Source organism: Lipophrys pholis (assembly GCF_963383615.2).
Source record: "Lipophrys pholis genome assembly, chromosome: 14".
NCBI lineage: Eukaryota > Metazoa > Chordata > Actinopteri > Blenniiformes > Blenniidae > Lipophrys > Lipophrys pholis.
The window spans coordinates 5,830,908-6,119,265 of record NC_137633.1 but is presented as its reverse complement, the minus strand read 5'-3'; the positions used below and the strand labels follow the sequence as shown (position 1 = coordinate 6,119,265).

The 288,358-nt window shown below is 42.0% G+C and overlaps 7 protein-coding genes across 13 annotated transcripts; 4 read left to right on the top strand and 3 right to left on the bottom strand.

Moving 5' to 3' along the window:
* Window positions 1–64,688: 64,688 nt before the first annotated feature.
* Window positions 64,689–70,518, bottom strand: supt7l (SPT7 like, STAGA complex subunit gamma). Its single transcript, XM_080479967.1, has 5 exons — window positions 69,551–70,518; window positions 67,615–68,097; window positions 66,439–66,763; window positions 66,091–66,328; window positions 64,689–65,381 (listed from the first exon to the last, which is right to left on the bottom strand). The coding sequence occupies exons 2-5, from the start codon at window positions 68,043–68,045 to the stop codon at window positions 65,056–65,058; spliced, it is 1,320 nt and encodes a 439-aa protein (XP_080336093.1). The 5' UTR covers window positions 68,046–68,097; window positions 69,551–70,518; the 3' UTR covers window positions 64,689–65,055.
* On the top strand, window positions 69,828–77,135 carry slc4a1ap (solute carrier family 4 member 1 adaptor protein). The gene is made up of 14 exons (XM_080479966.1): window positions 69,828–70,595; window positions 71,580–71,811; window positions 71,913–72,041; window positions 72,121–72,181; window positions 72,260–72,399; window positions 72,495–72,655; window positions 72,770–72,839; window positions 72,920–73,109; window positions 73,380–73,470; window positions 73,550–73,760; window positions 73,978–74,082; window positions 74,904–74,989; window positions 75,071–75,140; window positions 75,996–77,135. Exons 1-14 carry the CDS (start codon window positions 69,858–69,860, stop codon window positions 76,043–76,045), a joined length of 2,334 nt encoding a protein of 777 aa, XP_080336092.1. The 5' UTR covers window positions 69,828–69,857; the 3' UTR covers window positions 76,046–77,135.
* An 811-nt stretch (window positions 77,136–77,946) lies between these two features.
* LOC308119609 (uncharacterized protein) lies at window positions 77,947–101,736 on the bottom strand. Of its 3 annotated transcripts, none has more exons than XM_080479739.1 (5): window positions 101,176–101,736; window positions 93,409–93,490; window positions 90,603–91,120; window positions 85,825–85,878; window positions 77,947–79,785 (listed from the first exon to the last, which is right to left on the bottom strand). In XM_080479739.1, the coding sequence occupies exons 1-5, from the start codon at window positions 101,242–101,244 to the stop codon at window positions 79,660–79,662; spliced, it is 849 nt and encodes a 282-aa protein (XP_080335865.1). In that variant the 5' UTR covers window positions 101,245–101,736; the 3' UTR covers window positions 77,947–79,659. The 3 variants fall into 3 exon arrangements, with proteins under 3 accessions (XP_080335865.1, XP_080335866.1, XP_080335867.1); XM_080479740.1 differs by lacking the exon at window positions 101,176–101,736 and adding an exon at window positions 96,232–96,499; XM_080479741.1 differs by lacking the exon at window positions 77,947–79,785 and adding an exon at window positions 83,769–84,535 and having other exon boundaries at window positions 101,176–101,717.
* Window positions 101,737–127,247: 25,511 nt separating this feature from the next.
* On the top strand, window positions 127,248–130,730 carry mrpl33 (mitochondrial ribosomal protein L33). Its single transcript, XM_080480075.1, has 4 exons — window positions 127,248–127,401; window positions 128,344–128,362; window positions 128,457–128,563; window positions 128,920–130,730. The coding sequence occupies exons 1-4, from the start codon at window positions 127,380–127,382 to the stop codon at window positions 128,967–128,969; spliced, it is 198 nt and encodes a 65-aa protein (XP_080336201.1). The 5' UTR covers window positions 127,248–127,379; the 3' UTR covers window positions 128,970–130,730.
* rbks (ribokinase) lies at window positions 129,377–175,245 on the bottom strand. Of its 2 annotated transcripts, XM_080480073.1 has the most exons (9): window positions 175,164–175,245; window positions 170,529–170,590; window positions 159,467–159,599; window positions 158,358–158,421; window positions 157,882–157,944; window positions 156,454–156,618; window positions 147,773–147,864; window positions 140,142–140,330; window positions 129,377–129,617 (listed from the first exon to the last, which is right to left on the bottom strand). In XM_080480073.1, exons 2-9 carry the CDS (start codon window positions 170,585–170,587, stop codon window positions 129,435–129,437), a joined length of 948 nt encoding a protein of 315 aa, XP_080336199.1. In that variant the 5' UTR covers window positions 170,588–170,590; window positions 175,164–175,245; the 3' UTR covers window positions 129,377–129,434. The 2 variants fall into 2 exon arrangements, with proteins under 2 accessions (XP_080336199.1, XP_080336200.1); XM_080480074.1 differs by lacking the exon at window positions 140,142–140,330.
* babam2 (BRISC and BRCA1 A complex member 2) lies at window positions 175,201–256,892 on the top strand. Of its 2 annotated transcripts, XM_080480072.1 has the most exons (13): window positions 175,431–175,540; window positions 176,352–176,448; window positions 176,805–176,951; window positions 178,606–178,682; window positions 184,646–184,740; window positions 201,465–201,659; window positions 203,332–203,406; window positions 232,122–232,231; window positions 248,323–248,422; window positions 254,502–254,572; window positions 254,696–254,778; window positions 254,868–255,021; window positions 255,988–256,892. In XM_080480072.1, exons 3-13 carry the CDS (start codon window positions 176,815–176,817, stop codon window positions 256,049–256,051), a joined length of 1,161 nt encoding a protein of 386 aa, XP_080336198.1. In that variant the 5' UTR covers window positions 175,431–175,540; window positions 176,352–176,448; window positions 176,805–176,814; the 3' UTR covers window positions 256,052–256,892. The 2 variants fall into 2 exon arrangements, with proteins under 2 accessions (XP_080336197.1, XP_080336198.1); XM_080480071.1 differs by lacking the exon at window positions 176,352–176,448 and having other exon boundaries at window positions 175,201–175,540.
* Window positions 256,893–275,206: 18,314 nt separating this feature from the next.
* fosl2 (FOS like 2, AP-1 transcription factor subunit) lies at window positions 275,207–283,395 on the top strand. 3 transcript variants are annotated; one of them, XM_080479573.1, is made up of 5 exons: window positions 275,207–275,295; window positions 275,794–275,913; window positions 278,328–278,582; window positions 278,816–278,923; window positions 282,543–283,395. In XM_080479573.1, the coding sequence occupies exons 3-5, from the start codon at window positions 278,343–278,345 to the stop codon at window positions 283,128–283,130; spliced, it is 936 nt and encodes a 311-aa protein (XP_080335699.1). In that variant the 5' UTR covers window positions 275,207–275,295; window positions 275,794–275,913; window positions 278,328–278,342; the 3' UTR covers window positions 283,131–283,395. The 3 variants fall into 3 exon arrangements, with proteins under 3 accessions (XP_080335699.1, XP_080335697.1, XP_080335698.1); XM_080479571.1 differs by lacking the exon at window positions 275,207–275,295 and having other exon boundaries at window positions 275,653–275,913; XM_080479572.1 differs by lacking the exons at window positions 275,207–275,295; window positions 275,794–275,913 and adding an exon at window positions 276,477–276,950.
* The last annotated feature ends 4,963 nt before the right edge of the window (window positions 283,396–288,358 follow it).

Here is a 288,358-nt window from a genome sequence, read left to right as displayed (position 1 = left end):
CTTAATCAATAGTGACTTGTTGATCTTTCGCAAAATAGTTATTTGTCTCTATATTTGTGCTTTTAGCGCTACAAAGAAGTTGCAGCCCGCTCTAACATTATTAAACAAAATACCAGACATGCGTCTGTAGTGGTGGTTTGACTAGATAAAGGGACTTCAATTTTTTATACGTCCTGAACAAAAGGTCAAATTCACTGCTGAAAATCTGCTGCCCTTTTGATAACACAAAGCAAGTACTGCCGGCATGTTTGCACATAATTGTATCTGCAGTGGAAGACTTTAGTTTGACCCCCAGTGACACAGAGACATTTTTGACCAGGCCCCGTCCTTCGAAGTACTAATTAAGTAAGTTCGGAAGACTACCTTATTTTCCGTGTGTCATGTTGCAAAAACAGCAGCGGCAAAATCCTTTATAATCACTGCTCCTCACAGTAGCTCTTTGGAAGGTGGTCAGTTGATCCAAAAAGCTGCAACCAGAATACTAAGAGCAAGAAAGAGTATCTAGTGGTTCCACGGGATTTAGGCATCACTGGACTCATCCCAAATCCAGAATAGAAATTTAAGTTCTCCTTATAATGTAAAAAGCCCATACCTATCATACAGTATATTAAAGAAATGTGTATACAATATCATCCCTGCAGACCAATGCCGCTGATTCGAGGATGTCAGTTTTCTAGCAGCTCTTTAGCTGTTTTCGTGTAGAAAAGGTATTGAATAATGGATTTGGTTTTCCTTTACATAGCGCCGCTTTTCCACTGCGTGATCAGTCCCCAGAGTTCTTTACATTGATAATCACATTCACCCATTCACACGCACACACACACCAATGATGGTTGCTCACTCCATCCACTCGGAGCGGTTTTGGGGTTCAGTGTCTTGCTCAAGGACACAAACATGTGGGCAGGTAGGGAATCGGACCTGCAACATTCTGATTGCAAACGACCCGGTCTACATACCAAGCCACAGTCGCTCTAGGTAATAAGCACACTGACACTTCAATAATCTTACTTTTGTGACTAATTTCCTAATAGTGACCGATTACCTTTCAGAATGTTTCAGTGTGCCAGACAACGCCTCATTTTTGGACCAACGCTCCCAAACAGAGAGAATTTACCGTTACGGCATAGTTGCCAGACACAAAACTGAAAATGATGTCTATTTAAAGCTGACGAAGAAACCTTTCAGACAGCTGGAAGTCATCTTGTCATACTCTTGTGAAACTTGTTTTTTCTTTCATTTGCTGGTGAATACTTAAGTGGAGAAACTGAATGAATGCCATTGTGAGGTGCACTTCAACTGTGCCTTCTCACCATGTATTTTCAAATGAATGTATAATACGCAGTAAAAAAACAAACACCTTCTATATCTAAGCTAACAAGAGGTGCTTTCAGGTTATTTTTTGTTGCCGACGGCTGTTGTCACTTTGAGGCAACGTCCACTTTGTATATCCTGAAAGCTTCGGTCCCTCCTTTCTTCTGGCTTCGTGGACATGATTCATAAAGTTGATTGCACGTTCTCGTCATCGTCAGAACTCCCACACACTCACCGCCTCTCCTACACAAACACGCGTAGAAAAAAAAAAAAAAAATAGCTTCAAAGCTTTCAAATCTGTCATTCTGAAAATCTTCTGAATGTGCCTGACGGAATCAAACCAGAATGTCATTAGAACAAGATGCTCGGGACCAGAGTGTTTGTGCGGCGTCGCCATCTCCTGAAGGGGTGGGCGTGAGTAAGATGAAGGCACAGAGGCAGAAATAGACAAAGGAGTCATGGTGAGCCTCCCTGCAGAGTTTGAAGACAAGTGAGAGGCTACTTGAGCACTGTAGAAAATCAATGGAATATCCTCAGTAAAGTCACCGTTAGCCTGAGGTTCGGTCTGCATGTCGAGGCTTTGTGTGACAAAACTCCTGCTTGAACCTCTGGCAGGAGGTCTCTTCTTTAACTCTACCTTCTTGTTCGAATGTGTAGGGAATGTGTTTATTTTTCTGATAAATTATATTTTTTTCTTTTAAATGCACTTGGATTAGTTCACTTGCATTCCGTCCAGAATTGACCATATTGGGATTGTGAGAGGAAACTGGGCACACGGGGAGAACATGCAAACTCCTGGCTGGATTTCAACCCACAACCTTTTCACTATAGCCCCGTTTCCACAGTGCCCCTTGGTGCCGGTACGGGTCAGGTCGGAACCGGTTGTTGTGCGTTTCCACTGACTCAGAACCGTTACCGACCGGTACCTTTGGTAACCATTTCTCGCTACCCCTCCACTTGGGGTACCAGGCACAATGTGCCGGATATGAGGGGGAGGAGCTGCCGTCTGCTCATTGGTCCGTGACAACCGCTGTTCTCCCAGCAAGCAACCATTTCCAATCAGTTCTTCTGCAGCAATCACAAAACTTTTTTGAAAATGTCCTCCTGTTATGGCGTCACATCCTGCATGATTACGCAATCGTTCATAACCCCGCCTACATTTCAAACCGTTCCCCGTGTAATGGAAACGCGGCACTGATACGGGATATCAGCCATCTGGTTACGGATAGTCAGCCCCCACCTGACCGGCACCGGTGCCAAGGGGCACTGTGGAAACGGGGCTTATGAGGCGAGAGCGCTAACCACTGCTCCACACACTTAAATGAGTTCCTTTTAATTTACCAAAAGGTGAAATGCCTGATTTTCTATTGGTTGATGGGGAAAAAGTGTGAAATGCATCGCCTCCGATGAGAAATCACTGCCAACAGTGAGTCGGGCGTCTCTAATTAAGTCCTGTTGAATAAATAACACGTGTTTATGACCGACTCTGGAGATGGCTGAGGGAACAGCTGTGTCAATCTGACCTTTTCCTTTTTAGAGCTGTGAATGCCGTCTCATGGGTCGCCCTATTTTCAATATAATACAAATCCTTTGTATTAGCAGCTTTGTTATCGTTCCCACTCGTACGCTGCACTCATCTTTCCATTAGTGAAAGAAGAACAAGGCGTCGAGACAGCAACTCTCCTCTCTCTCTCGCTCTCTTTTTAAAAGAGACTGGTCAATTGTTTTTATGAGTTTGATTTAATGTTCCCGTCGCTGTTGTTTTGCTTCTCTGTTTGTGAGTTGGACTTGAAAGCGGCTAAAGCCTTTTTTTTTTTTTTTTACTGCCTGCTCTTTTTCTCTCCAACAAAAGGTAGATAGCTGGCTTGTCCCGTCCAAGCAGGCAGGCACTGAGGACATCCAATGATGAAGGCTGCTGATAGTTTGCAGCCATGGGAAGAAAAAAATAGAAATAGCCATGATTCACTCATCCCTGGCTTCACACAGACGGAGGCCAAAGCTTCAACCTTGGGCTGTGGCCAGGAATATATTTATATTCCAAACTTGTGGTAGAAAGCACCCTGCCTGTGTCCCGCTTGACTGTTTGTTACAAACAGGAAAGTCACAAAAAAAATTTAAATAAATAATCCATAGAATTTTTGACTCAAATACTAAATAAGAAATGTTAGAATTATGAGCACGCAGGAAAAACAGAAAACCTGGAAGTCCGTTCAGTTCTCAAAACAGCCCGTTTCATTGTGTGCACTTGTAGGACACAACACTTTATAACTTCTAAAGTTGAGCTTTTAATTTTTTTCTAAAAGTACTTCATTACAGTTATTACAGCTATTTCTTTAAAAAGTGATCTTGATTTAATATAATAATTAATCCAGGATGTTCAAAAGCAAAATAATGAGGAAAAAACATTTAATCACGACAGTAATAGTTGCAAATCACACATAACTGAGATTGATCCCATTTCAACATTCTAACAATTACTTATGACATTTTTTAATGCGCAAAACAAATTGATCTCTGGTGTTTTCCACTGCTAACACAAACATGGAGTCAGAGCATTCTTTCTTTTCTTGAAATTTGTAACCAAATGTGGCACAAGGACTGCGTTTGTGTTGGACAATGTGAGACACCAATGCTTTGAGATTCATTATCAAGTCTAAAGTAACATTAAAAAAACAAAAGCGAAATTGAAAGTGACAAAAGTAAAAAATTAATCCAGCAAACTTCTCAAGACACTTTCTCAGACTCGCCTTGCACTGGGTTCATGCAGGGAAAGACTGTTTCCCACTCTTTGCTGTAGCTGCATTTCCTTTTCTTAGTGACATAATAAAACACGCATTTCAGAAATGAAGCCCGACTTCTCAATAACCATCTGGGACACCATCTCAAAATGACAAGTGGTCACCCTACTTGGGAGCAGTTTTCAGAATGTTGTGTTTTCACTGGCTCCGAGCACCGCTGTTGTGTAAACGGACAGCCAAAAACCCAATAAAAGTTTTCCGTTTTCACTTGAAATCATGAAATTGGGGACAGAGTGTGAGTGTTGTGTTGCTATCAACCACGTGGAGGTTTATGTCCACTGTCTTATAAATTTCGGAAGCATCATGAGCCTAACATTCAGTTTTTGCATGTGAAATTTGCACACACGCGCACGCACACACAAAACAGTTGGACTCCTGAAATCTAATCATGCAACACTGAATAAGCACTCATTGTGCACTTTATGTGGCTTTTATTGTGTTTGTTTTTCCCCATAAACCCCGAGTAAGCAACTCTATTGCACTGCTGTGTAACATATAGTAATCCTCTACAGTTAAAGTGAACCTAGTGATACAGTACACCATCAAGTATCAGCATCATATGCTCTCTCAGACACTCATCTGTTAAAGGAGTCCGCAGGGAAAACCTATTGAGCTGAGCAGTTTGCATTGATAAGACAATAGTGTCCCATCAGCATCTGTTTCCTGCTTCTACTTTACACCTTTATTTCCTCTAATTTTACCTTAACCAGTTCTCTAAATCATGATCTGAACACAGTAGATGCATGTGCACAACCACAGATGCTTTCAGGTTGTATAAAGACAACCACAGATGGGAAATAAATGTGGCTCAAATCAGTTACTTAAGTAACTTGATGTTAAAGGTCTCGGCGCACTTGAACTGACACCACCTGGACGACACCTCTTATGACCTGATAATCTTTATTGGCCCCTTCACCTTTTTTCATCCTGTCGTCCACTGAGACGACCAGAGTCAGGACAAAACGACACAACAGATTCTTGTTTTTTTACAAGCCCGTCCACACTGCCAGCAGGCACCCCTCTGTAGCTGCTCACCATCAATCACAACAAAACAATGCCAGCATGTAATATACAGTAAGCCCGTATTTCATTGAAAAAAAAAAAAAAAAAAAGGCATCTCCCACTTTGTCATCAGTCATCCAGCTATTATCAAGTCCAATGGTATAAAACTAATCTGTGGGCATGTTCAACAGAGTCAGGCGGATCATTACAATTTATTAGGAGAACATTTGTTCTTAATTAACTCTTTTAGAAAATAACTGAATCATGTTAAGTCAGAGTTGTAATAAACACCCACTATACTCATCGACTTGATGGCCCAGTGTTGAATGAGGTACTGAAAGTGATTACTTAATACTTGTAAAGGCATATCATACTTTACTTGTCTCCTTCAGACTGTGCATATACTGTAACGGTATTGCTGTAGTGTTGGTGTGACTCATTATCTGAGCTGTCAGCTGTGTATAATAGGAATGTTAGCTCTGATTAAAAGTATAGCTCTGCAACTCTCAACTCAGGCTCACAATGTCAATATGGCAAGAAGGAGGTCCTCTTGCAAACTTCTGCAAAGTAATTAGCTGTGGATAGATTTGTTTTTAATGTGTTATTTGTAAAAGTGATTCTTCCTTTAATGTTACAATGTAGTAAACTACACATTGTATAATATATAGTATGTATATTATTTTCGACTGTAATCGACATTAACTAAAAGAAAGGTAGAAAGATAAGAGTCGCGTGTTTTGATTACCTGTTTTGTTACTGTGTTTGTGTCTATCATCATCTTTTACAAATTTTACAAAAGGTGTGCCACATGGCTGCATTTTAGGACCACCTTTGTTTCCAATTAATGCCATTATTAAAGGTCAGAACATCAAGGATGCTTGTCTACAATTGTATGCCGATGACGCTGTGATCTATTGTTGCAAAAACTGATTCAGAACCTCGTTGAATGCTAATGAAAATAAGGCTACACTTTTCGCAAATGGTAAAAAGTTGCCACACATTGTGATGCTCTCTGCACATGTTGGATTTTGTCAGTCAGTGCACAGACACAGGTGCTATTGTCGCCTTGTACGTGTTTATATTGTATTCAGTTGAGAATACTTTATTTAACCCACAAGGGGCCATTCACTTGTAGCTTTCTAGTGTACATTAATGCATACATTCTGTCAAAACATGAATAAATAATCATCTGTCAATCAAGCAATCCCAATTCTAAGTCATGGTTGTCTTGGTTCTCCATAGGGGGATAAATAAGTAAGTAAGTGTACTCTACTCCAGTGGTTCCAAACTTGGAGGTCCTCGGCCTATCTCAGAGGCAGTCAGATCCATCCATCCATCTATCCCTCCTCTTTATGCTTATTCCATGTGGGGTCGCAGTGGCAGTATCAAGTCAAAGAAGCCCAGACAGCTATGTCCCCTGCCATTTCCTCCAGCTCTCCTGCGGGGACCTCCAAGCCATCCCCAGACAAAACCAGAGATATAATCTCTCCAGTAAGTCCTGGGCCCAACCTCGGGGCTCCTCTCAATCGGATGTGCCTGGTCAAACCAGGCAAATCCTAGTCAGATTCTCGAGCCACCTCAATATGAGGGAGCGCTTGGCAAAAAAAAAATCTAGGCTTTTCATAAGTAAATCGTCTTTTATCTTCATAGTTGAACAAAAGCAGCAAAGTCTGGTCTGTAAAAACAAGACTCAAAGCAGCAAGGTGATAAAACCGGCTGAAGAATCTGTAGAGTAGTGGGTTACCTCTCTGTGAGTTTGAAAACTGTCAGTCATTTCTATCCAGTGTCAATTCCAAAATCATCCACACTGAAGCTTTATTGTCAGTAAAGGCATGTTAGCACCGCTCTCAAAGTGCCCTGTGCCCCCCTGCAAGAATAGATTCTGTATCTAAAATGCTTGCTTTTATATTTCCAATGCTTGGCTGCTCATAATATGATGCACACATAAAATATAATTCATGCCATAAATGCACTTATGACTTGCCCACACAGTCTCGCAGCTTTATCCCTGTCCTGAATCACCAAGAGGTGAAAGATGGTAAAAATGACACCAACCACACTGGCTCATGTCACACCTCAGTATGAGTGCAAGACAACGGGGCAGCTACACTCTTGTTGATATCTTCAGCTACCCCACAGGGCCTTTAAATCCCACAAGGGCCAGGGTTGTCGTATTATGAGGTATAAACATAACAAGGGAATACTGGCTTAAGGCTCTGTAGCAACCAGGAGAGAGTCCTGGAAAGGGCATTGGGAATGTGTCAAATAAATAGTGTGACATTGTGTATAAGCTCTGCAGTGTCAGTCCATCAAGCATCCTGGCCATCACTTGACCATAGACTATCCTTCATATTGGAAGTGCACAGTTCTTTTCTTGGATTATCCATGAGATAAATCAAAACACTGGTGCAACTCTCTTTTTAGGTATCTTAACCTAGGTTTAGATCTGTTATCATGATAAAAAACCGAGAAGTGGTTTTAACTGTGGGTTTCTGTTTTGCGTAGACTTACTAGAGGACAATTTCAGTTCTGAAAAGAATTTAGAATGAGGTCTGAGGATTACTGGCGCACACTGTAAAGCTAGTTGATTGTATCTTTCCTTCTTATCAAACTAAATTAAGATTTTTCAGTAGATCCTCACTTATTAAAGAAATGACAAAAATAAAAACCTTCATAGAAGTTACATTCATGTTCATGTTCGGCTGTGTCTACCCCGAAAACCAGTACATGACATCGATGGAGGGTAATAATTCTCTCTGCAGACGTAATTGTCAGTTGTAGCCTGGATCTGTGTGCTGGCCAATCCAAATCAGACAGTGATGGAAATGCAGAGCGCAGATTGGATGATTGCGACGTAAAAGACAATCAGCGGCTCCTGTGTCACGTTAAACTTTAAAGCTGGCATCGAGAGTATAACCTCTGCTGAATCTTTTTCCAGACTGCATGGTTGTGAAGAATCCATTTCTGGTGCTTGGAAATTGTGGATCCCATAAACATGAAGGAGACATGAGGTTGTGTGCGAGAAACGATTTCACCTAAATTCCACCATCATCTCTATAATTTTAGCAAATTCAGCCCCGGGTGGTTCTGAATGCACACGCATGGTTACGATAAACAAATATTTTGACCACTTTTCCTGATAATTGGATTTTTTTTTTTTTCTTTTCTATTTATACTGCTTGAACCTATTTTTATCTAGCAGTGCACATAACTTTTTTTTAATGAGGTACCCAGATGAATACCAAGAGATGATATTTGGATATATTAAAAAACAGTTTCTGAATTTCAGCCCGCTCCGACTTGGTGCTGTTTATAGTGTGCAAAGTGGTCTATTATCATATTTTCCCTTCAGGTGAATGATATGCACCCCTATCATCACAGGAATATATTCAGTGTAGGAAGAGCATGTGTGTTTAGCTTCATGAAAGATGAGGAGAAAAATATTACAAAGCATTTGCTGCTCATTGAGCTTTTTTCCACTAAGGACTGGATATTTCTTACTGGTTTATTTCTTTTTTTTAAATGGCTTGTGCCACACTCATCTGCTCCTGGCTTCTCGTGTGAAGGATTAGTGAAATCATTGGCGCCTGTATAAACTTGTCTTGTTTGACAGATGTAGAAACAGTACATCTTCAACAATTAACTTAAACTGGACCAATCTTTGGCCATTAGGCTTCTTGCAAGGATTTCAAATAACTAGTGACATCTTAGATTCAGCAGACAAACACTGAGGCAATATCCAGACAAAAAATTATTTTATTTATTTATTTATTATCGTAATCTTAGATGTTAGTGGGTGCTAAGTATACAGCTCTTCCTACTTTGCGTAGTGATGATCTCTGCCATTTATATTCATAAAGTTGCAAATAATAAAGAAAATCTTGAACCCAAAAAGCTTATTTCACACCAGCGTCTTTGTAAAACTGAATAGATATTTATTACTCGACCCACACACTTGCATCAGTGCATCTGGGGAGCAAAAACCTCATGAAACAGATGGGTTTGTTGTGTGCTTAAGTCCAATTAAGAAACCATGAGGCTGTTTTCTGTGTCGGAGCAGTGGTTCCCTATTCCTCACAGAGCCCACAGTTCCATGGCCTCTCTCCAAACCAGTCGTCAAATGAGCATACAAACCAATTTGTGATCCATTTTAATTTGAAGCTAATAGACTGGAGGGACCTCATCTGTTCAGGTCTGGGGAAGCGCGAGGTGAATATTAAGACTCGACTGGGGCCTCTACGAATCGCTGACTAAACTCTGACGTGACCGAGGACGGTGCGGCTCTGGCACGAGAAGCTCTTACACAGCACGGGGGAGGCGAGTGAGTCTGTATTGGACAGACTCACTCGCTGCCATAATGTTCGATCTGGCCTGGTTTCCAGCCGGCTGATGGTCTATGGGAGGAAAGCATAAGCAGAGAGGGAGAGACAGAAGGCGAGAGAGCAGCAATGAGGTGATTATGAAACCAGTATAAGAGTTGGAAGGATGCAAAAGGATGAGCAGAAGGGAGTGACGCATCCTAAAAGCATTTCTGCACAAATAATTGTTTCTTCTTTTTTTTTTTTTTTTTGCTTGCAAATAAATTACACTTGGGACAATTTTCCACTCCAATCTGGACAGCTCTCACAGTGGTTTATTGTGATCAGCCATCCCCCAAATTGACTGTGTCTGAAACACATCAGTGGCTTGGACTGTGAAAATTGGGGCTTAAGCAGATGAAATAGCCATGTTATTACAACAGGGACCGTTTTCCCTGTTGCCCCCAAAGTGCACAGCATCCTTCTTCCCTGGTTCAAACGCCTCTTTCCGCTTGTCACTCCCTGCAGGCCAGGAATCCAATTTAATGGATGTATTCACACGAACCTGTTGCCGGTGACGGAGGGGGAGGCGGCGGCAGCAGCGACCAGACGCGGTGATGTACGAAACAGGAGCCCTCGCCTCATTTTAATGAAGAGCTCGATTTCCTTCAGGTGCATGTGGGCGTCTCCACTGGTGGTTGCCAGCCGAAAGGAAAGCCGAGCAACAGGTTCAGCGCTGTGTGCAGGCAATTAGTGTCGCAGTCACCAGAGTGGAGCCTGTAGATCTCATTAACAAGTCTGAAGCCACGATTCTAAAAGGAGTTCTACAGAAATCCGGAGATGTAAGAGGAAATATATTGGCATCTTTTTGGATGAAAGATTTACAGAGGATGTCGAGTCAGGGACAGGTTTTTTTTTTTTTTTTTTTTGGAGTGTCATTAAGAATAATCACATCTTCAAAACTTACTGTGCTGTGTACATATACTAGGGGCTGGAGCCTAATGTGTCTTAACGTGAATACTCTGACTCACATATAAAAGTAATTTAATGTCACCAAATTGCCAGAAAACCATGTCTTCAGAAGGAATATGCACATATTGAGTTCAACCCACACTCCCAATGTTTGGAGAAGTTTCTAAGTTAGAGGTGAACAACGTTACAGAGAAGGCCCTGGGATAGAGTCAGGAACAGATTTTCACCGACAGTACAAAAACATGCTTGAGTGGATTTAACTGATGAGTTTCAATTGACTGCAAGTGTGAATGTGAGTGTGTGTGTAGTTGTTAGTCTCTGGGGCTTTGCCCTTGACTGACCTCTTCAGGGTGTATCTGCCTTTGTTGGCTGCAGCGGCCGCGACCCTGAACTGGATAAAACAACCGAGAAGGTGGATGGAACTGTTTATGATGGTGTACCGCCAATAGCAAATTACCCCACTGATGATTCAAAATAGAGCTCTCGAGTGGGAAAGCAGGCATGGCAATGATCGAGAAGGAAGCGCAAGAGGTTGTTAGGAAGCAGTTTCTCATACTCCAAAAGGGCTGCTTAGAAGTTTCATCTCACAGCATGAATGTTCCAGGTGTGACCCTGAGTCTGACTGTGTTGCACAATTCAAAAATCTAATCGACAGGAACTTAAATGGAGATCAAAAATTGGATTAGTGATTCCTTCTATGTCCAGTCAATGTATACTCTCTCTGACTTATTATGTATATGTGTCTTTCAGAACAGCACATAAGTGCTTTAACTTTTAATTTTGCTCTGATAGTTCTTCATTTATTTATTTATTTGTCTTTCAAAGTCGACAAAACATTATCCATTAGTCTGATGTGACATCCTCAAGGGACTGCACTCAACTTGTCATCAACTAATATATGTTCAGCTCACAACACCTAAAATATTTTTTCAATTATGACAAATCATGAATTGCTCTTATAATTATCTGAAATACCATTTAATTATTCTTTCAGTTGCTACAACTCTCCTCTTCTAGGACCAAGGTTTGCCTCTTCAACATTAGCAACGGTGCAGCAAAATGTCAAACAGTGCATTTTGAAAATACAGAAGATGCTCCTATAGTCCTCACTAAAATAATTAAGAACTCATGCCTGGTCTCCATTTGAATGACATTTAATGAGCGATGTGTCAGGGGATACTTGCCACCAGCAGTATTAAACGAGGCATGCGGCAGCATAGTAATTTTCAAATGAATCCCAGGAACACCCAGTGAAACTGCGTTCTAATGGCAGTGAGTCTGGAGAAAAGTGCATTTCTGCAATGTACGCGCTATGGCCTGTTGTTAATCAACCACAGTACACCAATGTGGGGTTGTTTTTTTATCTTTTCTCCAGTGTATTTGCTTATATTTATATTGTCTGCAGCACTTCTGTAACTGACATTTAGTCAAATGAGAGCACATGTATGCATCAAGTGAAACCATCAGGGACAAGTGTGTCGAGAGAGAGCGAGAGAGCGAGAGCGAGAGAGAGAGAGAGAGAGAGAGAGAGAGAATCATTGCCACCACGGCCGGTTCCTTCTCATACTTTCGATTTCATCAGGCCAGGGGGAACGAGGCCATGTCGCCACCGTGCTCAAAGAGACAATAATGATGCTGTCATTTCAGCGCCGCAGACAGCCACAATGGGGAGGATGATCATGGGAACTGACTATGCATAAAATCTCACAAATTTTCCTCCCTGCCTGGCCAGCACAATACGTCAGTGATTAGAAGTGACAGGGGCTTTTTAAGGAACCTCGCAGGCTACTGCGTACCGAGAGCTCTGAATAAAGTGTTGTGCCCCTGAGGTTGATTCATGTTTTCTGTGTTCATAAAATGTTGCTCCAAGATAATGCTCGGCCTGACCTCTTTTTTTCGCAGGGACAAAGCTCTGCAACACCTCAAAATGAACCATTCAGAGGCTGTAAAGGGGAAGAAAAAAAAATAATGATAATGCCATAGCTGTGGTTCAATCAAAGTCTGAACCACACTGCTAAGCTTAATGGGGATTTGGTGGGTTGGTCGTCTGGATGAACCCTACCTTGTGCAATTACAATAGGATATACTCAACCATGAACCGGTTCGTCCTTGTTGAGAATCTGAGTCTCTCGTTTGTCTGCAGACAAATTCATAAAACATGTGAATCCTTTGGAGTTTTCACATGATATTTTCTTAAAGAGAGTTTCAGAAAGAAAAAAAAAGTGATACACAGTACAGTAGCTATAACTTTTCACCACATAGATTCATTGGGTAAATGTCATCTGCAGTTTTGTCAAGCTCTGCAGAAACCCAATGACCCAATTACTCTCATTACTTTTATAGTAGGAAGATGTCAAAAGCTTGCATTCATGCGGAATTTATATTACTGATAGGACATTCAAACGTATTGCACTAAATGGCATGTTTGTTGGTGCATGCACTGACATTTGAGTTCGTATTTTAATTTTTTATTAAATTTTTTTTGCACTGAACATGGTAACCATGGATGCATTTCACAAGATGCATTTCAGTCTTTTAAGTTAAGTAGGTTGTTAATGTGACACAGCACCCACAGGGACGGCTTTCATAAGACAAATAATGTGTGGTAACTAATCATCCTCCGCCGGCTCACCACATATTTTTCTTGTCTTGGACCGGCTCCTACTAACGCCAACATCAGCGATTTTCAATAAGCGCCTCATCTTTTCTTGGATGTTTCCAGCTTCCTATTTTTCACTCCATTTGTGGAAGCCATGGCAGCATTTTACACTTTCCCCATAAATCTGCAGGTACATTCGGGGACACTTTCGATTTCCAGCCCCCAGAAGCTGCCGCAGCAGACTCGTGATGGACTGGCCGGCAGACAGTTCAGAATGGGGGATATCTGAGCCAAAATGGAAGCGATGGACACATTTACAGCTACAGGAAGGTTCAAAAGACTTAAAGGATTGTTTGGATCAAGTGAGTGAAGATCCGGGCAATCACAAAAAAAATAATCCAGCAAGCACTTTGAAGATGGTTCAATCTGCCGCCTTGAACTCCTTTTATGTCTGAGCCAGTTGTGCTATTTTAAGCCGTTCCTCCAAAAATATTTAGGGTACTAATAGCCAATGTACCACCTCTTATTTAGTTACTTCTATTCATCCCTGTTGTGCCATTACCTGCAGATTGTCACTTTACCCTTCCAGCACTATTACTGTGCTTGGATCCGTTTCAGGTCTGCGTATGACTGTGCCGTTTTCAACTTATCTTTTTGTTTGTTTGTTTTATTTGTTCTGTGTTCACCTGCTTAGATTTTATTATTTTTTTCAAAGTGAAGATTGTTTACTTTGTAAACACTTTGTAATTATGACATTAACTTGAAATCAACACAATGGTGCTGGAATATTTGTTTCACTAAAAAGACCCTACTGTAAGACACATTTAGCTAAATGCGACATTAGGCAACTGTTTCCTGCAGAATTAAGGCTTCACAACCAACGAGAATCAGGAATTTTAATTAGAGATCAACAAAGTTAACAGTTTTATTTAAAACTCGTGAACTAATATGTAGCATGAAAGTAAGGTGGATGTAATTCTTCTCGTGGAAACAAACCCAGTTGGCCAAAACATTTCAACAACCATCAAGCACAAGACTCGGTGAGAAGCAGAACTGAGAACGCCTTTGCCGGAGTTTTCTGTGTTCATTAGTTGAGGCGAAAAGAAAAACAGTCCACAGCATGACTTTTGACATCAATTCCTTCTCATGGCTTCAAGAGCAAGAAGACATTTCACAACTGCTGTTATATAGCTGCTGACTTTTTTCTTTTTTTTTTTCTTTTACTGGATTCACCACAGCAAGTCACTACAACGAGCATCATAGATTTTGAAAGGACTTACAATTCCCCTTCCTGTCAAACAAAATCTGAACCCGGGTCCGGGTTCAAGGGTCAAGACAACGCAGATTCACCCGCCAGCGAAGGAAACTCCTCCAGTCCTAGAAATTTAAATGACTAGCCAACTAAGAAACTGTTCGTCAACACCGAACCCTTCAAAGTGTTTTTATTTTCGAATTGCAACCATAAAACATTTCTACGGACTCACTCTGCTCCAGTGTTTGGGAGGCAGAGCTTGGATCAGAGAGACCTTGCAATAAACGCAATAAAGTCATCCTCCTCCCGCGCTCAGCCTCAGTCAGTTCAGAGCACTTCACAGGATCCATTTGAGCACAGCGAGATTATCAAAGATTTATCCAGACCTCTTTGATACTTGTGACAGATGCTCTCGGGCAAGCAGCAGACTTGACTCATATGTCCTGGTCATGCCTGGTAGAATATAGTAGTTTTTATTTAAGACCATACTGAAGATATTGGAACTGACTCTTAAACCCTTCCTCTCAGATTGTCTTAATATTCTGCTGAACCTTATGTGATCACAATCTCCTTTAATTGAGTGTCATCAAATTCTCCTGCGATGGAAGAATCACCAAACCCCCTCAAACATGTTTTAGCTGCCAGATTTAATGGAATTTGGGAAATTGGAAATTTCAGAGAACACATTTGCTGTCCTTGGGTCGATGGAGAAATTTGACACTCGCAGCCTCTCATCTGTCACTTTGAAACAATGTAATCCATCCCAGTGGACCAAAGTGTTGGAAATATGATTGGATGTTGACATCTGGGGAGTGGTCAGCTGGGTGTATTATACATATTAGTAGTGCGTATGCAGGTATATTCAGAATACTTCTCAAAATGTAAACTTGTATAGGTAGGCATATCATGGAGTGACTCTTAAGCTCTTTGTGAGTACACCTAAGGTGTTTTTTGTTTTTTTTTCCCCATTCTCCTTGGGTTGAGTAATTATTGAGTTATCCAGGGTGTGATGGTACAAGAAGTCATTGTTTTGTGAAACTGTACTGCCCGAGGTGAAGAAAAGTACAAAACATATTTCACAGAAGTTTAAGAAACTGTAAAATAAACCCCATCAAACACTGCGGTGAACTGAGCTGTCATGAGGACTGCTGCCCCAGGGAGGGAAGGCCACGAGTTCGCTCTGCTGCGGAGAAGTTCATTAGTGTCGGCGGCCTAAGAAATAATCAGATCAGAGTCCACATCAATGCCTCTCGGAGTTCAAGCAGCAGGTACATCCTAACATCTGCTGTTCAGAGAAGACTGAGTGAACCACACTTTCACGAAGGAGCCGCAGCAAAAGAAATCACCACTGAGGGAGAGCAAGAACAAGACCAGGAAACAAGGAGTGGCCATCAGACAACTTAAAAATCAGGCTTTCATGTTCAACATACCACGGTTCATTACCAACTTCTGCTGTTTGTCTTGCTTCCATCCTATATGCAACAATCTATAGGTCTGATTATGTTGGTCTCCTTCGTGTTGTTTCTTAAAGCTATTAAATTAATCGGCTGTCCAAATACAAATCCCAGTACTGTTTTCAAGTGTAAACATAGAAGTTTCCAGAGAAGCTTCTCACACTAAAGGACGATTCCAAAAGCCATGAAGACAGTGGCGTAAACCAAATCTGCCAAAGAAACAATTCCACAGTTCAAAAAGTAAACAACAGGCCTGACCGATTTCCAGCTGTGGTGTGGGCAATCACATGCCCACCTGCCAAAGTATCTGTGTGCTAAGAGAGCTTACACACAATAGCCCCTGACGGTCTGGTATCGAACCTTGTTGTATTGTGTCAAACATGCTAAATAAGTGCTTACAATTACCATTTTTCAAGTACTTGTCATCTACACAACAGCTTTTCTTAGGCCCTGCGAACACGACAATGATTTGTTTCCGAAAAGTTTTGTGTTTATATGTCAATATTTTGAAAACGTGTCCATTTACACGAAACGGCAGAAATGCTGAAAATTATGGAGTTAGCCGCGTTGGGCCACAAGTGGGTGCTCTCGTTTGTTTTTATAATGACACCACACACACTATGACATTAATAATGGCGAGGACATGGACATTCGGGGAGACAGACGCCCAAGTCGATTACTGTTACAGGTGACTTACCATAAAACTACAGAGTGCCAGGAGAATATGGACTGGGAGTCTTTAGTACTGACTAACAAATTACTTCTTAACTTCAATATTATTACCTTTAACTCAAGCAATGGGGTCATTACCTTTGCCAAACTACTCACCCGAATTGCATGAAATTTCCAGGGACAATTTATCATCATCGAAGGACCAATTGATTCGATTCTGGGATGTTGACAACAAACCGTTTCCAAATAAATCCCCAAAAACTGCAAAAAAATAAAATCCCACACAAAGCAGATGAGAGCGGTACCTCATGGAGTAGATCAAAGAAGATCTGTGTACTTTAGTGCGTATTATAGTAGATATATAGTAGATTTCACACAGTGATGTTGCTACCTGACCTACCTAGATAGCATCGATATGAGCTAACGGCTATCACGATGGCGATGCTAACTCGTTTCCGCAAACAAATGTGGTGTTGGCGAAGGTCTGCGCTCTACCGAGTGTAGCTCTAGTATTTATCCATTTATGGGGAGAATACGAGCCAAAACCACCTGCTGGGTTACTCCTGAGTTAAGATACACCAGGAAAATGATTTCATTATGTTTTCCCAACAGCTTTGACCTTCTCTTTGAGGTCACCAAAGATCATGCACTGCCATTTAATGAAAGATTGAGACTTGAATAAGAAGCCCGGGTTAACCCGGTGCGGCCTGCTCTCTGCCAAACGTGCTTTCACGTTATTATTCTGCACCATTTAGACATGAACGTGACATTAACTTTTTAATAATTGGATTTGCCCTGGCAATAAACAACATTGCTGTCAGTTTGTGAGACACGGCCCATTTTTAACACGTTTTTTTTCTCAGACTGCAGCAGCAGTGGCTCACAACCAGGAAAATGTGCACCATTAAGTTGGTTGTCTTTCTTTGTTTGTGATCTATTATGGGTTAATATGTTTTCCAGCCTTGGGGCATGTTTTTTCTGGCCGTGTGTGATGCATGGACGTTTGCGTTACTCTTTGCGGCTGGGTTCCGATTTAAAGTGCCATGAATTTTCTATTGACCTTCTGTGATGATTGTTTCACAGCTGTATGGAAGAATAAGAGAAATACATCCTTTACAGATCCACTCTCCTGGCTTGGGGCACAAAGCGTTTTCGTCACTATAATCATATTGATTTCTGGAAAACATTCACATCTTTACCGGGTTGTATAAGGAAGTAATCACATAACGCCATCATCCTCATGATAGTCAAGTCTGTATCGTGTTGACAAATGAAAGTTAAAAAGAAAACAGGCAATGCCCTGCTCTGCTGATCTATCCACACACACACTTAAAATGCGGTCTTTATTCTATTTGTCTTTAGTATTTGTGCAAATTTGACGGGGTATGTTTTTCTAAATTGTGCTCACTTCAAGGTTTTGAGGCCGTGTGTGTGTGTGTGTGTGTGTGTGTGTGTGTGTGTGTGTGTGTGTGTGTGTGTGTGTGTGTGTGTGTGTGTGTGTGTGTGTGTGTGTGTGTCAGGGTGCCTCCAGCTGTCCGGCTCATAGCAGGATTGAATCAAAGATGACGCGTCTTATATTTTCCTGGCACGCCATCATTACGACAGCAGCCATTCAAAGCACAAATTCTTTACTTAAGTCTCTGTTTTCACAGATTTTAGACGGATTTACGGATAGCGGTGGGACTTAAGTTGTGAAAGTTCTGCAAAACTACAAATTCTTTTTTCTTTTTTTTTTTTTAACCATTTTCTCCCGCACCTATTTTCTTAAGTGCTCCGTTAGAAAAGAAAAAAAAAAAAAAAGGCTAACAAGAGAAAAACAGGGACATCAATTCAAACAGGTGGAAATCGGAAAATGAATGTTAATGTGAGTCAGTATGCACCACACGTGTGGGAAAAGATAGCAGCATGTGACCTGAATCACCGCCTCATCTGTCAAGCTGCTTGACGACATGGCTCAGCCGAAGCCAGCACATTTGCATTTGGTGATGGTAACACTACGGAAGCACATGAGGCGGACCCAGAGACATACAAATAGGGTTTAACACCCTTGCATTGCGTCACGGATGTACCGGAGTGCATGAGACTAATGTGTCAAGAAAACGACAGCAGGTTGTTTTAGAATGCTCACACGATACATTGATAAAAGAAAAACGTGTTCTCCGGGAAGGTGCTGGAGTCCGTCGGAGAAAATGGAGTCTGTTCAATCGGGTGAGGGAACAAGAATTGAAAGAGGTACTGCTCAGCTGATCGTTATCTTAAGTGGTGATTGTCAGTGTGGCCCGATGACATAACACAGCATGTGGAGTCAAACAGACGATTAAATCCCACTTTGACCCAGCACTATGTGGAGATCCTAGACTACTGTGATTGTTTGAAGTTTGCTGAATCACATTGTCATGTATCTGTTGATGCCTGTGTACCTGACAAGAACGGAGAACCAAAGTACATTTAATTAACTGATGTGAATGTTGCTGCTAATGATAGTGAAAGAGACACTACTGTTTACTCCCATTCAGTGACACAAGTGAAAGTGCACAGTGTCTGTGAACTCGGCAGGATGACTGAGGAAAATGTTCCTTTTTTCTTTTCTTTTTTTTTTAAACAAATAAATCACCTTCCTGTTTGGAGATTATCAAAATCTGAAGTGTGTCTCCTAATCTCACACTCAATAGATAAGAAAAAGAGGAAACAAAAGAAATACATCTCTGGCAAGTATCTCTAGAAAAAAAAAATATATATATATATATATATATTTTGCAGTTTAGAAACTATTCGAAATCCTCAATTACAATATTACAACCTCCTTCTGTGTGAATAACTTTGTTATAGTTGATGTAATCAGGTTTCCTGCACACACAGCATGTAATGGCTGAGACAATAAACTTGGTAGAAAGGGAGGAAGAAATGATGATGCAGCCAACTTTTCCCATTCGCTCCCGGCTTGCCCAACCTAAGCAAACGTAATTGAGAATAAAAGTGACTTCCCTCTGGTCCCCATTTTAGAGTTTTCTAATTCTTTTTTTTTCTCTCTCTCAGTGTGCTTTAATAACAGACCTGCCCATGCTCCATTGGTTTTTGTCAGTGGAGGGTATCAACCCCCAGGACCAGGAGTCTCCAGTTTGTCATGTGGCCTCTCTGCAGCCAGTCAGGTACAATGACATTTAATCACTATTCTCTTAAACACAAATATCACATCAGCCAGCAAATAAATGCATATATATATATATATATATATATATATATACACAGTGGGGCAAATAAGTATTTAGTCAGCAACCGATTGTGCAAGTTCTCCCACTTAAAATGATGACAGAGGTCTGTAATTTTCATCATAGGTACACTTCAACTGTGAGAGACAGAATGTGAAAAAAAAATCCAGGAATTCACATTGTAGGATTTTTAAGGAATTTATTTGTAAAATATGGTGGAAAATAAGTATTTGGTCAATCACAAAAATTCAACTCAATACTTTGTAATATAACCTTTGTTGGCAATAACAGAGGTCAAACGATTCCTATAGGTCTTTACCAGGTTTGCACACACAGTAGCTGGTATTTTGGCCCATTCCTCCATGCAGATCTTCTCGAGAGCAGTGATGTTTTGGGGCTGTCGCCGAGCAACACGGACTTTCAACTCCCTCCACAGATTTTCTATGGGGTTGAGGTCTGGAGACTGGCTAGGCCACTCCAGGACTTTCAAATGCTTCTTACGGAGCCACTCCTTCGTTGCCCGGGCGGTGTGTTTGGGATCATTGTCATGCTGGAAGACCCAGCCACGTTTCATCTTCAAAGCTCTCACTGATGGAAGGAGGTTTTGGCTCAAAATCTCACGATACATGGCCCCATTCATTCTTTCCTTAACACGGATCAGTCGTCCTGTCCCCTTAGCAGAAAAACAGCCCCAAAGCATGATGTTTCCACCCCCATGCTTCACAGTAGGTATGGTGTTCTTGGGATGCAACTCAGTATTCTTCTTCCTCCAAACACGACAAGTTGTGTTTATACCAAAAAGTTCTATTTTGGTTTCATCTGACCACATGACATTCTCCCAATCCTCTGCTGTATCACCCATGTGCTCTCTGGCAAACTTCAGACGGGCCTGGACAAGCACTGGCTTAAGCAGGGGGACACGTCTGGCACTGCAGGATTTGATTCCCTGTCGGCGTAGTGTGTTACTGATGGTAACTTTTGTTACTTTGGTCCCAGCTCTCTGCAGGTCATTCACCAGGTCCCCCCGTGTGGTTCTGGGATTTTTGCTCACCGTTCTCATGATCATTTTGACCCCACGGGATGAGATCTTGCGTGGAGCCCCAGATCGAGGGAGATTATCAGTGGTCTTGTATGTCTTTCATTTTCTGATAATTGCTCCCACAGTTGATTTTTTCACACCAAGCTGCTTGCCTATTGTAGATTCACTCTTCCCAGTCTGGTGCAGGTCTACAATCCTTTTCCTGGTGTCCTTCGACAGCTCTTTGGTCTTGGCCATAGTGGAGTTTGGAGTCTGACTGTTTGAGGTTGTGGACAGGTGTCTTTTATACAGATAACGAGTTCAAAGAGGTGCCATTAATACAAGTAACGAGTGGAGGACAGAAGAGCTTCTTAAAGAAGAAGTTACAGGTCTGTGAGAGCCAGAGATCTTTCTTGTTTGAAGTGACCAAATACTTATTTTCCACCATAATTTACAAATAAATTCTTTAAAATTCCTACAATGTGAATTCCTGGATTTTTTTTTCACATTCTGTCTCTCACAGTTGAAGTGTACCTATGATGAAAATTACAGACCTCTGTCATCATTTTAAGTGGGAGAACTTGCACAATCGGTGGCTGACTAAATACTTTTTTGCCCCACTGTATATATATATATATATATATACACATTGTCTGCAATATGTTACAAACTTAACGCTATTGTGAAGGACTATGCTTATGGTATGATTATAGTTGTTATCACAGCTTGCAAATCTATTATTGGTGATTGTCGACATTTGAGAATCTGCTCTTTCATCTTGATTTACAACATAACTAACAGACAAAGAGAAAAACAGATCACCCCTGCATTTTTTTTATGATAGCGATCCCTACTTTTATGTAGTTTCTGGAACATTTTCGTCAATTCATTCTATTAATACTAAGTTATGTGGAAAAAAATATTTCAATATTTCTTCCAAAATTGATCTTGTTCACACTCAAAATGCACTGAATATTGTACACTTTAACTCTCTGAACTGAGAATTTATATTTTTACTTCAAAATTATGAAGATAGCATTCAAAGCATGAACAGATAATCGCATGCACCGGTCCATTTAGCTGCTGTGTTGTCCTAACAGTATGCAAATGTTGTTCTAACAGATTATTCCAGGTGATTTCGAGACGAGATGACACACTTTTTATGAGCAGCTCTGATCACGTTAACAGGAGTGGCGAATTATGATGACCACAAAAGAAAATAATAATGGTGCTAAAATGTTCAGCGCGACGGTGAACATTCATCTTTTTAACCCTAACCCTGCACTCACGTCCCCACAATTACTGGCTGAGAATGAAGTTAAGTGCCGTTCCCCCTGAAATGTGAGAAATCAATCCGGAAAACAACCAAATGAGTTTGAAAAGGGCGGGTAAATAGCCTCCAAAATTGCAGCTAATGGGCTAAAACAAGAAAATCCACCTGTTTAATGTGGCATTAGGCGACGCGATTAGATAATCGGAGGCTGCGAGAGAGACGTGCCTAACTGACACGAATCTAACGTGGAGGGAGCCTTTTTGCTGAAATCTCCACAACCGTAGAAATCGTACAAATTTCCAGGTGCCATCGAGGTCAAAGACCTGGAACATGTAGCTTCTCTCTGTCCTTGTTCTTTATCGCTCAATTTCATATTCATCTGTGCTCGTGAAATGAAAAAGTTGTCGGACTCCTCTTGACACCTATGATGTCCCGTTCTTCTGCGCTTCTGTGCCTGTAGCCTACAAACCTGTGTGAGGAAAAGTCCTGACCTTTCCGATCAGAGCTCATTTGTGGAGGTGTGATCTTCCCGACAGCAGCTGTGCCCTTTGAAAATCTCACCGAAAAAAAAAATTCCCTTATTTGGACGGAGCGCTCAAAGGATGGTTTGTCTTTTGAAGGAATACATATCATGGGTGAAGTTGTTGCTTTCAGTAGATGTTTAACAATTTAATTACATCAGTGATCATTAAATTGAGGCAATCTTTTTGTTTTCTTTGTCGTTTCTACATGAAGCACAAAGTGCAGGATGAGTGAGGTCATTCTTTTTTTTTTTCTTCTTTTTAATATGTTGAATCGAAGAAATGAACACAAAAATTTCATGCTATAATTTTCCCTACAGCACTAATATTAATTCATGGGCTACTGAATCTCCGGCCTATTAAGCGCACCTGAATATAAGACGCACCCACGAAATTTAAAAAGACAAAAGAGAAAGTTCAGAGTTACGAGATGCACCTGAACGCATCACCCAGGTATTGGACATGAAGCTCGTTAACTAAGGAATATCACCATCCATTTTTGGTGATGTGAATGCTGCCATGTGATCATTAAATGCAAGTCCGCAAACTTGAGCTCAACCTGAATCTGCACTTTCACTGGACCAATAAGAATGAATCTTTGAGACGTTTATCGCTACTCTGGTCTTCCCTTGGCTGTTTATTTTATGTTTAGGTTGATATTTTGCCTAAATGTGAGGTACCTGCACTAGTTTTCTCTCTAGAATTAGAGGAACACAGCATGATGATGCCACCACCATGCCTCACTCTAGTGTTTCCTATAGTGATGTGCTGAATCGTGCATGGTCCTAATAGATGCTTTGTATTTGGTCTCCAAAAAAAGAGGAAAAATTAATTATATGCACTCAATTTATGTATAAAAATATGTTGCGACACTGTCAGTATAGGGAATTATGATATAGATCTATATGCTCAGTGCAAGTGTTCATGTTTTTAAATCAACACTTTCACAAAAATGTGTTCACTTGTTGAACCAATGGTACTTCTGGTCCCCAAGCAGAGGAAATGGCTGCTGTTCAAAGCTTTGGTAGTTAAAGTCAATGGAGCTTATCAAAGAAGGCACATGTTCCCTCTCTTTATTCTTATTCCCCGATTGCAAATGTGTCCATCCATGCAACCATCCATCCTTTATACTTATTCTTCTTTCAAGTTATTTAACGTAATTAGAGCAAGTGTCCATCCCAGTTGACGGCAGTTGGAAGGCGGTGTGTGAGCCCATCACCTCACATAGAATTCAATTAATATATTAGGGAGCTAACAAGGAGCGGCCGGTGATGGGAAACCGGAGTGCCAAAACAAAATCCTCAAAGTGAAAGAAACTCCACACAGACGGGCCCGCGCTCAGAGCATATTGTGGATCTTCTCCTCGTGAGGGAAAAGTGCTGTTTGTTATTAATATGTGCTCTTTGCTGTCCGTTCCTCTCAATTGCACACTGGGCAATTAATTAACCAGTGAAAGAGGAATTAGTCTCTTTTACCCTAATCAGACCTTAAACCTCTCTTTGTGTGGTAGTTTTATCAATGATAGCTTGAGTAGCAATTTCTTCGTGGCCCCATTATCAATAATTTGGCTCTATTAAGTTGTGAGGTTTTACTTTAGTTTGAGGGCGATGGCTAAATCGGACGGTTTTCCACATGGCTGGCTCAGGCCCTCCTCAGTCTACAAGATGCTTTTAAATACGATTTTTGATCTTCTGGGGTTGTTCTGAAAGTAATTTACTTGAGTGCATGAGTAAATCACGTTTGTAATAAATTATTAAGGATTCTCTGAGAACTTTAAAGTTTCTACAACAGTTGTAGAAACAGATTTCCTATAAAGTTGCTGATTTAAAGAAAAGAAATGGAAATGCAGCTTTATTTTAGTACTTTTAATGACATATCTGCTCACAACAGCTCTTACACTTCAGCAGCTGAGTGAAAAATGGTGTCTCTCTATTTTCGTCACAGTAGAGCAGCTCCATTGACACACCACTGGAAAATACTATTAACATTTTGTAATCCTGAAAAGGGACATCTGATGCCACTAATGGTGTATTTGCTCGCTGACTTTTCTCAGCCGTCAGATTCTGTCTGGGTTTGTTGTTTTTTGGGGGTTTTTTTATAACAGTTTCTAATTCTAAGTAAAATAAATGATGCAAAACAGGAGACTTTGACTGTGAATTTGATGAAATAACACAAGCATGCACTTCCTCATGAACAGGTGGTGTTTTCTCTGAGATGAAATGAGCGTTTATGATGCGTCGTACAAGTAAGTGCAATTAAATAAGCCTACTAAATATAATAAAAATCAAGTTTTGACCTTGTTAATGTGTCCAGGTGGTGTGTTTCTAGGTGCTATAAGACAAACGGTAAACAAACTAAAATTAGAAGTAACTATAATGGCTTGAAATGTTTCTGCAATGTTGTTGCGTCACTTAAATTTACCCATTGAAGCAACTCTTGTTTCTTTTTTCTATCAAGAGCCTGTGTAAACGCACTAAATTGCATGCTCAGAAATAAGTTGCTCTTTTGGTTTGGATGTGTTCTGAGGGTGATCTACTTAAAATCATGAGAGACATCTCATGCAAAGAGTTGTATTCAAGCAAGTGTTTCAAGTGTACTGGACCTTTTTAAAAAAGGAGAATTCATTGTTGGAAGTGGTATTGCTTTGGCATTTGTATGCTTGCTTTACACTATGGAACAACTGAATGGAGTGAGTCAATATATTAGAAAACATGCGGGTGTATTACAACAACCCAAAAGAAAAACAAAAAAAACCCAAAATGAAACATGGGAGGGGATGGGCCACAAAGAAAATAACTTAGTAGTAGTAGTAGTAGTAGTAGTAGTAGTAGTAGTAGTAGTAGTAGCACTTACAAAAAAGTCTACAAACACCTGGGGAAATACCTGTCACTACAATAATAGCAGCTCTTCTTTTTAAGTCTCAGTCCACTTGCACCCCTTTTCCAAACGACACAATTGTAAACAATGCAAATGTTTTCAGACGCGGTAAATCACATTTTATTGCTCCATCTGACTGGAAGCTCTGAAGATCCAGAGACACGTGAACCTCACGCCACGACAAGTTCGCAGTCCAGGAAGTTGATTTGTGGAAGTTATCAAATATTATGTGTCCTCATAGAAAAAATAATAAAGAAAGAAAGAACTCTAGGACATGATGGATTAAAAAAAGAGAAATGACAGAACCTTAGAACATAAGCAAATTAAAGTGGTGAGAGTCAACTGATATATATATATATATATATATATGCGTGTATGTATGTATTCAAAGGTAGCATAAGATAGATGGATGATGCAAATTAACAACCAGACAACCAGAAGAAGCAGAAACAAAACAAACAAAAAAAGCCAATAACTACAATCATGCAGACAGGTCCTAGTTTGTGCTGCTAATAAATCACATGTACAGTGAACGCGCTCAAAAGCTAATGCTATTTAATGTGGGACGTCTTTTATGTTGCAGTGAGGAGAACAGAGATAGTCAGGATTGATGAGGGGATTTTTTTCCCCCCAGTAAACAACACTTTAATGAACTATTAATAAAGCTCGTCTTCACTCGAGACAATAACGCTAGTGGGTAATGCTAACGCAAAATCTTTCAAAATAATCACGGTATTAGGCAACACTTTTGAATGTAAAATTTTGATGAACAAATGTTCATGTTCCAGGGTTTAATACCACGAGAAGAGGAGATGGTGCAACTCTCAGTAAACTGTGTTGAAGCTGTTTTACAGGCTCTTTTTCTGTGCCCATAAACTCTTGCATCTTCAGTAAATCATGAGCAAGTGTGTGATATAGTGACTCCCGTCTGGCAGACTGGAGCGACTCCACACAGGCATGTACTGTGGTTTAGTGATCTGGGGTTGATTAATTGCCCTGAGAGGATAAGATTCAGTCAGCTAGACTAATGTTTTCAATGTTCCGCCATAAAAACAAAAATAATAATAAATTCAGCTGGATGTTCCTTTTCAGTGAAGTTCATGCATTTTTGGTGCGCAGATTGATTTAAGCCCAAATGACACGCAATGCCAAAAGTAGATCAATGGATTACTTAGTGTTGATTAATTGTAAGCCAATAGCATAATCTGTCAATTATGGAGAAATATCAGGGCGGGAATTCATCTTCTCCCCTAGCGAAAGTACTGAGCAATACATTTTTCAATATCAGATGTATTTATTTCAATTCTTTGCCTTTCTGTTTTTGATGCAAAAGATGGCATTCACCATCATACAAATAGCTTTTTAAAAAAAATAAAAAAAATTACACTTTCCTCCAACTGGCGCTGTGCTTTATAACCCCCAAATGAAAGAACTTACATTTTTCTGGGTCTAAGAAGGCCACGGAGCGTCACATTCTGGCCTTGGTGCATAATGGCCCTGCTCCGTGCTTTTCCACTGACATAACCTTCTGAGATTTGTAGCTATTGATGGTAGAAAGTTTTCTGTTTCTTCCGTCATGGTTAGCAGGGAGCACACAAAGGCACAAGGCTGCCTGCTGCTGCGACAAGACAAATAATTGATCTTGAGCCACTGTCACCTGAAAATACCCTAACTCAGGAAAAGTTGAGACTGGGTATATGAAAAATATCATGGAAAATAAAGACGACAACAATCAAATTGGTAACAATTTGAAATTCTGCTTTACTTAAATTGTATGTCAGTCGCAGGTTTTTGCAAAAGAATTTATCGAGAATCGACAAAGAAACAGATGAAAGACCAGCAATCTGTCAACTGAGCTATATTTATCAACTGTTCAGGGGTTCAAGGGCTGTAATTGGGTATTTAAAAAGAGGTTGAGAGAGGCAGAGTGTTACAGATGTAAAGATAAGGACCTCAGAGGCTAATGATATGGGATAAGATCAAACAATAGTTTCTCAGTTTCTAAAAATTGTGCTTTTCTTAATTCAAGAAACAAATTATATCTCAAAATAATTCTGAGAATCGGGGCGAACCATTGACATGTGAAGGTCCAAAAACCAACATTGGATGCTGTGCAGGTGACACTATCAAAGCTAAGTCCATTACATCCATAAAAAAATTTTGAATCCAGTGAAAAGTGATGCAGAAACATGTCGTTCCCTGTAATTCAAGATGGAGTGAAATGAAGTGTTCAAGTTTCTTGTGAGCTGTTGAATCGGGTTGAAGCAGGTATTTTCCACATGTTCAGGTCAAGTTTTATTGAATTCTGATACTGAATAATGGGCTTTTATGACAATCGGAATCTTTTGTGACTATTTCAAGATCATCAATGACAGGACCACATTTCCACTAAAGAGGTGCCCAAAAAAAGAGGGGGGGAAGGGTTCCCTTCTTAATTCTCAATAACTCTGCGAGTAGGAAACAGAAACAGGAGAGAGGAGACCCCAGACTGTGGTAGAGCTGATATCATATGTCAAGCCGGAATAGATAAACAATTTCATTCCATGGTGCTGCTCATTGGAGATTTTACACAAAATGTGTTAAGATGCTGTGATACCAAGAGAGGGTGGAAATATTTTCTTGAGGGACCAGGTAAAAAAACTAGGACTGCTCTGGAATAAGCGATGAGATGATGACGACTGAAATTGTAATACTTGCAAATGGCCACCTGTTTTCCCACAAACTAAACTTTCATTTTAAGTTCGGGGAAAAAAATGTCAAGTCTTTTTAAAAAGTCGATATTTTGAACTGTCATTTCTGTAGCATATTGATAGTCAGCTCTGCTTTTACTTGAACCGATTTTCATTGGAGTAACGATTCTCTTCGATGACAGGGGCTGTGCCATGCCCAGGTCTCCACTGAAAACACCCAGGGATAGAATATAAATAGGTGTCGATCGCTGTTTTTTGTCTGTGGTGGCGTGTGGTAATGCCACTCTGCTTCATTACACAACAGGAGTAGCTGACACACCGAGGAGGCAAACGCTCATCAACTCATCTCAAATTGTTTGTCTCATTAACGCGCGAAGCATCAGGAGAGCGCCAACCAGACCCGGCATTAACCGCCTGTCTGTCCTTCTCCAGACGCCAAATTCCTCAGCGCACCGGTGTCACGGCTCACATCCTCCCCACAGTTTTATCTGCTGCAGGGAAGCAAATCTCTCCCCCGAGGGTTCAGCCCATTAGGATAAATAGGCACAGTAAAACAGGAGCTCCTCCAAAGGCATATCTCCTGAAGCCCCAACCTGCTCGCATGCTACCCTGTATTAACTCCGACACCTCTCTATGTGCAGCTGTTGTACGGCGCTCGTCAACAACCTCGGATGCACAAAAGGCGCGCGTTTCACAATGGAAAATCTCTGCATTAGACATCCGGTGGAGTTCACAGAAAGAGGAATTTACAAAAATAAAATCTAATATGCATAATCCATGCAGTGATTTAGTGTTGCGGAGGTATTTTCCCCTCAGGGAGGCGGTGTCTGTACAGGCTTTGGGCGCCACAATTTGTTGCCCTGTTAATGGCAACTTGTTATCTTTTCATCACAGTGAAATGAAGAGCCTATCTGTGGGATTAGCCATAGGAAATAAGAGCTGGAGCTCAAACCAAGGGACAGTCTTTCATTACATTAAACCTACATCTTTATACCTAAATAACACCTTTCCCCCCCTCCCCACTACAACAGCAGGTGTTTGTGCATCTTATTCTGCTCCTGTTATGATAAACTGCGTGGCGGGTGTGTGATATTTCTTTATGACGGGCGAATCAGTGCCGGTCGACTTCATATATTCAACCCTCGTCACTCGTGTGGAAGAACAGTTCACCTTTTAAACAAGAAGGTTCAGAGACGCTATGCGATATCAACAGTGGCGTTTCTGAATCTGAAGACCAGTGAATCCCGTGCACAGCTTTTTAGCAACAACATTACGACAACCGTAGACGCCGGGTAATAATCTCTGATCTTCCAAGTGACGCTGCAATTTAAGAGGAAGCTAATTTCACAGACAATAAAAATATTGCTGGTACTCCGAAAGTACTTTGCCTGCAATCCTTTCTGGTGACACCAGGTGGGGTCGCCCCTGGATATTATTAAACGTACTCACCTGCTCCAAACTGTGAATCAGTGGAAGGGGTGAGGAGGTGTTCGTAATCCAGCCGCGCTGCTGCTTCACGCCTGACTTGTAGCTGTAATCAAAGATAGAGGACATCCATACTGAAGCAGCCGCATGCACAGACAAACTTTGTTATTAGATGATAATTATAATAAATATGATAATCAGCTGTACAGGAGAGGTTCTTGAACCATGCAGCCTTTCTAATCTAACACATTAAATCTATACAATACGTGCAATCCTTTTTAAAAGCAAGAACACAGTTCAGCTATATTGACCATCATTGATATGAAGAATAAGGTTCATACTGACACAATTTTATCTTTTCACCATTAATGCACTATAGAATATTATCCACGAATTTGGATTAATAGTAACATAGTTTCTATCGCACCACTTAACAACTTTAACTACTGAAGAGAAATTAATAAGAAAATAAAATAAAATAAAAAAGCTTTGGAGATTGTCAAGACCATCTTCAATAGGTCAGCCATGCTTGTTAGCCAATGAGTGCAGCTTAAACTTCCTGCATCACTGACTTAATCTCTGGGAGAAATGGCTGAGGATCACCTTTTCTTTGATAAGGGCAGCTGGTTTCCTTTTAATTGGAAATCTGCTGGAGAAAACTCGACACTATCGTTATGGCGAGAGAAGAGACGTCTGAAATACTCACTGAAAAGAATTACTCAAAGGCTGTTATGGTGAGTACTTTGCCACTGATTCAGTCCAAATTTGGCATTATTGAGTATCATTACCTTCACCCTTAATAATGTCTTAATAGACTGTTGGAAATCCCAAATAAATCTGGCAGCCACTTTTATTATTTTTTTTCTGCATCTCTATTTTATAGCACATTACTCAATTCAGGGTCACGAGGCGGTGGAGTCTAACACAGGAAACCGACACACACACTCACGCCTACGTAAGGTACATTCTTGAACCATAAAAGAATGTTTTGACTGTGGGAGCAAACCTGAAGAAAACTCATGCATACATTGACAGAAAATGCAAACTCTGAACACAATCGGTTTATTATATCTTGTATAATGTACCGTACCCTGATTGTTACGTTCTTTACAAGTCAGCGTGTGTACTGCTTTGGTTAGCGTTGACAAACCAGAGGTCAGGGTGCAGTTTGCAGGGGGCGATTGTGGATATACACCCCCTCCCCTCTGGCCTACATGCTATGAATTATTTCTTAAGAAAATATAAACAAATCGCAGTTACACAGGTAAAAGTATTAGAATATTATTCAAGTAAACGTGTACAGCATTCATTGAAAAAGTATATTGGGTGAAAGTAATACAATACTTTGATTAAAACCGACTGAAATAAATAATCAACTGAATGTGAGCGACCGCAGCAGAAACTGGATCCTATTCTGTGACTGAATGAATCAGTAATTGAGAGTTTGTGTGCCGTCAAGTGACGGCGTTAGTTTGTCTGATTGGTCTAATGGAGGCAGGTGACGGAGCCCCGGACAAACATCTCCCTAGATAATGAGATTATTTCAATTTATACTCAACAGAACTAAAGGTAACGAGCAGCACTAAGCCTAAAGTAACAGTAAATGTCACATTTTTATTTAATTTTTTTTCCAGGAGCGTACCCCCCCCCCCCAAAAAAAAAAAAAAAAACCAACCGTAATGGAATAAACGTAGCCTCTGTGTGATTAGAGTTGCTTTAGCGGCAGACTGGGCAAAACGCATCAAATAAATATATTTCTTCAAAAAAAATGAAGTAACAAGCACCTCTCATGAATCCAGAGTGAAACTCTAAGCACAAGCTCACGTCACGCACCGTTTCCCTCACACCGAGCGGCAAATTTTAATTGCGATCTGGATTTCTTTGGACTATTTTCAAAATAAACTATACTGTTCCGCGCGGCAGTTTCAGAACTGACATCTGTTAATAGCTTAACTCGGGAAAGTAAACAATACGGCAAAATCTCACAACATGAAGTTATAAAGAACTTGTGCTGTGCTTTAATTTGTTCAATTAGTATATTCATTTTATTCAATAAATTCTATTTTTCTTAAAGTATTTTTGTTGTTGATTTGCTCATAATAATAAAACTCTTTTTTTTTAAAGATGCTGATTGACTTTCTGTGATGATCTAAATCCAGTTTTATAGTTATGCCACATTGAACAGCGACACAATAACAGTTTATATGGTCGCTGTGTTGAAAGGCTTCCCCCAATGCGTTGCCTTTTATTCCATAAAGTTAACAAGCAGCCACTGAATGCAGGAAAATACCTTTTCTAACTATTTTTACTAACAACTAAAATAACTTTTATTTATTTATTTTTTATATATATTCTATTTTTGCCATCGTTTTTAAAATAAACTCCAGGACTGAGCAGATGTCTCCAGTCAGGGCAAGGTAATGTGAGCAGGCGAATGCATGCAAAGAAAAATTATTTGCAATCACACAAAAGGACTGTTTCAGACTTTGACACAGTTGTGCCAAAGACATTTGAAAAGTGGTGGGAGAGCCATTTGGCAGGAGAGCGAACAGATATAATAAGTAACATTAAGAATGGCGGCACTCGGTTTAGGTGGGCCGGTTCCAGGGTTCTGCTTTGTGCCTGCTGGCTCTCTGTCATGGCCTACTTAACACTTCATGGAACAAGCCATTGTGGAGAACATTAGCTGCAGCACAGCCAATGCTGACTGGGTTCAGCTGCTGCGATGGGGCCTGATGGGAAGGAAAATAAACAAAAACTTGTTTTTAAATGCATTTTTAACAATGGAGGAGACCTGAAATATTTATACACCAGTAGAACTGGAAGATCCGAACACCAGGTTGCCTCATAAGTGTGTGTTCTGATAAATGTCAACACAATTAAAAAAAACAAACAAAAAAAACTTTGATGTTTGGAATATATTAAGTCAAATTGTAAATCAAAATGTTCAGACCTGTGAGATCTACACTCACGCAGAATCCATACTGAGAAGACTTGGAGCTAATTAATATTTGCATTAAGCTTCACTCGGCAGCCCCTCTGGAGGAACCGGTGGCTCACAAAAGTCAAGCACCATTATGAGTTCTTTCACCTCTGTCCAACGGAAGTCAAAGGTGAAGACCGAAATAGAAGGTTAACTGACAAACTCAGTCAACCAAAATGCTTTAAATTTTCATGTAACGTCCTGGATTTGAATCCACTGGAGGCGTTCTTTCTTTCTTTGGCTTTCTCCCTGCAGCGGAGTGGATAACGCAACATAAAGGCATTAATACGGGCCTTAAATTGACAGCTCCCAGTAATGATATTAACATGTAATCCAATATGGGAAAATTACAACTACGAACTGACACCCAATATAAGATTAAACAAGTTTAAAGAGCGACTGAGCTCGGATAGAAAAGCTTAATTGTTCAACGAGATCATTTCCATTTCTTTCCATCTTGTGGGAGATATGGAAAGCACTCAATCAGTGCTGCCGGCTGTGAAACATGGCACTCGATACGTACAAGGAATATTATGTTTCGCCTGCCTAATGGAAATGCTGTGGGATAGATGCCTGTCGAACTGATAATGAGGCTCGGTTTTGAATTTTCATCCGTAATTCATATTAAAGCACTTAACTTGCGATACACTTTAACTATACGGTGTGTCCTTCCATAACGCAGAGAAGCAGCTCTCGTTTCCCACTAAAAACTTAGTATACCGGTAAATCTAAAATCTCGACCCTGACCGATGGTCGTGAATTCGAGTTTGGGACTTATTTCATTTGTATGTGGTCACGGGTGACAGAACATAACGTCTAATCTGTCGCGCTGTCGAGAATACGTCAGAGTCACGCATCCTCAGAACCTAATGGTTTCCATTTTACTCCAACCTGTTCAAGAAATATTGAAAATTGTTTCGTTTAGTTGTTTTTTTTCTTAATGAAGGACTGCACACCTTGTACCTCAATATCCATTTTTCATTTGGGTTCACTGTAGGTATTTTTCAACCTGCGGAGATACAATCGTGTCATGTCGCGATCTAAAATTGGACGGCTGTGACGGCACATGGACCGATAAAAACCAGCCAGTCGTGCAATCAACAATGTTTGGGTCCTTCGTTTCACCTCCGGAAACTATTTTTGATCAAATTACATATGTTAAGCAGTCACTAGGTACTTTTTGAAATTTTCTATTACTTATTAAAGACAAATTGTGTCACGTGCCATATGTTGTGTATGTGGGTGCTGTGGCAACACTTAAATCAGGTCTGTTTTTTCTTCATTTTTTTATTTTTGTTTCATGTGTTTCTTGGAAAGCATTCATGAACTAATAGAAATATAAAAAACTGTACTAAAACATATTAGGTAGATAGCAACACGCAGTGAGTCGTTATTGTTTCAGTCCAACTGTTTTCATGTATGATTACAGTGACGAGCAGCAAAGTGATAAAACATTTCAGTAAATGTAGCTGTGTTAATAACGTCAGTATGGTAATCACTCACAAGTGTGGAAGTTACACGACTGTCAAAAGCTTTACACAAGGCACAGCAGGGCAGCTTCATTTGTTTCGCACATTTTGACAATAACGCAACTGAGAGTGCTTTCCATTAACAAGCAAGTACGTACAGTTGGCAGGAGAAATGAGAAGGCGTATAAAAACATGGAATAAATACTGTCTTTACTGAAAGGCAGCAGGAAACGTAAAGGTCTTCAGCCTTTCGAAATAACCCGGAATGGGAGCCGTCCTGCAATTTAATCCAAATGATTGAAGCATTAAAAAAAAAACTAAAAGCAGCTTCTGCATATTCAGTTCTAACTGTGGAAGAGAAAGTTTGATCCAGATGAAGTCTGGATGGCTTGTAGCTGAAGGTGCTAGACGTTAGAGGTCTCAACTATTCAAAGCCAACACTGCAGATACTATGTTAAAGCTGTCATAAATCATTATTCAGTTTTTCCTCAAACCTCTCAGTAAAAATACATTCACTGTGCACAATTTAACTATGATGTTTGCATTTTAACCACCTGCCTTGTAGAGTAAGATTCCACTTCTAGACGAGTGACACACTAGAGGGGAAAATACTCTGACTTCTGTAAGCTGCCAGGATGAGACGTGAAGCTTTGTTTAATTGGCCCCACTTTATTAAAAAAAAATAAAAAAATGTCTCCTGAAATCTCCAAAATAAACCTGTCTGCCTGAAATGCCCTCAAGCCTACTTCTAATTCTGTCCTCTGGAGCGAGTTTATCACTTTCACTTAATAAGGTTGACAGGTCAGTTATTTTCCCTTCAATAATCTCACCTAACAAGATGCTCAGCAGTCATTATGCCACAGGAGCCACTCATAAAAATGACTCACCTTTCTCCGGCAACGCTGGGGCTTATTACTGCAGGTCACCTCTGTCAACTCCTGTGGAGTACGAGAAAAAAAAAACAGTCATCGCTGGGTTCATGTGAGGAGAAACCGTGGAAAAACTCAGCAACCTTGATTTGTTTTTTCTCATATATTTCCACAAAGTACCACAACTTTACCGTTTTTTACTTGGTGATTTTCTCACTTCTGCCGAGGGACTTATTTCTTGCAGCTCGATGTTTCTCTGGCTTTCAAGTACCAATAACCACAATCGAACACTTTTCTATATTTTGACTAGAACCCACTTTACAGATTAACAGAAGACACCGAACACGTTGTGAGGACTATTTGACCGTGTCTCGATGGGTGTTGATCAGAAGAGTCCGGGGAACACATGTTAAGTGGAGGCTGAGCCTCCAAAACTATATTTCCATGGTATGCAATGGTATTAGAATAGTAAAAAAAAAAAAAAAAAAAATTACATTATTCTCTTCTATGGCAGGGCTATCAGCACAAGTTAATCAAATGATTAAAAAAAAAAACTCTATACCAGGTGTCTGCAACCTGTGGCTCTTTAATTCCTCTGTATTGACTGTCTGAAGCGTTCTGAAAATTATATTTACAACAATTTCTATTCCATTATGATATATATATATATATATATATATATATTTATTATTATTATCAGGCCATTTTCAAAAAATAATCTCCTGGTAAAAAAAGGCTAGAACTGCAAAAATTACTAAAAGCCAGAATGTGTTAGGAAAAAAAAAAAATTGGCCAAAATGAAAGTCTCAAGAACCGAGCAAAACCTGGTCAAACAGTTAAAATGGGTAAAATGGCTTACATGACTAGAAAAAAAAAGTTATCAAAATTCTGAATGGTTAAAACAACCACATTAAATGAATAAGTTAAATTTGGATAAAAGTGTTAAAACTGCAAAAGCTCAAACAGCTGAATTAATTCTACATTGTAGTCATGAATCCTCATAAATGTACATCAATGACTCTATAAGCCGTGTGACCCTTTACGATTAAATGGGTTTTCTGGCCCCAGAAGAATTTATTGGAAAGTGACAGAAAGGGCTCTTTCGATGGGAAAGGTTACCGACCATTAAGCCAGGGTCCCAATGTGGAGTCCGTTCCGAACAGGTACAGTAAGGCAAAGCGCACTCAAACCAACAAATATATGAACCTCATGGTGGCGCTTAAATGTGCCATGAAACTGCACAGCTTGCCAACAACAGCTTGTGTTTTATAGCTCACACCAAACATTTGTACAAAAATAGATGAGGTACATATTTTTCCTTATTGTTTTTTGCTATTTTGATGTGAAAATTCAACCATGGCCATTCATAAGGTCCAATCTATGAACTGTTGTGCTCTGTGCTGCCCTCTACAGTGAAGTAGTGGGACTGATTACTTCACTTCCAGCCTTTTGATTTCAGTGTTATGTCAATTGTTTGCAAATAAACACGGCTGTCATCATTTCTACATTGAAATACTTGCATATTGGTCCCAAAGATCAATAGATACTTACATAACCGTGTTCTTCGTTTTTTCATTTGCCTCCAGAATGTTTGTTAGCATGTGTTCCCTCCAGCTCATCAGCAGGTTCCAGGTCTGACTGACAAACAGGAAGTAGGCGGTCTTTAATCCTTTTATGGTGAATTTAATGGAACGTACCAAGTCTGACCGAGATTCGAGGGAGGATGCATTATGTTAATCATTCTAGAGGTTTCCATTATTCGAGGACTTTAGTGAGACTAGTGATGATGAGCAGCTCTTGTGAGTGTATTTGTAGGGAAATAGCTTTTTAAAAGTGAATTATGTTGATGAATTTGTTGCATGGGCGGGGCAACAGGTGTATGAGACCTACAGGGGGCGGTGCACCTCGAGCATGACGGTGGTCCAGTCTGCCTGAAGATTATTGACACCGTTTATTTACGTACTTATTTTTTTCTAGTAGCCTTGGGCTTGGTCTTAGTCCCTGGTCATTATTTGAGGCTGAATTCCTTTACATCTTACATCCTTTACATTTAGTTATCTAGGGGAGGATCGTAGCAAAAAGGAGATCTGTCATGGTCAACATCTCGCACAAAAGTGTAGGAGTCTCAACCATCCAAGGAGCAGAGCTGCAACAGTTCTTTCATACCCGTTTAACGTCACTGGTTCAACCCAATCAGACACTGTACCTGCTGTCGATTGTAAATATCCCTGTGGAACGCCTACAGTACATTGGAGATGCTGTTGTTTGTCTTCTCATTTTAAATTCTGTCGACATTTTCAAAGTCGGTGCTCTTTCAGCTTGAGGCTGAAATTGTTCATCTGGGATGCATAAAATCTTATTTCTTATAACTCTGAGATCAACACAAAGGTTCAATCTGCAGTCTGAGGCCAGGCTCGGCTCTATCTGCCTCAAATATCAAGTCCAATTGCTATTTGAACAAAAAGAAAAAAATATATATGTGTGTGCATTTCCTTTGTTGTCCAGTCTTTATGATTCTTTTCCTGACGGCATTTCACTTTATACTGAAATGTGCACAACTATATTGACAAACTGAATTCAGAGTTGGAATTCGAACCTCGAGAGGCAGAATCCTGTAGAATCTATCAGGTCTGAGGCACTCTGTGCACATCATACATTTCCATGCCTAATATCGCATTTCCATGTCCCGAGACATGTGACAGCCCACACAATATCACCGTGGTGGAGTTTAAGGTTTTCACGGTGAGCCCTACAACAAGCGATCGCAGAATGTATTCATCGTATTAGATGCAGGTGACCATTTGGAAACCGGAATACCACGCGCTTACTGTTGCTCTTCTGCTGCTGCTCTGTGCATGGATACGCTTATAGAAGCGTCACGGTCACGGACGCACCCGACCTTGGATGCCTGCTGTCCGTTTTTCTAAATGAACAAGCATCACTTGCATTCACAACATCTGTTAAAGAAAATTAAAAGTAATGACCTCTGTTTGAGCTCTGCGAGTCGCCAGTTTGCAACACGACTAATACAAAAGATTTTCATTTGTTCTTTGTGATTGTAGTTTGGCTTGGAACACACTCGCGCACACATACTGCAATGTGGTTGATAGCACCAATCCCCACAGCGGTGCGTGCTGAAACGCAAGGGGAAACAGTTTTTCTTGCTAACTTGAGGAGAGAGTGCGGAATAAATCAATTTTCTCACGCAAATATTGATATATTCAAAAGCCCACATCCGTTATATTTTCAATACCAGTATGCAGAAATGAGTCATTTTTACTTCTGTCCACTAGTGTTGGAGCTCATTCGTATTTATGCAAATGTAAAGGTGACATGAGCTGAGAAACATTCAGACATAAAATACCCAGAATGGCATGTATGACTGTTATATATGATATATTTAATATCAGTATAGTTAGTTTGCATCAAGAAAACTAAATAAATCAAGTGATTCGGAAATAGTTTTTATGTATTGTGTACAGATGGCAGAAGCTTCAGTCAAATGAATTATTGAAAGAAGTCACATCTATGTTTGGAATGTAAAAATCTTTGAATGATATGATCGGGAATGACAGTCAACAACTCACATGTAATAATCAGAACAAGACATAACAGTTTTTTTTTTTCTACTCTACACCCAACATGATACATGATTTACCTTCATTCCTTTTTATGTTGACTGAAGAGTTACTTGCGTTTCTATGGTGGTATCACCCCCCCCCCCCCCCCCCCCCCCCCCCCCCCCCCCCCCCCCCCCCCCCCCCCCCCCCCCCGAAAAGTAGAAGAGTGTCAGTTCTAATAGTATTTTGGCATTATGCTTGAAAATGGACTAATATGCGATAGTTTTAATTGTACTCTGTTTATATTATAATATGTGGCAAGTAGGCGAAACACAAACTATCCTAAATAGTGTTTGTTTTAGATTTGCGGAAAAAACTGCAGAAATGAACAAATGATAAACTATAACCACCTGCATTTTGTTAATTGCCCACTCCCTTAACCGTGTCTGACGCCTTACAAAGCCATATAGTTTTCTTTATTCCTGAATACATCAAACAATTGGGAGGTTTTACGGCATTTTAATTTCACTTTTTGATTCTTTGGTCTTTACAAATACTTTGTAGCCCAAATGTGATATGATTTATCTGATTTATCCTCATTTGATTGCCGGGAGTGTTTCCTCTCCCAATTTAAACACCATTATGTTGGAGCAGCAAACTTTCAGCAGGTCGTAGGAGGATCGACTGTCAAGCATCGACACCGGCATTTCGAGTGATTTGAATTCCTTCAGAGGCCCATGAAAGCCATCCAATTACACCAGTAATGAAATCAATTTAGCGATTATGATGGAAGGAGCAGGTGGCCACCACCACACCCAGCGGAAAACCCGAAAACCTCCTCCTTGAAGTTAATGAGCCAGGGATGAGTCGCGGTCTCTCGGTGGAAGTTTGCATGTCGGCCTTGTACATAATGACCATGAACGGCTGCACGCCTTGATATGCGTCTTCCCGCAAATATTGGAAATTAAAGTCAGAAATGTCAGCGCAGTAATCGCTCGGCGACAGCTTATAGACAATTCTCATACATTATTAAGCCTGCACTCGCCCTCATAACGTCCCCTAATGCCAGTGAAAGCACATTAAAATATGCAGCCTTGCGTGCCAGGCTCTATTTAAAGTCAAAGTGAAGCTCCCAGGTACCTTTCACCTCGTCAGCACATACACGGCGGCACGCTTATCGACACCGCAGAGCCCTCGAATTGCCCGTGTGCGGCCAGCTGCAACCGTGACGGACCACCAGGGCCGTGGTGTGTGTGTGTGGGGGGGCAATGTGAGCTGCGATGGCCCCCGAGTGGATAATCATCGGTGTGTGAACAGCGGTGGAGGCACAGCAGCTGCGAGTGCCGTCCCAGAGGAGATCGGGGGAGGTAGGGGGAGAGAGGCATCTATTTCGGGGGTGTGACCTTAGAGGGGGGGTGTCGCTTAGTGTGTTTTGTTTTTCAAGTGACTGGACACTTGACAAACGTTTAAAAGATTCAGTGTACACACAAACACACACTCATACTGATGCATGAGCGCCCATCTGTTGGTGTATGAAAGAGACTATATTACCTTCTGCAAGGGTCTGGGCCCCTGGTTGTATTGACAGCTTGCTTTTGTAGCTTTTGCATGTGACATTTACATTATATATACATATTTACACGTTACACCTATATTTTTTCTGCCAAACTTGCTTTGCCGAACTGACAGGTAATGAATCAAACATTTATCATTGCTGCTGCCACTCAGATTGAGGGAAGTATCTGCCTATATTTTCTTCACATCTTATTATCAGCATCCCCTAATGATCTCTGTGGTTTGGACCTTGGTTGTTATTTTTTATTTTTTTTTCCACTGTGGATGATTCTTGGTGCTGCATATTAAATTTTATTTGTCTTTGAAACGTTGTACAAAAATGCACTAATGTCAGATTCTCTGCTTACTCTATTACTGGCTTTCCTATGTGAAAACTCTTTAATCTATTTTAACATTTTTAACTTAATCTATAACACAATTTGAATCGTCAGCATGTATTACTGTCTTTATCTTGCCCAATATTACCTCAATATTCCACTTGAATGCTGTAAACACATGGAAGCAGTTTACAATGGTTTTTAGCTTTGGATAACGTGGTATGTTATCCTGCTGGAAAAGAACATCAGAGGATGGTACACTGTAGAGAACAACAACACTCAGCGGTGTATATGATTCCCAGTTTCTAAAAGACCAACCATTTGAATGTTGTGGCAGAAATCAGTTGATCAGAGTTATGTTTTGGTTTTTTTAATCTTATTTTGTTAAATTTTGATGAGTCTATGTAGGCTTCACTTTTCCGTTCATGACTGACAGGAAGTGGCTCCCACTGTGGTCTTCTTCTGCTGTAGTTCATCTGTCCGTTCAGAGTTGGTGTTCTGCAGACTTTACTGTTAATTGGTGCTTTTTTGGGGGGGAATATTGTTGCTTTTCTTTCAGACGCTCTTATTTTCTAGTGACCTCTGGCATCAGAGTAGCATCCACACACCTACACTTTCATTCCACTTCATTTTCACACTTCTCACTGTGCACTCTGCAGATGGTGGGTGAAATTCCCTGAAGATCAACAATTTATGAAGGAAAAAAAAAAAAAAAACCCACACACAAAATCACTTGACATTGACAAGTTCAACAAGCAGTGCTAATATCGAGGTCAGTCAATGGGAATCAAGAAGTCAAGCTTCATTGATAAAAAACTATAAAAATGTGTCCTAGTTTGAAGTGTATGGTGAAATTAAATTGAATGCAGCTACTTTGCAAACCCGTGTCTCAGATCACTTATGTTTCTTTTGTCATTTATCCTCTCAACATGAAGAAAAGATCTAGCCCACCTCACTGAAGCTACAATTGTCATGTTATTAATATTTATTTTTTCTTAAATGCGTATATCTGACTTATTTTGTGAAAGACTCTCTGGGCTAAAATGGCTTAAAAGGTTGAAATTTCTATTTAAAAATGCTCCAAAACTCCCCGAATCAGTTGATGTAGGCTAAAAAGGTTTAAAGGGCTAAAAAAAAATGGATACAAAAGCTAAAACCGCAAAATTAAAACATTCCAGTGGTTCAGTTCCAAATAAGACGAGCATATCAAATAAAATAATAAGGACTTCTTTATACAACAATGGAAATTAAACTTGCTCGTTATTGAGTTTGCCCCGCGGTGAACTGGTTGCTCATTCAGTCCATGTAGGGCCTTTCTGTACCGGTACAGAAGATGGATGGTCCAATCTTTTTTGACGATGCTGGCGAATGTTCACTTTCATTCATTAATTGCATAAACAATTAATGGATTGTTCATTTAAAGCAGAACTGACATTCATGCGTTGTCTGAATCTCTTCTATATTTCAGAGATGGTCATAAGATTCTTCTATGCTCATGTTCTCTTTGCTTAGAAATTTCTGTCGAAGCGTGACATACAATGCCACTTGTACCACAAAACTGGATCTGCGATATACCTCTGTGTACATCATCTGTAGCATCAGTCAGCTGCTGGTGAGGCTAATCCTTGCAGTCCCGCTCACATTTTTGACTGGGTTCATAGCTTTTATGCTTCTAACATCTCACTGCAGTACAGTGAACACATGCATCAAGGCTCACACTCTTCTTCATCTGAGGCCTGCGTATTTGCAGCTGCTCTGGTTTTCCATATAAACAGGGTAAAGTAAAAGTCACGAAAAGTTAACTCTGCCTCCGAGAAGAGGCGAAAACTTTGTCCTTGAAACACATTTTCTGTCTGAAATCCTGAAAATAAAACCATGGAGGGAGAGCTGTTGTCTTTTGTTCAAATGACTACTTGAAGTACCAGAAAGGAAGGTTCGGTGCCGGAGTGCGCGTCGGAGCAACTCTCATCCTCCTGTACGACACATCTCAGGCAGACTTTCATGCCGGGTTTGGCTGCTTCTGCATCACTGCACGTTACAGCTCAGTCACTTGAAGTTGCAGGAGAAAGCAAACTGGATCGAAACGGGAACTCCTCGGAGAGACTCCGGAGAACAGTTTGGACAAAGTGAAAATGCTGTAGCGCTTGGCCTGATGTTTTAAATGCATGTCACATCCCTAAAGGGGGATGTGCAAGAGCAGATTGGGCCAGGTCAGTGCATTCAGCTGCAGAACATGAACTACTTCAAGGAAAGCAGTTCTAAAAAGCAGATCTGAGTGCACCTTGCTGGATGCTAAATGGCTCAGTGACACAGCTTCAGGATAGACGGATAAAACAGCGGGAAGGTGCTGGAGGCCATTTGGCAGCTAATGATTGTGTTTATTACCTTGATAGAAAAGAATAGACAACGTCTCTTATGTCGTTACTTTCTTTTTTAAAGGGTGCTTTTGAAGTAAAGTGACAAAATTGGGCAGACAGTGAAAGCTCGAATGAAAGTTGAGGCGTAAATATTTTAACCTCTATTGAGCTGAATCTTAAATGGAAATGTGTTTATATGAAGCACAAATATTTCAGTTTTATTTCTTTGGTTTGGGTATCTAGCTTTTATATATTTATATCTACTACATATTGCCATTGAAAATATATTTGAAGTAGTTGATATCTGGAGAGTAACAATTGTTAAGTCTGTGCTTGATACAAGAAACACCAAACAACATTGAAACAGATATATAAGAGGGATGAAAAAAATCCAAAGAGAAGTCGGTAGTCTTACATATTCAGTACTTTTCTTTTCTCCCTTTTGTATTTCATATATGATGGGAGGAGGGATCGTGAATCACCAACACAGGCGGCTGCATTCATTGTACAGGACTGTGAAGAGGGAGCTGAGCTGTTAAAAAGCAAAACGCTCTCGGTCTACATCCCATCCATGACCAAAAAAATGACATTAGTGACGAGTTCAGCCAAACTGAGAGAGGGCCACTGCTCATCAACATCGAGAGAAGTCAGTCGAGGTGGTTCATCTGATTAGGACACCCCCTCGCCGCTTACCTTTAAAGGTTTACCAGGCACATCCGACTGGGAGGAGGCCCCGAGGTCGGCCCAGGACTCGCAGGAGAGATTCAATCTCTGGCTTGGTCTGGGAGCGACTCGGAGTTCCCCTAAGAGACTTGGAGTAAGTTGCAGGGGACAGAGACTCCTGGGATTCTTTGCTCTCTGTACTGTAACCGCGACCCCATCCAGACCGAGTGGAGAAGAAGATGAATGGATGATATTCATAATATATAATCTATTTCTAATAAATAAAACATTTTCTTCATTCTCCTTACAACTTATCACCCAATCATCTGTTTATCCCCCACCTGCCTGATAGAATAGAATAGAATAGAATAGAATAGAATAGAATAGAATAGAATAGAATAGAATAGAATAGAATAGAATAACTGGATCCTATTGAGATAAAGTTGAGAACAGAATATGTTACCATTCAATCACAGGCTGAGTGTCAGAAAAAACACCGTCACAGAGGTTGTATAAGAACAATAAATTCAGGTACTGACTGAAATCATTTCTATACATTTTTCCTTTTAATTTCATGAATCTAAGATTTTGTCACAGTGTGCACACTGAGAACAGGGGGAAATATAAATTGCAGCTTAGACAAGGCACAACCTTTAGTTGTAAAAACAAAAAAAAACCACACAAGAAAAAATACTTTACAGTTAATACTATAGGTACTGATTACCTCAACTTCTCCTTCTCCACTATGGTCAATTAGCAAATCAGCAGAATGAAATGTATTTTTAATGAACATGAAATGTATTGTGTATCATTTGAAAAGTAGAGATTTACAATCCAACATAACACTGATGACAGGCAGTGATAAAGACACACGTTAAACCAGTTTATATTGGACTGCTTCATTTGAAGAGGCTCAGCTTTAGGCTATTTGATCAGACCATAAAAGAATATGCTGATCTTGATCACAAACTCATTCACATTTTTAATCATACAGTAATAACAAGTCAGCATCCCTTTATTAGGCTTTTTCATGAGTAAGAGTAAATCACAAAAACAGCACATTTTGTCCCGAAACAAGAAAATTCAGCAGAACTTTGCTTTCCTGTCTCTCTCTCTCTCTATATATATATATGATATTACTGTACCCTGCTCCAGCAGCCGGATGCGAATGTCACTTCTAGAAGCCTGAGTGCTGAGCTGGCTGCACACAGCGTGTTGGCTCGCCTCGTGTTTAGTTCCTCAGACATTTGGTGTCAAGCTGTCTGAGCCAGAAGAGGATAGAGAAGAACTCGTCCAGCGTTTCTCCCACGGTAGATCCAAGAGATGAGTTAAGTTTCACATCTCCAAATGCCAACGTGTGATTATTTTTATTGCAAATGTCAGTGGGAAGAAAAAGGGGAGAGGAAAAAAAAAGCGGGCGGCAATTTTGTGTCGCTCGATGCATTAGGCGTTCAAAATAGTTTTCTCACCTTGAACGTGATAAATATTTCATGTTGGTGTAAAAATGCTGTGTGCTGAGCAGACTCCTTCCCAAGCTTAAATCACTGCGTATGCATGGTGCAGCGTTTCTCAGAACAGCCAACGAGTTCTTCATTATCGTCAGGTCCAAAATAATTAACATTCACATCTTTCTTTGATTGCATGTAATTTTCTGAATCACTCTGCAGTGTGTGACATCTTTCAAAACCCATTCAAAGACACAATTGTTGAGAAAAAAAACTGGTTTATTAGGAACAAAGTTAACTTGTATAATAGAACATCAGGCACTAAACTAACAGACTTGTTTGCTTTTTCTATTCACCCTTGGCTGCATTACCATAAAACTCTGTGTTGTGTCTGTTTCTACACAACCACTACATCCATTCAGTGTTTTATTCAGCGTGGAAAGAATGCTGATGAGGGAAACTATTATTCTCTTGTCTGTACTGAGAATTTCAGCTTGCTGGTACACTTCATCCTTAATGTTGCTTGTCACTGTGGATCTGGGGGGGTAAAAAAAACAAAAACCCGGCACAAACCAGTGAATAAAGTATATATGTAGGTTTAAGAAAACACACCAGAACAGGGGTGGGCCAATTTCATGACTGAAAATCTTTTTGCATGTGAGACTCTTTAACCACTTCAGAGGACGTGTGGAGTTGAGTTGGGGCTGTCTGAAAAGTCTAAGACAGAATAAAACATTCATTATAAGTGATTCCCACATTTGTTCCCACTTAAAACTCTACTAGATCAAACGCTGGTTCTAATTTCCCAGAACTTTACAACGCAGAAGAAAATACTGGTGGATGCGCACACACACATACATACATATAAGGGTCTTAAACTCCAGATTGGGAACCATTGTTGTACAATATGTGTAAAATATGACTCTATACCAGGAGAGCTGTAAACTTTATAATATCGAATTTCCATTTTATATTCATTTGTCAGTGAGTGTGCTATAATGTTTATTTTGGACCCCATTTACACGACAATGTTTCAACTGAAAACACGTTTTCCAAAACAAAAACGCTACTTTACTCATTTACGCAAAGTTTGGAAAATTATGTAAATTTACCCAGAAACAGCTGAAAACCTAAAGACCACGTAGTTCTCCTGTAGAGGAGAGGATGCTGTTGTTTGTGTTGGTAATGAAAGCACACACACATACAGTACATGCTGACAACAACATTCAAAATAGTTAATACATTCGTAGACATTCTTCTGGACAGACAACGAAGTTGGATTGCCAATATTGATGACTAATAGAACAGGAAGTGCAGAAACTGAAAGGAACAAGACAGGTGAGAAACACAAACTTTACTCGGGCTGGACTGAGTCCTGACTCTGTCAACTATAAAAAATACCAAGTCCCAGGAGAATCTGGACTGGGAGTCATGCTACTCTGGAGGCAAACATTGTTGTTATTGTTTATCCACAAGCGCATGTGCAGACGAACTATTTACCATGGCTGTGTACTCCTCTGTTACCATGGAAACTGACTAATTTATTCTGACACTGAGCTTTTCTCAGTGCACCTGAGAATGTTCCTTTCAGTTCCCGGCACACTGGTCGTATCGACGGACGCATTGAGCAACAAACCTAGACATATATGAATAGACAGCTCATTGATTGCTCCAGTGCGTTCATTTCTATTGAGGAGGAAGGTCCCTACATGAACAAAATAATCGTAATTCATGGGATTTACATGACCGTAGCAGCAAATCCCTGCCAAAATACGCAGGTGCAAACAAGATCCATGTGCATAATGCAATCAGCCACGCATTTACATCTGTGAGCATTGATCTCATTTACACTGAAACATTTTAGCAGGGATTTGAAATTATTACAACAGATTTTAAGCATAATCATTAACCAATGTGTTGATGACCGTGGCATCTGTCTTACGGCTTATTAACCCCTTATTTACGCTCAACCCTAACCCGGTTGGAAATGTGTGGTGATGGGAGTCGGGGTTTTCAAGTGCATGGTGCAAGTGAGTTTAGATGACTCGAATTCTAATTTAGCTTTTTCAATACCAGACAATCTGAGAATTAAGTCTTGTGTAACCCACCCAATGAGTGCAGGATGTGACTCAAATAAAACAACTGGAGAAGATACCTCCCATTCTTCATGAGGTACAGGTACACAGAAAAGGTTTCTTTCTTTTTAGTTTGCAGTGGACAGCGATCTATTTATGCCTGAGGCGACCAATTGTGGTGGGATTCAGGACTGAAGTTCACTGCTGTGTGACAAACAGTCAGTGTGTGAGCTCATCTGTCCAAACCGAAGAAAATCACACAATATCAGCCGTGTCAGGATCTGTTCTGAGTAAATAGGTCACCCTTGTTGTGCCAGGTACTCTTAATGTCCATGTGAAAATCAGACTGTATGGACTCTAAATATGGACTTAGTCAGTGTTGTCATCAGTCAGAGGCATGCAGTTTTAAACCCCACTGCCAACAGGTGAACCACTCAAGGTCGTAGTTAAGTTAGGGTCAATAGGATAAATGCGGAGAGATAATTTACCCAGAGGATCAATAACGTCTACATCCTTACTGTCTGTCTTGTATGTCCAAATTAGTAATATATATATTTGGCTTAATTTCTATGAACAGTTATAAGTTATAAGGTGCCCAGTTAGAAGTGTTCACCAGAATAAGAGCAAATAATAATAATAATTCAATGTCACAGAAAAGAAAACGTTCCCCCCTCACATACATCATTAGAGAAGCAATTTCCAAAGTGGATGTTCAAACGCTGCCATCTTGTGTGAAGTCACATCAAGTTTTTGGATCTTTTCTGAAAGTCCCATTTTCACAGTCGAGCTCAATAGAGTTCACATGTGTTATTCCAACACAATAATTGGAGCTTTTTCGACTGAACGCACAGTTTCTGTTTGACTTTTGCCTTTTGTCTGTTATTCTGCGTCTGAGTTTGTTTGTTCCACATTGACCAGAGGATCAACTTTAGTCCTGCGGTTTAATTTTGAAGGCTCCGCTTTTGTTCTGTTTACGTTTGACTTCGGGCTTCTGCAGCTTGGTGACAGCCCATTTGTTTGAATCAGATGTGTTGGAGCAGATATACTTCTAAAACACGCAGGGCCGGGGTCCCAAAGAGCAAGACAGCTTTAAGGGACAAAACCATGTTCTGAGATGTCAGGAGAGGTTTTGCTCAAACTCCAAAATTGTTCTAATGATGTCTATATCTGTCTTTGAATGACCAATTTTGGGAATAAACATGATCAGCTTGCCTTTTTGGTTTTGACTGGATAATATTGCATTAACAACAAACACTGGAGAATTGGATGATATTCTCTAATCCCTTTATGTTTGAATTTTTGTCTTGGGGAATCTTTTGTGTGTGTTTTGGGTTTTTTTGCACGACATTTATTATTCAGTTGAAGCTCAGGATCACTTCGGCTGACAATGTAATACACTTCACGTTCATAAAGAAATATGTATGAAGACAGATTACATTATATCTTCCCTGAAGTGAGACTGAAACACTTCAGCTGCTTGGTTTATTTAAAGGAAAACCAAATTGGGTTATCGCAATATCGGGTAGCACCACACTTCTGAATGGTGAGCGGCTTTGCTCGGTTAAGGAGGCAATAATGGTTTAGTAAAGCAACTGTTTTCTAAAAATGCTAACTAAAAATAACAGCGCACTGCACTGCTAATGAATGAAGGTCACAAGTATGTTTGTGCAAGAACCACCAATCCGCCACCGACTGAGGTGATTTGCAGTCATTAATTTTTTTTTTTATCTATTAACTCTGTCCTGTGATGGACTTGCACATGGTTGAGTAAAGAAGATGCATGGATGGACTACATTTTGGAACCGCTATGTAGTGTATTATGCACTCATGGTTTGCACCAACACTGAAATTTTGAAATTTGCTTTGGAACGCCAGTGTCAAATTGGAAAAAAACATGATTTGATTCCAGTCTTGGGGGCATTGCTTCATGCTGGGATCCCTCAGGTTATCTCATATGGAACTATAGCTTTGAAAGCAGAAAGGTCATCTCATGATGGACTGGTGCTCGTAGTTGTGATGTTCTGATGTACATCGGTTCAGTAACTTCAGTGGAGGACTGAATTGCTAATGATGTCACCAGAACAGTGCGATCCAGCAGGTGGTGCTACCAATGTACATCCTCCGTTAGACTGACTATCTTACATAACTGGATTCGTCCGGGACCACGATCTCTGGGAAGCCTCTTGGTATCAACGCCAAGATCATACGGTGAACCAAGAGGTGATCGACAATGCAGGGGTGGAAAATGTCATCTGCTTGATCTATGAGCGACAGTTTATCTGCTCCATCCATGTGGTGGCTTTCCCTGCTGGGGATTAGATTCATCACATCAGACATGTCAAGGAGAAGAATTAACCATTTAATGGTCAGAGGGTCGACCACAGTCAGAGAAGTAAAGAAGGTGAATCAGCAAAGTATTATACTAGCTCATGCCCTTAAGCCTGATTTGACCATACTTTAAAAAAGACAACCAAAATTACAGGTTGTAATTTCCCCGCCAGCGTCCTCTCATTTTCTCCTGTCTCTTGTTTAAAGCAGACGTTATGTAACCAGCGAATCGCTCAGGTGACAGTCCACTGGGTATTCTAATGCGATTCAGTCTACACTCATCTCCTCCACCTTCTGTGTGTGTTTGCCCCACCCCCACCCCCACCCCCAAGAAAGTCACTTGTGCATCCCGAGCACATTCCCTCGCCTCGGAGAGAGAGAAAGCGAGGCCGAGGAGAAAGTGAAGGAGAGCGATGGCGCCCTGCAGGAGGGAGGAGAGTTGACTGATGATCCATCCCCACGACACAGTTGGTTGTCAGTGTAAAAACGGCCTCGGCCTCACATCCATTCAATCTAAACAATAGAGAGCAGGCGGGAGCCCGCTCTGGCTCTTTACCGTCGTGCAGTCGCACATGCCTGGTTTCTACAAACTCCAGGTGACAAGCGTCGACCGCAGGCATGGCGCATGTTGTCTCGACTGGCTGATGTCAAACTTAAACGACACTCTCCATTCTCAAGGTAAATCTCACTTTGATCATGCCGCATTGTCGATTGTGCAACTGATGTCCTCTTTTATTCTTTTGAAGGTTGTGACAAGTAGAACCGTTGAAGCAGCAGCGCCGCTTCTCAAGAAGTCAAGGCTCACACAGCCGAACTGTTCGTCTGAGTAAACACCAACTTGCAGGCATCTTAAAAAAAACACCCATAATTCCATTTGTCAAGACACTCAACACACATTCCACCCTCTCTACGGGCATGCATGTCTCCCTGTGCAAAACAATGGCAGATACTCGGTTATACTGTGGCAGGCTTTGACGTCAGCACTGTGCGCGGCTCATTTATCGATGCTGAAGCCTCCCCGATAGGCTCAGCGGCTGTTCTATAGATAAGCAAGCCCGAGGGGAGAGGGAGCTGCGATAGGGGAGGCACCGCGGGGGAGAACGGGAGACAAAAGAAGAGAGACGGCATGCAAACAAATTTTGACCACGATGATTTCAGCCTTTGTCTGGACAGATCTGTGCTGCCAGTGTCAGTATAGCACAGGTTGCACTCATGCTTTGTGCAAGTTGCTTCAGAACTTTTTTTTTTTTTTTTTTTTGGGTGTTTCGGTGAAAAGTTATTCTCTTTCAGTCTGTATCTCAAGGGCAGCTTTCTGGACCCCCAAGCTTTTAACATTGCCATTGGCAAGTAAGAATAATCAGTGTTTGATTTAATGTTTTATACAAGTTTGATGCATTTTAACTAGTAGAGCAACTTATACATACATCAAGTGATATCATTCTAGAGTAGCCTTTTATATTTTGGTAACTGAAGAGCATCTGCTGAAGCATTAAGTCCACTGGTTTTGAATGGAAGAAAAAAAAACCCAGACAAGCATAAATATTTCCTGCGGAAGCCTGATGCACAACAAACGATCTCCGTGTAAAACGCCCAGACAGAAAGGGACAAGACAAATCACTCATCTGTCTGCTACTGAATATACTTATTTATGTATGGCCATGTGTGCAGATATGCAGATGTGCGGCTCCTCCGTCTGCTCGTCACATGCTCGTAAATGCACAAGACCAGCGTCTGCAGCCGCCTCCGCTTCTGTATTCCTCCCCATTAAACGCCCATATGTGACAGCTGTGTCGCCTCTCAAAGCAGGTACATACATTAGAGAACGCTGCCGGGTCATGACTCCCACTCTGGATAAACCCACCATTTCGCTCTTCTGCCGGTCACTTCACAAAGTTTTGCAGGATCAGAGTCCCCCACCACCACCACCACCACCACCCCCCCACCTGTATTCACTGCCATCAAGACATGAAGGCTCTTGATTCCAGTGGAAGGGGGTTGCCATAGCAACAGTTCATCCCCTGTCTGTCTGCAATTTGATCTTGTTTATCGAGTTACTCTCCTCATGCATTGGTTGGGCTGCATTGTAAATGTTGTGATAGTGAAAGGAACAGTGGTGAATCTGAACAGGAAGAAAAAATATAAATCTTGAGGAACGCTGACAAACTCTAGCCAGAGGGAATTGATCGGTCATTGCAAGAAAGCAATGAATGTCATTGTCATGGATGGTTTTAATCATGACTTCACAAAACTATAACTAATATCAGTTAAATAGTCATGAACTGCAGCCACTTGAGACCCCCCCGCCCCCCCCCCCCCCCCCCCCGCCGGCTTGGCTTTGACTTATTTATCGCTACTGGTGCTGCTGTAGCTATGACCTTCACGGGCAAAACTCCCTGCAGTTTCATTTCATATTTTCAGTGCAGAAAGAGTAATTATGTTACCGAGAACCATGAACTTCTTCACTCAGGGCTGCGCACCCTGAAGTCAACGCCCCTCCTGATGTGGTAGATCGATTTTATAAATACAGTAATGAGGGCAATTACAGTTTTAGTGTCAAGGTGAAAACCTTTATGAAGTGGTAGAATACATGGAGAAAAGTAAGGAGAAACATTACACACAGCTGTGATTAGTGCAATTTTCCAGCCATGGGCATGACTATTAATGACTCTTGTTGGAATAACTTGTGCTGTCTGGAGAGCTGACCCACTGAGCAGGAAACGTCCACAGACTCAAAAACAAGGCATTGTCACAGCCAAAAGGTCCAGCCTAGAAATAATTGGGGAAAAAAAAAAAAAAAAAAAAAGGAGGTGGCATGCGGTCCAGTGGTGCATGGCAGCTGGCGCTCATCTCCATACTCATTGACAATACCGCCAGCGGTACAGTTTCCTCTCCCCACTCGTTCGACCCGGGGTCTCATTTCTAGATTTAGCAGAAACGAAGAAAAAGTCCTACACACACCGAGCACTTTATAATACAGACTGTGGAGTGGATAATCAAATGCAGATTGTCACAATATCGCGCATTTATTTTCCAAACACTCACGCTCACTTAGATCTACACGAACATAAATATTCATACCAAAGTCTTGTTTGTGCTCGCGCCACTCAGCTTTGAACAATAAATAACTTTCATTTGTAGAAGGCGGAATCTCAAATCTCATCGCTCAGTATTTTATCAGCGCTGTTTGATCAACACGTTCTGCTGGAGCTCAGAAGAAGTGGCTGCGTGTGAGTGGCGTGTTTTCCCAATAACATCCCTTCCTGAGTCTATACGGTCCAGATCAACACGAAGGTTTGAGGAGGATTTTATATGAAGGTGTAAAACTTTGAAAAAAAAAACGAAAGAGTGTCGACGTTGAAACTCAATAGTCTAAAAAAGAAAGTTCTTCATTATACAGTGCTATCGAGTACTCATTTTAATGTTTATTAATAGACTTCCCAGTTTCTTTTCTGGTTGGGCTGAGATCACCACAGCTTCAAGTGTAAAATGAAATGACATTGATTTTGCTTGAATCAAAGAAAGTAGAGAAAATTGCACATCAGACAGTTTGGCCAATTATTCTTAGTTTGTTATTTAACCTTGATTCTGTTTTTTCAGTGAAAGTTTTGATCAAAAACTAACTTTAGAATTCTCATTTTTGAGTTAAAAGATATTTTATTTCCAAACTGGAAGTTATCAATCAAATTGGTTTCCTGAAAAAACAAACAAATAAATATTAGTCGAGCAGTTCGACCACTATTTTTTTTTTTTTTTCAAAATATTGATGTAAAACCTCATTTGGATATTAATTTGTAGCTGTTTTAGAAGAAATGGATCCAAATGAGGTTTCTTGAACTGTGGTTCATCTACAGCCCCCCTTTTTTTTTTTTGTTAACCCTCAATGATCCTCTTCCACAGTGTGTGCACACGATATCAAATAACCATGCAGCATATCAGGCTCACAGTATAGACACAATGCAATCTTACAATTTATCACTGTACTGTAAATTAAAAGGGACGGCTGGCATAAAAACAAATTAAAAATTTAAATTTACTGTTCCTGCATTTTATTTGAAACTTTCATGACACTCCCACAGGTCTCTCATTTAAGAATTCACCTGAATACAAACAGAGGTTTATTTGTGCCAGTGCCAGGAAGCTTCCCTCGTCGAAAGGCTGAATTCATTACATGAAGGATAGGGTTTTAATGGAAAAATCATAATACAAGTGTCGAGGGCACGGAGAGTTAGCTGAGGTTAATTTCATTCTCTCCTCCCTGTCTGGCAGCAAAGCGCTATCTACGCTTGCACATTTAAAAGGAGGAGTAATTGAATCATTTGTGTAGCAAAGGCATTTGAAGGCCACACATTTAAAAAAAAAAAAAAACCCAATGAGCATACAGTAAGAACTTCCAAATACAGTGTTTCAATGCTTTCAAAGGGGAATGATGAGTGTTAAGTAAGTATGATTAGGTTTTTTTTTTTAAATCTTTTTAAAAAATAAAGGATTGAAGTCTTGCAATGCCACACACCGGGAACTTCTGAAGAGTTATTTGACCTTAGTTGCAATGAAACCAACAGTGGGTCAAAAAGTCTTCACAGCTTGTTGAGTATTAGTCGTAGTTGGCCCTGACTGAGATTCTATGATAGCACAAAGGGTATTCTGGTGTTTGCAGCATATTTAATATCATCTCAAAGGATGGAAGAAGCATCGCCCCGCTCCGGTGGGGCAGTGGTTAAGCGCTCTTGGGAATAAATTCAAATAATCCCCTTTATCTTGGAGCATCTATTGTTCAACACCGACCAAGAAACGAGCTTCAGTTATCTTTGATTTCGAGGCTGTGGCCGTCACACAGCAGCAGGTTTCACTCGGGAGTATGAATTTGTGTTGTGACTTCACTGTGTGTATATATACAGTACAGTATATCTTCCAAAGTGTCACTGACCCCACGCAGTCTTATTTGTTTTTTAGAGCATTCTGCCCGGTAAACAGCTGCACACACAGTCGGAGTATTTACAGTGAAATGGTTTGGAGTTCAAGAGGAGACAGACTCTGGCAAAGCTGCAGGGAGAGTTTTATTTTCAGCTAAATATGGTTTCCAATGAAAAAGTCACTATATTACTTTTTTTTTCTTTTTTTTCCTTTTTGTTATGGCTCTCAGATTTGTGGCCTAAATGCATTGTTATTCTCTGGACTGGGTTTTACAGCAAGCCTGGGACTTACTATCTAAACACTGCAGTAAATAAAGTATCAGGAGGTGATGGGAAATAATAAATCAATTCTCTGGCAATACAATTTCTCCTCTTTAGGAGGGGTAACAAACTGATGATGTCCTCTAATGTATAAATTTAGGAAAATGTTTAACTTTCAACAATATGAAGAAGAAAAACATGAAGGACCCCCCCCCCCCCCCCCCCATGTCATTTAACTACATAAACTTATATGTTTGTATTTGTGTGGTCCATTCCATCACTGTGCAAGACTGCCTGTGAACGTGTGTGAGAAGTAACTAATCTCCAGTGATAAATTAAAGATGTAGATGTCTTAAAACCTCCTTTCTAAAAAAAGGATACAAATGCAAATCAGACTTAACATTGATTACCAGTATTTTGAAATCTAAGGCCCCATTCACACAACAAAAAAGAAAAGTGGCTAAAAAGTTTATGTCAATTTAGCTAACCAAAATCTGCTCAGCAAACTGATTCTTTGCACTTTTTTACCTAAATCATCACTAATTTGAGGGAAAACGGCGACCAGTTTTCTTTTATTTCACTTCCTTGAACACTCTGATTAACCCCCGCATCTATTTATTTTTTTATACTTTTATTATTTATCTACTTTTCTGTTATTTACATTTACATTTACATTTATATTTATATAATTTTTTTTATTTATTAATTTTTTTTGCCTTAAGTTCTGATTTTAGTAGGTGGGTCACTTGCTTCCCTCAAGGTACCAGTGGAATTAAAAAAAAAAAAGAAAAGGTAGTTTCTCCAGTACCTGTATATGCTTTATGTTTAATGACTTTTTGTACATTATCTTTCATTTGCTTTAATTAAAAAAAAATAAAAATTGTGAAAATAATGTAGTTTACATGCCAGGCCAAAAGTTGGCGCCATTGTTTGTTTAAGTAATGAAACCACACACACAAGTGCACATTAAACAATATGGTATGGTGAGATATGGTAACAACAGTGAGTACACGGACATTGGTATGGACAGACAACCAAGACGGATTCCTTTTCTGGGGGATTCTCTACTATGAAACTATCAAGTCCCAGGAGAATGTGGACTGGGATCCATGCTTCCCTCGGAGGCTGTTGTTGTTGTTATTGTTGATCTACTCGCCATGTGCAGAAGAACTAACTACTACGGCCGAGGTGCGAATGCGTAATTCGCGTCTGATTTCCTCTCCTTTCTGTCTGACAATGTAAACTCCCCCCGAGACAGCAAAATCAATACAAACATGCTTTCACAACGGAGCTAAACCGAATTAACAAATCAGTTTTAGTAATATAAGAAATAACAGTATTTATATTTGTCTGTCTGTACTGTCTCAAATGAAGTATGAGTCTTTTTGGAGTTTGTTAACTATTTGGGAGTACAGCTGAGAATAAAAGCAGCTTCACTTTTTGCCAAGAGAAACATAAGAATTGTTAAATATTCACTCCCAGAAACATGACATTATTACTGAATGAATGAAAAGCTACTTTAAAGTTTCAGAAAATCATCACTAAGGATAGTAAAAGGAGGTAAATCATAGCTCGTTTTGCTGCTGGATAACACTGTAACTTTTTTTCTCTCAAAATGATGATATTCTATTATGAATTGTTATATTTTTCAATTAATGGGAGTGCGGCCATTCATATTTACCATAAAAGCACAAGAGCGCTTTTGACCTTCTCCTCCGTTTCTTTTCAAATAGAGGAAGTGCGTCCCCTGAAATGTCAAACCTTTCCTTCAGCTATTCTCCATCGTCCCGCCACATTCAGGCTCTGTCTTGCTGTCCCATCTCTCAACAATAGTGTGGCAAAGCACTATTATTATTTTTTTTCTTTCCCCACGACTTTTTTTTTTTTTATCACAGAGACAATTCTGTCAGTAGGAAATATATTCTTTTACCTGCGTTTTTTATTCAGAGAGAGAAAGAGGAGCCGCCGCAGTCGGCTTCCCGAAAGCGAACGGCCGAGACAATGAGCGGGGACTTTTTGCCACTGGTAAAAACCCGAGGTGACGGCGAGAAGAAGCGATTCAGCCATGAAAGGAGACGACTGAAAAATAAAAAATTTAAATAGAAATCTGAGAGGTTAACTCGACAAACCACTGAGTGTTTGTCACGCCATTGCTGCGGAGCGACCGAGAAATCGCCCGGGGTCAACGTGAAGTGACGACGCAGAGGAGATCAAATCCCTTTTGGGTTTACCGCAACTGCAAGAGACACGAGGCTGCCGACGAGGTGCTACCGTGTACTTTCTTGCACCTGACAAGAGTGAAGTCAGGCGGCGCCGAGCCCTCAGCGGGAGCTCGACGCCGTTCCCCCGCCGGCGCCGGTGACAATAATTAGCTACCAAAGGAAGCATCTCGGAAAGTCGAGGAAGACGGAAATAACCCGTGTTCCGTACGGCTGTGAAGTTGGGCATTTATAACATTTGAACGTGAGAAGGTAATTCTATGACGAGGTTTAAGCGGGAGAGGAAGATCATTCCGTGGGAGGGCGAGGAGGAGGAGTATTGCCTCTTACCAACACAGTAAAGTAAAAAAAAAAACAAAAAAAAAACGTTTTACCCATTTTTATTTTATTTTATTTTTTAAACTGTGAACACACTGGACTGTTTACCTTCCAGAATGCGTTACAAGAGGGCGGGCTGGGGGTTTACAGAAAGGTCAGGTCACCGCTTCATCCACATTTTCAACATCACCTCCGGCAAGTAAACAAGCCTCTGCCAGGAAAATCCTCTGCACAGCAGTTTTGGAGGGAACGCCACCAAACCACGCTTGAACGGTGACTCCTGTTATTGGAATAAATAAATAAATAAAGTAAATGCCTTCATTTTTAAGGCATCTTGCCTGTCAGCTTCTCCAGTACAATTTTTATTTATTTTTTTTTTTGTTTGCATGATCTTGGAAGTGTTTTGACAGTTCTAGAGAATGTGCCAACGGATAGCAGACAGGGAAGCTCAGTATCAACAATGTGACACCGAGGACTCATCAAAGTGTCACCAGAGTGACAAACCAGTTGCAAGTGTGTCTGACGTCTCTCGCTCGCTCTCGAGGAACGGGAGCCAGCCCGCGGAAGGTAGACCGGCCCAGTGACCCACTTCTTTCTGGGACAGTGGCTTTGACAATTGGGTTCTGAGGCTACAGTACGTGCCATTAAATAATCCACTTCACCGCACCCTGAACCGAAGAGCTGCAGCATTTTTCACATGCAGGGTACGAACGCAGTCCCACGTGCTGGTGGCTAACGCCACACTGCATACAGTCTTGAGGGGAGGATGGACATTTTGAGGCAGTTAATGCACGATAATGACGCAACGGTATCGATCTTAATCATGGATGTGCGCTCAACCGCTGGTTATGGATTCAGGAAATAGAAGTGTACATGGAAGTTTAGTTGGAGGGAAATGAAGAAATATGCTTTCAGATTGTCTTAAAGTACCGATACAGTCCGCTGGCGAGTGGCCTTCAGGAACATCAAGCAGACCAAAGAAACAGTTCATTCATTCTTGTGTGGGAACACCTGCACAAATACGACCTTCGTGGATTTTATCCGAAGAAAAGTTTTCCCTGCATCCTCGTCCCAAAAATAAAATATAAAAAGCATCAAAAGTCTCAAAACGAAAGGAGTCACTTTAGAGTACTGTGAACTGATAAAAGGTAAAAGTGAACTTCTTTTTTTTTTTTTGTAGTAATTAGCAATGACAAGCATGACTAACTTCTAATCTCACCGTCCTTCCAGGTTTGAGTGGATAACTTCACACTTGAAATACCAGACAATTCTTAAATATGGCTGAATATTGGAACATTTAGCAGGTTGGCGTGTTCAAAATCTAAACATCAAAAAGGTTTTGACTTCACTATCTTAGAAGAGAATATTAAAAAAAATTAAAAACAAGCAGTGGAAAAAGGATTGTTTCTGCTGACATCGGCAAAAGGTTTCACTTATGAGCAGCGTCAAGATTGCTCATTTGATGCACTTTCGTGATGTAACAATTTTGCAGCCCTCAGCCATTCAACCAAAACAATGAACCTAGATTGGACACATAAACAAAGTTTTCAGCCAGACAAAGCGAGGACAGAAGTTTCAGACGAGACCGCGCCGCTCACCGCACGCCGCCTCCTCATAAAACCTCCCGACGACGCTGATTCCCACCAGGTTTGAGATCAACACAGGTGCAGCCAATTATTTCTGGTGATTCAGAGTGAATGAAGCCTGAAACCAGGATCGGGAGAATCCTTACGTTCCATATGTGCCTGATTTAGAAGGATTAAACTTCAAATAAAAGCCCCTTTTCTTTTTTCTTTTTTACATTATTTGTACGAGCTCTCCTCGTTCATCATCATTTCAAAGTGATTTACAGTAACGATCTGCTAATAATGCGCATCATCACAAGAACTGTATTTTCCCATGTGGATCTTGATGGCCTCTTATCTGTCTGGATTATTGAATGTTGTGTTCAGATTTTCAAGATAAAAAAAAAAAAAAAACTGTGAGCACAGACTTTATGAGGATGAATGTTACAGCACGCGGCAGCATTTTTAGCCCATCAAGACACATTTATCAATTTAAATCTGAGTAATGAGTGTGCACACGGGGACCTTGCACTGTAAGGTCTTCTCACGCTATCAACGCCACCGTCTAAAGAGCTCTCATCGCCTGATTTGTATACATTGCACCCGCAGCCATAGCAACTGTACCACGACGGGAAACTGGAGGTGCTATTTTGTGTGTACGAGTTCCAGCTGTATCCAGTCACAATCCCTTAATTGCTTAACTCGGCCCCCGCCGCTGCCAAAAGGCAGATCTGTGGAAGTGCCCCTCACTCAAACGACTGGTCACCCTGACTGACAAGCAATTAGACATCGAAGCACACGTCTCGCAGAGGCACCTCTCAGTCGAATGAAATGCATATTAAGCGGTTGCCGCCGGCGTCACAGTGAGAGAAACCCTGCCAGGAGACAGGCCCAGAAAAAAATAAAAATAAATTCCACATCCTGATGAGAGCTGATTGTGCATTGTGTTGTTTTGATATTACAATATCGCTTAGACGTAGCACAGCCAGACATGTGAGCATGCAAAAGTGGCGGCAAGCTTCTTATCGCCATGTATTGAGGGAGCGCGTTCACTTGGCAACAACTCAGCAGGGCTGTGATAAAACCACTGCTCGCTCAGAGGGTTTGGGAGTGCTCCTTGTCTCTGTTTTAACCGGGAGGATGCAAACTGAACAGCAGTGCGGCATGCGGTGCTGCACTGCCCTCCGATGGCAGAGGCGCAAAATCGTCACCGGAGCCACCGGCCTCCGAAATGTGTCGCTTCAAGAGAGCGGCATTGTTTCCAGTAAAATGGATTTGCTGTTGAGTGCTTCCATTTTCAGAGCCCACTTCATCCCACAAAGATGAAAGCTATAACATGAAAGCACATTACTGAGAACATGTGGGAAATGGACCACACAGGATACTGCCACTATTGAGCCACGGCTAAATGAGTGCTTTGACATATTGTTGTTTGTTTGCCGGTCACTGCTGAGTGGGACTTGTGCCTGCAAGGCTTGACTGAGGGGCCAGGTCAGGTGTATTTGATTTACTTTTGCAGGTATGTACAGTGAGATATGTTTATTTAAGGACACCTTAGGACGTTGAGTGGCACGGGTGTTTTTGTGTACGCCTGCAGCTTCCTCTACTGTCGGACAGTGTAGTTCAAAGGTCTGCAATCCACCGATCTGGAGTCACATGTGTCTTCAGCCCCTCTGCATTGACTCCCAATAGATTCCAAAAATTGCAAGTGAAGAAAGATTTAGTTTCTTTCTTTTTTTTTTATATTCAGAAAACAGACTCATTTTTGAATGGCTAAAAGAAGTTTGAAAAGACAAGGTGTCAAAATCTGCTACAAAAGCTAAGAATGTACAAAAAGTCCATTCAGCACTGCTGAAAAGACTAAATATCCAAAGTTAAAAGCACTAAATTACCTAAAATTGTTAAATTTGCCTGTAGGAAAAAAAAAAAAAAGCCCAAAATGGATAAAACTGCTAAAGCAACAGCTAAAATAACAGCGACAATGACCGGAGTCACTAGAACATTTACAAAACAAACAAAAATAATAATCTAAAGCCCCATTTGTAACATTTTCAACTTAAAACTTTTGTTGCATTTTGGGTGTCGATTTACATGACAATGGTGCTCATAAGCGCTGAAAACTTTTTAAAGGTTTTCATTTCCAACGCTCCCGAGTTGGATCTTTTTCAAAACACTGGCTTCTAAATGCAAAACTTTTCTCAAGCGAAAATGCAACACAATGCATTTTCACATGAAACGTCATTAATAATAAAAATACAAACGGGGCCTAAGACAGCAAAAACAGAAAAAATGGCCGACTCTGCAAATACTTTTAAAAATTGCAACGACAGCTAAAACTGATAGAAATGCGATTAAATGTCTGCTCCTCCAGTACGAAAAGCGTAAATTAAACATTTCACTTGGTGGAAAGTGGCGAAAACAGCTCATGAGGTCCTAAAGGCTGCAGAGGCCTGTTGGAGACACTATAATGACTCACCACACCCTCTTGTGGAAGAAAGAGGTATTACGGTATTGGATCGGCCGGAGCTGGTTTCTAACGTGTTCTCAGATATTATTTGTTATACATTAAATGGCATGCTATATATGGATGTACATCCTTTATAGATTATTTCATTATGGATGGAGGCAACTTACAATCAAAAACATGGAGCAGCATCATCTAATCTGTTTGTTAATCCCATATCACGAGGCTGTTTTATTGTTTACATTATTACCAGTGGCGGCTGGTGAAATTTTTTGGTGTAGGAGCGCAGTCTACAAATGATTTTTTTGTTTTAAATTCTAAATCAGAAATTAATAAGATTAAAGCATAACTATTCACGGGAATACAAATTTTTTTTAGGCTCCATCAATCACCTTTAAATCAGACAAGCATGTCTTCCAGGTTCTGAGGGAACTATCTCAGACGTATCACACTAGAATACACCGGTTGTTGAACACTTTTGCAAGCACTGATGTCAAGACTGTTGACATCCCATTACATCGAGTCTATTTTGTCGTCATGTGTTCCCCCTTTCAATGAGCTCCTCTGGGTATCATTTCCACATGAAATGTTTGGCAATTTGCCAACAAAAATAAAATGAATAAATGGCCCTCTGGATGTATGGCCAGATGGATAGAAAAAGATCCCAGCTTTGACGAATCTACATCAATTCTTGCTTCACCCAAGAGAAAATATCCATTGATCGATTCAGACTGCGACTCCTGACGCGTCGCAATCAATTCCTTCATCTCTGGGTCGCTGGGAAAATGGCTGCGACAGTGGCACAAGTAGCAAGGGACCCTTTGTATCTGTCACATCCCATATGTCTTGCAATTCATCTTTCTGTTGATACCATCATCCAGGCTCATCATTTATTATTTGGCCCCTTCCTCCTCCATGCTTACAGACTCCTGACGAGACGGCAGCAAACAGAATTGTGAGAAAGTGCCGTCTCCACTTTTTCTTGTGATTCCTTGTATAACAAAGCAAAGCGTGCGCCCCGGAAGCCTCCCCGAGCGCACGGTGTGAAAATGAAACCTTCTTCCATTCTGTTCACAAACCCACAACTCTGCTGAAGAGATTAAATTTAGTGTTGAATAAATGGCTTTACACGCGGGGAGGTAATTAATCATTTGTTGAGTTCTGTCCCTGCGTCTCCGGGTCCCTACTTAAAGCCCCCCCCCCCCCGACACACACTCCCAAAAAGGAAAATGTCCTGACATTTTTGTAATTACACCTTTTCTCCCCGGTGCAAAGCGACGCGGGAGCTGTTGACAAACTGAGGGCTCGCATTGTTGCAGAATGGATGGAAAAAAATAAAATAAAAAAGAAGACACTTTCATCTACTTCATCCCACAGCAGTGACCATTAAAACCTTTGTATTTTCCAGCCAATACATTTTCCATGAACGATGTTCTTTATATAGCTTCCCATCCATTTGTGTCACCGGTTCACTGCTCAACTGCCTCCAGCTGCGATAACCAAGGAGTACTTTGACGTTAACCCATAATCTTCAATGTGATTCTAAAAACAATGGCAAACATGGTGTTGTTTAAAACAACCTTTTTATGATCTCATATTGACATTCAGTGTGTCTCATGAAGCGCTCTTGGGAGGGCTGTACCTGTTCTGAAACAGTCCCAATTAATCTCCCTAACAAGCACAAGAAATACTTTTTGATTTTTTATTTACTAAGGTCAATGAAAGGAATGTATTTGTGTGGAAAAGGACACACTTTGTACATCTGCCAATCTTTGTCAGTAGTCAAACTTCAAATGGTCAAATCGAATCGTCAAAGCTCCGACTGTCCTTGAGGAAGCGAAACTGCCTCCAGACCGACATAAACTTTTGAATTTAACGGTCAGCTGTTCTGACCACGTCATCCCATGAGGCATATTGTTTGTACGTTTGCACGATCTTCTGCATTTCTGACTCTAAACTGTTATTAGACCTGAATATAAGAGAAGTGTCTGAACTGGTGTCACAATTGTATGTCAGTATATCCTCCCTCTCTCTCTCTCTCTCACTGAATATGAGTTTGCCATGTGGTATTGAAGACGTTTGGATTGATTGCAATTCGATGGGGAAGAGATGAAGTCGAAATGTCAAGACGGTATGATTGCCGTCACCTGCAACTCCCTCACTACATGAATCTACTCCCAAACACCCACGTCAAACTTTATAAACAACTTCCAGGTTTCAAAAAGTGAGAAAACATTTGGAATAAAAGTAAGTTCCCCTCCTATTCATACTCGCTCATAAAATAGTCTTCTTTATTGTAGGAATTATTTGAAGCTGAGGCTCCAAAGTCATAAAAGTTTCTAAGTCAAATAGGTTGAGATCTTCTCAAGTCTTTTTTTTTTTTTTTTTTTTTAAATCTCTCTCTCAGCTTCTGCAGCGTCTTCCCGCCGCGCTGCGGCGGAGAGCCAATTAAAAAGAAAGGGAATTTTGAAGCTGCGTTCAGAGGACACTTTGGCTCATCCCAGGTTTGTCCAAGTAAATAAAAGTGCAGCCGTTGTTCACCTGGTAGAAAATAAGATTTCGCCACACAACCAGCGCGACGACGCCTTGTGTTTGACGGATTATCATGAAAGTAAGTAAAACTCCCTCGCTCACTGAAAAATAGCAAAAAAAATACTTTTAACTAGCAGTCAGTTATGACTTGACGATGCCGATTTACAATTTTCGCTTTACGTCACGTGGAAACCGATGTGTGTTTGCATTGTTGCTTTCCACTGAAGGAGAAAGCAGCAGGTTGCGCAACAGAAGGAATGAAAACAGGAGCCGGGGCGGAGGCAGCCCGAGGAGGGGAACGGCGACATGTATCGTTGGCAGCACTCGAGTTCGGCAGGGAAAACGCGGGCCTGTAAGATTTAACAAGAAACGATTTGAGGATTTAGCCTCCAAAAATTTAACTGAGACCAAAACGTCTGTTAAGCTTGCAAAATGACCTCATGACTACAAGGACTCGGACCTGCTGCCAACATCTTGGCGGCGCAGCTGCTTTAAAACGGCGACTTCTAAACATTTCAGCGAGACTGAATTTGAAGTTAATTGAACGTGCTTACGAAAGAAGATTAAGTGGTCAGGGCAATCCCAGTGCAAAACCAGAGATTTGTTATAAGCGGTTCCTTTCTTGTGGTTGTAAACCATCTTCTTGGAATGTCCGTTTTAGATTGAAGTTTGTATTTTCAGTTTTCAGCCTTTTCTCCAGACCTGCCGCCGAATCTAGTCTTGCGTCCAGAGAGAAGCGGCGATGAGGTCACGGTGCCTTCTGACCCCCAGTTGTGATTATCAACGTTGACAAAAATCTGGGCGCTTTATTTTTTTCGTTTTGGTGGCCACCTGGGGTCGCGTGCCGTCTCAAATCGGGCCGAACGTAAAGTAAAAAAAAAAAACTAAGAACAGATCAACCGCGATTGCAGCTAATTGAATGTGAACGCGCGCGACTCCACCGGCGGCAAGTCGCACGGGCGCCGACAATCACCTGCCGAACGGCGTTAAAGGAAACGGCGGGCAGCACAAAAGAAAATCACATGTATTCAAACAGGCCCTCTCGTTCGGCACTGCAAAAATATGCACGGCATAATTAATTTGCCATTAAGGTTGGATTGATGTTGCCTTTGTGATGCAGACAACCAAGCCATAATTGCCTCTGGTGTTGCATTCGCAGCTTTGCCTCATTACTGAAACAGATGCTAATTTTGCAGAGCGGCTTCAGGTTGACAGGTGTGTGTGTGTGTGTGTGTGTGCGTGCGTGTGCGCGAGTGTGTGTGGAGCATGTGCACGTCGTTCCGCCGTGTTGGGCAAAGCCTGAAGCCGCTCGCAGAGAGGAAAAGCGAGGACCTGGAAATGCATGGTAATGCAAAGCGGTGAGCTCGTGAGAAGGAAAATGTTTTTTTGTTCCTTTTGTTTCTCTTTGGAGCATATTTTAATCATAATCAATGGAAGTGGCAGTAATTGGTTGGCGAGGAGAAAAGAGTCATGACGGCGTGGGAAAACAACGCAGGCCTCTGAATTATTAAGCTGTTAAATATAAGCGATTGGCTTTTTGGACTTCTTAGTTTCCTTGTTCTTCAATTTCTTTGGGTAATTGAACGACTTTTTCTCTGTCTTCAGGGTAAAATTAATACAACCGGCGCTTCAAAAGATGTTTATTCTTTTGATAGTTATTTGAGCTTATAAAAACAAACTACTAAATACGTCCGCTGCACTGAAGTTCCGTTTTTTTTGTTTTTTTTGAACAAAATCCTGAAGTTCGTTTCTCCAACTTCCCTATGCCGCCATATCACATCTTCTTGGCCCGTTTCTTTGGTCTCTGGTTGAAGACGGGCGACGCCCCCATCAGGGAGTCGGGCGAATGCGAGGCGTAGCTGGTGCCGCCGTCAGACGCCGCGCCGCCTGGTGAGGGCCCCATGGCTCCTCCCCCTCCGCCGGACTCGCTCATGGTCGACATGGGCCCCGCCTCCTCGAACACGTCCCCGCCCAGGACCGGGTGGTGGTGGTGATGGTGGTGGTGTTGGTGGTGGTGGCTGGAACTCTGGCCGTCGTCGCCATCCTGGGGCTCCACTTTCACCTGGGGCCACAGCGGCGAGTTGTTGGCTCCGCCTCCACCTGGCAAAGAGGGAAAAAACGAGATGAGAATCCATACACTATTGGTGGGCATTCTTCTAAAATGCTGATGAGAATATAATTTTGCTCGTCTTTTCAGTGTAAACGTTCCATAAGGTGGTGCCGTGAGTTCACTACTTTGCACATACAAATGGCTCGCAACCGCGAACAGGTTCTCAGCATTCACTTAAAAGAGCCGTCCAAACGACCGACTCGATGACGGACGTCACGTCTCCGGGAGCAGGTCAATCGCGTTCCGATTTGTAATTACTACTCGTCTTGCAACTTTGAGATGACCTTTGCAAGAAATATCAGAACAAGCCTTCATATCTGGAATAAGATGGCTGAGATTCTTTTGTTAAAATCATTCACACTTAAATGTCAAACTGCAGGAGCTGTTTGAGCGTCCATGGCACGGTGAAATATCACAATACAGGAACATGACGGGGTTACAATCTGAACTTTGGCCACTAGGTGTCTCTGTCATAATCTATCCCAGGAGTGGGCGACAAAATGAGCACGACTGTTAAGCGCAGAGACACAAGTAGAATTCAATTTTGCTGAATAAGAATTATCTTGTGATTAAAAGCTGGGTTTTTTTCAATAATCATTAAATGGTCGTGTTATTATTTACTCTGCAGCAAAATGTGCAGAAGATGTTTCCCCAAAGTTGGACCTGTCAGTGAAAAAAGCCCCATGATGGTGGTTTCACCTGCAGTATGAGGAGAATGATCACCATCCAGGCCGGAAGTCAGCCTCTCCGCGTGGGCCCCAAGGACCCCCATCGGCAAAGCCTGGTCCCCCGAGGCCAGGTCGGCCTCGGGCTCTTCACTAACGGGGAAGGAGATGTCACTCATGGGTTCCTCCTTTATCCTCGGGGGCTTGGAGTCCTCCAGGGCTTTCTCTGGATTCACCAGCCGCTCGTACTCCTCCGACAGATCCTTACTGACCTGCGGGAACGAAATCTATTTTTAAACACGTCACCCTCAAATGATGCCCATCAATTATTTACGCGGCACAAAAATAGAAATGGAGCGGTCGCTCCTCCCCGAGCTCACACCTGCAGCATGTAGCTGTGGTAGTCCTTGATCCTCACTTGCCAGAAGCGCTGCAGGGCCAGCACGCTGCCGACGCCCACCTCGTGGAAGACCTGCTCCACCACGTCCGGGAAGGGGCTGGCGCCCAGGCGGGCCTCGCGGTCCACGGCCACGCGCAGCAGGCGGGTCACGCGCAGGTAGTGCTCGTGGACCAGGTCTGTGAGCGTCTCCAACACGCTCTCCTGGGCGCACTCGAAGCCGGCGTGGGCCAGGACTGTGGCCACCGACTGGTAGAGGAGCTGTCTGCAGGACGGCCAGCTGAGCTCCGTGACCGGCTCGCCCTTACCCCTGGTGGAGGCGGATGTGTGCGGTTAGCTACAGAGGGGCAACATCGCGTCTGTGACCTTTAACCTCTCTAAGGTGGCCTCCTGAAGCTTGCAGGAGGCCACCTTAGAGAAAAACCTTAATATTTTAAAAAAATATTTATCGCGGCACAGCGGAAAATCTTTCAAAGATTTTTAGTGAGCTGACAGATCGAATAAAACCTGAATGAAAGAATATTTCAACAGCCTTTGACTTAAAGAGATAAATGTTGAGTTTCCAAACACACGTCTTGATAAGTTAAACCACGATTAAGTAAAGAAAAAAGGACAAACAAAGGACAGAAGACTGGTTACAATAGCCAAAAACGGCTTTAATAGGCTCAACAGCAGTTGTGCTGCTCATCATTTCTAAATGCTCAGATAAACTACAGTTTTAAGCTTAAACCGTTAGCTGTCTTTATTTTGAAGGTTGGATTTTCAAAACGATTATTATTTAGTAGGAAATGTGGACAAGCTGCTGCTGGCTGCAGACATTGAACCCGACATGGAGGGTGTTTGATTGCAATTCCTAAACATTTGGGGTCCTTTGTAAAAATGTAAATTAGCCAAGAACACAATCACAGATCATTCAAACAAAAAGATCAAAGCAGAGGAATAAATGTAACTAAATTCAGCTCAGTGACTATATATCCCATTTCAAAAATTCATAAGCCCCATTATTTTGATTACTGGACTCTTCTTCCTGCTGTTTCCCTGCAAGTTTTGTCTGGTAATGGAAACTGTAATATTTTTGTACGTCACTGTTTGAATGATAGTAAATTTATAATATAATTGCCTTTTTCTGAAGGAGAACGAAGGCTTCAAGCTCAAACTTACTTATAGAAGTCACTCTCGGGGTCACTGTGGCGGAGCTGGAAGGGCTGTCTGGGGGCTTTGCTGTCCGCCGGCAGTAGATCATCTGGCATGACAGGAGGCGTGGGAGGACGAAGGGGCAGGCTGACGTCGGCCTCCTCCACTTTGGCTCCGCCCTCAGAGGACGCCGAGCTCTGACCCTGAGCCTGGGCGGACGCCAGGAGCCCCCGGAGACGGCGGGCGTGCTGGCACAGCTGCACGGTGTGGATGGTGAGGCTGCATGGCTCCGAGGGCACGTCCAGCATGGTGGTGGGCCGCGGGCGCTGCGCTGACGGCTGGTGCAGGGGCGGGTCCTGCATTTCCACCGAACGGAACTCGCGCTGGAGCAGGTCGAAGGAGCTGCGGCTGGGAGGGGCCCCCGCGGGTCCGGGGATCTCGCCCCAATAACGCATCATGTCAACGGGTTGAGAGTGCCAGCCGGATTCAGATTTGATCCGAGTGTAGAAACTGTGAAAGACAAAACACATGGAAACATACTTTAAATCTAGCGTATCCAGCAGTTTTCCTCTCTTCATACCCAACGAAGCACATTACAGATTGTATTTGAATCTGTGTCAACATACAGAGACTCTATGTGTTGAGATCAGTGCCCCCAAACACTGGATTTCATGCTCACTCTTGGAACTGATTTTTATACCATCATTAAACAGGTGCTCTCTAGGAAAAAGCCTGTCTGAGAACGTAAATAAACTGAACCCTTGTATATAAAGTGTATTTAATAAAGCGATTTAGTTTTTTGTTTTGTTGTTACCAGGCCCCATAAATCTGTACTGTTACTAAAAGGATCACTCCTTAATATAATTAGACTTTATTCGAAGTTTACTAACCAGCAATTATAACTATTAATATAACCCTAACCCTGATAATATAATAATATTGCAATAAATTGTCCTAAAAAATATATAACACTAGAGTTTAATCATGTAACGTGTCTTTTTTCCAACTTGTGGAAACAAGTAATATAAAAATAATGCTTTCACAAATTTACATTTGTGCAATCAACACAAAAATCCTAAATACAAGAAGTCACCCTAAGATACCAAACATCATTCCAATAGTACCTCGTTTAGTGCAACTAATCAACCAGCCTCATTCACAAATACGTAGCAATCCTTCTTTGGCCGCTAGGTGGCAGTGATGGACTCTATCCATAGTCATGTACTTCGAAGAATGAATTATCAGAAACAAATACAAATAAAGATTCTTCACTTCAACGACAAGTTGACATGTTCTTATTTAATGTAAAAAGGTTTACTTCTTATGTGTAAACTTGGATGAGAGGAGCTATTGACTAAGGTGGTCTTATGGGATCATTTAGCATCAATCCAGGTTTTGTCTATGTATTATTGCTGACGCTCAACTAGGATAGTTTAAAATGTTATTCTTATTCATAACTAATTTTAAGAGCACAGTAGACGGTCTGGTATTGAAAGAAGCAACTATCTGAAACAAAGGTTGATTTTCACTAAGTAAGCAAGACACCAATAATTAGTTAAACACAGCAAAATAATATCGCTACTGGTTCATGATCCATTTGTTTGTTTGTTTTTTGACCAAACAAGACAAGAGGAGGGGGGACGCTAAACAAATGAGATATTTCAGAGATTAAAAAAGAACAAGGTGATTTAGTTGTAATTTAGACAAGCCGGATAAAAAGATCACATAGTGTTTTTGCAGAAAATTCATCGGTGAGGTTTAATAAGAAATCATTACAGCCGAACAGCAGAATAATACTATAAATGTTAGGTTTCTGCCTGGACTCTGGTACTGCGTTAGCATACACAAGCACGCGAGCAAGCAACTCCATCACGACGAAGGAGCAGTTAAACAACCCACAATTACTTAACACGAATAGTTAGTTAGATTATCTAAATATAGTTCAAACACGAGAGTTACTTACTTTGTGGATGCAAAGTCTGAGGAGAACTGAAGCCAGTGGTTCACAGTTATCTCAGAGGGAAGCTGGACAGGAAGTAAGCGTCGCAAAGGACTCGGGTAAACAGCGAACTAAGCCGACGGTTCCACAACAAAACGTTGCTTTACTGTCAGGTTATTTCTGAGAACTTACCAACATGCGCTGGAGTTTAGAAATATTTCAATAAAATTTCCAACTATTCTTAGCTTCTAAATATTTTTAGCTGACGCTTTTACGGTAATGTCAGGAGCGTAGATAACCCGGACACATTTGAGGATACCGCCAAAGAAACATGGCCGCCTCCGTACAGACAGACGTGACGGTGAGCGAAACAGAAGGAGAAATTAGCTCTCCGGCTCAAACAGAGGCCACGGAGATCAGGGTTGACCCTGGAGGAGAGGACCTTCCTGCACCCGAGCCGCCAACAGAGGAGCCTTTTAAGAAACCGGCCTTTTTTGCGGCGCCTTCGCGCGTCGCAGCTACGTCAAGACGCATCGAAGCTCCAGCTAGAGACCCGAGCACCCCCGACATCACAGATGAAATTAAAAAAGAGGATAAAGACTGTGACAGTAATCAAGAAGCAAACCCTGTCAAACCGGTGGCCAAGCAGAGGACCCTCCCCCCTAAAGCGCCACCGGCCGGACCGTTCCCCCCTATCCCGTACGCGGAGCCCCCCTGGGGCGGCGTTCCTCCAGAACTCCCGTACGCCCTCGAGATCCTCAAAAACGGCACCATCGTGGACACGGTGCCCCTCGCCGACAGGAGTTATTTCGTAGTCGGACGGCTACCCGTGTGCGACGTCTCCCTGGAGCACCCCTCCATCTCCCGGTACCACGCGGTGGTCCAGTACCGCGGGCAGTCCGGGGACGGGGAGAGCGTCGGCGAGGAGAGGGGCTTCTACGTCCACGACCTGGGCAGCACGCACGGCACCGTGGTGAACAAGAACAAAGTCCCACCCAAGACCTACATCAGACTGCGGGTTGGTCACGTGATCAAGTTTGGTGGCAGCACGAGGCTTTTTATTCTCCAGGTAAATAAAGTTTGAAGGAGAGGACAGAACTTTGTTGTGGCACCCCTCACACTCATATTATGACATGAACTGTCATCTATGTGGAATCTTATGTATAAATACTGCAGTGTAGAAGTGGTACTTCTGTGGCGCTTGCAGCATTATATGGCACCCATCACGTTTGATAGCACCCTGGTAGCTTAAAGTCTGTGACCTCTAATGTCCTGCATGGTTTTCTTAATTTCCATACTGTAGTAACACATCATGTAGTGGCATGTATGTGGTCTCTAATGTCAGATGTGCAGTTATCCTTTGGCATCTTGTGTCAGGTGATGGGACCCAGAGGCACTGTGGCGGCTTTTCTAAACAGGTGTTGTGGCTTACAGTAGCACAAAGGAGCCGTGACACTCTTCATGTAGTACTCTCATAGGACTTTCAGCATCTTGTGGAACACAAGTAGCATCTATTGACACTCCTGTGTATCTCGAGTTAACTGGAATTTGTCCGGCTTATAGTAACAGCCAGCTATCCTGGTTCTCCCTTGAGGCGTGTCTTTTAAAACTAATGTTGCTTCTCATGGCCCACAGGTGGAACTTAAGGACACAATGTGTCTTGTGGCATTCAGGTGGCATTTGACGACAGTTTTATGGCATCTTGGTCCACACATGGTTCTTTTGTTGAATCCAGTGAATGTTTATTCTCACTTTGGCATCTATGTGTCTTATAGTCATGTTGTATACATGTAGTGGATTGTAGTTTTTTTGCACTTGGGTTCATAAGGGGACATATAATCCAACCTCGCTGAATTTATATTTGAATGACTGTTGGTGGGACCGAAAGAATCTGACGAATTTGAGGCACAGTTGTCGCATTAAAAATTAATCTGACGGAATAAATTTGTGTTTATATGTGTATGAGCATTATAGCTCCGACCTGGTTTGCAGAGGGCTCTACTATAGTCACAGTCGAGGAAATAAGACGTGGGGCCTTCCTCTACTTCCACAGGGACCAGAGTTTGATGAGGAAGAGGAGTCGGAGCTGACGGTGACAGAGCTTCGGGAGCGAGCCCGCAAACAAAAAGCAGATCTGGAGAAAAGGATGATGGGAGATGGCTCGGATGATGATGATGATGATGATGACAACAAGGAAGACGACGATAAGAAAGACGAAGAAGGGGAGAGTAACAAGGGCAAAAGCAAAGGCTCACAGGAGGACTCGGGCTGCTCGTGGGGAATAGGTGAGCCACACGTCTGTAGGACAGCTGTGGAGTTGTTTGTCATGTTGTCTTTGCTTGACAAGTGAACTAAATACTTTTATTTATTGTTGCTCCATATGCAGCCGAGGAGGCGGCTCCAGAGGAGGACGAGAACGAGGAAAACCCCTTCTCGACAGAGTTCCATGAAGACCAGGAGGCGGCCTACCTGAAAGACCCCAAGAAGGCTTTGCAGGGTTTCTATGACAGAGAAGGTGAGAGGAAGAGTCGTTAATTCACATTTCATGCTTATTTCTTTGGATTTTGTAATGATGTCCACCTCCTCCTTTCCAGGGGAAGAGCTGGAGTTTGAGTATGAAGACCAAAGCCATGGTTCTTGGCTCTGCAGAATAAAGTAAGCACCGTAAGATCCTTGCTGAGTGTGACATTGTGAAGTGCTTGTTAAAGCTAAAAGTCTGTTTCTGCCCGACAGGCTGCCAGTGGATGATGCCCTGGGCCGTCAGCTGGTGGCTGAAGTGACCCACACAGGCAAGAAGAAAGAAGCCGCCATACAGTGCTGCCTGGAGGCCTGCCGAATGCTGGAGGCCAGGGGGCTTCTGCGTCAGGAGGCAGGTGGGCACATGACAAAAAAAACTGAAATGTGGTCGGGGGCAGTTGGGGAAAGTGGAGGAAAAAAAGAAAATGAGAGCTGTGCATTTCCTTTGCAGTGTCTCGGAAGCGCAAAAAGAAGAACTGGGAGGATGAGGACTACTACGACAGCGACGACGACACCTTCCTGGATAGAACGGGAACCGTGGAGAGGAAGAGGCAGGAGAGGATGAAAAAGGCGGGGAAGATTGAGGAGAGGGTTGAAACCTATGACTCTCTGGTAAGGAAACACTGAAAGTTTACAAACAACTCGGGTATAATATTAAATGTAGGAAATAAAGAATTGAGTTAATCTGATTACGAGTTGTATGTGACGCTCACCTCATGTCTTCAGGTGGCCAAACTATCAGAGGTGGAGAAGGAGCTGGCAGACACTCAGAAAAAGCTCAATTCTGGCAAAGAAGGTGAAGCACGATGACTTTTAATGGCGGCACACTCTGAACGGTTGACCTCACCTCTCGCCCAATTCTCATCCTCCCTTCAGGCTCTTCGTCCTCTTCCGCCGAGGACTCACTGGACGCCTTCATGACTGCCGTGAGGAGCGAGGCAGCGATGGACGCCGTGGATCGCAGGAAGCTTCATGTGCACATGGCGGACTTGCGCAGAGAAGCTCAGAGGCTCCGCAAGCTTGTGGAGCTCACACGGCCGGCGCAGATGCCGACTCTGCAGCCCGGGTGAGGCGGTTGGAGTGATCGATGTGTTTGTCTGTGTGTTCTGGTCCCGACCCATCCATCCAGTCATTCATTCATTCCTTTATTCCATCATGCCTCTGTGCCTACTGAAGACCAGATTTGTGGATTTGATTAGATTTTTTGATAGTTCTGTATCAATTTTTTAAAGTTCTCTTGAGTGAAAGTATGCCCTTACATATAAATAGACTTTACCTGCAGTGGTAAAGTATTAAATGAGGGCTCACTGTGTCCCCGGTGGTATCCTTGTTCCAGCTCGGAGACAGAGAAGCTGAAAAAGACTCTGCCGCTGTTTGGAGCCATGAAGGGAGGAAGCAAGTTCAAGCTGAAGACGGGTACCATCGGGGTGAGAGCTCCCATCATCATCTTTTCTTTCAGTTTTCTTCTTTCTTTCTTCTGTGAGTCACCTCTTCTTGTTCTTGCAGAAGTTGCCTCCAAAGCGATCAAATCTGCCTGAAGAGCTCTTCAACATGAAAGACCTTCCATCTGGTGTGGAGGAAGAGGAAGAGGAGGAAGAAGATGAGAACCAGGCTGAGGAGAAGGAACACAAGGATACTATTGAGCAGCAGAATGCAGATGAATCTATTTCAGACGAGAACGATCAAGATCAACCGGCACATTATCCTGAACCTAAAGGTAAAGGTGCCGTTCGGCCTACCGCCACTAGGTGGCAGTAGATATTTAATACATCCGAATGGCTTTTTGCTGTGAGAGATGTTGGACCTTGAATGTATGTTTGGAATTGACTCTTGTTTCGCTCTTTTTTTCGCATCTTGGCCCCAGAGTGGGTTAGCGTGATGCACTCCCAGGCCTCGCCAGCATGATTTTAACTTGGGCTTTGTTTGCACGTCAGATCGCAGACAGAGAAAGAGGAAGAGCGAGGAGTCGGCGGGGGCAGAGACACAGGAGCTTCCACGAAAGCCCAGCAGCAACAAGGCGGCCGCTCCCGTCATCTCAGGTGTGGATCACAAGTTTAACACTCGGTGGTGCTTACTTAAAGGGCCCCTGCCTGAGTGAAAATCCCCCGTTCAGAAGAGGCTGACGTAAACTTACAGAGGCCAAGTGTGTGTGTAGAAAAACTACACTCAGGGGGAACATGCAGGAGCTGATGGGGAAAAAAGAGGAAGAGCTCAGGTAATATCCGTGGAGGCGGCAGATGATCCACTTGGATGATCCCTGAAAGGAGCAGATCAGAGGTTGAAAAGAAAGTTGAATTTTGCACTTCAGGCTTTGAGTTCCAAGTTTTGCTGTGATCGGTTCATGAGAAAAATTGTGGTGACTGAGATTGTGTTACTTGTGACGCTCTTTTCATGGTAATAACAGCGCTGTAAATGTGCAACACAAGGTCAGGAAAAGGTTCCAAATTGATTTGTGTTGGCTCATTCTGTGGAAAAACATCTAATGATGATTCATGTCCACCTCCTCCTCTTTATCACTTAAAAAAAAAAAGTAGTTTTAAGCCATTTCCAGTTTTAGAGGGTCAAGAAAGACAAAGGGAGTTTTGCCATGACTCAATATGCACATGTTTCTGACGTCTGTGGTTCTGTTTGAGGCACTTTTGATGATTGTTAGTAACATACGAGAAGCCAGAAACCAATGACAAGGAGATTGGTTGATGGTTTGTAACGTCACCAAGAAGTTGGGTTCTGATGTGTATGTGACTCTAAGAAGAAAGTCAAAGAGACGAGAGTGTCGTTTGTACGGAGGTGGAGGATTGTGAGCACGAACTGCAGCTCGGGTGTTAAAGGCCGTCTGAGCAACTGTACCGTCCATCCACAGGGTCCAAAGCAGAAGGCGGAGAAGAGCCAGCAGCAGGTCACGACCCCAAAAAGAAGCAGAAGAAAAGGGTGATGGGCCCCAGCAGGGTAAGGACTGACACTCGGGAGAAAGCCAGGGTGGGACAGAAGACTGTCAAAGTAATTGTCTGTCTCCATGCGTCTCCACAGCCACCGGTGCAGCTGTCGGCACAGTATCCAGACGACGACCCCGATTACTCTGTGTGGATGCCCCCTGCAGGTGAGCAGACCAACACACAGGCAGCAGGAAATCTACGTTTTTCGCACATTTTGATATTTTCATTTCCTTCAAAGGCACTCGTCTCTGGTGAATTGTTGACCCTGGTGGTGCACATGCAAACAGGCATCCTAAAGTCAGAACGAAATTCTCGGCACTCACCGAGGAATGCAGATCTGACGCAAAGTGATAAGATAAGGCCGGAAGAATAAAAAAAAAAAAAAAAACAGCTCGGAATCAGCCGCTTGTGTTCAGGCTGCCACACAGCTACACCAGCCTGTGATCAGGTCCTCACTGTGGTATGCAAACACAGCGTCTGAACTCAAGCAGACTTGTTTGGATTCCCGGCAGGTGATCTAGATTTGATTGACCTTTGGTTGACGCCCACTGTGAGGAGGCGGAGCTTAATCCAACCAAACATGATTTCCTATTGAACCCCCCCAAGTGCATGGTGAACCATTTTATCTTCTTCTAGTATTTAGCAAAGATGAGAAAAATGAAGAAAAAGTTAGATTAAAAACTGGGGAAAATGTATTTTTGTAAGTCACACAATAAGTTTTTTTCTCTTAAGTTTTGAATGACACTTGGCTTCATTTCAGAGCATTTTATTTCTGATTTTTTTTTTTTTTTTCCTCAAGCATCTGACATTTTGATGTCATTCCCAATTTTTTTATGTTCAACATTGTTTTTTTTGGGGGGGGGGGACTTATGACTTTATTCTTATCCCCACCAAAAAACTTTCTGGGAATTATTTGACAGGACATTTTTGTGCTCTCATCATTTCCTCGAATTAGAAACTCTTGTTAATGTTTTCCATCATATTGTTCTGTGGACTGAAACTCTTGTTCCGTCTGGCAGGTCAGAGTGGCGACGGACGCACGCACCTCAATGACAAATACGGCTACTGAGGGGGAAGAAGCATAGAAAGTACCTGGAGGACAAAGATCCGACCATGAACCCCATCCACCACCATCAACCCACTCATTGTGTGTGTGTGTGTGTGTGTGTGTGTGTGTAGGGGAGGGGGGGGGGTCATCTTAGAAGAAATGTGCACTACATCACCTTTCTTCCCACACCTCTTCCTCCATGTCAGGATGAAAGTTTGGCTGTGATGAACTGAAAGTGTATAGTTTGAGCCGGGAGTGGACACCGGGCGGCCAGTCGACCTGCTGGCCCCCCCCCCCCCCGTCCTATCCACTCTGTACCAGAGAAATGGCCGTACTTCGATTTCGCCTTTCTTTTTAAATAGTAGGAAAAAATAAACTCAATTGATTCTCATCCGAGCAAAGAAATCTGCAGGAGTGACTTTTGAGCGATTTGTCGTTAAAATCCAATTGACGTCCTTCGTGTGTTTTGCTTCAGTCGATAGCAGCCATAACCTTTTCTTCTTCTTTTTTCCTCCTAAAAGGAGAGTATGAAGCAAGGAGAGGGAGGGAGAGAAAAAGAGAGAGAGGGAGAGCATTGAAGCAGCTTTTCTGACCATCTGGACACTTGGATGGCTTACTGGATGAAACGCAAGCTGATAATGACTCAAGCTAAGTGGAGTGTGTGTGTGTGTGTGTGTGTGTGTGTGTGTGTGTGTGTGTGTGTGTGTGTGTGTGTGTGTGTGTGTGTGTGTGTGTGTGTGTGTGTGTGTGTGTGTGTGTGTGTGTGTGTGTGTGTGTGTGTGTGTGTGTGTGTGTGTGTGTGTGTGTGTGTGTGTGTGTGTGTGTGTGTGTGTGCGTGTGTGCGCGCGTGTGTGTGTGTGTGTACACACACACACAAAAAGCTCCAGCCTTCTCAAACTTCTCTTTTTAACAAGATTGTCGGTGTGCGTTTGCCCGGAGCAGGATTCCTCACCCTGTGAAGTCCCACTCAGAGCTGTTCTCTTGGTTTGCTGCCATGCTTCCCACCTTCGTTTTCCTACTTGTCTTTTCAAGCAACACCCGTCAAGATATGTAAACTGTATTTTGTTATATAAATGTCAAATAAAAACAAGTTGTAACCATTTGCTCATCGATCCAAGTTTCACTCCCCTGGAAAAAAGTGTTCCCATCTGCGCCGAGGTTTCTTGACGTCATTACACTTCTCTCTCTCTCTCCTCCCGTGTCCACAAAGAGAGCTTTCTCTGACACCGTCACAAAGGAGCTCGTGGTCTGGACCGCAGGATCCTTCCCTGACCTACTAACCAGTGACAGAAAGCAGAGGGACACATGACACGGCAGGAGATCAGAACATGTTGACCTTTGCTTCACAACCGGCAGAAACTGACCAGTAGAAGTGGTGAAGCTACTCATTTATAAGAAGCATCAAAACATGTAAACGGAGCTTATAAAGGTTTATTTAAGGTTGCCAAAGCTCCACAAGTTCTGTGGACACGGAGTAAAGTTGGTGACCCACTTAAAGTGGGACATCTTGGCTAAGTGAGGAAGGAAGGAGGGGGAGTCCAACTCATTTCATCTCATGTTGGCCGGACCAGTAAAATGGTAGAATCATCACCATTACATGCGGTAAAAGGCTGCAAACTCCAAATTCTCACTTTTAGTGCTGAAAATCTTCACACATAATGCACTTTTTACAAAATCCATTCTTAACAAGCTTTGGTGTTTCTCTCTATACTGTAAAAGCCTGTTTCTCAGAACACAGGATCTCTTCATCTTTTAGCATGCATAGGTGTAGATTGAAGGTGTGGCTGCTATGGAAATTGACCTTAATGGGACTATAGTGAGCAAATAAAGTACTAATTGGGGCATTGAAAGTTACATATCTGGTACTGACGAGGGTGAAGCTGTTAATTATATGTAAAAAAAAAAATAAAAAATACAACAATCACATCCTAAACAAGAGGCCACAGGGCATTTATTGATTCATCCATGTGCAACAACGGACAAAAACATGTCACAATGTTACATTCACTCCGGTTTCTTCTCAGTTACAGTGGTGACATTGTGTTCAAACCGCTCTTTTTCAAACTAGCTCAAGTTTCATTTAAACACAACAGGAATGTCATTTCAAGGCATTAAGAGATCTTTTAAGAAATACTGGGACGACTCAAGTTACACCAGCGGCCCTCGTCTACCTAGAAAATATTGAGGTACAATATTGGAAAACAAAACAACATAATAATAATAATAATAATGGCACACTACAAGTAGGCTATGCAGAACACAGCACAGGTTATACTTGCTGAAGGTGCAGCAAACTATTGTTGCACTTCCTCATTTGCGCGTACGATCTCTCATTCTGCAAACCAACAGCGTGGGATTCATGCGAGAAAAGAGGATGGGGCTTCTTAAAGGGGACCTACTGTGTCCCTCTGTTTTCTGCCGTGTTCATGCAGTTTAAACAGAAAATATCATCACCTTTGGGGAGAAAGATTAGGCTTCAGAGAGACTCATTTCTTGGTACCTTCACCGACTCCAGACACCTGATGCTGCATGCCAAGGTCACCTATCAGATGGATGCGCATGGTCATCTGCTTCCAGTACATTCAAAGCATGGCAGCAGCTGAAAAGACAGTGAGGCCGGCATCAAACTACAAGCACCCGTTGCTTGTTTATACCATCACCTGCTGCAGACATCGGACATTCCAGGTATAGCAAGTGCTAAAATTACAATGAGCCTTGTGGCAAAATGTCAGCAGCACAATCTTGTCAAAGATTGACTTAATTCTTGTCCAGACACAGGGTATTCCCAACACTGCAACAGCCAAGCAGGCAATGAATCGGGTGTCAAATTACACTGCATGTCACTTGATCAAACTGAAGCAGGTTTAATAGCGAGGCTAAAGCTGCCGGAATCAACTTGTTCCAGATCCAGAGCAAAGATCCAAAATCATTTGTGGAAAGTGTGAATCCTGTGATTAAGCAACAGTAGGTCCCCTTTTCACTCTGACCTGAACTACAGCGAGACACGCCCACTAGGAAACGCACATCGTCAAAGTGTCGATGATTTGCCTGCACTCATACACGTTTGTTTTCGCCCAAACTTATGTGTAATAAGATGCATGTAGGAACACGAAGAACGGCCCTCCTGACAACGATTTACTGACACATCCAGAGACTCAGCGTGCCGTGTTTTAGCATATGATGTTGACCAAGAACCTTAAGAGATGTCCGGTGATCCCAGTGAAGGAAGAAACCCTGGAACCATTTGATTGTCTTACATGCATTTATTTATTTATTTATTCATTAATCTGAAGCTAGAATTGAACTCAGCTCTCAAAAAAGCTTGGTCTTGCTCATGTACCACCTCCTGTTCTGCAGTCCATGCTTGCGTTTTTACCCAACCACACGATGCTTTCACAGACTCCAAGCGTCCTTAGAAATGTTGGGTTCGGCCGGTTCCACCCTCCAGACACTACAGCGTGGAGAGTGACGGGCGGGCGGGCGGAGGAGGGGTTATTCCTGAGTGTGCGACAGTCCACCAACCAAAGTCTTTCAGCTTGGTCTCACTGCAGAAGCCACAGAAAGCAGCCGTCTGGGAATGAAGAAAGAGCGAAGGAAGGGGAGATGGGGGGAATCATCCGGCGGGGTTGGTTTCCTTATGAGCCAGGAGGATCCTCAGACGGGGTCATGGGGCTGCAGGGGGGCACCGTACTCAGCGAGCGGAAGGCGAAGATGGAGGGGTCGTAGGTGTATCTTGGCGCAGGGCGGCTTCCATTCAGATTCTGGGGACACAACGAGAGAACAGAGAGGATTGTTTATGGAGCTGTCAGAAATAAGTGTCTGGGTTAATCCGGGCCTCCAAGAAATGGCGAGGATTACCTGCCGCTGTCCTCGACTCACAGTGGTAATGCTCAGTTAGGGTCGAGACTAACGTGAGCTTTTTCTGTCCCTCTGTGAGCGAACACCAGCGTGAGAGCTAGTTGGACCACTTTCACACACTTTTCTGTTTCTACTTTTCGCAGCAGGTTTAGAGACCCCCCCCCCACACTTGCAGAGAACCCCTCCTCACTCCACAATCCTCCTGGCTCGGCGAACCCTCTATCTAAAATTAGCCCTGGTCATTTTCTTCCCCGCAGGAAACGACAGGAAATGACTTTGTTGAATTTGGCAGTGAGGCAGCACTTTCTCCAGAGCGGCTGCTGTTGGTGGGTTTGGGAGAAAGTGCACCCAGACACAGGAGCTGCGAGGAGGCGATCAACTTAACCAAGCCATCAAAATGTCTCTGCAAGCAAGTCAGTTTTTTTGTAAATAAAGTTCTTTTTTTTTTTTTTTTCCCACACAGAAAAAAACAAAAGTCAAAGTGCTTCACCATGTGACACCATAAATGTAATTACTTCTCAATCAAGATATGGCCTTGTAGAGCTGGTGCATAATAACAAACTTATACCTCAGGACCCTAATATTTATAGACTGAATACATTTAACCTATTTTAATGCCTTTCTTTGACTTTTATGATCATATTGACTGCAGGTGAATGCAGAAAAGACTCTGAGGCCACCAGAGGTTCAAAGTTGATTTCTATTGAAATTGTTATATTATCTTGGGTATAACAGACAGATACTACAGATTTAAAATGATATAATCTTAACAACACCCACAACAAACTACCTACAATTGGCTTGGCATGATAATGGGCTTTGATGCGGTCCAAGGCGTTACCCTTTGACTACAAGTAAGAACCTGCAAGAGGATATCTTTGCTCCTCATACCTCACTGTGGACGACCAACGAAGTCCCAATCTTCGCTTTAATAAATTGATCTTCCTTTGCAAGCCCACAATGGGAATGGTCACATATTGATTTAAATAGAAGTTAGTCAAACACATTATCCAAGAAAATCAGACAAATTAAACGAGGACCAACCACAAAGTCCAGGTTCTTACAGAGACTTTTTTTCCCCCATGCCTCCTGTTTTTATGCTTTGCTAAGTTTGTACAAATGTCAAAGTTTACAATCGTACCTCCCATCTGTGATATAAATATAGACAACTAAAGAACAGAGAACTTCAAGTAATTTCTGGAGGAGCCTCTTGTGAGAAACTTGGTTGTTTGGGATTAGAGTCTCGGATTGCATGTGTCTCTTCAAAGAGTCGATGGAAGAATAGTGGATCTGTTGTATCGATATATAATACAAAGAATATTTGTTCACAGCAGACAGCAGAAACAGTTCCGGATGGGCAAACTATTTCGCACTTTGTGCAACTGCGTAGGGGAACCGATAAAACAAAACATAGAAAAAAATGGCCTCATTGTTTCAGCTTGCACAGCAACAAATAATCATCATCACTGAAGCTGTGTTGTTTCCACATGATGGGCGTTCACATGTTGTTTCGCTGTCGCTTGGTGTAGTTTGAGAGCTCCTATAAAAACTCAGCACTTCATGCTACATAACTGAAGCCCATGTTTTTAATCAATCAAGTATTTGCATTAATATTCAAAATCACACCAACCATATCAAGTACAAATCTATTTGTATGATTCATCCAACGACATAAAGCAAAACGAATAAAGTCGTCAGATGGATGGTAGCCACACAGTAGTTTAGTTGCTCTACAGTTGGTAAACTGGACTGAATGAATGATTGATAAATCAGGATGTGCATGCTTGAGGACTGACTGATCCCACTGAAAAATGCAGAAGGTGCCAACTGTTGATGGAAAAGTACCGACTGAGATCAGCACACGTGAGGCTACAGGTGTTGCCATGACTTCAGCCGACATCTACAGGGATCCAGTGCTAATAACTGAGGAGCAGTATCTCGGTGACAATTCCCAACTCCGCTTAAAGCTGTCTTACATTACCCCCCCCCCCCCCAAAAAAAAGAGAGGGAAGAGATGTAAAAAAAACAAATTACAGCCCCAGAAAAAGTTACAGTGCATTTGATGGATGAGAGCTGTGTGCTAAGATGTTCTCCATATGGTAGCTGCAGGTCGATCCAGCAGTGCAGAGGGAGTCATCCATCAGGACGCCTTCATATCCATGCTCTCACATCTGCAGTGAGATGGACGCTCAGGCTTCTGAGGGTTCAAACTCGGTGCAAATCTCAGTGTCTGCACTGGAAAGCTGGGTTTAATAAAACAATAAAAATAAAAATGAATTGTTGGAAGGATTCATTGCTGTTATTTTGCCCGGTGTCTTCTCATCCGTTGAGTTTGTAAAATGTAAAAGTGACATTGGAGAAGTCAGGAAAACCTTGAAGTCACATTTTTTTTTATTATCTATTTATATTAAGAGATGTATGTAAGCATTTAAACATACTAGAGTTACAGTCCTGGATGTTCTCATGAAACGTTACATACTTTGGGGCAAAGCAGCAAGGGATAAATCTCAACCGTATTTTTTTTCTCACAGACATAACAAGCCCTCTCTAGGTTGACGTGTATGAGAGCATACGTCCCTGAATGGAAATGGAAATTAGCAACTGCTCGACACACCCTCCTCCTTCGGTGGCTACACCGATGTAAGGAAAGTGGAGCAATGTTTGACCCAGACACTAAACTGTAGGAGCCCCGTACTCAATAAAAGCTAAAGACAGGAGTACCCAAAGTCAAACCCAAGCACGCAGAGGAAGAACATGCAAACTCAATACAGATCCACAATTTTCTCGATACTACGCTTTTGTTTTCTATTCTGTTTTAATTCAAGAATATCTTTCAGTCGCAGACCTCTGTTCTTGAAGGAAGTCAGTGCTTTAAAACTTCACTTATAAACAGGATGAATGTGGAAACTCATTAGATAGATGAGAAAATGTCCGACCATTTCACTTCTTGACTGATTTGTTTCATACAGATTCCGTTCCTATTTTATATAGGTGTCTGAAACGCCTCAATCAAAACCCTTGTAGCACATCTTTCTTCAGGTTAGTTTCCTTCCCCCACTACGTTTCTCTCACCTCAATCAATCCTCACCTTCCTCTCCGCCCATTCTTTCTAGCAGCTGAAACCAGACGCCGTCACTCTCGGCCTCTACAGCCTGGGAAGCTCCCATCAATACACTCGTCTATTCACCTCCAACCCCTGGAGGGGAAAAGGCCTCAGCAGCAGCTACAGTGGCCAAAACAGTGTGTTTTGCTTCTGCTTCCTCGGGCCCCCCCCCCCTCTTTAAAACACACACACACACACACCATCAACACCATCGACCTCTTCAACCTCCTGTATAAATTCCCATGCTTGAATGCTTGAATACAGCCTCAAAGCTGGGGCCCCCGTCCAGATCCAGTGTCTGTCCTGGATCCTGGCCAGGAAACCGAGGGTCGACGGATAAAAGAGAACGACAGGGAGGTAGGCACAGTACGGGAGCGACACAAAAGGTGGAGAGAGTCTACATGAGCTTCCAAATGGCTCATCAATCCAAAGACGACTTGTGTGCTCGCTTCAAATAATAACAAAAATAAAAGAACGAAAGAAAGAAAAGCTCGGAACTGGAACAAACCCAGTTGCCCACAGACGTCACTGACAGAGACAACAACACTAGCAGCTACACCAGCGAGAACACAGGATAATGAGCAATATCTGTGTGTATCAGCGCAGCTAAACAGATAGCAGCCGGCCAGGCTATAAATGGAAGATGACTCCATCCCTGGAAATACACCACGAGGGAACCGTGAACACTCCACCTCCTCTTCCTCCTCCTCCTCTTCAGCTCGAACGCTCATCACCGCTCTCTTCTTCTTCCTACAAACATCATCCTTTCTTTTTTTTTGTACACACGTTTGCACCTGAGTGCATATATGGAGGATTCCAATGTACAGTTGGTGAGTGTATACATAAACAAGAGTTTGATCAGGTTCCACTGACACTATCCCACACAACCTGATAATAACGTCACTCTTCTCGCCACACTGTGCGTCCGTCTGGAGTGTCCCGCTCCGTGCCAAGATGCTGAGGATGGTTCCAGTCCGCTCGACAACTACAAACAAAAACCATCCCTCTGCACGGTTGTGGCGCTAAGTCAGGATATGATTACTGGAAGTTGTGTTTGGGAGTAAAAACACTTTGAATGAAGATCAGTCGGGACGGGCAATTTTTGGAAAGTACCTTTGTGTTTAAGAAGCTATTACGTGCAATTCTGAGACCACTAAGTAAAAAAATAAAAAATAAAAAATAAAAAACTGGGCTAGTAAAGGCTCTTGAGTGGGAACAAACAAACCGGGGGTGGGAGGTGGGGGGGATTATTGTTCTTCCTTTTTAGTCTTACGCATTGCTGGTTAACAGAGGTTTGGCTGGGTTCTGCCTGCAAATAGGTGCCATCAAGCTTTCAGGTGCCTCGGGCATGGCTCTGTAGCTCGCAGGGCATGGGAACAAACGCTGCGGCCAGATGCTGTCCCAGTATGCAGTTGGATGGAGATCAAGGTGTCGGCGAAAACGACAGGCCGGGTTGTTCACGGGGGTCGAGCAAGTTCGCAGTCTGTAAGGTCCATGTGTACAGCAGGAACCTTCTGGCCTTGTTGATTTCAATCATTTACTTGTTAAAGCTAAAAGACAAGCAAGGGAGAAGAAGGCAAAATCTTAACAGAGCAGCAGGAAAACTACAAATTATGTAGCTTTATGAATTTGTCCCATCTGTACAAGCAGAGCGTCGACCAGACTGGAAAGCGGGAATGTTCCAACGCTGGAGTGGGAGAATACAGCTCAACACATCCCACCTGGGAAGTGGGAGGTTTTTGAGAGCTCAGAGAAGCACGTCTGACGTCGCTCAGCACAGCAGCGGCTGCATTTATTGTTCTTGATGATTCACTCTGTAGTCACATTCATGTTTTTGGAGCGTCACAAAGTACAACAATGACAGACAATATGCACTGAGTGGGAACAGCACTCTCTGTGCCTACCTAGTTCGCCAGCTGTGTTAAGTGTTTCCTCAGACCAAATCTGTACAACGACAAATGGAGAAATCTGAGGCGAACGCACCTTTTATCTCGTCATTTCATTACTGTGTAGGTTTAAATGGGCTGTCGTCCAACTTGGACGGAGGATATTTCTAAGCGCATGATTGACCACCATTCCTTCTGACAGCTCTGAAGTCAAAGAGTGTTTGATAGGCTCCACTTTCTCAAAGTCAGCTGAACTTGATGATTCAGTATAAATGGTTGTTGTCCATACTGCCTCAGAGTCAGAGGAACAAATAGAGTCAGTGAGAAATTGGTGTCCGAGTCTCACAAAGTGAAGCCTATGATAATACATCAGTAATATAGTGTTTACTATCATTCCTGTAAAACAGAAAACCTTCTTGCCAGAGCAGCATCAAGCCTCCTTTCCTGGATTGGAGAGTCTTTGTGTGGAAGCAGGTTATACACTGTGGTAACGTGATGTCTTTTATAGAGAAACAGAAGTGTCCATTGTTGCTTTTGAACTGCTGTTTATCTCTGCAGTCTGCAGACCAGACACTCAAAGATGGTCAAGTTAAGTATGGCTGAGGACATTCAACATATCATTATGTCTCTCAGAAACTCAGAGGAATGACATGACTTGCTTCTTTGAGAAGCATGACGGGTTAAAGACGCAGCCCGGAGGATCCAGCGAGCACAGCAGGAATTGAACCTGTGACCTACCAATCAAAATCTGGATGGGGTCAAAACTCGTAACTTTGCATATATATGTAATTGCATAAATTACAATGAATCAACGTGGCCATTTTTACATTTATAGCACTTGTGGATACTTAAACATCAGCAGGTGAAAACATGGTTTAATGGAAACCCTTATATATTGAGCAGTACACCCGATCAAAAGTGAAAAATAAGTAACATTATAAAAGTAAACTTACCCGAATCTTTATAATCCGTGTTTTCCCCCCGCAGTTCTTTTTGAGCAGCATTTTCTGTAAAGAACAGGAAAGCAGGATGAGAGCGGGACCAGGGTAAACACTGAAACCTTCAAGAAACTTTCACGTGTCGCATAACAAACATTTTAAGTGAGTTCATTTGTTTGTCTCAGAACACTAAATCAGTTCACAACCTTTAGTCTAACATCGATCTTCACGCGAGGTCAGCGATGTACAGTATATCGTGACAAGGAGCGACACAACGCTGACAGTCAATTAACTCAGGATGATGAAGGAACTGAGGCAAATCCAGCTGTCTCACTAAGCTAACAGTTGTTCAATGAAGCTTATGCAATATCCTGCCGCCCCCCCCCCCCACCCACTCCCCTCCACGTCCAAGCAGCTCCAGCACTGTTCTCAAAAAAAACAAAAAAAAAAAAAAAAAAAAAAAAAAACAGTGGGGGTGGAGGGACCACACAATCATGGAATTGTCTGGAGCTGGGGAGGTAGCTTCTAAGGGGGAAGGGAGCACAGGAAAGAATGGAAACACAAGACTCCTGCTGTTGTGATGTGGGAGAGAGCTGGTGCGCACTTGCCCTCCTGCTCACCTCCTGCTGGCTCTTATCGTTTTGGTTGTTTTGGTTTTTTTTGTCTTCTTTCAATAGCTCTACTGTCCTTTTGGAAGCAGGCTGCTTGAGTGAGAATGAAAATATTTCAAATTCATCTTCTGGACAAAGCCAACAGACACGCACTGATTATGAGTAACTGCATGTTTGAGCCACTTTAGGGGAAATGCATCCCTTTGGCCTCCGTTAACATGATGTGCTAGTCATTGCTATTGTTCAATAGCAAGATCTCAATCAGACTGCAGCAGAATCGGCCTGGCCGCCAACACTCCACACCGGCCTCTTCTTACTTAAACCACAAGCGTTCACGTCCAACAGGTCATGACTCAGCCGGTCATAAATAGTTTTGGCTGGGATGTGGTTCTTGGTGTCGCACCATGTGTGTCCGCTGGACATTGACCCTTTATCCTGTAACTTTCAGTGACTTTTCCAGTCAGAAATAAAGAACCTTATCCCGAGATATCTTCCTCCTTTGGTTGGACTTGTTTAATTGATTCACACCGAGTTGCATTGATGTGGTGTCGTGGTGAGCTGTCGGCACTCGGTGGGTCACAGTTTCATCAGTTAATTGGGGAAGATGCTCTAACACCTGGATGTTAGCGTTTCTTTAAATAAAGGATTAATGAATTAATGACTGAAAGCTAACGACAGCCTCACAGATCACCGGTGTTCTTAATACAGACCAATGTTCATGTCCCACTTCTAGTAAACAGGAGTTCAGTGTGAAAGCAGCAGAGAGCCAGCTCAGGGAGCAATGATAATAGGCTCAAAGAAACTGTGTTACTAGTGCCTGTGTACAAAAAGTAAAAAGAACTTAACGAACACTAACCTTCATTAGAAAGTATCGACATCAAACACACTGAACACAAATTCCGACCGTTTTTTGTTTTTTTCAAGCTTACATTTAATGCAGCACCTGCCACACAAACCGTTGTTCCTCCTGTAATAATTTGAGCACAACAATGACACAGCCTCACATCAGCAACTGGACAGGGATTAGCAAGCGAGAGGGATTAGCTGAGACTAAAAGAGACCCAATTACGGACCCTTCTACCCTCCTCTCTCGAAGACTGCAATGTTGGAAGTGATGCAGAGATTTGCAGCTTTTGCCGTGAATTGGTTCAATCACCTGTGTGCAACTGGTTGGAGTGACAGTGGCTTCTTGGATCACAGCAGTGATGCTACTTTCAAGAGATAATCTATAAAATCTCACAGCGTCCCTGAAATCATTAGACTTGGAGCAGCCCGACACGGCCAATACACGCACTGCAGCAACCTTTATAGTACCTTAAAAGTGGTAGAGAGGCTGAGCAAAACATTCGACCTTTCCTGGTTCATACTAATGACACTTTCAGAAGTGGCCAAAACTCTGCCATTGCTGGGGTTACCCCACTTCATCATCACACTTCAGTAATATGAAACCTCAAAACTCAAAATAAGTGTCGTCTCTGTGAAAGTGGATACATTTTCCTGATGTTTTGTTGAAAACATGATGCATGTTGATTGATGATTATGGGTGTGACAACAGGTTAAAAAGATTGCCCAGTTTTTAACCCAACTCTCATGCAGTTTAGCGACACTTTAGCTGTACGTCAGAAACGATTCAATATCGAGAGGATTGATATTCCAACTTACAGTGGAATAACTACGCAGCAATCCCACCGAATATGACTCTTTGCTCGTTTGACTGACAGAGTTTGGAAGCAATAAAACATTTGCATATGCATTTTGTTTCCAAATACAACATTTATGTAAACCAATGATCTAGAACACAAAACAAAATTGTTCAAGTTGTTGCATTTCTCACACATCCTACTTAACATCCTACTTACACTTCTCCTCCTCCTTCCAAAAACTAAATCCCCTCTGGTTCTGACACCTTAAAATTGCTTCTTTTTTTTTTTTTAACAACAACAGAGTCCCGCATCCCTCCATCTTTGGCTCACAAGCCCCAGGAGAGCATGTGTGGAAGACGCCTCACGATGGCGAGGCGGGCTTTGTGGCTGGGAGGTGTCCAGCTAAAGGGTTAACGGGAGACTCTCTGACTGTGTCTGCTGGCTACCTCTGCAGGCCCCCTTTTGTGTTCAGTGCAGCACCTCCCATTCCACTTGACTGAGTGTGCACACACTCTCCCACATATAGACGCACACACAATCGCACGCACACACACACAGCAACCTCGAAGAAGGGAGGATGTACGCATGCGGACGCAACCACACACACTCTTCCTTTTTTTTTTGTTGCTGCTGCCCGCTGTCTCTCATCATCTGTTCTTTCCCTCTAAAAAAAACCATGTGGACATATGGACCCCTGAAACACACACACACACACACACACACACACACCTACCCTTTCCCATCCATAGTGTAGGCCAACAAGTCTATTGGATTTTAATGATTAGTGGACCAGCTTCTCCATGACTCATTAGTGGCCGTCGTTTTTCTGTTGTTTATTTAATCCTCTCCTTCTGCCTCCACCCCTCCATCGTTTCCCCTCGCCCACCAGCCTTTGTGAGAAACGAGGGCGGACATCTGCCATCCGTGCCTCCCTCTCCCTTCATCCCTCTCCAGCCAGACCACCGAGGTGGCGGGCGTCCGGCTATGGAAAGGGAAGACTTTGTTTGCTTGTGCGGGCCGCGTGCACTTTTGTGTGACCATATGCGTGTCTGCGTTTGAAGCAGTCGACACGTTTTTTTGGACCAAGTCCTCGACCCGAGATCTCTGTTTGATCAGCTTGGGATGGCGCTCTCAAGCTTCAACTGCAATTTGGTACTTTTGAGTGGGACGTACAAACTGCTACAGTGGCAGGTTGATAAATTAAATTACATGTAACAACCGCATTCTTGTTGCACTGGTTGATGTTAATCAGAGACCTGGAGTGACACCGGTAAAAGTCGAAGTGGTTACTATGCAGACACCACCTACTCACAACACTTACGTAATAATGTGTGACAATCGTTGCTTTATTATGAACACGGGCGTTGATGCAACAAGTTAATCATACTGAGGAGAAAACAGCCTGTTAATGCCTGGGAGGCGATCACTATAGTAGTAAAATAAACTGGATTAGCACTTACTGAGCGCTCTAAGAACTAATTTGTGAAGCCATTTTAAACTAACACATGTCTGTGTACTAGGAATGTTCCTGTGAACTGAACGAAACTTTGAATTAAGACTCTTTCACTAGTTTAAAAATATTGAAAATTAAATAAAAAATAATAATAATCCAACCTGGAATACAATGTGTCTATAAAGACATCTATAAAAACTGTTGTTGTTTAAGTACAAGGAACTCTGTATTGTGTACTACGCTGGATCATTACCATACACAAGTTAAGCGAAGAGTGTATTCCAAGGTTATTGCCTTGATAAGTGGCGTTATCGTTCCGGATAGATAAGAGCTTCACCATTATCTAACTAGCCGGAGTGTTTCTACCGAGCAATTGTTTTATACAAAATGATTGCGTTGGCGTGGTTGTGCATTGGTCCAAAGGAATGCTTATGTGCATTTAGACGTTTGTTAATGGCAACATATTACCATGATTTTATTTTCGAAATTACAATACAGCCAACCTGGTCTAGTTTAGCAAGATGAGATCTCTTTATTTTCCTATCACGCCCTGAGAAAAATGCTGTTTACCTGGGTACTGACTTGTGGAGGATGAATGATTTCTAACTTCGCCTAAAGAAGAGGCGGTCAATGCGCAGATAGTAAAATTGCTGACTGGATATTTATCTGTTTAGTTGAGTGGCAATGTGCAACCCAAATGTTTACCAAAATTGTTTCTGCTTATTAAAAATGTCATGTATTAGGTCATGATTGGAGCCACCATAGCAAAGAAAAAGCAATATTGATGGGCGAACTGAGGATTCAGCTACACATGCCTCTGCATTGACCACTATACACTGGATGGTTTTTTACAAACTTTGATCAGAGGACAGGAAGTTGTGGTTAATCTATTAAATTTTCTATATACAGGCAAAAAGTTTCTGGCACCATTGCAAGATGTGTTCTTGATATCAATGTTCAAATGTAATCTGCTCTGTCACACTGGCTATATATGTCACAGTGTTTATTACATCCTGGATCTAAAGCATTGAACCGTAGAAAACACACAAGAGTCGATGCACACATTATTCATTTCTAACTACTAACCTGTTGCATTTTCTCCAAGTCCAGACTGGGTCTCCCCGGCTCCCCGCTGTAACTGTGTCGATACTTCCTGTAAGGTGCTGATTGGTCAAAGTGGGTCAGAATGATAGGCCGCGCCACGGGTTGCACCACCTGCAGCTGAAAGCGCATGGGGGGCGGCCTGAGGCTTCGCGGTGGACTGGAGCTGAATAGCACGGGGCTCGGTGAGGCAGCCAGGCAGGCGCCGGGCTCCACCAGCGGCCTGGCTGAGGGGGCGACCGGCGACCGGCAGCCGCAGAGGTCCCGCACCTCCTCGTCACTGGAGGCGCTGCTGTGGTGATCGCCATGCCGCTGCGGGAGGGACGATACCCACTTCCTGCCGTCGCCGCGGCTGATCCGCTCCAGTTCTTCCTCTGAGGAGTGACGGTCCAGGTTGGCGTCTAGGAGGAGGCGGAGGCGTCGTAGCCGCGCAGGAGAGAGGGGACCTTGGTTGTGTTGCTGGCTGGTGGCCAAAGGGGTGAGGGCACAATTTCTCCGTCTCTCTGGATGAGAAGGTGGAGACATTGATGAATAAGTAATCTAATTTCTTTTTAATTTGCAAACAGACATATAGGAAATTTACTGTAAATCATTTAGAATAATGCAACTACAAAAATCCAAACAATCTAAATAGTGACAAATAGAAATAATTCAGAACAAAATTGCCTGAAAAGTAAAGTGGACATAATCACGTTTTGATGAAAAATTAATTGGTTAATAAAATCAGATTACTAATCACAATATACAAATAAACTAGCGACTTGAGGGACGCATTGAGATAAAAAAATAAAAAATAAAAAAAATAAAAGACTACATGACGACCAGCACAGATCCTCAACTTCCTGTTTCAGCACTTCTTCTCAAAAAGTTTCATAGTCATCATTTCCTGAACGTAGAAGAAATGCAATGACGGCAGCGTGTGAACATTAAAACAGCAAGTAGGACATGGAGAAAGCTTCAGGCTGAGCAAAACAAGTACCAAACACCAGGCACCAAAACAAAGGCCGAGGCCAATGAGGCTCGCGCGACTGAAGAAAGTCACAATAAGGCAACAAGTGTCCGAGGTGCAGCGCGATCTTCCCTGGAGAATGTTGCGACTAGACATGACACTACAGTGGAACTTTTTGGAAAGGTAAACCAATTTGATAATTGGTGACCAAATGAAGCCCGGAAAGAACAGTCCAGCCTTCCAACTGTAAAACATGGTAGCGGCATCATCATGCTGCGAGGCTGCATTGCTGCCACTGGCATTGTACGTAAGGGACGGAAGTATCATCTTCTAGCAGGACAATCAGTCAAAGCTTATGTCTCGCAGCACAGAGGAAAAGATGGACTGTATTAAAGCAGGGATCTCAATCCAACTGCAAAAGTTGGAAAAGAGCGGAAAGTATTACTGCAGGACGTCGGGTGAACACGCATTATGTGAGTGTTGCTCAACACTGCAATAACAATATGATTTTCAATGATTATAAAGACATAAGTATATGATGCTATCGTCTTTGGTATTTGGAAGAACAAATCTCAAAGCACAGTGTTGTTTCTCCTGCTCCTAATACACACCAGTCCTCGCCTGCACCAGCAGCATTTCAGAAGGGGAGCACTTTGCTGACTTTGTTGCTTTGGGTCATTTTCCTTGATTCTTGTGCTTTTGTGCTTCTGAGTTTTTACCCTGCGGCCACCACGTGTGACATATTGTGAAAGATCTGCTTTCAACATGTTTCATTCACAATGATTTGTGTGTTATTAACTTCCTCTACCACTTCATTTTCTCCGCGCAACTTGAATAAAAGACATATTGTGCGTGAAGACAAAATGCCGAGCTGCTCTCTGCACATGCTGCGGTGCACCTGTGGCTCGCCAAGGCCACGCCCCATGTGACTTTTTAAATGTTAGACTTTGTTTCAGAAACGTTATCCACCCTGGGAGCCACCGTCGTCATTGTTGCCGATCTACTCGCGCGTGTAGAAAAACTACAGGAGGCACCTGTGGTTTTCCTGTCGTATGCGTTTCAAAAAGCTTTTTGGAGCTGCGTCGAAAATGTTGCACTCTGGAAACTGTTTTCAAAGTACTGCCGTCAGGGACTGGAAATGCTTTGCTCGTGTAAACAAACGGTCAAAACACCATGAAATTTTACTGTTTTCAGGTGGAAATATTGAGTAAAGGGTGCTTTAACGTTGAGTCATGAGTTCTTCTTTGTCCAGAGTTGCCTCATTTTGCTCTGCACACACACACTTTTTGACCTCAGACACGTCAACCTAGTTAGTAGGTGACTGACCAAATATGTTTCCATGCAGAGCATGAATGCATAGTCCAAGGAAGCATAATTCATCGTGCTTAGTCTTTTGTGACATGTTTACTGCACATGTTGATATTGTGACAATGAGAAATATGCACTATATTATGTAGGCCAAGAGGAAAATTGCCAGTCGCAGAAAAAAAAGTCAGAAGAGCTTCAACAGCTTGAATGCCTCCCGATGGAAGTGCTAGAAGCTTGTTGCAGACAAATGCAAGTTTTCCAGATCGACAAAAGTCCTGTGAGCTATTCATTAACAACAGCAACCTCAGAAATTGTCGTTTCCAGGATACATTTTTAGATTATTTCCCTTTTTTTCATGGTTCGCAGTGACTTTTTGCAATTCACACTGATGTGCAAGTACTTTTAAGTACTGTGCTTAAACAGAATCATGTGTTGAGTTTATTAAACCTATCTGTAAAAGTTTTCAAATAAGTAAGTGATTTAGATTGCCGTCTGTTTCGGACCAACATGACCAGGGTGGCAGTGGGAACATACCTCTGTCAATCTGTGCAAGCTCCTGGTTCTCCCCTTCTGAGTCATCGCTCTCTCCTCCCTCAGCACTGCCATGGTAGGAAATCTGGAAAAAGGATTCAGTCTGTATTGTAGGTCAAGTATTCAATGGCGAATTAACCCCTTAATCCCCACTGTGACCATTTCTAAATGTCCAGTTTTACATTAATTTGGATAAGATTCATGGAACCTTCACATGAAATGTGTGGAACACAACACAGATTCACTCAAGCAAATATATCAACAATGCAATCAGGACACACGAGGCCACAGTTCATCATTAGTGTTGGAACACAGCCTGTCGCTTTAAAATCAATTCCTTCTCCCCGGCAGCAGTTACAATACAGATACCCTGCAGACTGTAACGCTAAGAGTTAAGTAATGCGCCTCACACTCGGTAATTACCACTCTGAGGCTTCGCTGAGCAGCTGCCATCTGTGCTTGTGCGTGTGTGTGTGTGTGTGTGTGTGTGTGTGTGTGTGTGTGTGTGCGTGTGTGTATGTGTGTGTGTGTGTATCCACACAAACATGCCCAGTGTCCTCCCTTCCACTCATACTCACACACACCTCCTCTTATTTCTCTTCAAAAAGAGTGAAAAGAAATGTGTGTGCGTGTGTGTGTGTGTGTGTGTGTGTGTGGGGGGGGGGGGGGGGGGGGGGGGGGGGGGGGGTTAGTGCTTCGAAGTTGAATAAGAGAAAGACAATATTCAATTGATATTAAGTGGAAAATCCATCATTTAATTTGTGAGCAGCTCGAATTTGTCCCCCTTTCTCACGTCAAATGTTGAACAGCAGCCTGTTCAACGTCAGATATCTCCTTCAGTTGTCCACAACTTCATTAAGAGTCATTCCATGAACTTTCCCAAAATGGCATCTTGCAAATTCATCTAATCCTAATCCCATGAATCGAACAGTACAGAAAAGGGGACTTTTCCAGACAGACACTTGAGGAAGGCCCCATTCCAGCCTCAGTGGTACATGCGTGAGCTGTGGGATGGATTCTCAATGAACAGGCCCAGAGCCAGCATACAAGGCAAGGAGGAGAAAAAACAAAAAATTGCCTCGGCTCCGAAGGGAAGGCTCCAGTTAAACAGCAGCGATTCAGGAACTCCGCAGGAAAACCTCACCGAGGAATAACTGTGAGAAGGAAATGTATTCTGGCAGTTATTTGGGGTTTTTGTTGGGCAGCTTCCACCAAACAGCTGAAATCCAGTTAAAAGTTACTTTCAGTGAAGACGAAGGGGCGTTGGTGGTTCATAAACTTCTCATCCTGAGAGTACTCAGAAGGGATCTGAGGCTGGTCTCAGATGTAGAAATCTGGCATGATGACTGCTCATTTTTCCACGATACTTAACCATGCACAGCTACAGAGTTACTGATTTTTTTTTTGTTCGACCTGAAAGACGGAGAGATTCTGCAGCGGCGTAAAAAGGAATCACTCTGAAAAACGGATATCGGTTCAATGTGGCCTTTCACTAGTATCTCAGAGTGTCAATTAGCCCTGAAGCAGCTCATATTGTAGCTCAACCATGTACATAATGGTTTTGGATTAATCTTTTTGTGTGCAGTGTGTCATCTTGCACTAGTGATTCTTTATCTTTCCGTTTAGTTTCTGATTTTAGGATGTAGAGAAAATCCTGGATGATCCTTTGCTTCACAAACAGGCACATAATTGTGCACGCCTCTTGGGGCTGCTCTCGGTCAGAGGAGACGTGACAATAACTTCATTATTAAACATTATTGTTATAATCACAATATTAATAAAGTCAGCTGTAAATGTTGACCAAGTACTGATAGAGATACCTCTGTCAACATAACAAAAATATAATCAAAACTGGTGTGAGTATTGATAAGAGAAAATTATTCTTACTAGATTATTGATTGTAATCCTGACGTATTTCAACAATCTTCCACAGTGATTTTCCTTTTGTTTTGTATCTTAAATCAAGGAATAAACATATAACTTTAAATACTATTTAATACTATTTATTCCAATTTATCTAACCAGACTCGGTTACAAAGAAAGCAGCTGAGGTGTTTCTGCACTGTCTGAAGCATTTTATTTAAAAGCCTAACTTTGATCATTAAGGCCCCATTGACACGACAACGTTTCAAATGAAACCACACGGTTTCCACATTTTCATTTCAGACGGCAACATTTTGAAAACAACGTCGGTTTACACGAAAACAGCAGAAACTACTCAGGAGAATATGAACTGGGAGCCATGCCACTCTGGGGGCTGCCGTTGTTATTGTCCATCCACTCACGTATGTAGAGTATCAGCATTTCAGAAAAGGTGTGTTTGCCCAGTTTCCACGGAGAAGGAGGGTTTTCAAAAAGTTCCACCTTGGGAGCCATTTTCAAAACTATGAATTTTCCGTGGCTACCAGTACCATTGTCATGGACACTTGAAAATGTAAGCAGAGCATCAGTTCAGGGGTGTTTCCGACCTCTGATAGATTATGATGCTCTCCTTTTTTTTCCTTTCATCTTTTTTACTCTTACTCCTTACTTTTACATGTAATTTTATTGCCTTTTTTACATCACGGCCAGGGGACTACAGATGAAAACTAGCCTTCTGGCTAATTCTGGCTTTTTTAACCATGTGTAATCATGAGTTTTATGAAATTACACTTTTAAATAAACAAATAATACTAATTATAATAATAATACTAAAAATAGTAATTCGGCCACAATTCTCACAGATCGGTCAAAAGAGACCAGATCGGATCCTGCCTTTTCACTTGACATTAAGGCAAGATAAAACCTGACTGTGTGTTACTCAAACAACTTATTTTGAAAAGTTACCTCTGATCCGAGCTGTTGGGGGGGGGAATCCTTTGGACAGCAACACACCATTTGACAGGCTTCTCCAGAATATAAGCTCTTACTGCTTATGCAAAGCAGATTCACATCAGCAGACCATCAGAAAGTTCAACCATGCAAATCCCATGTAAGAGAGCACGTATGTTAACTCCTTCCACCCTGAGCTGCGCCTCAGCCCGGCTGACAGTTAGCGGATATCAGAACACGAGCAACCGGTGTTACTGACGCCGTCTCTGCCCTGTGCAGTTGTGAGAAAAACAATGTGTTTTCCAGTGAACCTCATCTGATACGCATTTGGCACAGAGAACCACAACAAACACCGCTACCCTGGAATTCAGTTTATGGTTAGACAGGTCGGCACGGTTCTGGGTTTGGATGGGTGACAGGAGTTTTCATTCTGCCATCTTCGACTGGAGCGCCAGTTCTCGCAGGACGTGAAGTCAACAATTCTGAAACATTATATGTGTGGTCTGCACGTTGTAACCACAAGGTGACCAACACATGGTTTATGGTTGGATTTAATCAATGTGTGCTTCACAGGGAGCTGCCATTCTTTCGCGGTATTAAAGCATACTTTGGGATTGTTGGGCTCTTCTGCGTTTGACTGTTTTTGAAACTATTGCTCTTTATCAATACTACTAGTAGTAGTTGAAGCAGTAGAAGTACTCATGTGAAAGCTGGATTTACAGAAGCGGTCGAAATAATAGTATTCCCTCCTAGTATTATTTTCTGCCAGGAAAAGAAAAACAAAAACCTTGATTGTGCTAAAATCTTTAAAAGGCTTTTGTGACATTTGTGTCACATTGATGTGACATTTGTGCAACAAATTGAAAGAATTGCAAGTCAGCAGAAAAGAGAGGTATATTTTTGAATCCTGTCTCATAAAATATGTCTTGTAATAACGTCACAATCTGTACATGTTCTTTGGTACAGTTTCCAATAATGTTAATGTAAAATTAAATTACATGTAGAATAGAACAGAACAGAACAGAACAGAACAGAACAGAATAGCTTCATAAATCCCCTTCTGAATTCTTTTCAATATGGTACATCTATCACAAACACAAAACACATTTTGAGTAATGGTTCAGTTCTGCTTCTGAAGCCTAATAAATAGCTTCTTCACACAAAACATAGGGGAGCTGTTATTTTTGTCAGCAGATGAAACATTTCTCCATACTGGACTACAATGAGGAACTTTTAAATGTTTCAATTCAATTTTAAAGCAAAAACAACCAAGAAATACTTTATTGTAATATAATTTAATATCATGACCCTCAAAATTAGATTTTCTGGTGGGTTTACTGTCTCACACTTTGTAGTGACTATAATAAAATATGAATCCATCTCGGGCTATGAGCACTTCAAACGTCTAGACACAAATTCTATTTTGTGTGTTTGCAAAATATATAGCGGTATTGACAAATGCTACAACAAAAACAAGGAAAGAGAAGGGAAGCGGATATATTTGAGCCATTAAAATGCTAATTTATGATGGCCCACTCAAATAACCGACATATATGTTAATTTTGTTCAATTTAGTGGAAATTAGTGTGAAAAAGACTTTTACCATCTTGAATTGTATTTTATTTTCACAGTGAACTCAGACAGCTACCATATGGGAAACGTACAACTTGTTTGTTCCGAGTTCTCATGGCAACAAGAAATGGTATACAAGTCTGCAATATTAAAACTTGGGACTCTGATCACTGTTGCTGTTCATAAACTCGCAAACTACTTTAAATAAAGCGACTAAACTCCAGCTATTTTCACATTAACTACAATAGCTAAAAGTGCATCAGTAAAACAAATATTTTCTCATGTGGAGACACACATTTTTTGTACTCGAGGTTCTCTACCGACACTTTCCAGATCCCCCAGAATGCATCATCAATGGCCGCCAACTGGACACAAGTATACCACTACATTTCCTCAGTCTGCGTCACTCACGTGCTCTCAGATATCAATCGACAAACTGACTCGGAATCTCGGCTACACTGAAACGCCGATTCACACTTTCTCGTGCTCGCGCCATACTCTCGCGTCGGTACGTGCGAAGACGAGATATTACAGTCTACTTGAAGTCACTCAGAGTACTCGAGTAAACAAGCCAAGTGGCTGCGAGGCTGTGCGGAGAAAGCACGAAAAACTGCTTTTGTGCATGCACGCAAAGACGCACAAAGAGTTGTGTGTTTGTGTGTCAAGAGCAGTTGAATGAAATCCTTGTCAGTCCTTTGCATCACTGAGCAGCTTGCTAAGCTGGATCAATGGCAATGTCACAGCGTACACACACTCACACACACGACAGCCAGTTCACACACACACACACACACACATCAGCGTTTCGCCGTCCTTCCACCCTCTCATGGACTCCGTTTGCTGGCTTTTAAATCACACACACACACACACATAGAAAACAGGGTTGGAGATGGTGCTTTTCATTCGTCTCACAGTCTTCCCTTCCTATAGTGCAGCTATAAGTGGTCTCGATCGGTGTAAGCTCCTGGAGATCTGGGCCCTCGGTGTACCTTCAGTCCTCTTTCGGATAACCGGAAATAGTCACTGTGACCTGAGCTGGCTGCAGTGCAGTGCAGTGCAGCAAACCTGCAATGCAAATACTGCCCGAAGAAACACGAACATCTAAACAGAAACAGAAGCCAAGGTCTGCTCCGATTGACCTAAAAAGCAGTATTGCAATATGAGCTGAAGCGTGTTCACAGCTTACTGAGGGCAGACGCAGTGAAACACGGCCATGTCTCGCTGCAGGTAACAGAGAAAGCGAACTGACAGTTAAGAGCGCATGTTGAACGGCAGCTGATCGTCTGCAAACTGAAACTAAACCACAATGCTGTGGGCTGAACAATTTGTGAAAGCCTCATATGAGTCATCATGTGGGATTTTCTGACTCTGAAGGGACTTTTCTTAAGAAGTTGACCCCCAATAGTGTCAACAGACTAACTAGTCCTGGTCTTTTTGCTATACACCCCGACAAGGACTCACCTTCCACCAAGCGTTTGTCCATGTCAGGCCAGTTTGTGAGCTTTGTAGAAGTTTACTTGTCTATCAGGAGAATCTATTGGCTGACATAGTAATAGGCCCTGATTACGCTTTACTACGTTTTAAGCGAAAACACATCGTTTTTGCGTTTTCGGCCCAGAAAAGTTTCGATGTTAGGCAGAAACACTGAAAATTATGTAGTCAGCATGTTGGGCCACTAGTGGGTGCTGTTTGTTTCTGTAATGAAACCACACACTCACATGCACGCAGAGAACACCACGCTATAAACATTAATAATGGCGAGTAGACGGACATTCTGTTGACAGGCAGAGAAATTGGACTTAGCATTTTCGAAAAGTTCCACTTTGGGAGCCGTTTTCAAAAAGTTGCTCCGAGTAAACGAACACCCAAAACACAATAAAAGTTTTCCGCTCGTGAAAACATAGTACCATAATAAATATATTGTATCGTTATTCATGTATTATCTCCAAATTTCAGTCAGTAATGTAATACCAACATGCGAGCTGCCGAAATCTGCATTAAAACGAAAATCATTTTTCAAGCTGAAAAATATTTCTTCAGTCTTCTAGTCATGCACCCGGGAAATACTGACACCAAAGTGTTCAACATGCAAGTCAAATTTGACAGCGGTTTCTTCTGCTCTGACCTCAACAAGATTAAATCAGCCATTTTCTCCTACAAGTATTTTAATGAATCACTTTTATTCTCTTCTCAACACTTCATTCACATTTCTCACCCTGGCTCATGATGGCAAGTCTCAGTCCTCAACTATTTTTCCTTATTCTTGAAGTTCCTTCTTCATTAGAGCCATTTCTCCTTTTTTCTCAACGTGCCGATTTTGTTATTCAAGGTCCTCCACATTTATGGCTTCTAAACTTAAATCTTGACGTTCCATTGGTGCAGAGGTCCTATAGCTTGTTGCATGTACACTACGACTGTTACCATAAGACGTTGGTCCTGCAGCAGTCTTCGTAGTCTTGATGCGAGTCAGGAATGTTTCCAACAGAAATACCTGGTAAATGACGGCTCGTCGAGGCTTCCGTCTGGCATCGCTCCCAAATCGCCTCCCTTGCCACACTAACCACTGTCCGGGGCAGAGCGGTAAACACAAACTAAAGTACACAATAGGGATGGCACACTTTGCCCCACTACCCCTATACAGTGCCGGGCCTTTGAAACAAGGGGCGCACTCTTGGCACAAAATGGCTGCCATGCGACTGTACAGTGGGTTGACGCACAACAGTGTTGTGGATGGAGCAAGTTAGTGACCCATGCAGGATACAATTCACCCTTCCACTCGCCAAAAAGAGAGGCATTGTGCAAGCCATGCAGGCTCAAACAGCCGAGGAGCCCTTACAGGAAGATGAATGTGGGGACAATAATAGCTCGATAAACCCCCCCCCCCCCCCCAATTTTTGGGGGCTCATCGCCACAAATGGAGGATTTGGTGAAGGTCAACCTTGAATAAGTTTCTGGAGAGTGCATGTGGCAGATTTGCAGAGACGAGGGGAGGATGCATCTCTTGAAAATGTCCACTTTGTGAGTGCTTGCGTGGGAGAATCCCGTTTGTCCTGCCACATGCAGCAATGTAGACCTTTGGTTTCTCCTTGCAAACATCTGGCAGAGTCCTGCCAGCCAGGAGGAGGGGAGTGAATTCCTTCTAACGTGGTAATGAATGGATGAGAAACAGAGAGTAAAGTAGACGTTTGGGGGCGACATGACATGAAGGCAGAGGCACAGTGTTTCTCAGGGTTAAAAAAACTAAAAAACATTTTTGGAGACAGGTAAGGCAGGAAAGGCTGCGTGTGTTTGTAATGTTTAAGCTACGTGGTCAGGTCACGAGACAGAGAGTATTTAAAAAAAAAAAAAAAAAAAAGCAGTGGAAGTTGTGAAAACAAGAGAGCTTACCTTGAGCTGGAAAGGATGAATTTCATTCAGTGAGTGTCTTCTGAGCTTCTTCGTCAGCGTCTTTAACATTTTTATGTATCTTATGGCTTTTCCCCTAACGACACAGCGACTCTTTCCTCTTTTAAACTGACATTGGAGTTGTTTAGAAAATAAAACCAAAAACTAAAAAAAAAAAAAAAAAAAAGAGCATTTAGATTAAAAAAACCACGCGGTGTGTATGATGTCGTTCTACTGCGCTAAAGGCGGCTCGTGCGCAGCTAACTTGTTACATTGGAGTTCATCACGGTTTGTTTTCTTTTCCTCTCGCTACCTCTCCTTATTCCTCCTCCTTGTTCCTCCTCTTCCTCCTCCTCTTCTTCCTCCTTCGCTGTGTAACTCCCGGAGCTTTCACCGAGAATTTTTTTTTTTTTTTTAAACACAAAAAAAAAAACCGTCGGGCTGAAGAAATTTCTAATTAATATCAACTTGTTCACACACACACACACACATTCACACACACATACACATATACGCTCGCTCACCGTGAAGGCTCCTCCACAGCCTGGGAGCGTTCTGCTCTCTGATTGGCTGAGCCGCCGCGGTGATGTCATGGGTTCCTCGAGGAGGAGGGTTGAGGGTTTAAAGCCGTACTATCTGCTGAGTTCGCTTCATAGCTGCACAACAAAAACAAACAGGACAACGGCACACGGGATCTACAAGCTGCATTGTTTATTTGTCTTTTCCATTATACTTTTAGTTTTGTGTTTTTTTCTTTTTTAATCTTCTTTTTTCATTGCTTTTCTTTTTCAGAAAAAGTTATTGTAGTCATTTTAATCAATTTAGTGAACTTTTTTTGCACTTTTTTACGCCTACACCACAACGGTGCTTAGAGCCACTGAAAATGTAACTTTTGGTGAACAACTCTCAAGGTGGAACTTTCAATGCTCATCTTGTCTCAGTGGAAACTTGGAAAAAGGGACTTTTCTGAAACGCTGCCACTGCGCATGTGCACCATGCCTGTAGTAAATCGTCTGCAGTAATAAGCTGCCAGTCAGTAGACGAACAATAACAATGGCGGCCTCCAGACTGGCATGACTGCTGGGACTTTGTGTTTTTTATTTTTTTAGTTCCGTCACCTGTAAAAGCAGTCCCACTGATATTATAACTACTAATATTAAAATGGATATTAATTATTAATAACAGCAAGGAATGGATACATTTTAAAGAGTTAAATATATCAGGAATATCAAGAATTATACTCGTGTTTTAGCTGTATTTCCATTTTTTAATCCAATGACAGCTGTCAACTTTACACATTGACTAGATTTAGCATGTTGGGTGGCCAGTAACATTACAGGGCAGCCGTCAGACACAAAGCGAACCACAGAGACTCATACACAAGTGCAAAGTGACTCCAAATAACAGCAAAGTGATGTAAAATGGTTACGGGCCAGTCAACTGACCACACACAGATTCAAAACTGCTACACATTTACTGCCATACAAACACAAAGACACATTATTCCTCAGGAGATACCAAACCAAACCAAACCACAACTGAGAGCAAAAACTTGCAGACTTGAAATGAATTCATGAAGACATAAAATGACCACAGAACAACATTGTGTAGAGAAACGACAACACAAAGTACACCGACTCAAAATAACCGATACAAACAACCACAGAGAATAATAATGAAAGCACCACAGAGGACACAAAATTAACCGACAACACACACAAGTGTGCACACACACCCACACAAATAAAACCCACAAAAAGACTGAGATGAATGTGTTGAGATATGCGGAAGTATTCCAAATATTATGACAAGATGTTGCGTTGCGTTATGGTTTTTTTTTATGTTCCTATCTGTGGCATCAGAGTTCATTACAGTGTAAACACTAAACTGTCCGTAAGGGTAGCTAAAGAGTTTCACGTTGTCGCCTCTCCGCGTTCTCCCTCACTCACATGTGTTCCTGCCTCACATAAGTGGACATGAAGGCATCATAATGAGTTAATCAGTTACATCTGTGCTTCTCCCGGAAAGGCCACGCAGTGAAACTAGACTTTAGTAACACAGAGACAATCAAGCGCGACAGGGAAGCTACTGACTTTCTCTTCTGGGCTGAAAAAAACCCGCAAATGTCCTCAGATCCACATGGAAGAAACATGCTTTAAGCAAAATGTCTTGATTAAAAACAAAATAGCAGCAAAGTCAGAACTTTCAGTTCTTAGTGTAGGAAAACAATAACAAAGTGACCACAAAACAGCTATTTTACAAAAAATATATTAACAGTGGCACATAAAAAATGCAGCCATGACAAAAGAAATGCTGACTACAAAGAGAATCAGAGAACTATAGCACAAACAGAACAAAATGAATAAAAACAGATAGAAACTGACCACAGAATGATTCGTATTATACCATGGATGAAGTGACAAACCGCCACATAGCAAAACAAAAAGACGTCACCCAAAGGTTGAAAACGGCAACGAAGAAACAACAGATGACCCACACGGGAACCAACAAAGTCCTAATACACAATAATCCACAGAGAAAATTCAAAGCTCCGTCAAAAAACGTGCAAAATACTCACAAGTCAAAGGGACTAGAAAATGAGAGAACTATTACAAAGAGGCACATGTTACCAATAAAATAAATGACTTCTCAAATGTAATGATTCTGACAGTGGCAATGAATGAGTTAAAGTGTTATTCAGATGACTCCGAGGTGTGACAACCGGCCCACATATTACAGTCAGTGAATACAGCATCATTCAGATTTTTATAGAAATCTGCAGACGCTCAGCAGTTGTGAATCAGTTGCAAGAAGCTGCAGCTTCAGGACCGGGCGGCACCCCGACAGGCCTGCTTCGCCACACCAGAGAGGGAGACGTGAAGAGGGGGAGCATGTCAGGTATAATTGGCCTAAGTGAGGCATCCGATTTCAATGATGTCATTCTCTGCAGCAGCAGCTGACTCCGAGATGCGGGCGTTACGGGTGTAATGTCTTGCAATGAGCCACAGTGTTTCACACCGCATCAGTTAAGTTCTCCAATGTTAATTTTCAATCCAAACTCCTTTTGGGATCCAAAATATATTTCCTCTGCTTCGGTCAATGCTGTGGCTTTAAGGCCCTTTGGTTGCCTTGTGCAAATGTGTGTGTCATGGAGAGAGAGAGGGAGAGAGAGGGAGAGAGAGGGAGAGAGAGAGAGAGAGAGAGAGAGAGAGAGAGAGAGAGAGAGAGAGAGAGAGAGAGAGAGAGAGAGAGAGAGAGAGAGAGAGAGAGAGAGAGAGAGAGAGAGGCTCTCTCACTTAACACTAACACCTCCGGTCAATGACCTGGTAAACTTTCCAAGCAACCTCTGGCTCGGCTCCAGGTCAAGCTCAATGCAAATCCAATTTGCCGCCGAATATAACCCAACCAGTCAACATTACCCGTGACCTGCGTGACCTGAGCAGGTACACACAGTCCCACCTGACGAGCAGAGGCGGGGGGAAAAAAGAGTGCATTATATTTATATCCATATTTTGTTAAAGGAGAGAGATAAACTCGTAGTTGCTTTGGGCTCGTCTTTAAATTTGTGGCCACGTGAGGGCGGCATTTGCCTTCTTTAAAAAGGGGTGACTCAAAGGAGAGGCAGTGGCATGATCATCATAGATAAGCAATCATTGTTACTTTTAACATGTGAAATACTCCTTGTAAGATAAAAAAAAAAACCTGTTTGTTTGTATCCTCAGGTCCCTCAAGTATATGTTCAGACCTGAGCTGATGTGAGTTGTGATCCTTTACAAACAAAACTTAAACGAATCTATTTTGTATAATCAGAATATTTTAAAAGTTTCTGATACCAGGAAAAAATTTCTGAATTCCAAACAGGGACTGTGATCTGGACACAGTGCTTGGCACCCTTGATTGATATCTATTTGCAGAGTATTTGTCCAAACATTTCTTGTGTCCATGCAGAAGCTTCATGCACAGGGTGTTTTCTCCTAAAAACCTTTTCCCTTTGCACTACTGGATGCGAGTTTTGGCTTCTTGTTCGCCTCTAAGACTCAAGCGATTCACATCAAAACAAGTTTTCTGACACTATCTAACATATTTATCTGTAAAATGTCCCTGGTAATCTTCTAAATTAATTATTCCTGTGATACTTTGATGATTCCAGTGCAAGAGTCTACTGTTTTGTTTCTGTACCTCATTTGATTTCCTCCCAACAAACTTGTGCGCCGCATTCCCAAAGTGCTCTGCTTTGGTTTTATGTGCTCATAAAATGTTATCAGAGTCAATATCGCTCCCAATAATTATACCACAAAATGTAATATGCAGGGTCGTAAAATGTTAATGAAAGTACAGAATGTGCACTAATTAAGTTTCTTCTCATAAAAGAGAGTGATGTTAATCATGAATCCCATCGGGAATATTGCATTTTAAACTTCTTCTAGGTTTTGAGATTACAAAAAATGATGAGTGAATCCAAAAGGCCCCCTGAGGGTTCAGCCACTGTGCGCGTAAACACCACCTATTCTTATCTTTTAGTATTTTTCTTTTTAAAGAGACGGACTCTCCTGTGTTTCTGCCATATCACACAAGCATGACTGTTGGCCCTCTGCTGGCAGCTCCATAACTTTACACTACAAAGGAGCAAAAGGAAGTTCTCCATGTTATACCTTCTTTTTTTTTTGTTTAAAGAAATACTGACACACATTTCTTAAAGTTGACCAAAATCTGCCCAAGCATTGGAGCATCCTCCAGAATATCTTTGAATGAACACATTAAAGACCTTTTCTCATATATGCCATCACATAATTCAATCACAAGAATAGAGTGAAGCTGTTTTTATTGCTTTACACATGAAAAGAATGCTGGAATAATCAAGTTGTGAGGTTGCCATGTGAGGTATGCACACACTATCAGAGGGCAACTTAGTGTTCAGTGTCTTGATCAATGAGGGCTCGAAGCATTAAACTTGAGATTGTGAGACAACCTGACCGCAGCAACACTAATGCACGTGTCCCCTGATCAGTTTAAAGACGAAGAGATTGACGGGCAAATGGAGGAAAATGTATTGTCACCCATAAACAGCATGAACGCTGGACAGGAAATTGTGTCACACTTAAATGTGGTGTTGTCTGTATCCACATACCAACCTGGTTCAGAGACCTCTCCCATGTACTTGATGATAACACCCGCTGGAAGACGTGCAGTTAAATCAACCAACACTAAATGAAAGCAGAGCTTCTGTCGCTCTCTGCCACTCTCTCTCTTTGACCACTCTTTTTTATTTTTTTTTAAATTGGCTATTCAACTCAATTCCTGCTGATCAGACGTTGACTGTCTCATAATCCCTGAAATAACTCAGACCTAAAGATTCACTCCACAGGAGCAATCATGTGTAATTGTGAAGGTTGGCAGTGTTGAGAAGTGATTTTTGGTGGTATTTCATGACAGGACCAGATACAGTGCGGTTAACCTGCTGCAGGAAGCCGTAGGTCGGGGGAAGTTTGTTTGCTCGTCGTCCTGCAACACGAGAACTCACGTCATCCGAGCACTCCGTCACATGGTATTCGGACAATTTCCTGTCCTGTTTGGAGCGTTAGTCATTTCCCTTTAGTTTGCGTTCCATTAATTCCTACAGCCGTCACACCACAAGGTCACTGTACTGGTCAGCACTAACTTTTCACAGGTTTCAACCAGGAAAACCTTCGACATGATGAAAAAAGAAAGGGAAAATAATGAAAATGGCTGGGAAGGTAGAAATAGAATTAAGAGAAAAAGTAAAACAAACAAATGAGCATTAAAGGAGAGAAAAGTTTAATAAATGAAAAACAAGATAAAGGATAAAAACAAGATACGATAGGCCTTGTGTCGAAAATTAAAAATTCAGTGTAAAATGACAAAAAGAAAGAAGTTGGAGAGGAAAAGAGACTCCTCAATAAACGCTATGAAGACAAGAATTAAAAGAATATATGGAAAAGGAAGAGAAAAAGATTGAAAATATAAAAAACAAAAGAAGACAAACTCTATTAAAATAGAGAAAAAAGAAAATAAAAACACCTCATACACACTAAAAACACACGTTTACATTGAAATTCAGTGCTATCAACTTTGTAAGTGTGTCTTTGTGTTGTAGGAAAAAGCCACAATACACAGATTAAACAGACGTCACACAGAAAAATCTCGTTGATCCAAAACAGGGAACGTCACCGCGAGACAGCAGTGCTGACCAATACTCACAAACACGTCACAATGGATAATATGAGATAAAGGTGACATGTTGAAGTTTCTGTATAGTTTGATGACACTATAGGCGGAAATGATGATTATATTCACAACAAGCTCTTAAAGTTGTGCTTGCAGTGTCTCTCTGTATGTCCGCCGCTGATTGCTCCGATTAATCTGGACAACAATTACTTTTTGTTCTTTCGCCAACACAGGCGAAACTTTAGCTGCTTGATTGGAGCTTTTCAGCTGTGGCGCACAAAAGAAATGCAATTTTTGGACTGTGAATATTATACTTGAGGTCTGATAATAAAAATAAAAAAAATAATAATAATGATAATGATAATTATTATTATCTTGATGAGCATGCCAAATTTGGTGAGTTTTTGAGCGTGTTTAGTGGGTCAAATTTGGCCTCAAAGTGGCCGAGGCTGCAAAAAAACAATAAGAAACACTAACAATAGGGTCCTGGCCTGGTACTGGCCAGAATAGATAAAGAGAAATAGACAAGATATGAAGAACATAATAGAGGACATGTGAATATGGAGATAAGAGAAGGGATGATAATCTAACAGAAGAGAGGAGAAAGTAAAAAAATGAGAACACAATAAAAGAGAAAAAGAAGAGCAGAGACTTGTCCCTTAAGCTGTAGTTTGTAGGGGTCGCCTGAAGGTGGAGCTGTGCCTCCAGCCTTCATCCTCTCTGACCCAATGGTGACCATATATGTCGAAATCCCTCCATCCAGGAATGTGAGTTCAATTCCCGGGCCGGACAGATTGCAGGGTGGAGGAGGAGGAGGAAGAGCTTCACAGTGATGTCAACATTGTGTTGAGGATTGCTGAAATAGCTGCTGACGAACCAGCCGGCTGACCTCGGAGCGTCATCGCGGCTGTTTTTAGCCGCCTCGGCCCACTTGGCCTCAGAAGTCCTTGTCTTTCTCTTCCCCGCTGCCCGCGTCGCCCACGCGCTCCCCTGGATAGCGGCACACGGCCACGGCCTCTCCTCCTGCCTCCGCTCCCCTCCACCCTCCCCTCACCCACTGACCCACTGGCGGAAAGCGTGGGGGCCATCTGTGGTGGAGAGGCTACTTTTAGTCTCCCAGGCTGCTATTTTCTCTCCACTGTTTTCTAAAAAACACAAAGCCCGGGCTCACTTACGCAATACTCCACTCTCTGGTTCTGTCTCCCATTGCTTCACGCTGCACACGGACAGGAACAATGATCAAACAGATAGCACAGTCTCTTACACAAATCCACATTAAATCAACTTCTCGACTGTGCTGCCACTTCATGTGGCGAATAGTAAACTGATTACTTTTCTTAAATTAAGTTACAAGTGATGTGGGATTATCACTGATCTCCTTTCGGATCGCATGCCGATACGATACCGATACTGATATGATATCGATACTGATATGACACCGATACTGATATAATACCGATACTTGACACCAGGGATTTCCATACAAATTTCAATAATTTCATATACTCCCTTTACGAAGAACACTTACAAATCAACAGAATTACACATATTTCTCAACATAAATGATTTACAAACTCATGTTACAGACTTTTTAATGTACAATAGTGGAGTGTGTAGATATTTGATTGTATTCTGAATAATACCGTCACCATCTTTGCTTTGCTTGGTCTGTTTGTTGTGGTCTTGTCTCCTTTTTCATGATTCTTTTTTTGTTTCTCCATCACTGCTCAGCTTGCTGTGTCCCCAACATGGCTAGAAAACTCGGTTAGTAGGTTGCAGGTTCGATTCCCATCTCCACCTGCCCACATGCTGAAGTGTCCTTGGGCAAGACACTGAACCCCAAACTGCTCCCACTGGAGTGACAGCTCCTTGCATGGCCGCAGCCTCCATTAGTGTGTGTGTGTGTGTGTGTGCGTGTGTGTGTGTGTGTGTGTGTGGGTCAAAAATATTCTCCTTGCACATTTTCTCAGTTTTTCATTTGTAAAAAAAAAACCATATTTAAAACCATATTGGCCGATCACATAGAATCCCAATAAAACACAATTACATTTGTGGTTGTAATGTGATAAAATAAGTTCAAGGGAAATCAATACTTTCGGAAGTCATTGCATGAAGTGAAAGCACTTAGTAGTACAACTCTTAATTATGGCACACATATGGGAAAAAGACTGAATATCACGTTTGCTAATAAACAAATAATGTCAAATGTCTAATGGGAGAATATGATTATTTTTGCGCCACTTACGATAAAACCAATAGTCCCGATGTGTTCATGTCACTATCTAAAGATTTCTGTTGCGTTATCGTTCAACGCATCAGCGTATACGCTGTGTGTAAGATGCTACAACAGTGTGCTTCAACAAGATGAGAAAATGCACGAGGGTGTCATGAAGGTTATGAGGTAAACACTTGAAATAGTTGTGATGACTATTGAGGAAAAAAAAAAAAAAAAAAGGCACTCCGGTCAACCAGCTGATGTAGAGATTATTTCAAAAGATAACCACGAAAGGAAGTCTCCTCCCTCGAATCGTATATTTTTACCACATGACATCATTGAGAAAGAGGAAATCACTTCTTTTTTCGGCTGAATCGCAGGTTTCTATTTCGGTCCAATTTGTGTGCCACATTTGCTTCAGGTTGATGTAACAGAGGAAGTCAACGTGCACATGGCGCGACACCGCCTTTGAAAGATCTCGGCAGGGTTGGGGGTTTAAATATACATGTGCAACCTTTTTCTACCGGCGCAAAATTACACCATACTAACCTTTCTTTCTGCAGCTATGTTTCTTTTTCCCACTTGTTCCAGTCAAGTGCGTGGTTATGACAACCTGAGCGAGTCTCTGACTGGTGGTAGAAGCTGTTCAGTCAAGTATTTCTGTCACATGAGGGGAATTAATATAAATACACCTGATAGTTTAAGTACTTTATAGTGACGTCAGTAGTGATGTCAGTTAACCACAATTGAACCCAATATCATACATTTCTTCCTTAGATATTGTTCAACTACATGTTCTAAATGATAATATACAGGCACTTTGAGTGAATAAGTTGAATTTAATCCTATTTGGTTTAATTTTGATGTTCAATTATTTGCTCCAACTGGTTTACAAAGATAAATTAGATCACAGCTTGGCCCTCTGGTCGAGAGGAGATGTCAGTTTTGCTTTACATGCTACAATTCCTATGAAAGAGTATGAGTTTAACTAACTTATTACTTTTGTGTAAAAAAAAAAGAAAAAAAAAAGGTACATTTGTCGCTGTCGTTGGAGAGCTGCCGTCTCTTCGCTGTGTGCTTCTGTTCGCATTAGCAGACGTTATTGTTGTACCTGTTGCTTTTTCACCGAGGAGATTCAACTCTTTACTGTCATTGCACAGCCATACGATGTTTAATAGTACAACAACATTCGAATGCCATCCAAATCTGTGCGTATTTATCCCAGGATCAATGTAATAACAGATGATGGGGATCAAACGCACAAAAATAGAGCTGATTTACTCTTTTCTTCTTTACACTACTAATCTGTTGCTGTTAGGAACTTAAAGATCCCTATTTATTCCTTTAAATAGCAGGAAAGACTGACTGCACCAGAGGTTCGTAAATGCTGCATATCCTTATTTGAGCTTATTTGATCATTTTCGTATTTTCTCCTCCACCTTTGTATGTTAGAGGTGATCTGCTTTGAAAACAATCGGCTATTGTTTTTTTTTTTTTTTTATATCAAGTTTGATATCGCTGCACATTCATCACTGTAGAGCGGAGAACAAGAGAGGGCAGCAGAGTGTTTTTCTACAGTTGCTCAGCTTCACACAGACCCCTGTAGCGCAGGAGAGGAGAGGCAACTTCACGGGGAAACGGCGGAGCAAGCAGATCGGTGTTGAAACGTTAGATGGCGGATGGAGCTGGCCAAGATGAACAGAGGCGGAGGGAAAAAGGGGGGGGGGGGGGGGGGGGGGGCGCTCTGGGTTCTGCTTCCTCCCATCCTCTTCTCTTGGCAGTGGCATAATTGCTGAGGTTGCCTAGCGACCGGAAGCATGGAAACAGAAGGTGTCACTTGTTACCTCAGAGCTGGATTTAGCCAAATTGTGAAATAGCCATCGATGGATCATGAGGGGGATGGAGTTACTAAAGATAAGCGTGCAGAAGGCAAAGGGAGAGGGAAGGATCAGAAAATAGACGGAGGTCACTGCGAGGGCCATTGATTCATAACTGCAGTGTGTGACGGAGTGCCGAAAAGAAAGATGATTTAATGCTGACAAAAACAGTCAAAATATAAAAGCACCATATGAGCTTGCTTGCTCGTCATCATAGTTCCCCTCTTTAATTAACTGACTGGGATCAACTGGAGGCCATTGAGCAGATGGGTGTGAGGTGCATCAGTTCCAACACATAGGAGGAGATAATGTCTGTCCGCATTAATGCAGCCTGTGGAAATCTACCAAACAAAGTCATGTCGATTAGTCATACACGTATAAAATATTTACTAAAGCAATTAATCACTTTAAATTGCCCCAATTTCGGTAATGGTTGCAAAGGTCAACCCAGATATGCAGCAGATTCTGGATGCATTTCTAATCATGGAAATCACTTTATAGCATCTGTTCACTCATTGGGTCAGTTTTAATGCTCCATGACTCATTTTGTTCAGTGTGTTTCTCCTTTTCACAATAAAAAACACTCATATAGTACCTGCTGCAACAAGAACTGGAGGCAATACACAAATCCTCAACCCTTCAATAATGTCTAGAACTTAATGTTATTCTGATAATAGCCACAGGACCACTGAATACAAGTGTAGTTACTTTGCCAGTATTTGTCCTTGTGGTGGTTTTATAGAGCTTATTTTAAATGTGTAAATACTCACAGTTGCTAGTACAGACAGGCACAAATGTTTTGACTGCACCAAACTATTCTTCTTTCTTTCCAACCAACATTCATGAGTTCCTTTTTTTTTTTTTGGAGTCACTAAAAGGAAATACTGACTCCGAAGAGGTGAGCAGGCAAGCACGCTGATAAAGATGAAGAGGTGGAATTGTGGTGCGGTTAGTTTTCTAGATAAACATCGGCAGATTAAAATTTTACTGGCTAATGAAGATAATCTTGCTGAGGAAAACACACAAGCTTAAGAAGTTTCGTACGGTGATTAAAAGTCATTATCGTTGTTATATCAAGGAAACAAAGCTCTGAGACTCCTGGTGAACTCTGTACACTTTTCTTTTACGCTCACCTTAAGGGCCAGCATGACTTACCCTGTTTATTATATGCAATACTGTGTTGGAAATTGATTTGAAGTAAATCATACTTTAAAAAAATGAAATGTTTAGCAGGTGAGTATTGTAGTTAACCTGATATGCATATTAGATTACATTCAACTTTAATGACATTACAGTGAAATGTTGATTTGCAGGTGCAAAAAAGTAGTAATCTGCAGTTTGATGAGTGAGAATGATAGATTATGGAGTATAATAATAATAATAATAATAATAACAATAATAATAATAATAATAATAATAATAATTCATTTAAAACGGATGTAAAGTTGAGAACATTTCACATATTTGAGACAGTATGAACTGTAACACAACAAAGAATTGGGGTTAAACATGAGATGCAAAAAAGGGGTTTTCACATTTCACTTGTTTATTAAAAGTAGGAAAAATGTTAGCTTTATCAATTCAACAAAAAGTTCTGTTATTTCCTTCTTTTCTTTCAGCATTGTGTTTGCTGATTGAATTTTAACTGTTTTTTTTTTTTCTTAAAAAGTGTTTGTGTATCTTGGTTTGCTCTGTGATGGACTGTTGACCTGTCCAGATTGAACCCATCCTTCACCCATTGTTAGACGGCTCCAGCGCAACGTGACCCTGAACCGGACAAAACGGTATAGAAGATGGAGGGATGGATGTTGTTGATAACAACCTATACAACTCGGAAATGGTCTGAAATTCCCCCCCCCCCATGTATAATCCACAAGTCTTTTCTTTGATAATTCTCTCCACACTTCACAGTTAAGGCAGCAAAGTCAATATCTATGTGTTCCCAACTCTTTTGCTCGCGATCATCTGTCCTCAGGATATCATTCAAGGCCTGTCCACACAAACACTGATTTACTTCCTTTCCGACTGCTGCTTTCGTATTCTTCCACTCCTCTGTCCTTATCTCCCCCATTATTACACCGCCACCACCATACTTATCTCCTCCTTCTCCCCTTTTTCTCTTCATCCCCATCAATTACTTTTCTTCAGATCTATCCCTGTCACCCCCCCACCACCTCCCATCGAGCTTCCACTTGCTTTTGTTCTAAAGACTCTCTCTCTCTCTCTCTCACTCTCTCTCTCTTTCTCTCTCTCCCTACCAATATACCTCCATCTCTGGTGCGTACACAGCGGATGGCGGCGGCCCACTCAGTCCTCTCAGGGAGCAGAAGGTTTGTCCACTCCCACTCAGGCTTTGCGTCATGGAACATGGCGAGATGGAGACAGAGGAGAGAGAACAGATGGGAGGAGGACACACTGGCTGCCTGTTTTATAACATTACTCCTGACAACGCCGCGGTCATCGGCGAGGCTATGTAAAGTAGCGAGCTGTTGTAGACTCATCAGCAGAGTCTAAATATAGAGCCAGTATGGACAAACAGGAACTGACACCTTTTTCGGTGCGAAATTAAGGGGGACTTTGACCCACACCTTGTGTAAAGTGAAAACCTTTCAAGGTTACCTGAAGGGCTTGTGAGAGAGGGAGAGGGAGCGAGAGAGAGAGAGAGAGAGAGAGAGAGAGAGAGAGAGAGAGAGAGAGAGCGAGAGAGGGAGGGAGGGAGGGAGAGAAAGTCACACTCCAATGCATTTTTAGGACTTCCTCCCATCTACCGGACAAAACCCTTTCAGACCATAAATGTGTCCTCGCAGACCTGTTGCCTGCGTGGAAATCCAATCCCGGGGCTTCATTACGACCATGATTGTTGTAACCATGGTGACCTGATGCACATCAGAGCATGACATCATAACCGACACAATCGCTCCCATTTACGCAAGTGGAAAGAAAGACAACCCGGAGCATCATTGTTTTAGTCTGTGCCGAGCTCCTGCCTGCGACTTTAAACAAGCATTGCATAAGAAGCCGTTTAATTTTTGCGGATGATAATGAAAACACTTTTTTTTCTCTCAATATATATATATATATATATATATATATATATATATATATATATATATATATATATATATATATAAATGGCACTGAGGATACTAATAATACAGCGAATGCAAATGCTGTTTGGTGGATTTACACACGAACAAAACAAAAATGGGATTTGTAGCGCCGTGTAAACAAGAGATTAGATCTTCTCGCAGGAAAAGCTGAACATGAACAGTCAAATCTGGGTCACGCTGGGAGGGGGAAATAAAATCCACCCTGAGCAAGACATTTCCCACGTATTTTCCCTTTCCTTCCAATGATATCAGACAGCTGGATTAAGATCCACAGACAAGTCGCCTGAAAGGCTCGTGGCCAGAACGCAGTGTGATTGTGATTGTGAAGCATTTCCTGGAGCGGCCTCACTGGTAATGAATTAAAACACTGAATGTGAGGAGACACTCGCATTCAGTTTGCAAAGCAAGTCAAAATGTGGGCGTGTGAACATAATGAAATCATTTGGAAAAGTCCATGAAAACACCCACCTATGAATTGTTGGAGGTGTGCGAAGACAGTTTAGCTTGATTTCAGCATTGTGTGAGCTGCTGAGGTAATTATGAGCAAGAGAATTAAACGTATAATTAAACGCTTTTTTTTTGCTTCTCACTTCAAGCACGAATGCTAATTGACTGCCTGGAATGACATTTCAATTGAAAAAAAGTTTAAAAAAAACAGGACAGTGTGGCATCTTCTTGTCTGCGGCCACGTTTACACGTATGTGGATATTTAAAAAAAAAAAAAAGGATATTTCTCTACGTTTGGGCCTTACATTTACACATGAACGCAGCTATGAGTCACCACAAATGATGAGGATCTGGATAAACTCTGTGGGTGCTTCCGAATAGTCCCTCCTATCTCCTTTCTTATCCACTTTTCCTTAACTCCCGGAAGTCTTTAAGTGGAGCCAGGAGCTTTCAAATTCTCTATAAGCTCAGGAAAGGAGGCTCAATGCTTCCTTTTGAACCTCCTTTAGCCGAGGAAACACTGATGCATCCTTTACTAAAGGAGACAAGATCATGCTGCCCCACAATTCCTTGCGGCGACATTTAAAGGGACCCGCTCGTCCGAGTGTTCAGGGACAATTTGAACAATTTTAAATAATCTAAAACCCATATCCCAACTATGAATGTTATGCGGACGTTGTAAAACGAACACAGTAAAGTTTTGGTGCGGCCTATTCTCAGTTTGCATTGGTTATGTATTCACCTGGCCGCCTCTTTTCCTTTGATTTCATGCAGACCTTGTGATATTTGAGATTATATCAGCGGATAGAGACACGGGGATAAAGGTGGTATAAATACGCTTTTTGTAGTCCATTTTTTGAAATTTGTAGTTTTTTCACCACGGCTGACGTCACTCACCTTCACCACTGTCAGATAATTATTACGTCACCTAGTAAGGTCTCATTGTCAAAACAACGTGATCGCCTTTCCTTAACTCCGTTAGGAAGTCTCCTAACGCCGTTCCTTAATCCCGTGACGTCATCCACGGTGTGTTGTCAAGAACTTAGCTAAAAGTGTTTCCCTTATTTTAGTCAATAGGCCAGTGTAGACCTTGCAGTTTACTTTTTTCAAACTATTAAAGATTCAACCTCAATAATGATTATTCATGCTGTAAAAAGGTTTATACTGTTATTAACTATGGTTGTCCGTGGTAGAAAATTGGCGAATAAAATAGCAACAATACTTATTTTTGTTCATCTCGGCCTATTTCACCATTTGAACATCAGCTAATGTCTAATTTTCAATTTTTTTTGTAGTTTTAAATGAATAATTTTTTTTTTCCAGCTGTACTGTATATACAGTATGCTTTGTTTCCATTTGGGTTGGCTCTAACTTTGCACTCACCAGCTTTGGGTTCATATATTTCTAAACCTGTGACAATAAACATAAGTGTGCTCACTTAAACAACCTCAGTGCTTTTTAAAAATTATTTACAGGAAGACAATCTGTGCGACTCGCCGACAGTTTGAGCAGTCTAGTTGTCTTCCGTGTGAAGATTAGCACTTTTCTTTTCTTTTTTCCAGGTTTTTTTTTCCCCCTTCTTGTGCAGCAGGAGATCATGTTAATGTGACTTTATGTGACCTGAGGCCTCTGATTCACAGCTGAACTAAACAGTTACCAAACAATTACAGCATTCTGCAGTGCGGTGTGTCATCGCCGCTGTCCGTGGTGCTGATTCTGGGACCACCAGGGATGAAAGAGCTGTCTGGAGCGCTTACCATCGAATATGTGCTGACGGATGGAATTCCATAAAGACGACGAGACCTGCAGCACCAAATGCAGATTCTTATCTTTCCCTTGTTGTGTCTCTGCTTTACTCCCTCAGTGATTCTGAGTTCAAGCCGTTCTGTTGAAACAGTTTGCGTCGAGACACCGAGATGAGGTATTTAAAAACAATGTAAATGCTCTCTTGACATTTAACCCTATTATCAGGCAGAAATAAAAAAAATAAAATCTTGCTGCTGTAGATGAGGGCTCTTCATCATCACACTTCCTCTGCTCTCTCCACATTCCCGTGTTCTCTCTCATTGTCGATGCTAAACATTGATCCGACTCATACCTGAAAGTGTCTAACAAGATGATGTAGAAGACATGAGGTACCACTGCTTTAGCTGATTCCTTAAAGAAGTCATATTACGCAAAATTCACTTTCTAATGGTTTTTCCAACAGTACTTTGCGTCCCCATACCTGGGAATGACGCCCCTGAAGTGACGAAAGTCTGTCTTCTCACTCCCTGTCATATTTCAAGTTTTAAAAAGTGTGTTGCTCCAACGAGCGAATCAGAAATCAAACCCTATATAATGTCATTGGGGGTTTAGCCAATCCCAGTCAAGGTAGGCCCTTCCTCTGACCTTCCCACAATTAGGCAGCTCTGCTCTGGCACATGGCACCACGAGAGGAAGTACTTCCTCCTCTTCCCAAGATGGGCATGTGTGGGCGGAGCCAGTCCAGCTGCTCACACAGACACAGCAGATTGTGAATGCAGCTCCTATGATCCAATATTCAAATGGAGGAAAATCAAGGAAAAGCTGGATTTGGGGCAATAAACGTTGAATACAATGTTTTTGGACCAACGAGACCCATTTGAAAATGTTTGAAACCTGGATAATATGACCCTTTTAATACAGTTTTTATCACATGGCGACAGCTGCAAATTTTTCAAGCTGCAGGTATTGATGCAGTTCCATTGAGCTTCTGCATGACTTTTGTTGCATTTCAGGAGAATGATCTCAAAGTATCATGGTGAATTAAGAAAAGCATCAGAACATGGTTTCATCTGACACGCGCTAACTTTACAAGACATTAAATGATCGTTACCGTTTACTGATTTCTGTTGTTAAACAGTCAATTGCAAAGTACCCGTTGAAGACCCTTCCGAATTAAAATCAATCTTAAATTTGAATTGTTACTAACCAACATATTTCAAGCTTCCTTCTTAGCTTTCCATTTCTTCAGAGAACCTGTGTACCTATAAAGGCACAATCACAATGTACTGTCAATGACATGGCCTTTAATTTGGGGACAATTCGATTTTAGGAAGTTTTCAGATGTCAAATCTCCAACATCTCTAATTTCATGGGATTTCTTACTGAGTGGAAAAGTTTTGTAGAGGTGAGCAATGAAACTTTATAGAGCTAATTTGGCTTTTTGTTGTTCTTCGGCCATAGACTTCCTCAACAATCCGAACACACACAGCTTAGAGTGACTGGTAATTAGAAATTAGCCCTTTTTTGTCAGCATATTTGCGATTGTGTGTATCTCTGCTCGTTGTTTAATGTAAACTGGGAATCAAAGCCTCAGTCACAATAACATGGCTAAAGAAGACTGGATGATGTATATTGGTACTTTTGGCAGAAAGTGGCTTTCTTAAATAAGATCAATCTTTCTAGAGATAATGCTACCCTAAATCTAAACCTCCTTTACCTTAATCCATGTCCTGAAAATGATTTTTCTGTTGTTCCGACACTCTGAAACATACATTTTCCTCTCAAATAAATCAGTTCAACTGGACTTAGTCATATGCGTTGGAAGACGTTTCGCTCCTCATCCAATGGACGCATCAGTTCATGCTGTTTCCTCAATTAGTCTGTAAGGTCTAACGAAGTAAGGCCGCTGTGGTCTATTAACATATGGAGTTTAAATATATAAGCCCAAAGGTTCCTTTGGAAAAAGCAGTTCTTTTCACTTTGAGAAGGTGCAGAGAGGTGGACACCTTCCTGAACTATTGAATGAAGGTCTCCGCCTCAGACTTACTGATGAAGACCTGCAGACCTTCAAGGACTGAACAATGAGGTGATCAACTTTTACATGAAGCGTGGTGTAATATCTGCCGTCCATCAATGTGATGTCGCTACATATAAAGCCAATATAAAGCCAACAGATGCACATCCTGAGAGGATGGGTCCATGTTTAGTCCCAGCTTGTAAAATTAGCATTATAGTGAGAGAACAGGATTGAAATAAAGATTACACTCCATTAATGTTCAAATGGCAATTAGTCTTATTTAGCTGCGTCCCGTTTCACTTTATTCTCCCAACGGCGGAACAGATGTGCCCAGTGGATAACGTGTTAATGACTCTGAAGTGATGACTGATGAGGAAACCTCCAACACTTTCAAGCAGAAAAGTTGCTCCTCCTCTGCTTTGAGTGTTGCTCTCACCACACAACCGTCTTGTGAAGACACCGAAACACAGATCATTTGCTCCTTAATGAATGGTGAAGATTCAGACTTGGTTATTCCTTCCTTTCTTTTAATATAATAATTAATGGGGCACCGCGATGACGCAAGCCATGGAGTTGTGAACCAGTGTGTGGTGTTCGGTGCCTAGGACTCTGAGTGTGTGTGTGTGTGTGTGTGTGTGTGTGTGTGTGTGTGTGTGTGTGTGTGTGTGTGTGTGTGTGTGTGTGTGTGTGTGTGTGTGTGTGTGTGTGTGTGTGTGTGTGTGTGTGTGTGTGTGTGTGTGTGAGTCATGGTGTCACCTACTGCGATCTGTTTGGTAGGTCAAAAGAACAGCAAATGACTGTTGTGACGGCTAATAATATACGAGCCGAGGCTTGTTTAGTGGAGGTGGTAGAAGCATTTCTGTGTGCGCAGGTGTGACTACTGAGTTCGGTACATGCTGCTTCAATCATTGATAAATAATAACCAGTCGTTCACTGCTGTGGAGTTCAGCGAAGACATTTCTATCAGCCTGGGATCCGGTGGTAGTCACATTTGATTACATTTCATTAGAGAAAATGCATTGCTGAGTTTATTTAATGCAAATTGTTTCCATAAAGAAAGGTTGTCTTTCAAGAGACACACTATAGGATATATAAGATATATAGATATAAGAGTATATCCTATAGTAGCTTTTGATAGGTCAAATAAGCATTTGTTTTGACTGACGTGTGTGTGTGTAGCCATCTCAAGTTTGTAACACCCTTGTGTTAAAGTAAAATTAATTGTTTCTTTGATTTCATCAATGGTTCCATCCATGGGTGTTGGTATTTCAGTTGTGAGTGTTGATAGGAAGTACAATCACCAGTTTATGATATTTCATGTGCACTGACATCACCTGATAGAGCAAATATGGGAAATAAATGAGGTGTGATGAACTAAAACTTTCAAAGTTGAATTTCTCAACCTTTTCCCAACAGATTTTTATTTTTATTTTTTTTACTTTTTGTGTGGAACTGAACTGGAGACCTTCTACTTCAATAATGAACTTTCAGTTTTCTTGTTGCAATTTTCTTTAACTCTGGATTTTGTTCGGTAGTAGAGTGACTAGACTATGCACACTTTACTTTTTGCCTTATGCAGGTTCCATGGTGTAGTGGTTATCACGTCTGCTTTACACGCGGAAGGACCATGAATTATTGAAGAATCTCCTGCTCAAATTAAAAGAGGTATTTCTGTTCGCCTTATATGGGGTGTGATCTAGGTGACACAAAAGAGTCAAGCACCTCAACTACATTCTCTCAAAATAATCAAATTATTACAGATTGAACTTTTGGGGGCCATGATTACTGATTGTACAAACAAACACAACAATTATTGGCCACCTGACATCACTTCTTAAAAACATAAGGAAGTATTCATCCTGTGGAGGATGTTCTCACATACACATATATCCTGTTTTTGGAAAGTGGGGTAAATACTGCAACAGGTTGACGTCACTGAGAGTCGAGTCCGATGATAACTTCAAGCTCATAGGACTTTTTGTTTTTGATTTTCTATTACATAAAGTGCTGTTTTGATGGCAAGTTTATCTTAATCCCCCCCTTTTTTTCCAATTCTCATGAGTGAAATGTTCATCTTGGGCTGAAAATGAACTAAAGTTTGCATGACTGCATACACAGAAAGAACATACAATTTAACACGTTTGTGTTTCTAACTGTTGCCGGGCAACTTTTTTAAGCTCTCGTGAAAAATTGTCCAAATTTGGAGGTTTTCGTCACTGAAACATAAACATGAAAGCGACATACAGTACAAGTATCATTCGGTGCTGTCGTCATGCTTCAAAGTTTAAATCTTATTTTGATAAATCTGCGGGAGCTGTTCAGATTTGTGATTAGGTAGCCACCAAGACCACCTTCAGAGGAGCAGACTTCAAAGCTTGCATGAAACTGAGCCCCCATACCTGTTCATTTAGCCACTTAAGGTTACAAAAAAACCCCGATGGAGTGTGGAGAATATCAATATGAGCGGAAGCTATGGAATAATAGGTGCCAATTGTAAAGGAAGTGCGCATGTGATGGAGTGAGGGGTGTTCGCACAGTGAAGTGGGAGAAGGAAAAGAATAGCTAACGTCCGGAGTGGCTGGGGAGAGTGCTGAGTGGGTGGGGGTGGAGGAGGGGGTGGAGGAGGGGAGCCGAGGCTGGAGCTTGTGGTCTCAGCCTCCTTCTCAGAATTATCCCTTCGGTGACGCAAGCTCTTCCACACACATCCTGACAGCTGCTCCCTGCCTGGTTACAGCGCTCCTCGGCCCGTCCAATAACATTCACGCTCATTTCCACTTTAATGCGCGGCTTCCCCCCACCGGGTTTACCAATACGGCTCCACTTAGCCTCAGCCTCATTAGTCCGTGTTCACTTTGCTACCTTTTTGTTTTCATCTAATCTGTGCACTGGTGGGACCGCGGTGTCGCACACATACTGGATCTTCCTTTTTAATGAAGATAAGCCGTGGAGAGAATAATCCATTAGTCTTATTCCACCGCTCTTCCTGAGTGACGACATGGACCAAAATACACCGGATGCTTGAGAGGCAGCTGAAGGGCCCTGTGTGATTGCAGGGACAAGCCAACCCTGTTCTCTTACCATTAAAGCACTGCAGCAATATATAATGAGGACTTTACTTGTTTTGTCCCTCAGTTACACACGTTACAGGCCTTACCTCCACTGAGGCAAGAAAAAAACCAACTAAAAACGGGCCTCCCGGACGGACCTAATGTGTTTGAGAATGTACATTACTTTTAGAATCTTTGTTTAACAAGGTGTTCAAGTCCCTTTGAGACCAAACCTCTTTTTGCTTTGAGGGATCTGACCAAGACGGCAGCAACAGGGTAACAAGCAACTTAAACTGCTTTGAACATTAAAACTTTACGTGAAACAGATTTATGAAGGCAATACAGATCGTAAAACACTTACACATTGTGATGATAGTTTATCCTGCAGTGTTGTGAACACGGGGAAGCTTCTGAAAATATGTTGGGACACTAAGAAAAGAGAGACTTAACTCTCCATTTTCCCTCTCCTGAATCAGTCTCATTCGGTCCATAGAGACCAAATGCCCGTGTTTTAACCCGCTGAGCTACATGACCTGATGAGCCCGTCTTCGTTCGTATAGTCTAGTCTTTCATGGTATTTTGGTCTATCGTCATCGAGTTAGTTATTTTCATGTAGCTCACCTGCATGACTAGAGGCCTTGTGTTCAGGAAACTTGCCCTGCATTGGTTTTAAAACGTCAGACTACGTCTTTTTCTGCACTTTCTGCAATTGTTTGGTTCAGGGATCGCGAACCGAGAGGCTAAGCACAAGTTACTCCCAGAACTTGAAGTAAAACCTGAAAATGAACATAATTGCTCCAGATTAAAAAAAAGAATTATGATGAGCTATTGGAGGACACTGCAAATGTGTTTCATAATACTTCCAGGAATTTGCCCACTGAGCACTTTCTTGGTCTTAACATACTCCTCCGGCTCAGTTCTCCGTTTCATGGATTCCATGAGACATTTTCATGACTCATTCACAACCTTTCTGTGGATTTAAACCTACTCGACTGCATCAGAATGTGTTCAGCGGGACGCTGAACTGACCACTGGAGCTTTGTGACCTGCATAAAAAGTGAATAAATAGCCAAGGACTTATGCTTTACGTGTCAGAATGTTCAATGTTGGAAAACGCACAGATTGTGATTGAAGGATTATAACTTGATCCACCAGACAAAACATGTAGAGAAATACAGTAGCTGTCTGATACGGAGGGACACAATGCTTCGTCCTGGGTTAGTATTTGGTCTCCTGTTTTTGGTGTTTTTGCATGCTGAGAATTCATTAACAGCTTAGAAATGTGAGAAAAGAAAGAAAAAAAAGCTACAGAAATTCCTCCATTGCTCACACCAATGAATAATATCTGTTAGAAGGATAAAATGCCCAATGGCCCGTCTGAGCTGCTCTCAAGAAAAAGACAGATATTGGTCAATTAAAGTTTTGGTGCTCTGCAGGGTTTGGTTGGTTTAGGGTATACACACTCTGTACATTCAGGTTTAGGTTTCACATTTTTTAGAAGTGACTTGATAAAACTAAAAGTGAGAACTGACTTGGGTCACTCTGGACAGTTTTCTCACGAAGACGCAAAAGGTTAAGGCTGATAGGAGACCTTCTTTATGCGCCTGAACGTCACTCGTTTTCTCAACATGCATTCACATCACTAACATTGTGCGTCTCTCTCTTGAAGAATTCAGTTGCTCCGGGAGTTTTCTACTGTTCCCGATGCTGAGACGGTTATTGCACTAAATATTGCATTCTGATATATTCATCAATGGACTGTTCCAACAGGACAGAACCGTTGAGTGTCAACACGGCCTCACTGTCTTTTCATCATGATCAAAGTGTATGATGTGTACACAGACATGGTAGAACGTCAAACCAATGAGAGGTTTCATCGTGTTCCTCGTGCAAAACTGCTCTTTGCTAGGGATCAGTATTTCTCCGCCGGGACAAGAAAAGCTATTTAGTTTCTACTTTCTCAGGACTTGAGGGGGGATTTCCATCGTGCCACTATCAGTATCGGGCCCATTCATCTGTCTTCAAGAGACTGGCTTTCACTTCAGTTTTGGGACATTCCAGAAAGTCCTTGATATATTTTCCTTCAGCCCATTCATGGAATGTGAGAAGCTCGCCTCGGGCCACAGACGCGGTGGCCACCACCAACAAGTGGTGTCTTTGTGGATATTTTCCAAGGCTCTGATAATTTTGCACGCTCACAGAGCTAAAAATAAAATGAATTGAAACAAGACGAAGCAAAACGTGCCGGGATGAAGCTTATAAAAAGAGACATATCGAGAATGAACATCATCGTGTGACCACATCCACTGTGCGGCCGGTTTAACGATCTCATCTCGGTCTGAAATTTTGATCACTTGCTCTCATGGCAACGGTTAATGTCTCGTTGCAAAAAAAGCGAGGAGAAGAACCTCATGACCCCCCCACCCCCTCGACACAACAGGAGCAGATGTTTGTGTCGATGCTCAGCAGGTATAATTGGCTGAAGAAATAAAGAACCTGATCTTAATTCTCTTCATGAACCAAATGCATCAGGTACTAAGAAAGACAAACATGATTTGGCAGGGGGGAGATAATGCATCTAATTTGTACTCACATCATTCTGTCATTTTTAATCACATCGCTATTTTTTTTAATTTCTTTTCTGTTCATTTGTATTTCCTGAAAAGGAAAATTTTGTGTTGCTAATGAGGCAGATCATTTTCCTGACTGCATGCAAGTGCTCAGTCTTAACCTGGCTGCATGAGCTGATATCAGCTCTTCACAGACTTCTTTATCATCGTCGCTTCCAAGAAGTGAGGCTAGTGTCAAATTACAGCTTCTCGACTCTACATACAAACAGGCCCCACTCAGTTCGAAAGAGTGTATCGCCAGATACACTCCGCCAGATACACTCCGTCAACCAGCAGTGCAAGAGGAAGAAGTGGCTTGTCAAATAGTTGTTTCCCACTTCGGATGTTCTCAGTATTTGAATTTCAGGCAAATATTCGCCCCTGGGCTCATTGAGTTGACAGAAACCTTTCCTATAGGTCAAAAAAAGAGACTTAAAGAAAGCATAGAGTGACAACCTAAAGAGTTGAGGCCCACATGCTGACTTTGGCTTCTTTGGACAAGCAAAGATACGAAGAGACAAGCGAGAGGAGACTGACAGTCTAGTTAAAGACACCGGTGGTTTTCTGGAAAGTTATTTATAGATAATGTAGCCGAGCCACTCCTCCTGCATGCAGTGCTCAATCTGTAGACACCGGGGAGTCTCCACTTTCTGATTGAATTAGCCCAGATGGACAAACCTGCAAATAAGTGTGAAACCTTACTTTAGTTCCATTTATCTAACTGGCAACGATCAAATATAGAGGCTAGGATTTATTTTTTTTTTTTATCTGTGAAAACAAGACACATTTTTATTTCTTTTGGCAAATTTTTGGGGGTATTTCACATCAGTTTTCATGACACTGCACGACGGGTTCCTCTGAATTTCTGGCTTTGACGTTTTCTCTCCTCTCCACAGAAACAAATGTCAAATGCATTTTGAATGAACCACATCATTCAGGTCAGAAGAATTAGGACCATTACGCCCTATTGAAGCAATGCTGTTAAAAGCTTTTTTCGGTGACATACACCTGACAAAAAGAGCTGTTTCAGTTCACAAAACAACCGTCTGAAATGGCCCAGACAGGTGCGTTAATAGTTTTACAGCAGTAGTAAAAATTGTATCTTACTGTGACGCATTCAGTCGGTGGAAATGGGGGATTTTCCTCATTGTGCTCGTTGGAATCACTGAATTAATTATTAAAAAAAAAAAAAAAAAAAAGGACATAAAAAGGAAATGCCTTCCAAGAACTTTTTATTATTTTGTGAGGAGAAATGCCATTACTTCTATCTGGTAATAGATCGTTTTGTTTTCCTTTTTAGCCACTCTTCTTTGAAAAAAATGTTTGACAGCTGCACGTTTTTATGAATAAATGCAACAAAACTCTAGATATTTCACTAGAAATCAAATAGGGATCTGTGTCTCTCCTTAACACAGCTACAGTTCTATTTAAAGTAAGAGAAAAAAAAAATAAGTTTGTTAGTTTACTAAATCTTTTCTTACATAAAGTCGAATTGATTCACACAGTAAACAAGCACCGTGCCGGGTAAAAGTCGGAGAAGAAAAGAGAAGATCAAGACCAGGGATGATAAAAACAGGCATCATGACATGACCAGACGTTCCAGACACGTTGTCGTCCTGGTTTCTTACTGATAAAACAAAGTCACACATATTTTCAGTGCAACAAAAAGGAAGGAGAAGGAGGCATAGATATGTTTCTGTTGCAGCGAACCATGACACACTGACAGAAAGCAGAAGAACACAGTACAGCACAGGTGGGCAGGCAGTTGTGGCAAGTGACGCCCCAGCATGCGTCTCTTCATGGTGTAAAGACGATGTTCTTATGATGATTTAATCATGTTTTTTTTCTGTGAAGCAAGAGACATGAATACACTAGAAATCCTAAACTAGATCCAAATGGTCGTCTAAGCCGGGAGCAAAAACAGACAGTCAGGTCTTAGTGAAAGAGAGTCAGTGCTACCAGCCAACAGATTTTAACCAGCTTTGAAAAAGGATTAAAGGTGGCGATTGCCTCAAAAGTGCAACATGAGGTACAGGGTTCAGTGGTTCAGAGGAGTGATGGGCAATTACTTTTGCTTGAAAAGGAGATTTTATTTTCTTTTTTTTAACGATGGAAGAGGTAAATGTGATCTTGGCCAGTTAAAGATCACCGACACTGTCACACTTGAGAATAACTGCATTCACTGTAGAAATAAGTGTTGCTCGCAGTCTGCGGGAAAATGGCTTATTCACAGAGAGCAGAAAAGAGGAAATCAGGCGAAAATCACAACAGAGCACAACAAAGCAATGTCTTATCTCACTAGAATATTTAAACTCTGAATGAATGAAGGCATGCACAAAGAATGAATGAATGAATTCAATTTTTTCTTACCCAAAAGTTTAAAATAATGTACTAATAAAAATACAAAACAGACAACAGGATTGTTTGAAAACTAGTAGGTGGAGGTGAAAGTCACATACCTCATTTTCACGATTCTTTTAATAACTACATTTAACAAACAGCAATTATCAATGTTTTGCTGACACAACATGAGTAAATCATACACAATGCCATTATTCAACTAAAGTGTAAACAGCTAAATGGTGAATGTGGGAAAATCCACGAAGAAAAATAAAATAAAATCAAAACATTTGGCACAAACGCTAAAAAGAACAACAACAAACTGTCGCTATGACACTTTTTGTATGTATAGCTATTTTTTTATTCCTTGATTTGAGATAATTAGCACTTGTTTCGACACCAGACAATTTTTATTTGGTGGAATATAATATATTTAAAAAAAAAATTTAAATGCCTGTTTTAGTCATACAAGTTTCGGATCAGAGGACTGCGCCTTTAAGATGACCCGGAAGTGTTTGTATCGACACCGGAAGCAGCTTCGCTCAATGTGACCTGCTCTAGTTAACGCTGTAGAGTTTTATTTCTGTTTTGGATATTTAGTAAAGTTTACGTGATGTTTTTGACCACAGTGAACTGTGAGTATTTTATCCGCTGAAGTGAGTGTGTTTAAAGAGTGAAGCTTGTCCGCGTGTCGCGCCGCGTCCATTCAGTTAGCTGCAGTCGGCTAACATCAGATGACGGTCACCGCTTAAACTGCCACATTTCTTGTCATTAAATGTGAATAAACACGCTATAAGTTTGATGGATGTCCACTTTACGAAACTCTTCTTATGATTGTTGCTCATTTTGACGCGTTTCTTCTCAGCTGTTCATCAGTTACCACGTTTGCTTTAACTTCGTATTGTTTGTTTGACAGATCACATGTAGTTAGTAAATAAACATGTGCAAAGTTAACCTGACTCTCTCTGGCATCGGTGGCATGGTAGTGATCACCCTGGGAACCTCAGGTGACTTTGACAGGATCCTCCTTCATCTTCTTTGTTTTCAGTTTTTGTCATCTTGCTTTTGACAGCAGTCCACCTGCAGAGATCAGTTTAGATGAGCCACTCAGCCAATCAGAGCTCAGTATTGTTATGGTCAGGAATTCTTGGAAAATGATGTTGGGAAATTAAATCAGCATCTCCACAAATCCCGTGAGCAGGTAGGAACTTTAAATGCTGTTAAAGCTCCTGGAAACACTTAGTCATTTTTCTAACCTTGCAAAGAAACTTGTGTTTCGAGTCATATAATTTGGAGATTAACTGGAGCAGCTGAACAGTTGAGAAGTGGTTAGTTTGCATGTTCTCCCTGTGTTTGCTTGCGCACTCCTGGTTCCTCTCACAGTCCACAAACACGCATGTGAGGTTAATTGGTGAACCTTTTGGTTGTATAGTGGATGAATGGAACTATTAAGAGGAAACCCCTCTGGTTTTTACAACATGCTCACATAATCCAATAGTGAGGGGGCCGATTGATCTGTCTGGATATAATAATGTTCGCCGCTGCCAAGTAATCATCTTGTCTCTGCTCTTTTACAGTGGCCAAGGCAAAATCCAAGTAAGTGTGAAGATTAAATCTACTTAGACCGCTTCATAATTATATCTACTAGTTATTTTCAATAAAATCCACTGGTGGTGTTGTCATCCTCCAGAACCATCCTGGTGCAGATGATGAGCGCCGCAGGTACGGGATACGCCTTCAACACTAAGCGGAACCGTCTCAAAGAGAAACTGGTGATACGAAAGCACGACCCGTTCGGTAAGATGCCAGTGGGCAGCATTTGTGCACTTTGCTCTATCGTGTTGCGCTTCAATGGCTCCTGCGTTAAAGAGATCGGATCATTGCACAGTTCGATGTAAAAGTGCAGTCCTGAATAGTTTCTAAGAAGGCAGCACTGTACTTGAAAACACTCTGACGAGCATGTTGTGAGTTCAAATTATTAGCTCATGATTCCAATCGGTCACGATGCTGATGGATGCTCACAAAGCAATGGGACACTGCTCGAAGACATTAGAGTTCTAGCAGAATCCGTCTGAACACTATAGAAAAAATAAACAAACTGTTGTCTCTTGACACTGAAAATTTCACCTTCTTCTTGCTTTCTGTTTTTACAGTGAACAAGCACGTGCTGTTCTTCGAGAAGAGAAAGATCAAATCAATCTAAAAGCGTATGAACAAAAACAGACTCTCCAGGTTTAACCAAACCATTTGTTGTTTTTTTATTGCCATCATGGATCACAAAGCGTTGGTCGGTCACTGTTTCTGATTCACTGGCTGACGTCCCGTCAGAAGACTTCACCTGCCGCCGAAGATCGGGACGACGGAAACTGATGGCCGTGCTTCAGCGCGGTCCTGATTACCAGCGATTAAAGCAAAAAGAAGCTTTGAACGAGTCGAGAAGTGATGGTATTTAAGAAGCTCGTCACAGCAATCGCGGCTTTGGCACATTTTCCATCAGCGATTGTGATTCAGTGAAATGTAAAATATTGAAATCAGTTGTTTGAGAGTAACTCAATAAAGAGCAGTTACATGTGATTGAACTCTCCTCTGTAGTTACTTGTTCTTGTTGTATTTGTTGATCTGTGCTCGGGGGGGGGGGGGGCACTTGCCCCCTCCTTCCCCTCTGCGTTTACTGCTCTGCAAACAGCTCAGCCGGCACGTCCCGCTTGAAGGGGTACGACGCCTGCGTGCCGACGGCGCGCACGCTCTGCCCCGCCACCCGACAGGCTCTGTGGGCCATCTCCTCCAGGGGCAAGGCGGGATAATTAGCCATGTAAAACGCCAGCGCTCCAATAAAGCTGTCTCCGGCACCCTGTGAGGGAAAGCAAAGAAACAATAATCACAACACTGGCTTTATTAAATTCCACCTGCGGTGCAAAACAATTTGACCATGTGCCCCTGCTCAGCGGGGAAACCAGACCCCCCCCCCCCCCCCCCCCCCCCCCCCACACCCCCCACACACATAAACAGAGACGTCTGAGTGGGCAGACTGATGCAACTGGTATGTCAGCAGACTATGTGCACATACCTCTTTTAATCCACTACAACTGAAAGTAGACCTCAATATATGGACCGTCATGCACTTTTACTGAGCTCAACTGATTAATCAAATCAAACATTAGGAAACTTCAATGTATAAATAGAGTTGAACACAACGTTTGACTAATTTTAGTTCCTCAGTCCTGAAATGTTTGTGGTCCATCATCTGGATAATGGCGGTCTGAGGAGTCAAATATCAAACACACCTACTGTCATATATTTTAAGAAGTAAGAATCCTTGTAAAACACGTTTTTCTAATACTTATTTCACACAAACCAATAGATTGTTTAGATTCAGGCAGCCGTGAACAGTAGGGGGTGCTGTGGCATTTGCCTGCTCCTCGAAGAGTCCTCCAGTTTAAAGTGTCTCTCAGCCATCTGAATTAAAACATCTGCATTCGTGCTTTAATCATCCTCACACACTCGAGTCGAAAGCTCATGACCTCTGTTAAACGTGGTGCCGCTGCTCCACGTCGGTGATTCACAAAGTTTGTTTTAATAATGCCAACACTTTTGGAATACTTTTTACCAGCCAGGTAGCCTCTGACCACAGCAAAGCGTTTGTTGGCAGACAAAGAAAGTACACAATAAAGAGGTGTGATGGAGCCCCGGTGCTGCTACAAAACCGGTCACCAGTTCACAATAAACTACAGAGGAAACCTTTGTTCAACTTTTCATTTCTGGAAACTTTTCTGCATGTTTTTTTTTTTCCCCCTCATTATGTCAACATTGTTGCATCAAGTGTTAGTAATTGTGTGTTTTTGAATAAAGCATGATGGTATCACGTCATTTTAAAACATAATTTTTCCAGAGGCCTGAGGTGAATCTTTATATTTCTTTGAATCAGACGGGATGCAATCGGCTATTAAAGCGGCAAAATGACTTCAAATATGTTTGTATCCTGATATCTGTACGTCTGTAATGTGGTTTGTTTATGTGTAAACAGCATGTTTGTGCATGCTGTTAGACTTGTATGTGCATAATTCAGTTTTTCTACATGTAACGTTTGACGTATGCTTCTGTTCTCGCCTAAACCACGTACACGTCTCTCACCCATTTAGATTTTTACAAGTGCATATTTTGCTCTTCTACCATGACAAATCTGGTCACTACGGTTGCGTTGCCCTCAGTCGCGTCTCGCAGGTTCTCTTTTATCTCCCTCTTTACAAATCTGTGTGCGCACAGACAAACACACTCACACAAATAATCAATACTCATGGAGAGTTTCGGATACACATGCAATCCTGCACAGTCACTCACAAGTACGGCAGTCCCATAGGTGTGCGTGGGAAACACTATCAACTCTTCCAGTCACGGAAGCTGCTTCATCACAAAAACTCATCAAAATAATGTGCTTGAAGACGTCAACTAAAAGCCGAAAACAGATGCGGAACGAGACTCCTTTAAGCGTTTCACGTTAAAAAATAATGTTGCTTCTAGGATTCACGGACAATAAAAATGCAGAAATGGTTTCTATAAAGTCTGCAGCCATCGCACCTGTTACACTGACGTCGAGCCGATTTCGAGATGCAAATTTCTCTTCATGACACTTACATTAATATTCAATTGTGAAATGTGTTTTATTAGGATAAATCAAGTTTTATGCCCCTGATACTTTTTTTTTCTTCTTTTTTTTTTTTTAGATTATTATGATGATATTCATCGGGATAGGAAGATGACCCTTCTCCACCAACTGAGCCACAGCCGCCTCCATAAAGTCTGTTGTGTTGTACAGGGGTCGAAGCTCAGGAGGACATTGTGGCTATTTGTTCTGGCACTCAGAAAATGATGAGTAAAGAAACATTTTTATCTTAAAGAACCGTTATCTGTTGAGGAGAAAATGTAAAATAGCTAAAAAAAAATAATATACAAAAATCTCAAAAAGGTAAAACAGCGAAAGAGATTACTGCAGCTAAAATTGCTAAAATCAAATGCAATATCTAAAACCACGAAACAGATGAAGAAAAAAAAAAGGCTAAAGCAGTTAAAATGGCTCAAAACAGCAAAAATTGAAAAGAAAAACAACCTTAAACTGCTTTAACGAATAAAAAAAAGGTAGCAGAATCAAAACTAATGAAAAAAACGTCTAAAAATGTAATAAAATGTTTCCTGCTCTGTATTGTAGTTCTAAAACTTATATACTAATATACTGTTTTTATAAGGAGAAAAACTTTACAGCTGTCTCGTCATCATTCTGGAGATTAAACATGTTTGGTGACTTCAGATGAATTCTGTTTGGTGAAAAGTGGCAAAAATAAAGATTCTTTAGGTCATGAAGGTTGTAGGCATCACATCACTTTAATACCAATGAAACCTCATGTCGTACAGTAATAAGGCCGTGTTACATTAGCGCAGACACCTCGCCAATATTCTGTTGCTAATTGTTAATTTGTGTCTTTTTTTCTTCTTATTGATAATCGGAAAAAGAAAATTAAAAATAAAAAAAGCGTGGTGAAACTAAAACTCCCAGTGGCCTGCCTAATTGTTTTCCACGATCAGCTGAACGGCACATGGCTGCTCGGCGGCTTCACCAGCCGCTGCCAGCAGCTCCGGCTTTGGCTGCAATCACTGAGAGTACATAAATCATCCCCTCCTCCTCCTCCTCCTCTTCTTCGTCCTCCTCCCGTCTATTGATAAAGATGGAATGTGCCGTCTACGCCCTGGAGGGTTGGGGGTGGGGGGAGATGGGGGGGCAGTGGTGAGGTCTAACTAGGACTGGATGCCGAGGGGAGCGGGTGGTTAGGGATGATGGGTGAAGAACGGGAGGGGGGGGTGAGGGGGGGGGGGGCTCACTGATGGGAAAAGGCACAATGGTATGTGGCGACACGCTCATGTTTAACCACAACCCCCCCACCCCCCATGCCAGTTCTCACAAGCCCGCTCCATTACTCATCACCTCGGCTCTCAACAGAGTTCATTGCAACTTTTGTTCGGAGCACCTCTGTGAGAGACCCCCCCCCCCCCCCCCCCCCCCCACACACACACACACACACACACACGCACACACACACACCCACACCCACCCACACCAAAACCCGCTCCATCTCCTCCACCCCGCAACCTCAAAGTAACCCTCTGGTTGCAGCCGTGGTTTGATTGGACGTAACCCCGACACCCATGACAGTCACTGACATGGCATCTAAAAGCCCTTTCATTTCGGCTGGTGCTTTTACTCCCAACCAGCATCTTATTGTATAGTGGTAGGACTGGATTTATTTATTTTTTTATTCTTTTTAATTTTATTCTCCCCCCCCCCCCCCCCCCCCCCCCCCCCCCCCCCCCCCCCCCACACACACACACACACACACACACACACACACACACACACACACACACACACACACACTTCAGTGCTCGCCAAGACTCTCCTGGACTCCTGGAGATGGTGGAAAGAGTGAGATCAGACACGAAACATTTCACAGGCCTTCGGGAAGTTCCATGTTTAAACCTGTTGCGTGTGTTTATGTCTCCTGTCTGGTGAAGCTGCAACCAACCAGGCTTTAAAATACAGGCCCGGCGTTTGGAAACACGACTGTGGGTGAAGCAAGTCCGACTGGTTTTTCAGTCCGGGAAGCATCTTTCGTGATGACATTGTCCCATGGTGTTTGGGGGGGGGGGGGGGGGTTGTAAGGTGATGGACAGTAGTGCCCTACAGCCGATAACAATGAGTCGGTTTTATCGTCAAAGCTTTAAAAATAGATGATTGCTTTCTAACCACAAGCCACCTCTGTTTTCTTTCAAATGAGACAGACACATCGCAGTAATCTAGCAAACCCCTGCAAAAACACCCGTCTTTGTCCTGTCACGGTGCAGCGGGGTGGGGCGGGAACTGGTTTAGCTCAAAGTTAATGTTAGCGTCAGGTAAATCTTTTTGGTCACAGCTCTTTTAATAGGTTAAACTGAGTGTCTTCGCCAATATCTGTACCTCAATCGTGCTGAAAGGCTTGAATTTTACCGACAGCTGATTATCTAAGACGATAATTTTAATTGCGTCATGACCAACATGATGTTTTTTTGATATAACTAAATTTATAGGCTTGAAAAATACATAAAAGCTTTTTTTTTCTATATTTATTTTTTTTACTCTGCTTTATCTTCAACTCAGGAATGAAGGGGAGGATCCAAGCTGACAAAGGGCAGGTCACAAATGCATCACAAGACCAACGCAGAGAGAGAGAGATAATAACAAATAGAGATTCAAGCATCTGGTGATTAAATATGAAATTCAGGTCAAATGATTCAAATGGATTTACATTCACTTGAACATGCAAGGCACTTGGCGAGACCTTGACCTTAAGAAAGGAAGTTGAGCCAAGTGATTCATTGCACTGGATCCTCTCCGAGATCGCTTGTGTGTGTGTGTGTGTGTGTGTGTGTGTGTGTGTGTGTGTGTGTGTGTGTGTGTGTGTGAACATAGAAGTGGTCCAAAGCAAGAAAAACATAAGCGTACAATTTAGCACGCTCTATGCAGAATCTTAGCAGAAAGATCGGATCGTGGGAGAATCATCGGTAAAATCCGTGGTCGGGCGTTGTGCACAATTCTAGGACGGCCGAGGTCGTAAGGCCGCAACCACTATCTGATATTTCAGGGGAGTCACAGTGGCAGATTACGTCAGCTTAAACAAACCAACAGAAATGCACGTAGGACATGACGTAGTTGTCCGCACGACACCGGAAAATCACCGAGTACAGGCCCACGTTGATAAGCCAATGCTCAACACGCTGAGAATTTCTCCAAACGTAGGAATACCGCAAGGGCGAGAGCTCTTGCCATGTTTGGCGACTTTGCTTTTGCTGAATGGATGACGCACGCTTATGACGTTTTATTCGGCGCAGATTCAGCTCGTACAGTCTGCTACAAAGATTATGCACATTCCATCGCGCCGCTGTTGGTGGGAACCTTTAGAATCAGATATATACAGCCTGCGTTTCCCCCCCCCATGAACTTTGCATGATTTTGCTAAAATCTGTCTCTTCACGACTGTTTGTACAGGACCCGTTAAAAATCACAACTGATTTTTCTTTGAGTCATGAAAAACTTGAGGGTAAAAGTAAAAATTACACAACTGCAATAGTGCTAAAGGAATTAGTTTATCTTAATCTATACAACTTATTTGTATGGATTAATGTCAGGTAAACCAAAAAAAAAAAAAAAGGCACTCTCTACAATGTAATTATATATTTAACAAAAGTGGTCCTGGAATAAACTTCAGCTCCACTTGACTGTTTGAGCCACTGTCCAACCTTTCCTCTGTCTTACTAACGTCTCCTTCCCTGAAACTGGCATGTGACGCCACCGGATCAAGTGACTGAAGCTCAGCGAGGTTGACAAGCGCTACCCCCCTTCAGCTGCGCTGCCGCTGCCCTCGACACAGTTTGGTGAAGGTTAGATCTGGAGGCCTGTCAATCAAGTGACACAAGCACTCGCCGTGGATGAGCTGTGATGCTCATCCACGCCCGGTCGGCCGCGCTCCGCCGCCGCCGCTCCCTGACCTCGCCGCCGCTCCTCCGCCTGGTACTCATGCCCAAGTTGGAAATTGAGAGTGGCAGACACCTCCGTGAGGAGCCACGAATTAACAAAGTGCGCTTTCGGAAAAAAAAAAAAAAAAAAAAACCCTCTTCTTTAGCTTGATGTGTTTGCACGGTCACACGGCGGCGAGACGGTGGAAAATAAAAGGATGAATTACTTGGCGAGGAGTCAATTTGGGCAGATTTACCAACAACAGAGACAAATCGACTGCCTCTGAAAGCTTTCTGTTTGCTGTCGTGAACACTTTCTATACGCGGTGGGCTGTCGCGCTGAAAACTCCAGGGAAGTGACCTTTTTAATGCTACTTACAGAAGCACAAGTGCTGTGTGTTGGGATCCCAGAGAGCTGAATAGTTAACACAAGTAGCAGCCACTGCCACAGCTGCGCAGACAAACAAAGAAGTGCATACAGACACAGAGAAGTCCATCAACGGGAAAATCCAAACATAACTGAAGCGCCCACGCGCTTTGATTGACAAGCGATCTTTGCAAAGTGCAGCGCGGAGACACGAGAGCGAACGCTAAGCACTCGAGACAACAAAACCTATAGAAAATACAGATCTCAAATTAGAATGGCACATTGTACTTCTGTCAGAATCTGCTGCATCCGTTAAATCCCTTGAGCCTGCACATCATGTGGCGCACCCGGCTGCAGAGGCCTTTCCACGTCGGAGACGGTCGTGTAGATTTAAGTTAATTTATTGATTCCCTTGGGCAAATGATTCCTCTGGGAAGTTGCAGATATCAGCAGTGGTGCTGCCGCTGTTTACTCTTCTCCTTAGTATTGGTCAATGCGTTGATTTTGATCAACCCCGGTGGTTTGAGGGTTAAAGGCTCATTCCAGTGCATTGGAGGCACTGAAGTGTAAAGACAGTGACGTTTAGGCTGTCTGAAAAGCACGTGTGTGACTGAGCCTTTAGTGTGACTGGTGACACTGTAACGTGGGCAAGGGCACACTGGTCTTTGATGGGATAATATTTTATTCTATTATAAGTTTTGCACGTCTGCAGTCGAGGGACTCCGATTGTTTTTCCAGAAGATTTTTCACGCCGCTGCTCTTTCGTAGCTTCCACTGGTTTATATGCTGTTCTGACGCACACTGAGGTTCCTCTGAGGTGCACTACGTGACACATTCTGATTCTGTAACTGTAGCTCTCACCCGGAGGCCTCCGATCTCGACTCCTCGCTCTGGTGCGACAGATGGGAGTTCTTTGCAGATGGAGTCAGTTGCTGAAGCCTACAGCCTTTGTCAATGAAAGGCACCCCAGGGAGAGCAAAGAACCAACTGAGGGGCAGCGGTGACTCACAGCGGGCTTCCACGCCCGGAAGCTTCCAGTAAAGCCTCGCAGAGCAGCCGGTAACGGTTCCTCTGAAGCAGCGGAGAGAGAGAGAGAGAGAGAGAGAGAGAGAGAGAGAGAGAGAGAGAGAGAGAGAGAGAGAGAGAGGGGAAGGCTTCAGAGATCAAAAAGACATTTAATTGGACCAATTAGGCCGCTTGCATCTTTGATCCATCCGCAGCGCTTTGTCTTCGCCTGGTTTTGTGTGCAACACTGACGGACATGACTGTGCGCTGGCAGCGGCCAGGCAGAGCATCTGGGCTGCAGCAGCTGCCCGCAGCACGTGCGATCCATTAAAACGCGGTGATGTGGCAGTTTTTCTCTCCTTGGGTCACGCTGACCTGAATTGTGCAGGGTCGAGGAATGCGGCGCTCAGGAGGTATTCCCTTACCATCAGGGGCTTCCAGGAAAGGAATCGTGCAGTGGGGTCGTCCGGCCAGCGGAGCAGACTGGGAACAATTTGACCCGCCGTGTACCTCTGTCATGTCTGGTTTAGAGAGCACTGTCTACCTTTCGCCCAACACGGTGGACCTCCCGGAGCGGCGGAGGCCACCCAAGTCCTGCAGCGTGTATGTGTGTGTGTGTGTGTGTGTGTGTGTGTGTGTGTGTGTGTGTGTGTGTGTTAAAGTCTAATCACACTGTCCACACAAAAATAGCCCAGACTGTGATCTCTTTTAGGGAAGCCTGCACTTAATTTAAGTAAAAAAAAAAAAAAAAAGAAAGAAAAAAGACGGGACACAACTGGAGGAGGTGGGGGAGACCCACAGTGGATGAGTGGATTTTCTTTGTTATTCATCCAGACTCCCGTCCCTGACTCAGCCCGTAAAACGCTCCCGCTGTGTTAAAATGTCTCATTGCGAGAGGAGAAGGTGATGAAATCACGAGGATGGATGATTTAGCAGTCATGTTGGCAACTTAAGGCGGATCAATCGCCGGCGCGCGCTCCAGCTGGGACAAGTTGTATCAAAAGTGATGAAACGGTGAAAATAAAAGGAGGTTTTGTTTGCGATTCGCGCAACATGCAGCTGAACTGTTCGCTGAGCCGTGAGAGAGCGTGACTCACGGTGTTGATATTGGATAATTGTTGACTGAATTAGGGGCTTTGGGTCGTGATCTGAGGTGTGTGACCGTGTTTAAAAAAGAAAAGGAAAAAAAAAAAAAAAAAAAAAAAAAAACGTAACAAGAGAAATGAACTCTGGTCCTCACAAGCTTTCAGGGGCATTCCCATCACTGCTGCTAGAGCGGGAAGAAGTCGCAGTCAAAAGCAATAATAACAGAAGATGTAATGATAACTAAGAGGCCCGTATTACTAGAACAAGCTGAGGCGAAGGGAATAACAATTTTGGTAACAACCTGTTGTTTTTCCCTCCTCACTTCAAAAAAAAAAAAAAAAAAAAAAGTCTTACTGGAAGAGGGGATTATGATGTCCAAAATAGTTAAACACAGCAGAATTTATGGGCCCATCAAAGAACACAAAGGGGTGAACGAGGGAGGGGGGGGGGGGGGGGGGGGGGGTGCAGCTTTCTGCTGACTGATGCAAGCCTGAGAGGTGAGTCACGGGTGAGGGAAGAGGGGGGGGGGGAGCTGGTAAATGCCCCAGGGGACTACTGGGAAGTAAAGACACACGAATGAGGGTAGTTATGTGTTTACGGGGGCAACAGATGCCATCCACGGTGCAAAAAGAGCCAAACTTTTAATCTCAAGTCCCCTCGACTCGCTGCTTTTCAACGTCAGTGTTGTGACTTATCTCGTGCTCCAACTCCCCCCCCCCCCACACACCTTAACACGCACGGCAACTCGGAAATGATTGCACAATAAAAGTCCCCGGGTTCCGTGAAAGAATCCATTACACAAACAATTAAAGCTGAGCGGGTCTGATTGAAGCAGGGAGGTGATTAACGCCGCTGTGCGATGACGCGCTCGGGTCGGTAGAAAAACACAACACCGCAGAACCCTCAGCGGCAGGAAACGTGGAAGCGAGGCCCCGCGTGTGACGAAAACAAGCCGCAGAGGCCGGTGAGGAATGACTCAAAGCAAAAGGGCTCGGATACTCTTCTGAAGATTGCGATCAGGGGAGGGGAAACAGCCGGTGGTCACCACATCCCCGGCCCGACTCACACCGTTCTGCTCGAGGAGCAGAGAGAGGATTTAAAAAAAAAAAAAAAAGAAAAAGAAAAGTGTGAAGGTTTTCTGTGAATAAGATTTTCTTTACTTCCTCTTTAAGTGGTGTGAAAGAATAAATCTTTCCCCCCAGTGTCTGTATGACAGTGACATATGGGCTGGATTGCTTTAATTCTCATTGAAAATTCATTTTCCCCCCCTTTGACAAATGTGGAAAATGAAGAAGGTAAAAAAAAAAAAATACTGCGAATTACTCAGTAATTACTGGAATAGAAAATAAAATCCACCGTATGTGTGATGGAAGGCATTAAAAAAAACGTCAAATGTCAAAATCGCATGCCTTATTTGCCTTAATCTTTGTCATGTTGGTGAAAAGATGATGACAGAATTGAGACGTATATGGTTTAAAAGTGGTACTGTCCTGAAGGTGACGGCGGTGGGATGAAGAGAAATGACTATTATTGAGTCAGCTCTTGTTCAGAACCCACAACTGTGGACGACCGACTGGCCACTTTCTCTCCACATTTCTTTTTTTAATGATTAAAAAAAATAAATAAATAACGGGTAAAACAGCCTGAATGCTGTCAATCAGGTTTCACTAAACCCCATCCTTGACCAACATCTGAACAATGGTCCCTCACGATGAATTGTGGTAAAAATAATTAGATATTGTTGGCATTAAAATGTTTTTTTTTTAAGCCAGCGACAAAGAAACGTTGGTTAGAAAAACACGTTTTTTTTCAGCCACAGAAGCCGCGGTGACACCTGCCCTGACCTCTACTCACAGTGGGATTGAAAACATCAGCAGATCAGAAATAATTGTGACTTTCCACAGTAAAAACCCACTGTATACTTTCTCCAGCCGAGTTTATTCTCCGCCAATCCGATGTATTGTTACAGTTCACTGCAGAGGACGAGCCTCCTCAAAATAGACTGCACCCCTTTAGATGAAGCAAAAGTTTCCTTATCTTTGTCACGTTGTAAGAAGTTATTAACAGTTCAAATCCATCTACAATAAAAAAAAATATGAACTTGTGCAAACTTAAATTAACTAGTGCGAGTTCAAGGCTGGTAAGTCTTTGTGTGGAGTGTGGTCGCATTGTAGATATCGTGCAGATGAGTTCGACAGTTTCCAACCATAAAAATGTGAATATGAACAAAGTAATTCAAGATCATTCAAAGTTTTTCCCTGCAAATTCAAGAGGAAAGATCCCGCTGAGAAAAATCATCATATAACCGACAGAAACTCGAGAAAGTCTAATAATATATCGGGGAATCGACGCACGAATGAGTAGCTCCGCCGTTCTTACCGTCGTGTCCACTGCTTGGACCGCAGTCGCCGGAACATGCTTCGGGGTGGACCCCCGTGCCTTGAGCACCACGCAGCCCTGGGGTCCCAAAGTGACGATGACGCTCCCGCAGCCTCGTTTCAGCAGCTCCTGACCGGCCCGCTGAGCCTCGTCCACTGTGGACACTGACAAACCAGTGAGCAGCTCTGCCTGTGAGGAAAACACCGCTTTGTTTTACAATTTCTTCCTATTATTTTTAATACATTTATTTAATTTCCCGCCTCAGGAAAGCCGGGATAATCAACGGTCGGGAACTACAATTGAAGATAAAGCAAAACCATGGAAAGAAGAAGGAGAAACCCTTGCACCTAATGTACTGTGTGTGTAACGTGCATATCAGAGAAATAGCTTCACTATCTGCATTGTTTATTGCCTTTAATGGACGGAGTTAAGCAGGCCACAACCAGATCCTAATTAGACGTCTATTGCGTACTTTCTTCAGCTCACTGTTCTGCGTTAACAGTTTGGCGGTGAGTCAGCTCTTAATTACACGTTGACCGTGGTCGGACAGACTCATGAAACACACTCAGCCTGTGAAGATTTGCCGGATCTGTCAGCAGTCTGCGGGCCCGGCGTTTTCAAAAGAGTGGATCTTGTGACTGTGCCGCTTCATCTGGGTCCAAAATGACTAAACAGTGACAGAGCGGGACTCAACAGCTGATGCTTGGGGAAACTTCAAGGAGCCTCCGAACCGCAGCGGCTCACTGCAGAGTAAACAGCTGTCTGGGTGAGGATGAGTTAGAGTTTCTTTGGAGTTGAGAGGAATCTGGAAGAGGTGTGTTTCCTGACATAATGAAAAACATTCTCAAAAACTTAAAAAACGCCAACATCAAATCTAACTATACAACTCTAATTTTACTTTTTAAGTGCTTTAACGAGCAGTTTCAGAACGCAGTGGTATGCAAGCACGTATCTGCAATCATGTGTTGTTGTTGTTTTTTATCCTCACCACTCCCGACGTTATCACCACACAGAGATGTAATTTAAGTGATTGTTGTAAAGTGGCGTCATGAACGTCGGGGCGAAGAGCTTATGATTGAGCATTATTCGACCAAGGAAACGTTCCGCCAGCATGAAGAGATCTTTTGCCCATTTACAGGCACAGTTTGACCGAGCAAAATCAAACCTATTTCAATTCCCCAAACTCTCTCTGAGGACGTGGTTGTGCTCCTTCACCTTCCGGCTCCTTGGTCTTTGCCTCTTGGCGCTCACAGTCACCAGGCGATCTCTCCACAAATAGACACCAATTACTGCTCTGGCTGCTCCCTATGGAAGAGGCAGAAGCTACAATAACGCACAGCGTGGTAGAGAAGGAGAGTTACAGGTGGAGGCTCATGTAATCTATGCGGCAGGCATGAAGTGGAGCGGAGGATCATGTTGCTCTCCTGCCGGGCGGCAATGGAGAGAATCATCAGATACAGCATTGTGGCCTGACTGTGTAGTGGAGGTCACAGATTGCCGGTCTGGTGCAAATTGCCGTGTAGGATTATGGGGGTCAGGAACCATCTTTCCCTCCAGATGCTTTACGAGCAGCTGGTCACCGGACAGGCACAGAAAAGTGTGTATGACCCGACTCACATTTTACACCGCGAATTCGAGCTGCAACTGTCCGGCGGGAGACTCAGGGTCTCCAGAACCAGACTGAACTGCTATGAAAGCCCCTTCCTGCCAACGTCCATCAAACTGTGCAACAAACAACAAATAAATGTCAGTGCAACAAGCTACATGGTGCAATAAATTCATTGCTGTGCAATAAAGTCTGTGTGATACTGTCATATTATCCTGGGTACGTATTAAATATGGATATATTGAGGATATATTTTTTTTGTTATGTGAAATAGGTCACTGCTGTTTTTTCTTGTTTGATTCTTTTTCTTATTCTGTTCTTATATTCTTACCTTACCTTACCATACCATATCTTGTCTTACCCTATCCTATCCTATCCTAGCTTATCTTATATAATCTTATCCTATCTTATCTTGTCCCGTCCCGTCCCATCTTATAACTTTATTTGCATCGTCTTACAGTAAACATTTCGATGTCTATTATGTCACTGTGATCTGAAATAAAGCAACGTAAAGTCATATTCAAATATGTATATGCGTTTCCTGATTTATGAAAAAAATTTTGTCTGGGACATTTTCTCTCTATAATTTCCCAAAGTTAAACTATTTTTGCTGATTCATCAATCCACGCCGCAAATTTTCTTCAGGCCTCACATGAGAGTACATGGACTGCTCAATATGACATGTGCTGAATGCCACAGTGCATTTTCACAGATTCTCCTTTCAGTCAACACAATATCTGCCCATCCTGGTGGCGGTTGCTTAGCCCTGTTGCACTATTCTCCCTATTGTACTCTTTTTGTTATTTTTTGCAGAAAAACACCCAAAGCACATTCATCACTGATGATACTGTGCTTTGGGTGTTTTTGTTGTTGTTGGCACCTATGGAATACAGTATGTGCACCAATTCATTCTTGTTATGCTGTTTTTGTTGAAAACAGTAAAGAAAAAAAAAAAAGTACGGTTTCAGCTGTAGAATTTGCATTTAAAACGCACGGCGCTCTTCATGTTCTGACTTTCACGGTGACCTTGCTTTCAAGGCGACAGTCATAAGTGGAACGCGGGAGCGTCAGAAAACAAGCGCGCGCTTGTGGTCGTCATGCTCTCATTCAGGCGTGATCCATCGCACATCTGCAGCTAATAGGGCTCATTTTGGGGACTAGGGGTAGGGGTGGGGGTGGGGGTCGGGGTCAGTGTCGGGGTGGTGGTCCTCAGGTTGGACATCAAAGATGATTCCACATCGCTGCAAAGCATTTCAGAGTAGCATGTGGGCTGAGGATCAAAGAGCGCCTGCACTCTGTCATCCTTAAAACTCCCCCGTGGTACAGTGGGACCACACACACACACACACACACACACACACACACACACACACACACACACACACACACACACACACACACACACACACACACACACACACACACACACACACACACAAACACACACACATACACAAACACACACACACCTGTACAGGATATGTGTCTCTGTTCGAAAACCCGGGGTGCATCGGGGGTCAGGACGCCGCTGACACCAGCAGCGCTAACCTGGAAAGGAGGAGTGAGAACTCTCCAACCCCTCTCCTCGCTATCTCTACCCCCACCCACCTTTTTTGTGTCTGTATATATGTTTGTGTGTGTGTGTGTGTGTGTGTGTGTGTGTGTGTGTGTGTGTGTGTGTGTGTGTGTGATCTGTCAGAGCCAACAGTGACCTTGGACAGTTCAAAAATAAAACCGCAGAGTGTATCGGTGCTTTCAGAGCCCGCAGCCACCCCGGTGCTGTCGGATGCCAAAAGAGAAAAAGAGCCGTTTTGTTAGTCATCAGCTTCACACCAGGGCAGGGAATCAATCTACCTCCCTCTGTGTACAAGAATATGAGAGAGTTGAATTACCTCTCTCTCTGCTGTGTGTGAGTGTGTAAGTGTGTGTGTGTGTGCGAGTGTGTGTGTGTGTGTGTGTGTGTGTTTACCACACATACACATGCATGCACTAACAAAAGCAAGCACCTATTGTTGCATGAAGAGCATAAATATGTTGACGGGGTGGGCGGACTTAGAAAAGAAGTGTATGTTCAGGTAGAAGAGCAGGAGAAACTGCTGTCATTACAGATGTTTTGTGTATTCAAGGTGTTCTCGCTTTACACGCAGGAGGATTTGCAATTGTTTTACATGCAGTATTTATTCTCTCGCAAAGAGTTTCCCCCCCCCCCCCCCCCCCCAACTCAGTTTTTTGCTTTCCAAAGTGACCTTATGAAGAAGGTTTCTTTTCAGTAAATTTAACAGCTTTTGCCAATCCGATGGCTTTTGGGAAAACAACAAATGAGAGTTTTTGCATCGAAAGTAGGCCACCAGTATTAAGTGCTTTACAGAGCATTCGCTTAAATTCTCTATTTGTATCCTTGGAATATCCTAAATATTTCTCATTGTATATTCGAATTAAAGTAAACTGACTGGTAAGAAAAGACACTTTTGGGAAAACATACAAGGAGCAAGCATCTCAGTGTTTACTGTCCCCATTTAATCACATAATATAGGTACTATTATTTGTTTTATAGAAACAGGAGGAATGCACAAGTTACTTAATACGATCATATGCCTGATAGAGACTTAACAATTTGATTTAGTTTCATTTAAAGCTTTTTTATTGTCAAATGTTATGTTTTCATATTTTAAACATTTGGACTTCTATATGTGGAAACCGAAATTCGAGTCGTGATATAATACAAATAAATAATCTTTAATTATGAACATTGTTCAGGATTAAAAAACTACTGAAGAGATGCTCCAACTACCATTAAGTGGAATATCATATGTATGTTATAAACAAAATGGGGAAAAATAGGTATTAAACTATTTAACATTATTGTGTTGTAAATAAATCATGAGTGTTGATGTGAAATAATAGTATAATTACATTACATTTAAAAAAAAAATAAGGGTTACGGAGTATGTTTAGATTGAATTTAAACAATTATAATTTTTTTCTGGTAACATGACTACGTTGTATTTAAACAATAAAATCAATAATAAACTTGGCTATATCAATATGAGATCATGGTCAATGTAAAGTTGCACTTTATTATCCACAGGAGCTCGTTTGGAGCACAGTAAAACATGGAAACAAAAACAACAAACAAGCATGCACAAGCCTATTTACAGCTACTGAGTGGCAGCTGGAACAAAAGAGTTGTTGTGTCTGGTGGATCTGCATAAACTGAACAGACGACCTGACGGGAGCAAGAGAAACTCTGAAAGCAGGATGCGGTCTGTCGTGATCGGTCGTGTTTTTTTGCTCCAGGGTTCTTATCTTGTATAAATCGTTCGAGTAGATTAGGGCTTTTACTTCACTTCTGTATTTTACTATGTGTGACTGACCCGTACCAAGAAGTCTCATGATGGATGAAGAAGCAAGACGGGGTGTGTGTGTGTGTGTGTGTGTGTGTGTGTGTGTGTGTGTGTGTGTGTGTGTGTGTGTGTGTGTGTGTGTGTGTGTGTGTGTGTGTGTGTGTGTGTGTGCGCGCGTGTTAAATGAACACATTGAATATCCATGATGAAACTCACTTTTTTAGATTGAAATAATTTGAATTATTTTTAAAATAGATAGATAGATAGATAGATAGATAGATAGATAGATAGATAGATAGATAGATAGATAGATAGATAGATAGATAGATAGATAGATAGATAGATAGATAGATAGATAGATAGATAGATAGATAGATAGATAGATAGATAGATAGATAGATAGATAGATAGATAGATAGATAGATAGATAGATGGATAGATGGATGGATGGATGGATGGATGGATGGATGGATGGATGGATGGATGGATGGATGGATGGATGGATGGATAAATAAATAAGAAAATAAATAAATAAGAGCTTTCTGGTTGACCTGGACTCAGAAAAAAAATAAAATAAAAGAAGTTTCCGTATCACCTCCAAAGTTTTATGGATTTTTCAATGGCCTAATATCTATATGTGGTGAAAATTTCTACAATATCCGTGCAGTAGTTTTGACTAAATCTTGCTTACAAACATCCAGACGGACAAATATACACCAATGATTTTATTACGTCCTTGTTCGGATGTAATAAATGAAATATTTTAACTAATGTTTATAAAAAAAAAAAGTGACTTGCTTTCAGGCTAGTCTTTCAATAATTTTCTGATGTTTTTTTTTTTTTTTTTTACACTTTTATTGTGTTTGATGTCACTATAGTGACATTATGTTTCAAAGCTGATCCGTGGGGATACCTGTCCATGGGTAGGGGATTTCAGAGCTCTTGCATACTGCATAGCTTGTAACATGACTGGGCCGCCGCGATCCAACAGACTCAACGAAGCGCTGTCGTCAACTCTCCCTTTCATGTTTCCACACCTGGCTACAGCAACACCTCTGCACCCTGCATCCCCACATCAAATAGGCCTCCCGGGCGAACTCTCAACCACTGGATCCCTGAGGGGGGTGTGGGTGTGGGGGTGGGGGGGACTGACTCAGCCAAAGAGCACATCTGCCTCGTTGTTTTCACTCCCATTCCCGTCTGTCATCTGACTGTCAAGACGTACTACTTACTGTAAAAGGGCGGCGACCTCGATTAACCCTCCTTATGCCAGAGAGTTTATGGCTGAAGGCTGCAGCAGGTGAGGGGTGGAGGTGGAGGGGGATGTGCAAGCGGGAGGTTGTGACCCGGGTAAGCATAGGTGAGTCAATGTGAAAAAAGGTGCACGCACATGTGGGAGCTCGAATGTCTTTGCCTCTTCCTTTGCACCACCTTGCTGATTGGATATCTTATATATTTCGATGAAAATCAGTGTTTGTGTGGAGGCGGAGGAGGAAGTGTTTTCTCCAGCCTTCCCAGAAACAAAAGGGCGAGGTGAAAGGGCACGAAATAAAGGATAAAGTTTAACCTAAAGCTGCAGAAAGGGCCATCTTCTGCACAGTTCGACTAATGCTTGTAAACTACATTTGTCTGCTTGTTCCTGTCTGGGGACGGCTCTTTCTGTATGAGTTTGCATGTTCACTCAGTAGAAAAAAGAGCTGACGGGTCTTATTTAATTGAGCAAGAAAGCTGTTGAAGCATCAAATTCTGTGAATGTAGACTAATGCTAACGTTACTGACAGCTGGACATCGTCGGTCCTGGTTTAAGCGACGTTTCAAGTGAAAACGCAATGTTTTTAAAACAATGTCCTTGTACACAGAAACAGCACAACCACTGAAATCGATGTAGTTATCACGCCATGCTTGTTTTTTTGGGGGGGTTTTTTTGGTAATGAGACCACCCACACATGCACAGAGATCAGTATTACAGACAGTAAAGTTGGATTGTTATTACGGGTGACTTTCAACTATAAAACTACCAAGTCCCAGGAGAATATGGACTGGGAGCGATGACACTCTGGACACCGCCATTGTCATATTGTCCGTCTGCTCACGCACGTGCAGAAGAACGATTTACTACGACCGTGGTGCCCATGCACAGTAGCAGATTTTCTGAAAAACGGCATTTTTCTCCGTTTCAATGGAGACAGAGTCAAAACGTTTTCAAAAAGCTGCATTTTGAGAGGCTCCGAGCACCGTTGTCGTGTAAACGGACACCCGAAGCACAACGGAAGTTGCATGTAAATGACGCCCCAGTTGGAGTTGGTTCAGGACAAATGGTACTTTAATGAAATAATAATAATAATAATAACAATAATAATAATAATAATAATAATAATAATAATAATAACAATAATAATAACAATAATAATAGGTAAAAGTGGTAGTAGTAGTAGTAGCATCGCAGTAACGTGTGACTTTTTCATGCTGTTCTCTATTGGAGTTGGGATTGTAATTACCTGGTAAATATGTCCAGGACATCTCTAAAAATAGGTATTTTCAACTTTGCTGTGTCGTTTCAGTTTCCCCTTGTGAAAGTGAGCTTGTGCAAGGAGGCACAAATGCTGCTGTGATAAATACTGCGAGCTGTGAGTGTGTGAATGTGTGTGTGTGTGTGTGTGTGTGTGTGTGTGATTCATCACCTCAGACTCATTACAGCAAAACACATCAGAGACTCGGTAGAAATCTGGATCCAAGTCAGAAGCGGCAGGCGCTGGGTTGAATATTGTCTTCACTGCAACAAGAAAGCAAGCGGTGATCATTTTTATTGGCTCGCAAGTGTCAAGCCTCCTAATCCACAGGTCACTCAGGATAACATGCAGTCATTAACCAGGCTTAAAAAAAAAAAAAAAAAAAACTCAATTGTTCCACTGATAATAAGCCCAGCTCTGGCTGTCAGCTTGCTTTCCAAAGGATTCCATTTTTGACAATGTCCCCGAGTGACACATTTTTACAATTGTGAGATGTTTCTTTTCTTTTTTCTTTTTTGTCTCTCTCTATTTCTGAGCCTTCACTGCCAAGTTCTGGCAATACCTTAATTAAACTTTCAATGGGAACAAAGGCTAGTGGGCTACCGCTGGGGATTGCTCTTGCAAGGCAGAGCTCAAGTGGATAAGCTTCTATAAAAAGACACCTTTTAAACAATTAAATTAGCATTCCCTGGAAGAAAAAAAGAAAAGAAAAAAAAAGAGACCCTAGTGAAAAGACCTCGTATCCCAGAGAGAACCTCCTAGTCTCTGGCAGGATTGTGTGTGTGTGTGTGTGCACACACACGTGTGTGAGCGAGGGACACTGAACATAATGTATACATATAACCCCATATATGAGTGTCAGTGTGTGGGTGCGATGAGTTGTGACCCTCTCTGTGTGTCGAGGAGCAGGAGAGGGGGAGAGAGAGAGAGAGAGAGAGAGAGAGAGAGAGAGAGAGAGAGAGAGAGAGAGAGAGAGAGAGAGAGAGAGAGAGAGAGAGCGGGGAGTGTTTGTCAGAAGTAATCCTCTGTACGTGTTGCACATCACTGTCTGATGCATATTCATGAGCGGAGAGCATTAACGCATCTAATACCATGATTTCTGTGTATGTGTGAGGATAAGCCCAGCTTGACGAAGCGATTAATTCTGATATCTGTGTGTACAAAATAAAGCCTCATGCGAGTGTGAGCGCGCGCGTCGGGAGAGAAATATATGTTCAGCGTTGGTGACATCAAAGTCTGTTGTGCAAAAAAGAAATGCGAGTGTGTGTGTGTATGTGTGTGTGTGTGTGTGTTTGCGTGGGCACATAAGAGAGCAGCTGCGTGGGTTTGCGCAGGGCTTTGGCCACCTGGCGCTTTGAGGTGGATGCTGGGCTGCTCGCGAGTAAAAGTGGAAGTAATGTCTCTGTCTCTGTATTTAAAAAAAATAAATAAAAAATCCCAGCACACTGGTACTGTAACCGCCCGCGCCAAGGCCACGTCGCAGGGAAAGTGACACCAGGGTTCTTTTTCTGACGCTCCATCTTCTCTTTCTCTCTCTCTCTCTCTCTCTCTCTCTCTCTCTCTCTCCGCAACCAATTTGCACCTCAGTTTCAATCACTTTTTTCTAGCGAGAGCTCTGAATGTGATGGATGTACTTCCTCTGACAGCTTGTCCTCAGGGCCCCTAATTCCTGCTTTATTTAGGAAGCAGCATTTATTGGATGATGAAGCTTTAAGAGCAGGTGGGTGTGTGTTTCAAGTTTTACTTTTTTCAGTTCCCGGGTTTACACTCAAGCAGTTGTTCCAAACTTGGGGTCCTCGACTCCCATTCGTCGGACGCCTGAGATTAAAGAGATCGCCGGGGTGCCGGGGGCTTTGCCTGCTCCCAGGTTGTCAAAATTACATGTGAAGATTCAAATTAAACCATAATAAATCAATTTTAAGGATCCAGAACAGACCTGAGAAGCTGCCTGTTGCTTCTCGTCTTGTTTTGGCAAATCAGAGACAAAAGAGTCGGGCTGCAGATTTACCACAGATTGAGTGTCGTACAGTTTGTCGACTGTTTGCCCGCTCGCCACTATCTAAAGATAGTAAACACGTAACCCCATCACAGTTGAAGACCAACACACCTATTCATGTGAACATAGATGATTGTTCTTGATCACGACTCAAAATTACAGGCAATCACTAAGTGGTAAACAACTGGTAAACAAACATTGAATCTGAGTGTGGGCGTGCGTCCAGGGAAAAAAAGGCCAGATACCATTGTGAGAGAGTATTTTTTAATGAGTCGCAGTTTAACTAAATCCGTATTTACCTTATGCCAATCCTTTGTGGGCATCGTAGTGTCGACTTCCCCTTCTTCCCTCATGACTTCACTTTGGTTTTTCAATTGCTGATTGAAAGCAGCACACATGGGACCCAAATTTCTCCCAATTGCGTTTTGGTATGTAGAAGAGATTATGTACAAAGTCTGCAGCATTGCTTTAATTTATTTATCTTTTTTTTTCCATAAGGGTGTTTAGGGTGCCCACAAGTCAAATAAACCTGATTTCCATCTACTATTTTCTTTAAGAATTAATTTGATGGAGGATTTGCCAAGCAGTAGTGAAAGTGACAGCTGGAATTCAGAGGTAAGTAAAAGATAGAAAGAAAATAAGACTTGTATTGTCCAAAATCCACAAAGACACTTAAACTTAATTTTGTGCTACTTTGCAATATGAGTAAGCTCAGATCAAAGATGCTTCATACTTTATTGTATGATCTATTTTTGCTGTAACTACCATGGAGTTTTTGACAAATGTTTCTATACAAAAACCTCTTTGTTCACACGCTAATCCATGAAAATCCACATTCTTCGACCTGTTGCTCCCTCAATTAACAGGTTGTCTTTATTTTCCTCGTTACGTTCTCCAGGAGCTCACATGCACGTCAGACACGCGGCTCCAATTAGGTTCAGCAAAGCGGGAAGCATGTAAACCTTCTCCTGACTGTGTGACTTTAATTATGCTGCTTATGGAAGTAATTGTCAGAACATATGATAAGTACTTTGGTGGCATCACCAGACAGTCAACAGTCATAACATCCACGTACTGGATGCCGTGCCAGGAAGGATGAATCGACAAAGTATCGTTGGATCATGCCAGAGGATTACAAAGGATTACTCACGCTGTTGTCTTACTCAAGCTATTATCAATGATTGCAATATTATTTGTCATCGAGTGCAGGCCGATGCTGTCTTCCCTTTTAGCTGCCATCTGTGGCGTGACCACAGTCTTTGTGTCACAATGCATTTACAAAGTATTTTTGTTTTCTCCCTTTTTAAAAACGGAACCACAGGCAGTGTGATTTCCATTCAGTAAATAACAATTGATTTAAAAAAATAAATAAATGTCTTCTATTGTGGTCAACAGAAGTTTGCCTGTTGATGTACATTAGAGCAGTGTAACTTGACTTATTAATGTTTGCGATACCGTTTCTGTCAAAATGCACGAGGAATTGCGTTTAAACAACTGACTTGAAGTCTGGGCATTCACTCAACCACAACTTTCACCTCGTCTTTAAATCGTTCCTTTTGGACATTCCCAATAGGAGTTAGACTAAATCAGTTTTTTTTGGTGATCTCTCCATGATTAGCTGCATATATTTTAACCCCTGCCAGGACCTGCTGCTGGCACGCTTCATAAAGTAAGATGATTCACGGCGGAGTCATGTGTTTATGTTGATATGCCGAGAGTCTGATGTCAATCTAACTTAGCATATAGTCACGGTGACCGAAAAGCTTCCAGCTGACTTCAGAGTTTCCCCACAAACCTTTAGGCAAACTCCAGTCCAGACTAAATCTCCACTTTTTTCTAAAGTGTTGTTTTGCCACTGTCCCATCAACACTGAGATTATTTCCGTCTCAGCTGCTGAGACGGCGATGTGTTTACGGCTCGCTTGCTTCACGCGCTCTTCTTCAAATGAAACCCAGGGGATATTTGGAATATCCATCAGCTGGCTTTGCTTTGAAACAAACTTTAATGGATTGTCTTGAAGAATAATCTTTGTCTTTGTTGTGTAATTGTAGCCCATAAGAATAGATGAGTCTAGATTCATCTCCAATTTACATTTAAAACTTTCCCTGACAAATGTTTCTGAGATACGAAGTCAGCAGTAAGAGCTCCTATTATTTTAGATCGGGCACTTCTCATAAGGTAACAGCAAGAATTAGTTTGAACCTTCACAACCTGTCCAATGAGCTAAATAATAGCGACAAGGATTTAAGCACAGTGAAGGTAGGGAAACGTCCAAACGATTTTTGTATGGTGTCTATCTCCAATAACTGCATTAGTACTTGTTGCTTTGGACAGATTAGTGCTGCCGTTCCCCTTTTAGCTGCCATCTGTGGTGTGACCAGAGTGTTTGCGTCAAGCATGACCCTTCAAAGCTCAAGTCAAAATGCACAGGCAATAAGAAGCTACACTGCTCGGGACTGATAATCCCTCATACACTGATGCACGAAGGACTCCTCCGAATCTGTGTGTGTCTGTCTCAGGTTGCTCAGTTTAGTTATAGCACGCAAACGCAAACGCACACAGCTGCCGGGACAGATGTGGTCATACCGGGATGTGTTTGCATTGGGTCACGTCTGGAGCAAGTGGATGTGTGTGCGCGCACGTGTGTCATGACTCCGGGTTTTTGTCGTCGGCAGGTTCAAAGTCTGGTCGCGACGGAAGATTGCTGCACATTACTAAGGAAAGAATAAATGAACAGCAGATCTCGTCACTGCAGCGTGTTTTGGGGAGGAAAAGGTGAACGGGAAAACAAAGAGTCGAGCGAAAACAGAATAAGACAGAGATCACTCACACAATCTCGCTCGCAGTGCATACACATACAACAGAAATGAGTCATCAGCGAGTGTGTGAAAGGGTTTTAAGAGGCTCTAATTGCATCTGGTGAGAAATATAATAGCAGGTTCTTGCTTAGACAAGGAAGGAAAAAGGGGGCGGAAGATGGGGCGAAAACAGTAAGAATGCAGGAGCAAAACTACACAACCCCTAGCATTTTCCTCAGCTCACTTATTTCCATTAACTTTTCAATATTAACAGGTAGGTGGCAGGAAATTATATGCGCGCGCGGTTTCCCCCTTCAGAGGCCTACATACGTAAAGACTAAACTTTTCCCTGATAGGTTATCTTGACGAGTGTTTCTAAAGAGCTGGCATCCGCAGTACGTGTGGTTTGATGGTGACATTTGCGTAATTTGAGCGGCGCTTCACCCCCGCGTCATTAAAAAAAATCCCAGCCGCCAAACCCATTAACACTCAGCTCTCTCCAGAGAACTCCATTTACGCAACGGCTCCGGCCCGGCAGCGTCAAGGAGAGCTACCGACGTTTGCCAAGCCTCCCCGCTCGCCTTGCCTTCTCTTCTGGCGCCACATGCCGATGCCTAATCCGGTGGTACGGTTGAGGCGGCGAGGAGGGAGGCAAAGAAGGGGAGCGGGGGGGGGGGGGGGGGCTCAGGGAAAAGAGGGTGGCGCTCAGCGAGGCCATCTGGGTATCCCATCTGCAACACGGTTACGGCTGCGACTCGTTTTCTTTCTGGCAACCCGCAGCGAGCGATCACGGACAACAGGCCCTGATGACAGGGGCGAGAGGCTCCCCAGACATCTCGAATGACGCGCGGGGCTGCTAATAATAGGACGCCGCTAAAGATGATCAGCTCAGTAACCTGGTTATCGAAGAGTCTACGATGCCAAGGGCGCTGCACGAAGAAGCGTGTGTAGACAAGGTGGTCGACGAAAAATGTGACTTGACAACAAGAAACAATCGATGAAAAAAGCATTGCTTGTGCCTGTTTCACACAGTTGATTTGGACTGATGCAGAAAAACATCTTTTTTTTTTTTTTTTTATTAATTCAAGGTATTTTCTCATCCACTGTGTTTTCATACAAGACAAGACAAAAGAAACAGGAAGACAAGATCAATCATCGGACGTAAATTCGACTGATTTGTAGATGATTTAACGTGACTCTACAAGTCAAATGAACATTTTACTATTCCCTTTAGCTGAATATATTAAAAGCCACTTGGAGGGAAAACAGCCAAGCTCCAGGTACCCCGTTATTAAATCAAACCAAAGGTAATCGCCAACATCACGGTCATGCAATGTGCTTTGATAACACTGGCAGCATCTTAGTGTTCAATCCCTGCACAAGTACAAGGTAACTGGGAGACTGAAGCACCAACATTTGCATTGAAAGTACTCTTGCATAAGCAGATCAAATTGTTTACAGTTTAGAGAATCTGTCATTTATGGGAGTTATTAAAAGTTTGAAAAAAGGGTACTACCTATCTATTTGTTATATATACTATCAATTTATTTCCATTGAACATTTTGAAACTCCCTACATCCTGACCCTCAATTTTCTTATTTTTTCTTTTCTTTTCATTTTTTAAATTGTACAATTATCTATTCTTTTTTTTTTATCATTTTTGATCTGCAAAATCCCTAATTATGTTTTGCCTTTTCATGGCCTTTTTTGATCAGCATTAATACAAATACAACATCACTAATGCACAAAATTGTGTAGACCATAGAAATCCTTATTGACAGAACGTGAAAAGAACTTTCCTCATGAATGGAATAATGTTGTGTACTGGTGAGGTTACTGCAGCATTATTTTCAACCTATTGTGAGTCTTTGGACCGATTTTCTTTGCCGTTTCAAAATGCTTTCTGCTGTTTAGTCACATGCATCCATTCACACAAGTACACTAATGGTGATTGCTGACAACCCATTTTCCGGGCAACTTGAGGACAACCTGTTCTACAACCTGAACCACAGTGGCCACTGTTATCATCAACTCAATCTTCAACTTTATTTATAGAAAATGTATAAAACATCTTATTCGTTTTGACCTCTTTGTTTGAAGCTGTGTTGAGACTTTAATCTTGCTGTTGATCTACTTGTTTTTCTGTGTACAAAGGTCAAGCAGTTGCTTCTGTATACTTCATAAATGGATCACCATAACAAACTAATCCCAGTTGGTATTAACTGGATCTGACATTAGAAATAAAAACACTCCCCGAAACTGTATGAATATGTTCCGTCACGGAAGAAATATTTCAGCGATGATGGTTTAAACTATTTTGTAAGCAAGACCATACTATGTGTACCACAAGGTTCATCCATACCAGTTAGATGCTGTGATTAAAGCCTTTACAATGTTTTGCAAAAAACTGGACCAACTGAGCGATAAAATGGCAGAAAAACATCAGTTATCGTTCCATTTCTTACAAATGAGACATTACACTTGTCATTTTTCATAGAACTTCATTCAGTGGATATTATAGCGACACGAGGCTGGCTTTAGGTCTGAATGGTTGCGATTAAAAAGCCTTTTGTTTGTTATGATTTCATAAATACGTTATAGCGACATTAGGTTTCAGTTATGACGATGTCTAACTCTCCTTCCTATCTCCATCGGCTGCAATTTCCTCTGTCATAATTTGTTGATTGACAAGCCTGACAAACTTACCTTTTTGTCACTTGTGGGAAAAATACACAATATTTCTGTCTTTCTTGTGTTTTCTTTCTTTCTCCACGACACTGTCAGACATGCAAAAAAAACAACTAACTCCAGCCAAATACCATCCCATGGTCAAAGCAGGAGCTTCAACTGGGTCTTGAATACGGATTACGACAGAAGCCATGTATATATTGATATTTTGGCGACAATACGGGGGCTTGGAATATAGCGAGTGCACAGATGGCCTGAGGAGAAGCAGATTATATTGCACGAGTGGTTTGAGAAGTTTATATGGACATTTTGATACTTCTTTGGAGACTATTTCTTCCCTTGCCACTACCATTGTAGCAGTATTATTCCACAGTGACCAACCTTCAATCGACTCAACAAAGATTTATTAACCACCTTGCCAGCCTGTTTTTGGGAGCGATCATGGTCATCTCCTTAAAAGTGAGAATGTGATCCGAAAGTATACTAAAGAAAACTATATTCATAGACAAGCAGACAAGAAAAGGGTTATAATTCACTCTAATATGCACTGAAAAGGAAAAAAAACAAAAAAAACTCGTATCTGGGAATTGCATTACTGTACAATATATGTGAATAAATACCTGTGATTTTATGGTCAAATAAAGAACTATTTGAGCCTTTAAAGACTAAAGTAACAACAGCTGGTGCAAATAAACACAGTTAATGGAATGCAAATGTAACCACCTGTTCTGACTTATATAAGAGTTCCATTATAACTCCTCTTAAACTTGACTGACTTGAGAAGCACCTGCACATAAGATCTGGTGAGCCTAATCAGTGGGTCTGGTTTCCAAGCAAGATAAACGTTCAAAGAGGTCAGGCTCGTTGGAAGTCCAATTTCTGAATCTGATTTACAAGTCCAGCGGTTTTATCTGGTTCATAGTGCAAAGGTCTGTTTGAAAGCGAAAGAATAAAACGTTCAATTCAGGACTGAAGAGTTTAATGATCCCAGGTCTTCCAATCTGGTTGGAAGTGTTAGAAGTGTAAAGTGACCAATTAAAACGTCTTATCTACCTTAAAGAGTTTTAGAGAGTCCTGACCTGGTTTTAGAAAACGAAAATTGTAACTGGTTTAAAGACTTGCAGTTTTGAAGAGTCGGGTTCTGGTTTTAAGAGTTTGATAAGATTCAAAAAGTTCTTCTGACTTAAAAGAGTCAAGTTTGGTTCAAAACATTCTGGATTCAAAGGAATTGGGTTTGCTTCACAAAAAAAGCAGCCCTGTTCCTGAGACTGGTTCAGCTTCAGGTCTTATATGAAGAGCCCAGGTCTGAGATAACAGATCATTGACAACAACAACAACAATAATCCGATAAAGTGCAGTCACCAACTGACCTTTGTGCTCACGAGCCATGCGCAGAGCATCCAAGGAAGCCTGCGGACTGATCTCCAGTTGGCACACGAGCACTTTGGCGCGGCTGATGGCTGGAAGAGCGTTCCGCAGCTCCTCTCCACCCAGCAGCATGTTGGCGCCCGCCACAATCACGATGGCGTTCTCACCTGCCCGTGGACACCAGTGGAAACGTGTGAGCTCATTATGTAAAATATGAAACTCCATGGTAAAAAAAATAAAGTCCAAAGATATGCGCAATGTCAGAAACTGATGGGACTGAGTACAGACTTTGTTATATACAACTTCTTAACTCCAAGAGGGAAAATTTGATCTTTCTCTAACCAGCAAATGCCCCATCAGTACAATTAGCATGAATGAAAGCAAAAATACACAGTAATATATACTGTATATAGTAATCAAGAATAAATTGCTATGAATAAATTTTTTTAAAAGGCAATACAGTGAATATTTACTAATATTACATAAATATTAACACATATCTAATAACTATTATTATTTCATTAGTAATGTCTTACATCTTTTCCAATTTTCAGTTTTAATTTTGCCATCATGTTGTATACAATCCATCATAATTATTGCTGTGAACCGCTTTGAGTTGCCATGTTGCTCCAGTTTATCCATCCAAATAAAGTTGCATTGCCTTGTGTTGCCTTGCATCATATAGTTGCGCAGTATTTTTAGATGATGTACTTCATAGCTAAGTTTAATGTACATAATAAAACTACTTTTTATTGCAAAATGCAGTTTCTCTTCCAAAATACATGGATGAATAACTAAACGGTAACGCTCTATTCAAGATATTCTCTGTTGCAAATACAATATATCACATGTTTTGTTTTTTTTTGGATTTTCATGATGGTGAGTCTTTGTTAGGATCTTCTCCAATTTAAAAACACTATATTACAAACAGTTTTTTTTAACACTTAAACCCTTGTTTTTATTGAAAGATCTGATTCACAGTTGGACAGATTCAATGTTTTTCCCCTGAAGCAATTGTGAACGATACCACTGCCTCAATGAACCACTCGTAGCCTCTTAGTTTCACTGCATCAAATTGGTAAAAAAGTACAACTAATGAGAATCTACCAGGGTCATGATGTTTTGCATGACTCCGCCTTTCTGAATAAAATAGGCTCCGATTTCATCAGATACGGTTCGGAGCACTTGTGCAGCTCATTATAGGTATAGCCAGTGACTAAAAACTCTTGAGCAGTGGTGAATCAATGGCAATACCGAATGCCTATGTGTGTTATTGAGCAATTGTGTAGCAAAATACCATCCTGCACAATGCTGATAGGCAATGTGTGCTCTTGGCTGATACACGAGACCATTTCGACAACTCAGGAGCTTTTAAGATCTTGGCGGGGGGGGGGGGGGGGGGGGGGGGGGGGGTGCAGCAGAGCATTTACCTGCATCGTTGACGGTGATGGAAGCAGCTCCTGTGGCTGCATCCGAGGTCTGCCCAACAAAGTCTAAACACAGGAGAAAGCATGAAACGAAGAACCAAAAAAACTGATGCTTTTTTTTTTTTACAGTTCTGCAAAAATTGTTTGTTTTTGCAAGTGATAAAAAAAAAAAAAAAAAAAAAAAAAAGGCCTCTGGAACTCAAAATGATCAAATCAAAACTCCAAAGCTTTAAATGCATTTGGCTCCCAAAAAGCCAATTGATTTTAAAATGTGATTTTATTTAAAAGAAAGGCAGATGGCTTAATTGTCATTAGTCACAACAATACTGCAAATTTACCAATGTATTCAGTAGAAATAAAAGGAGAATTAAGAAATTGATGTGTCAAAAAAAACGTTGCTCCAAACATGAACTTTTTCCAATGCAATGGAGGAATGGCGAACCAATTTGGCATGCGATGTTAAAATTCTTCGATCTTACCTGTGTGTACACCATTGTCCTTGAAATTCTGGATGTAATTGTCTCCAAAGAAGTCTTTACCAACCTACAAAAGATTGAAGGCAAACCGATTACAACAAAGAGGAGTGTCAAGCAGGGTCAGACTTGGTTAGCGGCAACTTTTGAAAAGTGGTCTACTCAAATCTCAGTTGGGCTGGATTTTCGTGTGCCCTGCCAGCATACTGGCATGGTGCCGCCGCCGAAAATGTGCAAAAGCGAACACACAAAGTCAACAAACGCACACACGCGTGAACACACGACCAGCTGCGCCAAGCCTTGAAGACACAATAACCCCGCCTTTACGCCTCTTCATAGCCCACCTCGCATTCGTTTTCCTTCCCAGCTTCCCCTCTTCCCCTGATCCGCTCGGGGATGTCCACATCTGTAGCTACTTTGGGTTGTGGAAGGGGTCCCCACCTTGCCCCGAGGCACCTACTTCGAACCCACGCTTTCCAAAAAACGTGCCAAAATACGGGCATTTCTCGCTGCCTGTGTTGATGGGTTTGGATGGTATTGGCTGCTTGGCCCCATTCTCTTTGAAGAACGGCCTTCCGTCTTGGATGTTTTTGACAAGCCCGGATGTCTATTTTTGGGTTCTCCCCATGCCCGGAGAGCTCCCCCCGCACTGGGTTGTTATCGATCGGGAATCTTTGTTCTGACAGAGGTGGGGCTGCGGTGCTTTAGTGCTCAGGTTGAAAGGCCGTGCTGAGCCTACTGATTGGAGACTCTGGGTTGGATGGTATGGGAATAGGCTTGTTTGAAGGCGCTCAAGCGTGGGTGGGCGTATGCATGCGGTATGGTATTGATCAAGTGAAAATGAGGCGCAGAGAGTTGATGTAGTGAAATGACTGAAGTGTGAACGATGCTAAAAGGTTTTTAGGAGTTGTTAACAAGTTGGTGAGCTCCAATAGGTGATGGATGATTATCTGAGGAAGACATGGACGAGCCGGAGGTTGAACAAGCAAAAGTAACTCTAATTCCAAGTGAAATGCAAACGCTAAAGCTACAATCCAGACCGATGCCCATCGGAGCCCAAACTCAAACAGTGCAGCAGCGATATTTGGCTTAAAAACCTGTTTGCAGCGTCATACCTTGCAGACCATCGCGGTTTTGACCCCCAGCCTGGCAGCCTGTACGCATTGGTTGGCCCCTTTCCCTCCAAAGCCGATGAAGAACTTGTGTCCATGGATGGTTTCCCCTGCTTTGGGGAGCCTTGGTGCCTGACTAAGAAGGGGGGGGGGGGGGGGGTAAAAAAAAAGAAAAAAAAGTTTGTATAAATACTTTTCTTCAGAGAGAACATGGGATGAAGAATGGAAACCAAAAGACTCTTCAACTTTGTTTGGATTTCAAAATTTAAACCCTCCTTTCATCTCTTCAAACTGTCGATAAAACTTGACAAAAGTACCATCAAACTTCAGTGAGAAAACTTTTACTTGGCACTGTGAGTGTCAAAATGTGAAGACAACCCTTCAGGGCCAAATCTTTTCCTTGTTAAGTTCTTTATTTATGTCTGGAAGCAGTGCAGAAGCACACAAACAAAAGCTTCCTACGGTGTCTTCTGAGGATTGGATCTTTTGAAGGGTCTCACTCACACAAAAAAAAAGGTCAATAAAATGCAAGCAGTTGCTGGGCATAAACGGAGGAGCAAAGGTTACTTTTTCCCCCCCCTAAAGTGTTTTACGTCGTTTTCCATACTTTAACACAATTAGCAGTGACAAAAAACAGACGGAGACCAAAATTGCCTCATCACTTTAAAAGAGTACTTAGACATTCGGTCATGTGTGCCAGTGACTATTACATTTTGCAAATGATGCAACCAATAAATCCCAGAGAAGTCTCAACTTGATGCTGGCTGCGAGGGTAATGCTTGACTCATTGGGGTTTGGTCAACTCGCGCCCCTCCTCTATTGGCTGATAGACCACAGGTGGGTTGCCCTCAGGAGAAGCTGTCTGTTTCCCAGATTCTTCAGATCACACAACCACAGTGGGCAAGTGAGTAACACAAGGGAGAGACAGCAGACGGCTTCATGCTGTAACGTCAGGACTATGCGGTTTGGCCCTGGGCAGCGCTGGCCTGGGGCCAAAGAGTTTGCGGGTGGCAAAATGTTGTCATAAACTTGTTTTTCACCCTGTTGTTGCTCCCCCCCCCCCCCCCACTACTGCTTGTGTGTGAGCGTTGTTTGTGGCAGGTGTGCTGTTACAGTAAATTCACTCAATCCCAGGATTTCCAGTAAGTGAGACGCCGGTGGCAAACACTGGAGGCGGTTATAAATGCTGCTGTTTTTGCAAGGCCGTGTGAAAACACTAAAATACCCGAGGCAGTGGCAGGATGTCGGGTCAGCGAGGCTGAAATGTGGTTCCAAGGAAACAGAACAAAGGTTGAACGCATGAAAACACACGCACGCACACACAAACACACATTACCCCTTCTCCCATACATTCGTCTACATTTTTTCCACCTGTGTCACCAGCGCAGGGGGGAAAAAAAAAATCACACGCTGAATCAGGTCTACATGTTTATAGGAATATCAGGAGACCACATTTTTTTTCAGGTGAACAGAGTGATAGCCATTTGTTATGTCTCAGTTCTGGCTGCAGTGCAGCAACTTGCGTCAGAAGGATTATATTATTATACTTGGCCCCAAACATCACAGAGACTAATTTTTCAGACATATTGATGGTCACACTAGATGGTATTACATTTTACATGACTTATCCCTCGACTCCCACATTAAACAAGTCTGGGAGGAATACTTTCTTTCAGCTGTGTTATGTTCCGAAAATTGAGAATGTGTTTCCTTAGATTGACACTCAGAAACTAATCCATGCATTTGTTTCTTCTGGATTAGGTTATTGAAATTCCCTATTTAAAAAGTCAAGTAATTCTAAAGTTCTGACAGGAACTAGCAGGATTGGTCACATCTCTCCAATATAGTGGTTGTCTTCATTGGCTTCATTGAAATCATGGTTTCACTCACTCTTTACACTCTCCATTTATTCACATAACTTTATTGCATGCCACCTCTTTGTCTACAGCGCAACAATTCTCAGGTAGAGAGTATCTGATTCCTGCGATTTTAATAGATGTGCTAAGCTAAGCTAATTCATCTAGTGGAAAAATACCAAGTGCATTGTGGAAACAAAATGAGACCCCCCCCCCCCCCCCCCCCAAAAAAAAAACAAAACAAAAACAAAACAAAAAACTATATATCACAAATCTTTCAATAACACTGATTGACAAATTAACAAGTTTCCAAACTAATACACGTGTAGAAGTAGAAGTAGAAGTACTTTTATGAGAAATGTCTGTGCTAAATGGCTAGATTAGTTTGACAGCAGAAGACACTTTGGACCAGAGAAACCTTTATGCAGTTCTATAAACCTCCAAGGGTACTTGTTTCATATATGTTCACCCTTGAAGTAACACAAACATGTCTGAGGCGCCTCTACCTTGGACGACCTATTCAGTCCCAAGGTGAACTTCTCCTTCCCCTTCCTCACAAGAAAGAACTGAGATGTCGTAAAACACAGTCACACAAAAAAGAAGCATGGGAAGCTGCTATATATAAAATTGAATGTAAACAACTAGGTACATTATTTCCGGACTCGGGAAATTCACATAAACACTTCTGGTCAGCCGAAAGTTTATAGGGTCTCATAATACAAATATAAAACATGTGTTTGTAGCAAAGGCTAAAACATGCACATAGAACACTAAGGAATGAATTCCTCAGTAGTAAAAATGGTCTAAGTAGTGAATAACTGCAGTGATACTTGCCCAGAAAAAGCATTTTCTTGAAAGAATTCTTTATCGAACCTCTAGGAGTCCAAGAAAAAATAAGGAAAAACCTTTTCCAAACACTTTGGAACATTCTTTACCAATGAGTTTTGTCATTTCACGGTACCAAGTGGTGCTAGAGAAGATTGTAGTTCGGGAGGATCATTCAAGCTGGAGAAGTGCTACTCATGTTAGTTCAACCTAACATGGATTATTCGGGACTATGGAGGATTGATCTGTGTGTCACATGAGGCTTCTTTTCCCAAACCATAGGCATCTTCAGGATTCGGTTTTTGCACAGAACCAAAAGGACAATAAGATGGGCACTTTTGAAAATGTTTTCAAATTGCTGGTGTAACGGCACCAGCCGTGAAGGCGGACCGTTTTGCTGCATGCCTGTGATGTGTAGAGGACAATACCTCACCTCAGCTGATCGGTCGAGCCTGAAAACATCAAGCTCAGACATCCTGTTACGATGGTGGACTGCTCAATGTGTTGCCAGATACTGTTGTGTTGTGGCTTCTTCCTTTCAAACCCCTGAACAATGAATTGCTTCAAGATTTTGAATGTGGGCCTCACCACATTGCAGACTGCTTTTTAAGATTTGTTTGGTCTGCGACGTTCTCTCCCAGAAAGATTGCTGCACTATTTTTATTTTTTTTTTAAATTGTTGATAGGTTTACTGCTTTTTGTTGTCCTGTTTTCTTTTGCCAACCTTCTTATTTCTATAAGGATTTTTTATTTTTATTTTTGTATAGCTCATCGATGCCGAGAGAGCAAAATGTCTTCTTTAGATAGTGAAGTGTACACAGTAAATGATACGCAAGTAATTCTAAAAAAAGAAGCACACATATATATATATATGTGTCCAATGCTGTTGAACTGTTCTCCAAAAGCTTTTTTTCCACCATATTACTGAAAGCAGTACTGCCAATTTCAGCACAACTGCAGCTATAGCGACTCGGCTTTTTCTAAGCTTTCTTTCTAGAAGCGCGTAATGGAAGTCAAGTGGCTGACAGGAAGGATGTTGTAGGTCTGGAGGCTGAAAGGATCATTTGTCTGTGTCCTTCCTGCACAAGTTCTGCCTTGCTTTTACATCACAGCGCTCACAAAATTGATTTGTGATGTTTCCTGGTTTATCTTACGGTTACATGCTCGCTGCATCGACGGATATATATGTGCAGGAGCTGAATAAATAATGAATACATACCCATTGTATGTATAACAGCGATTCTAAAGTTTGAACGTCATGACGTCACGTTTGGCTGACGGCCACCTGAAGCCGGATCACTGACACATAAGATAAACAGATTTCCAAATTCCTAAATAAGCCTACCCACGCTCCTTTAGTGAGTGAGCGAGAGAGCGAGAGAGATAGAGACACACTTGGCTATTGTTGTCTGTGATGACTTCGTCAAACAAACACGGCAGTTATGTGCTAAAGCGCAACCTCGGAGTGTTTTCTCCCACGGAACCAAAAGGCCAGAGCAGGTGCTCAGTGACGTGAAGTGTTTTCTTTGCGACTGGCTCCCCCTCCCTCCCTCCCACTCGCCTCCCGTCTTTAGTTAATGGGTTAGAAAGAATGGGGGAAACGGACACAATCGCAAGCACACTGAAATAATGTCCCCGCAAGTTTGAAGCTTCTCTTGCCAGTTCCAAGTTTTGGTGAAGTTTTGGTCCGCTATTGATCAGCGTTTCATGAAAGCGCGCTTTGTTACCTGTCTTTCCAGAGCATGCGCGACAATTTAAGTCAAGTACGGCAACCTTCAACTCATATTCACCGCCCCCGCTTCCCCGTGTGCTCCGGAGTCATTTTTCTTGCTCACAAAGTTCCCTTGAGTTGGCGAATCCACACAAGGTGAGGCAGTTTTCACAAACAACAGGCCGGAAAAGGACAAGCATGCCTCACGTGGACACGCTGAACGGACTTCGCTAACAAGAGTGCGGTCCGTACCGAGGTGTTTGTTTTTGACCGCCTGCGCCATTTGTTCGGAACGAGCATCAGCACACGTTAACAAGCCACTTGAGGAGCTGCTTGGGGATCCGAATTGGTTTATTTTTCCGTTCACAATCGTACAGAAAAAGGTTGCCAGGCATGCTGTAGACACAATAGAAAGAATGCTGGAAAATATAAAAATAACAAAACTGAATGACTTGTTGAAACTTTAAAAACTCAGATCACTTAGAAAACGTCACTGAAGTTTTTACAGCTCGACAAATGCAGATTTACAAATTTTGTAAATCAGGAGCGCTGGCAGTGATATCCAATGGGTGTGTCAACTATGGCTAAAATTTCATACTTCCATAAAATACATTTTAATACTTTCATGCTGGTTTGTTCATGTTTACCTGACTGAGGCATGGGATTTGAAATTCTCACTGTTGAACAATCCCTTTGCCAAAACAGGAAATAGCAATAGAGGATTATAGCGGAAAACCTGAACGTGAAATCAGCATAAAATATTCATCCATCCATGTTCTATACCACTTTACCAGACCCAAAGTCTGGCTATTTGAACTGGTCCCAGCTGACTATATAGTACACCCTGGGCAAGTCGCCGCCAGATCATCACGGGTAAATGCAGAGAAACAATCACACACAGGTAGAACATGCACTCTAAGTGAATACAGATATTATTTATCATCACAATCCATACTGTCTCTATTGTGTTTTACTTCTTAGTTATTTCAACATTAATATAAATCTATAAAAGAAAGGGCAGACAAATTAGGACGTTTGACACCACAGTCATTTATAAATGTGCACAGCATAGTGAGGGAGGAGTTAGATCTGGAGATAAGACTACATGACGCTATTTGTGGATTATAGTAGCTATGCATAATCTCAAGAAAAGTGCTATCATTCCTGCGAGTGTGACCTGTCTCTAAACACGGGGTCATGTTGGAAAAGTCTTCTGAGAATAAACACTTCATCCTCAGTGTGTTAGGGTGGATCATAATTCGATTTAAAAAAAAAAAAAAAGAGAGGAGACTTGACCTGGCCTTGCAATATTTCAAACTACACATTCTTATCAGTTTAAAAATGAAAATCCTGGAGGCTCAGGTCATGATGTGAAATGAGGACGAATCTGAGCGAAGGAGGAGGTCTGGTCACTCTGGCCTTCAGTACTTCATCTAATGCGGTGCATGGCTCTGTCAGGGAGGAAGTAGATCCGTATCAGTACATCATACATTATGTGTCATACCGGTGCCCAGTTTTTATTTATAGGGTATAAAGGGATAAATTAATCAAGATTAATGTAGATTAAGACTACATCATTTTGGTGACATGGCTTTGTGTGGGCCAACTCTGAAACAGGGGCTTCTGTTTCAGGTTTGTGGATTCAGCTTCATCAGGATCAATGAGCGTGAAGATGACGGTTCCACAGAAAACTATGGCGTGCACGTGCCTGCAGCGGTTGGTTTTTGGAGTACTTCAGGCCAGGGCACATATACCCGGAGCATCGTGTTGTGAGAGGACCAGCCACACCTTTCAGCTCTAATGTTGAAAAAGGTGCATGTTGTCCATGTTTTTTTAACTGACGTTGTTAATCAGCCTGTAAATTGCAGTTTAGAATAAATCACCACTTTCGAATATGGACATGAACCAAGATGTGGCCGGTGCATCTGTCTAAACCGAAGTCAACTCTGCTGCACATCCCACAAATGTGTGACCATAAAATGTTGTGTGAAAACTGCCCGTGGGCTCATGACCTTAACCATTTACTCCACAAAAGCCTGAACTCATCGGCAACCTTCCAAATATGTGGAATTGCAATGGGCTTCTTCCCACACACTGTTCTTGACTCTAGAGGAAGCCCTATTTGCCACAAACTTTGTAATGTCTTGCCAAATAATTGTTCTCAGTTTCTCCACTGTTAGTTAGGTATTAATTCCAAACCATTGTGTGGCTGATGTATAGTGTATTCCCCTTCCCAGCCCCCGCCGCAACCTTGGACAGGATATGCCTCTTATTATTTTTGTAAAGGCACCCTAATTTGGATGATATATAAAAAAAATGTGACAGTTTAAGTAGATTCTCAACTTTAACAAATAATAAAAAATGTTTTAATGTGATTTCCAATCACTTCAAATCACATGTGGAGTTTTTTTCTGACTCTTTCTGTCTTCAAGGTAATGAAAGTCACTATCTTTTTGTGGAATAGACTTTCAGTTGTTGGTGGCAAATGTGGAGCCTTGACTTGAGACATGCCTGAGTCAAAATATGAACCCGAAGTAACGAGTGTGTTTGGAAAGGAAGCGTCCTGCTCCTGCTTTGGGTGTCCTTCTGCATTTTTGGTAGAGGAAGCAGAATTAAACTGAGCAGGTAGAATGCGTTTACACCCGGTGCAGTGGAGCAGCAGGGGGCACTGTATGGCTTTGACAATGGGTTAAAATCCTGGAGCAGCCATGCGCTGCCTCCTCCTCCTCCTCCTACTCCTCCTTGTGTTCCTCCTTATGCAACTGCAACATATTGTAGTAGAGAATTAAACATAACCTCTTACTACCTACTGACATGCTGAACAGCGTGGACGAACACTGAGGAAGCAGCTGCACGTTCAGGGGCTTGTACGGCATCAGTGTGTGTGTGTGTGTGTGTGTGTGTGTGTGTGTGTGTGTGTGTGTGTGTGTGTGTGTGTGTGTGTGTGTGTGTGTGTGTGTGTGTGTGTGCAACGTTCTGCCACACAAATGCTGCCCGCTCAAGACAACTGGATTTTTAACTTCAAAGCCATGCATATCACTTTGAAGGGCGGCAAATGTATTTTTCAACCCGCATTCTGACCTCCATCCAAAAAGTCCCACCACCACACACACAAACACACACACACACACACACACACACACACACACACACACACACACACACACACACACACACACACACCAAAAGCAGACCATTTTCCGTCAGCTTATTAGGGCCTTAATTGACAACTCCTGCCCTTCAAAGCAAAAAGTCTGGTTGAATTACTAATGAGCGACTCAGTAAATACTCCTCCTGTAGGGGAAGGCATGTGTTTCTGATAAGTGGGGACTTGTGGCGCAGTCTGAGGGACAACTCCAAACTTTTTTCGACAGCACAGACTGTTTATTCACATCCTCATTTGCCAGTTTTTCCCCAGGGTTCATGTAAAACCACCGCAACCTGTTGCACATGCAGGGTGCACTGACAGTTGTTTTTGTTTTTCAAACAAAACAACTGTATGCATCTTTTTGCAGTTGTGCCACTGATTGCAGAGGTTATGGTAAATCAGGGTGACAAATTGTTTTTCAACTAACCCATTGTGACCGAGCTGATGACTAATGATTTGTGGGAATGGATCCTACTTGGCTCAACAGATCGCGCCACGAACGATGATGATGCAACGTTGACATTTCAGAAAGCAGTAATTACAGCCGATCGTCTGCATGCTTCTGAGTCCACAAAACCAAGAGATGGCCACACCTATGTCATTTCAGACCACAGATCGGCAGGTGATTAGGTATTGAGCCCGTGCTTGAACACTGGAGCGCACCGTGACTGCTCCTCGACTGTCATTTTCACAAGGATTTATGTGCAGTAACTCGTCCCACAGTTTTTGGGAAAGGTCATGCTAAAGTTGCATTCATGATCAGGAAGGGCGGTGCGTGTCTCTTGGTAGCAATTCATAGTGCAATATTTATAGTATTAGTCGAAATGTCATGAGGACTGACAAGGGAAGCTGTAGATCGCCGACATGATCTCCAGGCCGTGGACAAGTGATTTGATACTGTTTGCCGAAAGAAATGGATTTTAATGCATTGTGCATGCTCAAATCTTTGAAGTCGATTCATGTCTGACCTTTTCTTGTCATTTTCAGAAAAAAATTATTTTGTGTAACACATTCAAAACTCGCCCTCAGTGTTGGGACTATAAAGCCTCGTTTATGCGGGAACGTGTTCAAATGAAGGCGGAAATCTTTGCGTGTATTTATATATATTTTTTTAAACAAGACAACGGTGCTGAGAGCCACTGAAAACTTTTTGAAAACGGCTCCCGAGGTGGAACTTTTCGAAAAGCGCTCCGACTCCATCTAATTGGAAATGGGGGGGGGGGGGATGTCTGAAACGCTGCTTTGGCTGTGGTAAACAGTTTCTCTGCACATGCACGAGTAGATGCACAATAACCACAATGGCGCCTCCAGAGTGGCCTGACTCGTGGCCTGGCATGCAAACCACAGTGTTGTCAGTGTTTCTGGAGTTTCAGTGTGTTCGGTGAACGTTATCAAAACGTTTCCATCTGACGCTAAAAGTTGAAATGAAAATGTAAAAATTGTGTTTCCAGCTGATCCTTCTTATGTAAACCTGTCCTCAATTTAATGTCCATTTGTGGTACCTGTTCAAAGTTCTAGTTCGAAGTTCAAGGACAAAAACAGAGAGAGAACCACATGCACTCACATTTCCACCTACAGCTGGAATCCACAAACACACATGGAGAACATGCAAACGGCTCACAATAAGGTGAGGGGTGCTAACCGCAACGTCACTCCGCGGCCTGTCGTTACCTCAATCAATCATAAATCCATAATTTTTTTGGTGTTTGGTGTTACTTGAGGACTGGAGGAAAGCAAAAAAGATAGTTCGGAAAGTTTTAGAGACAGAGAAGCAAAGCCAGTGTTGAAAGTCTGCTTGAAAGACATTGTTCTATCCTTTATTGTATTTCTATTTTTTCTTTTTTCCAGCCTTTTTTTTTTTTCTTTGTTTTTAGGATCTTTTAACACTCGTCCAATTTAAAGGCCCGACATTGAAAAAGACCAACTTGGATAACAATAAGTCTTGGAGAGTTGCAACCGAATGGCCTAAAAGTCTAACTTAAACACTCTCAGACCATAATGTTCTTTGCAAGACGGACACTTACAAGGCAGCACTAACTTTAGAGCACTTCCTCTATTCTTGTGCAGGCAGGACTGGGCAGCACATTTCAAGACTTGGTGGAAAACACCCCTCAGTCCACATGGCATATTTTCCACAGGTTAAAATAAAACCATTGAAGGAACAGGGTGCCTGTTGGAGTTAATATTAATAATAAAGAGAAGTGTGTTTTACGTAAGAACAATTGTCTGCATCCTGTGTGTCTGCGGTTCTGAAACATTTTCACATATGGTTCTCCATTTGAATATGCTTGTCGACACGTAGCTCAGGAGAAGAGCAGATCATTAGTAGAAGAAGGAAAACACCTTATAAAGATATACAACGTTATTATGGAATCAGGGTGTGAGTTAGTAAAAAAATTAAATATAAAATCTTGCCACCAAAAAGCTTCCGACAAACATGTTAGTAATGTAATTGCGATTGCAATATAATTCTTTTTCATAACAAAATGATCCCATGAATGTCTTGATACTCTTTGCGGCCTAATTTTAAACTTCATTATGATTATTTTACATTTGTAAATACGTTTGTATTTGCTCATGATAAAAGTCACACTGAAAAGGTCAAACTCCGATTCACCGTATGATCGTTGATAAAGGTGCACGTGCATTCACTGCACAACAATATTGATTATTTATGATATGGAGGATATTAAGCAAGTCAGGATTGTTGTGTTTTTGGCTTTCTGCTGAGGTCTGCGGTGGCCTCTTCCCTAAAATCTTTTTAGGTTATGGCTTCCTCACTGTCATGTTCAGCAGACTGAAGTTGCAGTTTTCTTAGCACTGTGGGTGCTATATAACTAAAGTTGTATTGTTTCCTGCTTTATTGTTGGTTTTCTTTGGTAGGAATGCAATGTTATTCTTGAACAATGCTGTTTACAAAAAAAAATAAAAAATACAAAAGAGTTATTCTGAGATCTTTTTTTTTTTTTTAAATGTCCAATAGTTAAAAGTAAAAATGAAGTATCAAGTATTACTTCCAATAAAAGAGCAATGCGAATTTGACATAATTTTGTATGATACTTCATTTTCTTTTCTAAACCCTATCGTATCAGTTTAGAAGCCAGTTAAACCGGTTTTTTTTTAACCACTTTTTGAAAAACTGGCCTTTCCGGAGATAATTTTTCAATTCCTTTAGAAGCACATGCACAGATTATGATGCATTTCAAAGCATATACAAATGTCCATTCCAGTTTTCCCGCATTGATCAACATGGCACAGAGTTACATCTCCTAGACTGAGAAACTCTGCCCTCTACATTTTGAACACAAGTCCTCCAGAGGCAATGGAAATCTACCCAAAGTACGGCTTCCTCTCAGGTCCACCTGAGGAAGCCGGACAGTTTCCTGCACCCAGATTTAGCTGGATATTTTTCAACTCATAAAATACCGGCCAGATCTATGGTCCCTTCTGCACTTATTTCATTTTGTTTTTTTTGCAAAGAAGAGATTCAGTTGAGAAAGGTAATTAGGTGCTAAACTGACTCACCTCACCAAGTCGGTCATGCAGGAGCCAACCACCACAACGTCAAAGGCGTCTTCATTCATGATCTGGTGATCAGGAAACATATTTGTGTTAGTTGTAAAGATAAGTAAATCCTATTTCTAGTCATGAAATGGCTCCCCCGGGGACCTTTGGATTCTTCAACATCAATCAAGCGTCTCCAGTAAAAAAAATCTCTGAGAAATGGGGACGTTTATCTCAAGCACAGCGGGGGCATTTAAGGAAAAGTATGAAAAGATAGTTTCTCAACAGCCTCCGAAACAGAAATCACTTGATTTTTTATTTATCTACGACATTAGCATGAGCTTGACTGAAACAAGGGAGAAGGTAAAAATAGCGCATTCACCGCTTGCTCAGTTGGACAACTTCCAATCTCACTGGAGGTGGGAAAAGTGGGGATGGGGGGGTGAGGGGTGGGGGGGGGGGGGGGGGGGTGTTTCAATGCTACACCACGAGAATGCTCCACAAGCCCTGCAAAGTCTGTAATTAATTCAATCCTCGGCTTGTATCGGAGCTAATGCTAGTGTGTTAATCTCTTCAAATCTCTTTCCTCGGCAAGTGGAAGACTTGGAAAGCTTGGCCGCTGGCTGTAGGACAGCTCAGTTCTCTCTCCCACATCTCGCAGGATATATTGTCTTCCCTCTGCACAGTTAGCCTGGAACCTTCCCCACATCTACTGCGGAACAACAGACCAGAACGTCGTGACTTCTCCAAGCCCCCTTGAAATGATGGCATCCCAGCGGACCAACCTGTATGAGTGTCTTTATGTGCTATTCCTCAACATTTATGGCACTGGTCCATCCACCGATACCACTTTATCCAATTCGAGGTTGCGGGCAGCTGGAGCCATTCCCGGCAAACTATCTCGATGTCGCCAAATGATCCTTAATCATTCTAAAGGCCTGACCAATCAATTTAGGATTGTGAGGCGCTTAGCGCTGATCCCAGTCACCTGCAGGTGAAGGCGTCAGAATGCGAAGCCAAACGATCGACCAGGTTCAAACCTTAAAGGAGACATATCATGCTTTTAAATCCTTCCTTTTTACATATAAATCATACAGTTGTGGTCTATACAACGCGAAACTGCAATGCTTGGGTCTGAATTCCTCATTATTATAGCTCCACAGGCCCCTTTTCAACCCCTTTTCTGATGCGCTTCTGAGAGCAACTCGTTTTGGGGCGGTCTCTTCAAATGCAAATGAGACACTTCATACCCCGCCTCCTCTCCAGGTTGCAGAGGTGACACTCGGTTCAACGTCACCCTGTTCGGCCATCTTTGTAGTTTGATAGAACAGATACAATTATCTAGCGGCGCAGAAACTTTATATTCACACATTATTTACAAAATGTCAACAACGGAAGATTTGTCCATCCAGCCATACATGTTGGAGCCAGAGTCGGACCCGGCGGAGCGAGATGAAAATGACGATGATGCACCTACAGAACAACGTCTTCATATGGATGTAACGCAATGGTGTGTTACTATATTTACACTAACTTCTCCATCCATGCCCACTACTACAATACTGCCTGTATTACAACGACTATTTAACACAGAAGTTACATTATAATCTAAAACGAGCACACAGCGCTAACATATGAAGACGGTGCAACTGCTAATGCTAACAAAACAATGACAGGGACGTCTTATCATCACACTTTTTAGCGTTATATACAGCTTACCGAAGTGCTCTGTTCGTCGTCTCCATAGATAGAAGGAACTGACCGCTCAATCAGACGAAGTCTTTCGGCAAATCCTTCTTTATACTGGCGGAGGTTGCTGAAGCAGTCATCCTTAAAGTGCTTCGCGCACACAAAAATGACCTTACCCACAGATGTGGGTACATTTCTGTGAAAAATAAAACTCAACCAGGCACTTCGAAAAGGTTCTGATGCTGGGAGACGGTGTAACGAAGCTTGTGGGTTACTACATCCAACAACCGAACATTTCGACTTATCCTCTCGTAACTTCGGTTGGACTACAAAATCGCAGCGAGAAACAAAAATGGTGGATTGCTCGAAATGTCGATGTCCTAATTTGGCAGTTCCGCTGAGAATACTGTGACGTCATTGTTCAAAAAACGTAATAGAGAATAGAAAAATCGAAACCGATCGCAAAATATGACCAAAACAGAATATAAAGATATCAACGGAGCACCTGAAGAGACTACTTTGAACTTTTCTGTACTTCTAAACACTCTAAATATACAACAAAATGCATTTAAGGGCTAAAAAAGTGCATTTAGCATGATATGTCCCCTTTAAATTATTGTATATTGAAAATGATGTCTGTCGGGAACTATGGCAACTATAGAGGGAAAGAAACGACATCGATCCAAACCATGCGGGGATAAAACGCAGGTGGAAGGCAGAGTCACGACACACAAGCGATGACGGAGGAGGAAGTGCAAACAGCAACAAACACACCAGACATGAACTACAACAAAATACATAAATACATGGGACATGGAGAACAAAACCATGAGTATTGACCAATATAGTCGATATAAAAAGCTAAAGAAGAAGCATAGAACAATATATAAAACATCTTTTATCAGGAGGAAATCATGAGAAGACACATAAGGCAGGACTAAAATGAATAAGAACTAATGAAGGCCAAGAAAGAAATATAAGCTATGATAGAAAGCATGACACAGAAATACAATTACACACCCTTACATCCACACCTACAGTCACCAAATAACCTCAAATGCACATTTTAAGGGGCAAAGATCTAAACCCCAGGTACAAATGCAGTGTATGCAATACATCCATTTAAAATTGAAAAATCAATCTATAGTAGCAGCTACAATGTCAATAAGCAATGTTATTCATCAGTAATAACAGTCACTCCATGAGTCGCTGTCCTTTCTGAATAAAGTCAGTAAAACTACCCGTGTCAGCAACGTCGGAACATATTTTAGTTTCATTGTCATGCTTTTTGTGTGAACAAAGCTGATATTCAAATAAAACCTAATTAGAAATTACATTATACGATTTTTATTTGTGTTTTTGTGGTAGAAACACAGGTTGTTGTTTTTTAATAAATCAGATAACGGAATTATTAAGCTAGTCTAACTAACTTTATACAATTGAGTTGTCAATATGTACTTCCTCTACCCTCAAACGGGGGACTGCAGTAACCCCCCCCCCCCCCCCCCCCCCCTCCTTTTAATGGTTTCGCCTTCTGTAGTGAACTTGGCCTTCACTTAATTAATCCACTTCTCTATGTTATCATTTGGAGGAAATTTTAATCATCAACTCCGTGAATTTGCTTCACCATATCTTCATACAGATTCAACATCCCAGCTGTGCATGTTTTAACATGACAAAATCCAGATTAAAACTTTTTGAACGTTTGACATCTTCGACGCCGACGTAGGGAGTGAAGACTTTACAGAAAGATTGTTATTACATTATGACCATTTATTTATGTCACAAAAGGCTTTTAGAAATTTAGATAAACTACAATCACTGGAAAGCTTCATTCCTCCGTCCCAACCCCTCTCAGACCCACAACTGTTTAGTTTAGCTATTCAGTTAGTGATTTCAAATTCCAAACATCATATTTTCCTGACCATTTCGGTCAGTAAAACTAAGTTGTAGCTGGATGCCGAATAACTCCTTGTCTCTTAGAATAAAATACACCAGTAGGTGTTGATTCATAACCAACTGAACATATTTTTTTACTGAGGTTTCATATCTTTAATTCTGAATCATCCCCAGGAGTGTGGAATTTCCCAGTTGTGAATCAGCCAAACAACCCTCATGTAGAAAAACTAGCAGTCCTGATTCACTGATATAATTTCAAGCTTCTGTGGTCTTTTTTATGTGATTATTTTCTAGATGAGTATCTGCATAATCCATGTCATGTCATGCTGCATTGTGGATTCTACCATCCATGTTTTTTTCTTAAGCTTTTTGGACTAAAGAAAATATACAAATGTTGGAAGAAAATTGTAAAATTACAAACCAGCCGAGTTTGTGTGGTCCCAGGTGGGGGTGGATAGTCAAGAGAAACGAAAATACACGAAACACAATTTGATATGTTTGGCTTAAAAGTCACCATCAGGTTTTAAAAAGAAAGTTTTTGAAATAGTAATTATGTAATTCGACAGCAGCCTCGGGTTGGCTTCTTCTATGGTATGATCAAAGTAAAAAGTGATCACCTTTTCCCATTTCAGACGCATTTTCGCGATTCCATTTTTTTTTCATGGATGGTCCACGGTAATTATAAAAAATAAAGGGAGAAAAACACATTGTCATGTTCTTTTATGATATATCTAACCAGAAAGGGAACTTTTTAAGAGTTAAATACAGCAATAAAGGAATGATTCACTTGTAATAACGTTCAAACGTGAGAATTTTGCCTCGTGTTGAGTGACTGTGTAATATGATATAAATGTGTGCCATTAAATAAGGAAATGTGTTGACCTATCTAACAGAAGCTCAATTATTCCTCAGTGAGGTTGACACACCCCTGTGTAGATCAGTATAATGTCCAGCAGCCGTCGATTCTCGCCAAAAAACACTTGAATAAAAGCAAGTGTGAATCGCTCTACAGAGTCGGATGCTGTGTTGAATAAGGCTTGTTCATGTGACACGTTGCAGAGTAATTACCTGGAATTTGAATGTGCGGCAGAGTGGACAACTAACCAGTTGAGAGAGAGCTAGTCAAAGTGCAGGGTCACAGCTGACTGACGGCAACGTAACTGCCTGAATCATTATATTAATATATTACAGCCTATACATTCCTAATGTGATATTTTTGTTACATAAAATATGAAATAGGATATAGACCGTGACAGTAAATTGTTGTTCTCGAATGTGCGTTCTGGTTTTTAAAAAAAATCATGTATTTTATTAACAGGCATTACGACAGACGACTATAACGGGGGTTGACGAAAGACCCCAAACACCATGTACCGGAAAGTTTGGATTGCTTGAAGTAAACATTGGATATAAAGCACCGCTTTCAGCACTTTCAGCTCTTTAAGGTACTCGAACATACACGAAGTGGTGTATTTGAAAGGACGACAATCAGCTAGTTATGTCTGGTGCGTGTTTAAAGTTGAAATAGTGTCAAATGTACGCACCTAACTGCTATGAGCTAGCAGTGGGTAACAATATCCAGAATGAGAAATGCTGTTTCTCTTTGAGTTTAACTTAAAGTCCAGAAATATCAGAATCGATGGTTTACAAAAAGACTTTGTTCTTCAACCTGAGACTGTGTCATCCACGAAAACATTTCCTTCTCACCAGGAAATGCATCTACTCTCAAATGCTTAAGTCAGTCCTCTCTTGCAGCAGCTCAGAGAAAAACTCACCACTCAGTAATGTCTATTCTTATTTATTCAACCTTATTGATGGGTTTTTATACGACAGGAAGATATGGGACTGAGACAGGGAGTTACAAACAACTTGACATCAAATGGCAAGCTGATGCAGACTTGATGGGGGAATGAAAGCACAGGTCACTTCCGGTTTCATAATCACAGCAGGATGGTACAGAGAGAGGAAGGAGCACAGAGCACACGTGGAAAACACACAATGCCAGTGACATGCTTTGGTGAACTTTGATGGTGCAGAAAATAAAGAGAGAAGAGAAGCTCACAGGTCTCACACGAGTATAAACTTATTGCAACTTAACTACAAAATGGTCCATAGTGATTTCAGACAGCTCAAACTATCGGCTTTATTCAAATAGAAACATTTTAATGCAATTCTTAAAAGTCATAACAGTGTTGCAATCATTAATCAGCCAGTGAGAAACGAGAAACACCAATGAACCTTGAATGCACGTCTCAGATTTTGAGGAACATTCGGAAAAGGCGAGTCCACAGAGACCATGTCAAGTCCACACTAAAAGATCCCCAAGTCAAGAATCAAGCACATTGTTATAGCGGTGAGACTTTTTAAGTAGACCTCTGTTAAGCAACTTTGTTAAGCCTTGACCTACCTTAAGTGTCATGGATTTGACCCAGATTAGAGTCACTGTTTTGTTAGTGTGTTCTTTGTCAACATGATTACCCGTAGTGATTTATTTATTTATTTTTATCATGCATGGTGATGTCTTCACCAGATTTGACCGAAGTCTGGAATATTATTTAGTACATGTGAAAAACAAACAAATTCTAGTTTTGAATTTCTTCTAACACAATAAAAAAAAAAAAAGTAGGTAAGCAAAGTAGTGCTTGGTGTAGTACCTCGTGTGTTTTGATGGTGTATATGTTAACGTTTCAATCTCCACAAACTCCTTAGTGTGACGAAGATGAACAACATGTCTCCTGAAGTGGCGCTGCACCGGATCTCACCTGAGCTGCGTCCCTTGCTCTGCAGCGTGTTGAGGAATGGCCGCGTGGGACTGGACTCCACAAACTGCCTCCGGGTCACAGATCTTAAAACTGGGTGAGGTGGATATTGTATGCCACGTGTTTATTTAGTTAACGATCCACTTTGCCATCCATGCCAAGGGGGCCACTGTGACATGATGTGAGAATGAAAGCAGAACCTACAAAAGCATCAATAGCTACAAGCAAAGTATAAGTAAATGGCAAAGCAAAGTATGGTCACAGTTATTATTGAATGAAGTTGTAAAGTAGGAATTGAGGCTGCAAATGAGCCGGACTGGAGTTTCCTAGATATTTCTTTAAATAGATATGCTGTTTATGTCAAATTGTGGAGCGCTTGAAAGTAAATGGTTAAACAGTGTTATTTGAAAAGCAGAGCTTCAATTACAAGTTACTGAAGTTAAAGTGTAATTGATTACTTGTAAAATGAAATCTTGCATTACTGTTATACTTGACATGTATTATTGTTGTGCTGCTGAGCCACATGAGCTGGACTGTGTCGGTCAACTTAATGAAGCTCAGCTGAAATAAGTTAAACCGAGTAAGATGGTCTGTATTATTTGGTGTCATTTTCAATTAATCCAATTTAAGATCAAGTGACCATAATTTTTGGATTGCTTTAACATGCTTCTCATTTTTGAACATTGTGTTACATTGGTTGCAAGCATCCAACAATTATTTATGTATTGGGGAAATTAGGAATGGAAAAAGCTGCAGAGAACTTAAACTCATTATGCTTTTGATAAGCTACTGTCCCTACTCTGCTTTAGTTAGTTTGTTTTTATTTTTAGCTCACACTTTTCTTTGGTAACGATTGTTAGGTCTGCTAGGTAACACAGTGAAGACATAAAAGCCTTGTTTCCACAGTGCCCCTTGGTGCCGGTACGGGTCAGGTCGGAACCGGTTGTTGTGCGTTTCCACTGACTCAGAACCGTTACCAACCGGTACCATTGGTAACCATTTCTCGCTACCCCTCCACTTGGGGTACCAGGCACAATGTGCCGGATATGAGGGAGAGGAGCTTCAACACTGCCGTCTGCTCATTGGTCCGTGACAACCGCTGTTCTCCCAGCAAGCAGCCATTTCCAATCAGTTCTTCTGCAGCAATCAAGAAACTTTTTTGAAAATGTCCTCCCGTTATGGTGTCACATCCTGCATGATTACGCAACCGTTCATAACCCCGCCTACATTTCAAACCGAAACCCGTGTAATGGATATGCGGCACTGATATGGGTCTGGTTACGGATAGCCGACCCCACCCGACCGGCACCGGCACCAAGGGGCACTGTGGAAACGAGGCTAAAGATATCCAAGAGTTGTAATGAAGTATTTATAACTTGTGACAGTGTTTTTGCATCATCACCTGTATTTATTTTCTGATGTCGCATTACTTTCATTGCCTACATATGAACACAAATACCTGTACTTTTAACTATTTTGAATGCCAATATGTCCCATTACGGTTATAATGTTTTGTATGATGTATGGCTATGTTATTACCATTTATTTAAATAATTCAGTTTCACTGAGAGTTTCTGACTGTGATCTTCTTCAAGATGTGAATCTCTCTATGATGTTGGAAAAGAAATGCATCTTTCCAATTATAGTTTCCATGCCTTGAGAGTAAACCTCTTCTCAAATGTAGTTGTTTAATGGTTTGTATTTCCAGTTACAATGTGATTTATTCAAATGTCTCATATTGTTTCTACCAGATGTACATCTCTCACTCCCGGACCTTGCTGCGATCGCTTCAAACTGCACATCCCCTATGCTGGAGAAACCCTGAAATGTAAGTAAATGAGTCGCAGCCTTCTGTTCGGCATGTTCAGATCAGTTTGAGCGTTGTGTCTTGATGGTGTGCTGGAGTTAATAGCCACTGTGGCCCAGGGGTTGTTCTTACCGCTGGAATTAGAGAAAACTGTTTGGTTTCTGTTTGTTTTTTTTGCGGAGGGGGATCTCTAAACAAACATCACTTTGCTTTATTAAACCACAAAATAGCGGTGGGAGAGGCAGCGTGGGTCAGCTGAGGTTTTTCAAAGACGGTTGTCTGTGCGTTGCAGCACACTTTCCAATTAATTAACGGCAAAATACAAACAGAGGAGGAACAAGTCTAATCGCACTGATTGCACAATTAAGTCCATTTGGATTTCCTCTCCTACACTCTCTTTGTGCCCTGACAGACTTTTCAATTTGCAGGTTACAAGCTGTTCTCGGGTTAATTGATTCATTGTGTGGCGCGCCGGAGCCCGCACAGTGATCAGAGAACATCACAGGCTGAATAATTTCATCTCACATGAAATGTTTTCCAAGCCTGATTAGTGCTGAGAGATCCACTTCTGTGTAACAGCTGGCTGGTTTTAAGATGAGTAGGTGGTTTAAGGTCAACACCGACGCACATGCAAAATCACACCAAAAGTGTACTCGAAAAGCTTATGTATGTCCAGATGAGAGAAGCCGTCGAATTAATTCCTATGAGCACAGAATAAAATAGTTCATCAAGTTTTAGAAACAACACGAAGACATCGAGGAGCTCAAGCTGGGAGGGCAACATTACAAATACTGCAAATCAGAATTGATTGATTGTCGTCGGCTGTGTTGCATCCAGTCTTGGCTACTGAGGGATAGAAGCCATATCTTATTACATTTTTAGAGTTTTTAAGACTCTGTATCTCCTTTCAGGGGGTAACAGTGAGAACAGGTCCTATCCAGAATTGGTGGGATTTTTCTATATACAGCGGTTCTTCTCCTGTTGAGGGTCAAGATTAAATATCTGTAGTGCCGTGGTCCATTTATGATGTAGTAATTTGTCAGATTCCTTTCTGAACGCATTTTATGTTAGAACATGTGTCACCACAGCGGTGCAGTTGTTGGCACACGCAATCTGTTAAACTCACAGTGATGAATCCAGGGTTTACCTTTGGGTTTTGGGGTCTGCTATTTATGTGATGCATCTTCTCCCTGTGCAGGTTTTCTCCCGCGATCCAAACACATAGATTTTAGGTCAATTTGTGACGAAACAGATTATAGTTAGGAGTGTGTATAGTGTCACTGGACAACACACTGACCTCCAAATTGCTCCCAGAGGAGGGAGAGGAGGTTGAGCACCTTGTGGGGAGCCATTGTTACTGCGAGTGAGTGCATGAGAGAGTGATTGTGACAGAGTGGCATTTTAAGACTGCTGCAATGGTGATGTCCAGGTCTGGAGGATGACAGATGTTTTACAATGTGGTCAGAAAGGTGTAGCATTAAACAAAGTTTGTATGTTTTCCATGTGCGTGCATGAGTTCCCCCCCCCCCCCCCCCCCACACACACACAATAAAAAGTGGATAATCTTAAGCTGAAGAGCCCTGTTCATGGAAAAACTAAAGATTTTAGCTATCCTTGCTTTTTGCGCTGATCTCTTTAACCAGTGTAATTCTGTCTGAACTTTGATCAGAGCAGACAAGGATTCATGGATTGTCTCTTCTTTGTTGCTGAATTGGACTCAACCGACGTCTTACCGTCACAGTAACGTCTGGCACCATTGCCTCCAGAACATACCGATCAGTCACTCAGTTGAATAATCCACTTTCAGTCAGTACTTGCTTGAGATTCCTACATTCAGTTTGGATTTTAGCCTTTAGCTTGCACATTCCTGTCGCCTGAGAGCCAAGAACCACCAGAGACCCGATGTTGTTTACTTGCAGGGGTTTTGTAGTCGTTACAAAGTTCCTCCGCGGTTGAATAACGGGTCCACTGTGATGAGACAAAGTCAGAACGCTGCTGATATTTCTGTTTCACACAAACTTCAAAATACAATGTTGCTGTCCCGTCTCATTTTCATACATGGCACCGTGGGAAAGTCCTGTAATGGCAGTTTCTGTGTAAGCAGCAGGACCAAAAGCACCCCCAGGAATTCATACAACTACAAAAACAAGACGACTGCCCCTCTCGTGGTCGTGACGCCTCATTGTTGAAATGATACCAGTAACCATGCTGTTGTTTTTGCCATTGAACCTTTACTGGAAGGATCTTTAGCTTCTTAATCAGGTCCCCCACATCAGAGCGTTTCCACGGCTCCATAAATGCCTGGTGAGGTATCTCACTCACTGTGATAATGATCACGAATTAGGTTAGTTTTAACTTGCTCCTACTGGAATTGTGGTGACTCAGGAGCGTCATGTCATGTACAAGATCCTGTCAGTCACCGACTGTCAGTAAAATGTGGGCGACAGTTTGTCTTTATTTGGGACGCTAAAATGAAAATGTTGACTTTGAAAGCAGATCACGCTGTGAACTGTGGTTTTATATAAACATTGACTGAGCCGTAGAGGTAAGATTAAAAGTTAGTGCTCATATTCATTGTGGAGTTTTAAGGGCTGATGTCTCACCACGCCCTAGTCATTGTAGGCAGTCATGATCAGTGCACGAATACCAACTTATATCCTGGTTATCAGAGCTCATAACCTGATACAGTTTGTTCATCTGGAAAACAATACACCAAGCATTTCACACATTTAGGGTCATGTTACGCTTTTAACATCATCCACATAATATCAAACACTTGAGTACAACAGGTTGCAAGTGTAAATACAGGCTGGTGGTGATAATAATTATTGTTTCATCAATCTCAAATGGGTAGAATCTTATCAGATATGGTGTAATTGTAGCCTTGCTTTTGAGGAAACCAGAAGCATGTTAGAGGAAGTTGGGCTTGCTTGTGTTGCGCTGTTTGTGAAAAAAAAACAAAAAACTGCTCAAGCAGAAAGGGGTTTTCATTTCTTATACATCAGGAAATTGTGGCTAGACTCAAGCAATGTGTGGCTTTAACCCGTGAAGGTTTTACATGCATTTTTTCTTTTTCATAATTTCTCTGATAAAAATCTGCCAAACAATCCAAAATATGTTATTACAAAATTATCCCAGTTTGGAAAATAACATCACGCTCTGCAATTGTCTTATCTTAAAATTGTTCATTTTCTTTACGTTTATCACTTTAATAGAAATGCAGTGAAATATTTTAAATATTGTAATCTTAATCTAAGATCATATTTCCTTACCCTCCTGACTGCACTTACAGAGACTTCTGAACCTTTATTTTTTGGAAAATGGTGGTTCACAGCAGCACATTTTGTGGATACCAAACTCAAAGCGGTTGAAGTGTTTTGCAGAGTAGCTCCAACCGACACTTTCAGTCGTGTCCCACTGATTGGCCTCTGGATTTGTTGCACAGTCCTGATTCCAGCGAGCCTTCTTCACTGTCATTTTGCAGAGGGACTCTGCATACATTTCCCAAACTATCCTGTGACTGTCCGGATAAAGTGTCAATATATGATCTAATGCCACTTTAGTGGAGATAATTCCTTTCCACTGCCTCCAAGTAACAAATATTTATTTTTATGGATTATGGATATCTTGAAAATCTATCTTTAACCAGAATCAGTGTATAAGAAATATTTATTACTCCACACAGTCATTTTAAAACATACGGTTAACCCAGGATGATGAATCATCCCTGCTTCTTGTACATATCCAGAAAGAATAGCCCTGGGGACTTTTAAATGACTGAAGAAAAAACATGCATGGAACATCACAGAACAAACAATATTTGTTTATTCATATGGTCACATGGTGTTCTTTTTACTGCCAAAGCATATTCTTTATTACTCCCTGAAAGTTGAACTCACGATCTTCTCGCTGTGAGGTGAGACTCCCACCTCAGAGGTGAAAGAAAACAAGATTAATCGGACCAGGCCACCTTCTCTCATTTCTTCTTCTGAGGGTGTGCGCCTACGAAGCCCCATACAAAACAAACTGCGACTTTCTGTGCGTTTTGACTCCTTCCTAGAACTTTCTCCCAACGAGAATCAATGAGCCACCCGTGACCCCGTGAGCAGTTTCTACTGTAGATCAAGACAAAACATTTCAGAAAGAGAAGACCCACCAATAGATTCACTTTTGAAGTTTCTCTGACCCAATCGTCTGCCCATCGCAATTGTCCTCTTGCCTTTCCCATTTTTGTTGTTTCTAAAACTGCAGCTTTAAGGACAAAATGTTTATTTGTTGCCTGATCATCACTTCTCTGCCGGTGGTCATAATGTTATGGCTGATAGTTGTATGTACATGTGGGTCTAAATGTGAAAGATATACTTTTTTGTGTCAACTCTTAAAAAAGATGTAGCAAGAATAGTTAAAACCTGATTGAACAGTAGATTCGGGATCAATTGGGGATTTCAACCGTTTTACTTTAGTGAATAGGTAAAACTCTCACAAAATGCATCAATAATGCCAGGCAGATATCACAGTTCACCTCCAATGATGCTTCCGTTCGAGACGATTGCATTTTGCAGAAGATTTATGAAACATATCCTTAAGGTAAGCGACGCTATGCAGTGTATCTGACATAGACTGTGAAGACATTTTTAATTCATGGAGACAGGAAAGCAGCAAGAATGAAAAAACAGAACATAAAAGAAAACCAGCTCTGGCATGGCACGCCACGTCTCTGCAGCTGTTGCACCAGTCACTGGGCTTTCCTGTGCTCTGGCCCGAGGAAAAGGTTTTGTTTAATCAAGGATGCAGAGCCGCAGGTCGGCCTCTGCCACTCTGCGGAGGTGAACACCGATAGCGTGCAAAAAAGCAAGGCACACTCTGCACACAGCAAAGGGCTCTAACAATCCAAGCCCCGCCCCCTTCTCCCTTCTCCCTCCGCCCGCCTGGCACTGCTCAACAACAATTTGTGGCCTCTGTTCCTGCACACAGTGCCCTCCTGACTTCAATAAAACATCTGGCTGAGAACGGGAGGGGTTTTGAGAGGGCAAGCTACGAGGCTTGCCGAACAAATCGGCAAATGAAATCTCTTCCTCCGTTCTAACCTGTGGAGTTCGCACTCCCAGGGCCTTCGGTTCCCTCTGGAAGCGCGCCAGCAGCTTTCTTACAAGCTTCCAGTGGGTTTATAGCAGGTTTGCATGGGACAGCCTCTCGTTTCCTCGTTTGACTCCTCAACCGCTGGAGAAAAAAAAAAAAAAAGAATACTTCCATATGTGTACGTTCGTCTCTTGTAACGGTCTCTGGAACAACAGCAACAAAACAAGGAAAAAAAAAATAAAAAGCAGAACAGAACAGTCTTGCAGCACACAAATAGAATTGTGTAACATAATATCAGAACATTGTGAACCATAAGCAGTGTGTTATGTGATTATGATTTTTGCCTCAGTGAGAGCCTTTCCCAGTCTGTTTCGTTTTATTTTATTCTTTTATGATTGCCCTCACTTTCAGTCCTTACAGACTTTAGATAAAAAAAAAAAAATCGCCTCAAACTGGATGTAAGCATTGCCCTTTGTGCACCATCACGCAAATACCTACGCAGTTCTCTCCAAGACAGACCTGTTTGGCAAGATGTGAATGGCTTCAGTGGTAAATGTCAAGTTCAATGATTACAGTAGGTGGTTAGATTTGGGGAAAAAAAATAAAAAATCCTCGAGCTTGAATGCATATCGTACGTTCATAGTAAAGCAAAGCCATTCCAGCAAGTAGCTTCATGTCACATTCAAACTGACGGATTTAAGATAACGTCAAATTGTCTCCACCCCAATTGCACTAAAATCTACTTTCATGAAAACTGAGAGGATTTTTCAGATAGAGCAAGTGTCACTTGTTTGTATTCCCTAATGAATGGAGGCAATTACATTTGGACATGGTTTAGCTTTTTGCTCCATTAAATCTCTCTGTGTACCCCTATCAAGTCCTAACAAACTTATCTTTTCTTCCAGGGGACATCATATTCAACGCACAGTATCCAGAATTACCTCCAGATTTTATTTTCGGAGAAGATGCTGAGTTTCTGCCGGAGCCCTCAGAGCTGCCAGTAAGTATTTAGGAAGAATGGAAATAGCTAATCACTTGCATTAAACACTGATTATTGAGGGTAAGGGTTTATTAATTTTTGTCTTGAGCTGCTGGTAAAGCAGGATGAGGGTGATGTCAAATTACAGTGCTTGTTGCCGCATGTCAGCAGGCTCAATATTGTGTAGAAACGTGATGGAGTCTGTCCATCTGGGAGGAAATAAGCATTTTTTGACCCCAGATACAAGAAGTCGGGTCTGTAAAATAATAAACTGTGAATTATGAAAATCAAGTTGTGGATTATCTACAACCCTTTTAAATGGCCACTTAAACCTAAATGTAAATCTTCTTTTTTCTATGATCATTGCTTCAAATTGTCCCAAATGAATCTAAACACTCACGGCAAGTTTAGTTACTCTCAATGCTCTAGTTTGTAAAATCCAAACAATTCAGAGTTGGCATATTGTGTTAACTACAGGAGCTGGGGATGTTGCAATAACTGTCTTTGTATTAGGTCACAGCTCTGTTTTGACTTTGTGCTTCAAATCTGATCATCTCTGCCAAGTGTGATTACCTGGAGAGTTCGCCTAAACAAGATAAATGTGCAGTTCCTGTTTTTAAAAAGTCTCCCAAAGAAATTAGTGCACATTGCTGTTTTGTTTGTGCTTTCGTCAACTTTAAATCCATAGGTAGGCTGACTACCATTGGGGGGGGTGGGGGGGGGTCACCTCTGTTCAGCTAAATAGCATGCAAATGATAAATAACAACCATGAGTGAGAAACAGAAGACTCTGACATTGACCAATGAGAGCTTCTGGTGTTTGTGGGTTAAACACTACATGGCTGACTGATATTGGTGGTCACTGGGGGGGGTGACTGAATACCACATGATGAAATCCTCATTGTCAGGCACAGTGTCATCCATTCAGCTGACTGATGATGTCACCATCGGTGGTCTGAGTATCACACAACTGTCTGTTTCCATGTATACACCGAATGCCACGCAAATTACTCATGGAGAGACCATTGGCTGGCTGTTGGTTGAAGTCACCACTGCAGAGGTGAACCTTGGACCTTTATTACCAGCGAACATCAGTGACACTGTCCAGTGTGGTGAAGTTTTTAACTGTCTACTGCTGGAGTAAAATGATCTTTTTCCTTTTAGTGACAGTAAAAAGAGTCTAGAATATTTCGAATGTATTTCAGGTATGTACGTACACGACCAGTCAAAAGATTTGATGGACAATTATTCAGTTTGATGTCTAATTGCACTGTGAAATGACAGCATGAAAACAAATAAACAATTTGATTGATTTCATTAGGCTTTTCCTTAGACTTCAATGAAAAATAACAGGAAAAAATAGGGTGTTGTAAATTTTCTGAATGGTCATGTATATTGATGTTATGGGAAACTGTTGGGGTTTTTTTTTGTCCAATTTGTCAGTCTTGAAGATGTGTTTTTCGAGCCATACCAGCTACCACACCAACAGGTTTGTAGTCGGCCTGAAAGTGCAAACACAGAAGTGAAGTTACCACGCCAGAAAGTGGCAGTGCTGATTTGGAGAGGCGAGAAACACAGCATCAGAGGGATTCTAGGCAAAACAGCAACAGACAAGATGTTGAGGCTAATGTTAAATTACATGCACTGGGAGAAACAGAAGCTACACCGGGTTCTTCAAACAGAGGATTAATTACACAGCTGCCTAAACAACTGCTAAGATATTTTTAACTGTGAATCATGAAAAAAAAAAAAAAAAGACTCTAGTTTAGTTCCCAATTATGAAAACATCCCTGAAAATCGACATAGCAGGCTCTCTTTAACAAACCATTGACCTAAGGAAATAATATCTATTGGCTATCACTGACTCACAACTGTGTTGGGTCATTAGGCCTAAATAGAAATTTGCACCCTGCCGAGTCCTCTGTAGCTGCAGCGATTTAGCTGCTACCATGTAGTTATCCACGGCTATTTTTGACACAGCCTAGCACCGAGAAGCTAAATTCCCCAGCTTGTGTCAGAGTCTGGGAGGAGAGAGGGGAGTATTGCTCACCGTCTCATAAATCCAGCTGTGCGCATAGGGGAAGTACCTCTGCTGAGCCAGTGCTTGGCAGCCCATCTCTTGTTTATTTTCTCACTTGTACTCTTGCTGTGTTTTGCAGTTCGTGCTTTTATAATCCTCCTTCATCTGTCTCTCAGCCCCGAGATCCACTTCTCCCACTCCCTCCTCTTTTCGTGTACACTTGCATTAAGTACTCCCCCCCCCCCCCCCCCTCTCAAAACAAAACAAAAAAAAAAGCCGTGGATCAAAAGAAAATTCCTTAAAAATTTCCCCCAATTACTCCAGGGATTTTCTTTTTTTTTTTTCTTTTTCTTTTTTTTTTTTTTAACCATCAGCAGACAACATTTCAGAATAAATGTTCAGGAACTTGTATTTATTTCAATAAAAAAAAAAAAAAAAAAACATTCACTGACCCTCAATGATCTTTAATCTGTGAGAAGTAGAAGTCTCCAGCAGTATGTTTCTGGCCTTTGTTACCCAGTGGGGGTAAACATTAGGCTAATTTTAGGTCCTCTGTCAGTGGCTGGTTTAATTCTTGATGTCTCAGCAACACATTGCTCTTGTTTACCGCCAGCCAAGGGTATCATTAGCTTCTCTGTTTAGGCTTGTGTTTTTTCCCTGCTGTCACCAGGCCTCCAGTAGGTTTTGCTATCTGCTGTTTCTGTTTAGACATAGAAATGTATTGTTGTCGCACGGGTAAAACGCGGCGCTCACAACACATGGTAGATGGTCAGCATGGTGTGGTAGCCACAGAATAAGAATCGGAATGAATACATTTGTCAAGTCCGTCATGCTGCCCGGTTGTCCCTGGTAGTAGATTAAAGTCTTCAACACAAGTCAGAAGGCTATTTTTAAAAAGACAAGACAGAATTGAAAAGTCGGTGCAAATGATAACAGACGACAATCTATAGAAAGAACGCCGGTAAGCTGACACTCGCCTCATTGCCAAGTATAACTTTCTGTATGCACACACGTATGGTACAGCCTTGTGGTAATGAGTTACGTCGTAGTCCTGATGTTTCTGCATAGTGTCAACAAGATGGACAATACCGCCAGGCTCTGAGGACCAGCATTACCTCCGAAATCCAGCAATGACATGCCCACTCCAGATTTTTCTCCTCACGGCTCATTTCCTCCTGCAGGGTCTGGGCTCAGAGCAAGTTGAAAAATCCTACGTCTGTCACACCTTCACCTGTGGATGCCGCTGAAGTTAATGTTTCTGCTGCAGCCTGAGTGGCTCGAGCCTCCTCCAGGACTTTCTGCAAAGTGAACAACGGTTCACATTCAGAACACTGAAAGCACATATGGTTGTATAACACAACATTTTTATTAGTCTATATTTCCAGCTCATCATCCAGAGCTGTGGACATTATCACTGGAGGATACCTGACATCTACAGCTTTAATTATCAGATGGGACTTCGCAGCAGTTTTTTCATAATTGGCATAGATGGGGAAAACTGTGGAGCAATTATGTTCTAAATATAGAGCCGATTTTAATTCCATTATTTGGATTAATGAAGAAGTAATAGCAGGTATGTCAGTAATGGAATTATTATCAGTAAATGTCAACAGTTTTTACATTAGTATTCATTGTCTTCCAGGCAAAGAACAGTAAGGAGCAGTATACCCTTAGTCTTCTTGTCACTATTTGAAGGTGTCCTAACCCAAACATGGACTACCTAGGCAGCAGCAGCTACAACAAAATCCCCCGCCCTCCGTGATTATTAAGAAAAGCCCTTTCAACATTTAAACCACAATGGATGGGGGATGAAAGCGACTTAAACGCTCCAGCTGGATGATGAGAGGCCACATGTCCCACAAATAAACCTTTTATAGCAGAACATTTCCATGAGCCGCGGAATATGAAGCATAGCTCTGCTGAGGATTTATTGAGGTTGACTGGAAAGTGCAAATGTAGCCGAAATGGTAACCAGACCAGGGTTAATTAGCCGCCAGTGTGGCTTCCCACCTCTTCTTTTGAACGGTGGAGCTCCTGTTAACCCTCTCACCAGCTTAATGATTCTGATGAGGTTGGGGTTGTGGATAGTCACTTGCTGATTTTAATTTAGTTTAGTTTATTTTGAGCAACACATGCACCTTTGTTCCTCTTTGAAGGTGGAGATGAATCCTGATTAAACCAATGATTGGCCCCCGTAACTGTATCCTGCACTTAACCACCCCGACACTCGCTGACTCACCTTAAGAGTTAATTGATACCACTCAGGAGTGGAAAGGCAACTTATCAGAGATTGATTAAATTGCGGGTGGGCATGCCGAGATTGTAATTGAAGTTTTAAATAGTACACAACATGCTGTGTTGACTTTACTATGCGAACTGAGAATGAATGCCAACCTGTGGCAGCGACTTGCTTGGCTGGCATGCTCTCTCCGTCGTGTGTCTTTACTGCTTGTGTGTGTGTGTGTTTTTGTATAAGACTCTGTTCCCAAATACTTTGTTGCACTAAGTTGAAAGCAATGCAGTCCAACAAAACAGACCTTCCATGCAGGCTGTTGCGGTAGCTTGTGTGAGGTGTCGTCCAACTTCATCGAAATGATAAAATGTTTATACTTGTCATCGGGGGCCACATTCAAAGCCAGTTGGACCAATAGACAGTCTGTACGCAAAATTATTTTTGTGACATTGTAGTTGCTCGCCTGCCAAAGTTGTTTGTTTGACAAACAACTCGGTTTATGGATATTCAGTTATATTCGCATTGGCTGCGCGACTACAGATCTGACATGGAAGTCGCTCTACAAACGAAGCACATCAGTGTCACTCTTAACCAAAACTTAATCAAAATAATGTTCAGTGTGGTGGCTTCGATCTTTGTTTATTTTCTGTGTTTTAAAAAAAAATCAATGTGATTTGGGTTTTTTGTTGTTTGCAATACATTTGTTTATCTGTCCTCACACTGCATTTCAAGGTTATTTTCAGTGGGATCAGTTGTGCATCCAGCTGTGTAGGGCAATGGGTGTGTTGGTCTTAAAATTAGTTGTTGTCAGGGGCGTTGGTGCCACATTGTTCTGTAGAGGAAAAGAGAAGAAATGGCCAATTGTTTTTTTTGTATATAAAGGAGAGATTGTGTTGTAGGTGGCTTACTACACACACAGATTTTTTTTTATCAGCAACTGAATTATGGGGTTTCAACTCATATCCACTCATGGTACATTCTAAATTTCAATAAGTACCTGCACTTTGTACTTTTCTGGTATACTTCAGACAGGTGAGCTGACACTCAAACAGTATATTTATTTCTGAGCGGCCATTCTCAGCCTTCATTGCAAACCGTATCCCATAATATTCACTTTCAGTTTCTGACTTTACTGTCTCGATATCTATAATTACTAATACAGAGGTTTTGTGGACTTTCGTTACCAACTTCAGAAAGTTTTAAAGTATTCAAAGCTGATCTTTGTTACACTGTGACATCACACCTCGTTTTTGCTTGTACACCCATCAGAAATTGTTGGTTTTAACTGGAAGGGGTGCAGAGGAGTGACATGGAAAGACATGTGCTCACTCGGTTTAGTGACAGGAATATCACTAAGCAGGTCGACCCACAAGTTACTGGCAAAGAATGACCAAAGAAAAAGGAAATGACAAAGACAGAAGCAGGAAGGGAGTCAAGGTGGAGTGCAATACTTGTTAAATTCTTTTGCGTAGATCGTGTTGCATCACAAAGCTCTTTTCTTTTTTTTTTTTCTTCCTGGTTTTGACTTGGGAGTTCAAGTCGTCTTCTGTAAGAGCGATGGCGCAGCGAAGGAAAAGAAAGAGAGACGGCGCAAAGCCGTTTGTGTAAGACTTCTGTAATCACGTTCCAGCATGTCTGGTTATGATTGTTATGATGGTGCAGTTTACCTGTTTATGTTTCACAAACGTGTTGTTCTGTAATCTGGAACCCATTCCCTCGCCATGCGCACCCACAAGAAAACCCGGCGGGCTTTAGGTACCGCGACACGTGACGGCCGTAAAGCACATGCAGGTTTTCTGTGGTTCGGCTCGGGTAAATATAAAATCATGAGCGCCTCAGATCTGCCCGATGCCGATTTGTGTAAACGCCACAGAAAAGCTCGGTTTTCTTCTTCAGGGACGCCGGCTGGGACGGGGCAACCTACTGCGGGACAAGATGTTTTTGGTGATGTCTGCAAGCGTAACAACATTGTCAAGATCAAGGCCTTTTTGGTCTTTATTGCTGCTGTCTTGATGCAGACTTATATGTCAACAACAAAGAGCACAAAATGCACTCTTTATCTTCTTTATCCTCCCGTGACATAAGAGGAAGCACATAAGAGCAGTTATCTCTAATTGCGCTCTTTGCTTACCCTCCTAATACTGCTGTTTGTCTGCCGCTACCCTGCCCCCTTTTCTTTGTGCATAATGTATCATTTCTCTGGTCTAGACTTGCCCAACGATGCGTGCAGGCACTAAAACATTTCAGGAGTTCCCCGGCGTTTTTGCATCCGAGACCCCGGGTTAGCCTCGTACGGCCCTCTCCGCAACAATCCTCTTTCTTTCAACATGTTTCCACTTATCCGTGCCGCCTTTCTTTTGCTGCCAGGCTCAATGGCACGCTTTGTTATTCACGCTTGCAATTTCAGAAGTTGCGTCTATTGCAATGTAAGGATTGGTTGTGTGATTTCTTGCTATACTTCGTTTGTGCCAATTGAGAGGGTAATTCTCTTCCACTTACATGATTCAGTCAAATTGAGTAACTGCGTGTAATCCATTCATCTGTTTGTGTTAGGTGGTGACTTTATTAGTTTTTAAGCAGTGCTTGACTGTCATCGTAAATTCATTAAAAAAAAACTAAACTAAACTACATGCAGACGTGAGCTAATTGAGGTATTTTGTAACAACCACAAGGAAAGGATTCAGGATAACGAAGTAGTTTTTGTTATCGACATTGAGCTTTAAACTGAGAATCTCCTGCATCGTCCCTTAGTGCTTTCATGTAAGTCAGGGTAAGTGAACACCGACTTGTCTTCTTATTGTACATCAGTTCAGATGGTTCATTTTTTAGGTATGATTTAGCAAATTTTCTTGAAATAAAGTTAAATGGCCAGCTGGCCTATGCTAACTGAATCGCTGAAGTACGATGCTTTCCGCACTACAATTCTCACTGATTTCAGTTGTTTGACTAGTCAGGAAACTTGTATTAAGACGGGACATATTTGAAAACATGCTGGTGCAATTACTAATATTTACTATCCAATACCAGTTGATGTCATTGTATGACAACACATTGTCACTGCAGTATCACAGAAAAACCGCATTTGACTTAAAGTGCTCGTGAAATGTTATTAAAGATAAAGCTATAAAGCAGAAACATTTATGCATCAGAAAATTAAAACAAAACATCAGAGGGAAAGTTCGGACTGTCTGAGAAACTGGAGACTAGTGAAAAGGCTGTGCACGTGCAAACAGTTGTTCGTTTGGCTTTTCAGAATATAGGTTACACTCTAATGAATTGTGGCAAGCATTGATTTGAGTATTTCTAACTTTAAGCACAAGTGCTTGATAAATGGGACACATGGCGAACAAGGCTTTGGCCAAAGCTTTTGATGTCCTTTGTGTTTATTCGATAACTGCGACAGGATCTCGAGCTGCATCTTCAAAGTAGTGTTAAAAAGCAGGCAACAATCTAATTGAGTCGACGACAGGACAACAGAATCTGTTCGGGATGTAACTGAAGGCAACATTTTGTAGGTCACTTTGGATAAATGATCTGTTGAAGAAGCGGGTCATTAGTCAATTCTGAGCTTCAGCTGTCACTTTTTCATTCCCTCTGTTTGGCCAATCTTCCCTTCATAACAGCAAAACGTCACTAACTGGATCACTCAGGGCAGATCTTTGATGGTGACTCCATTAATCAAAATGACAGACAACAGGAATGTCTAGCACAACTTCTCAGTCTGACTCCTTTGGTCCGTGAATTGTATTTAGCATGCAGATATTACAGTGGGGTGGGGTGGGGGGGGGGACTGAACTATTATGCACCTGAAATGAACAAACGCATTGGGTTTTAAACAATTGGGAAACTTTCTTTGTAATGCCAATCCTGGAATAACTCCCACAGCCAAATGAGGACAAGGAAACATTTGCGGGTCAATGTTACGTCCTGGTTAAACCTCAATGCCAAGCCGTGTTGAGCATGTCCTATCTGCTGCTCCAGCATGTCCCCTGTTACTCTTCAAACAAAAGACCTCAGATGGCCTGTAAAAGGCGAGATTATGTCAACGTGGGCACAGTGTACCAACTGTTGCTGCTGCTTCCTTCCTGCTTCAGGGAATAATATGTTCTAGCTTTTATTGGAGCTTATTATTGGCAGTGCTCTCTGACAGGTCTGGGAATGCTTTTAGTAGGCCGGGTATTGTTTGGTAGTGCAGCTTGCTGATACAAAGAAGTTGGGAAGAATTGGGGGGCCGTGGGGTGGGGTGGGGGGGGTATTGAAATTTATTAACACTAACTAATGGATAGGAGAAGAAGGCACCCAGACCGTGACCTAACTCTGCACTGGTGTTAAGGTAAAGCAGTGTCATGACCGCTTCAAAAGTAGTCAGAAAAGTGCTATTTCTGTCAACAAGTTGCACTGTGTTGGACTTGAACTGCACGGATTACAGCAGAGAAGAAGACAAAATACGCTATGCTGAGAATGCCAAGTGTCTTAAACACATGACAAGAGCAATTTAGCATGATCTTAGACTTGGCACTCTCCGGGGGCGAAACAGGGTGTGAGCCCACACTTGAATTAGAGACTAACAGAGATTAATTTAATACTTGGGAGTTTTTTAATGCCTCACACTTTCAAGTCTACAGCGATTTATTGGATCAGGTTGCCAGCATCTATAAAAATCACATTTAAGACGTAAAAAACAAATATCTGCTCTTGGCCTATATAATTATCTTGCGTTTTCAGATGCCAGTCCCTCTCTCATTGGCCTAAGATAAATATTGGATCGAAGATGGCACAGACGGATGGCACAGGAAGACATAATTCTGTCAACTTGGGTCTATTCAGTGTAAAGATGCCCAATTTAGGTGTACATTTTGTTCTTAAAGGAAAATACTGTTTTGTTGAGTTCTCCCCCAACATGCCCACAATACCACACTCAATCACTGCCACGTGACATCTGTGGAAATTACTTTACTAGTTTTATTTCACAATGTGTGCGATCCTAATTTGAAAAGCACAAGTTTTTAGGTTGCCACTCAAATACAAATCCCCCATGATGAAGATGCATTTCATGCAAGCCTAAAAAGTGTGGTTTCCACCACCGCCATGACTTACTCCACAAATCTCATATTGACCATGGTGTGAAAGTCGGGCTTGAAAACAAGTGTGAGGTTTTTTGTTTTTTTTTCTTCTTGCAGTGGCAGTGTTCAGACTTCATGATGGTTCAACAGCTTCACCTTACATTGCGTAGCCATGGCAACCACCGCAACTACAGTGACGGGAAACGGTACAGGAGCTGATGTCTCCTAATGATATACCTGCAGACAACACACGGATGAGTGAAACGAGACAATAGTAATATGACATCAGCTTGGAACGATATGTTTTGATGGCACTTTTGCAGATTTGCACCACTGACGTGTGTATTTAGTGCTGCCCTGCGTTTGGATTGACAGCCTCACATTCTGATTCCCTAATCAGGTTTTACTACTGCTGTTAGATTTTCTTACAGAAACAATCCAGTCAAACAATCCAGTCATCCATAATGAAACCGTAGAGCCTTCTACAACAGATCAGCTTAATTCTGTTACTCACTTTTATGTCTTCAACACTTAATTAACAAATTACCATCAATAGGTAATCTTAATATTATCTGTTAGCTTTTTCTATTACCTGATGGCGGGTTTCTGAAAGACCCAACGCAGCCTAAACAGCACAGTTGACGACTTCTTCAAAAATGGTGTTCTTGAAAGGGATTTACACTCTCTTTAGGCAAAATAGGTGGCTGTGAAATGAAAGAAATTGTTTTAGTTAACCAGATCTTGTTTTATCTGCTGATGTCTCTCCGATGCTCTCAGGCAGAAGTTATAATCTGCTTCTCATGAGAACAAATTGTTCCTCGTTGTCCTCCATCCCCTCTGCTATTTGCTTTTTTTTTTTTTTTTAAACAATAACTAGCTTGTTTTCTTCATCAATGCCTTTTTTGTTCTCTTGCGATACGGTTGTTTGATGTTTTACTTATTAATTTCTTTTCCTGATGCTTTTCTAATGATTGATAATTTAAGAAGAGTGATCTGTGGTCGTTCGTGCAGACTATGTATTTGTATATATATGAACTGGGAAGCTAAAAAGCCAAAAGGCATACATTTGCCTGAACTGAGAAAGCCAAATTACACAACGTATGTGCATCAATGCGGGCAATTGAGTTGCACACCACTTTTTCTACAGCATGAATGTATTTATTTTGTTTCCTTTATTCTAGTTTATATGATTTTATCATTGTATTCTAGATATACAAAATTATACTCAAAGTGAGTTGGGAATTTACTTTTCAGGATATCGTGTATTCAATACTTTAAATTGTAACATTTGAGATCAGGCAGGTGTTGGTTGCAGCAGCCTGTGGTGCGCAGGCTTAGATGATCCAGATAAACGTTACTGGTGCTGACAATTCAAACTACAGAGCGCTGTTGCCAAGAAGCAGCAACAGCAGCAGTATTCACAGGGTGTTTAAAGTACATATTTACTCTGTTGTGTGGCCTGTAGTATGTCTCCGAACAAATATTTCCAAAAAACAAAATATCTCCATCTTGGATGTTGATAAAATTTAAATAAAATAAATTATATATATATATATATATATATATATATATATATATATATATATATATATATATATATATATATATATATATATATATATATATATATATATATATATATACACACTGTGTTACAGTCATCATCTTCATCATAAATATTGCAGTTTTTAGAATTACCAGTCAAGATGTCATGTCAATTTACTTTAGAGAACAAACTGTTAATGCTAAATATCACGCACTGCCAGTCTATCCTATTAGAAAAGGTGTAATTTAAGTAAATTAATCAATAGGCAGAGAGAAGTAGCATTTTCTTTTAAAAGGCGTAGAGTTTGGTAATTTTTGTCTCTACCAACGGTGCTATTTTGACTCTGTTGTCAGTGTTGGCTTGGACACACCTCTACATGAATACCCAAAATGTTAAATCCTAACGCTAATCCAATATATTTTTAATATGCAGTTTTTAACATTGATATTGAATCAAATACTAATATCTTAGGTTAATACGATTATGAATTGCTTCTCATACAGATAGGGTGCTCTTTTCAAAAAAGGAAGGTATCAGTGGTTTATTTATTAGAGGCAGGTTTTATCATCAGCCAAGGTTTGGCTTATTCATTTGACACAGGTTTAGCCAGTGCGTTGTGACAAAGTAATTGGATTATAAGGTCCAGATTGAACCTGGGAGTATTGTTGAGGACTATGATATCAACCCCCTGTGGATAAAGCCCTAAGAAAGAAGCTCCTTCCACACACACTGATCTAGAGGACACATTGATAGATTTTATTTTTCCTCCCCATTTCATCAAATGTTAAATCTCAGCTTTTAAAAAGCTTAGATTGTGACTGTTGCTTCTTTTGTATGTTTGTTTTTTTTTTTTTTTCAAATATCAAATCTTTACATTTTCCGCAGGGCTTATCCTATTCATGAAAAAAAAAAGAAGAAGAAGGGGAAAAGCACATAGATTTGTTTTGGCACACACAGCCTTCAGCAGAGCGTGCAAAATCAATTCAGTGAAGAAGTCTGTACAGACTCCACATGTTTGCACACAGCCACACACTCGGTGCAACACATGAACATTGCTTTTTGGCTCAGTGCTTTTCATTCTCTCTGCCTCCGTGTTCGACCGACGTTTTGCTGCAGCATAGAGGTGCTACCTTGTTCACTTAAATTCAGAACACTCGGTACGATACCGGGAGACTGGGACACAGTCCCGTTCGTTGCTCGTGGCTGTGAATTCATATCCATCCTCGCAGCTCAGCTCTTGGAATCTGGACAAACGATAGGACTTTCATGAATGAAGGTACTGATGTTAAGAGTATAAATCGTAGAGATTTTGACGGTGCTCTGTGGGGGGAACATAGACTTTGAATGACTTTTGGTTTTGTCCTCATAGTTCGTGAAGTCATAATTCATCATGCACAATGGAAGCTATTTGTAAGACTGATGAGCTATTCAGAGGGTCACCCTTCTGGACTCCAGGAATTATAACCGTACTCTGACAAAAGAAGCTGTAAAGCGTAGATGGATAAATGGATGGATCATGCAGGGCATTGACCGGATGACACACCGGTAACCTATCCAAAATGTGGCCTGCCTTTTACCAATATCAGCTTTAATAGGCCCCAAACCTAGACTCCTTGATAAGGCAGGTGTAGATGAAGAGAAGATGGATCTATAACTGCCAAAAAAAAAAGAAGGACACAACATAAATGTGTTTGATCTGGTTAAAAGCATCCTTGCCCTTCAGCAATAATCTGCTTCATCGAAGAACCGCCCAGCACACGCCCAACCCTTCTGTCATTGGCCAATAAATAGCTCCACCAGGGCAGTTGAGGTTAACTGCTAAGCTTGAGGACATCTTGCTGTAATTACCGAGGGTGTGCTTCCTCTGCAGTACTACCCTAACACATAGCTGTCTTTCTTGTTCCTTTTTTCTAAACAGTGTTTATCCCAGAGAAAACACACCTTACTCGCACCTCAAGAGTCACATGTGTGCATCACATCTAGCCACAGATCTTTTATCATTGAAGTTCAGTTTCTCTATATTACATCGACAGTGCAAACAAAACCACAGTCTCAGTTTTGTTTACATTGGCCTTGGCCTACTTGACTGAGCTTTGCAGCTTTTTTTTTTTTTTTTCCTACCCCACTCCCACCTCTGATCCTTCCTCTCCGCCTCTCGTCCTCCTCAGTGGAGTTTCACTGATATTTTGTGTCACAGTCCTGACACAGCACTTCCTCAGTCCCTCCTCAGTTTCAGCTCGCCGCTGCCCCGGAGCACTGACTGCTGCCTCTTTTGGACAATGCCCATCCTTGTTTGCGTCGCCCCCTCATTTCGGGAATCCCGGCATTGCTGGTAACTACTGGTGGATCAGGATGATGAGGTCACTGTCTCTTTTTAGTCTGCCGTTACCACTGCCCACCCCCTCTCCTTCCAATGGCATGGCAAGGGTGAGGAAAAGGGGGAGGCGAGGAGGTGTAGTCTGCTCTAAAACAATAGGAGCTTTCTTTATTGGCCTGATCTGGTCTTCTGCAGAGACGGGCTAACGGGCAGTTGAGGGGAACTAGCAAATGGAAGTCAAAGACATCCTGCTTTTGACACCTTAATGTAATGGGTATTAATGGTCGCACCACTTCCAGCACCTATTAATTCTAACACCCACTCAGCGCGCACTGAAATGGCTCTCTATTCTGGCTCGCTCATTATTTAGGTTGACCTGTGTTTAATTGGCCTGGAGTGCCATAGCAAGGCAGGAAGTTTACATATTCACTTTAAGTCTACAGTTATGTCATCAAGAGCTTGTTTGTCTACTTCACCTGCATCCCACTTCTGGAATGACTTGGGGAAAATAATCACTTTCACTTTTCAAGGGCTTGAAGCATCATCGTGAAACTTAACGCACTTACTGTAGTTGAGAGAGTCTGTGGTTCAGGACATGACTCTTACGGCACGTTTGCACTGAGGAACCCTGAGAAGGTCATTTTGAGGAACTGTGTTTTCTTAATGTTTGCTCTTATCACTTTAAATCTGTCTGAAAGAAAGTTTCTGTACGTTTTAATGTCTTGTAGAATCTGAAAGGAGACTTAAGAATTATTATTATTATTATTATTTCCGCCCCATTTCCAAGCTCCCATTTTTTTCCAAAATTTTGGAGAAAATTGTTTTCATTCAGATGAAGTCATTCTTGGATGAACATGAGATCCCAGAGGTTTTTCAGTCTGGTTTTAAGAACCTCCACAGTACTGAGTCCGCTTTATTAAGGGTTTTTAATGACATTTTAATGTTGAATGATTCTGGCCATACTGTGGCTCTGGTGCTGTTGGACCTAACTGCTGCGTTCGATACAGTCGACCATGAAATCCTCCTGTATCGCCTTGAAAATCTGGTTGGCATTCGGGGATGTGCCTTAAAATGGTTCAGATCCTATTTAACAGGGAGGAGTTTCTGTGTTAAAGTTGGGGATTGTGTTTCCTCCACAGCCCCCCTGTCGTATGGAGTACCGCAAGGGTCCATCCTTGGTCCTCTCCTGTTTTCACTGTACCTGCTCCCGCTAGGATCTGTTCTCCGTAGATTTGGGGTGTCATTTCACTTGTATGCTGATGACAGCCAAATCTATGTGCCCCTGAAGCGTGAGAATGCTTTCAGTGCCACTCAACTTTTGGAGTGTATTGAAGCAATCAAATCCTGGATGTCTGCTAACTTTTTACATTTTAATGACAGAAAGACTGAAGTCCTCCTAGTGGGGCCGAGCACTTCTGGTACTGCCACCCCGGTGAACCTAGGATCGCTGACACAGTTTGTCAAACCAACTGTTTCTAATCTGGGGGTAAAGATGGATCAACATTTTAAATTTGACAAACAGATCAGTGCTGTGGTGAAGGCGAGTTTTTTCCACCTGAGGCAACTCGCAAAGATAAAATCCTCACTTTCAAAACATCATTTTGAAATACTGATTCATGCTTTTGTCACAACCCGGCTGGACTATTGCAACGCCCTGTACACCGGCATCAGCCAGTCCTTACTGACCCGCCTGCAGCTGGTTCAGAACGCTGCAGCGCGCCTCTTGACTGGCTCACAAAAATATGATCATATTTCACCCGTCCTCTCTTCTCTGCACTGGCTCCCAGTGCAAATTAGAATTGATTTTAAAATTCTGTTATTTGTTTTTAAATGTCTTAATGACCTTGCCCCTCGTTACCTGTCCGACCTGCTTGTGTCGTACTCCCCAGCACGTTCACTCAGGTCAGCTGATCAAGCGTTGCTTTCGGTCCCCCAGACGCATCGCAAACTCAGAGGAGACCGAGCGTTTTCTGTGGTTGGTCCCAAACTGTGGAATGAGCTTCCTCTGTTCATTAGACAGGCTGACTCCCTTCATGTTTTTAAATCACATCTTAAAACACGCATGTTCTCTTTGGCTTTTAACCAGTGTTGAAGTTGACTTTTACTGCTCAAAGTGTATTCTGTGCTGCCACTGTATTGTTGTATTTATAATTGTATTTTTATATTGTTGTACAGCACTTTGGTCAACTGAGTTGTTTTTAATAGTGCTTTATAAATACATTGGATTGGATTGGATTGGATTATTATTGGCTTTGATTTGCATGCTTTGTCATGGAGCTCTAAAAGCATAGACTCGATCCATTTGTCTTGATTAGACCTGGCATGCTCTCTCCGCTTTATTAATGCGCAGTGTTGTTCTCATTAATTACATGCAGTTCAACCTTTGCACATGAATAGACGTCTTCTTTTCAGAAGAGGAAAACTTGGGTTTACTTGGATAAAAGGAATTAGATGTGTGAGATTTCTTCTGCTCACGCATATCTGATTGATTAGATTAGCGACTTCACAGGGTCAAGTGATGTTTATTATGGCTCAATTTGTTAATGGATAAAAGGCAGAGATAGTAACTGGAGTACAGTTAATACGTTCAAATACTTTTTTGTCAAGACATATTGAAGAAAAAGCAAAACAGAACACTCTCCATCCATCATGTCCTTTTAGCCCTTCCTTTGTTGATTTAGACAATATTTTGGGGGGACAAGTGGTTTGACAGGTCAGAGCCTCTGACTTGGGACCAGAAGATTACAGGTTCAAAAGAAAGTGAAGAATTTAAGATCCATAATAATATGTGGAATAGCATCCAGCCCACTCAGCGGGGACTGTCATCTCTGCCGTGGCTGGATATTCTGCGAGTTTTCAACTCGAGCGGTCCAGACACACGTAGCCTAAGTGCATGTATATTCACTTTCAGGTAATGGCAAATCGGACTATTTTAATTTGACACAAACAATTTCAAGAGCTTTTTACTTGGACAGGCAGTAATAGACAATACTTGCTTCTTATTGTCATCTTTTGGAATGTTTTTGATATATACATTATTACAAAATGCCAACCTGATGTGTTTTACTGATCAAGGTTGTGTTTTTTCTTGTCCAGATCTTTTAGAGATGTCCCACTTTTATTGTTAGAAGGGGTTTGACTGAGTACTTTTCCATTCTAGTTTTAATCCCTCTTTTGGCTACAGGACATCCTTTGGCTCTACCCTTTCCTCCGGGTCTTGTAATGGGAAGTAAGATTTGTTCGGATTGGGCTATTAACAGACATTCCTTTAATTCCTGGGAAGAGAGTATTTTTCCATGATCCTGCTCTTCCCAAACACTAGTTCACCATAGTGTAGCTTCCCTATGAATAATATGTGTTAATTTCCAGTTTTCCTATTGATAATGCCGTGCTGAAGTAGCAGTCTTTGTCTAAGTTTATGCTGCCGAACTTTGGTGTAGATACTAAAAATGACTGCTTATCCTCTCAATTGTACCGACCCCTGATTCTGCATTTAAACATGTTAAAGGCAGAGGAGTGGTATGTCTATGGGTTGTTCTTACTCTTCCTCTGTGGTATCTTCTCCAGCACCTTGTTGAGTGGGATGCTGGGAACCCAGAATGTTTGCTCCAGCTGGTGAAGGAGCTGATCCAGCAGTACCATCAGTACCAGTGCCAGCGTCTGCGTGAGAGCTCCCGGCTGCTCTTCGAATACGACAGTCTGCTCGAAGATCCCAACTACGGGCGCAACATGGAGATATACGCTGGGCGGAAGAGCAGCTGGGTAAGGACCCGGTCAGATACTGTTGAGTTTCACTGACAATAATTACAAAATACCCCCCTCCCCCCCAGCTTCTTTATTCCTTTAGGCTGTATTTGTTCTGATTAGCAAGATAGGTAATGATACAAACAATGCTTGAAAGTGTCAGTCTTCCCATCAAGTAGCGTTTCATTTAGATAAGTATAAAACTAAGGTTTGTCTAACAACAGAAATAACCAATTAATTGAAATTTAAACTAAAGGTAAAACATTTAGACCTCTGTAGGTACCTCTTCGTCCCTGCCCCTTTTATTCAAAGTTAATATTTCCAAATACTTACCGTGTGTGTATTGGTTGTCTTTCATGTGTTTCCCCCTCTCCTTCTGCTCCTGTCTCACCCCAACCGGTGGCGGCAGATGGCCACCCACCTTTTGAATCTGTTTCTTTTGGAGGTTTCTTCCTGTTATAAGGGTGTCTTTCCTCCCGAGCAGTTGCCACGAGCTCAGTCGAGGGGGTTATAGCTGAGCGTCTCCATGGTTATGCAATATTCTGACCTCATCATGAAGTAGCCTGAGTTGAATAATGTTGGACATTATATTTCAAGAATGTAAATATAATGCACACTGTCATAAACAGACTTGAAGTCGCGTGACCAAACCGAAATGATCCATCCACAAAATTGAACAGGTCCAGACAAGTACTGGTTATATAGCTCCTGCAAATGGATTCCAACTTCGAAACAAAATTACCCTGTTTTGCGTGTAGACTTCGGGAAAAATGTCCAATATGTCACCGCATGACTTGGAGAAAACTGTGCCGCCTTGTTGGTTTCTCCTGCTTGTCTGCAAGCCTATGTAAAGGCTCATTCTTACGAAAACAATGCCAACAGCTGGCTAACAATACATGATCCAATTTTCTGCTTCCACCACAGCTTTTTCATTTCGATGCAGTTGTTGGCCAGGGAACATCACACTGAATATGTTTGTATAGCACACACAATGCATATAAATCCACGTCCTGTGTAATTCCAAATGAAATGGCTAATGAACACAATGGGAAAATTAATAAGCCAAACTAATGGCCTGAATCGCATGTTACAGTGAGGACTAAAACAGTCCAGATTTGCTCTTCGAAATAAGCTTTAAAGCAACAGGGTGACAGGTTGTTCGATATGTAGGAAAGTCATACATACAGAAGAGACTCCTGGTTAACAAGTCGTTGAATCATGCCAACATCTTTGGTCTGGGAATGCCATTTTTCTATGACTCCACTCCATACAGTAAATGCTAACAGCAAATCTAAAATAAGTAAAACATCACAGAACACTTTGCTGGCCTTCTTTGCAAAAACTCAGCTTGAATAAATTATTGATCGATCAATTTTCACCAGCACATATTATAGAAGGTCAAAAGATTTACATTTATTATACAATAATTAAATCCTGCCTATTTTCAACCGTAACGGTATAAATTATTTTTGCTGAATTACTCGTTTATACTGACATGTCTATCATGTGTTTTTCATTTAAAAACAGTGTTGAATTATGTCAATTAGTCTCACATTTCAGCATAAACGATAAATGACAAATGATCATGATTTGGTCCTTTTTTATATATCGTTCTCAGATTTTAAGTTTTCATTGCAGGATGTGACTTGTTTATTGTGTACTGCCTGATGTTTTCTGCCTGTGTTCTCAGAATGGAGAGTTTTCCGCCCGTTTCCTTCTCAAGCTCCCGGTGGACTTCAGCAACATTCCTGTCTATCTCATGAAGGTCAGTAATCACCAACCTCATTCATGTTTTCAGTCCCAGTGCCAGTATCAGTAACAGTTTGGACATGTGGTTAATCAGTGTGTTTCAGGTATTAGATATATCAACTTCGAAATTAAATATTGTTAATGGCCCAAAGAAAATATTTCTGCCAACATGTCGGATGGACAAAAATAAGTTTATATTAGGCAGGCACAGGAATGGTCTTCTCTTCCTCAATTGGCTTCACACTGCCACTAACACCTCAAAATATAGTTTCCAACTTTACTCACAACTTGTTTGCGTGTATTAAGACCCGATCGAGACGTTTGTCCAATTTTGTAGACAAATGTTTGACAAATGTTCAAATGGAATGACAACACCCTCAAATGTCTTTTAAAGCTATACACACTTGCACCTTGACACATTTCTATAATGCCATTGGATTTGTTGGACCATCAGAAAGTGAGCATTTCAGGTCCAACTGGTGGCTTGTGACATTACATTTTTGATAACCTCTGACTTTGTGACATCAAACTGAAATAGAGAGAAGCAAACAGCGCGTCGTCTTTTTGATTGTAACCCATTATGTTCTCCTGCCCAAGGGACTATCAGTTTATAAAGAAGTTACTCTTGGCGTTCGTGAAAATAGTCTATGTACTGCATCTGTTTAGTATGTATGCATCAGAGACTTCTATAAACTCGTGAAAGCAAGGAGTTCTGATAATGATTTGGGTAAAAGAAAAAAGACTACCTATGCATGTTGTGAGCTGTGTATGTAGCCATTATCGTTCTACGTCCCTCGACACCGTTGAGTTTTAGTTGGTCACTATTGGAAATGAGTCAGTGCACCATCACTGTACCAAGCCACACCTTGTGTTGAGAAATGTATGCCCAGGCACATTTGGTATTTAACCACAGGTGTTGGGGATTGTGGTTACCTGTTAAACCTGATACATTAGTTGAGTTGGCAGCACTGCGTGGGTCAGTCTGACTGGTTCTCTTGTGAGGTTCAGCTGATGTTACATCAGTCAGTTGGAGGACAATGATCTGAATCCTGGATTTCATCAGTTCTTGAATAAAAAAAGAAATAAAAATGAAGACATTAAAAATTAAAAGCATCAATACGAAACTGCAACAAACCAGCAGAGATGAGGTATTACCATGCATAAAGCACCAGAGAGATTCTTTAAAGGTCAGCTAACATGGCGCGCTTAATGCATCACAGTGAATAGAGCTTAATCTTAAATACTATCTGACATCTTGAATGTGGCTTGCAGGAAAATGCAGTTAATTTAGGATTAATGAAGCATTCCACCCCTCAGTATATAGGAGTTTAGCGGATTAGTAACTGTGAACACAACCAATAATACCACTGCTCAATGATGTTTCACGTAAATTCAGCTATTGTATTTGTACAATAAGACGTTTCATGATAGCATTACTTTACAATGCAATATTCACAACACTGCTGAGCACCAGACATAATATTACCCTGCCATCAAAAAGTAAGTCATGCTATCTTTTCAGAATTTTACCATAGTCACATAGTGTTTCAGTATTGCGCTGTCCCCACGTCACAAGTATGCAGCCATGGCTGCGGACCCACAGAAATTCAGTCGTCACACGAGCCTCCTTCAGTTGTGATGGCATTCACCGCTGTGCGTGTGTGTTTGTGTGCGTGTGTTTCCTCGTGTGTGTTTTGATTATGCACAGGGATAACAGGAGGGTTTATTTTTAATGAACTTCAGTGTAGCTTTGTGTGTGTGTGTGTGTGTGTGTGTGTGTGTGTGTGTGTGTGTGTGTGTGTGTGTGTGTGTGTGTGTGTGTGTGTGTGTGTGTGTGTGTGTGTGTGTGTGTGTGTGTGTGTGTGTGTGTGTGTGTGTGTGTGTGTGTGGACTCCAGTCTTGGGGGCTGTGAGTTGACTAATCAGCAAGCCGTCACTGTCGATCTGCTCTGAGCCGTGTGGTGTCTGGAGGCAGCTTAGCCCCAACTCTCTCTCTCTTTCTCTCTCTCTCTCTCTCTCTCTCTCTCTCTCTCTCTCTCTCTCTCTCTCTCTCTCTCTCTCTCTCTCTCTCTCTCTCCTGCTCTCTCCTCCATCCCTACTTCTCTTTTAACCCCCCCGTACCCAACCCCACCCCCTGATCTATCTCCCCCCGCCCTCCTGCCGCACGCTGGAGGCCCCAGCTCTCTGGCCTTTTCCAGCCTCGCCTCTTGTTTGTGCAGGAAAATGATGGTAAACATAAGGGAAAAAGCAACCATCATCAGCCTTTGTGCATTCCCCTCCCTCCATGTCTGTCAGACCTGGAGCCCTGAGATTCGTCTCTGTTTGCAGGCTCTTTTGAACGGACTCATCCAAAGTCACATTTCACAGCCAGCGATGGTGGAAGTTTTATTTATTTCTTTTTCCTTCTCTCACTGATTGTCTGGAGGCAGGAAAGTTTTCAGACTCAGCCCTCAGGGTACCTCTCTTGGTAACATTTTTTATTTTTTTTAAACTAGGCAGGCACGCTGTCACTTAGAGAAACGAGGCACACACTGACACCTTTAACCAGTGGGTGGTGGTGGTCGTGGAGCCAACGAAACAATATTGTCAAAGAAGAACTCTCTGTAATATTTAGTGATTTTTATTAGAGTCGAAATCTTGGATGTGGATGAACATTCCTGTCACTCTAATCATATCATTTTCTTTGCTTCTCCAATGTACACACACACACAGACACACACACACACACACCGGCAGTATTGTGCCGTATCTGGCAGCTAGGGTATACATAGTATCACCAAGGGAGCGCTTGAAGACTGAGGAAGAGTATCGACTGGCGGAGAGGAAAGTAATGAACATCAGCCCACACCTTGTCCACCTACGCATTACAGAGGAACGGGATTATGCAGCATATAGGCCGGACTCTAAGAACATAAATGTACTGTACGCCAAGCCAATGACCTGAATTCGCAGTTTGACAGTTGTCATGCAATTAGCTCTGTCAGTGTGAGTGCAGTCTCCACTCAGTTTTTCTTTTTCTTTTTTTCTTTTTAACCTCATGCATTGCACATTTCTGCACTGCTGTCGCACACTGTTGTAGAGCAGTTCAAGTGTAATTAATGAATTCCTGCAGATAAGCCTCTGACTGAACACACAAACAAACCCTATATGTTCCTATATGAGGAAACACTGATCCCTACAAGTGTGTTGAAGTGAAGATCATCTGTGTGCTGTTCTTTTTAATGGATTACACTTCCTACGTGTCAATTTGTGGGTAAATGCAATATTATACCCAGCTTGTGGGTCAGCGTTGAAGCCGAGCAGGAATGATTCAGCCTCGGTTGATTAAGTTCGAGGTCTTCCAATGTTTGTTGGAGTTGAAGACCACGACAGAAGAACATAAACAGGAGGAATGCTTTCTCAAGTGTGCATTTATCTTTTCATTTGCAGATTCACAATTTAAATTATTGTCCTCATAGGAACTTGTAAAAGTTGCATTTTTAGGGAGGGACATGATTTTTTTCTTTCCATCATATCTGACTTTTATGCTGAAAGCAGAAAAAATGTCATAAGGATCAGTGTAATTCAAACAATTCAATGATTAATATTCAACAAAACAGTTGAACACCAGCAGCTCAAAGTGTTTAGTCAAGCAGACGTGTTAGAGACAACACAGGTACAAAAAGCTCTTAGCAAGGTGAAGCCTTTTTTTTTTTTTTTTTTTTCCCTTAAGCACTGCTTTTTTATTCTTGGAGAGATTGATTTGACAAGGTGCTACGAACCTTCCTCCGACATTTTTCTCCATATTAACATTACAGCGTCACACAGTTGCAGCAGATTTCTCACCTGTGCATCTGACAATCGAATCAATCGACCACATTTTAAAGTTGCAGAGAAGGAGCCATCAAAAAGACACTGAACCCCAACAGTGTCTGAGCTTCTTGCAGGGCAGCCATTAGTACTGATGAGTGAGTGGGTGCGGAAATAGGTGCATGTGGGATGATATAAAGCTCGTCGAGACCGCCGAAGCGATAAAATGCGATAAATAAGTAAAGTTTTCATTTGTTTGCTCTCTAATGAACACTCAGATCCGTGAATCCTTGATACTGTATTTCGTTGTCTGAGCACTACCTGAAGCTACATGCCAGCTCCGGCTTTGTATTTTTGATTTTTATTTTTTGGTATTTTTTTAACACATGGATGTTTTGGTCTGAACGCCCACTACGCCTTCAAGATGAGTTGCATCCTACTTAATAGAGGTTCTTTGCGAGGGAAAAAAAAAAAAGTCAGTACTTGAAAAGTTAAAGAGGTGATGCTTTTCCGACAGAATACATGCCATCAGCCAGGTGCTCTAGGTAGAGGTCAGACTGTTGACCCTGATTTGAATCAACCCCGCCATCAAATCGGCGGCCGTCCTTGCTTGAGGAGGCAGGGTTTGGCAGTGAAGCGGAAATCTGTTCAGACACAGGCTAGTCCGCTCTGCGAACGAACGCCGAGATGTTGCTGGTGGGCACGGGGCTGTGGAGGACGACTGTTACCTGGAGCGAGGCATCCGCCTGGACTGAGCTCACCACAGTGGACATGTTTACCTTCCTGCATGGACTGCCCTGCCTCGGGGAGGGGGGAGGAACACTGGGCTATAAAAAAAAAAAATATATATATATATATATAAATATATATATAAATAAATCATTATTTTTAAGGGGCCGGCCTGTCACAGTTCAAATGAAAGCGTTGGAAGGACACAGGGATCGGAGATGAAGGGAAGTGAAATGCACACAGATAGATGTTGGCAGTTTTCTCCCCCTTTAAAGGCCAAGTGATCCTCTCGGCCACCATTTTACTGTCTCATCCTTTGATCGTACCTTGACCCCTCGCCTGTCACCCACACGACTCTGCTTTTACTCATACCCTCTCATTTAGCACCTGGCCTTTGACCTCTCTGTCACGCAGCATGTTTGCAGTACAATAAGACAGCATGTTTGTGATCTCAGCCATGCAAACATATCATATATATATATATATGGATTTTTTTTGTTTGGTTGTTTTTTATTTTGTTTAATTATCCCCATGACCTTTACTTTAAATATCCTTTTTGTTTGTCTGCCTGCCCGTCGTTGCTTATAGATATATGTGCAGCGGCGGCTTGCCTCTATAAGTGTCCACACCGATCAGCGTGGAGCGACGCCACGTTCGTGACTGAACCCTCTGCTCTCGCTTCAGTTGAGCTTTGTTTCCCCCACAAGCACTGACCCATGTCACTGGCTCCAAAGTGACTGCAGTGTTTGTGTGTGTGTGATTTGTGTCTCTGTGCATGTGTGTGTGGTTTGCTGCACCAAAGCAGCTGTCATCGATCTAATAGGTTGTTTCAGGTGACCCAAGCCACACGGGGCAATTAATCCACTAAGCTGTGTAGCAATGTGTGTTAAAATGGACGCGCAGGGGTTATCTGGAGTGTTTGCATGTTGCACGCTCACATCATTGAGCCATGTCATGGAACCTCCAGCTGAAGCGACTGTCATTTCAGTCATTTGCTTCTTTTTCAAGACAACAAAAACAATAACTTTCCTGCTTCCCTTGCCGGCCTGACAATAGCTCATTTCAGAAGCATTTATATCAATATGTCTAGGCGTACTGTTAAAGAACAGGATCCAAGTGAAAATGCTTTTAAAATAAATTTACATTGTACATATATAGGCCGAACTTGTCTATAAGCCGCATGTGTCCACATTGTAACAGGGCATGAATTTCACGGCTGGATTGCATTTTTTTGTTGTTGTTGTTGTGGTTGTTTTTGTTTTGTTTTCGTAAGAAAAAATTTGTTTCGTGTTGGGGCAGCGGATGGGAGAGAGAGAGAGAGAGAATTACAGCAAAGATTTTTCATTAGCCTTTATTTTGTCAGGAGAACCACTTTAAGCTTAATAATCCCTTTTACAAGTTGTCCTGGCAGCAGTACATAAAATACACTTTGTGTCAAAATAATACTAAAATGTTCTTAAAACAAATAAATAACAAAGAGACACGTACATGAAAAACAATTAAAAGTACAGTCACAGAGTGACAGCATGTGAAAGATAAAACTATAAAAGCCACCAGATTAAAAATAAATGAGTTAAAACAAGGACAAGGTGAATTAAAAGGGCCCTAAACTCTCCCAGTGAGACCAGCTCTGTGAGTCGTAGTGCAGTAATGGAGCACTGCAAGTCGGAGTTACGTGATGCACCTGAACGCATCACCCATGTATTGGCGGCATGAAGCTCGTTAAACCCTAAAAAATCCCTAAATTAGCCGAGTCATTGTTTAATCCGCAGGGTTCAAAATGTGTGAAAAGAATAACGGCTTATAGTCCGGAAAGTATGGCAGTACAAATTACTAAAGAGGTGTACTGATTGTTGTCCCAATACTTCGAGACCTACCCACCTATTAGCCAATAGTGACTTTATTGGTCAGACCTGTGGCATTCAACATTCAACTGACCAGTGGAACTTTGGTCAGTTTTGTGGCATTCTGTCAAGCAGTGACATGTCATTTCAATTTCATTTCGGTCATTTCGATCATTCATCAGGCCAATGTTGACTTCAGTAATCAGTCACAGACCATTTAACTGACCAATGGTAACTTCATTAGACGGTTGCAAAGCATTTCACTCACCAATGGCTCATTCATTATGAGGTCAAATGTATGCAATATAACATGGTAATTACTAATTAGTTCAAGTGTAGTCAGCCACGATTGGCCATGATGCCCTCATCCAAACCAAAATTTTTAGATTTTCTCCAAAATGTTTCACCTCTGTTTGAAAAGCCAGATAAGGCTTTGTTCCTTTTTAAACCTGTTCAGTCCTCATCCTCTTTGATGCAAAGCCTTCATCTCTCCCTGTTTGCTCGCCGCAGAGCCGACCCCAGGCAGGGTTGCATTGAGCCCTGGGCATCCCTGTATCCTCATTTTGTCTGTACACGCTTTGCATGCTTCAACAAGAGCACTTGCATCTAATTATTTGTACTCTAATTATTTTTGGTCTTGCATCCTCATACCCCTTCCCCCTCAACACACTCGCACAAACACACACACACACACACACACACACACACACACACACACACACACACACACACACACACACACACACACACACACACACACACACACACTTTAACCTTCGAAGCTCCACGGGCAGCAACTGACAGGGGAGGGTCAGGGTGAAGCACGGCCGTGGGCTCTCGTTCTGTCTTCTCATTTATTGTGCCGGAGTCACAGACGTGATCATTTTTCTACTTCCTGTTCCTCTCCAGTTTTTTTTTATTTATTTTTTCAAATTTTATTTAACTCTCCCATTCACGTATCAAGTCTAAACGCGGGCATTGGGAATTACAAAAAGAATGTTTTTTTTTTTTTTAAATATCTTAAAAAAAAAAAAGATGTAATGCTGAAGGTTAATCCTTAATCAGATTTGTATGTTGGTCTTGACTTTTTTTTTTTCAAAGCTTTCCTGTTTTCCTCTGAATCCTACTTGTTGTGCTACGGATCAGCTTTGGTAAACACCTCAGTGAGAAGGTGAATAGATATAGAAATGTCCTCCTCTTGGTCATTTTAAAAGCATGTTACTGATGCTGCTCAGGGCTCGTTATTACAATGCTTTTGATTTCCTCCCTTGTCGCATGTCGCCTCACCTCCTCCCCCTCTTGGGGCACAAGTAGAGGAGTCAAGGACAAATTAATGGCAAGATTCCTGGTAAAGCGCGGCGCATTGCCGCCCGACTGTTTGCTTGAGAGTCCTCTCCATGAGCGCAGTGTGTGACAAGGAGCAGATCTTTTCCTTGTGGTGAATATTTCAACAGTGCTCACACCTTTGGGCCTCTTATATCAGACCCCCACCAGTTGAAAAAAGAAAAACATACCAATAACCTCTGCACGCCAGCCTGTTGACGAGTTCTCCAAACACTTTCGTGCTAAATGGGTTATGAAGGCATCAAAGCAGAAACGTCAGCATTACCTTGAGGTCAGCATTTGATTAATTCATGGGGCTGATTACGTAGGTGTGTATTCAATGCAATTGATTTTACCCACCCACTGTTTGACTCTTTGTGTTTATTGGCTAAGTGAGGATTTAAAATAGATCAAGGATGTTAACAGTGTCAGTCTTTGCCAACCAACAAACCTAATTGCAGCAGATAAAGGGGGTCGTAATTTGAACAGTAATATAACTGATTGGTGATGGATGTTAGCTATCGAGTCATTATTCAGTTTAAACCAGGCCTGTGAAAGAAGATAGAAAGAACATTTACTGTATTCCAGAGTTTGTTTGGATCTCCTAATATCACATGAAATGCATTTATTTATAACAATTAATTCACTGTAGAAAAATTATATTAATAATACTAATAATAATAATATAGTTCCAATTGCTGTAAAGCAATCTACAAATTACCTTTGGTCAAGACATGTTAGGAATGAAATAATTGCACTTGCCTGTTGTGGTGCATAGTAATGTAGGCCTTCTGTAATTGTGGACATTATTGAGTGGATCTTAGGAGCAAAACATTAACAGTTTACTAGAAAAGGATTGCAGACTGCAATGTATTTCAGGTCAAATCACAGTTGCAGTATCTGTCAGAAAAATCACAATTATTTTTTTTCCCCCAAGTCACTCAGTCCTTGATGTGAACTATTTTCACTTTACTCAAAATTTGTTGCTGTCTTAAAGGCCTAGAATTTATAATTATTTTTAACCACACCGTTATGGATATGCTTTATTTGGCTTAATACCAAATATATGTTTGGTACTGGTATCAACATAAACTTTCTTGTCTGGATTATAAAAGGCATTTTGGAATAAAACTATATGAAAGGTGACAGTATGTGCACAGTTATAACAAAAAAGAAAAATCCTGTAAATGTGGCAGAATACCTACAAATGGTGTTAATATATTTTATGCTTCTCGCCTCAAAACTTTTATAGTTCTCACTCACAAGAATCTCCTACCTGGATTTTATCTTCAGTTTACCACAGTCGTCCCAAAGTTTGATTGCTGGTGAATTTAGCGTTCATGATGACAACATTTCTGACAGATCTGGCATTGCATTTTTTAACAAAATGTTACCTTGCAATGAGTCAGACCCTGTTCAGAAAGGCAATTTTAGTCTGGCGTCATCATTTTTGGATTTAAGGGGACATTTCAGGTCTGATGATTCATGTATTTATGTTTTGATTCTCTCATTTCTGTGTTGTTGGGTTTTTTTTGCATTGTAATCAAGAATTTAGCTCACTTGTCTTAAACAACACAAGTGACTCAAGATTTCTCTCATTTGGTAAGTCTGTCCAATCCTCATATTTGCTCTCAAACACGAGTGATATTGAAAGAACCTTCAGTGATAATGTTACTCCACTAAAACGTTTATCTAAATCCTATTCGGTTATTGTACCACCTTGGATTACTGGGAGAGAAAAAATAAAAACCTGTGGCATCAAAAGAGAGTGTAGGAAGGTTTAAAGAATGTAGAAGAAATCAACGCTTTCGGTACGTTATTTCAATTTTTTATTTTTTTTTATTACAATCACATCAAGGTGAAACGATTTCAAGAAAAGCAGATTTGTCAGTACTCTTCATGGATTGCCTGGAAGAGCCCAGGTTTGTAATTAAAAACAGGTTTGATTCAACCGTGCGTCTCCTGTCCTTGTTGTTATTTCCAATTCATGGTGGAGTTTGTGACCTTTTTCACTGTCGAGACGAAGGACATTGAATCGGCCCAAGGATGAACTTAACTTGAGTTCACAACATTATTCTTGTTTGCAATATTTATGTGGACGTCCATAAATGCTGATGTACCGCTGATGGCTTCGCTCCATATGGTGTTTCCCTGGACATCATTGTACGATCACTGTTATTTCCTCCCTTCAGGCTATATTATAAAATGGTACAGTGCTTCCCTCTGTTTCTATGCCGACAATACTCGAGATTTACTGGACTTAAGCTCTCCTCAGTCGTCTTTGCATTCCCCAAGAGGCATTTGTTTCTCTTTGCACTCAGCTTTTGATCAAACACCATCAACAGTCAGGAAGCTATTCTGGGTCAGAAGCTCACTTTTAATACCGCTGTTAACTAAGAACTTTAGGAAAGAAACTTAAGATAAAATTAAGTAAGTCTTTACTGTGTCTAAAATGCATTTCCCATACTATCTGCACTATATTGCCTCCATGTGATTGCATTGATTTTAAAAGGCTGGGTCCATACATTCAAATTCAAAGGCCTTGACCCAGGTCGGTTTACCTTTGGGCTCGTTCTCTTCCCCTTGTGTATTTGAATTTGTTTCCTGTTGGTTTTCAAAATATAGGCGTTTCACCTTCGACGTTGCATCATTCATCTCACTCCCAAGACACAGACCCTCACAGTGCCACCATCACTGCTGGTTTTATATGGCGGCCTTTTGGACGTCCAGCTGCTGAGAAAACTTCGAAGACGGCGTCCTTACCATCCAAAACTTTGATGAATATTTATTACCATTTCATGCCAGAGGCATTGTGTACTGGCACAATGAAGGGCAGACAAGTTTAACTAGGTTAAAGGTTCGGCTTTCACATGAAAGCATTTCTTTGCTTGTGTGCATGAGTCTTTTTTTGAAGTGAAATTCAAACTTCTTGACGACATAAATACAAGGATTTAGTGTAATCATTCATGTTGGAATTGTAGTGTGAGACCTGCATGCGCAGAGTAATTTGATTTCTGGAATGCCAAAGAAAAACATATGTGATAGATGTTCTAGGTGGAACAACTGTACGGCATTCATCTCCGTTCATTGGACCGTTTTACTCTACTGTTTTTTTTATGTTTGCCTTGGCGATTACACAGAACAGGTTTATTCTTTCACAACACATATCACAGCTGTCAGTCACATCTCTGTTATCTAAGACAGACAATTCCCCTGCTCCATGATGCGTTGTCTTCCCTAATAGTCATCAAACAGCAATCGAGGATTTTCCCGCTGAAAGCGCTCCACTGCCGAAGAGTTGCTGAGATTGGGTGTTCAGTAAATATGAGCCATGGTTTCTGTAGATGTCAGACAAATAGTTTTCCTATATTTCCTGAAAACGTACAATTTTCAATGTAAAAGACAAAAGGATTTTTCTTTTTCTCATTTTTTATTTGTCTCATCAATACCACCACCACCTGATTACTCCTTTTAAAATATGTCCATGCTATTTTCATTATTTTTTTTTTTTTTTTTTTTTTTCCTTTTTTCAGAAAACCTGGATTCGGTGAGCTCGGTAGTAAAACAGAACCATTAAATCAATGGAGCGTTCTGGGGTATACCAGGACAAACTTGCCCTTGACAAGACGTGGTGGCTATTTCGTTTTTCCCAAAGAGAGACACCAAACAAACACTAATAAGAGTGTTGCAGCTGTGGTTACCTTAACTCTCTTGTTGCCACATAATTGCTTTCTCAATCGACTCGGGAGGCCCTCTCGTTGTTGTGGTTTTTCTGTTCGAGGTCCCGTCCCACTCCTATTGCACGGCAGTTGGGCTTTTAGAGAAGTCGTGGTTAAAGATAGCTCTCCGCATCACATGATGGGAGTCTTGCAATTCTCCGCGCACAACTGGAAAACAAAGATGTACTATTATATACTGGTTTATTCTCAAAGTATTTGGCTTTCTTGATTGCAAATTATGATGAACTACAAAGAGATGCAGCACAGTAAATTCAAAACTTATATAAAGTTTAAACAATGATTACATAGAAAATCAATCATTTGAAGTCAGTATATAATCTCTTATTTTCTTCTAGACTGACGTCTGGTCGTTAATTAGCTCTCTAAAACATTGAATTCAAAACATTTCTTTGAGGCTGTTAATGTATCTGTACCGAGAACCATTCACACAGCATGATGCTGCCACCACCATACTTTATAATATACATGATGGCCAAAAACTAAAGCACAATTTGGTTCGAGGAATTCTTTTCTCTGAGTTGGGTGACTTGAGTTCATTTCGTCCAAATGACTCAGCTCAAAATGACACTACCATCATTATTCTGGTCACTGCATGACTGAAGTGAGAATTTTGGAAGGAAAAAAAAGAAAAGAAAAGGGACAGCAACATCAAAATATCACCTACTAACCACTTCCATTGCATTGTAATTTTGTCATTTCATTTTCAGCATTTTGTCCGCTACTCTGAAGGAACTCTCGGGCCTGTGCGTGACTGCTGAACGTTTGGTGCCAGAGTGAGTGGTTGTAATTTGTGGCCTTGCCGTGCCCTTGCACGGTAAACACTGACTAAGAGCTCAGGAATCTTAAGAGCTATAAAATAATTGCAGGTTACTCCCATAATGCTTAGAGCGCACTGCTCCTTTGCCTGGGCTCTGCCTCTACTGCAGCATCTCTCTTTCTGTTCAACCTCAACTTACAAAAAAATAAAAAACAAAATGTCCACACTGTAGGTGTAAACCTGTTTGTTCATTACTGTACTTACTAAATGTGACAAAGTTAATTTTGTACATAACCAGTTATTAAGGCTTGCCAAATGCTGGTTGCTGCAACTTATTGGAACCCTTATAGAGTTTTTAAACTGCAGACGTCACAATTAATCATGTTATGAGCACCCCGAGAAAAAATGTTTAATTATCTCACCACAAGAATCCAAGTTTTTATTCTTTCTTAACATTTATTGAAAAATATTTCGCAGAATATGGACTTCTTTTTTTATTCTTTAAAATAAACCAGAAATAACAAATGCACCAAAAACAGCTCCAAAGGTTTTGATTGGCGCTTCCGGTTTGGTCATTTGGAAGAAAAAAGCAGTTGTAGGCTTCTTGTAGGGGCACCAACACAGAAGTTTTGCTTACACGCTGAAAGAGCCTCCATCTGATGCAGGTAGTGGTTTTTCTTAAAGCTTTAACCTTTAAAGCACAAAATCTGTTTGAAGCCCAGGGTCTACGGGCCTGGTCAGCGCTGCAGTCTGAATCTTTGTGACCTCAGTTGTAAATCTTAGATCACAAATGGATGATCACCTCGAAGCCACCAACCACATGCAATGTCTGGCCACAGAGAGATAATTTTTGTGTTTTCTTAGAGACACACACACACACACACACACACACTATCCATACTATGATTTGATGCATGTTCTAAACTCTCTTTTTGTATCTCACATTTCTTCCTTTCACAATGGGAAACATGAAGTCGAATCGCCAACTGGGCTCCGTGTGACATCAGAGCATGTCAGGAATGTCTTTTCCGCTGGCACACCGATTTCTGAAGGACTGCTTAAAAGTGTTGGAATATCCACAGAAATACTGAGACATGGCATTTTGTAGGAAATCAAGTTGCCCAAAAGACATCATCAAGTAATTGCCAGTTTGCGCTTCACTAATGTAGTGTACGACTGAAATCTGAAAAGGCCAGCCAATGCTTCCATGCAGATAAACAATTATGTGGCTTTTAAACGGTGGATGTATTATAGCTCAGTATGCTCTCGGAGATGAATTTAAATGTCACGCATAAAAGGTCTAAAACAGAAATATGAAGTGACAGTGCGGAAAGTGTTAAAATATTTTCCGTGTGTGTCTGTGTGTGTGAGTTTCTCAAGATTCTATCACTCGAACGAAGGTGTGATTCCCGATTGCAATGCTGGAGAAAGTACATTTCCAATAAGTTGTTACCAGCCGGTAAATATGTGGGTAATATCTACTTCTCAATAACTCCCGAGCCCAAACTGTTGGCAGGAAACGCGCACGCTCCCCTCAGTTTGCTGATGCAGCAAACTGCTGAAACTTATGTGTTGCAAGATGCTGGATTCAGTTGCAAAAGAGAAGGATACAGTGAGTTGGTGGGTTGTGGGTCGTCTCCCAGCGTAAGTGTTACATCAGAGGGAAGGAGAACTGTTGCCTCTTTGACCCAGGCCGGAAAAAAAGCTCCATAGAAAGGCACTGAGAGCACTCACTCTTTCCACTGTTGACTGCAACTTGTATTTATGGCCAGATCAGCTGATAAACTAACACGAGAACATTATTTCTGAAAACAAAGAAGGGGAAATATCCCTTTTTGTAAATACGCGGCGATAGCCTGTAACAGTAGTTGATTGACAAAAATGGAGGTCCACAATTTGGGATTGATGTTGTTGTGCTCACAGAATCTCTCTCTCTTTTTTTTTTTTTTTTTTTTAAGTGCCCTGCCGTGTTACTACCAGGTGGTTTAACATCTGCCTTCAGACTTCTGAGGAAACAAATATATAAAAAAAAATCGCACACTCAGAAAGTTAAAGGAAATCTGGAAGAAGCTTGTTCGTGTTAATAATAATGTGCTTTCATCTCCCTCATGTTTTGGGCGGTCATGAAGAAAGTGCAGGGCAACCACCCAGTGTCCACAGTTTAAAATATCAAAAGGACACCTGTGCAATAGCGTGTAAGCAAATAATGGTTTGGGCTAGTTTTACTCGTCGGTACACATGATTGACCTTTAAGGGTGCCCTTGAAAGGCACCTGTTACATTAGAAGTATTGAGGGCATATACAGCTGTGAGTGCACTCCTTCTTTTACAGAAAGAAACCTGGACTATTAGGAGTGTATCATGTTGATATGAAGAGTCCAGGAAGCCTGAAAAAGCCCATTTAGTTGACATTTTGCTCACTTTCACTGGTACAACGTTCACTGTGCAAACATTAATACGTTTTAAAGGTAATTTGCCATTCCTAACATAACTATTGGATAAAGGCTTTTTTGTGAAAGCAATGTTAGTTGTGTGGCATTGTTGAATATTTTCACATTTTTGCAATATCTATCCATCTTCTGTGCTGCCTGATCATCATTACCAGTCCATCACATGACAAATACAAAGAGACATCCAACCACACTTAGCATTCACACCTATAGGCAATTCAGAGTCACCGATTAACTTCATAGGCATGTTTTTGGTCTGCGTTGGTCAACTGAAGTGCCCAGGGAAAAACTCCAACATTGTTCTCTATTGTCAACTTGAGCTGATCATATCCAACATGTCTACAGGCGTAGATGAGGTGTACCAAATGTCTTTTGATGTAGTGCTGGTCATTATATCAAGAAAAATAGAAAGAGACACCCAATGAAGCTGCCATCCCACACAACTGCCCCGGAATACAGCGCTTATTTATTTACTTGAAAGATTTTGTGATGCCTCAAATGACCACAGACGTGGATAAACTCGTGAGGTGTCCAAATTTCTCTGGAAGCACTACTCCTCCACTGTTTTCACTAGAAAATGATTTACAGGAAGTTCTGTTGAGAAAAAAAAATAAAAAAATCCATCTTTTCTCTTGTTTTCCCATTTGGTTTCAGAATACAAATACCCGGTAATAATTCATCACACAGATCGTAAAAGCCTCAGCGCAGAAAAGTCTGGTGGAGTGTGAGGTCATCTGAGATGACTGCATCGTCTGACTCGGGCATATTACCTCTAATAGATACGAATGCGCACGTAGACGCCTGATATACTGTAACTGTCATTTGAATCCCTAAAAATAGAAATCCCATGGAAACCATAAAGTACTTGATCCATGTTCTTGTAAATATCAATTTGTGGTTAGTGATGTCCACACCCTGAAACACCCACAGATCCAAATGTAAATATTTGAGCCTATGACATAACCATTACTGTTCCAGTAGCACTCTGCTGCTGCCTCGACTTGTTTTTAGGTTAGAAGGAGGTTGTGGAAGCATCTAAGCAAAAACAAAACAATAGTTTGATTCATGCTTGACTCCAAAGTTAGTGAAAAGTTATCCCACCATTTTTCACGAGGATCGTCTTCAAAGGCGTACACCAGGAAGGATAACACTAAACATAGTACAGCATGTACAATGCTGAAATACAGCAGTATACCACTTATACCATATAAACAAGACGTGTGAAAACTGTGTGGGCATGTGGAGGCTGTGCTTGATACACATATCCCTCACCCTCCTGTTTTGTTGCGTTAGGCAGGGCAGGACAGCCTTGGCAGGAAAATCAGGCAGAACTTGAAATCATGCAGCAGGATTACATGTGTCGTCTGCTGTGCAGTTGCAAACCTGCGATACCTCACAATAGCTAACAAGAGCGAATAATGATTGGCCTTTTTGATTTAAAAGAAAAAATCATGCTGTTTAAATGGACCTCTCGTAGGGTCCTGCTGTCATGCATGCTTGCACTTAGAATTCATTTGATCGGACACGTCTCCCTTTATTTGACGGGTGCTGCTGATGTAAAGAACATAATGATTAGTCTGAGGATCCTTGTATTGTGCGCCGCAGCAATTATACAATTATATAGTCAAATGGTGTGTTTTTAAGGTGTTTAGGGACAAATATGTTTTTTATTTGGTTTCGAATGTGTGAATTTGCAGTTTGAAGAATTATTGGTTTTGTGGGACTTCATAGGTCAATATATCAAAGATTATGTGGAAGGATCCATTTGGCTTTTTTCCCTGGGGAAGTAGAGTGATTTTAAATAGTCTGCAACATTCCTATCTTGACCGTTTCTATTGTCAGTCCATCCTTTTCCCCCCGTCAATTCGACCATCGACCTTTATAAGAAATATATATTTTAAAAAAAAGTGTGTGTGTGTATACATATATATATAGTTCAAATAAAGTGAGATCTGTGTGTTAAAGGAATGCTTTTCAATATTCTCAGGCTCTGCAACAGGTTTGGTTTGCAACCACAAATTTACTGAAATTATATGGCAACTGACTTATGTCCATTGTTTTGTTGTTACAGTGGCGGCTCTAAGGAGGGGCAGTTTCCACAGCCACTGAAGCGCTTGTCAGTGGTGGTACATATTTATTGTCGATGCTCCACCTATAGTTATGATTAACATATATTAAGAGGATAAAAACTCTTTTTTTTTTTTTTTTGCACAGGTATGTTTACTTTCATGCACTGGTTGCATTTGGGTCGCATGCAGTGAGGTACAAGTGCATTTGTGACGAGGCCAAACGGTTGGGTTGTTTACCTGGATTCAGGCGGCACCGGCTGCGTGCTACCCGTCCTCACCTCCACCGCACTTCCGTCTACTGACCCGTACCTTGTAGCATCAACCTCGGTGGCTGCATCGACAGACGGGGCTGTCAGAAAGGTCGCGCCCCCGGGTGGAAGGAGCCAGGCCTCCTCCCGTCATTGCCTCTCGTGACACATGACTGGTGGCGCAGAGCCTCGTTGCATGACGAGGTGGCTTAGCAACAACGGCGAACATGAGCCCCTTGACCTTTTCCTTCTCCCACCTTTTCCCCTCCTCGGGTTTCCATCTCCCGTAGTAGTCTGACTTCCTGCAGCAGCACCAAACTGAGCTACGTGTTCTTCCCTGGAAGTGAGAATTCGTCAGAAGCACCTTGGCGCGTTCCCATTTCACTGATGATCATGATGATGATGATGATGATGACACACATTTGGCCTATTAAGTCTTTCCGTATCATATCATAGCTAGGTGTGGGACCATATGCGGTGACTAATGCCACCGAATGGCTCTGACGCTGTTGAATTGATAATTGTTTGCACATGATAAACAACATATTCCTCGCTGTGTTTGAGTCACCTATTACATCATGATGTCGTAGCAGACAGGAAACATGGAGAGCAGATTTTCTCAACTCCATGATGATGACACCCTGGGCATTTGTTTGTTTGTCACTTGTAATTAGGTCTTTGTCTTTGCTGTACTTTCTTTTTAATGCATAGAAACTCACAGTGACTGACCTGTGGCAACTCTTTGTTACCTTTTCTGGTCCAACATGATTGTTGGCCTCCTCTGTGGTAAAAAAGAAATGATAAATTGTTGGTTTTCTGTTCAAAGATATTACACCGATCTGGACTCATAGGACCGTATACGAGCAACAGTCTTTGCATTGCACCTTTTTTGGCAGCAACAAACTCAGCACATTAGTAATAAATTGTAATGGGATTGATTATAGGATTAGATGTAAATGACATTACAGCAAGTGTAAAATTAAATTAGCAGATTAATTGTCAGAATGTTTTACCAAGTAAATCAACATAACTGAGTAGATATGTCATATAAATGTATTGGTTTGCTTCTTTGGAAATTAAAGTTAATAAAGAGGCTTTTAGACTGCAAATCTAGATAGATTCATCACCCTTGTGTTGTTTCAAGAGCAGTTTTTTTTTCTTCTAATAGATTTTCATGAAAATAATTCATCCTATTTTTTGGAAGTTGTTGACTTTGTCTTACTTCTGGCTCTTTGCTGTAATTTCTACAAGCTTTTTGAATACGTTGTCACAATAACAGCTATATTTTTACAATGTGTCATAAAATGTAATGTTGACTGAATTCACCTATTTTTTTTATAATTCCACAAATCCATCTCATAATTTTCAATTTAAAATCAATTTAAAAATCACAATTGACAGGTTGGAATGAAAAATATTATTCAATTAAAATGAAAGTTGTGGTTTTTTTTTGCTTTGCCAAATCCTGTTAAACACTGTCATTTCATTAAAACGGAAGGATAATAAAATTTAATTAGAAAATGTAACAAATAAATAATAAATGTTTGTCTTAATCTAAGTTCAGCTGAAAGTCCCCCAGAAAGACTTTAGAGATAAATAAACAGCACTTAACAGGCGGTAAAAGCCATTTCAAAACAGCATGAAGAACTAATCAGTATTTAATGGAAAAAGGTACCATACAGATTAAATGTCAAAATTTAGTTATTACACAAAAAACAATCTAGAGATCTAATGAAAGAAATCTATTGCACTTGCTAATGGGCGGAATTTTATAAATGATCTTCAGTTGATTTTGGCTTCGATCATTTCAGAAGATCTCCTGAAGCCAAACTATTGTAAACTAGGCTTTATATGAAGATCAGATATTTTTATTATTATTATTATGTAAACTCTATGAGAAATACGAATATTGGATAAAAGCATGAGAAACAGGGAAATGTTCAATGTAGCCCCTCCTCCTTTTATTAATGTTTCTTACACCCCCGAGAGTGCGCATAAAGAGATGAAGCACCCATCTCCTGCCTGAGGAAATGATGAAATATCACCCTGCGTTTGAGGAGATGTAATGCTTGAAGCTTCTGTCACCTCCGTTTGAAGGGTGGAAGTTAATGGCAGAAACATAATGGGAGGATGTGAAGGACCTCGGCAGAACGAGGGAGTCAAAGAGAAAACACCGCCTCAGGTGTTTAGGTGCTGCGAGAGCACCACTGCTCCAGTGACCCCAGCGTGACTCCTTGATAACAAAGGTCACGCCCGCCTCCCGCACGCCTCCCCTCAGCGACTCCACCATCCACGCCCCCCCTCCCACAACCCTCCTCCAATCGCCACCCACACCACGTCTCCGAACAAGGATTCCCACCCACCTGCATGTACCCCCAGCTGAGCATCAGAGGTTTCCAGCTTTGCGTTCCCAGGAGAATACCCCCCCCCCCCCCCCAAACACCACCTACCTCCTCCTCTTCCTCCTCCACCACCCTCCTCGCCCCCTCCCCACTCTTCCCCACGCCTCCATGGAATTACTTCCATCTGGCCTACTTTCCGCCCTCGCTCTCTATCAAGTTGTGCATTATCTATATTATATATATTATTTTTTCTCCAACACCTCCAGATGTTCTTCCTCCTAATCCTTTGTTTTGTTTGTTTTTTCCATCTTCCTCCTGAACTCCAGTCCTGCTCTCAGTCAGTTTTCATTTAGCTCTCAAATCTTTGCCTTTCCTTATGTCTTCAGGGTAATATCGTGGCCCTATATGTTGCCTGTCCATGTTCATTTATTAGTCTCGGCCTTTGCTGTTGTTAAAGCCGCACAATATAGAAATCCATCTCTACCAAGGTTTACAATTCTCCTCTTTTTTTCCCCCACAATCCAAAGCAGTGTATTGTAGCATTAAATCTGAATCAGAATCTAAAGACTAAACACCCGTATTAATTGTACATTAACAAACAACTAATATTTTTCATGCTAGTGGGCGAAGCTGCTAATGCGCTCTTTAATGTCATGCATCAGTTGTATCAGACACATCAGCTTTCTAAGGGGAACTACAAAGAGAATACGTGGGATATTTTAGTCTCTTACAGCTCTCGTGGGGTATCATAGATTACAGCTGTGTATTAACACAAGCAGTAAAGATAACAAGGAATCTGCGTCTGTCAGCAGTCCATAACAAATTGGTGTGGTTGCTGCCTTTTGTTTAACTGGCTTCCGCTTTGGAAAAGATTTTTACATACGCAGTCCACCGAAAATAGGTTGTAATGTGAGCGATCCGAGCGCAAGGGGTTCAGTAATATGAGAGACATTAGTGCTGAAAAATAAGCTGAGGAGTTTGTTGAATGTAACTCTCATACAATAGCTCTTATTATTACTCATTGATAGCAGCCAGTGCTCATGACAACAATACAAGATGTAACAGTAATGGCAGACAGAATTTTATATTTTAGATGAATACAGTTTTGATGTATCATTGTCAGATGAAGTGGAAATAGTGGGCTCCCCTGCTAATAGTAAGTGGGAACCATCACATTCAACCATTGACGCACTGGTATAAATTGCTGCCGTGCGACGTGCCCGCTCGCCATTTAGAGCAATTGGACATTCATTGTTTTGCATTAAGTCTATTTAATACATAGACTGGTGGATATAGGCAGCAAACCATTACATCGGGATTGGATTTGTATCACTCTTATCAATTCATCCAAATCCTTTCATATTGAAACCTCTTATAGAGACATAACTACCAAAGCCAAATTTGAAAACCGGGCCCGTTACCCAGCAAGAACGCTGTATTTCTGTAAAGAAAGAAAGCAGTAGGATTTAAACCTTTTAACCTTCAAGCCAAAGCCTGCTTCTCTAACCTCTCACTGGTTCAATGAAGTCATTGGTTCATTTTATCTATGACTGACGAGTCTACAGATTGTGTTTGTGTAAAGTTTTCAAACAGTAGCCATGCAACAGGTACTGCATTTCCAAAAGCCTTACAAAGGTGCGGTTCGTGTTCCTGTTTCATGCTGAGTGTTTTCCATTCTTCTCAGAATGCCACATGCCAGATGACTTGGGACTTTGTGATCATTAAGGCCCACTATCCCATCGGTCCCAGATGTGGATAAGAGGCTAGTCTGGTTCAAACGAGCGGAATAGACTCATTAACAGTTCAGCGGGACAAAAACACCCCGCGACACTGGTCGGTGAAGCAATGCTAATGCAATTAGAATTATCAGCCCCAGAAAATGCCACAATAACCAAACAAGTGTGTTAAGTCCTCTGCTCCAAGAAAGCCCCGTTTCAAGCTTATGTTGACTCGGAAAACCTCATGGGATCACGAGAATGTCTCTGCGGCGCTCGCAGTGCAATCAAATCACTTGTAAATTAGAAACGTAAGGACACTGGACAGAGTCTTGTCACTATCAACTCAGGCGGCAGTTGACTTACAGGTCACAGTGCATTGTGTCATCAGTACCAACATACTACATGCATTCATGTGTTTCTTGAAATACACACATACACACACACACACACACACGCATGTGGTTATTCACATACTTGAGTCACCCCTTGTGGCTTGAAGCCCCAGCATCACACGCCGGAGAGTCGCTCGGTACAGGCAGATCATTGCCCTGACATGTTATCAGTGACACAGTATCAGTAACACTTGGCCACGGTCAAACATATGACTCGCGCTGCTGTGATATTTCACCAGTTTGTCTCGGTGGCTCACATGTTGGTCATCTGCCAGCTATTGTCACCAAAACTAGTAAAGATTTAGGCTGGTGGCTGAGTCCATGGTGGGGGGGGGTAAGCATTTTCATTTTTCTATTTTTAATTTTTCCTGAACTAATAAGGTAGTTTATAGTATTGCAAGCCGATATTTGCTGATATTTTTCTCATTTTATACGGTCTATCCTGGTTGTATGGCCACGACTCACTTATATATGACTCCTTCAATCATATTTCCAAACTTAATGCTGTTGTTTTGTTTTTCAATGAGGACAGCATTGTTTTTCTGACATGTTTTCAGTTTGTACCATATATCTAGAGGATTAATAAGTTCTAGGAACACGGCAATGATTTCAGAATGAATCACAATAGAGTAGTTTTTCAGTTTTTCACATGGACTTCCATCCTGTGCAGGGTATACTTTAATAAAGCAGAGATAGCACATCGATGGTTACATTCCAGTCTTCACGATTGCAGGATACATTTTTTTGCTTGTGAACACTTTGCTTGTTAGTCTTCACTCTATAGGAAGTCCGCCATGAAGCCAAGAACACAGTGGATACTGCTGATATGGCCATGAACTCCTCTATTGAGATGTTAAACAATCTACCTTTCCGTTTCTTTTTCTTTTTGGTGAGTGGTACAGTTGGCCCAGAAGGACCAAGCACTTCTCTTCTTCTTCTCAGCATTACTGCTGTAACAAAACTCATTAACTTGAGAACGTTCTGACAAGCAGATTATCGTTTGTGGGCACACCCATCATACTAAGCAACTGTGTACACTACACTATAAGGAACACACACAAACATGTTCATGTTCTTCACTTGGCAAACACACCCCGTGGCAACAAGGCGGTGTTTTGGTGTGTTTGGGTGCTGCTCCACCTTCATGGTTCCAGGTGGAGCTTGTGTGCGCTGTAATCTCTCGTCTATTGTCCGCTTGTCAAAGAAAAGCCCTGGGACAGGGTACAACTATGTGGGGACGCAGTTTTCTTCTCGTTAATAATCCACCTGCCCACATGGCTGCGTGGGCCGAGAGCTTGTCCAAGGGGAGAGTTCTGAGAAATCTCAGGTTGGAGCTTCCAATACATTTTGAGTTGGAAAGACCTTCTCTGTCCCCGGGTGGTGTTTGCTCCGGACTTCCCTCTCGATCACATTTATTGTCACGCAATGAGACACTTTGGAAGCAACCACCTTGACCCTCTCCGTCTGCCCTTTGGGCCGGGACTGCGTCAGCTTCTGTCAAACAATTAAAAGAGCGGACACCAACATATAACGCACAATGTTTGACAATCACTCAAAGCATTTTGCTGAAGGACTCTTCATGCATTAGTTAATGTGTCCCACAAGTGTACTTTCCATAGTTGCCAATCAGCTCCATTTAAAACTCTCGACTGTCAAAGTAGACGGTGAATTTGTGAGGTGCTCTCAAATGATCCTCACAGCATTTTTCAATACAAATGTGGTGTGGATTTGTTTTAATTTCTTCAGTATTGGCCTTTAACATACACATTAAAAAAAAAAGCTGATTTCTGAAACACCTTTGACCAACCCTCTAATTTCAAGCTTAAAATATACAATGTGAAGAATAGATCACACAACAAATACTAAACAAAATAGAAAAGAGTCCTTGCAGATGGCAATGGTGTAAACTGATGTCGCTAAAATATTATTTTACTGTTGTTTCTCTAATTATAATATTCTTGTTGGTATCATTAAGAACTGAAAAATAAAGCCCTACGTAATAAGTTAAAATGTTTTACATACTCTATCCTTTTTCATCCAGGTTTAAATGCACTTTTATTTCCAGTCCATCATGTTAAGAGTGGGTGACATTATACATGACATTACCTGTCTTTCAGGTCACAGACATATTTATATTTTTTATTCTTAAGTGCTGTTGCAAGCTTTTTATTTCTAATACGTGCCACATGTTGGAATAAAGCCCTGAAAATAAAGCTTCCTGTCCCACGGCTCAACAATTGAATAATGGGACATATTTAATGGGGTCTGCCACTGTGTGTCCTCATCCTTGCAGAGTAACAGAGAAATTTTGCCAAGATCCATTATTTTTAAGTTGCTGACTTTAAGTTGCAGTTTTGCGAATGGAAAGCATTCAATCCAGCAATGACAAACTCTATTTTCTGAACATACACTTTTTTATGAATTTCCACACACAAAAAAATTATTCGAATTTCTTTGAGACGATCCAAACCATCCGGCCATTTAAGTTTTTTTCAACCTGACGATACTTTAGCTCTGTAATATATTTGTGATTTCAGTCCAAATCTTTAAAAAATTTACTAGTCATGATGCATACTTTCCCGCCTTTGGAAGTTTTAAGAACGACTGTTTTAAGAACGACTTACATTACCTAGTCGTTCCATATTGCAAGATTTAACACCATTTTTGCAATCATATAAAATAAAATTTACTGGCCGGTGTAAAGCACTTAGACTTTTTCATAATCTTTAACTTTGATAACAACCTCACCCAGATGTATTCGTTTTTCAGTATCGCTTCATGGTTGCTCATGAGTGAGGCGCCGTGTCCAGCACATGTACAGGGCCACTCAACGCTACTGGCCTAGAAGCCGGACACGTCCTCACACAGCAGCCCTGCTGTCAGTCAAAGGCGCCTTATTACGCTGAGCATGACATTTAAAGTTGGGCGAAGAAGGCGGACAAAGTGCCCTTACCTCCTCCGTACGAGCCCCGCAGTGGAGCCCCTTGTCGTACAAGCGCTTCGCGAATGAGTGTGTTTGTGTGTGTTGTGACTTTGGCCAGACTTGGCCTGGCATAAGGACAGCTGTCACATTTCCAGCCCGTCACATGCGACACAGAGGAGTTGCCAGAGGCTGGGGCAATGGGAAACACAAGGACGGACACAGCGAGGGGATGCACATTTGTGTGAGTGTGTATGTGTTTATCTGTTTGCAAGAGAAAGGACATAAGACGTGGGGTTGTGGCCACGTGGAAGGCTCTGACTTGGAGGCACCCGCTAACCTTAATGTCCGTACATGTCCATGCTCTTTGCTCTCTTTCTTAAAACCGGCCCTCCGGCTCTTGAGTCACTTTCTCTGGGGGCATATACTAAATATCCAACCACCATTGCTGCCGGACATCCTCCCCCCATTACAGTCCTTCCACTGAGGCCATTTCAGTGCTCATTATCTGCCAATGAAGTAGTCTCTTCATTAAGGTGCTGCCTGTGGCCTGTGGAGCGATGGCTTTTTCAATATCCCTTCTTGACGCTCTTTACATAAGCAGCAGCTGCCCCAGAGTGTATTTGGTTAAAAGGGAGAAACATTAATGGACATTTAGAAGGGCTTTTATTTTATTACAGAGGGTAAAATGCTATTCTGTTACAGTTTTAAGTAATGCTTTCAAGACAAGTTGGTGAAAAGGTCAACTTTTTATTCCTTTTGGGATATCTTTTCACAAGCTTCCTGGAGAGATTTGCTAAGTTTCTGAGAGAAGAAAAGCATCAGAGGGATTTTTCTTTTACCCCAAATTCTTCTAAATTGCCAGCACACTGCAGGAATATCCCTTCTGCTACTCTGTGTATTCCATAACCAAAACCAGCTGTCAAGTAAATCATTTGTATTGCTCCCCTCTACACTTTAATTTACTTTAAATGTCCCACTTAAGAAGAAACTTTTTACCCCACAAAATTGCATCATGAAATTTGAGCGGCGCTACAAAGACAAACATCTTTGTTTTGCCCTCTGCTTTCAAGAGCCGAGTCTTTGTCACATAACTTGGATTTGTGCATACGAAACTCCTGATATGCATATTTACTGATCTGTTTTCTTTATTCTAATGTCCGTGGGGATCTGAAGAAGGTCTGATCTTGTACAACATGCGGCTGCGGTTCATTTGGCGGAATTTGTCGTCTCTCAATCGAAAAGTTGCAGGCTCAGTCCCCCATCGAGCCATGCCCATATGTCAAACTGTCCTTGAGCAAGACACAGAACCTCAGATTACTCCCAATGGATTGATTGAGTGCCTTTTGCGTGGCAACCATCACCATTAGTGTGTGTCTGAGTGGGTGAATGTGATTAACGATGTGAAGTGCTTTGGGGACTGCTATAATAGTGAAAAAGTGCAGTAAAAGTAAAATCCACTAACCACAGTTAGCCCCATGGGGATTTACCTGCAGAACATTGTGGGTTTTGTTTTATCACCCAGTTCAGCTGCAGTAGACAGTTTACCTGCTGAAAGCAAGAGGTCGCTCAACAGTCTTCTTTCAGTTACCGTGCATTCATCTTTGTGACTATTCATAATCAGTCTATCAAGAACCAAAAAAAAAGAGTTTTGCCAGATAACGTGTCACTCAAGGTGATTTTGATATATTATCTTGCCTTTTCGTGGAAATAGTTACTGGTATCCTATCAAACACTAATGGCCGAGTGTCCAAAGCAGCAATACAAATACACCCTGATAGCAGGAGAATCTGTGTATCTTCTTTGTTCATAACGCAATTGTACATCTATTCTCGCCAGCAGGGTTGTGCTCCAGACTTTTGTTTACAAAAAGTCTGTCAGTATAGTAGTGATTGTGCCTGCAGTCTAAAACAATTTTTCTAAATCAACTGATACCTTGGTATTTCTGGCAAACTTGTTGTGAGTAATAAAATATGATTCCAAGCATTTACATAATGCTGGTATTGCTGGTTAAAGCCTGTGCTTCAGTTCAGCTTTATGAAAACTTGAAAATTCATGATCTGAAAGTTTGACATGTGGTTGTGCTTAACTGAATAAGACGGAACAACGTTTCTTTTTTTTTTCTTTTTCTTTTTTAACAATCCATGGAGTTTAGATTTCAAGCTCGGCACTTTAATTTAGACTGACATAATCTAAGTTAAAGGGTCTGCCTTTAGTTTTAGCTTATTTGTTTCCCTGATGCAATATAACTTCTGACAGCTCTTTGTTGTCTTCTGGGACTCGATGAGTCTGAATCATTGCACACACAAAAAAAAAGACCCTTTCTTCCAGGAGCGCCCTCAGTCTGACCGAATTGAGGGATGGTCCGCTGCAGCCCTGTGCAGAGCCGGCCGGCCCGTGTCTTCTTATTTTGGCCCTCTCACCTTTATGTTGGTTCTCATCAGTCTGTTTACGTTCTCCCAGTCCGAAGGAAGCATCTATTAAATCACCTTTCCAGATGGGAACAAGACTTGACAGATACAAACTGGAGCAAAACAATCTTTTCCCAAACCCCGGCCCCCACGTCCCCACGCCTGTTCCTATCTGTCCCGTATCGTCAGCGGCTGGGGCCGCGAGCGCCGCTGTGAGACAAGAGAGCGGTCCTTGTTTACTGATGCACACTATATTGATGTGAGCTGATTCCATCAGGCGACACTTTTGGATGCCACATACCCTGTCGTCTTTCTCTGCCTCCTTTAGACTTCCTCTGTCTTCAGCCCCTAATGAATCCACAGCGACAAGGCAAGACTGCGTGACAGTCAGCCGAGCGTCAGCCATTGTTGTGACTAATATCTGCATATGTTACATTATAAATCCGCCTCAGATCAAAGACTCGCTTTTGAGTGACCCTTCCTACACTTCTTATGCCTTTGACAGTTGTCGTACACTTGAGGCTGCCACCGATCACCATTGACTTTATTGCGCTTGATTTATTCACGGGTTCCTTCTTTAATTCAGCACAATGGTCAAAATCATTAGATTACATGCAGAAAAATTAATTCCACTCTACATAGAGAGAAGATGCTCACTGAAGGAATTCATTTTTCCACCCACTCGGATGTATTTTTCTCAAGCCAATGGCCAGCTTTGGTTTTGCTATCAAGCACACCAAAGCGTGTGTAATTAGTTAATCGGCCTAATCACATCTGAGGCTGCTTTCGCTGTAAACTGGTAGTGTAGTGCCTCTGTCCATCATGTATGGTGGTTAGATTCCCTCTCACCATGGCGGGCTACGATTATAACAAATGGATGAGTTCAAACCATCTGTAAGACATTTGATTAACGCTGCTGAGCCTCCATCGGGAGAGAGATAAGGAGACAGAGGCTGGAATGGTGTATGATGTGGAATTGTGCTAATGACGGTGTCGGGGTATATAGCCATGCTCTAGGGGGAAAAAAAAGAAAAAAAAAACTATCACAAAATGAGAAATTGGGACCTCAGAGAGACGGATGAGGTTCTTATAGCAAGCAGCTCCGGGTGGCCTCGGCACACGTCTCACACATGATTTGATTGGTGCTCCTAGTCATCAGCTCAGCCTCACAGTGCAGCTGCTGAAGCTAATGTGGCATGAAACAAAACAGATGTTTCATCTGGTGTCTTCCCTTTTTTTTTTTTTTTTTTTTTTGTCTTTTCTATCTGCTTCACTATTTTGTGGCTCACTCACTTGTTGTGCACCCTTAAAAGTGTGTGATTCCCCTGTGTGGACTTTGTGCGTTCTCTGGATGCTGGCACCTTTTTAAATCTTTCAGCAAATTAGTTGAGATTTAACTCTGGGAAATTTAGTACTAAAAAGGTAACAAACAACTCTATTTAAGAGCAACTATGAATAAGGTTAGTTAAATGGAATGAATTGATTTCCTTGACAGGGATCTATTAAGAGCTGAAAGAGCGATGAGCTGAAAAAGAAATTTCAGGTCCTGACAACATTTCAATAAATGCCTTTGTGTACATAAGTAGGTTAACACACTGTAAGCCACCAGTATGCATGATCCAATGACATTTTGCTACCTTAAAATAACATTGTTTGATTAAATGAAAACATAGTTTGTTTTTAGCACCACTGTTTTCCATATGCTCTCAGTAAATATCAATATATCAGTTTTCTGGACTACACTTTAAAGACCAATAAACTCACGAATGCTCAGACATTTAAACAGATCAGGCACTGATACCAAGATTCACCCTCAAAGTGTTGTAAGTGCCAGTGAAAATTTTTGCTCAGTTTTTGCAATATCCGAACAAACATCAATAGATCCGACTTGCCACAGAAAAGTGATGCAGTTGATCTGAGCATTTAAATACTTAGGAAATGATTCATCAGTCGCCAACAGTCTGTTCACTGAATAATCATCATTTGTTTTGTCTTTCTAAGGACACAACACTGGACCCAGGAGAGGATATGGCCCTTCTCTCGGTGAGCTTTGAGGATGCTGAGGCTACCCAAGTCTCCCCCAAACTCTACTTATCCCCAGGCATCGAACAGTAAGTGTCTGATATCATTGATTATTTTCTCAATTAAGTTGATATTAACAGAGCTGTTTGGCACAGGCCAAAATGTTATCATGAAGGATTTTCGGGTGGTTAATCATGCATTGGTTCAAGATGACCGTGTGACATTATTATAGGTGATGAAAAAAATTAGAAATGAGTTTAACGTGCAGTGCACTGAGAACCATTTCTGGATCCCGCATGTGTTCCCTAAAAAAACGAAAGCATGGTTAGTATGGTTGGACTTTATTTGACAGACATTGACAAAACAAAATCCACACTATAAGTTGGAAAACTACACTTTGCACTAGAAGTGAAAAATGAGAGTGGAACCTTTTGCCTCAACACAATGCTTGGCCAATATCAAACCGTCCACATTACGGCAAACACCCCATCTTTTCCGCGAAGCATGGTGGTGGTAGCATCATGCTGTTGGGCTGAGTGTCAGCGGTACAGAAGACATTTCAGGGTGCATAATTAGCATTTCAAAATGAAGGGGGCAGCCTGAATCAGTAGACAACCACAACTAAAGATATTTGTTTTCCAGAGACACTGGAAACAGCATTCTGTATCTTCACATAGTGTATCGCTTAAAAAGGGTCGTCCATAAGCGTTGAACATCTGTTGCCACAAAGTCAAACCCTTTCAGACTAAGCCATAGTAAAAATACACTTTTGAAGAAAGCTGAAAAGGCATTAAAGGTAAGTCAGTGTTTGGGAAACGTCATGGTCAACAGGAAGAAGCCTGATGAGAGCAAAACAGATTCCTGCACATGACCACAAACTCATCTTCCTCACTGAGAAGCATGGAGCCGGACGCTTGAAAATGCTCCTTAGCAGCAGACGTACGTATATTTGCTCATGAATTTGGCTGCCGGCCTTTTTTCTCTGTAGACCAGGGCTTTTTAAACAAAGTATCTGAGTTTGTTGTAGACTTACGAGGTCAAGACACCTTGAAAATCAGACAGGAGGCCCGGCCAAACGTAGCCCACTCTGGTCTGCTCTGCCCATGTTGAGAATGCGAGATGTGATTTCAGCATTACAGCATGAGTGCGACATTATGTCACGGCGAATAATCCCGCATCCCAGCGTCTGGACTCATCAGTCGCTTTCTCCAAAAACAATAAGGGAAGAACAAAAAAAAACAAAAAAAAAAAATGAGATGGATGACACACAGCGTCTGAGCTATGGATGACTGGATGTCTGCAGACATCTGGGGTGTTAACTCTCTGCCAGTGTGTGTGTGTGTGTGTGTGTGTGTGTGTGTGTGTGTGTGTGTGTGTGTGTGTGTGTGTGTGTGTGTGTGTGTTTGTGCGTGTGTGTTGTCTTCTAAGTCTGTGGGCACTGTGTGAATACTGCAGCAGTGTGCACATTCTCTTTGTGTGAATCCATTTTTGTTTTTTATTCTTCCTTTGCTCTGTGTGTGCACGTGCGCATTTGTCAGTTTATATTTGTGTGTGTGTTTGTGTTTAGATGAATCCATGTAGTTTCCCCCAAACGTTATTTGTGTGTTTGCTTACAACCAGTTTTTGGACCGGCTTTACTCTCAAAGTCTCTTTGTAGGTGTGGATGTAGATTAGCGTGCACGTTTTTAACTGTGTGTGTGTGTGTGTGTGTGTGTGTGTGTGTGTGTGTGTGTGTGTGTGTGTGCGCGCGCGCACGCACGTGCATGTGCGCGCGCACGCACGTGCATGTGCCCGTGCACGTGCTTCTGTGAGAGACAGAGCCAGGTATGGGCCCACTCTGACCTCGGGGCCCCTCGGTCTGGGCTTCCGTGCTCGGAATAATCTCAGGCTGATGTTTATTTACAAGCACACGCCCCGTCGCACCAGGTTAAGAGACCACTGCTCTCCTCCCCACCACCACCACCACCACCACCTCCACCTCTCTCCCTCCCTCTCTTTCTCTCTTTCTCATCCTGATCGCTGCACACATTCCTTCTTCATCCTGATCTTCCACGTTCCTCTGCGGTTCCTCTGTTTCATCTTGCTATTATCTTTTTTTCATGCCAGTTATGCACATCTTCTCTTTTTCACTCAGACCCCACACCCATGGTTCCATGGCTTTTTCAGTGCAATCCAGACGGGCCTGATCCTCGCATGCAGTGTGACCAAATACTCTAATTACAGAGCACGCAGAACAAAGGTCACCTACCTTCTGCTTGTCCTACATAATGCTAATAAATTCCACACTTTGCACGTGCAAGTGCATCAGTAAAGGCATGGGAGAGAGTGGGAGACCTTCATCATGTGATTGTATGTTGTGGAATGAATACGTGGAGCCTTTGTTTTGAATGTGGTATTTAAAGAATAAGGTCAACATGTGCAGAATTGAATGTGCTACATTTTCAAGGTTAGTTTGACCTGATTCAACATTTTTATATTTATTCAGAATGGCGATCCTAGAATTTTACCTCGAATAATGTCATTTTTGGTGCATAATCTCAATCTTGGTCTTTGCTATCAGCATTTCAGAGCACCCTCAATTTTACATCTTTTCTTTTTTTGCAACATTTTGTTGTTAAATCTCTGCATTTAGTTTTTAATATAAACATTTTTGTTCTTTTTCTGTTACATTTCATCACGATTCTTAGCATTTTGTTTATAATTTTCAAATTTAGTCAAGAATTTCAACATTTTGTCTTTATTTTTCAACATGTATCTATTATCAACGCTGTCTTTACTTCCTACATTCTGTTTTTTAATCTTCACATTTTGTCTTTATTTCATTTGCTGCGTTTTTGAGTTTTCAATTTTTCAAAATTTCATTTGATTGTATTACTGTTCTCTGAATTACTGTTGACATGGTGACTTTGTGCTTAAGTGTGGCTTTAAATAGATGTTAGCTTTACTATAAATATTTAAATTCTGTTCACCATATTTTGGTTAAACTTGGAATGAGGAATCAGCTACCGGACTCTCTCCTGTTTTACCACAAATTTGTAACGCAATCCAATGCCGTACCTTGATGGAGCACGTTTTCTTGATACAGCCACATTAAGCATTGAACATAGAGATTGAGGCTATTCGCGTTGGCCATATTTCCTCTTGTCTTGTTTGAACAAAAGCAGTGTTTTTGATTGACACCCTTCTGCACAGAGAATCCACTTGTTTGAAGAGGCTTTCATCACGAGCGCTGTCGAGGTGTTGAAATTACAGAACAGGGTGTTCATGTGTGCGATCGCCAGCCAATTCTTTTTTTTTTTTTCTCCCTACGGAGCCATGCATTAGTGTATGCTGCGAGACAGACCTCACTGACTGAGGCCATCACAGAGGCATTAGAGGCTCTCCTCCTCAGCCAGTTGCATGAGGAGAACAGACAGAAGGAGGCTAACGGCGGCTGAGTGAGGAGAGCGGAAAGCAGAGTACCTACATAGGATGGAGAAAGAGTTGTAGATGCCCCTCGGAGTGGCGGTGGTAGCGGCGGGGGTGTGTGGGGGGGGGGGGGGGGCTTTAGATAAAAATGGAAAGGCTATGAAACAAACCTCTTTGGTTTTAAACCCTCTAAGAAACGTCGCAGATCGGCAGAGGCTTAGCTGCGCCACGCCGAGCCAAGCGCTCATTTACCACCCTTCTTCTGCCACTTAATGCTGCCTCTTTGTCTTGAGATATTTGCACATATGCATATCAAGGCCAGCCATGAATATGCTCGGCTCCGTGGTTTTGTGCACCTTTTTGTCAGCTGTGTGGGAGTGTGTTAATTCATGACCCAGGGCGAAAATGTATATCTCCCTCACCGTTGTTTGAAGACAAGCGACTGCATGTGTGTGCGAGTTTGTACCGCATTCACCGCGGATGCTACTTAATTTAGCATGCAGATGTGTGTGCGTTCCTTGTCTGTGTGTGTGTGTGTGTGTGTGTGTGTATGTGTGTGCATGAGGCAGCCTTTAGCTTCTATGCGTGTTTATGCAGATCTGTTACCCTGTTAGTGTTCTCCCGTGTCCTCGCTGACCCCTGTTAGCTGCCCATTATGTCTGCGCTGGCTCCAGCGAGGGGGAAAACTCATTTTGGTTCGTCCCCCTCACAATTTCCGTTGCGTTCTTTCTCGCAAAGCACTCGATCGGGTGGAGAGGTTCAGAACAGACGCATGCCAGTTAACGTTCACACAAAATTCGCATCAAAGCCAATTGGGAAATCTTTTAAATCAGTCCTCGTTTTATCAAAGTGCGAGTGTGGCAGCTGACTCTGACACTGCTGGATCTCCGTGTTGGTACAGGGTGTCATATCAGCTGCATCTATTCAGTGTCAAAAATGTTTCCAGACTTTTTATTACCTCTAATCTTTCTGTCAATCTGCCTTTTAACCATCCCGTCATTCCTTTTCCTCACTGCTCGTGTCGTTTTGCATTTGTCCACATATATTTATCCTTCTATCCTTCACTCTTCATCCTCTGTACGACAGATTTCTCTAGTTGTTGGCCATGCCCCTTCTTCCATTGAATTCACAGCTTCACCATTAAATACATCAGACTATCTCTCAAATCATATTATTTGAATTTCCCTTACAACCATGCATTTTTATGAGGCAAATCCAGAATTATAAGGAAATTGCACAGCTGGCACCTTCTGAAAAACATGGTACTAACTTGTTCAATGATATAACCCTGCCTTATCAGAGGTTGGCAACCTGTAGAGATTCCACCGGCCTTATACAGCAGATGCTCACGGCTGGCTGGGAAAATATATTTTCAATGCAGTTAGAGCATCAAGGTGGTCAACAAATTACCTCTTTCAATCAGTCTCAAATCACTATGTCATCAAAAATCTTGTATGGGAAAAAAATCATCTGTGTAAATGAACAACAGTGTAAGCTTTAATGAAAGGCCTGTGAATAGGATTGGCGTGACACTCACCATGAGCACGACAGAGTCCCGATGCATGCTTGGGACTGTTGTCATTAAGTGTCATTAGAACGATTGTGCTACTTTACTTGCACGGCTGCTATTATTTGTTCTTTGTTGTGACGACCTGACATGAACTCAAGCAAAACCACCTGGTATACATGTAAAAGTGTCACAGCTGACGGTGAGATGGGTGAGCAGAAATCACTCGTGAAACTCACAAACATGCTCAGGGTTGGTTCAGTTGTCATAGGCATTAGCAGGTCATGTTGTCCCGGTCATTGTCAAGTTGTCGTAACGAAGATATCCCACGCTGTCAGCTTCACATTCCCAGTGAGGCAACGCACTGTGAAGCCGTCACCCCTTAACTTTAACCAGACACACTACAAAGACGATATGACAAAAATATAGCGACTAGAAAAGGACCTGAGAAGCTCAGCTGTTTTTTTGTTTATTTTTTTTTGGGGGGGGGGGGGGTTGTTCATTCTTGTAAGTTTAGCACCTGAACTCTTTTACTGTACTGTTGGAATACCTGGAGAGTGTGGTAGAATGAATCAGATGAGTAGGACTTCTCCAGAAAGTGTTTGAGAAATGTTATTGGAGCCTTCACAGATTAGCAATGCCATGTGATTTAATGCATGGCCATTGTTGTGGAAGTGAAGGTTGTTAGTGGAAAAAAGACCCAAGTTGCAGACAAAGAGTCAGAAATAAAAGCAATCTTTATAACAAAAAAAAAAAAAAAAAAGATCTTTAAAGACTTTGGACTCCCAGTGAGGACTAAATGGCTCACATACACACTATGGGAGGGGAGACCACCAGGAACAGCTGGAAAAAATCAAGGCCATGGAGGGAGCACGGAGGACAAAATGGCACAACTGTAAGAAACTGATCTGGACAAAGAAACTCGCCATCGACTATAACGACAAACTGAAACCAGAGTAACATGAAACTGGTTTTTGGTGGAATCTGCGTGACCCCCTGTGTAGATGGTGGCTCAGTACATCAAGCCCACCATTAAAATCCTAAGTGTCTAAGTTGATACGAACAATGACCTTGACAGTCAGATATAGGAAGTGGTTGAATCAAGCTTCTTTTTTTTCCCATTTAAAGAAAATGGCCCAAATAAATTCGGTTCTTGGGAGGCAGCTATTTGAAACAGTAATCCCTGTCACCATTTGGCCGGATTCCTGCAATGGACCTTTTGTTGGGGTTAGTGGAACCTCTCTCGCTTGTCTTCAGCTGGTCATTCAAAACGCTGCTCCATGTCTTTGAACAGGAAAACATGAGCATTAACATATTTCACCTATTTTAGCCTCCTGCCACTGGCTGTCTGTTCATTTTACGATCCGTTTTAAGAGTCTTTTATTGGCTTTTGCATCCTTCCGGGGTCTTTCTGAATCCTACCTATCTGAAGCGTTATATCCAGTCCTGCTTGTTCCCCCAGGTCAGCCAAACCAGGCTTAAGCTCAGAGGGAACTATGCTTTTTTTCATATCGAGCTCCTCGTCCACAGAAGACTGCACATTAGACAAGCACCTTTTTACCCCTTTTCAGATCATCTATTAAAAGCATCCTCTTCTACTTGGCTTTTAATATCCTGATATTAACGTGTCGTTTTTATGAATCTTATTGTTATATTTATGTTCTCTCCAGCATTATGTTCCATGTGGTTGTTTTAAAGCTTCTTCATGAAAAAAGATTTTACCAATTGAATTGAAAATTTGAGTCTGAGAAAGACTGATGCATATTCAGAATTGGGGTCAGAATCTGCATGACTGGCTCTTATAAAGTGTTGTGCCATCTTTCCTCGGGGCCCCATACAGTTGTGCGTGTTTAGATGTGTCTGGACGAGCCTGGATTACATTCCAGCATCCCAACAGCATGAGCTCGTCTCTCTCTGCTAATCTGTGGTATCTTGCCCTCGGATTGAAATGACATTTCACAGGCCCAGTCCGAACAACGTCTGTAATGGTAACGCATAGAGAGTATTGTTTCTTTGGTGCCACACCTGTCTGGACTGAGGATTAAGTCCATTGTATAGATCTGGCACCTGCACCCAGAACTGCTCCCGTAAGTCTCGCCGTTCAGTTACAATGGGATTTGATGCACTAAAACTGAAAGAAAGACCTTTTCATGAGTTTTCCTCATTGCTTACAAGTGATTTCTACGACTCAATCGTGTCTGTTTTTGATCCACTGCTGTTGAAGGGTCTGAAGATCGCGGCCATCCGACACTAGACATTTTTCAAGAAATCCATTTTAAGAGTTTATTATTCCCTCATCCGCATTTTCTAATCACAAATAAATACCTGCACAATCTGTGTCATTATTCTTCTTTTTTGTTTTGTGTTTTTTTTCCAACGTTTTTCCAACATAACAAGGAGATAAGTGTGTTTTGCCTATTTCAGAAGTTGAAAACATCTTCTAGTGTTGGATAGTGGCTGAAAATGTCAGTTATTCTACTTTGAAAGTTCTCAGGTATGGAAGTTTGCTATTTCAAATTACTCACAGTGGTTGTTTGTTGCACTGCAGAATTGGCAAAACAATTATTTATTTTTTTATTTGAGTAGAATTACAGACAAATATCAAAGTGGCCTTGTGCAAGACACTGTACCCCAACATACTCCCATTGGTTTGGTTGATGTCATCACCATTGTTGCGTGTGTAAATGGGTAAATGTCATTAACAGTTTAAGCACTTTGGGGACCTTTACCCTTTTGATCCCTTCACTGTAAGTCTGAATCATCTTTCGTAGAGGTTGAAATGTAGTTTGGAGAATATAGTGAGTCATCATAAATGCTCATGTACAGTAGATACCTGAAAAATCTACTTGTGTACAGTCACATTACAAATACTACATTACTTGCTACCAAAACTGACCCCACTTTGTGAAATTTGATGAAAAGCAGTCACAAAAGGCACAGCTTGTTCAGTTACGTTGCTTCCGTCTTAACTCTTTTTTTTGCCACATGTTGCCGGCATGTATTTCTCAAAATGTTCAAGTTTGCAGATTTTGATGAGTTGGAAATATGGGGCTTGAATGTCATGGTAGAATACAACAGTCCACCTGTTTTAGTTTTAGCACCACCGTATTTCAGAGATGATTCCAGTTGTCACGCTTCATTTGTGCAGTCTCCTCCGTCAATGTCCAGTCTTAACTCACCTTTTTTAACTCTTGCATGACTCTACATCAACTCCCCGCAACCCAATCCAACTCACCCCTCCAGTTTTTTGGGGTTTTTTTTTTTTTTTTTTAACCAGTACGTCTGCCGCTTGTCTCTCTTCCCTCAGCTTTTCTATCACTCTCTCTCTCCTCTCGCTGATCCCTCTGGCTGATCCTCAAAGGGAACGGAGAGAGTGAGTGGGACTTAAAAGAGAGAGAAGCGCCGCGCTCTACCCAGCAAGGTCGTCCCTCGCTCGACTGGAGAAAAAAAAAAAAACTTGGTGAAGAGGATTGGAAAAAAAAAAAATGCACACAACACAGGGGGAAAGGAGAGATCTTCTCTTTTTCTCTTCCTCTCATTTTGTCTTTCTTTCTCCTTTCGCGCTTTTCTCCCATCACTCCTGAGTTTGTTTGATATCTCACTTTCACCCTCCTTCAGCCGCGGCTCGGATCTAAGAGCGGCGAATGCAGACTCGTAAGCCCCCCTGAGCTACAGCGCCATACCTCTATTTCTATTCCCTCTTCCTCTGTCTTTCTTGCTCTTTTCGTTACTTTGTCTTTCCCTGTCTTCAAACAGGCCATCAACTGTAATGTTTTTCCTCGGCAGAGGGGAAGAAAAATATGTTGAAACGCTCTAACGCACTCCCACGGTTTCCCCGGTACCGTACAGTGTGTGCAGATGTTTCCATCAACTCCTATTTGCTGCTTTCTCTGTAGATATTATTGATTACACTCCTATTCTAAAGGCTTTGAAATGCACCTGCTTAAGATTCAGTGTTCGTTTGTTATATAATGCTTTACAGGACGCCAAGGAGAAAATACATAGTGAAAGGCATGGCGTTACGCTGCGTGTCTGCTGGGCTTCTTTCCTCCCATACTCATTTAAACTAGCTGTTAGGTGTTAAATACATGTAGACGTTTAGAGAGCCCACAAAAAGAAAGAAAATGTTAGCTTTGGGGGCGTTCTTGGATTCGTTGTCAAGCCAAATCACATCTGTAATGACTTGTGTTGCAGTGGGGGTCATGGTATGATAAGACCTTAGAAAATAAAAGTAGGATTCAAGTGAAACTGTGTATCCCAGTGAAACTGGATGGTAATGAGAAAGGGCAGCGCCGCAGTCACTTGGATCCTTGTTGGCTCGAATACGCAGGCAAATTAAAGATACGAGTGGCCATTGGATCAAGATTTTTACAAGATGCAGATCAAGTGCATCCGTCCCCGTGGATTTCTTTTCACGCCAGGCATCAAACAGATTACAGTTATCCTTCTGTGGCTTCAGGCAGCACTTATTTTACTTCACATTATCCAGTAGTACGCAGCAGTGGATGGAGGCTTTGTACTTCGAAAGGTTTGAAGATCAGTGATTGTTAATTAACGTGGTCATTGTGGATCGATGGGTCAACTTCACTTGGTACGATGTTCCTCGCATTGTGAATATTGAGGTTTTCTAAACCATTTCCTTGTTTGTTATGACATTCTTTATAAAGAGCTCATATGATATAAAAAGTTGGACTAAAACGTTTGCAGATTCCTGTCAGCAAATTTGAAAGTTATAACTCACCTAGAGAATTAGAGAACCATCTAATATGTTAGTTAACTCAGGATTAAGACTCAACAATAACAAGTAAGAAAAGGTAGCACAATTTTTGTTATAGAAAAGAAAATCTTTTCTTCTTAATTTCATTCTCATTCTATATTTTCCCAGTTTGTGAAATGTCAAACATTTAGATTTTACATTATTTTCTTACATTGCAGGTCAGTTCCACACAAGTGGGTCAGTATATAAAATGAACAATTTGAGTTTGTTAGATAAGAGATTAACTATAAAATATAAATGAATGAAACACCAATGAGGCTGCCTGGTGGAAGACAAGTTGTTTAAATTATTGTTTGTCTACAGGTAACTGTCAATTTGCCCCTCATTAATTATGATTGATCAAAAAGTATTCCCAAGTGAAACAGAAAGGACCTAACAGGACTACTACTTTGCTCACGGAAGTACAGATTTATGCAGAGAAACCTGTTAATATCAGTTATTTATGTGGCATTTGCATGTTCTGCCTGTGCATTTGTGGATTAAATTGCACGTGAATGAGCGTGACGCTCTGTCTCTCTGTGTTTGGACGGCGAAGTTGTGGCGATCTCCTCCGGGTGGATCCTGCCTTCACTCATAATCAATTTGGATCACCTCATCTACTCAGCAAACATGAAGTGGACAAAGCAGTGTAAATGATGTTTGGATGGATTCTGATGTAGTCGATCATGGTTACTTGTTTTTGTACAGACATTAAAAAAAATTCTCCTTAAAACGTCAATAACAGAAGTCAGTGGGAAAATGAGGCTGATGTTAATTTACAGCAACATTTTTGCTGTGTCAGTGATGCACAAATAGATTCTGTCAGAAGGCTGGCCAATCAGAGGTAAGCACTAGGTAGGGTGAGGCTCATTGACACAGAAGTGAAATAACAAGTAGTATCAGACGGAGGTGAAACTTAAATGAGCCTGGGAATGTGCCAGAATGAGATGAAAGATGAACCAGTCCGTTCTGTTGAGGACCTTGATTTTATGAGTGGTGAATTAAAAACCACAAAGCAGACACGATATGTCCCATTCAAACATTTAAAAAAAAAATGCAATATTTACAGAACTTTTTTAAACAAAAAAACACTAAAAATATTTCCTGTTCAAAAAAAGTGAAGTGATCTGTGAAGATAACGAGGTTTTTTTTGGATGAGCTGCTACAAAATGGAGCAACCAGCAGACTCAAAGCAATCCATAGCCATACATGATGTGACTGTTTGCCTCCAGGAAACACCACTTCGAGCTATGTTTAGCTGCAAAGCACTCATTGGCATGACTTGTCAGGCTTTTACCTGCATTAGAAAGATCTATGTATAGATTTTGACAGGTTTCCGAGTTCCACCACTCTTTGATTTAGGACCTTCATCTAAAGCCGAGCCTCTGCCAAAGCCTTTATATTTCGCCCAATTTTTTGGGGGGTGTATGTGTATGTGTGTGTGTGTCTCGCTCGCGGATCGTTTTATAACCAGACTCGTCGCTCTTTTCATTTTCACTTTTTCCTTCTCGTTTACCTGATTGTGCCGTGCCCATGAGATGAGTTGGATACATCTCTCCTTCCCCCAGAAAACCTGCTGCATTGCATAAAAGAATCGAGTGGGCACCGTCTCTGCCCCCAAACCAGATTTAGGAGCCCAGAAAAATCAACACAGAGAGACAGTTTTAGGCTGCAGTGCACTAATGTTTGTGTATCTGCATTTGCCTTTAGGTGCCTGGGTGTGTGTGTGTGTGTGTGTGTATGTGTATGTGCACGCCTCCCTTGCTTGCTGATGTGTGTGAGAATATCTGTGTGTGTGTGTGTGTGCCTGAGTGGGTGTATAGTTTGTGTGTGTCCCTTCTCCGGGGTCTGTCGAGGTGTTTTAAAGCCTTTGAAAAATCTTTGCATTTCGATCAGATATTTTTCAAGGTTTTCTGAACATCTTGTCACACTCAGATATTGTCAGTCTGATAAAAAAAAGAATCCACCACTAACCCAGCAAACCCACTTGACAGTGAAAGGCATTGCCACAGACACTTTTACTCACTTCCTCCTTGAGGACTTGCGCCCTGTGTGTATTGCTGTAAGTCTGCAGGAAACGAGAGCTCTGTTACTGGGGTAGAGCCTCCTCAACATAAACACTTAGTACCTGTTATTTTGACAGATTTGATTTGATTGCGAGGTTTGGGTTTTTTTGTGTGTAAAATGATTGAATTTGACAAACATTCGTCTCTTCTTGTTCATATAAAAATTTGTGACTCATACCTATGCAGGAATTCATCATTGGGAATCACACAAAGCAGATAAAGCCGGACCACCACAAGTAATACATGTATAGATAAAGGTAAACAGCATTGACATGTTTCGTGTAATATAATGTCACTTCTTTCTCGGCAGTCGTACTATTCTGTGATGGCTTGGACCTATTTTAAATATGTGTGTGTGTGTTTACCAGCTGTTAGTGTCATCTCAAGCTTTTGTGTTTTAACTGTTACTATTTGTACCTTATATCTTCATTAAAAAGATTTTATCCAAATGAATGACGAATAGAGCGTCTGAGTAATTTCACCACTGTTGCGCCAAGATGGCCACATCACAGGAGAAAGGTCATGCACTGCTATGGCTATGGGCCAAACGTGCCTCTCGCAAGAATGGGACCTTATTTAGCCCAAACTGTCTACGAGCGGACTCGTGTGGGGCCTCTAAGGTCCCTCCAGGCTTTAGAAAATGAAGAAGGCAATCAAAATGGAAATGTTGCTGCTTTGAAACTGCATCAGAATCTCCAAACAGTCCTTCTCGGCCTTATCTTTCACTTTGATAATGAATCACGGCTGCCCTCTTTCCAAGTTGAGCCTTTATCTGCTCTCACGCTGTCACTGCTCCGCCACGCACACCCTCTCTTTTTATCTCGTTCACACACACACACGCACACTCACACACTCACACACACGCACAACCACACACAAACAAACTGCTTCGTCACCATCCACCTGAGTCACAGAGGATAATCTCTCCGGTTGATGAAGTCAGAGGCAGTCCCGTCACTGTACGGCATGAGTGTCTGCATGTTTACATGCATGCATGTATACAGTAGACTGTAAATATGACATACAGTAGGTTGCATTGCTCAGAGGGTTTGTGTGAGGCAGCGTGTCTACATGATGACTCCTGTGTGTGTGTGTGTGTGTGTGTGTGTGTGTGTGTGTGCGTGCGTGCATGCGTGTGCGTGCGTGCGCGGGGGTAGTGTTAAGAGTGGTGTCACCACTGAAGACAGAAGCGGGGACTCTTCAGGGTGCCACTTGGAAAGTAAAACACCATTATGAGTCGATTCTGAGCGCACCCACAGGAAGCTCATATGAAAGGGCTTCAAAACTCTGCAGGCCTCAACGCGTCCTCGATATCAACAAAATGAGCGGCCCTCCAGATATGTTGCACTTATATATCACCATACGTATGTGTATGTAGACACAGCTCTGATGTGAAATATACTCACTGTTTTCAATCACGTTAAACCCCACACTTACATCATATCACTTCGGTCAGTGTTCTCTCAGCCCACTGGGGGATCTCCACCGATATCACACATGAAGGTCATTCCACTAGTCATGGAGAGTATTACCACTCTGTCTGTGAGCAGTTTGTTTAGAGTGTGCCTCTGGAAAAGTTTTGTCAGAAAGAAATAAGCTTCTTGTTGTCGTGCTTTGATATATTTTTTGGGGGGCGGGGGGGGGGGGGGGGGGTTCGTTTTCTTCAAGATTCCACATCCATCATAAAGAAGTACTATGTCGGAAACTTAAATATCATCTTATATGATTTATTGCTACACAAGTTATATGATTATCTAGATCAGACATTTATTAGAAATGGAGAGGAAATAATGACTTTTTGTTGCTTTGTTTTTTTTTTTTTTTTTTTTTTTCAAAATCCACATTTAACATTGTACAGGGGTCGACCAAATGCTGCATGAGTAATCAATGATTAGAATCAAAGGGTAGAATGCTGATAATTCTAGTTGCTGCATTGGTCAACCAAATCAATGATGTTATCTCACTGGTTTACTGAAAGCCATATAATTTATTTAAAAAAAGAATTTCAGTTTTAACTAACTAATCAGTGACTTCTTTATCCATTGGTCAGTTGAATGCTGCATCGCTGCCAAGGGAAGTTAATCCATTGGTCAGCTAATTACCACATGACTAACAATCACTCCACCGTTTGACAAAACGCCGCAAAGAAAGTGATCAATAACTGGGTTGGCAAAAGCCGCGTTTGTTTGGAAGTTACCAGGGTAAATGCTGAGTTTTTATTACTCATGGTTAAAACCCCAAATCATCTTCAATTAAAGGATTGTTGACTTTTCAGCTCCATTATTTGTCAAACATTTCAAACATGATGGAAGAAGAAAGGAAGGTAGGGATTGCTGGAGGCCAATGCCTCATCGGTTTTCCAATCAGATCTGCTGAAGTCTAAAATGCACCGCAGCGGTTCAGATGTGGAGCGTTGACACAAATGAACGACGATCACTCCGCCATCGAGTTTGTGCCTCTGTCCGCATTTCCATCTGAATGATATGGAGCTATTCTTAGACCTGTGGGTGGGTAGATGGGCATCGTTTTAGATTCCCATTTTCAAAGGCTCCTCTCCCCGTCGCTGTAAGCCATTTTCAATCGACCATTTGTTGGTGCACAGCAAGAACGCGCAGGCTAATGCTAATTATGTGCACAAAGCCTACTGTAAATGGCGGCTTTGGAGTTCTCGAGAAAAAAAAGAAAAGAAAAAGAAAGACTGACAATGGAAACGGCTTCATGGCACGCATCGCTTCTCTGTGAATAGAGGTCCTGATTAATATTCTGCCCAGTATCTGATCAGCAGAAGCTGCTAATATGTCGTAATCTTTGTAGAAGGGTATAATTGTTATCGTCAGCTAAATTTGGTAACTGCAGAGTGAAGGTAAACACTCCCAGCTGTGACTCCAACGGCTGTTTTTAGCATGACAACGCCTTTTTTTTTTTTTTTCTCGTTTTTCTGAACACACCTCAGTGTTGTCCAGTCATCGTTGACCTTATTATCAACTCTGTTAAGTCATTCTTCTTCCCATAAACCTTTGTGGTTCCCGGTCTTGACAGCATCATGAGGTTCTCCACCTTCCTCCTCCGTTACTCCCACAGCCTCCTTCGCTGGAATGGGAATTTACAGCCTTGTGCAATCCTCAGGAGGTTTTTTTTTTTTTTTTTTTTTTTCTTTTTACATTTGCTCTTTTAACTATGACAAAATGTGGAAAATATTATTCTCACACTCCATGACGGGAACAGTGCTCATTGCAGATGGATGATGTGATCGAGTAGGTGGGCTCGTACCTATGATCTGTAAATCACTTTTTCACTTTAACGTGTTCACTATTTTTGTATCATAAGACATCGTGATGATCTAAAGAAGGAGCCTGGAGGGTTTCCTCTCAGTATATACATGATCTTTGACATTTGACATCACGTGTTGTACATCGTTTATGTTCGTCATCCATGCCTAACGTGGTAAACGGCCACTTCGCTTTTTCAAAAGCATCACTAAATGTCCTGTGTCTGCTCAGCTGTAATGAAGAATTAAATAAAAATAGAACACAGCAGAAGATAGCCCCCCCTCCTCCTCCCCAGTTGTGTCTTAAAATGAGCATTAAAAGCCAATAAGCAGTTTCTTGAGACCTTTAACCCATCCTCAGGGTATTCCCTCTGTTGTTGCCCCCACATCAGGGAAAAGAAGAAGAAGAAAAAAGGAATGACTACTCCTCTCGGTTAGTCACTGGAGAGCAGATTTCCCGATTTAACAAGCATGCGTTCATGTATAATGGTGCTGGGCTGTGGGATTCAACTTGAAGCTTGTCAAAATAATGGTCGAACAATTGATTCATTAATTTCAGGTACACAGCAACTTTTGTGAAAGCCCGCATAAAACGGAAAACAGTTGTGTCTTTAACAACCCATCTTGATTATAATGTTTAAAAAGAATTGACAAGTCTATAAACAAGTTTTTCTACTCTTTGTTTCCTTCTCAGAGTGGGAATGTCTCGGAAACGGGTTAACTGTCATTACAATAATTACAATGTACAACCAGTGACTTGGAACAGTTCAGCATTAGCAGCAATTCATCAATGAAACTCAGTCTTCTCTGATCTAAGTTAGTAAAACTACTTCAGAATTAACATAAGTCTGTGTTTCACCTGATATTTATTTTCCAAAATCAGTTTTTATAGTTGAAGATTATATGGTTAAATTTGCTTTAAACAGACTTGGCATACACATCCACTGCCCTGATTTCCCCATTTAACCACTGATGGGTAAGTTTGAATAGAAGTTCCTGCTGTAACCTTCAAGAACATTTTGTTTTCGAATGGGGTTAGAGTTCACCATCTGGCATAATGTTGTACAATGCACATTTCATCCTTTCTTTGGTTTTTAATTTACTCATCTCAGTTGTTTAACGGCTGATTACGTTGAGAAGTTCCCGGCTGATTGCTTGTCGTTCTCTCCAACCAGCGCCCTGGGAGACTCCTCAGCACTTCACATCCCAGCCTTTCCCAGCGGAGGATGCCTAATTGATTACGTCCCTCAAGTGTGTCAGCTCCTCACTAACAAGGTATTATCATTTCCTTCCTGTGTTCCTGCTCTTTACATGTGTGTTTGTATTTACTTCACACAATTTGGAACTCCCCTAATGCTTTAGTGTTTATTTTTTTTTGTTTTTTTTAAGATTCCATACTCTCCCGTGTTTGTGTGCGACGCACGTCCATGAATAATTTATGGCGTATTTGGAAGCTTTGCAGCAGTGGGATGTGTTTTGTCAAGGTGTGTGCGTGAGCGCGCGCACGCAGCCATGCACGTGTGTCTGGCATCTGCCAACGTGGGCGTGCTGGCCAACCTCCATAGGCTGTCTGAGTGCTCCTTGGCCTCCGCAGGTTGACAAGTAGATGTGCGCCGCGGACACGATGTAATGCAATTTCGCTCCAGGCGAACACCAACCCCCCTACCCCCCCCCCCCCCCAACACAGAAAAACACACACATATATACAAGGCTACCCATAATCTGCAAACGCCCTCCTTTCCCTTCCTTTTTCACCTGGAATGTGACCAGCGTGCTTTGAGCTTCTGGAGCACTCGTGTCCCTGATTGACCTCCGTGTCTCTCGGGCGCTCGGCTTCTGGCGGTGTCAGAGCCGCTCCCCTGCTTCTCCGCCGAGCAGCGAAGGGCCGCCGCCGCCCGGGCTGGGAAAGGCACGATGACAGGCAGCATCGGTTGCAGATAAAAAGGGAAAGCGACTCAAGGAGGGAGGGGCGTCTTGTTTTAGAGAGCCAGTGCAGAATACGGCCCAATCAAAGGTTGCTGTTACTTTTTTTTGTGTAATTTTTAAATGAGATGGTCGTAAAAGTCTGTGGTTTGAGTAACTATAATTTAGCACAAAAATCTTACCAGTGGTGCAAACATCTAAAAAGTGGATTTGTATCCCAACATGGTAACACGTTGTCACGATATAAAACAAACTGTTCTGACACTATAACTTAGACATTTATCTTGCTAAAGCATAAAAAGGTTAAACATTATATGGAGGAGATTAATCACAATGGAAAATTTTATAGTCACGCTTTACCTTTCCATTGTTTGAAAATGAAATGAAAACTATTCCTTCATAATCCCTGACATAACATCAAACCGACAACGATCATCACAGTAGAACAGGAATGTTGTCATGCTTCGTTGCTCGGGCTGGGCAGGTTAAAGTTAACACATTAACTGAATAAGGTAAACAGACACAAGCAATGGGAAGGGTGAGATGTGAAGCAGAACTGGCTTGGGATTGGCCTCATGCTGCGTCTCAATCAATAAAAGTATTCTCGGCGGGTTTAAAGTCTTGTTTGTAGTCAACGTTGCATAACCACGAACGTTTCTATTTCATCCACATATGGAAGCTTGTGGATGCAAATCAGCGGAGCAGCACCACAAGGAACCAGTGGGGGCAGTGGTGAGACTAGAAGCCAATAACAAATGGCCAATTTATTCAAAGAGCGAGGTTTTGAACGACCTCGCACACCACCACCGCCTCGAGCGCTGCTTCCAATCTAAAGAAAAATCCTGTACTCTACTCCGGTATCCTCAGGTGAATTGATTGCCAAATGATTCCAGTCGATTAGACACATAGACGTATAAAGTCAGTGATGTTTACATGTTTTATGTTTTATGTTTTCATGCGCCCATAGAGCGTAAATGATTATTGAGCCTTAAGATTGTTGTGTCACTCAGCTTAACTGCAACCAAAAAGAAGCAATGACAGTTGCTCACCAGACGTACCATATTGCTGTGAATATAAGATGAGACTTCCTTTACAAGGCTCATGTTTGGAACATCACTTTTAAGAATAAATCTTCAGAATAAAGACATTGAAGCACATGAAAACTTGTTTTTTACTTGCAGCAATGGGACCCGGATACACACAGTGCTTTGCTAAACGTTGCTGAATATCTCCGATGTTTCCTGGTTGCATGAAGCCTTTAAGTGACTCGATAACGATGAGTTCCAACACCTGCCGCTGGCTTGTGGTCTTTTCATTATGGGCAATAAGTCAGCGTTCATTGCACAGACCTGAGAGGACTCTGCAATACAACTGGAGCTCAATATTAAACCCTAGAATATTAGAATATTCCACATTTTCAGACCGGTTTCTCAAAAAAAGACACGTTAAATACAAACAAATACTGGCAGTGGTAAACAATTTTGCTTTCTGGACTCAAGACTGCATAAAAGTTTGATCAAAGCCTTAGAGGAAGCTGAGAGAGCTGTACATCTCCAAATGTTGTTTTTTTTTTTGAGATTTCTTTAAAAATAATACGAAAAAAAAAGTGACAGCTCAAACGTATAAAATAAAAAAAAAAAGCATTGTTCTAACATCTCAACGATTCTCACCATCCAGGCGACGACCAGCTGTGCAGTCATTTTGTTCTTTTAACACCATCGGTTGTTTCCTCCCACTTATTCCAGATGCTAGGATTGTATTGACACGGCTATACTGCCACATACCTCAGCTGTGACTGAACAGCAGTTGGAATGGTGACGGTTGCACATGGCGCCTCGCAAAAATCACATGTCAAAATCAGCTAATTGAATAAATCACTACAACTGAACGTTGGTATTTTATTATTAATCGTCACTTTTTGTTTACTGAAAATATTTTTGGGGGTATAAATTATCCATCCAGTAGGATGTCAAAGCTGTATTTATGTTGTTTTCCCAGAATTTGGAGGTCAGGAGTGGTATTTTCCCTTTGTTCAGTGTAATGTTTTGATGAGGAATACTAGTTGGTGAAAGACTATGAAAGCGATAAAAAGCAAAACACGCAGCTATTATTAAAATACGATGGAAATTCATTCCAAAAATCCATCTCGTGGCCTGTCATGCAACGCTGCTGTGTAAACACCAAACTTGTCTGGAGCATTGCAGAGCAGGATTACTATTGCAACACACGACGGTCTAATGGGGCATTTATGACGCCAGTTTAGTTACTTTGAGGTTACTGCTCAATAATCTAAATGTTAGGGGTCCTTGAAAGAAATAGATTGCGGACTAAAACTAACAACACACACACACAATTTGCATAGAGATACGTTAATGTTTATTTTAGGCCTCTAAGGCATCACAGGTACTGTGGATTGTGGCTAAGGCTAATGGGGATCTGTGTTAATTAGGTATTAATGAAATGTGCTTCCTCAGGAAAACAGGAGTTCAGTGAAATAGTCACTGTAAATACAGCAGAGACACTGTTTACGTATGACAAAGGTAACTATGTTACTAAATTAAGTTACCATCGTGTTATTGCCATAAATAGTGACGTTACCGTAATGAATGATATCCAACTCCGACAGTTATTAATTCTTCTGCTTCGGTTGTCCCTTTACCCGTCATTCAGACCTGCGTTTAATCTATTTTGGGAGCGCAGGTTTTAGCAACAGCTTGACGTTAATCGCAGTCCCCCATTCAGATATACTATTATTAAAATAATCAATCCTCTTGCAACATCGAAATTGCTGACTGCCGATATAGCGATCGTAATGTCACTGCTGGCAGCCTCGTAGCATCTTCACTCCCCCTGTGAAGTACTCAGTGGGAGGAGAAGCACCGTCAACAAAAACAATAGTCGTCGTCTGGTGATGAGACGCCTGACTGCACTGACACAACTCCGTCGAAGAGGAAATATTATGTTCCTTTTGAAGCATGTTTTCCTGCGCTCGAACTCCTTAAAGGGACGTTTCATGGCTTCCAAAAGAAAATGTGCCGCAGCCCGGTTCACCAAACGTCTGCAGCGAGCCCCCTCGGTACCAATTGGACGTCTGCCATGAAGTCTTTCTGAACAGCACTCAGCCAGCGTATAGGCAGCGTGGGATTCATAATTTGACACCAGCCTCATCATCTTGGAGTCTGCTGCTCCTGCAGAAACTGACGAGCAGAGATTTGGGACGAGCTGATGTTAGCTCGTTGCAAGTCTGATATGAACCGAGCATGAGTCTTCTCTTGAAATGAAATGAGAGGAATTCGGAAGAGCATGATAGGTTCCCTCTGATGTTTTTGGAGGACAAAAATTTAGATTTAATAGTAACAGTCAGGAGAAGGGCACATTAGCTTGCTTCTCCCGCAACAACAAGGGAGCTGGATAAAAGCTGTAAAAACTTCTGACATACTTTACTTGTGCTGCTGCTATTCCTGATTTTAACTTTACACTGATTTATTCTTGTGACAGCAAACGCCTTAAACTCAGGTTTTATTTTTGGAGGGTGGGGGGTCTTTGCATGATGCTGCCACCACCATGCTTTACAGTAGGAACTGGTGTGTTTCTGCAAAAGCATATGGGCCTCTTTATACAATTTCCTCAAAGATTTTTCCAGTGAAGAATCCAGGCATTGAGAAATGTTGATGTCCTCCCTTATTAGTTTATGAGACTTCATCACGGTGGTGAAACAAGGGAACAACCAGGTGCATTTTTTAGCAACAAGTCATTGGACAGAAAACTCAAAACAAGTATTTCACATATATGTCTCTTTTCCTGATTTCATGTCAGTTTTCATGTCGTCATTAAAGTGGCTTTAATGACGCCTAATTAGAAGTAAACATTAGTGTCTGAACGTGTCTGTAATTCATTTTTATGGTGTTTGCTTTATGGCACATTGTATAGAAATTTGACTTCTCTGATCAATCTGTATTCACATATCAGAGCAGCCACACTTTATATTGTGAAAAACGGGGGTGGTGTGAACGCGTATGAGAGAGAGAGAGAGAGAGAGAGAGAGAGAGAGAGAGAGAGAGAGAGAGAGAGAGAGAGAGAGAGAGAGAGAGAGAGAGAGAGAGAGAGAGAGAGAGAGAGAGAGAGAGAGAGAGAGAGAGAGATTTCTTAATTGCGCTGCACTTCCGGTGTGATTGCATCACGCCGCTCACAGACACATGCACAAACACAATGAGCGGATGCGCGGGCGGAGGAGGGAGGGAGGAAGGGCTCATGGGCGTGGGCAGGTTTTGAATACCTGCAGAACGAGATCACCTGTCTTGCATCACACCAACCGCCAGGCAGCCAATAGGAGGGCGCTTGGCTGCAGTTCGAACTGACAGCGGGGGCAGGAAATCCTTCCTCAGTAGGGGTGTGAAAGCTCAGTGATCCACAGTTCCTTTTAAACAGACACGCGTGCACACACACACCACACCACACACACACACACACACACACACACACACAGTCCAACTAAATAAACAGCCTATTGAGTGCGCGGCCTTGGCGCGTTTGAGAAAGCGAAATAGCCGCCTCCACTGTTCCATGTAAACATAATTGAACAGGAGTCTGAGTCACAATGCGTGTCTGCGTTTTAAAGAGTTCTCGCAGAGACGAGACCCGTCGTACACACGACCGTGCGCGTCGGAGATTACTACTTTTCCCTCTTTCACAAAAATGCCGTCATTCATACACGGCTGATGAGTAATCAGAAATATGCTGCCGCACTGGGAAAAGGCGATGCCATCTTCAGCACCCATCATGATGCATCCTGTCCCGGGATGAACCGCACACTTTTACTACATACTTCTGACTGCCGGAGCTGGAACGAATAATCAAACAATCAGTCATCGGCTCTTAATAGGCACCGCAGAGGCAATGTGACATGACACCATCCCGTTATTGTTGCACTGAACGAGCACAAGCTCAGATCATCCTTTCTTACAGATATGAGCTCTGTTTATTCATCCTTTAAACTGTCCGGATTATGGCTCTGAGCATAAAAAAAAAAAAAAAAAAAAGGACTGGAATCTGTTTCCTGCACACGGTTACGGTGACGGATTTTAATATGTTTTGAAAAGTAGCATCGTGTTTTGAATTTGATTGCTGCGGCGCATTTAAAAATGCTGAAAAACGATCAGGTTAATTGTCAATAAAACAGGTAGAAAAAAAAAAACATCTAAAACTTGTTGATCAATGAAGGTGAAAGACGGTGTCCGATTGCACCAGCCATGATCCGTAAAGTCACCGAACTGAAGATCTGTATATTAACAAGATATTTGCGTCGTTTCAGCAGCTCTCAGATTCTTTTTTCCCTCCGGAAACATCTCAACAATCGTCTCCAGTGTTCGTTCAGAGTGTCGGGACGAGGTTGTAAACGTCCCCACTTCACCCGTCACTGTGCTTCACCCAGGTGCAGTACGTCATCCAAGGCTATCACAAGAGGAGGGAGTACATCGCCGCCTTTCTCAGCCACTTTGGGATGTGAGTTGGCTCTCGTGGAGTTTCGCTGTCATTAATTTACTTATAAGTGTTTTTAATATCAGGATAATAATTATAAATACGTGTGGAGAGTTATTCAAATCTTTCTGCCACCGTGTTTCGCAGGGGCGTGGTAGAGTACGACGCCGTGGGATTCACGAAGCTCACCCTGCTGCTCATGTGGAAGGAGTTCTGCTTCCTCGTGCACGGTGAGAAAGTCCCCCCGGTTTCGCTCCATCACAACGCGGCGCCGCTTTGTCGCCGACTTGACTTTTCCTTTTCCCCCGTCACCTCGCAGTGGATCTCCCGCTGTACTTCCCCCGGGACCAGCCCACCCTCACCTTCCAGTCCGTGTACCACTTCACCAACAGCGGGCAGCTCTACTCGCAGGTGCAGAAGTCGTATCCGTACAGCCCGCGCTGGGACGGCAACGAGATGGCAAAGAGAGCCAAGTATGTGACACTCCTTTCATTAAAAGAAAAAAAAAAAAACTTACAGCTTGGTAAAATAATTGTGTTGATGTAGTGACTCTTCAAAATCAAATCTTTAAGTCGATCTTGTTTCCAACAGTAGATAACTCTAAAGCATCAACACCTTTCATTAAAATCCAGAAAAGCGTCTTAATACTTAGAGTTTTAGGCCTGTTTTCCTTTTTTTGATTGCATCTCTGCCTCTGTTGTCTTACCAGTTACTATCTCACTTAACTCTGTGAGAAATATATCATGCTGTAAATAGTGTCAACATTAACCATGCAGCACGTGTGAAGCAACAGCAGCCTTAAACCAACAAGAGCTCAATAAGAGGCGTCGTCTCCTCGTGAGTTGGTCTCTGCTGCTGATTTCCAGAATCCAGATCATCTTTCCTCTTACCAACTGCATCGGTAAATCGGACTGAGCCACAAAAGAGCTGACAGCCGGCGAGCGCACCTTAACAGACTCACCAGTGGTAATCTCCGTTGGCTCGTGGCATTTCACAAGAACACCAGAGTCTTCATCCCTCTCGTGTAACTTCAGCAGCGGAGAGACTCAGCATTCAGGCCCGGCCTGATGATGTAAAAATGCCGGCGACGTTGTTTACTTCGCCGCTTTGAATTGCGGCGCTCGTGGCCCGTCGTCTCCGTGGGTTTCCCTCGGCGGGGGTTTTAACATGCGGCGGGCCATGCGTTTGCTGGACGTCGCCATGCGTTTGCTGGACGTAAACAGGCTCGGCCTTTCATGTGCGCTTTGATACATGGCGAGGCCGGGACTGACCCCGCGAGTCTGCCGGACACTTTGAAGCAGTCGAAACACCCATTGCTGTCACATTTTGATGTTTTATTCGCTGTATCTCCCCGCCATCCACCACCTACCCCTCGACCCTGCACCCCCCCCCCCCCCCCCCCCCCCCCACCCCCCTCTCTCTCTCTCTCTCTCTCTCAGGGCATACTTCAAGAGCTTCATCCCACAGTTCCATGAGGGAGCCTTCGCCAACGGGAAGCTCTAGTACTCTCTCGCTAAATGACATGCCTGGAGGGTAGCCTGCGGGGAATGTGTATGTGAGTGAGTGTGTGAGCGTGTGCATGTCACTGTGTAGCAGTATACCCAGGCCTGCACACTTCCATTTGTGAAACACACACCGTGCCGCAGCCGTACGGTGAGAATGGCAGTGCGTTGATTGGACAAACCCTGTGAATCCCACGCTATTTGACCCTGAGATGGTGAGTCAGTAAGTTCAGCAGAGAGAAGCAACAGTTTCTTCAGTTTTTAGACGTCCGGGCAGCAGTAACATGAAAAGAAAAAAGATTAACTCTAACCATCACAGCCTTTCATTCTGTACAGAACCTCCAAACGCTGACAGGATCCTAAAGTGACAGCCTGCACTGAACCGTTTGTCTTTGAACTCGCAGTAAATACTCTCGACTCGTTGTGTTGTGCCAATGTTTCTCTGACTTCAAAGACGCGAACCCGCAAGTCTGGACTCACGACAACACTCCGCTCCCGACATCCCGTGATGTAAACACACATTTGTATACTTGCGAATCACCGGGAGCCGGTGGGACGATGCAAAATGTAGTTGTTTACGCTTTGTTTGCCTCCGTCAGGCACGTGATTGTCGAGTTTGGCCCCGCTGTGGATGTTAACTGTGATCTGTGACTCGCCTTTCCATTGTTTAAGATGCTGTGTGTTGTTTCTTTTAATCCATGTCAAGTCTTTTGCTGACACGTTGACAGTCCTGGACTTTACTGACTAATGGTGTTCGGACACAATTTCTTGTAAAAAAGAATGTCTTTCCCTCACACTCGTGTCTTTTCTTTGCTCATCAAATAAATGTTTCTTTATCACTCAAGGTGTATTTTTTAAATGTGTGTATTACACTCTATCATCTCACCTTTTTTACGGATATGGTTTAGCTAAACACCTCACACAACTATCTAAACAATTACAGTTACAAAATGTAACTTGTGCTAATTAAAAGCTCAAAATACAAAGGATGTGTTCGTTAGTTTTTTTGTTTTTTTTAATAAAAGCCATACTTTATTTACTCCATTGCGCGAAAACATATTTTAGTTCCGGGGCTACATACAACCCAATTTCATCTTGAGTGGGCCAGACCTGTAAAATAACGCCATCATAACCTTTAAATTAAAACTTTAACGAGTATTTGTGACGAATATGTCGATAAATTTTGCATAACGACTACAATGTGTTGCATACAATTCATTATTATTGTTCATATTATCAGATTGCAGTATTTCACATTATGTTGACTAACTTCTCAGGCCATGGCCCCAAAACAAAGAGCGCGCAATCAATCAGTCATTTCCACGCTCATCTAAAGACTTTTATCGTGACGTGAATTGGAATATCAGAGGAGTTAATTCAGTTAAAAATAGCTGCGAGATGATGAAAATGTTTAGCGAGGACAAACTTAAGCTTTGAACTGTGAAAAACCGATTTATCGAAACCTTGTGTCTCTCGCTCATTTCCAAATCACACAGATTCTGTGCTTGTGTAACGGGGCGGCAGAGTTGTGTGTGTGTGTGTGTGTGTGTGTGTCTGATCGTGTGTGTGCGCACACGTGTGTGCTTAGCGAGGCACAGAGTGTGCGCCTGCTTGTTTTCATCATTAAATATGAGGGTCAGAGTTAGGGGTCCTTCCTGGCCCGAGGCGCAGCCCTTTGCTATATTTATTGTCTGCAATGCAGCAACTGTCAAGTCTAATTGAGAACTATAGGGTGAATGTATCTGGGGCATTTAATAGCATCAAGGCTCTTCATAAAAAAAAATAATCTTTTTTTAAAAAAAAAAAAGCAAGATTCTTTTTGTCTTTATCCCCCCTGCCCTGCTCCATGTTTCTTGCGCTAACCTTTTCCAAAACGTCTACGTTGTCAGCCGCAGGACGAGCTGCTCTTATTTTGGAGAGCTGCAAGGGATTTTGTGAGGGTGGGGATGAGATGGTGAGAGTTCAAAGGAGGGGGTAGCGGGATGATGGGTAGCATCTTGAACAAGTTGAACTTGACGAAGACGTTAACGACTCGGCGCCCTGGAGGTAGCGAGCAGGAGTACAGAGCGACCTTGAACCGTCGGGGGGGGCCTCTCACGGCGGCCCGGGACAACTCTGGAACCGAAAAACTTTGCGGGCCACCAACTCGCGCCGACCCGAGGAGAAGCTCTCGCTCTTGAAACTTTTCCTCGTATTGCTGACGTTGACCCGAGTTGACGTAAGCCCCTTTTAAGTATCCTGTAAACAAAGTGGCTCGAACTGTGTCACCGCCGCGACGCTTAAAGTCACAATCAGTTAGCCTCCTCCCTCGAAAGTGTCGGCGCCCAAACATGGCTCACCTTTACACGCTCTTAAGCAACTTACCGTGGATTTATCCGCCGTTAATGATCCCGTGGAGGTGCTGCGAGGTGCCTTTTGAAGATGCGTCTCTCAGCCCCCCTGAATCACAGTGCAGAGGTCTGCCAACCCTCCCAGCTAATACTCCAAATCCACTAATCCAGCCGTCTTTAAGAGATCTCAACGGCAGTCGGATGGAATAATTAAAGGCTAGAATAATTAGCTTGGAAATCTTTGGATGGGGGATGATTAAATTGATGATTTTTTTTTTTTTTTTTTTTTTTTTTTTTTTTTCGTGGCCTGGCAAGAGTTCACGCTTTGCTGGACCAAGACTTGATTTTAGGGATGATTGCGGGAGTCGACGCTCTCCCCTCAGAGATTTTATGCACGATTGAGTAATGATTCCACTTTCTGGTTTACGGTTTTCCTATCCCGATGGTATAGCTCGAGGTAAGAAGAAACCCATTCCCACTGCAGGATATCTTTAATTTAAAAAAAAAAAAAAGCTGGTGACAAGAAAACCCAACTTATCCCGAACCGATCAACCGTTGCCCGGTCGGTGGCCTGTAGATATGTGACTTCGCGGCCCGTCCATTGAGAAACCGAGTGTCCTCGCGTTTCGGGCGCTGGCAAACGCGAACGTTAGCGTTAGATTAACGTTTACCGTGCTGGTGACAACCCTATAAGCAGCTCGCTCGGAGGCAGTGAGGACCTGCCAGCCTGGAGAACTGACAAGTGTGTGAAACAGGATCACTCGGAGCTCAAGCAACAAGCATCTTCCCCGGGCACTAACCCAGCTCTCGGCATCACTCACCCCGCTTCAACCCCGGCGGTCGGGCAAGTCGCCGGGAACTTTTTGAAGAGTTGGGGAAACTGTGTCGGGGAGGTGGACGGAGGAGAGGAGCGAGAGAGTGAGAGAGAGAGAGAGAGAAGGAGGTGGAGGGAAAGTGTGTGAAAGTGATTGAAAGTCCTGAATCACCACCTCGTGAAGCGAGATGGTGAATAATGAGGAAATCAGAGGGGAAGCGAGGAGCAACAGAGACGTCGTCCACTCCTCGGAAACGTCCACTCTGTCAGCCTCACGTCTCATTTCTTTTCTTTTTTCTTTTTCTTTTTTCCCACATTTCCACCTTTTTGTACTTATTTATTTTTTCCCCCTGCCGCAGCCTTCGGACTGAACTTAAGACAAAAGACAAAAAACAGTTTGCCGAGTGAAAGACGACGAAGGCGGTGAAATAACAAGCTGTTGTGACTGTGGGGTACTTTGTGTTTTGTCTGTAAGTCCAAATTCAGAGTGACATATGGTGAGTCTTTCGTCCCCCCCCACCACCACCACCACCACCCCCACCCCCCACACACACTCATCTTCAGTGTATTTGGAAGGAGGGGTGGATTTCAGAGGCTATGCTGCAGCATTTGCGATGCGGCGTAGGGTTGTTGATGCGAGCCATGTTGAGGATGATGGAGCTGAGAGGCTTAACTAATTTTGGAAAGAGAGAGCAGGAGGAGGAGAGCGGAGGGGGGATTTGGGGCCTTTTGTTGCAGCCTGTTTGATCTGGGAGTTTAAAAAAAGAGGGCGAGAGAGAGAGAGAGAGAGAGAGAGAGAGAGAGAGAGAGAGAGAGGGAAATGGCCCAGAGATGTCGTGAAAATGAGAGAATTACTGCTCGGGTCCCCTCACTCTTCCTTTAACTTCAAACTCGAAGAGCACGAGAATTTGGTTGTACCCCCCCCCCCCCCCCCCACGTTCGTCTTCTTGCTTACAGATAATAGCTGGATCTGGTTAAACCCTGATTGTTAATTGCTAATTACTCCTCGTACACGAGAAGCCAGGAGAGCGTAGCTAAGCTGATCAAATGAGTCCTCGCTCTCTTCAGCTTGTAGGGTTGCTTTTTTTTACCCCGTTTTGTCTCGTCCTTGTGTTGTTGGGGCGTTCTGGATGGGCTTGTTCTCGCTGGCTTTTGACAAGATAAAGACAAGATTTTTGTCAGGGTATCGGGGGGGGGGGTGGGAGTGAAGGCATGGAGGTTGGCTTCCTCCTCTTTTCCCCCCTTGGGTGTGATCATAGACACTTGATTAAACCTTTCATGGGTTAACTAAAGCCCGTCCGCAGGTGTTTCCTCTCTGGAATACGGCTCCTGGTACCCAGCGAGCAAAGGAAGCTGCTTGGCCTCAGTTCAGCGTGCATGATCGTTGTAAAAGATGAGACTCAATTTGATTAAGAATTCTGGCATCACGTATTTTCTTGGCAGATTCTGAGCTGTAATAGACTTTCTTTTTTTTTCTTTCTTTTTTTTCTTTTTTTTTTAAAGATAATGTTTTGGCAACAAGAGCTCATTTGCGAAGCATTACCTCAATAACACCTCATTATCAGATGTTACTATGAAATTAGAGGGGAACCTATTAGGTTCTTTTATATCCCCGGAACTACAAGGACAGACTGTAACGAGTCACATGAGTCACTTTTAAACAACCCATCGGTTCATTTTCTCCCTGAAACAAGCCGTTTCACCTTTTTTTTTTTTTTTTTTAACATTTCATTGAAAGCCTCCTTCCTATCGCTGGTTTATCTTCCCTTGGGTTGTCTTGATCTTCCCAACACGATGCATCATCATTTCATCAGCCAAATGACTACATATGATACTACATTTGTGCCACTTGCTGCTCTTCAACAGTTCTCAGCTTTAAAGTCACGTTTCAACAATGGGACCAAGGGTCAGCACCTTATGCATGAGATTAATTAATTAATTGCTCAAATCCTGACAGAAATAAGCACATAAACTTTGCGATAACTAGTTCAAACCAAGTAGTTTGTAGACTAAACAATAACATTTAGACACAGAAACCCATTGTCAGCCTCCTTTTAAAGAATATCCCATGACTGCATTGTTCCGGGGGTTACCCCCTCTTTGATTTATTCCTCTTGCTCCATGGCCTTCTGCTTTGCCCCTCACAGACCACCACCACCCCCACCCCCACCCTCCCATCCTCCACCAGCTACCTGGGGAGCTGTCAGTCTGGATTGCCGCGCTGTCGGTTCAGCCTGTCAGGCTGAGGGACGCGTTCTGATCAGCCGTGGACACTGATAGACCTGTCAGGTGAGATGACAGCTGCGAGTGAAGACGCGCTCAGACAGGTACATGTAATGTGACAAGACCCCCCCCCCCCCCCCCCCCCCCCCCCTACACACACACACAAACACACACACACACACACACACACACACACACACACACACACACACACACACACACACTCACTCACTCACTCCCCACCTCCGTCGTCGCCACAAACCGCCACCCTCTCTCGTTTGCCTTCCCTCCTCCACCGAAAATAAATAAATAAATAAATAAATATTAATAAGTTGGAGGAGTGAACGGGAAACTTTTCCTTTTTGAGTCTTAGCGGATGTGATGTGGTCACGTGACGACGCGCGGCCCCGGCGTCAGTTTGGCATCACTTCAGTTTGTTGTTACTTCCTGCAACGAATTAGAGAGGATTTTTTATTTTTTTTTAATTTGTTTTTTTGTTTTGGCACAGTCTCACATATAAATTTCACTTATAAATGTGAATCATGTTGCTCAACTGTGGTGCTCATTTACCGACGCTTAATAATGCTAAAAAAAATTAAATAAAGTGAAATTGCCATTTTTTTTCTGATATGACTATATAATAATACACAAAATGTAAACCAGACGTTTCTAGGAATTTGTGTCGGCCCGGGTGCAGATTTGCAAAATCCAGACCACACTGAACAACCAAACAGAAATATTGGGAGCTGCTGCTTTTTTTTTTTTTTTTTTAAATAGTTCTGACCAAGTCAGCACATTACATCAAGTCCCTGTAATTTGACATGAGCCTCACCATCTCACCAGTTTCTCCTGTCTTTCCAGTCAGTTTGATGCTCAGACATGTTACTCTGGTGTGCCGTACCTGCTCACGTTAGGCGCTGACTGCTGGTAATTTGACACCAGCTTCCTTATCTCTAAACATATCACTCGTGGGCGGCAAGACGACGCCAAATGAAATAAAATCAAAATACTATGAAGTCTCCATCACCAAAATTAAAAACCATCTGACATGTTCTCCACAAGCAGTTGTAAACTCCACTCATCCACCTTCACACTGATAACACACCTTAATACAAACTTTCACCGTATGATTCATACAAACCTCTGGTGTTTTTTTTTAAAATCCTATTTCATGCTAAATGAAGTAAAGGACCCGTGTATAAAAGGTGAACACAGTTACTGAGTAGCTGCACACACTGTGACATGATTCTGTGTCAATCGTATCTTATCTACGTCCAGCCATTGACAGTATGGAGGACAACAAAACATACAATGGAATGACTCTTTTTTTTTTTTTTTTAACCCATTCATGAGTGGTGTACAGACTGAAACATGTTGGTGGGAGTTTGGGTCATTTGGGTTATTTTAATATTACAGCACGATCAGGCACAAAAGCAAATTTTGCTCTTTTGCTTTCCTCGTTTTCAGTATGGAGAGTTCCTTCATGACCGCGATGAGACAAATAGAACAAGATAAAACGTGTGTGGTGGTCGTGATGTCACACGAAGCAGCACGATCATTAATAAAAATAAGGCACTCGGCACACTTTGCCCTTCTGCCTGTGCGGCGGGCGACTGCTTCAGCGTATCCACACGTCAGGTCTCGCCCACTTCACAACCTCTGTGCAGCTGTAAACTATTGACCTCTATCTGCTCCTTTGGCCTCGCGGGTCATGTCCCGGAGGATTGTGGGTAACGGGAGGGAGGGGAAGAAGATAAAAAGAAAAAAAAACGAAAAGCAGACGCAATCGCAGCAGCAGATGAGATAAGAGCGGGGGGGGTGTTCGGTGGTGGTCGTGGATGGGGGTGGGGTGTGGGAGGCGGGGGTGGGGGAGGCGGTGGGGGTTGGCTCGTGCCAAGTGACACAAACCCCCCTTGGCAGCCTAATTAAATTTTCCACTTTTCCACACTCACATTAAGCCTCCATTGAGCCGGAAGGAATGGACGCACCGGAGGAGCCGACCCCAGGAAGAAGATCAACCACCAACCCCCCCACCCTCCCCCACCCCTCCCACCCCACCCCCCTCCATCTCCGTTTGACTGATGACAGACAGGAACGTTCTGGCGGTGGACTTCGTGTACCTGGCTGCTCTCCTTGGTACTTTCTCCTTTTCTACTCTACTCTCCATGTTTTCTGTCATGCTTGACGCACTCAAACGTGAAGTCACCTGCAGGTTGAAACGCCTCGCTTGTAGAGCAGTCAAACGAGAAAAAAAAGGTCAAGAAGCTGGTGTCAAATGACGTGTTTAACGCTGCTTGTCAGTTTGTTTCACAAACTCTCAGCCTATTTTGTTTTTAGCTCATTGCTTCATTCCAATTGGCTCAAAACGTGATGTCACGTCTTCTCAACAACCAAGATGCTGCATTTCAGCTGATCGCCACAAATAAATACGTATAAACCTTCAGAATAAATGTTTTTTCCAAATATTAATGAAATGTTTACACAATTTTACCTTTGCAAGAACATCATTCTGTAATGCACACAAGCAAGACTATAGTAGAGCAGTATGTACAATTCATTAAAGTGGTTAAAAACACAATTTTTAAATGCTTTAAAAGGGTTGTTTGGGGGTTTCTTTACATCTTTTGTTCCTCAAGACCAAAAACAACTTGAAAGCTTGACTGTAAAGGACAACCGGAACATGTTATATGTCTTCCAGCTTGGAAATATTGGATTGTTTTTCCAGATAAAACAGAACAAATTGACAATGAGTCTGTGATGCTGATGTCAAATTACAAGATATTCATTTTTAGCAGGTTAACTTCTGTAAGACAAAAGGCCTCTTGGAGGCTGGTTTCTCAAAATGTGTCCTTTCAGACGGGGAAACAAACAGATGCAGAAGCAGCTTGTTATTTTTATATAAACTGAACTCGCTGTATAAAGGGGCTGCATGAGACAAACAAGCATTTTAAACCCTGAATATTCCAAATCAACCGTAACAGAGTTGCAATTTAAAAAAAAAAAGCGAAACGCAAAACAAAGTGTGTTTAACAAACGTCTTCTAACTCTCCGAAATCATGAATAAAGTTAATGAGGTGACTTTGTGTTAGAATGACATCAATTCATCTGGTTGTTTGCATGTTCTCCCTGTGCGTGGGGCTTCCTTCGGACGCTCAGGTTTCTTTCTACGGTCCAAAATCATCACTTAGTGAGTCTGGCTCTCTTTCACAAAGTTAGACCTAAATATAGAACTTTAAAAAAAACCATTTACATTTACCATCCTAAATTCGATTGTAATTGAAACTTCATTAAAGCAATATACAGTTTATTTTCATATATCAGAACAACATTTGACACTTGAATCTTAAGTCTGATTTGGAGGAAAGTGACAAAGAGCTTCAGATTGTCTGTGAACGTGACAGTGAACACTTGTGACCCGTACCCGCGTGGATCGACGGCAGAGATACTTTCGCTGTGGATTTCCTGAACATACCGACGGAAGAGAGAATTAAACCCGCCGATGCGCAAAAGAGCGCAAATGTTTGGGCGTCTTCAATTTGATTGGCAGGTGTCTGCGGCGGCCGCCGCTCACTCGTCCATCTCCGCTCAGACTCCAGATTTATCCTCCTCTCCCCTCCTTCGCTCCAAACGACTTGACGAGATGGCAGCAAACTTCAAAACAACCCCTCAGAAAAGCTGCTGGTTTTTGTTTGCCTTGTCCAAGAGCACACCATGTACGACGCCGTCCGGAAACAGCGCGGTTATTTCTGTTCCAGGAGATCGGCCTCGGGGAGAGAGCGTCCACCGTTGTTCAGTAAACAGCTTTTAAACAAAAAACCAAAAAAAAACGTTTAAAACAACAACCAAAGGTTCTGTTTGTCAAACATTCTGTTTTTTATTTATTTATTTTTATTCATTTCAAGTTGGAAAAATGGATTCTGTCCCTCGTTTTAGCTCTCTTTGAAAAACTTGAAATGTCAGCAGACAAGAGGAAAATGGCAGGACACCGTCGGTGAAAGAAGCTGAGACACTGTGACCTATTGCTGTTCAGTGACGCCCGGCGGTGTGGCACAGCGGCGTCCAGTCCCCCCCCCCCCCCCCCCCCCCGAATGCAGCATGAAAGTAGATGCGAGCATATATTTAAACTGTTATGTCACACGGCGCCAAGGTGCAGCGAACATCTGGACTGTTGATTTCACCACAGTCAACAAACAAACACCAACATCCAAACCCGTTTTAAGTGGAATTAGTGAACTTAGAGTGCATTTCTCGGGGTGAATATGCTGCTCGTTATCAGGGTTTTTAATTTACAGTGAGATCTGAAATGAGGAAGGATCACAATGCAGCGACAAAAGTGTTTTGTTTTGCTTTTATTTACACGACGGAGGTGCAAGTTGCACTTGAAGTTCAACTGAGCGATGGTGGGCCGGTTGAATTCCCCGCAGGTGCATGTGATTGACTTGTTCTAGTTCTGAGTCCTGTGCAGAGATGTGTTTGGGATTGGTTATCTAACCGGTTCTGTTTGATATTTTTATAGAATTCTTCTTTTTTTTTTTTTTTTAAATATGCTCCTTTATAAACTCTCAACTCCGCCACAGTCATGACTAGTTCAGCTAAAAATGATACGTAGTTCAGTCATCTGCCATCAATTTTGTCACTCTATCTCTAGAAATCCACAGCGTTCCGTATAAATTAACATATTTTCTTTCGTGTTGTGCTTGTTCTCGCTGGATTCAACCCGTCTAATGAGTCAATATGTAATATTTCACTACTGTTGTGATGAATTTCTGCTCCTTTAATAGCAATACTGTCTCGTCCTCCCTGTGCATGCATGGGCTTCCCTGCTTTGGTTTCCTCTCACAGTTAAAAAAGAAGAAAAGAATCTATTTGAGGTTAGTTGGTGACTTTCAATTGCCCGTCGATGTGAATGTGAGCCTCTCTTTAACTTCACTCATAGTGAGCTCCAAGGCGAACCTGAACTGGATGGAATGAAAGGGAAGGTGTATCTACATGCTTTCCCCTGTATTCCTTCCTAAAGAGCAGACTCACTGTCTCCCACATGTATTCACCAAATGAGTTGTTGTTTTTCTTTCACTTGTAGTAAATAGTTCAAACTTAGCGATCCACCTGCTTTAGATTTTTCTTGCAGTACAAAGGCAGCACGCCGCCAATGTGTTCCGACTTGAAACCTCAATAGTAGTTGTGTAGATTGTGAATGTGGCCTCACACCGATGCACACTCCTCTCTCACATCTACAAGTAATTAAAACCTTTTTTTGAGTAACTGAAGTGGGGCTTCCATGAGCAACTGGTAAATGGTAAAGTTCCAACTTCAGAGTGGGAGGAATACGGGGGAAATTGGGATCTTTCTATTGTGACACTGAGGAAATTCAAGGAGCTTTGAGAAGCAACTTCCACATCGATTAACATGGTTAAATACTATGAAATCTATGTAAAAATTGTTTCACTGTCTGTCATCATGTAGTAAGATATCACGAAGGTGTCAGTGGATCTAAAAGCTGATCACTGATACAACCGAATCTCCTCATTTGATTCACAACGTTTCCCTCTGAAGGAACCAGATAAGCGGAGCTCCAACAATGTGGATTATTCTGCGGTGGGAGATAAGCCTCGGAGTGGCATGAGAGAATCTGACGGAGATTCTGGCGCGCAGAGAGCACAGCACAAAGATTTCTTTATGTTTACACGCAGGCAAAACGCAAGTTTGCATCTGAAGACATGCCAGCGGTAATCTCCCTGGAAGCAGTGACAGGACACGCAGTGAAGGATTCCAGTCCTCCTCTTCGCTTTTTTTACTCCCGAAAAGGTTGAGCCACTTGATTTTTAACTGTCACGATAAGGTGCGTTTCAGCTTGTGGCACCTTTGTAAAGAATATTCTATTCTATTTCATTCAACCACATCCACAAGGGTAAAGATAAACTGGACATTTTGACATTTAAATTGATTGATCCATAGTTTCAGGGTGTGATTATCGATCTGTGTTTGCTGAGTGGTGGACTGGTGATCTTTCCGGGCTGCCGTTCTTGTTCGGTTGGGATTGGCTTTGCTTCCCTGGGTTGTATTAAAGGGCCCATATCATACAATTTTTCAACAATTTCACATTGTGTCAGAGGCCCAACAACATAGCCTTCAAAGCGTTTTGCCCCAAATCCAGCCTTGGTCCTTGATGTCAGCCAGTCTAGAAGTCCCTCTACTAAGCTCTACTGGGAACAGGCTGTTTCTGTGTCTGTACCTTTAAATGCTAATGAGCTGTGTCTGTCCACGCCTATTCCACGCCTATTTTCCGTTAGGGTTTGCGAGGAGAAAGAATGGTGTCGGCTCCTAATTTTAGAGGGCAGAGCTTATCTTCCTGTGGGAAGGGTCAAAGAGAGTATCCTCTATCAGAGGGAGGGGTTAGTTCCCTGCATGATGTCATAAAGGGAAAATATCTGATTCGCCTGTATGAGCACACCCTCGCTTAAAGGTGGAGCAAGCGAGTGAGGAAGACGACTGAGGCCTTATACACAGGCTATGGGGGCACAAAACCATCATAAAGTGAGTTTTATATAATTTGGAAGCTTTAAATGACATTTAGAAAATGGAGGAAGAGCAACATGATTGAAGAAACATTAGAATATTCAAAGTTGCTTGAATTGAAAACACTGATGAATAAGCATATCTTTTTTTATTTCAATGAAAACAAAAACATTTCTGACTTTGCAGCCTTAAAATGTTGAATTCGGCAAATGAGGATTTTGTCGTAAACAAAACCAGCTACTTGTTGTGACAAAAGTCGTCATGTACAGAAAGTGACGCGTTTGTGTTTCCGGGTATGAGGAAGACCAACAAGACCAACAAGATCAAAAGTCTGGAAACTCAACCATCATCACTTGCAATTTTGAACTCAGGATGAAGTCACTCATCAGCCGCCCACGCTCATCCTTTCTGGGAAATGTATTGCAAACGTACGACGCAAAACCTCCAAAACAATGTACTGTACACGTGATCTCAGATTTAAAAGCTGATTTTTTTATTTATTTTTTGTTAAAACTCATCTGCGGATGGGACGAAGTCGTCTTTTCTAAACTTCGGTCAAATGACTGCAGGACTTCTCAACCAAAACCCATTAACATTCCTGAGCTGCGAAGCCCCTCAGACCAGCATACTCGTAAATTACTGCGACGACGCCGTTGACGGGCCGAGATAAACTCGCCCATTGTGTGTGAACCGCTGCTGGTGCTGGTGCTGCTGCTGCTGGTGCTGCTGCTGCTGCTGCTGCTGCTGCTGCTGCTGCAGCAACCACGATGCGTCACTCAGACACGCGATTCGATTTGACCGCTTTGGGGCCGACGACGAGGAAAACAACTCTCCCCAGCGCCAAAACAAAATAACACGCAGGATAATGCACATTCTGTGAGAACAAGTGGAGTGGATGGAGCGGTGATGGAGAAGCGGAGGGTGGTGGGGTGTGTGTGTGTGTGTGTGTGTGTGTGTGTGTGTGTGTGTGTGTGTGTGTGTGTGTGTGTGTGTGTGTGTGTGTGTGTGTGTGTGTTTGTGCGTTTGTCTTCTTCCACTGAAAAACAAGCAGTCCAGTAAAAGTGGAAGGAGTCCTGTGCAGAAGTCCCCCCCTCCTCCTCCAACCACTCTCGGTGTTTCCTCCCTTCAGACCCCGTCGCTTGTTCTCTCCTTCCACTTCTTCTTTATCTGGAGGTGCCGCGTGGACGTGACGCACTTCCTGCCATTGTACAGGAACTGATACCTGAAGTTACTTTCGAGAGCACATTGATCCGAAGGCGCAGGTGATTCCATACGCTCCCTCTCTCTCTCTCTCTCTCTCCACTCGGCTGACCGTCCTCGGCCGCCTGACTAATATTTACCCTCTTCAAGGGTGAATTACAGAATAAAGTTCTTCCTCCGGCTCCAGGACTCTACAAGGTGACATGTAAACAAGCTGTGGCAGGAATCAGGTGACGTCATTCAACGTGTTCCTCAGCTGCAGAGGTCATGTCTGTCATTTAATTTCCACATCCTCGTCGACGCCTCACCGCCGCTTTAGACTCGTCTCTCCTTCGCCTCCAATCAACTGGAAATATTTTCACTTTTCAACAGAGAGGGGGGGAAACAAAAATAACTCACGATTTGATTATTTATGTCAAAGAGTCAGCGGTGACGTGTGGGTTAGTTTCAGGTTACAACACTTGAACCACAGTTCAGCCCAGCAGCAGGAAAGTGACTGGTGCCTCTGTTTAATTACATTAACTCAGAATATTCGCGGAAATCAAACTTTTTAACCGCATCCATACTGTGAGGAAAGTGCCTGATTGTAAAATAAAATAAGGTTCGCTCAACCAAATGTAGAAATGGATTAAGTCTTATTTGTTTTTCTCATTAATGCATTTTTTTTTTTTTAAAGTTGGAAAGTCAAAGAGAAAAAAAACAACAACTCATAAAACTCATTACTGTAATGGAAGACCTTTTGTCCAACACCCCTGAGCATGCATTCAATATGCAGCCGTTGTAATTTGACACCTGCTTCATCGAGTAGTGAGCTCCTGCTCTGACTGGAGTATAAAGAAAACGAGATGAGAGTATAAAGAAAACTTGTAAAATACACAATCTTTCAATAAATAATTCCCCCACTATTTCACACTTTTGTTCAATTTACGTCAAAACATGATGTTTTAGCTTCTTTTTTTTCTCTTTTTTTTTTTCATTTTAAAGATTTTTCCATGTTTGTAATTTGACACCAGCCTCATTGTCGGACTCCTGCCATTCAAGTAATGCCCCGTGAACATCTGGCTCAACAATACTGTCTACACAGTATATACAGTCTATAACTCCACTTTTAGGTGAAGACATGATTATTATGCAGGGTTCAACATTGTTTTGATTGCGTGTTTGATCATGGTTTTTACCTCAAATAAAAAAGTGACCGTTGCACATAAAGATAATAGTAAAAGACAAAAAAAAAAACATCAAATTCTTTGGACACGAAACCATCATTTCCTTTTTTGGGTTGATTCCTTACCTGCTTGGTTATTGTCAGTGAATCTGGCAGAAGTCACACTGAAACACAAGATGTTGCTCTGCAGCTCCTGTTTGTTTTTTTATTTATTTATTTTTTATTAAATTTTTTTGCATACCTGAATCATACTGATGGACGTGTCTCCAATGAATACCAATTCTTCTTTTCTACAAGTCGAGAGCATTGAAGTGGCCCGTCCGTGCGGCTGTGTTTGACCGCTCCACATGAGTCGCCACAGCAACCGCGTAAATGGAATCAGTGAAGGATGGTCACTTTAATTCACAGGAGCTTCCTGCCAGTCTGGCTTATTTTTATTTTTATTTCAAAGTTATGTTCTTGCACAACGGACATCCTGATTAAACCCTACAGCTTATATATCCTCCTGAGCAAGCCATAGAATTTGAACCAGTGAAACTAGGTTTATAGTTCATCTTTAGGCCCACGGATACAGAACAGGAGTGTACTGAAATAGTAACAGTGAACACAACAGCATTTGTTAATGCTGAAGTTGACAGTCAAAATAATAAGAAGGAAAGAGAGACGGCAGTTTTACACCAAAAGAAAGAAAATAAAATGCGGCGCTGCAGAATAAATGTGTTATCAGGCCATCACAACAACACACTATCCCAGTGTGTGTGTGTGTGTGTGTGTGTGTGTGTGTGTGTGTGTGTGTGTGTGTGTGTGTGTGTGTGTGTGTGTGTGTGTGTGTGTGTGTGTGTGTGTGTGTGTGTGTGTGTGCGTGCGCGCACGTGTGCGCACGTGTGCGTGTGTGTGTGTGTGTGTGTGTGTGTGTGTGTGTGTGTGTGTGTGTGTGTGTGTGTGTGTGTGTGTGTGTGTGTGTGTGTGTCTTCCCTCCACTCGCAGTGCTCCTAGTCAGCACTTTGCTGCCTACGTGTGTCCTACTGGCCACACCTGAGCCGTTGAGATTAGCCTCGCTGACCATGTGAAGCTATTATCCATGGTTAGGGCATTACAACACGACAGGCTGATGACGTTAAAGGAAGAGCCAAAAAAAAGGAATGCAAGGGCAAAAAAAAAAAAGAATGAATGAACCAAATATAATGACAAATGTGTCTTCAGTCTCCACCTCGCTGCTCCGCTCAGCTGTTTACCTGCTCATCATTTAGCGAGAGGTGACTCAGTGAGACTGGAGATGCACCTGTGGGTGGGTTTGTTTGAATGTTTGTGCTTCACGGTAGCAGGCAGAGACGGAAAACACCGCGTCGGGAAACGCGTTACCTCAGCATTAACACGTCTGGTAGTAACACTGTAATAACCAACTGCTGTTATGAAACAGTAACGCTTATTGAAGCGGGTTACTTCTGTCATACATAAAAAAATAAATAAAATAAAAAAACATTTGGAGAGCTCTGGTCAACCAGGTCCCACAGTGCAGTGTTATCCACTTTGTAGCTGTTTGAGTAAACTCCTGCTTACTGAAGCAGTAATCTTGAACTATCAACTAAGGGGCCGGTTACTTGTTTACAGCCGTCTCCCTCTCACTTTATTAAAGAACGAGTACAACATTTAACCACTTGTCCATAAAGGCCAGAAACCCTCACGTCATCTGCAAACGCTTTGTGAACGCTCCATCTCACTGTTCATGAGGGTATCATATTTACAAAAAGTCTCTGACTTTTAACCCTTTTCCTACTTTTACCAGCCTCGGCGATGCCTTGCTATCAACTCAGTTCAGCTTTCATTTTAACAAACATGTTTGTACGAGTACTCCGTGCAGTTTCGAAACCGATATTCTGGTATCGGTATCGGTGTATCCCTCGTGGAAACTGTTAATCGTTACTATTTTGCGCGGGCATGAAGATTTGGATGCATAGCATATCAAGTAACTCTCATGTTAAGTAAGTCGCCTCCCACTTGAACAGATAAGAAAACTCACGAGAAGCATCTGAAGTCACTCGGTGAATCCCGCATTCAGGATGTTTCAGCGGAGCACATATCACGATATATGATTGGATTATTAATGTAGGCAGTGTTTCAGTGTTACAGATCATAGGGACACGGTGACGTAACTGTCGCACGATTGAGGTGCAACATGAATAACTTCAGTCGAGGAGGAAGATTTTTCTGCTTCATTTACATTTTTTTTGCAGTTTGACCATGATTTGTGTTTGACTATGATTGAAGTATTATTAAAGCTACAAAATTAGGCCTATTTTCACTACATTTATGCACACGGGTCGGTTTTTAAGCTTTCGGTCGACATTATTGTCCTCGTGAACACGACCGGATAATGTGTAGTTTTTAAAGTGACGTCCAAGTATCAAGGTATTAATGAATTGTTAAAGGTAATGTCTTATTTACAGTGAGGTGAGCATGGATACTACTCAATATCTGCCTGGTAACTTCCCGGAATTCCTTCAGTAATTAGTCTTAAATCATGTCTAACTCTAACAGGGACCATACTGCTTGATCATGCTCGATATAGTTTAGAGGAAGAAAATATGGAGGACAAATGGATGGATAGATTAACCCAAGAGATTTGAGTCAATATTTTTTTTGCAAGTAAGTGACACAACCAAGGAATCCAAGATGTTTGATAAATAAACTTAATCGGGAAATGTCCGTGCTTAATAGAAACTTAACAGCTGGAAGTCAACCTATAGGGGGTTTCTCATCAGGATGTAAGGTCAGGTGTTCTAACTTTTATTTATTTATTTTTTTGTATTGAGACAAACCTTCAACAGCCCTTTATTTGCACCCTCGACCCTTCTCTGGAATTAGCAGGCAGTATACCTGAAGGCAGCATTATTATTATTATCAGTCCTCTTGCGTCAAGAGCAGAAGCACCTCGGACAGGTAAGCTTCTTGCCTGCAGTCTCATTGGACATAATTAATGGAGTCCAGGCTTGGGATGGGGATGTTCTATATGCACGCCTGACTTCCTATGGATGGTGGAGAGGCACCGACGCGCCAGTGGCGCACGCTGGCCGGCTGATCCGCAGGACGCGTGCGCCACCGCTGTCACCTGACCTGACCTGACCTCACCTGGCCGTCATTGTTCCTGTGCGCTCATATTTGTTTTCTCTCTGTCTCTTCGATGTGCATGCCACTCATAACAAACCATAAGATTTGACTGACAGGCATCACATCACTTAATTTATTTATGTCTGTATTTATTTTGACTAGAGATCCCATTAAGTACTTAAAGATCAAAAAAATTAGGACTCGTATAAGAACAGGACCTGTCACAGTGCCATACCTTGCTTCACCCAAATTGACGCCGATGGGTGCATCGCCAATTATTATTACAACATTAATTATAGGACTGTGGCAGATTAGATTTCCCTGCCGGGCAATTTTGCGGTAACTGCGTCGCTTAGCAACACTGTTACCCGTTCAAAAGCAGCGCCGCTGGCAGATTATAAACATTTATCATTAATTGATAGCATTCAAATGTTAAAAAAAAAAAAAAAAAGTATTGAACATTTGCATCCTTTCTGTGGTGGGACGCTCCATTAAGGAGCGAATATGACACCTGGTGAATTGGATGACATGTTGAAAGGACGCTGTGTAATTTCACCTGTTCATTCTTTAGCAGTGGTCACCTTAAAAGCCCCCCCGCCCCCTACCCCTCCTTCCTCCGTGTTCCAGATTAATTCCCCTCCTCACAACCCCCCCCTCCCCTAGACAACTGAAACTTCTTCTCTCTCTTTTTTTTTTTTAATCTTTGACGGGAGCGACTCTTTCTGGCAAAGATGCACGCGGCAAAAACAGCTCGAAGAGAGCTCAGCACAACCAGTTTGTGGCGACACAGATTAAATGGGAACCGTAGCGGATTGGATTAGATTTAATACGGCGTTTATATATCGCGTAACGTGTCACATTCTGGGCGCCGTGCCCTTGTTTATGAGGTGCGTCCGAATTACAATTAGCCCACATTTCAGAGAGGTTTCCTTTGAAGCATGACTGCCCCCCCCCCAATACGAGTGGGCCACAATAATCTGACCGTCCGCGCTTTGCGTTTTTCTTTCTCTTCTGCCACCTCTCCAAATTACGCACAATGCCAAACAGCACAAACATTGGATTGCTCGTAAAGCGCCGCGTGTCCAATCGTTCTGACTGCTTTTATTAACGGCACAGCAGCCGGTGGATGGCGAGCAAGTCCCCTGTGCTTTCGATTCATTTTAGTTTTCCGGTTAATTTCTCTGCAAGAGGAAAACTTCCTGGAGGCGCTTTCATCTAAACGGTCTCGTACGCGTGCGCATGCGTTTCTAAAACAGTCGTTGATTTTACGCGGTTAAAGTTTCAGGTCCCCTCTAAATTTACACGGATCCTCATCCCGGACCGGGACCCGAGCTCGCACTCGAGCTCCCGACTCCGGATTGCAGTGCGCGGAGCGGAGGGGAGGGAATCCCTCCAGTGTCTGACGCTTCCTTTTACCAAGGAAACCCACATGCGCTTTCTGACGCAACTGCCCATTTTAGGAAACGTGCGTCAATGGACCAAAGCAAGTCAGAGAAAGAGTGAAGTCCGCTTCGAACGCTGACGTCCGTCATACAAACAAAAAGAAATATCTGGAAACGGATTTTTCTTTTTCTTTTTTCTTTTTTGATACCGCATTCGGGCTTCCCGGTGAGATCGCCGGTGGAGCAGGTATGGCGCGCGGCGGATCTTTCCTCTCGTCGCTGCCTTAGAAACAACCCCTCCCTTGGCCCGAGTTGCAACGCCCAGACGTGACGTGGGCTGTTTCGTTGGTGTTGAAAAGCCGTTGCAGTTCTTCATAGTGCCATTGAAGTGAGTCATCTCTAGGAAGTGTGGTGAAAAGGAAAAGAGGAAAGAAAAGGAAAAAAAAAAAAAAAGAAAAAAAGTTCGAACTGTTCCGCGAACAGCAGAGAGAGCTCCGAGCAGCGTCGGTAGGCGAAGACGGCGGAAAAACTCTTGGGTAGATTAGACAAGGCAGTCGGTTTTTAAAGCGAATGTTAACCTGCGTGAGTCACTCTGTAACTACAGGTTCACTGCTGGATCTCAACTGCTGAAGGTGTGCGGCTGACTTTAAGTTGAAGTTTGCGCACCTGAGAGGATCTGTAACATCGCAGTCTAGGTTTTACCTAAAGACTAATTTAACGCAATAAGACAGAGCTGACCACTCAAGCAAGTCCAGGCTTTTTATCTCAACCGGCAATATCTGTTCGATTTTTGTTTTTTAAAGCTTAGTTTAGAGGAGCAAAATTGCACTTTGTTTTTACCAACTCTTCTCTGGATATCTCAAATTAACTACGACTCGAGCCAGAAGGAATTTTTTTTTTTCTCTGGGTGCCTTTTTTTTTTTTACAGCGGGGATTTAAATAAAAAAGGAGGAGAGTTTCAGAACAGTCTACTGAAATCTCCCTCTTTCCTGGATCATGTACCAGGACTACCCCGGGACCTACGACACGTCGTCCCGCGGCAGCAGCACCTCTCCGGCCCAGCCAGAGTCCTTCACAAGCGGCAGCAGTACGATCGGAAGTCCGATCTCTACCTCAAACTACCAGGTAACACAACTGGGACGCTGTGAAGTGATCCACACCTGAACATGTCACACGCGTTACATTTATATTGTACGCAAGCTGCATTCTTGTCACAGACTTTATCCACAAATGTCGTATTATCGTATTTCTTACCAGAAATAATTGAGACACTTGGATCAAATAGCCATTTTACGCGCTGCCGGACGCGGATCGTAAACTGCCGGTGCGCTCAGTGTTTCCTCTTAAAATATAAAAACCTGCCCTTAAGGTAGACGCTTGTTGTTATAAAGCAAAACGAAGATAATATAAATAGAGACGTGGATTTATGCGCTGTCTGAATTGGATATGATTTCCTAAAATTATACGTTTTCGAAGGCCTTTTACACACACGCAATCCTTCGAATAGCAGGTACAAATTACACCCCGAGCTCTTTCACTCTCTGCGCCGCAATAAACAGACTGGAGATAAAGCTGAGGCACTTGATGCAACAGGCATGTACGCGCATGTAAGTATAATGTGTTATGACTTGCAGTTTTTGGATACCCTCCGAGAGCATCAGGTGTGGCAGATTGTGATTTTCAACTTCAGTCGACATCTGAGCATTTTCTTTTATGCCTTACGCGTGAATCTGTCGCTTAGAAAAGGAGGCAGAGTGCGCTCTGACAGGATCAGACGTCTGTCGCGCTGCACATGGCGCGTCTCCTCCAGCGGGAAGCGCACTCGCACGGGGAGGCTGCAGCAGTCTCACAGCCCGGGCTTCCTGAGAAAGAACTAATCGACATATTTAAATAAGAAGAAGAGAGAGAAAAAAAAAACGCCAAACCCTGCGTGCCATCAGTAGTATTTCATCATCAAGATGTTGCGCTTTTGTGCGCGCAGCGTGAGACCGAGCCGTGTGTAGGTGTGCCGGTGCGGTGCCACGAGAACACCGTGTTCGTTCTATTAAAAAGAATAGGGAAGGATTAGAAATCCGGGAACAGACATTCTTGTTTACCCACTCCCTGGTCCTGCATGGTGCACTTCTGTGGAAAAGCGTCGTCAGGATCACGCAACCTTTACGGTAAACGACTTTTGGCTCGTATCATTGCTCTGATTCCCTGTAATCACACATTGGCTGTCTGTTTCCCATTACAGCGGGCTGGAACACGACCTCTTGCTTTATTGAGACATGAAAACAGGACTTTTTTTTTTCCCCCCCTCTTTTTTATGAGACCATGTACAATTTCCTTTACGAGACCGGTTCATCTTTATTTACTGCCATGTCACCAGTGACAAAGTAAAGCCCTCTGTGAACATGTTTATATTCATTGGAGAATTTCAACACGTTTATTCCTGAAGAGGCAAACTCGTCCAGAAAGAAGTGGAAGAAGAAGAAGGAAAAGAAAAATGCGCGTACGTAATTCTGGATAACACGTCTGGCTCGTTCCAGCTGGCTGCTTCCTCTCCTTACTGGAACTGACCGCGTTTCACATGTGCTTAACAAATCCCATACACAATGACTCACCAGATAAACAAAGTTCCAGTAGACTGCCGGGATATCCGACGGAAAGTGGGGAGGGGGGGCGCAAAGAGATATGGGGACGTGCGTAAATCATGCGCGCAGGCGGCCAGCCCTCCTTCTATAGAAGGATACATGACACACGAAGACTCTCACTTCACCTTTTTACGCGGGTGATGTCCGCGCAGGTTCTGATCAGTGATGCAGGTAGTTAAAATAATATTACATATTTGACTTTTCTTTCTTAGACTAGTGCCAACCACAGTGGGATATTCTCTCTTCGAGTTGCCATTTTCAAGAGGAATAAATCCAAATTTCTAACTGAGGGAAGCACAGAAAACTACCCATCATGCTTTGGATCTTCTCCATCATAAGGGCATCTGACTTGTCCTACACATAGTGTTCTTTCAGTTTGACTCCTGGTTGTTATTGGAATGTATTGAGATGCACTGGACACCTTGGGCTTCCCCCTCATGAATCACTGGATGTGTCACGATGCTCCACTCCAGGGGTTACGTACACAGTTTGTTTTTTTTGCCGATGTGAATTGAATCATTTACTATAAGCTGGAAACGTGGAAAATGTGTGAATTTGATCATGATGGCTGGAGGTGCTGTCAGCAAATTAAAAAGAAAAAAAAAATGTCTCTAGCTGCAGGGGGGGCGGGTGGGGGGGAGCAAGAGGGATTTGCAGGAAAGTGGACGGATGTCCTGAAAGTTGGTCGCCTACATATACCAGAGAATTTTTCAATCCTTCATGCAGCCAAAAGCATCAATCCGGTGCGCTGACTCACTGTAAGATCTGCTTTAAGTAAACATTTGAAAGCAAATACGTGGATGCTTGAGAGTTCAAAGTTATATCGGGTCCACGAAGGAAACTTTCACGGTGGATCAAGTTTGAGCAATTTCTCTCTTCCTCTCGTTCCTTCTCTCCACACAGAAGTACAGGGTTGACATGCCCGGCTCCAACAGTGCCTTCATTCCAACGATCAATGCAATCACGACCAGCCAAGACCTGCAGTGGATGGTGCAGCCCACCGTCATTACCTCCATGTCCAACCCGTACTCGCGCTCCCACCCGTACGGCCATCACCTGACCAACGGGCCGGGCCTCCTGGGCCACAACGCGCTGGCCCGGCCCGGGGTCATCCGTTCCATCGGGGACGCCAGAGGCCGACGCAAACGGGACGAACAGGTGAGAATTCACACCGGACACGTTCAGGAGCCGCGTTCATCTCAATAAACCAATAAAGCAAAAATAAATAAATATATATATATATATATATATATCCCATACATCATCATTGTTATTCTGCTCACGGCGCGGCGGCCGGCTCTTGTTTAGCCGCCCTGCTTCATATTGATTGTGCGCGTCTGTCAAAGATATTATTTTTTACCTGCCCTGCTCTCTCCTCGTTTTGCCCCCAGCTCACCCCGGAGGAGGAGGAGAAGAGGAGGGTGAGGCGTGAGAGGAATAAGTTAGCCGCGGCCAAGTGCCGCAACCGCAGGCGAGAGCTCACGGAGATGCTCCAAGGGGTGAGTAGAAGAACCGGCGCTCAGCAGTCTCCGCTCTTGCCTCCTTCCGTTTATCATAAACAGCCGCGCTTTATCGGCTGCTGTTCCATTTTAGCTTTATCTTTTTTTTTTTTGTGGCAAACGTACTCGCGCTTCTTGTTTTGCAGTCTAATAATCTATAAGCAAATACACAAGGCACAAGAGGTTATTGATAAAAAAAAAAAAAAAAAGAAAAAAGAAAAGCCATGTTAGTTCAGAAGTCTGGCGGGGGTCCAGATTCTTCATGAGCCATTGAACTCCACGCCTAAATTTTACAACCTGGCCTTACTGGTTTGACTCCGGCTGCGACTCTGAGTGCAAGGTCTGAGTGAGGAGATGACAAGGCGATGAAAAGCTTTTTGTTTCGGGCAGCTGTAGACAGAGGTAGGGCTGTCTCGCTGCTCCTGCCTGCCAGACAGTAAACGGCATCTAAATGGACTAATTAGCCGAATTACAGTGAGGTTGAGCTTGTCAGGCCTTTAAAAAAAAAAAAAAGAAAAATGAAAGAAAAAAGAAACCCAGGAATGGAATTTGCTGTAGGCAGCTGTCTCTATGAATGCAGGACATTTTGTAAAAGGGGCAAATTGCTTGTCTCGCAATCCCACATGGTGACATGCTGCACGTACACACACACACACACACACCCACACACACACACACACACACAGCCAGAGCTTCAAGAGAATAAAATCTTGTTCAACACACCTGCTTTTTAAGTGTTTTATTTCCCAGTGAAATTGTTTGTTTTTTTGGGGGGGTTTTTTTGGTGCCTTTTCTTCACTTTTGATATCTTGCATAAACTATAAATCATGACATGTCAGTAAAACTGGTGAAATAAGGCCGCAAAATGTTTTGCATAATGAAATTAGAAGTGACTTGGTTTCTGAATCTTAACGTATGGATTAATATATACCTCCCCCGGGGTCTCAAGCATTCACGTTGAAGTGACAGTGATACGTTCAGCGACATTGAACTTTTACTGGGTGAAGTAATCCAAGTAAAAACCACAACGAAGGAAAAGTCCACGTTTGAATTTGTCGACTCTGGAAAATGAAATGCACACAATTGTATTCCGTTTATCAATCTTTAATGTTTGGCTTTTGAGAAATATTATCAAGTTCATTTCAGCTCCCTCACCCCTGTCCATGCTCGCTTCAAAACCAGCCTCCCCGCACAATGCTCCCACTACTGGCATCAGACACTGGCGCTATTGGTAAAACTCGTAAAAAAAACAAGTGCTCTCTCTCTCTCTCTCTCTCTCTCTCTCTCTCTCTCTCTCTCTCTCTCTCTCTCTCTCTCTCTCTCTCTCTCTCTCTCTCTCTCTCTCTCTCTCTCTCTCTCTCTCTCTCTCTCTCTCTCTCTCTCTCTCTCTTTGTGCTGCCGACCTCATCAGAGGAAAAGAAAATAATCTATTACACACAAATAATGACTCAATGTCTAAAAAAAAAAAATGTATTTAGTCGAGTCTTTCCTAAAAATTCGGTGGTTGTTTTCTTTTTATTTGTGAAATGATTTTTGTATTTTACAATCGTATGCCGGAGAGTTTTCACATAAAGCAGAGAAAAAGGTTTGTCTCTTCTCCACTCGCCACACACTGGTACAAGACTGATGTGTGATAAATGTGCTCTAATTGAATTAATCATACACTCAGACTGATTTTGAGTAACTGATTATATAAGAAGATATCATTGAAGAATTGATATTTCTTAATGGTGATAGTGTGAACATTTGAGCATGAAGTTGACTTTTGACATTTAACTGAAGTATTGTGTTGGAACGACAACAAAACACAAAAGCTACCAGACTATTCATGATACTTTGCCTAAAGATGATGTGTTGATTGTTAGAATAACTCAAAATGAAAACAATTTCGCAGCAGCTTTTAGTTTTCAAGTTTGTTGAAAATAAAAAAATAACTTAAATATGTTTTTTTTTTAACTTAACGTGTGCCACATGCGGGTTCTGACTTGCTCACATATTATCATCCTTCACCTGAAGCTGTTTACAGAATCCAGTTTGATAGTTCATCCCTGTTGTTCACTTCAAAATAAAAACTCCACATAATAAAAAGTGTCAAATTATTCAAAAGGGAATAAAACATGAAGGCAACTTGAAATAATTAAGCTTTGTGGATTCCATTGATCGACTCAAATTGTATGTGTGAGACTAACTTGAAGGATGAAAAAATACCACAGGAGTGAATATATTTAAGTGAACTGACTTGTTCTGTAGATTTAAATTTACATTGCTTTACATTTCTGTTTAATGTCCAGAGTTTGTGAGACGACACCATCTGATATTTCAGCGTTACCTCTCACTATACATGTTTTCCTGATGTGAGTAATAAATATTCAGTGTTTCTTTTTAATACGTGTAACTGAGTTAATGTGGTAAATAATGTATTTATGTGTTTATTGTTTTCTTTTCCTGCTACTTGAATACGTGTCAGAATAACTTTAAAATGCCGGACAAGCAAAATATTAACGCAAGTTAAACTTTTCTCACAAATGAAGTGAGCACAGCAGAATTTAAACAGTATAAACATTTGAGTTTAGGATCGTCCGCACATGTAACCGCTGCAATTATATTCGTTTATCTTAAAACAACAACAAACAAGTTTATTTGAATACAACTTAATCCTGATTTTAACCTGTTGTAATCATCCAAGTGAATAAAATATTAATTTTTTTCTATCCAGAAGAGACAAAACCATCATTACGTTAACTTATTTAATTTTTATTAAAACGAAGTTAGGATAACTTAATGTGTTTTAAATGTGTGGGTTCCCCACGCTGAGCACCCTTTTTCCTTATACACACAGTCACTGATGATGACAGATGGAATAAAAAGTACAATAAATTAATATTATCAAGTGGAGCTGATGAGATCCAGAAGTGGATTCGAAATGTGTTTTTTGGTTGTTTTTTTTAAAAACTCAACAACATTGGATAAATTTCAGTTAGTGAGTAATAAATACTAGAGTACTTGAACTGTTTTGATGGTGTGACTCCGCAGTGTAAATGAGCCGTGCAGCTCGGTCTTGGCTCTCCGTGGAACTTCCTCATACCTTTGCCCATGAGTCAAAGTTCTCAGACACCATGTCAGCTTATCTTGATCTGCCTGATGTCTGCGAGCAGCAGAACGCCTCTGGAGGGGGGATTGGCCTCGGACTTTAGTGTGACACATTAATGACACGCACACACACACACACACACACACACACACACACACACACTGACGGTGTGGATTTGGTGTCCTTCTCAGACACAAGTGATGCACAGTCATTATGAGACTCTCAGAAATCTTTGAGATTCTTGGTCCAAGTGGCTCATGATGAATTCTTTGGTCTAATCCTGACTCTTTGCGTTCCAAGGAACAAAACAAACAAATACTGCCCTCTGTTGGGATTTCAGAGTAAACACTCCTAGGATTTGGTAGTTTGAGAGTTCCTGGCATTATGGAGCCTCAGAAAAGTCTCAGCATGTTCTTAACCACGTTAGAAATGATCCCCCGAGAAGGTTTGGATCTTCCAAATCCCCGAACGTTGAGATTTTAGCAACGTTAATGCTAAATCTTGTTTCCCCTCGTTGTCCCCCCGCAGGAGACGGAGAAACTGGAGGACGAGAAAGCCGACTTGCAGAAAGAGATCGAGAGCCTCCAGAAGGAGAAAGACAAGCTGGAGTTCATGCTGGTCGCCCACAACCCTGTGTGCAAGCTGCCGATGGAGGATCGCCACCAGCAGTCGATGCACCAGCAGCACCACCACCAGCAGCAGCACCAGCCGCAGCAGCACCAGCAGCAGCAGCAGTGCGCCCCGCTCCCGCTCACCATGCGCCCCAACATGGGCATGCGACCCCCCATGAACCACGTGGTGGTGAAGCAGGAGCCGGAGGACTTGGAGGACGCGGTGGGCAAGACCCAGCGCTCTGTCATCAAGCCCATTTGCCTGGGCGGCGGCGGCGGCATGTACTGCCCGGACGGAGACAGCCTGAACACGCCGGTGGTGGCCGTGTCCACCCCGGCCGCCACGTCCAACGCGCCGAGCCTCATATTCACCTACCCGAACATGCTGGAGCCCGACAGCCCCTCACCCTCCTCCGAGTCCTGCTCCAAGGCCCACCGGCGCAGCAGCAGCAGCGGCGACCAGTCCTCGGACTCCCTCAACTCCCCGACCCTGCTGGCCCTCTGAGGCGGCGTGGCTCACAAATAACAACAACAACAACAAAAACACTGTGGTTGAAAGCAAGGATTGACTGCACGCCCCCGCCCGCCACCCCCCACCCCCCACCCCCCTTCTTCTCTTATTCCAGTGTCTTTAAAGACTCAAGAGCACATTGAAAAACAAAAAAAGTCCAGACCAAGCTGACCGTGTGAGCCGTTTCCCTCCCAACCTCCGGAGGGAGACCCCACAAGGGCTACGCCGCCGCCTGTTTCTTCTTGTTCTGCTTCAGTGTAAAAAAAAAAAAAAAAACTTTTTTTTTTTTTTTTTCCTATTTGTCAGTGTGTGACCGACCCCCTTGATAGAAACATCATCCCTTCGCCATTTCAACTCCGGAGCGTCGACTTGTTTACTGGGCAGACTCGCTCTGAAGAGAGACATGCCTACAAATCTCGTGAGCTGATGTGGCGTCTGCCAAGAGAGCGCGTTCTTAATATATATACGTACATATAAATATATATATATATATATATTATTTTTTTTTTGTTTGTTTTTGAAAAATGATTAAAAAGCCATGTGGCCCACACTTGCACTCTGCCAAGACGAATCAATCAAATAAACCCTAAAGCGAGGTCAGCACTCTACTGGAATACTGGAGGGAAAGAGACAATGAGCAACAAGACCCTCCTCTTGTCTTCTTTTCCGTTACAACTTGTCCTTTTTTTTTTTTTTTTTTTTTGTGTGTGTGTGTTTCTTTTCGTTAACTGGGATTCCGGATAACTTCGAAGAGTGCGCACAACACATTTCTGACGTTTTCTCCATCTCTTTCATCGTATTTATGGCCTGTGCTGATTCAATTTGACAGTGTTTTGTTGAGATGTCGTCCTCTCCTTTTTAATCCGCCTGTAAGAAAAAAGCAGCGTCGTCGCCCGCCGGGCGACCAACGCGCCTCCTCAGCGTCGCACAGGATACGAGCCAACTTTCAATCAATGACTAGTTCCTCAGTACTCTCTACTTTCTATTTTTGCCTCAGTGGCTTGACTTTACAGTAGTATTTGTGTGCTTTTTCCTCGGTGATTCTGTACCTGAACTTTACAACATTGTTTTTTGACAAAGTGTATGTGATTTACATTGATGTCAGGGACGTCGCTCATACGTAAGTCCCTTTCCTGTTCGTCAAGGAAGAGCGTTTTTTTTTTTTTTTTTCCCCGCGGGACTAGCTGGCTGCGGAGGTGGCGGTACTACATGTGAAACGGATGATCGTCGAATCCATGTGTCTCATCGAGAGTGTTTCAGTTTGAACAAAAAAAACCCTCCTGCCGCTGGATTCTGTTTTTTTTTTTTTAACACGGCCTCTCAGGGCGGGTCAGGTTTATACAAAAAATAAAAAAAAAAAACCCAACAAAAAAAAAGCCAAAAAAGGTCTGTATGACACACGTAACCCTGTAATTCGTCCCGTCTTTCGTCTAAAAAGGAGGGATTTTTTTATTTTTTTTGCTCGAATCTGGAAAAAGCCACTGTGGTCTAGACTGTCGCCAGCTGCCAATGATGTCAACCCTGTTTATACTGTGTTTGTAAATCTGTCACTTTTAAGTAAAGAAATTATGTTCAAATTCAACTCAGATGTGCTGATACACGGGTGGACCAACGTGCCGCCGCCGTCGAGGTACTTTAGAAGGTCATGGCGGCGTCGGACGAGAGCCAGCCGCGGCTCGCTTTGGCGACAATGAGGAAAAGGGGATCAGAAGACTCTCTCCACAGCTGGCCTGACGTGAAAGAGTGGACACCTTAGGTTCTGCCAAGAGCTCACTTTGTGATTATTTTTTAAAATGTGTATCTTAAAAGGGACGAGGGTTTTTAAATGTCTTGCACTGAGAAGGACTGAACAGCAACATCTGAGACTTGTTCTCTTCTTTTTTTTTTTTTTTTTGTTTGTTTACTTCAGACATTCCTAATGAACATAATGTCAGGGGTCGCTTACAGGAGGACGCCATCTGCCGTCGAATGCTCTGATTCATAAGTTGGAGGACTTTTGGCGGCACCGCGTGTCGTGAAACAGAGAACCCAATACAAGCTGCTACCGCCACTGGTTTGTAAGGAACGCTGTTCAATTCTCTCCGCCATGTTGGATTTTTTTTTTTTTCTTCTTTTTTTTTTTTTTGAACGATAAACCAAAAACATATCTGTACGTTGAAACATTTGGGAGCCCCTCGACTCACATAGGAAAGCCATTGACTGTAGATCTTCTACTGTACATGTCATCGACTGTCTGTCACCTGTTTTCAACTACTATTACTTCTTTTTCCAAATGCTTTAACTGTTGAAAATGATTCAAAATTAATAAAAAAAAAAACAAAAAAAAAAAAACAGCAATATGTATAGCAGTGTTTGTTAATTTAAAAAGAATAATAATAAAAAAAAAATTATTTTGAACTTTGAAATTGTGTTCTGTTTATTCATGCCGCCTTATTATATTTCTCGATTTATTTGAATTTTTAGTAGGGTTTCTCGGTGCACACGACTTTTTGGTTTCAATTATTTCCCAAGAGTTACTGTATATTTTCAGGGGTTAACAGTCACAATGATGGATATGTCCTCGTGATAATGTCAGGTATTAAAAAGTGTGTGGGTAATACCTGACTGAGAGAAAGACTCTGCAATCAGACAAGAGGAGGAGCGCAGAAGACCAGGAGAGCTACTTGGGAGTCAGGCGGCATACCGGGCAGAGAGGCTCAAAAACACAAGTACTGTGAAAAAATACAGTAAAATACAAACCTGACTGAGACAATTTATTCACCAAGAGCTGGCACAAACTTGTGCTGAGAATACTGCTATAATACTGCTGTTTGTATAGAAATCTAAGAGGACACAAATATTTTCTCTTCTGTTTTGGACTCACAGTTTCATATTTGTTAATATTTATTTATTTATTGAAGGTTTTATTTCAGCAGGCGCAGATTAGGGTTATCTTAAACATCTGCTGGGAGCAATAGGTCTAAGTTAGATTCACACACACCGTCTCAAATTTACCAATGGTGCTCCAAAATATCCCAAAACGATGTTACATCAAATACAGAAAGAATAGTAAACACTAAACCCCACTCTTACATTTTCATAGATTTTCTTAAACCCTCATTACATAGAGTTTAGTACTATAAACTAATAAGTCTATAGTTTGAACCTAACATAAAGATATGTATCGCAGTCAAATAAATTTAGGGTTGTATAGAAAACTCTGTATTAATTTAAACTCTCACCCATCCTCTCTTGTTTTATTTTTTGGTTTTACAGGAATGATCAATAAGTGTAATATAATCATTGTGGATTAGCATTAGGCCAAAATAAAGCAAAATGTCTACTTTGCATTGAGTGGATTCGAATAATAGACAATTAAATGACTTAATGTACAAATGAAGTGTGTATAACGAGCAAAGAAAACAGAGTTCTAACCATCTGCAGGTGATATAGGTGATAATATGTTCTTTCTTCCTCCTTTATCAGTCAGGATGTTGAAGTGGACAAAGAAGGGCGGAGTGGCGCAACATTAACTAATGAGAGTTTGCTGCCATCCAGTGGTCATCAGTGGAACTGCAGCAACAAGTGGTCCAGCAACTATAACATGATATGTTACAGCAGCACTAAGGCAGATAGGAAGAGGCTCCAGAGGGTGATCACAGCAGCATCATAGGAGATTATTGTCTGCCCTCTCCCCTCCCTGGTGGACATTTATACCCTCTGATACTTCAGCAGAGCACTAAACCTCACCAAAGACAGCTCACGGCCTGTTGTCCACCTCTTTGACCCGTTGCCCTCCACCAGGCACGACAGATCCATCAAAGCAAAAACTTAAGTCACTTTTCCAAGTAAGTAATTAAGTACGAAGCTGCCATTTATCTTCAGTAACTAGTCCATAACGCCACTCCGGTTTAAGGAAGTAACCAAGAACAAATCTTGACTAAAGTAGTGGTGCTCTTGTTGCAATGTGTCACATTAGAGGGAACTATAGTAAAAGCTTGTTGTGATTTAAATGAGAGTAGAAAAAACTAACATGAAAACTGTATAACAAGTAACCATGTTGACAAGATTGGAAACTCTTTCCCACCATGTAACAAGATGTGTTTTTAAACCTGTGCTCCACAGGCCAGAATCTCTCCTGTTCTAAAAAAAAGAACTTTTTTAAATGTCACACGCAAAATTAATACGGTGTATGTAACCGCAAAAGGTGTATTTGAATCATTTTGGTGTCATAATAAAGGGGAGAAGTTCTGATATTTGTTCAGATGTGTAAGTTTCAGTATATATGTTACAGGATCAGTGTAAATCAAGATGGCATGCAGCATAAATGAACAACAATGCAACGATTCAGTTGCAGCTTTATGTCAATCGAAAATAATATCAAAATATATAAACTGAACTTATGCCCATTTGATTCTGACAGAGTGAATCAGATTCTCTAAAATGGCCATTTTGGTTAATATCTGTGCCATTTTAAATGTCTCATGTACCAAACTGTATATTTTACATATATATGGCGATTAGTGTCTATTACATCCACACACAGCATGTTTTGGTTTCTTTTGTTCAATCCATCTGATCTTTATACGTTTTCTCTGCTCTCGGCAGTGGATTGGCCAATCTTGGTGATTGACACATTTGTCAAACCAATAGAATTGAGCGGATGTAACTCAAGCCCGCCCAATAACACCATTGGCTAATAACAAGGAAGTGAACGCGCTGTGAGCCAATCGAACAAGAGCCGCTGGATCGACCGGAAGTTTTGAACCTAAAGCAGACACGTTGGACAAACTAAAAACAGCGTTTATTGCAAATACCATGTGTCATCACAAAACAGCAAAGGTAAACAAGTTTGTTTTTTATATATTTCTTAAATTTGTTCACTTTTGTCTTACTGGTATTCCTGCTATCTTTACAGTATCTGCTTTAATTGGCGCTATGCAGATTTTGATCTTTGATAATTAATTTGCCAGGTGTTGGAATTGTGTTTGACGTGTGTATAAAGGCCTTAGATGTGCTTGTCGCTGCGTTTTTTTTTTCCTGTGTAATTTAATGTGCAACTATATTCCTACATGAATAGTGCACGGTTTATGCTTTTCTTGTTGTTGTTGCACCTTCACATGTGTGACTGAAGATAATAGAAGGTTCAGATAAACCCAGTGCCACCGAGGATCTTATGAGTAACACACAAATAAATATGAGAAACTGTCAATAATACAAATTAATCTCACTCTGTACCTTGG

Bases quoted from the DNA above. Each gene is read 5' to 3' on its own strand.
- LOC308119609 (XM_080479739.1), bottom strand. From the start codon at position 101,244: ATGTTAAAGACGCTGACGAAGAAGCTCAGAAGACACTCACTGAATGAA. The intron at 85,879-90,602 runs GTTAGTAGTTAG...TGTTCTTTACAG, and splicing joins ACTTGGAGAAAATGCAACAG to AAAATGCTGCTCAAAAAGAA. The intron at 79,786-85,824 runs GTAAGTTTACTT...TTGTGTCCCCAG, and splicing joins CACGGATTATAAAGATTCGG to AATCTGAATGGAAGCCGCCC.
- supt7l (XM_080479967.1), bottom strand. From the start codon at position 68,045: ATGATGCGTTATTGGGGCGAGATCCCCGGACCCGCGGGGGCCCCTCCC. The intron at 66,329-66,438 runs GTGTGAGCTCGG...TCGTTCCCGCAG, and splicing joins ACCACAGCTACATGCTGCAG to GTCAGTAAGGATCTGTCGGA. The intron at 65,382-66,090 runs GTGAAACCACCA...CCTCTTTGCCAG, and splicing joins TCATTCTCCTCATACTGCAG to GTGGAGGCGGAGCCAACAAC.
- slc4a1ap (XM_080479966.1), top strand. From the start codon at position 69,858: ATGGCCGCCTCCGTACAGACAGACGTGACGGTGAGCGAAACAGAAGGA. The intron at 72,042-72,120 runs GTGAGAGGAAGA...CCTCCTTTCCAG, and splicing joins GGGTTTCTATGACAGAGAAG to GGGAAGAGCTGGAGTTTGAG. The intron at 75,141-75,995 runs GTGAGCAGACCA...TCCGTCTGGCAG, and splicing joins TGTGTGGATGCCCCCTGCAG to GTCAGAGTGGCGACGGACGC.
- rbks (XM_080480073.1), bottom strand. From the start codon at position 170,587: ATGAATGAAGACGCCTTTGACGTTGTGGTGGTTGGCTCCTGCATGACC. The intron at 147,865-156,453 runs GTCAGTTGGTGA...TTCTTGTTGCAG, and splicing joins CATGGCTCGTGAGCACAAAG to TGAAGACAATATTCAACCCA. The intron at 129,618-140,141 runs GTAAGAACGGCG...TTTCCCTCACAG, and splicing joins TCCAAGCAGTGGACACGACG to GGTGCCGGAGACAGCTTTAT.
- mrpl33 (XM_080480075.1), top strand. From the start codon at position 127,380: ATGTTTTTGACCACAGTGAACT. The intron at 128,564-128,919 runs GTAAGATGCCAG...CTGTTTTTACAG, and splicing joins ACGAAAGCACGACCCGTTCG to TGAACAAGCACGTGCTGTTC.
- fosl2 (XM_080479571.1), top strand. From the start codon at position 275,785: ATGTACCAGGACTACCCCGGGACCTACGACACGTCGTCCCGCGGCAGC. The intron at 278,583-278,815 runs GTGAGAATTCAC...TTTTGCCCCCAG, and splicing joins GACGCAAACGGGACGAACAG to CTCACCCCGGAGGAGGAGGA. The intron at 278,924-282,542 runs GTGAGTAGAAGA...GTCCCCCCGCAG, and splicing joins TCACGGAGATGCTCCAAGGG to GAGACGGAGAAACTGGAGGA.
- babam2 (XM_080480071.1), top strand. From the start codon at position 176,815: ATGAACAACATGTCTCCTGAAGTGGCGCTGCACCGGATCTCACCTGAG. The intron at 184,741-201,464 runs GTAAGTATTTAG...TATCTTCTCCAG, and splicing joins CGGAGCCCTCAGAGCTGCCA to CACCTTGTTGAGTGGGATGC. The intron at 248,423-254,501 runs GTATTATCATTT...TGCTTCACCCAG, and splicing joins GTCAGCTCCTCACTAACAAG to GTGCAGTACGTCATCCAAGG.